The sequence below is a fragment of the Antechinus flavipes genome, chromosome 2, assembly GCF_016432865.1.
Source record: "Antechinus flavipes isolate AdamAnt ecotype Samford, QLD, Australia chromosome 2, AdamAnt_v2, whole genome shotgun sequence".
Lineage (NCBI taxonomy): Eukaryota > Metazoa > Chordata > Mammalia > Dasyuromorphia > Dasyuridae > Antechinus > Antechinus flavipes.
The window spans coordinates 252335938-252564686 of NC_067399.1; the positions used below are offsets into that span (position 1 = coordinate 252335938).

At 41.1% G+C, this 228749-nt stretch overlaps 2 protein-coding genes across 3 annotated transcripts; one reads left to right on the plus strand and one right to left on the minus strand.

Annotated features, from left to right (window-relative positions):
- The first annotated feature begins 15844 nt into the window (after positions 1-15844).
- On the plus strand, positions 15845-23499 carry ADRM1 (ADRM1 26S proteasome ubiquitin receptor). 2 transcript variants are annotated; one of them, XM_051976702.1, is made up of 10 exons: positions 15845-16023; positions 17726-17936; positions 18351-18467; positions 18818-18941; positions 19767-19853; positions 21215-21296; positions 21575-21696; positions 22169-22326; positions 22777-22879; positions 23258-23499. In XM_051976702.1, the coding sequence occupies exons 2-10, from the start codon at positions 17727-17729 to the stop codon at positions 23362-23364; spliced, it is 1110 nt and encodes a 369-aa protein (XP_051832662.1). In that variant the 5' UTR covers positions 15845-16023; position 17726; the 3' UTR covers positions 23365-23499. The 2 variants fall into 2 exon arrangements, with proteins under 2 accessions (XP_051832662.1, XP_051832661.1); XM_051976701.1 differs by having other exon boundaries at positions 15847-16023; positions 21575-21807.
- Positions 23500-24103: 604 nt separating this feature from the next.
- Positions 24104-142966, minus strand: LAMA5 (laminin subunit alpha 5). Its single transcript, XM_051976700.1, has 80 exons — positions 142440-142966; positions 130127-130279; positions 86924-87041; positions 84828-84946; positions 83986-84156; positions 83283-83380; positions 76554-76669; positions 76043-76161; positions 75493-75583; positions 75126-75260; positions 74103-74165; positions 73544-73684; positions 73185-73322; positions 72585-72719; positions 71982-72116; positions 71618-71755; positions 70639-70691; positions 69914-70013; positions 67149-67201; positions 66916-67021; positions 66003-66102; positions 65345-65501; positions 64699-64837; positions 64157-64299; positions 63949-64055; positions 63591-63744; positions 61289-61449; positions 60805-60913; positions 59918-60015; positions 59469-59670; positions 58935-59061; positions 58397-58536; positions 57513-57628; positions 57019-57230; positions 56742-56946; positions 56508-56652; positions 55868-56008; positions 55572-55733; positions 55311-55412; positions 54917-55000; positions 54341-54571; positions 53626-53739; positions 52248-52378; positions 50671-50751; positions 49301-49515; positions 48998-49098; positions 48628-48808; positions 48283-48426; positions 47790-47941; positions 47593-47703; positions 47257-47368; positions 46748-46918; positions 44410-44606; positions 44024-44140; positions 41919-42073; positions 40987-41128; positions 40697-40799; positions 39396-39509; positions 38600-38779; positions 37737-37885; positions 36893-37069; positions 36553-36689; positions 35849-36002; positions 35044-35177; positions 34724-34886; positions 34265-34387; positions 33869-34020; positions 33488-33620; positions 32912-33055; positions 32478-32608; positions 31216-31383; positions 30965-31097; positions 30709-30854; positions 30424-30616; positions 29919-30077; positions 29612-29771; positions 29364-29497; positions 28276-28366; positions 27436-27555; positions 24104-25359 (listed from the first exon to the last, which is right to left on the minus strand). Exons 1-80 carry the CDS (start codon positions 142770-142772, stop codon positions 25211-25213), a joined length of 11121 nt encoding a protein of 3706 aa, XP_051832660.1. The 5' UTR covers positions 142773-142966; the 3' UTR covers positions 24104-25210.
- Positions 142967-228749: the final 85783 nt, after the last annotated feature.

Consider the following 228749-nt stretch of genomic DNA (forward strand, 5'->3'; position numbering starts at 1 on the left):
AAGTATAATATCTGTCTAAGCACATGTGGTCATCAAAATGACTTATTTTTCTTTGTGTAGAAACGTCAAAGCCATATAATGTCAGAGCTATTTGAATTGCAGATCAATTTATTGTATGTGTGTATATATATATATATATATATATATGTATGTATGTATATATGCACACACATATTGTATGTGTATATATATACATATACATATATATGTGTATATATATATATATATATACACACACATATATAATATTATTGAGTTAGGTTATAGTCATACATTTCCGAAGGAAAGGAATTATAGTTTTGTGTTTGGCTTGAATATTATGTTTGCAATTAAAACACTTTTTAAAGCCAAGACTTGTTTTGAAAGCTTTTAATTTGGTAACCATTAGAAAACAGGAAAGCAGCTGTGTTATTGCTAAGTCTATAGTCACTCAAGATGGCTGCTGTTCTCTGTACCCACAACTTTACATATTCTTAAAATGAACTTGAGGGTTGATTTCTAAAAGCATTTGAGGAGTCATGTGCATGATATTTTTCACAAAAGATTTTGAAGTATCTGTCAATGCACAATAAAGTAAAGAAAGCAGGGAGATATTTTGTGTGTGTATGTAAAGCTAGACAATTCAGGTGAGGAAAATTAGGAGTCCTGGTAGAGTCATTGTCTAAGCATGAAGGTAAGTTATAAAAATGAAAGACATAAAGTTATATCCCCGAAGTACATTCACTGTATTTTGGGTATGGTGACCAACATTTTATTTTTCTTGTGGTTTTGAAGGAAGAGGCAGCTTGGCATAGAAAGCAAGCTAGTATCGACACCCCAAAGCCCTGGATCCAAGAGCTGCCACATATTGGCTGTGATTCTGGGCAAGTCACTTAATCTCTCAGTGCTCTAGGCAACTCTAAAGTTATAAGTTAGTGTTTCTTCTTCACCTGGCATTTCCCTGTATCGGTTAAAATCACAAGTCCAGTAGAGTCCTTATCACAGTCCCTATTTAGGTAGTCAACCTCATCAGAAATGATTTGGTATTTGGAGGGCTTAGAGAAGCATAACAAGATAATGTAGCCCTGATAAAATAACTTTTTGTTCTGTACTTTCTAAAAAAATAAAAAGGTTAATAGCAAAGGAAATAATGTTTTAATCAGTTTTAGATTTCATGTTTAATTTTCCTTTTTTCATATCCATGCCTCTAAAACACTTAACATGTGAAAGTAGTGACACCTATCATAACAATATGATAAATCTATCATTCTTGTAAAACATTAGGATAAAGTGAAATGTCTTTTATTAGAATTTTAATGGTAAAGTTTCTTTTAAAATATGATCATGCTTTCTAAAATGACTTTTGGCTGATGCAGAAATTGTATAGTTGTATTTTTAATATTGACCTATGTTTAGTAGACATTAAAAAGATCCCCTAAATTTCATTATTTTGCAAAATAATATTTTCATGATTTAGTCAAAACAACTGCATTAGATAGTTTAAAATATCTTTAGAGTAGAACTACATCCCTTACCTGAGCGTACATCCCCTTAACCATTTGTCCCAACTGAAACTAAATTCAGGCCACATTGTTTTTCTCTAGGCATAATTACTATATGCTTTTGTGTAAAGTGCAAATTAATTTTGTTTAACCATTCAATGTTTTATAGATTTGACAAGAATCTGTCTAATGTCTAGAAAGAGTGGGCAAATTTTTCTTTTGTTTTATTTGACTTTAATATTGTTTACATTATAGTGGCCAATACAGTATTTGTATGGGGTAGCCTGATGGTGCCTTCCTAATTGATAGCTCTCTAAGGAGCTAAAGCCAAGGACACAATTAGGTCCTTAAGAATAAGCAACACTTTAGGAGTACTTGCCTCAGTTCAGGGAGATAAACTAAAGGAGAAATCATGGAAGTTTGCACTCCTATCTCCAGTTTGTCTGGCTGCCACAGAAACCAAAACACCTCCAAAATACTTCATACCTCTATAAAAGGCTTGGAAGTGAAACAATGTGATTTTGGGAAAGAGTGCCAAAATATATTTTGTAGTTCATAAGACTTTAAACATAGACTGATTATAAATCTGTGATAGTTCCCCGACAGAAATAGAAAAAAGCAAACAGGAAATAGATGGCACTAAGGATGCCTTTAGTTGTTTGCACTTGGCAGGAATACTTGAAAGATGAACATCCTCTTTTCCTTGCACATGATTTTCCCTTTGCGTGTTCAATGTCATAATTTTTCCTAAAATATTCCATCTGATGCAGTGAAAATGAATTCCAAATGTCAGGATGATTTTAGTTAAGAATGTAATATAGAAAAGCATTCTGGGAAGCCTCTGGTTCACCATCATGCCCCTTAAAAGCATTCAGCAAATGTCTGATAATATGTGAGAATTGTTGGAATAACCCTTCTGTGACCAACAAGAAGAGCTATTGAGCTATGGTGAAGGGCATGCTTGCTGGGCTAAGTTGCTGTCTTAATGCCTACTAGGTTTAAGTAATAAAATGTGAAACACAATAAAACCAATAGAAAAAAAATGACCTGTTCAAACTATTTTGTCAGATGCTTAAGAGGTGATTGGTATAGTGAAAAGAACTCTAGAATTAAGAATCAGAAGACCCAGGTTTACTTTTCAATAGTATTTTATTTTTCCAAATACATGTAAAGATAAATCTTCAATGTTTTTGTAAGACTTTATGTTCCAGTTTTTCTCTCTTCCTCTCTCACACCTCTCCCTTCCCTAAAACAGCAAGTAATCTAATAAAGGTAAAATATGTGCAATCTTTTTAAACATTTCCATAATTAAGGCCTAGGGTTAAGTCCTGCCCCTGCCACTAATGTGCTTTGTGACCTTGGCCAAATTACTTGTCCTTTCTGGACCTTGTTTCCCCATCCAAAGTCCTTGCCAATTCTAAATTTTATGATCCTATAATTTTGGAGTCTTCTTTGGGAAAGAGCTGGAAATGAAGGGCATGTTTAAGTTAGAAGTTTTAAATTGGTGAAAGCTTTCCAAGGTTAAAAATATCTTTGTTACTTCTAATCTTGGGTGCTAAGTTTTCTATTTTAGGATTTAAAAAGTGGATTGTGAAGCAGTGTGTCAATAGAAAAGGAAAAGTCATCAATGGCAAAATCTTTGGAACAGCCCAATTTTCTTAAGTCTCAACATTTGGGATTTTTTTTTTAATCTTTCAAAGATCGTTTCTATAATCTGAATGGTTACAAAAGACTTTGGATCACCAGCATATAGCTTGCTGGTAGTTAACACATGATAACGTCATTTGTAATTATAGGCACAGCACACTAAGTCTTTTCTGACATTTCCTAACTTTGTTTTTATTTTCTACATACTTACTGTCAATTTTTTCCAAAATGAAAGCACCACTCTTTTTTCATCCCTTGGTATGAAAGGCTAGAGAAAATAATGTAATTTGGTAAATTGTTACTTCTCTTTTGGAAAAAAAAAAAAAGTAAAAGGCAATGTTATACTAGAGCAATACTTAATTCTCTGTAAAGTGAGTGGATAGAACACAGACAAGAGATTTAGGTCTGTTTTTATAGCATGTGGAAAAAATGCTTTTGCTTCTATCCAGAATGCCAGCACACATCCTGAGTTACACTCTTATGGAGCCGCTTTTTTTGCCTTACATAATTGCTGTGCTTGGTTGATTCAAACACTGTGTTCATTTTATCAATGTTGCATGAAAATGTCAGACTATGAAAATGCTTTAGTGAAATGGATTTATTTTTATAATATTTAATAACTGTCAATACCCGTCTATATTAACAAAATCAGTCATACTTTAGCTTTTTTGGAGGAGTATGTACAGGTTTGTGGAGATGAATGTTAAAACCATAGATCTGAATAAAGGTCCTTTTGAAGAAGATGAGTTGTGTTTGACATTTACTTTTTAATCTATTTTTTAAAAAAACATTTCAAGCTAATTTCTCCTTTAGAGAAAGATTTACAGATCTGCTCCAGATAACTTATTTTGCTTACCTATATTTGGATTGTGTTCTTTGGGGACAGTGTAAAGAAAGTAAGAATTGTTTTGTAGCAGAGCTTGAACATGGTTGTAAGCAGATTGGAAAATATTTAATACTTTTTTGTTAAGCAAGCATTACAGATGATAGTGCCTCAGAATTCTTAGGGCAGCATTGATTTATATTGGTAATTCATTCTTTTTCCTGAGGGTCATATCCTCTTGTTGAAAGCAATCAAATACCCTCAAATATTTTATTGATAAAGTTGTGGTTTTAGAATTCTAAAAGTAAGTAGCCTGTTAGAACTCCAAATATATGTTTTTATGTCCTTTCCAAAATTCCATTTCTTTGTGATTTTGAGCTATGCAATGACAACAAAAAGTAGAAAATAGGATTTGATAGTATTATTAGACAGTGTGTGCTTTTAAAAACACCTTTATTTGGGGCTGTGGGAAGAACAAAACCAAATTCTTTTTAATTTTGCCATTTTTAAAGTATAATTCCAGTTAAATTATTTTTAAGATCCATTTTTTAAAATTTGAGTTCTGAATTCTCTCCCTCCCATCCTCTCCTCAACCTTTATATCAAGGCAGGAAATGTGATCAATTATACATATGAAATCATGCAAAACATTTCCATTGTTAGATGTGTTGCAAATAAAGTGGTGAAAAAATATACTTAAATCTGGATTCATTCTTTCTCTGGAGGTGGATAGCATTTTTAATCATAAGTCCTTTAGAATTATCTTGAATCATTGTATTGATCAGAATGGCTAAATCATTCTCAGTTGCTAATTATGCAGTATTGCTTTTACTATGTATAGTGTTCAAGTATTGCTCTCTTCACTTTGTATCAGTGCATATAAATCTCAAAAGTTTTCTAAAAGTACTCTGCTTATCATTTCTTACACCATGGTAATATTTCATCACAATCAAATAACCATTTTCCACTTGATTGATAGGAATGCCTCCAATATCCAGTTCTTTGCCACCACAAAAAAGAACTAGTATAAATATTTTCATACAAGTAATTTTGCTTTTTCTTGCATCTCTTTTGAATATAGACCTTGTATTGGTATTGCTGATCAAAAGGCATGCACAATTTTAGAGCCCTTTTTGGACATAGTTCTAAATTGTTCTCCAGAATGGTTGGATCAGTTCATAAGTTCACTAACAGTGTATTAATATTCCAATTATCCCACATCCCTTCCAACCTGTCATTTTCCTTTTCTGTCATATTAGCCCATCTGATTGGTGTGAGATAACATCTCAGAGCTGATTTACTTTGCATTCTCTAATCAGTAGTGATATAGAACAATTTTGTATGTGGCTGTTGATAATCTTAATTCTTCTTAAAACTGGGAAATTACTTATAGTCCTATCAATTTGACTCAGTTCTTTATATATTTGAGACCTTTGTCAGAGAAACTTGCTTTATTTTTTTCTCCCAGTTTCCTGCTTTCCTTCTAATCTTGGCTACATTGGTTTTGTTTGTGTAAAACATTTTTAATTTAATCAAAATTATTCATTTTATATCATGTGATCCTCTTATTCCCCTATTTGATCATATATTTTCCCCTTATCCATACATCCGACAGGTAAATATGTCAATGCTCTCCGAATTTGCTTGTATTCATTTATGTACCCATTTTAACTTTATTTTTGTCAATGGTATGAGATGTTGAAAAACTAATTTTTTTTAACAACCATTTGATAACACCTTTGGAGTCATATTGGAGGGGATGTGGGAAAACAGGGACACTGATACATTGTTGGTGGAATTGTGAACACATCCAGCCATTGTGGAGAGCAATTTGGAACTATGCTCAATAAGTTATCAAACTGTGCATACCCTTTGATCCAGCAGTGTTTCTACTGGGCTTATTCCCCAAAGAGATACTAAAAAGGGAAAGGGACCTGTATGTGCCAAAATGTTTGTGGCAGCCCTGTTTGTAGTGGCTAGAAGCTGGAAAATGAATGGTTGCCCATCAATTGGAGAATGGTTGAGTAAATTGTGGTATATGAACATTATGGAATATTATTGTTCTGTAAGAAATGACCAGCAGGATGAATACAGAGAGGACTGGCGAGACTTACATGAACTGATGCTAAGTGAAATGAGCAGAACCAGGAGATCAGTATATACCTCAACAATGATACTGTTTATTTTCAGATGAAGAAATTGAAACTATTACCACTCACATGAAAGAGTGTTCCAAATCACTATTGATCAGAGAAATGCAAATTAAGACAACTCTGAGATATCACTACACTCCTGTCAGATTGGCTAAGATGACAGGAAAAAACAATGATGAATGTTGGAGGGGATGCGGGAAAACGGGGACATTGATGCATTGTTGGTGGAGTTGTGAACGAATCCAGCCATTCTGGAGAGCGATCTGGAATTATGCCCAAAAAGTTATCAAATTGTGCATACCTTTGATCCAGCAGTGTTTCTATTGGGCTTATACCCCAAAGAGATACTAAAAAAGGGAAGGGGACCTGTATGTGCCAAAATGTTTGTAGCAGCCCTGTTTGTAGTGGCTAGAAACTGGAAAATGAATGGATGCCCATCAATTGGAGAATGGCTGGGTAAATTGTGGTATATGAATGTTATGGAATATTATTGCTCTGTAAGGAATGACCAGCAGGATGAATACAGAGAGGCTTGGAGAGACCTACATGGACTGATGCTAAGTGAGATGAGCAGAACCAGGAGATCATTATACACTTCGACAACGATATTGTATGAGGATGTATTCTGATGGAAGTGGATTTCTCTGACAAAGAGACTTAACTGAGTTTCATTGGAGAAATGATGGACAGAAACAGCTACACCCAAAGAAAGAACACTGGGAAATGAATGTAAACTATTTGCATTTTTGATTTTCTTCCCGAATTATTTTTACCTTCTGAATCCAATTCTCCCTGTGCAACAAGAGAACTGTTAGGTTCTGCAAATATGTATTGTATCTAGGATATACTGCAACATGTTTAGCATATATAGGACTGCTTGCCATCCTGGGGGGGGGGGAGGAGGGAGGGAGGGGAAAAAAACGAAACATAAGTGATTGCAAGGGATAATGTCGTGTAGAAATTATCCTGGCATGGATTCTGTCAATGCGAAGTTATTATTAAATAAAATAAAATTTATTATAAAAAAAAAAAAAAAACAATGATACTGTTTGAGGATGTTTTCTGATGGAAGTGGACCTCTTCGATAAAGAGAGCTTTAATTGATCAAAGATGGGCAGAAGCAGCTACACCCAAAGAAAGAACACTGGGAAATGAATATAAACTGCTTGCATTTTTGTTTTTCTTCCCAGATTATTTATACCTCCTGAATTCAATTCTCCCTGTGCAACAAGAAAACTGTTTGGTTCTGCACACATATATTGTATTTAGGATATACTGTAATCTATTCAACATGTAAAGGATTGCTTGCCATCTGGGGGAGGGGGTGGAGGGAGGGAGGGGAAAAATCGCAACAGAAGTGAGTACAAGGGATAATGCTGTAAAAAATTACCCTGGCATGGGTTCTGCCAATAAAAAGTTATTTAAAAAATAAAAAAATCACAGGAATGCTAAAAAGCCAAATAAAATAGTTTAGTAACTGTCCAAAAAAACCAAAAACACCTTTGGAGTCAAGAGCTTTATATTTTCTCTTTACCAAGGATATTTCTACCAAACCCTTAAAAGGAAAGAGACAGAATAGAGAGACAATGTATTTAATCTGATGCCATCCCCAAAGACGAGGCTAACCTTTTCTTCCCTGTTTGGTTGTCTAGTAGGATGAGCATAACCCATTTCACCTCTCTGGCCTCAGTTTTCTTGTTTTTAAATGAAGAGGTTGGATTAAGTAGCCTTTTCTGAAGCCTTTACCTCTAAAGTTCAGGGATCCTATAATCTAGTCAATTTTTGTTATTAGGCTTCTAAGTGGTGCAAAACCAAACCATTATCATCTAATATAATACTTGTCTGTAATCTACCCGGCTGCTGAAGACAATTTATAAACACAACTTTTTCACCTTCTTTTAGACGTATATGTAATTTCTTAGGAGATAAAAGTGATTCCTAAGTATACTTAAATTAGTAGGGGAAATCCTGCTACACATAGCAGTGATAGTAGCACAATGAAATAACACTTTAATAACAATGCTGTGTGTGATGATCAACTATGATGGTCTTGATTCTTCTCTGTAATGTAATGGTCTGACACAATTTCAAAAGATTTGTGATGGAAAATGCTATCCATATCTACAAGAACTATGGAGTCTCATTTTACAGCTGAAGAAACTGAGGCAAACAGGGTCAAATGACTTGCCCTGGGTCATATAATGTTGGAGGCAGGATTTAAATTTAAGTCAGGATTTTCTGACTCCAGGCCCTGCACTCAACATATTACCTAGCTCCCCTTTCTTTTGCCTATCAGAATGCCAATAGCATTTATCAGTCTGTCAGTTGTAGAACTAGTATTTGAACTAATCTCTTGAAGAGTGATCTGCTAACATGCTATCTTGCTGGAATTTAAAAAAAATTCTTTCAAAGCTAAGTTTATATGTTATTTCAAAAGAATTGCATATTTAGTTAGTTTTTCTTTCATTTGGCTCCTTCTCTTTGGCTAGAAAGTAATTGTTGCAGTAATACTATACTTTTAAAAGGTTATCAAAAGTTGACATTAACACTTGTGGACTATTTTTCACAAATTATTTTGCTGATTAGGAAAATTCATACTGTATTAATGTGGTTATTTAGAACTTTCAAAGCATTTTTATTTTGATTTACCATTAATTAATGAAAATTAATAGAAAGTAAATGAACAGATGACATTTTGAGAGACTTTGCTTTTCAATAAGATGAATTTCTATCTTTTTATTAAACTTATTATTTCTTAGGGAATTTAAAGATTTGCATGTTGGACAAGAATGAAATCACAACTAAGAAGAGACAGTAATGTTTAAATGTTTTGGCAAGTGAGAGTTACCTCAATATCTAGATGAGAGCTGATAAGGGAGAAAGTTATTTTCTTCTAAGAATAAAATATTTGTACAATAGTTACTTTAACCAGGGTGTCAGCATTTTATAGAGATTACACCATCCTATACAATGAAAATCATTCAGTTAATAAACATTTATTAAATGCCTACTATGTCAGGTACTGTGATAAGGGTAATGTTCTTCTCTAAAATATAATGTTCTCTGGGAGCAGATTTTTTGAAGGGCTTCTGGAGGCAGCCTTAGTTTCAGCTTAAAGTAATAATCACCTCAAATGCAGCCAGGAGTTAAAGTCCAGATCCTTTATTGTCTCTTCCAAAATGTTATGTTCTACTGGGAAATAAATGTGAACTATTTGCATTTTTGATTTTCTTTCCGAGTTATTTTTACCTTCTGAATCCAATTCTCCCTGTGCAACAGGAGAACTGTTCAGTTCTGCAAATATGTATTGTATCTAGGATATACTGCAACATATTTAACATATATAGGACTGCTTGCCATCTTGGGGGGGGGGGTGGAGAGAGGGAGGGGAAAAAAATGAAACATAAGCTAGTGCAAGGGATAATGTTGTAAAAAAATTATCCTGGCATGGATTCTGTCAATACAAAGTTATTATTAAATAAAATAAAATTAAAAAAAAAAGATTTCTTTGGCATCTAAACTCAGTAGAAACACTACTGGGTCAAAAGTTATGCACAGTTTGATAGCCTTTTGGGCATAGTTCCAATTGCTCTCCAGAATGGCTGGATCTGTTCACAATTCCACCAACAATGTATCAGTGTCCCAGTTTTCTCACATCTCCTCCAACATTCATCATTATTTTTTCCAGTTATCTTAGCCAATATGAGAGGTGTGTAGTGGTACCTCAGAGTATATTTCTCTTTCCAATTCCCTAAATTGTCTTGGGCTAGAAAAATATCTTACTCTGACTTTTTGTTAATCTGTTATTTTATTTGTTTATCTATATCTAATGATCTAATATTTATATGTTTATCTATTATTTTAAAGTCATTAAAATCATTAAAGTCATTTAGAGAAGAAAAAAAAAAAGTTATGTTCTTCACTTGGGGCTTGGCTAGTTTTCTGGAGGCCTTCCGGATCTTGGTTTCAGCGTTCTCCACAGGACAGCCTGCCACCTCTTCTCTCTCTCCCTTTGTTCTGCCCGAACTTATGACTTGTAAATCTTCTCGACTGAATCCTGCCTTGTGAATCTCCCAAAATGCATCCTGGTTGAAGCTCCTGGCTTATATATGCTCTCTTAAAGATGTGAATGCTAATAAGTACTAAGTACGTCTAGAGAACTGTTAAGCATCTGGCTAAACAACCATTGTCTCTATCAATTACACTGACTTAGCACCTTATAAGAATTCTAACATGTCCCGCTTTCTTTTGATTTAGAACATAGATGGCCATGACTTCTCTGACTTCTCAAGGAGGTGAGAACCCCCCAAAAGGTGATCACACCTTCCCTGACTGCTCAAAAAAGGAGTAGAAACACCATAAAAAGGAGGTGATCACGCTCTCCCTGATATCTCAGGAGGGGAGATGAAAACACCAAAGGAAATGGGAAATCAAATCAGATTAGCAAGTTTCTGAAGGGGCTCACTTGAAACAGGTATATAAATCTATCAGTTTGGGAGGTATTACACATAATTACATAAATTACATAAGCATATAGCAATATAATACAGGCCAGTAGTGATGTAACAAATAATAGGAATCAACATGCCGAATTATACATGTCCATAAGTCCTAGAAATAGTCCAAAAGGAATCTATTGTCCATTAGTCCATGTGTCAGGAATCCAATTCCTGCAAGCTTTGAAGTCCTACAATAGTCTCATCAACAATTTTTCATCTCAAGCAATCCAATGATTCCTGGTAGTTTTCAAGTCCTACAACAGTCTCATCTTGTGTTAGGGAATCCAGTGATTCCTGTAGATTTTGTTCTTAGGTCTTCTCCTTTGTTTCCAGATTTTTCGCTTTTTCTTTCTCTCTCTCTAATAGACAAGGCAAATATAGCTCATTGGTACCCATCTGATTCCTTCTTCATGTGTAGAAATACAAGCAAACCCTCTTCCCCAAGCAGTTAACCTATCTAGACCCTTCCATTTACCACTTTCTAGATGTCTCCTCATCATCTGGCAATTATATTGGAGTTGTTTGCACTGGACTCTGTCCTGTTGGTTTAAAAAGCCTGTATTCTCCCCAATTGTAAAACCTTTCTGCTATCTGATTGCTTTTTGGCTGACTGATCACATCAGAGTCCTGACCTTCTAAAGATTCTCTGGGTATAAACTCAGCTGCCATCATACCCCACCTGTCTTTTGTATGATATCTTGGAGCTGGGCTCTGCCTCTCATTTCCCTGGATCAATCTACATTCAAAGGCCCAATGGAAGTCCTTGTGGCATTTTGGACATGGGGTTTTAGGTCTTCTCTCAGCCTGTCTTCTCATTCTATCTCCATATCTACCCTGGCCCTCAGATGTCCAACTTTTCCACACTGAAAACATCAATGAGTTTCTCTAGAAGTCCCTTGCAAGAGGGACTCTATCTTCCCATGTTCATCATAGTTTGGGTATAATAAACATTTGTGCCCACTGTAGCACAGCATCTTATGATCTCTTCTAAAGGAGCATCTTTGTGTAGTCCCCATATAATTCTTCTGCAAACCTCATTGGCATTTTCTTTAGCCAGATGTCTGGTCATTATTTCTGTAACTGCATTTTCTCCAATTCTTGTGACAGCTGTTTGCAAACATCCCACAAAATCTGTAAAGGATTCATTGAAACCTTGTTCTATCTTTGTGAAGGCTTCACCTCGATCTTTTTGTCTGGGGAGGGAACCCCAAGCTTTTGTTGCAGCAGTGGCAATCTATTCATAAGCTGTTGTGGTGTAATTAATCTGTGCTGAATTCTCTGCATATTGACCCTCACCCGTTGGTCAAAAGTGATTTGTACATTAACTCCTGTTTGCCAATTGCATCTGGCTTGAATCCTACATAATTCATGACACTCTGAAAGCCACAACATTTGTCCAGGTTCTAAACCTGTCCTTGCTATGGATTTCCAATCACTAGAGGTTAGGATTTCATAAGACAAATTATCTAGTAACATCTTAACATAAGATGATGTAGCTCCATAAAGAGTGCAACCTTTTTTCAAATCCTTATTTTTTTTCCAAATCAAAAGGAGTGTTATCTTCTCCTTCTTTGACCTGAAAGGTCAAGCCCTTCAATCACAGGGTATGCATATTTATTTTTAAATCAGTTATATCCTTTTCTTCATTTTTTGCCTTAACCAATACCTTTTCTAATCTTGTCATAGGCTGCTTCATAGGTGGTGCTGAATATGTTTCTGCCTCTCCCTCTCCTCCTTCTCCCTCCACCCATGAAGGGTTAATTGAGGGAGGGAGGTCAGGGGATAGGAAATGCTCCTGTTGTGAAGAATTGTACTTAACTCCATTCTTATCTGATTCCTTTTCACCTAGTTTAGTTGGCCTCCTCCCCGTCATGCTCTTTCCTCTTTTTCCTTATTCTAACATTTATATAATTTCTTAAAGCCCATTGTATTAAATTGTATGTATTAAGTGTATCTTTGGAAATTGAGTTTGGATTGCAATTGTAGCATTCACCTAATTGCTCTCCTACTAATTTCCACTCATTTGGATCCAATTCTTTTTCCTTAGAGAACCAAGGAGATTGTGTACTGTATAGTTTCTAAAAGTTCAGTGATCTGCTCCCAAATTATAATCAAACCTTGGGTTTTCATAACCCTGACAATGCTCTCTACACATTTTTCTTGACGTGAAACAGAAGGCTGTTTTCTAAACATCTGTCCCATTTTACCTGAAATACTATTTTAGCCCTTTAACAAAGTTTCCTTGTTTATCTTTGTACTCACCCTTCCACTGGAATCAGGGTTGTGTCTGTCCCATGTTCGGGCACCAAAATGTAATGTTCTTCTCTAAAATATAATGTTCTCTGGGAGCAGGTTTTTTGAGGGGCTTCTGGAGGCAGCCTTACTTTCAGCTCAAAGTAAATCACCTCAAATGCAGTCAGGAATTAAAAGTCCAGATCCTTCTCTTCCAAAATGTTATCTCCTTCACTTGGGGCTCGGCTAGCTTTCTGGAGGCCTTCCGGATCTTGGTTTCAGTGTTCTCCACAGGACAGCCTGCCACCTCTTCTCTGTCTCCCTTCAATCTGCCCGAACTTGTGACTTGTGAATCTTCTCAACTGAATCCTGCCTTGTGACTCTCCCAAAGTGCATCCTGGTTTATATATGCTACATGCCTAGCTTATATATGCTCTCTTAAAGGTGTGAACTCTAATAAGTACTAAGTACATCTAGAGAGCTGTTATGCACCCTGCTAAACAACCATTGTCTCTATCAATTCCACTGACTTAGCACCTTGTAAGAATTCTAAAAGATAAGTGTTAGGGCTACAATCTAATAAGGGAGAGAGTATACAAACAAATAGGTACAAACAAGCTTTATAAAGTAAAAATAGAAAATAAGGCATTCAAATTGAGGGGACTGGGAAAGATTTCCTGTTGAGGACAGAATTTTAGGTGGACAGAGAATAAGGTGGGAGAAGATTGAAAAGTAGGGTAGGAGCGGAGCTAACTAAATTATGAACACCCTTTAGTCAAAAAACAAGATTTGGAGGCAATCAGGAGCTTCTAGAAGGCATTGAGTGGGGAGCCTGAGGTGAAAGGATTGGACCTGCACTTTAGAAAATCACTTGAGACTTAAGGCATACAAACTCATTTGTAGGTTATGGCAAAAGTACAAGGATGAGGTGATGAGGGAGCGGACCAAGACTCTGGCAATATAAGAAGAAAAGGGGACTTTTTCTAGAGATGTTACAAAGGTGAAATCAACAGATCTTGGCAACAGAGGATGTAAGGGTATCAAGCCTGAGGGACTGGGAGGTGATATCATTCTCTGTAGTAAAAAGGAAGGGGTCCAGGAGAGTTTGGAGGAAAGATGAGTTCAGTTGTAGATTTATTGAGTTTAAAATGTCTAATGTCAGTTAATATTTAATAAGCATTTATTTTTCACTTGGATGCACTAACTTTTCTGAATTTTCCACATTTTCCTTGCTACATTTCATCCCCGACTGTTGCTTTACAACTTCCTTTTGTGTGTTGTGTTCCTTCATTTGATTGTTAGCTCAAAAATATGAATTGTCTTTTTTTTCACATTTGTATCCGTAGCACTTAATGTAGTGCCTGGCACACAGCCAGTAAGTAAATGTTTATTACTTGATTAGTGAAATAGTATTGAGATTGAGAAAAGAATACAAAGACAACAAACATTACAAACTTTGTTAAGATTGGTTTCTGGCACACACTCAAGCTCTTATCTCTTCTGTGCCCAAGTGACTTTTTGAAGTAATCTCCACTACCTGTAACTTGGACTGAGAACTAGAAAGAACAGAGTCCACCTCTAGAACCCAAGATGTGGAGTGCTAACATTACCTGAAAATTCCAGAATAGATAGCTTGGATTCATTTAGTACTTGTTAAAGGAAACTTAAAAGAATCTGAACTTGGAATGCAAGGGTTTATTATACCGCCTAATTTTTCAGATGTGAAAACTAGGACTGAGTGAGATTGATATGTTTGATTCTGCATTAGAATGGGTGAGTCCACTGGGTAACCTACTATCACGATTCTATGTTTCAGAAGAAACTCTCTCTCTCCCCCTTTCCCTCTCCCTCTCTCTTTCAAGCAAATTTAATTTAATTTGATCAAATCACATTTTAAATTCCCTAGTAGCCCTCTCTCCTTAAATGAAAAGAATAAGTAAAGATGTAAGTTATTAATTTAATCACCTTCCTACTTAAAAGTGATAAGATTCCAAATTATTCCACTTCACTCCTAGGCCTTAGACAAAGAACCAAGTTTGGAAAGACTGAGGAAGCATATATATTATGGAGCTAATTAAAACTACGTTCCTTAGAGAGGCAGAAGTAACATGCCATTCTAACCCTCCTCAGGAACAAAGTAGGACTGAGCTGTGACCAATCTGGAAATAGTGAAGAATCTTCAGGCTCTTATGTCTCCCGTGGCCAAGTGGCTTTTTGAGGTCAGGGCAACTACCTGCAGACTTAGAGAACTAGGGAAAAAATACCTGTAGAACTCAAGATGTGAAATAGTAATATCACTAGGGAATTTATCCTAAGAGGGGGAAGGGTAAGGAGGAAAGGAGAGAATTTGAAAAAAAAAGTTGAAAATATATTAAATTGGGGAAAAAGCACAAATTAAAAAAAATTATCCTACAATCTCAGAGCAGAAAGCATAGGCTGAGAAAAAGTTGGTTTTTTTCTTCAGCTTCCCCTCCTGGGCCTTTCTATTCAAAGCCATAATCATCTGTTGTTTCATTAACCAAACTTTTCCTAAGGATAGACATAAATGTAAAGTTCCAGATTTTCCTAACTGAGTAACAACTCATAACTTTGGTCTATTAAGATACAATTCCCTAAGAACAGGGAACCACCCCGGCCTTGAAAGTTCTTGCTCTCGTTGCTTAAAGCGAGCTAACTGTCATAATGTTACAAATATTACCCTTTTCCTAGTTATCTGCTTTGCAAGGTCACCTATTTGGTCCAGGGTTTTCTTAAACCGAGGTACACGATAGAGAGTTGGGCCTTTCAAGAGGCCTCTGTGTAATTCCAGGCGCCTCCGCCAGGGGCCGCCGCCGCTCCCCTATGACACAGCAACAATAGGGACCGCTCTGCTCCGCCAGACTCTGCGTGGTGATGGGGCTTCCTCTTCGCGCTGTGGGGTCGGCGGAATGAGCCGGCGGTGGGGAGGAGAAAGAGGGGAGAGAGAGGAGAGGGAGGAGGGAGACCGGGAGAAGGGGAAAAATGATGGACGGCTGCTCAAACCAATCGGTCTCACGGAAGCGCCGGTAGAGCGACTGTACAAGCCCAATCAGCACGAAGAACGAAGGGAGGGCGGAGCAATAAGAGATTTCCGGCCGGGCCGGCAGCTGCAGAGGAGGAAGAGCGAGCTGTAGTCACTGCTTCACCCACAGTCCGCACCCCAGGCCCCAGGTAAGGGGAGATGGCTCCTGGAGGCCCGAGGCCCAGCCCGACCGAAATCTAGAGTCGGGATCCGGGACGGTCGAGGAGAGGGGCTGTGGAGGAACGGTTTGGGCGGGCGGGGGCTGGTGACGGCGGCCGGGTGGGGGAGGTGGAGGCGGGGGCTGGGGAGGGTTTCCCCTGGCTGGGGCAGCGGGGAGGGGGGAAGTGAGAGGGGCGCGTGGAAGCCGGGTCGGTCGTAGCTGAGCCCCAGGTGACTACAGGTTGGGAATGGGAGGTCAAGGCCAGATCGTGGGCTGGGGGCACAGAGTGGCTGTGTGGAGGAGGAGGAGCTTTGGGGGTGGGACTGAGGAAGGCTTCCTCACTTTAAAGCCGATCCAGGCAACTTACAATTCACGGACTGACTGACCACCCCTTTACTCAGTATCTTCCAGCCCCCTCCCCCCAAAGCACCTCCTCTTCCACTTTTTTGCTTGTGTTTTCGTCCAGTCATGCAGCATTTATGCTGAGCGCTAGGGAGTCTTTCTTCAAAAATATCTTGTCCTGTTTGTGTTCTGTCAATTACTTCCTAGACTTCTGTGTAGTCTCTAAGCCTTGCTGTGTCAGTCCCGAGGGGAGCAGGGTAGGCTGTGTGCCCTAACCTCCACCGAGTGTAATGAATGGTCCCTTTTGGGAGGAAGAATTGGTGTTTTTGTGTTGTCTTGAATCCCCGTTCTTTCCCAACACTTGATTTATTAAGAACCTTTAAAAGAACAGTTTCAGAAGAAAGTTTATGCATGTGAAACTGTGTCTACTCAGTTTATCTAATTGCAGTAACAAGACGTTCTTTGGTGGGTAACTTTTCTTTAAAGAAAATTAGAGATTGTGAGAAAAAAGTTAGACATTGTTTATTCTGTAAACATTTCTTTTGAGTCTGTATGCCAGACACTACCGAGATGTGGGGAATAGAAAAAATATTTACTTTCCTAAAGGAACTTAACTTTTACAGAAATTCTCAAGGAAACATCAAGATACAAAGTGTTTATTTCCCCCACACACACACACACCTTTTTTTTTTAAAGCATAGAATAACATGGATTGTAGGAAAGAGTTCTGTATTTGAATCAGAGAACCTGAATTTGACTCCTAGCTCCACTTACTTTTCTGTGGCAGTTGGCCTCTGAGCTTTAATTTCTTCATCTGTAAATTGGTGATAGGGGATAAGGGGGAGTAGATTTGATTTCTTTAAGGCCCTTTTTAACTGTGTATGTATGATCATATGACTTTGGGGGGATAAAATTTTTTAATGTGATTTGGGCACATACAAAATTTGCTAGTTGTCTTTGGTAAAATGTTTCCAAATTCCTGATGTTCAAGTCTTTGTCTTGATATTGAAGGTTACTGAAACTTGGGTGTGTTTTTAATAGATTTTTATTGTACTTAGGATTATAATTTCAGTATGTGATTCTTTTATCTTTTTTGGATATGTGAAAGGATGTAGTTGGGATGTAGATTGCTGTTTATTTTCCAACAAAACTGTGTAAGATGAGCTGCTTCATACTCACCTTCACTCTGAGCTGTGATATTACCTAATATTGTTCAAAAGGGCTAATTTTCAGTGCTGGTACTATTAATATTTAATATGTAAAATACATATTGGAGAAGTTTTACAATTAGGACAGTATTGTATAGAAAAAAATATAAGATGTAAGTTTCTGTTTTTCTCCTGTTTCAGAATGACTTCAGGTGCTTTGTTCCCAAGCCTAGTCCCAGGCTCCCGGGGCTCATCCAGCAAATACTTGGTGGAGTTTCGGGCAGGAAAAATGTCATTGAAAGGAACTACAGTTACCCCAGATAAACGGAAAGGGCTTGTATACATTCAGCAAACTGATGATTCCCTCATTCATTTCTGTTGGAAAGATAGAACTTCTGGTAATGTAGAAGATGTGAGTATTCAGTAATTTTTAAGTTAAAGTGAAAAAACTTAAAAACTTTTCTTTAAAAAAAATTTATTGTATCCTTTTAAACATTGAAATGTCTCTTTAAAAAATGGTAGCACTTATTTGTAGTCTGAATTAAGTAACCTTGTCAAATCACTTAAATCTTTTGTTTCTCCATGGGAATTGTATTTCAGAGGTCCTCTGAGGACTCTTCCAACTCTAAGTCTCTGATCTTATGATCTATAATATCTGAAGATAAATTTAGATTTGATTTTAATAGTCAGCAAAATGAATTGCTAATTGCTTTACATTTAGTTTCAAGACTTCTTAAGAGGTGGTTTTCAGCAGCATCCTTTTGAAGTGGGTTCAAGATAGATTTAGTCTAATCTTTCAGTAATCCTTTATCTATGTTTTGTCCAGGACTTAATTATTTTTCCTGATGACTGCGAATTTAAGCGAGTACCTCAGTGCACTACTGGTAGAGTATATGTGTTGAAGTTCAAAGCAGGATCAAAGCGACTCTTCTTTTGGATGCAGGTTAGTGAAATTTTTCACTAACATCCTTTTTATTTGAGTTCTTTTAGCCATGGATTTGGTTGTAACATGGGTTGATCATTACCATCTCTTCCCTTCCTCCACTTCAATAAAATGATACTTATTCTGTAATAGATCTGATATTGTATTAGGTTCTTATCATGAGCATTCTTGGGTACAGGGCACAAATCTGGATGTTGATAGTCAAGATTTTCCTTGTGGAAATAACTTGAAAAGCAGATAAAGCCAAAGAATAAGTATGAGAAAGATGGTAATTAGGCACTGCAGAGATAATTTTGGATCTTACATTTTTTAGAAATATCATGTTAATGACCCCAGTTCTCTTTCTACAGGAGCCCAAGACTGAGAAGGATGAGGAACATTGCAGAAAAGTAAATGAATATTTGAATAACCCACCTATGCCAGGAGCTTTGGGTGCAAGCGGAAGTGGAGGCCATGAACTTTCAGCACTTGGAGGTAGTTACTTCTTTTTCAATTTGATAGTTGAAAACATTTTCAAAATGATCTAACTTCTCAGTGCTATGGGCCAGGGTTTTTGCACTTTTCTTTTTTCTTTTTTTTTTTTTTTGCTGTTGTTAAAACAGTGGGCTGACCACTGTATTTGAAATCAGCAAAGACCTAGGTTTCCTTCCTGTCTCTCACCCTCATTAGTTGTATAATTGAAGGCAAGTCACTTAACATTTTTCATCCTGTTTCCTCACTGGGTTGTTATATGAGCATCAAATGGAAAAAAGTATGTGTGTGGGTGGATGTTTGTAATTAAAGGGTTTTTTACAGATCTTCTGTAAATGTCATCTGTTTATGTCATTGCTAGTACTAAGAGTTTGGATAGATTTATGATTTCCCTTTTTAGTATACTGTTTACATGCCACTAACAAAATACTATTATAGCTAATATTTCTTGTTTAATAGGATTTTAAAATTTTAGGCAGTTGACTGCTGATGTCAAGTCACATTAGATGAATTCCAAATAAGATGTATTAAAATAAGTAGGATTTCAGAGATAATTAACACAAGGTTCTAGATAAGCCATCAGTTATAATGATTCTTGAGCAATTTGTTTACTAGGAAATGTTAAATACATATAAACCCTATACTCATTTAGCTATTGATAGAAATCTTTTGGTGAGAAGATGATATTGTATATTACATATAAGGAGTCTTTGTGTAAGACTTAAAAGATCCTGTACTAAATGACTTTTGAGTTCTTTATCAAGATTGATCTTTGGTTTGGTTTATGAAAGCCCGGGTAGTGTGTCTTAAATTGTTTTTGTTTTTCAGGTGAAGGTGGTTTGCAGAGCCTTCTGGGTAACATGAGTCATAACCAGCTCATGCAACTTATTGGACCAACTGGCTTGGGAGGACTTGGTAAGATTTCAGATTCTTGCTCTAAGAAAGTGGGACTGTTCTTCACTTAGTTGAGCCCTCAGATTATTATCGTTTCTCAGCAATTTGTTTTTTACTGGGAAGTGTTTTTTAAAAAAAAAAAAAACAAAAAAAAAAAACTATGCTCATTTTGCTGTACTGGATGTCTGTCAGTGAAGAGGTGATACGGTTTGGTTAAGAGTGCTCTTTTTGAATTCAGAAAACCGGGGTTTGAATCCTAGATTTGCCACTTCATATTTATGTGATCTCCATCAAGTCACTTCATGTCACTAGGCCTAAAAAAACTAGAGGGTTGGACTAGATGATCTAGCCCCTTTTGGGTGTAAAATGTTGAATGATTTGAAGGTGAGATTGTATTTTCCGTGTAAGCTACCTTGCTTGCTATATAGAATAAAGTAGTTGGGAAGTAGGCCCTTAACAGAGTGCTTTCTAGTGGCCACAAGTGGGGAACCAGTTCTATTTAATAAGAAACAAATCTGAGTCCAACTTGCGAGATGGAGATCTTTATCCTAAATCGCTTTTTCTGTCAAGAAGTTTGGCTTTTTTAAAAGCCAAAGTTTTTTATTTGTTTTATTTACACTCTTAAAATACCAGGAAGCATTTGACCCCACGCTCTGCATCCATTTTGCAATGATAATTGATTCTTATCTTTTCATTAAAGGCAATCCCCTCAAGACCTCAATTAGAAACACTACTCTGATATAGTTTGACTTTCTTTGTATGTACCCAAAGTCCCTTTATGTCTTTAAAAATAGTTCGCAATTTAGATTGATTTTATCCTTAATCATAGGGCTCATAAGATTGAGTTGAAAGGAACCTTAAATGTCATCATCTAGTTTAACCCTTTTATTTAATAGATGAGGAAACTGAGGCCCAGAGATTATTAAAGTGACTTATCCAGGGTCACACAGGTAAGTGAGAGAGCTAGGATTTGAAACCAAGTCTTCTGACTCCCAAAACTCCCACATAAATAAATTGCAGTTGTAAAGATTTCTCATTACAAGAAAACAAGATTGATGGATGATGTGACTCTCATTTCCATTGAGAATTGTGGCCAATTTGGGACAGCACCATCTCTTCACTACTATTCTTGTTTGGAAAGTTCTGTGAAATGACACTAGCTCAGGAGAGGATATTGTATGAACTAGTGGTTATTTCATTTTTCTTTAGTTCAGAAGTCTTTGACATATTTCTTATATTCAAAGATTACATGCTCTTGATCACAAATCTAGTTACTGTTATCTTCCGATTCAGAATTTTTATAGAAACTGTCATTGAATATCAGTATTAAGGGAGAAGCAGCACATGAATTTTTTGATTTAATGCTTGTTTCCTCACTGTAGGTGGGCTTGGTGCACTGACAGGTCCTGGTCTGGCTAGCTTATTAGGGAGTGGAGGGCCTCCAACAAGCAGCTCTTCATCAAGGTGAGACTTTCAGGCAGCCTTTGGTTTTTGGTTTTCTGGATACTTAATTTTTAGAAAATTACTCTTAATGTTTAGTGCCTTAGGCACTTGAAAATCTTGCTTGAAAACAAATCAGGGAGTGAATATTTGTGTTTACTAAAGGTTTCATTGTTACTATAATACATAGGCTTTCCCTTAAAGTACTTAAAATGAGATTGAATTTTCACATTACTCCTCAGTTTTGCTTTAAAGCAAGAAAGATGCATATTACCTATCATTGATGTTATTTATGGTTTCAGCTCCCGGAGCCAGTCAGCTTCTGTAACCCCATCTTCCACCTCTTCTTCCGCTCGTGCTACACCAGCACCCAGTGCTCAAGCAATTGCCTCTGCAACTAGTCCAAGTCCTGCACCGAGTTCAGGTAATGGAACCAGCACAGCAACAAGCCCAACCCAGCCCATTCAACTGAGTGACCTTCAGAACATTTTAGCTACTATGAATGTGCCATCTGGGGCAGGAGGCGGACAGCAAGGTAAACGTTTTTTCGTTGACTGAAAGCTGTTGGGGTGAAGGTGCCTGCTGCTCCCCTGTTCTTTCAAGGGGATTGGGAAGGCATGTCCTTAGTGAAAGTGTTCTCTATGGCACTGTTGGTTTGCAAGTCACCCTGGTAAAGGCTAAATGTTCCTAATAAGAGTTGAGCTTGAGACTTCTTGCCAAACAGAATGAAACCATTGGCCAGAAGCAGGAGTCAGTGAAGAGATTTCTCCCATTGAGCCTCACTGGGTGATTTAGCTGCTTATAGTCTTGATATCCATGAAATGTGACACTCCGTTCCCCATTAAGCAGCAAATAGTAAATTCCAAACAACTTATAGTTTTGTTGTTATATCCTAGTTGACTTGGCCAGTGTACTAACTCCAGAGATCATGGCTCCTATTCTGGCCAATGCTGAAGTCCAAGAGCGGTTGCTGCCTTATCTTCCCTCTGGAGAATCTCTTCCACAGACTGCTGAAGAGATTCAGAACACACTGACCTCTCCTCAGTTTCAGCAGGTAGGAGTATGGCCATCTCCAACGGTCAGATAGCTAAGCTTTACATTGCGTTTCAGATTTCCTAGCTCTCATCCCATATTGATGGTGGAGCTCCCTTTCCTCCCCCTCTTCTTTCTCTTTTGAGTTGCAAGAAATTTTATATGCAGTGCTCATTGGGAGATTTTGTAATCATGTGATTCACTAGCTTAGGCCTGCCCCCTGTGGGTCTTTAGGCATTCTCTCTTGTCTCCTAGGTGACATTACATAAGTGTTCAGAAACGATGGTTCCCTCCACTGTCACAGCTTGGTGCGAGCTGGCGCAGTCTCAGTATCTTGTATATAAGGTTGATATTTGATTAATTTCCTTGGAGAGCTGGGCTTAGGTATATGTTAGGACAAAAACTGAAGTTTAATGGATTTAAAAAAATCAGAAAGTTTTAATCATTTTTCATGAATGCCCTTCATTTACAGGCATTAAGTATGTTCAGTGCTGCCTTAGCCTCAGGACAGCTTGGCCCACTTATGAGTCAGTTTGGTTTACCAACTGAAGCTGTAGATGCAGCAAATAAGGGAGGTAAGTACCTTTTTTTCCCCTTCCCTTAAATGAAATACTTCTTCAAGATTTGAAGAATTCTTACATAACAGTTAAAACTTTACAGCCTAAATTATGTAATGATTTGTTTAAAAACATTTCTCTTGGATAAGAACATTCAGAGAATGCTTCATTTTAGCATGTCTGACAAAATTGATTTGCTTAATGGAGCAAATTGTAATTTCTCTTCAGCCTCATTTGTGTGGGTTTTAAAAATTGTTGTAACCTAAATAGTATTTACAGATTTTTGAGAAATCTGCATTTTCATTTTAATTCCCTTTTGTCAAAGCAACTTGGCTGATTATTAAAGTGTTCTCAGGGGGCAAGAACTGATGATGATATTTTTTAATGATATTTTAGATGTTGAAGCATTTGCCAAAGCCATGCAGAACAATGCCAAGTCAGACCAAAAGGAAGGAGATGCAAAGGACAAGAAAGACGAAGAGGAAGATATGAGTTTAGATTAAATTATTTGCTGTCTTTTAAGATATTGGAAATTCTTAGTAATAATTAAGTGACTTCAGTAGTGTCACTAGTTTATTGCATACACTCATGCCTACATTCAGCCCTACAAAATAAAGGACTTTTCTTTTATCTGCCAACTCTAGTTTTTGTGTGTGCCAGAAATAGGAGGAGTAATTACCAAATGCTTTTTTGCCTAGTCTTCAGATAGAAATTATCTGTGAAGAAATATTTTGTTAGATCATGGAGAGCTAGAGCTGAGTGCCAGGATGTTGGTCATGTACATCCTGGTAGTGTCTGCAGGCAGGGCTGGAACCTTGCTTAACAAATTTTTCCTGGGCAACATCTAGTAAATTACATGTACCATGTGAAAGTTGCAAGGTCAACTTTCTAGAGCAAATAAACTTTTTTTTTCCAGATGTGGCTCCATCACTTTGATTTAAAGCACATCTTCCTAAACATACTTCTTTTTAAAAAAAATCATTTTGAGTGCTTCAGATGCATCTGGAGACACAGCTTGGTTGCTTAAAGAGATTTTTCAAAGTCTTCTAAACAAGAAGCAGACTTTTTAAACTAAAAATACTAAAGGTATGTGCGCAGTGAAATTAAACAAAGATTAGATGCTTGACAAAGCACCTAGCTTAATGTCATGATATCTGATGTTGCCATCAAGCCCTTTCCGATCAAGTAGACAGGATTTTTTTTCCCATTTCATTTCACTAACCAGTATTCAAAATAAGCATATTTCTTTTTTTTCTTTTTTTTATTATTTTTGCTTTCAAAAGGCTGTACCAGTGATTTACAAAGCTTTCATTCTATACTGAAAAAAGGTGGAAAGGGTCATAATTGAAACTCATTGAAAGATAATAAAAGATTAACCCATTTTATAATATTTACCCAATCATATAAAAAACATAATTTATAAATCATTTCCAGACATAAGATTTATCCCCCATCCATCTAGATATATACACACAAATATATATATATATGCATATGTATATTTAAAAAAAACATAAATGTGTAAGTGCACAAAATGAACTAGGTGGACAGAAGAAAAGTTATCATTGGACCTGTACTACAACCACAAAAATCAGTGAATATGACCCTGAAAGGAAAAAGGAGGCAGGAAGCATATACTCGGAATAAATATATGAACTCTTAAGCAATTTATGGGTATCAAATGAGAGATGTTTAACTTGGAGAAGATATAGTGGTGCCAAGGACATGATCACTATCTTCAAGTATCTGAAGAACTGTCGTGTGGAAGGGAAATGATTTTTTTTCCCCCAAGGGAACAAAACTAGGGTCAGTGTCTAAAAGTTGTAGGGAGGGAGATTTATATTTAATAAGAAAAATCTTCCTAAAGAGTAGAGCTATTCAAAAACGGAACAAGAGGTAGTGAGTTCTCCATCCCTAGAATCTTAATCAGAAGCTGGATAGATGGATGGACTCAGGGATGTTGTAGAGGGAGAGAGGGAATGCCTGCTTTGGTGTGGGGTGGACTAGATTCCCTCTGGAGGTTCCTTCCAGCTTTGAGATCCTATGAATGGTGGGCAAACCAGCAGCACAACTGGAGTACCACCTTTTCTTAGCACCATCTCAGGCCCAGAAATGCATAGCCCCACTTTTGAGTTTTCATTTTCAGAAGATGATATTAAATTTATTTTATTGTATATGATGAGTTATAAAGTGTCTAACGCTTAAGTCAATTAATCCGAATTTCCTGACTTTGGGTGAAAAATACTGAAAAGATGACGGAGTGCAGAGTTTGCCAATTCTTACAAACTTGACAGAGGGGCTATATGCAGCAGGGCAGCTTTAAATCTCCTATGTGTCTGGGCCATTTATTTACATGACTGGGCAGCCATTTGCACCCACTGACCCTTGTATGATGCCAGTGCGTGTCAAGTCAACTGGACGACGGTTTGCCACAAGATTCCTTATACAGCCATAGTAACCAGGTAGAGATGATGGTGAAACCGTGCTCTTCGAAGTCTCTGTGGGATGGAGGACGGTGGACATGGAGACAAGGAAACCAACAGTTAAACTTGGAAGTAAATTAAGCAGCACTATCTGTGTGCTACCTACCCTCCCAATTTCACCCAATCCAAGTTCCATTAAGGCAAGGGTTCTTATCCTGGGTTTGGGGCTTTTTATCTGTGATATTTTAGATAACTTTCAATATAATTGCTCTCCTTTGGAATCCTATATAATGCATTTAAAAACATTCTGAGAAGGGATCCACATGTGTCATCAGACTGCTAGTAGGTCTTTCACACTAAGTCTTTCAGCTGCTGATGAAGGTGTGCTTTTCTGCACAATGACTATGATGATAGAAGAGGTATTTTCACTAGGAAAGTGTTCACTTTCTCAATGTAGAAAAGAAATTTAGGAGAACTTTGCTATATACGGTTTTAAAAGATCATTTTACACCCCCTCTTGTCTACATTACTCCACTTGTCAAGCTGACTGGTTCAGAACTGACACTCCAAACACTTCCCTGTATCAAAACTCAGCAGTAACAGAAAACTGAAGAATGATGGCAACCTTGATGGCATCCTTTGTATTCTCATGGCTGACATTTCAAGAGTGCTTTAAGTTAAGCAAAACACAGCCCATGACACCTCTTGATAGAAGTACTGATATCCCCATTTTACATCCAGCTAAGCAAGGCCACGTTTGATCCTTGCCATACTCACGTTTGGTAGTGCTGTTGTTAATCCTGTTTTACCAGTGTGGAAGCTGAGGCTGAGAGATTAAATGACTTGCCCACAGTTTGAACTCAAAGGCGTCTTTCTGACTAATAAGTTCAGGGGTCTCTCTACTATAGTCCACTCAGTCTATGAACAAGATAATCTTGTTCTCCTTTTAGACACTAAGTCCTCTTAGAACAAGGACTGTCTTGTCCATCTTCGTATCCTATTTCTAGGCTCTATAGACAGTAGGTTACTTAATACATATTTATTGCTTCTTCAGACTTCAGAGAGTGACGAGGCTCAAGTAAGAGAATAGAGGGATATGTACACCTTTTTTTTTGGCTGAGGCAATTGGGGTTAAGTGACTTGTCCAGGGTCACACAGCCAGAAAGTTAAGTGTCTGAGATCAAATTTGCACTCAGGTCCTCCTGACTTCAGGGCTGGTGCTCTATCCACCGCACCACATAGCTGCCCCCGATGTGTATACCTTTTAAAAATGGTGTACAGAAATAAGAGCTGATAGGTCTCCTACTGTACTGCTTACATGGAGTAGAGTTGGCTAGCTAGACTTGGATTCAGAAGACCTGGCTTCAGTTCCTGGCTCAAAAATGTGAACAAGTCCTGCTCTCTCTCATCTCTTCCCTTCTCTGCAAAATGGGGATCATTTTGTACGCCTCGTACATAGACTGGTTAGAAGAAAGTGTCCTGCAGACTGTGTGTGTAGATTATCGGGCTCAGTGAATCGTAAGCAGTCTCGGGCAGGGCTTCTAGGCTGGAACAGCTAAGTTGGTAGGGACTTTGCCCCTTACTATGTTAGTCTCAGGTGGTGACTTTTCTTGACTTCAATAACCCGATCCTGGTACTCAGTCACAGAAGTGGCCCAGTCTGCCTAGGTGGAGGGAGGAGCACTTAGCCTATAAATCAGATTTTCACTGCCCTATGGGCTCTTAGGAGTCTGCTGTCCTAGACCTCTTTTGAGCCCTGCTGGGTAGAGCAGCTGGCTAGAGGAGGGTTTTATCACCTCATTCTGAGACCTGGCCTAGTGCCTACCTCATGAGTGCTGTGAGGATCAAATGAGATATGGTATATGAAGTGCTTTCCGAACTTAAAGTGCTATATAAATGCCGGCTATTCTTGTGCTCATCAGACAGGATCAGCATTTTAGGACCGGCTCAGTTTTACATTGAGAGAAAACAGGCTTAGGATGTTGACTCGACTAGTCCAAGGGCACAGGTCTAGAATCCTGATCCTCTGCCCCCCCAGATTTGTGCTCTTGGCATGTATCCCAGAAGAAACACTAGAGTAAACAAAGAAGATGGTCTTCCCTGATCCCCTTCTGGAAGGGGGTTCTCCCAAATAGCTACAAGTGGGACTAACCTGGCAGGCCTCCCAAATAAAGAGGTTCTTTGGTGATAATGGAAGGAACTGAGGCAGGAGCCACTGTGTAATTGCCTTTGGTATCCACATCAAGCCGGAGCATGCTTCTTCCTTTAATCACTGAGAAGAGAGGCCCGTGCTTAGCTCCTACTCAGGGCTTGCCCAGAGAGCTGTTCTTCCTAATGGCCCTACAGCTCCCCTGGGCACAGCCCTGGGAATTGAAAGCAACAGAGAGAAAGGAGATGGTATTTCTGGTCTGGCCTGAGGGGGGAGACAGCCTTGTACTGGAGGGATCCCTAGGAATCCTATCCAAGTGAAAATGGCTTTAACTTTTCCCAATCACAAGGCAACTCATGTTTATAAGTTTAGTTGTTTTTTTGGGTTTTTTTGGGAGGGGGAATGATTATTGGATTTGTTCCTTCCTCTCCATCTGCATCCCCCACTCCCTCCAAATCTAGCAATCTTCTTCGGGATCAGCTCTCTCCCCTAGTCAGAGACCTTTCGTGGCTTTTCCCCCCAAAAGATAAAGCTTCCTACCCTGATATTTCAGGGTCTGCCATGATCTAGTTCTCTATTCCACCCCAGACACTGGTTTGGCTAGACCAATCGCCTCCATTTCTCACTCTGCCTCCCAAGCATGCCAAGCTCATGGCTGTCTCCGAAACATTTCTCAGGACATTCTCCGTCCCGGCCTTCACACGATGCAACGAGGAATGGCACCTGAAGCTACTTTCCCTCAATCACACGTTTGGATTATCTGCAACTGCAATTCTCACTCTGTGCAGACAACCTAAGGAACCCCTGGGCCAGAAAGTGGGGAGCGGAAGGGGAATTACCTACCTGAGATCCGGTGCCACAGTCCGTCACAGAGAGGAGGCCGTGTCACTGACGTGGAGAACTCCCCGGCTCCGCTGTCGGCTCTGACAAGCACCTGAGACGGAACGGATGAGACATTCACCCAGAGTTGTAAAAGGAAGATATCACTGACGATATTTATGCTACCTATGTCATAGAGCTGTTGGGAGGACAAAGTGAGACGATGTAGTGTGAAGGGTGTGTGGGGCAGAGAGAGAGGGATGGATGGGCAGAAGGAGAGAGAAAATGTCTATGGGGGAAAAAGGGCAAAAGAAAAGTGGCTTATAGTTGCTATTTTATATGTTTATTACTACGGAATCCACTCTTCAGAGTACCAAACATCTACCCAATCACTGTTCCTACACTGAATCCCTTACACGCCTGACAGGGACGGTGATCACGCATGGTGATGGTGATGGTGACTTAGGCTTTTAAAAAGGCCATGCTTGCAAAGCAGCTCTAGTAGATTCTACCAACATGGAAATGCTTCAGGCCTAGTTTTCAGGAGAAAGAGAGAATCAGACTGTATTTTCTGTCCAGCTTAGGAAAATTCAGAACCTCATTACCAAGAAGGTGAGATAACCTGGTGATGATTATTTTTGACTCTGGTAATGCACTAGGACCATTAAGGCATGAAGAAGGTTGAAATCTCCCAAAGTACCAAGTACCTTTGGTGCTTCAAGCCAGTCAGGAAATGTTATTTAAGGCTCACTAGTTGCCGGGGCCTGTGACTGCCTCAATCTGGGTATCTTCTACCCGTGTGGAAGCACCTCTTCCTGCCTGCCTTAGATGGTTTCAGGAGTCTGCCGTGACCAGAAACATTTCCTTCGTGATGGCTCACCACCCAGTGATGGCCTCTCCAGGCTGAGCGAGGCTGGTCCTCGTGCGCCAGCTGACAAATAGACTTTCCAGGCCAGTAGGCTGCTGGCACAGCCTTATGCGTGTCACAGAGGGTCACCTCCATGCCAGGCTGTGGCGTCAGAACACGTAATCGGGCTGTCCAGCCTCCTCCCTCAGGGCAGAGAGATGGCTTCCCAGGCCAGGGCTGCCCCAGTTGTTCTGGCCCCACTCACCTTGTCTCCATCCGCTTCAAGTCTGATATAGGGTGGTCCCTGCCTGGACCCTAGGTGAAAGAGAAGTCCCGCTGCTGCCCTCGGACGCACTTCTAACACCAGCTCCAGGTCTGGCCCCCAGGTCGTGGGGTGCTCTGTGGGATATGGAGAGGGCCTAGTCAGGAGGCTCTCCCGATGCTTCCGGTCCCAACCTCTCACCCAGCACTAGCCAGGGTCCAAAGAAAGCCAAAGTGAAAGAGTTCACAGACCTAATATGACACTTCCGCCCTGTGCAGCAAAGAACAGCCCTTTCTCCAGGGTCCCGGTATAGCACGGTACCACTCCATGGAGCTGCGTGGGAGTCTCCAGAGGCTGCCCATTCATCTTCAGGTTCCTCACACAGCCTTTAAAGCCAGTGCCAGCTGCTTCCTGGAGGAAAGCAGTGTGACTTACAGAACCTGAGGGACCGAGGCTCCATCACAAAGTGGGATGGATGGGCAGTGGGAAGGGGGGGGGGGGTGTAACTAGGAAAAGCATCAAGCTGAGATGATGGCATGTGACGGGGCCTTCTCTTACTGGGAGATGAGTCCAGCTGGGGCCAGAGGGGAGGCCGCCCACGTAGACAGGTCCGTGGCCTAGCAGGGCCTTCCTGTGGGCACCAGACCTCTCACTGCTCTGAGCCCGAAGACCATTGATCACCAGCTGAATTCGATTCTGCTCTCGGCTGAAAAAGACCTGAGAAGGAGGGTAGAAAATAACTATCCTCCAATCTTCCTGAGGAAAAGACACATGCAGCGCCCCCACCCCAGGCTGGGCACCTGGTCTGACGTTACATCTGAGATTCTCATGCCATTGGGTGCCAGACTGCAGATGGTACAGAAGAGAAAGAGGGCAGAAAGCAAAGGAAGCTAGGGCAGACAGACTTCTCAAGGAGTTGAGCCAAGAAAGAGGGAGAACACTCATAACTCTGGGCTCCTAGAAGGAACCCAGAAACTTCCCCCACTTCTCAGGTCTGTTTGGACTCCTCTGGGGAGAAGGAGAGTGGTTTCTGGGGAGCACTTTGGCACCGTGTGCACTTTACCGTGTGCCAATCTCCTGGCTTGTACTGCTCGCGGCTGCGGACTCTAAAAGGTTTCCCGTGGCCTCCAGCCTGGAGGATGAAGTGGCCATGACTGAGGAAGAGGGCCAGGAAGGGACTTCCCGACTTGGCGGCGGGCACAGCCAGAAGCAGCCCACGGAGTGAGCGAAGCTGGACGTCCATAGAGAAGTGAGTCCTGGGTGGGAAAAGAGTGTCTTGTTCAAGGACTCGGCTTCCTCCGACACCCCAGCCTCCCACTCCGAACTATCCAGGGGAGAGGGTACTTACCGATCCTGGAAAGAGAATGGGAGGGGAGCAAACTCCAGGCGGCTGGCAGGAGAAGCCCCAAATTGGTAGGCGTGGCTGATGGTTTGGTGATTGGTGGGGAATTGGCAGGCAAAGTCTGGGGGCATCCCCTGGTCATGGAGAGCAGCCTGGGGGACAGAGGATGGGGGCAATGAGAGAGCAGAAAGACAGGAGCCTTCTGTTCTCTTGCTCCCAGCTCTTCTGCCCTCTTGGCTACTCATCAGCAAACAACTCTCACCTTGGGTTTCCTTCGGAACTTCCTTGGGGGGACCCTGAGCTGGAGAGGCTCATCCGGAGGAGTGCAGCCCGTGGTCACATTGATATTCTGGATGTTCTGCTGCAGGTCGACAACATGCTGGGCCTCGGATACCCTGGGGACCCAGAGTGCAACATCACAGAGGGCCACCCCACTCCCCTAGTGGGTCAGCCCCCAGCTCTGGGCTCATGGTGTGGGGGCCCTGGCCCGGCCCTTCTCTCTTTACAACTCACCGCCGGACAAAGACGTTGCTGATACAGCCAGTCAGTTTTTGGAAGGCACCAGACTCAGGCAGCCCCCCCAGGAGGAAGCGAGGAGGGCCCTCGGCTGGGGCCTGATGAGGAGATCGACCCTGTGGAGGCTCTGAGCCTTGGAAGTGGTCATCCACATACAGCCAGACACTGGGAGGAGAAGTCTTTGTGAGGTGGGCAGTTTCTCATAGCCACCCAGTCCTTCCTCCACGATACCATTTCAACCCACAACCTCCATCCACAAGGACTTGGACAAAGGACAGATCCCTCCCCGAAATGTGACACACAAAGTAGACATTTAATTAATAATTAGTGGATGATTCCACCAAATTTGTACATAGGGACATTCTTATTTAAAGATTATTTTCAACCCTTAATTATTTAAATTCTTATTTAAATCTGTTTCACCCAGAATGTAGCAGAGAATGTGGCTCTGCACACAGCAGGTGCTCAATAAATGTGTGTTGAATGAATTAGTAATCAATAGAGTACAGGTAAAGGGGCAAATTTGCTGCAACAGAATGTACACAATATCTACTAAATTCAAAGAGATGTCTGATAGCTCAGAAATAGCATTGTACTTTGAAATAATACGACTTAAAATTAAGAAAATAAACTCTATCTCCCCTCACCCCCTTATTAACTGTGAGACTGTTAAGTAATTAGTCTCTCTCAGTCTCAGTTTCTTCATTTTGTCAAATGAGGATAATAACTCAAACCTCAGAGAGTTTGAGCATCAAAAAGAGAATCTCTGGAAAGGTTTTGCAAATCGTAGAATAATATACAAATATTACCTGTTTATAATAATAATAATTTAAAAATACTTTAGGGCTCCCTGTCCCCATTAGCACAGGTGGTCTCTTTAGACCAAAGCTCTCTCTGTATTAGTAGTGGGTCTGCATGAGCTTCAATGGACAACATTCACTCTGGATTTGAACTCTGGTCTCCCTGACTTCAGTCCTAACACTCTCTCCACTGCATCACCTAGCACAAGAAAATGCTAGATTTCACAGGCTTTTTAGTTTGAAAAGCACTTTCACACAGATGATTCTCACAACCTGTGAGACAGATGAGGCAGGGTTATTATCCCCATTTTGCAGATGAGGAAGAGGCGAGCAGAACAGTCTGGGCCCTTTCTACCACTCCTCATCTCTCCCTCTGAGTTGCTAACCAGAGCTGAGTTTGCCAGGAAGGATGGGAAGTGGGAGAGGGAGGGAGGGGATGGAGTGCTTCAGAAAGCTCACCCTGTGCTGTTACTGTAGACTGCAACATAGTGCGAGACCCCGTCAGCATAAGCATCTTTCGTCATGACCTCCGTCCGAAGAAGATTGAGCGTCACACGACCCTGTCTCAGGAACACCTGGAAAATGCCCTCCTGGTACAAGGGCAGACACCGTAGGATCAGCAAAAGGTCCCCCACGGGGGGAAGGAACAGGGCCAGAAGCACACTGGGGCCCCCTGGCTTTGGGAAAGGGGAAGGAGTTCTCTCCTGTGTCACCAAGCTCACCCCCACCCCTTGAAGGGCTGGCCTGGGAGAGCCTTCTTGCCTCTGCAAGGGAATGGAGAGATGAAGCTGAAAGGGTTCTGCTGAGAGTGGGAAAGGACAGGAGGCAACAGTAGGGGAACCCAAGTGACTTCTGGGTTTGGGCTGGGGACTCTCAAGATGGGGGGCACATACCGGGGAGGCGTAATAGTAGAGAAGACTGCTGTCCTGTATGGAACGGAAGCCAAAGCCCGTGTAGAAGTTTCCAGTAAGAGGGGGCACATCTCTGAGGGCCAAGGTCAGGTACCCATGCCCGTGGAAGGTCATGGACCGTGTAATCTGGAAGGAGAGAAGAGCATCCCCCACCTTCACAGCTACCCGGAGGGTAGAAGTTATGAAGATGGGCCTCACAAAAGCCTGCGGGGCCCTGGAGATGGAAGGGACCTCAGAGATCTCCTAATCCGACCTCTGTATTTCATAGAGGGAGAACTCAGACCCAGGGAGGTTAGCAAGGATTGCAAGTCAGATTGGAATACGGGCCCTTTGAGTGGAGCAAGAACACCTTCCATGGCGTCAACTTCTTCCATCTATTCTCACTACCTTACGAGAAAGGCAGGACAGGAACTATCACTGCTGTTTTTCAGATGAGAAAATTGAGGTCCAGAAGGAAAAAGAAATAGAACTAAAACTCAGGTCCCCCTGAGCCCCAGTCCCAGGCTGTCAAGGAGCTAAATGGAAGACCAGAAGGCTCATCTATAGCAAATCCCTTACCAGGAGGTCAGAAGTGCAGCCTGAGCTGATGCCCGTTGTATTCAGTCTCTTCAGGTCCACATATTTGCCAAGGGCTTTCAGGCCCTTCACACAGCCTCGGATTGACCCCCCAGTAGGGAAGAAGGACCTGAGGCTGAGAAGGGAAGACAGGACTTCAGAGATTTCTGCTCCCTTACATGACTTCCCAACTTTGGGATACTGTCCCATCTTCTCCGTCTCCCCAGAACCTGCCCTTCCTTACAGGTTCAGCTTGTCCTTCTCCTTTCCAAGACCTGACACAATAGTACACCTCCCACCTCTGAATTCCTACAGCTCACAACCTTTGCCTCTCCCACACTGGGCTAGCTGGACTGGGAGCAGGAGGAAGGAGACATAGCACACCTTGGGGGAAGCTGGGCCAGAGGAACTCCTCCCAGGTAATAGGAGTCGGCATTCTCCAGCAAATTATCCTCCTGCAAGCTGAAGACAGATACTCGCTCCACTCGGACCAGAATCCGCTTTCGGCCAGTCACACCCATGATGAAGATCTGGATCTAGGGGAAAGGAGAAGCAGAGACCCTCAGGGCTCTCAGAGTCCCAGAGCTTCATTCCATTTTAAGGTCCTCACGGCCCACTGCCTTACAGAAAACAGGACAGGGTCCAGGAGCCAAGGGCCCCATCTCCTCATGTGGAGAACACCTGGGGGCCCTTCCTGTATCCTCATCCTCATCTCTTAGGAGAGTGAATAGATATATGGCTAGTTTGATGGGAAAAAGTGAGATGAAGGGGCCAAATTACCGCTTTGTTGGACGAGGTAAGGGGTGTCAGCTCCTGTTGCGGGGTGGCAACCTTCAGCCCATGGCTGAAATCATAGTAGAGGATGAGGTGTCCTTCCTGGACAGCCAGACATAGGAACTGGTCCTGAGAGGAAGGGACAAGGTGAGAGGGGGCCCAGAAGAATGGATGCAGAGAAGAGATTACGAGAGAGAGGGAAGAGAAGGGACGGGGCAACAGCAAACAGATGAAGGCACTTGGGTAGAGTGGAAGATGCACCCACTCTGAAGTCAAGCACCTGTGTTCAAATTCCACCTGCAGGGTTTGCAATCTCTATGACCTTGGGGCAATGCACTTAACCACTTTCTGCCTCAGTTTCCTCATATGGAAAATGAAGAGATTGGATGTGATGGGTTCCCAACTGAACAACAGGGTCAATAGACCTGAAAAGCAAGAAAGGGGTGGGGAGAATGGTGACCATACCTGGTACTGAAGGAAGAAAATGATACCATTATAGGAGACCAGTCTCAGCTCCTGCTCAAAGCGCTTGGTGCTGATGAGCTGACTCTCAAAATTGATATGTGCAAAGCCTGTGCCATCCAGGTAGGAGCCATCTGTCAGCCAAGGGTCTCCCGTGGACTTCGATCTAGTCAAGGAGATAAGCTTGAGATCTCCCTTCTCCCTCCAAGCCCAGTGGCTCCCAGCTCTGACTTACAATCTCCAGGGATCAAAGAAGGTGACTGGCGATAAGGGGTGGGAAGGGGGGGTGGGGTGGGGAAGGGGAGGGTGGAGAAGGCATGTACCTGGCACAGGGTTTGTCCACAGCCGTATCCAGATGGAAAGTCTTCTGGAAGTTGTAAAGACTGACAACCTCCTCGTTCAGAGTGTCCATCTCAATGCAGCCCCGGTAACCAGGGTAACGCAAAGGCCTGGGAGGCTGAAGAGACACAAAGCAGAATCAGAGACCACAATACCCTGATTATACTGGAACAGTGGGCAACTGGGCTTCATTCCCAACCTATAGCAGAATGGGGGAAAAGACTGTAGAAGGGTGGGTACGGGTGAGACGCCAAGAGCCTGAAGGATTTCTGCCAGGAGGAGAGGTAATGGAGGGAGCCTCACAACTTTCTTCTCTGAGAATTGTCTGTCAAGAGGCAGTGTGATGAATGAGAGGACCCTCCTTCTCTGCTTCTCAAAATCCTTTTGCTTAAAAGCCCAGCTCAACAGGAAAGCTTTCCTTGATTTCCTCCCCATCTCTACTAATGAAGCTAAAAACATTGTCCCCCTCCTCAAATTCTCTACATCATTTTGTCTGATCTCTCTTGGCTTTCTAACATTCTCTTTTATCTGTAATGTCATATTCTTTCTAGAAGAAGAAAAGCTTGTTAAGGACAGATTGTCAGTATTTAGCTCTGTATTCCCAAGGCTTTACACTTAATAAACAACTGTTGAATTGAATTAACTTTGTTTTTGTTTTTGTTGATTGTTTTGAGTCTAATAGAAGTATCTGTTCATTTGTACATCACCGGTCACAGGATGGGATTTTTGTCTCCCCCCCTCTCCTCTCCCTCTGTCTTCCTGATCCCATGAGGTCCTTTCCCGGCTTACTGTGAAGTTAGAAGGGTAGCCTCCCACATAGAAGACAAAGTCTTGGGTTTTGAAATTGAGTAGACCTTGATCCCCAGGATACACACTATCTCCCTTGGTCTCATGTACCATCTGCTTCTCCATTGTGACAGACATGTGACCATACTGAAGGATCCTAGAGTAGAGGAAAGAAAAAGAGGAGCCCTGAAGATTATTCAGGTCCTGGTATCCCCCGCCATTAGCTCTCCCCCCACCTTTTCTGTCCTATCTTTCCTTCCTATGTCTTTCCCACAGAAGGCTGATTATCTCATTTCACAACTGGAGGCTAAGGGGAGTGAGGTCACATAACACAATTGAGACTGAACTGTAGCAAGAGCTTGTCGTATTAGCCCAAGATGCCTTTTGCTTAACAGTGGAGAGTCAGAGATGACCAAGGGAAACCCCAGAATCATAGTTTTAGAACCAGAAGGGTCTTGAGGCTAACGAAACCCAACCCTTTCATATTCCATGCGAAGAAACTAAGATTCAAGAGCAGGCGTGATTTGTCCAATTAGCACAGCACTTCAGCAGCAAAGCTGGGACTAAGGCTGGCCTCCGGACTTCCAGTCAGGTGTTCTTTTCATAGCCTCACACTGCCTCCCTCTGAGGAGACTTCTCCAGATGAGAGGCCCCTCTCTCTGAAGGCCTGAAGGGCTCGTGTCTGGAAGGCAGGGTGAGGTACAGACCTGTCAATGCTGACAGTAGCAAAGTGCTCTCCGATGTCCTCATCGATGGTCAGGGTCCTGTGGGCTGCCTCCCCGAGCCGGTAAACCCACTGCACCTTATGCTCATGCAGGATCACCCCCATGTAGTCCCCAGAAGCCTGGAGGTCAGATCGGGGAAGGATGTACCACCTGGGGCATGAGCCGCCCCTTTCCCCTCCCACTCTCCCAGCCAAATGGATTGGCGTTCTGGGTCAACATGGGAATAATAAGCTCCAGTGCCCAAGGCCCCAGGGTCCCTTCTTGCAAACACTCAGCCTCTGGGGGATGTGCGGCTGGCTGGCTCTTCCCCCTGCCCAAATACCTCGCGACTGCCCATATAGAGGATAAACTGGCTGTCGCCATTGTGGCCCTGCTGCTGAGGAGGCTCTGAGCTCTGGATGTAGAACTTGAGCGCTGTGTACGCAGCCAGGTCCTGCAGGTCCCGGGGTGGCCGCAGCTGCACTCCCGAGCGGCCGTTGAATTTCATGGGCACTTTCACCTGGTTGGAGGAAGCCTGGTCAGTCGGTGCTAGCCTTTGGGAGGCAGAGGGCATCGTCTTTGGCGGTCTGCCCCGAGGAGCCCGAAGTGGGGCAGGAACACTCCAGCTGAACCCCCTAACCAGAACCTCTCTGAGGACAACAGTGGGCTGGAGATAATAGCCCGGCCCTTTCTACTCTATTACAGACTGGGCCCAGGCCCCAGCCTGCCAGGAGCACAGAAAGAGGACCACTGTACAGACATGGAGGACAGACTCCTCTTCCTAGTAAAGGCCTAGTGGGCAGAGCTTGAGCAGTCACTAACTTCAGCTGGGACCTTATACCCTGGACCCTCTCTCGCCCCCAGGAACCTCTGTTCCTTCAATAAAACAATAGTCATATTTATACACTTTTAAGCCCTTTAAATATATTCTCTGACCCTCACACTAATCTTGTGAGAAAGGTGTTATTATTATACTCATTTAATAAATGAGGAAACTGAGGATGAAAAAAATTAAATTGCTCAGGGCACCCACTAGGAACTAAGACAGGATACACACCCAGCTGTCCCTGATGCTTGGCACCCCCCTTCTGCTCCTTCCCCTGACCCTTCTTCCTTAGCACCATCCCCGGTCCTTCTTTTAGCCAAGCCCCTGCTCCTGTGCCTGCCCCCCACAACTCCATCGCTACCTTGCTCGCAGCACTGCGGGCCTGGGTGATGAGCTCCCGCACCCGCAAGATGCTGTTGGAGAGGGCCAGGCTAGCGTTCTGGCCTCTCTTGTTCTCCAGCTGGCTTAGCTTGGCCAGTAGTTGAGGCAGGGTCTTCTCCAGACTGGACACTGCAGGAGAGATGAGAACCCACAGATGAAACATCCATACTTCAGAGAGCTGTGGTCAGTGGGAACAAAAAGGAGAAGCTGATCCTCACCCACCAGCTCAGAGAATGGGGATCATCAATGGCTTCCCTTTATATAAAGGACAGAATCCTCCTGCCCACAGGAGGATGAACTTACCCACCGTGGAATAAGAAAGAAAAATGATATTATGTCTATTACAATTTTTTTTCTATAACATCTCAAATATAACATGTCCAAAACAGAAATGATTATCTTTCCCCCTAAGCCCACCCTAATTATTGATTTTCCAAACATTACTCAGATTTATCAAGTTCTAGTCAAATTGTCCATGTTGCTATTGCTCACATGCAAAAATAATTCTCCAATCTTATGAGCTGTTACTCATACCAATATATTCCTTCCTTACCTCTACCCATTTAAATTCCCAGTTTTCTTTAAAGTTTAAAGTAAAGTTGTTTTTTACATGAAGCCTTTCCTGATCTCCCCTGCCTCCCAGCTATTAGGGCTTTCCCTCTAAATTAATTTTTATTTATTTTGTATATCTGATTACATTTTAAACATGAGGAAACTGAGGCCTACATTAATGACATGTTCAAAGACATATAATGAGTGAAGAATAGGACCAACATTAAAACGTAGGTCTCCCTGCTCCCAGCCTCTTCCCTGCCCCAGCCCAGCCCAGCCCAGCCTCCTGACCTGATTTCCCAGCATCTTCCATAGCCTGGGCCAGGTCTTGGCTTCTCAGGTCCCCGTACTGTCCCTGCCATTGATGCAGGTTCTTCTGCATGTCCCTCAATGTGGCCCCCACCTGTGTGGCTGTGTCATTGGCTTCCATGGCCACTGCCTTGGCCCGGGCGATTTTCTCACTTGTATCATCTAGGACAGGTAAACATTAGCTCAATATTTCAAGGACCAACTTTTCTCAAACTGCTCTGAAATAGAGTCTTGGATAATGCTAAGGGGTACTTACTGAAGGGATAAGGACCACTTATTTCAAATTGGGGATGAGGTGATTATGATAGCAAGGTAAATACTCCCAAGATAAAGGAGAAAGATATGTAGATCAGAGCTTCAGAGGTCACCAAGCTCTCTAGAGGTGGAACCACAACCTCCTCATTTTACAAATGAAGAAAATAAGGCACAGAGAGACTAAGTGACTTGCCTTACTCATATAATTAGTGTCAGAAGCAGGATTTGAACTCAAGTATTTCTGACTCCAGTGCTCTAGCCATCATGCTACCTTGCTATCTAAGTGATGAGTAGGTGACTTTGCAATGAAACTACTTGAGAATTAGGATTCTGGGGTAATCAGGCAAATAAAGACAAGTTACCTACCAGTCCATTACCAGGTCAGTATAGTAGGAAAACTCCTAAAGGGGAATTATTGGTCACTCGCCTCTAATCCCAACATGTGTGACTGAGTATAGGAACCCCAAAGGTGGGGAAAATGTAGAGTCCTGAGAAATGATGGGGTAGCCTAGGCCAGACACACCTCTGTCCATGGCTAGCATGCTCTGCACACCCTTCAGCTGGGCTACTAGACGATCCTTCTTAGCTTTGGCTTCTTCCAATTGAGTCTGAGAGGCTTGCAAGGTTTCTCTAATGGCTGGAGAGAAAGGCCAAGGAATCATTGTAAGCACAAAGTTTAGTTCAACTGACAGCCACTGCAGGCTGTAGCCTCCTCAAGGAGGTAAAGGAACCAAGACACAATGATAAAGAGGATGCACATGTGTGCTCTTATTCTCCCTTCCTCCTTCTCTCTCTCTCTTTCCCCTCCTTTCCCTTTCTCTCTCTCTCCCCTCCCTCCCTTCTTTTTTCCGTCTCTGTCTCTTCCTCTCTTTCTCCCTCTGCCTCTCTCATTCATACACACACACACACACACACACACACACACACACACACACACCCCACAATTCAATTTCATTCAGAACAAATTTATTGAGAATTGACTATGTGCTGGGTACTGTCCTAGGTGCTGAAGATACAAAGAATTACAGTGCTGTCTCTAAAGAGTTTGCAGTCCACATATAAAGAAACATATAAATATACGCACGGATACAGATGAAGACACACTGATCATAGACATATATATACACACAGCAACATAGAATCCATATATAGGTAAAAACATACACAGAAGAATAAATACATATACAAACATAAGTTTGTTTAAAGCATATATAGTGGGAAGAGTATGGAACTAGAAGTCAGGAGGGAGTTAGGGTCACATTTTATCTCTGATAATTAGTCAGCTTTGTGACTCTGGGCAAAATCATCTGCTCTCTTTCAGCTTCAGTTTCCTCATCTGAAATGGAGATAATATCTGCTCTGTAGGACTTAACTCACGGAAGTATCATGGGGCTCCAACGAGATAAATGACATATAAAATGTCTCGAGAGCTTAAAAGTGCCATGTAATATTAGTTACTATGTTGCCAGTAATTATGATATAGAGACACAGAAAGCAGAGACGTATACTTAACATGATACAGGGATTCCTATGTACACACACAAATTCACTATAAAACACCTCTAAAATCCAACTTCTTTTTTACCTGGGTTTGAATAAATGAATGCAATGCCATCCCAGGAGGCATGTGCCCCCAGTTCTACAGAGAGGATGAAGGCACACAAGGGACCGACAAAGGTGACACGAGCTGCCCCACATCAGCCACCTCCTGACAAAGGCTCCCTTCCCCTGGGCTTGTTCCTCATCACCCAAAGTGGTGACAATCCAGCCGGCCTCTGGCCCATCCAGGTCCCAAGCCAAGCAGCCCTGGCCTGGAGCTCTCACCTCCATTCAATCTCCTCTGTTGGTCACGGACAGCTTCTTCCAGGATGCTGCTGTTCTCCCAGAGTTCCCGGGCGCGGGCACTCAGGCCTTCCTGAACAACCATCTGAGGACAAAGAGGGAAGAAAAGGCAGGTTTGGAGCTTCGGGGATGCGGCTCCCCAAGGACCCGAGAGGAGGCAGGGAACAAAGCCTAACCTCCAAAGACCTCTTCCCTTGTCTCTTGCCAGCCCTTGATGCTGAAGTTGGAAAGAGCGGCCTGAGGCCACCAGAGCCCGTGGGGAAGACACTCACCTCCCAAGTACTGGTTGCATTGTGCAGGGCCTGGCTGGCGGCCTCCTCAGCCTGCCTCACCGCCTGGAGGATGCTGCCATAAGCATTGGAGGCTTCAATTGCTCGCTGAATGAACCGGTCCTGGTTTGTGCTGCGAATGATGCTGCGCAGGGATGCAGAGGGAGCTCAGGCCTCGGGTGGTGAAGGGAGGTCCCCATTCATTGTCCTCTGCTATGATCCTCTAGCCTCCCCAACTACTTCAGCTCAGCGTGATCTGGCCAGCCATCAGGATGCAGGGTCCCCAGGAGGGGTGACTCCAACCCTCATTGCCCCCAAAGCCAAACCCAGTGTCCACTTCCTGCAGAAATTCATTGAGGACCAGTTCCACATCCCTCGCACGGCTTGGTTTTTGCCAAGTTCACATGCACAGTGCTGACAGGCCTTGAAGCCTGTCTAATCCAGGTCCAGGAGAGGAAAGTCACTTGCCACGATGACTATTATTAAGTAGCAGAGCTGAGACGCAAACCCCGGTCTCCCAAGCTCAATTTTGTTTATATCTATTTGTGTCTGCACTGTCTCTCATTATGGAATATAAACTCTATGAGACAAAAACTATTTCATCTTCATCTCTGGGTCTCCAATGACCAGCACAGTGCCCTGGAGAAAGAGCTGATGGGAACTGGTGGCAGGTTAGCTAGGAAGTGTGGACAGGGAAGCATCAAAGGTAATGCCAGGACTTTCATTACTATTTACACCTCCCTTTCTGTGCTTATAACACTGACCTCAATGTATGGCTCTGAAGACCAGATGAGCCGAGATCAGAATGCTGAGGGAGGCCAGGGGTACTTTTGACCACTCTGTCTCATCCCCAAGTCCATCTCCTTTCCCTGGCTGGACACCAGCAGAGGCCGCAGCCCAACAACCTGGCGCTCCTCCCTCAGGGGCTGCCTCACCTGGAGAGGTTATACGCCAGCTGGTCGAGCTCTCGGGCATGCTCCTCGGCCCGCTCCACAAGAGGAATCTTGCTGCTTGCAGGAGAGAACTTCTGCATCTTCTCCATCAGGGGGGTTCGGGCACCATCCAGGTTGGCAGCCAGACGCTCGTACTCCTGGGGAAAGACAAAACCATGTTCAAGGCTTTCCTTTAAAGACATAGCTCAGCCCAACGCCAGTCTCCCAGGCCTCTGCCCTGCCTTCCCAAACCTCTCCCGTTCACTAAGGTGGCTCCTCGAAAGCTGCCTGATTTTTGCAACAAACTCAACATGCAAATGTCTATAAATGCAAAACAGCGCAAAAATTCTCAGAAACAGTTCTATTATGGACCACCAGGAGGCTATCCATTTTCAGGATTATCTGTAATATTTCAGGCAGGGCCTCTATGCTAAGAGGGGAGGGAGCTCTGTATTCCATGAATAGTTCTGAAAGGGGCTGAGAGCTATTTGAGTCTCTGGTCTTCTTCCAAAGTGGAATGGAGATGGAGTGGTAGTGGACATTTTTTAATACTATTTGTGCTAGTACAATACATGTTGGATAAAGTTAGATTCAAGAGTCAAGAATGTCTGGGGTTCAATCTTCACCTGTCACATACACTGGCTGTATGAACCTAGGCAAATGATTTCATTTCATATAGGCAATGTTTTCTAAGAATGTAAGATGTTAAGCAGATGCTGATCAACTTTGATAGGAGTCTCTCATCCTAAGGTCACTAAACCAATAAAATCATAAGTCTATTCTGGACCAAAAAAAAATCCCCCCAAAACAAAACTATGCTAGTCCCTAATCCCACTTGTAATTTATCTACAAAGCACACCATGCAAATCTATTTAAATGAACATATGAAAAAAATACTCTAAATCACTGTTATTTAGAGAAATGCAAATTAAAACAATTTTGAAGTATCACTGCACACTTGTCAGATTGGCTAAGATGACAGGAAAAGAGAATGATAAATGTTGGGGGCATGTGAAAAAACTAGGACACTGATACATTGTTGGTGGAGTTGTGAACAGATCCAACCGCTCTGGAGAGCAATCTAGAACTATACTCAAAGAATTATCAAACTGTGTATACCCTTTGACCCAGCAGTGTTTCTATTGGGCTTATACCCCAAAGAGATCCTAAAGAAGGGAAAGGGACCTGTATATGTATGTTTGTGGCAGCCCTGTTTGTAGTGGCTAGAAGCTGGAAACTGAGTGGATGCCCATCAATTGGAGAATGGCTGAATAAATTGTGGTATATGAATATTATGTAATATTATTGTTCTGTAAGAAATGACCAGCAGGATCATCAGAAAGGCCCAGAGAGACTTACATGAACTGATGCTGAGTGAAATGAGCAGAACCAGGAGATCATTGTACACGGCAACAATAAGATTATATACAATGATCAGTTGTGATGGACACAATGAGATTTTTCAGGCCAGTTCCAATAGACTTGTGATGGAGAGAGCCATCTGCATCCAAAAAGAGGACTATGGGTACTGAATATGGATCACAACATAGTATTTTCACCTTTTTTGTTGTTTGCTTGCTTTTTTTTTCCTTTCTCATTTTTTCCCTTTTTGATCTGATTTTTCTTATGTAGCATGATAAATGTAGAACTATGTTTTAAGAGGAATTGCACATGTTTAACCTATATTGGATTATCTGTCTAGGGAGAGGGTGAAGGGATAACGGGGAGAAAAATTTGGAATACAAGGTTTTGCAAGGGTGAATGTTGAAAACTATCTTTACATGTATTTGGAAATAGACCTATTATCAAAATAAAAAATAAAGTTTAAAAAACGAACATATTTATGCAGAAAAACAATGTGGATGTGATGTAACAGAAAGTGCTTTGACTGAGAGTCAGAAGACTTGGTAAAGTTTTAGTCCTGGATTTGCCACTGATTGGAAGTGTGTTCTTGGCCAAGTCACTTCCCTTCCCTGGCCCTCATTTTTCTCCTCCTTCATCTCCCAGGTCTCATCCAACCCAATTCAATTCAAACTTTTTTTTTTAATCCTAACCAGGAAATGATTCATCATCTGGACCTACCCATCCTCCAGCCCTCCCTCTCTCACCTCTTTGGCCCTGTCCATGGTCTGCAAAAGTTCAGAAATTTGAGCTAAGGCATCCTCAGCCATGCGCAGAGTATCCCTCAGCGTTGCATTCTCTCTTTCCAACTCCTTTTTCTTTTGCTGAAAGCCAGAAGGAATCAATGTCACTGAATTCCTCAAGCGCTCCCAGTCCCTCCCCCTTCGTCTCCTCCTTCCTGAATCCTGTAATTCCTCTGGGAGCACCAAATTGTCAGACTAGCATAAGGGAGAAGGCCAAAAAGAGATGACCCTGCCCATGGACAACAGGAGGTTGAGCTCACGAGTCTCCTGCTCAGGAATCGGGGTGGGGAGAGAGGAGGAGAAAGGGCCAGAGAGAGGCAGACAGGCTTCTGGGCTGTGGGCGCTCTCACCAGCCTCTCTTCCAGGTGTTCTTGGTTACGACTGTTGAGCTCTTCAGTGAGACGAGTCTTATTGACAGCCTCATTCAAGGCATCCCGGAGATCCATGAGCTGTGAACTGTGCTGAGCCAACCGCTCCCGGATACTTGATGCCAATGCCTGACTTTCTTCCCATCGGCTGGTTAGTTGACTTTGCACTCGGTTTAGTACTGACCCGGCACAAAGAAGGTAGTAGAGAAAGAGAGAAAAAATAGTGGTCATTTGCAGCCAAAGGGTCACCACAGGATCACGGGATTTAGCCAGAAAGGTGCTTTAGAGATCATCCAGTCCAGTGAGTGTCCAACTTTTTTGTTTCAGAATCCCTTTATACTCTTAAAAATTATTGAGGATCTCCTCCCAAAGATAGATTACATCTATTAGCATTTACCAAAATAAAACATCAAAAAATTTATTTTGCATGTAACTGGGAAAAATAAAAATATTAAAAAATAAATAAATAAAACATTTTAGAATGGTTTTGCAGTCACAGTCCCTTAGTCTTGCAGACTTCCTAAAAGGGTCTCAGGGACCCCTAGGAGTTTCCTAGACCACACTTGCATATCACTAACCTAGTTCTTCCTTTTATAATTGAGAACACTAAAGCTCAGTGTAGTTGAGTAACTTGACTAAGATCACACAACATAACAAAATAACAAAGTCAGGATTTGAACAAGAACTAGGCTTTTGGCTGGGAACTCCATGCCCAGGGAATGCTTAAGGAAATTATAGTACATAGTTGCAATGAAATATAATGTACTTATAAGGAAAATCTCAGTAGGAGGAATTCAAAGAGACATGGAAAAACTTATGTAGACTGATCTTGAGTAAAGAAAATAGAACTAGAGAAACACCATCTGTTGGAATCCTTACAAACTGTTAAGTCATTAGAGTTGATAAAGACAATAATTATCTAATTTAGCATGGTTCAATATGATTGATCTGATCTTACAAGGAGATGTTATGGGCCAGAAGAAACAAGGTACTAAGTGAAACTGATAGAAACAATGCTTGTGTTCACACCTTTTGAGAGTTCATATAAGCAAGAAGCTCTTAGCGCCAGAGAGCACCCTGGGAGGAAACCCATAATCCCACTCTTGGATCCCACAATCCCACTCTCTCGCAGGAGGAGTTAACCTTTGGGAGATCATATATAGAGAAGCAAGTCAGTTCACTTCAGAACATGCCAGGAGTCAGAAAGGAGCACTCTGGGAGGAAGCCCACAAGCCCTCTCTTGGAGGTGGAGTCAGATTCATTCCAATTTTCACCTTGGTGCTGGCTGGAGGCAGAAGAAAGCAGAGGCAAAGGACAGCTACAAGAGCTTTTGGAACCAAGCAGAAAGATAGGTTTCTAAGAAAAACTAACCGGGCTATGTTGGAAGGAGAAAATAAACGTTTGCATTTTATCAGCTGGCTGCATTTTGAGGTGATTATTACTTTCAACTGACACTAAAGCTGCCTCCAGAAAACCTCCCCAAGAAACCTGTTCCCAGAGAGAACCATTATATTTTAAAGAAGAAAAACACCACAACCATCCACAATAATTATCCTAATGCAAATGAAAAATAATACTCAAAAGCAGCTGAATTCAGTATAATGTAATAAATTATTAACTTCAATAACCAGTCTTGGCCCTAGAAAATGATTGGTGTAATACATTTCTCTCCTCTCCTAGGAGGTCTAGAGGTATGGACGGCTACATTTTTGTTACACATATTACTCAGTTTTGCTCTACTGATTTTCTTTGCTTTGAATGACAGATTAATGGGAGGACAGTACAATGGAAACTACTGCTACTGCTGGGTGGTACAGTGGGTAGTGTTGGACCCTTATTTAATCTTAGACACTTACTAGCCATGTGTCCCTGGGAAATTCATTTAAGCTCTGCCTGTCTCATTTCCTCATCTGTGAAATGGAGGTAATACCAGTGCCTACCTCCCATGGTTGTGAAAATCAAGTGAGAATATTTATAAAGTGCTTTATCACCCTTAAAGTGCGACATAAATTCTAGCTATTATTGTTTTTGTTAAATGAGTGGTATACAAAAGGAAGTATCAATAAAACTTTATGCAAAAAAATCAATTATATTTTAAGAGGTTCTCAGTATCATCCTCTACATTCTTATCCCATCATGAAATTCACATAGCTGAGTTTTATTTTCTCAGGCTATGAAGGGCCTGAGGGATAAGGGATTAAGACCCACCCTTTTCCTGCCTTCCCCAGCACTGAACACAGGTATATTAATGTAGACTTCTTTGCTTCAAGATTTTCTTGTTTATTGACTCTTGAGGACTTGAGTCAGGGCTCCCACTTACATCTCTGTGCTTCTCCCAGCTCCCCTTCAGCCACATTCCGTGGCCCCCCAAAATCCCTGTCTCGCATCTCCTGTAGCATCCGCTCCACTTCGGCCAGTGTCTGAAGGAACTCTTCACCAGAGGCTGTGCTGGTGTTAGATGGGGAGAGTCTATCCATCTGAGATTTCAGCTCTGGGGAAAAAGCAAAGTGGAGGACAAAGGAATGAGTGACCATGATCACTAGCATCCCCATGGGACCTCTGCCCTCTACTCCCTTCACTCACAGAGAATGCTGTCAGGGTTATCTACCAGCCTAGCCCACAGTGAATGTGAATTTTCTCTAGAATGTCTCCAAAAAGGTGGTAATTCAAATAATATCTAACCTTCAGAAAGTGGAGGACCTTTTTCTACCATCATCCCCTCCCCAGGACCTCCCCTCCCTTTTCTCCTGTTAAGCAAGCCCGCCTTCTCCATTACTTGGGTCACTAGGTAGGCCTCGTCAGGGCCGATACCCCTCTTTCCAGACGTACCCCCTAGAGCACGATCCAGGTTCTGGAGGCTCTGGAGCAAGGTCTCTGCCCGCTGCAGGTTGTCCCCAGAGCTCTCCTGTAGCTGACTTGCCTGGGCTCGAACCTCTGACACCTAGAGGGCCAAGACCACAGTCAACCTAGAACTCTAAAGAGCTGAGAAAGGTTGAAGAATCCAAGCTGGAGAAAAGAAGTTCGGGGATAACGACAGGAAAAGACTGCCCCACTTGATCTGGGCTAATCAGAGAACCCCACCAAGGAGCCGCTCAGTGACGGAGGAGGAGGAAGGGGGCAGGGAGAGACCGGGGAGGGAGCTCGGGGGGAAGGTGGGGAGCCTGCCCTGCTGTGAAGCGTGTTGGTCTCTTCCTCCAGAACTCCACTCTGATGCTCCAGCTCGTCTAGCCTCTGTCTCGTTGGCTCCCGAGACCCCTGCAGGCCCCGGAGCTGATTCTGGGAAGGGAAAGGAGATAAGGTTGGAGGCCCTGGGGGCTTTAGGAGAGGGAGTACAGAGGAACGCTTGGCTTGGGAGGACCTACCGCCAGGGCAGCAATGGAGCTGTTGATCTCGTGCAGTCGGGCCCAGGCCACAGAGCTGGCATTGAGGCTGCTAAGCTGCTGGCGGATGGTGGGGAAGAGGGACTCCATCCGCTCCAGGTCATCCAGCAGCAGCACCACACAGCTGTCACACACTTTGGGATGAGGCAAGGACAGAGATCAGTGTGGGGAGCGGGAGCTGGGCTGGCTGGTGTGGGACCCCAATCTCCCTTGTCACAGTCCCCATCGGGAGACATAACGAGGCTACCCAACCCGGGCCTTGCTCATGGCACGCCTGGGACCCAAGTCAGGCCATCTCCAAAGTGGTCTGGGAACAAAGGGGTGATCAGGGGAGGAGACAAGGAGAGGGGAGGAGACAAAGAGAGGGGAGGCGACAGCCAGACGTGGACAGCTGCGGATGAGGAGGGGGCAGTAAGCAAAGAAGGGAAAACGAGGGGGAAGAAGATGAGGAAACAGGCGTCAGGCTGGGACCCACCTTCACAGTGGACGCCCCCAGGGCTGTGGGTCACAGGAACTTGATGCCGGTGGCTGCAGGAGTCGCACTGTTTCCCACTTAGGCCAGGGGGGCAGGTGCACTCGCCCGTGCGGGGATCACAGTGGCCTCCCCGGCACTGGCAGCCTGTGCAGAAGAACCTACTGAGATGCTGACCCTCCAGATCCAGATCACCTCTCAGACAATGTCCTAACCGGATCCTCAGGGTTCACTGCATTGCTCGTTTTGCCTTTCTAGAATGTTGTTGCCCCTCCTCCCAGAACTCTTCCCCTCTTATTCCTTCCCTTATTTGCTCTCCCAGGGACCCCCTATGATTTGGAGACTCACGGGCACAGCCATGCTCATTGAAGCCCCAGTAGCCAGGGGCACACTGCTGGCACTGTGTTCCACTGACTCCTGCCCGGCAATGGCACTGCCCACTCTGGGAGTGGCAGCTGGACCCAACTGCACCCAGACCACAGTTACAGGGCCGGCAACCTCCACAACTGTCAAAGCCATAGTGCCCATCCTGGAGGGAGAGAAAGCCAAAAAGAGAAGGGTGTCAAGTGGGGTAGGGGATGAAGCTCCCCATTTTTGTGAAGGTGAACCCTTTAGAGGCAAGATGGAGAACTTTATAAAGGCAGATGTCCAGGACCCCTTTGCCCAAGAGGCTCCATCCCTCTCCCTCCCAAGTCCTGGGCCAAGCCACAGGGGTTACCTGACAGCGATCACAACGCTGACCAGTCACCCCGGCCTTGCACCGACACTGCCCCGTTCTAGCATCGCACACCTCGGTCCCACAGGGTGAGCAGTCACACTCTGAGAGGGCAAGGACAAGAGAGCAACGGGAATAAGAAGTCTTAGATTTTCACCTTCACTCTGTCCAAACCACCAACTAAGCTGCCCAGCTCATTCCATGCTAGGACCCTGCTTGTTTAGGGAGAAGAACCTAGCTGCTCTGCACAGGGATACTGGTGCCCCTTTACCCTTCCTTCCACACCCGGGGCAGCCCCATCCTTACTTGTACAGTTCTTGGGGAGCAGAGCATTGCCATAGTAACCAGGAGCACAGCTCTCACAGTGGGGGCCAGCTGTGTGGTACATGCAGCCCAAGCACACCCCGGTCAGTGGATCACAGTGACTGAACAGCATGTTAGGGTCACCGTTCCCACTGCAGTCACAAGGCTGGCAGGAACTGCCGATCACCAAGGGGTTGCCATAGTATCCAGGAGCACATCTGAGGAGAGGCAGCATTATCCAGGTGGATCAGCATAGCCTTGGCCAGCAACATGGGCAGTTACCTCGATAGCCAGGCAGCCTGGTCTGGTCCTGCTCGGTCACCACGCGCGAGTCACATTAACTAGCTCTGCTTCCTTCAGTCCACCGCCCACCACGCTCCCCTGTCGGCATCCGTGCCCAGGAGCGGTCAGTCCCAGGACTGTCAGGCTCAGACTGGAGGCTGGCTTAAGCACTGGCCCCAACCGCACAGACTGGCCCTGCCCGCACAGTTCCCATTCCACAGATAACCATGGGACCCGCCAGCACATGGGGAGGGCGAACCAGTGCACGTGTTGCCCGAGGGGGAGGACGGTCATTGAAGACTTTCTGGAGGAAGGGGCATCTGATTTACTTTAATGGGACAGGTCAGGGATTCAGCAGGGAAGGAGAGAGCATTCCAAGAATAAGGAATGGGATGAACAATGCTTGGAGGTGGGAAAGTACAGGAAGTATTTGGGGACAGAAAATGGTCTAACTTGTCTTAAGCATAAAACATATGGAGAAAAATTATATGGGATAAAATTGAAAATAAAAGGAAGAGCTCAGTTGCAGAAGACTGAATGCCAGGTTAAAAAAAAAAAAAAGTCGGACTTTATTTGGTGATAGGGAATCACTGCAGATTTGTGAGCAGGGTAAACTGAGCAGATGTATACATAAAAAAGACTGCTAGCAATACAGATGAACTAAAGGGGGGAAATGAAATGGGAATAGTTTTTAGGAGTTTGTTAGAATAGATTAGACATGTGGCAAGGATGGCTTGTCCTAGAGTACAAGGAATTCATAAAAAAATGGAAGAGGTTACAGAAGGGAATTGATAGTAGTTTGAATATGGCATATGTCTGTGTATATCTGTGCAGACGCCCATATAAGTACGTGTGTGTGTGTGTGTGTGTGTGTGTGTGTGTGTATACACATATAATATGGAGGGAGAAAGAGACAGAAAGAGAGCGAGAGGGCTTCCAAGATAGCACCAGTGTATTTTCCATTACATTTCCCTTTTTCTCTCTTGCCTACAACATTTAATTCAATAGGCTGGTGTGAAGATCAAGGAATACAAAACAAGGAAAGACTTTGCAAACCTTAAAGACTGGTTCCATGTATCATCATTACTTACCGTTCACAAGAAGCTCCAGCGTACCCAGGCTGGCAGAGACACTGAGTAACTCCACCCTTATGGACACATCCAACTGCAAAGCTGAAAGGAAAGAGGAAGATGTAGATGGATCTTCTCAGAACCCATCAGTTAGCAACTGCCAAATGGCCTGAAGCACACAGACTTAAATAGGTAGCGCTGAACCAACTGTCATGGATACTTCCCACCTCTTACCCAGTCTTCTCTACTCCTAGCTAAACAATTCCCAGTTTCTTTAGTTGATGTCTTTGTACCATGGTTCCCAGTCTCCCCTTCACAAAGAATTCACAGACTAATTGGTAGTGACCCACAGAACTAATATTCTTAATTATAAGAGTACAGGGCAGCTAAAGGATAAGTAACACTTGTGATGGATGGGTTTGTCTGTTTTCAGAAGTGATGTGATCTACTTTTGAAGCAATTGGGAAAGCTGCTGTTATACATCATGGTTTTTATTATCTATTCTGCTATAGGTGGAGAAAGAAGAAATCTATGTTATACTTCCTAGAAATCTATGTCATACTTGCTATGAGCAAGTCTGAGATTTCAGAATGGATGAATAAATTAGGTCCAGAATGCCTACATAAACCAGCAACAAATCAAAATAGGGTGAGTTCTCAAACAGAAGATGCAATTCCTTTTTTTGGGAGCTATAAATGTCATAGCATGGCTCTCAAGAAAAACAATTCCAATGGCCAATCCAGATCTATGGGAATTTAGTTAAACATTAGGTCAGGAAACTAAAGTACCATCAAGTTTGGGCCCAAGATAGTTTTTTATATGGCTATTTAGTGATCTTCTCTTATGTAATGTTTCAGAATTTATATATATATATATTTTTTGTTAAATAAACCCTAGGAAAAATATTCTTGTACCCTGAAAATGGCAAGAGGTCACGAATTCCAGAACTGATCATCTATTATGGCAAAAGCAGCAGAGTGAAAAACATAATTAGGGCTCAGATGTTGCCAGTCTCTGAACCCAGATGGCCAAGCAGGCTCATGAGCAGACAGGGTTCTCCTTTGGGGATTCAGACTTAGCAAAAAATGAAACAAAAAAGCTCTGTGACAAAGATCCCCTTAATCTATTCCAAGGAAAGAGCTATTAACTCTGGGAAGATAACTCAGATGATCAAGGGCTAAGGTCCAATAACAGACCCTTTCACCGAAACCAATTAGGGAAGGCATCATTCTTAGAGAAGTGATTATAAGTCGAATAAAAATGAACTTATATCAAACAGAAGAATGAAAATGGCTTAGAAAAGAGCCTGATGGAACTGAGATGTTTAGCTCAAAGTAAAGAAGACTTTGGCAGAGAGAGGGATATATTAATTGTACTTGAGTATCTAGAGAATAGGGATTAATTTGACTGGTCATGCTTGGCTACAGGAAGCAGAGCTAGAAAGAATGGGTAAGGTAGAAATTGCAGAGGCAACTTTTAGCTTAGTAGGCAGATTTTATAACACTAGAGCTGTTGTAAAGGAAAACAGGTTGCCTTCTTCTGGAGGCAATAAATTCCCACTTCAGGAAGAGCATGGGGAACCACTTAGTAGCACTTACTTGTTGGAAGGCACAGAGAGAGGGCAGGGGCAACTGATGCAGAAGGAAGATGATTGATCTTGAGTTGCATTGCTCACAAAGCCATCTTTGCACCGTTCACAGTGGTCACCCTCAGTGTTGTGTTGGCACCCCTGGGAGAGTCAAGTAAACATGTACCATAGCATCTTTTGGGTACTGGAAGGTCAATGAGCCTGGCCCCCATGACAGATGAGCTTTTCCAGTAGTCATCCCTCTCCTGATCACTTCTAAGGAGCTGACTCTCTGTCTCTGGTTGGTCCAGAAGTTTATATTCATGGTGGGAGGCTGTGCAGAATCCCGCCCTTCAGGGTAGATTGGTGCCCACAACTTAGGTTAACTAGATCAAATTCCCAAACATGCATCTTTAACTTCACCCTGAGTTCTGGGAACCACTAGGGAGAATGAGATTTCCCAGGGCACATGGGAATCTGCCCCTAGTTCAAGAACTAAGGGCAGTGATCTGGGTTGGGGACCCTGGAAGACGGTAAACACTATTCGCGGGACTTCAGAGTTGCAAGAGTCCTTGGGGATAATCTAACTTAAGCTGTGCATGAATAAGAATCTTTCATAAGTGATTATCCAGTCTCTGCATAAAGACCTCTGGGGACAGGGAATTCACTACCTCCTGAGACAAGCAACTCATTACCCTTCTTAACAATTCTGGATATATCTTCTCTGCAACTTCTCTACAACCCACTGTTTCCAGTTCTGTTTCCATAGCCAAGGAAGACAGACAGTTCTGATGAACTCCTATTCTTTGAATATAGCAATCCAGGCCATCCCTTTCACTGGCAAAGTCTTCCTGACTCCAAGCGAAATGTGCTCTATTCCTTCAACCTATGTTCGTGTGACATGGTCATCCTTCTCTGGATGTGTTATACCATGTCAGCATCCTGCTTGAAATGAGGTGCTCCATCACTTGATTTAATATATGAGAAATCACAGGCTTTGGGAGATGAGGCTCCTTATCCTTGGTCAGACATGTTTAATCATCAGTGTTTTTTGTATCCCCGGCTTCTAACACAGTGCCTGGCACCTAGTAGATGCTTAATATATACTTATTGCTGAATTGATTAATTATGGCATAACTTGATTTTATTTAAACTTCTTTCTTTTGACTGAGTCTTCTATGGCTATCGAGAGCAATTCCGTATGTTAACCCTTCTTAGTTTTGTAGATAAAGTCAAGTCTCCTTCAACAATCTTGGCAATTTCCATCCCTCTGACCTGGGCTCAAGCCCTCTCCCTCATTCTACCCTTGTAATTTTCTGTCCCCAAAACCCTTTGCCTGGAGTTCAGGGAACGCTCAGGATTACTAAGACCCCACCTCAGCACCCTGCCTGACCAGGGCTGGGACTCACCACACAGATGCCTGAGCCCGGGAGGCATCGGTCTGAGTGCCCGTTGCAGTGACAGGGAATGCATTTGCCCAGGAAGTGGCCCTTGGTGTCTCGGTAATAGCCAGGAGCACATTCCTAGGGGAGATGAGGAAGGGGAAAAAGGCAGATAACAAAATCTGTGAAGATGGTGGGAGGGAACACTCAGGAGATAAAAGCAATGGAAGGTCCCCAATGAAGACCGGGTATCTCAAGATCATGGATGATTCTGATCATCTGGTAGCAACCTGTGTGCAGTCATGTCGTTGAAGCAGAAAATCTTCAAATCAGAAAGGACCTTGGATTTTTTGTATTCTTATCCCCCCACTTTTATAGAAGTGGAAATTAAGGCTCAGAAAGGAGAATTGATTTGTCCAGTCTTGCAGGTCACAAAAGGCAGAATGAAGATTCTGACCCAGGTCCTTCCTCTAGACCATCCCGGGTAGAGAGGCTCCCCCAGAACAAGGTAAATTCTCCCTTGGTGCTTTTCTCTTTGCCCATCCATTAGCTTGTATGTCAGTAGACATGTCATACTGTATGCTCCTTTTTGTCTTAGCTAAATGACGGGGAAGACAAGGTTCTTTCCCACAGACCTGCCCATGGAGTCAGCATTATTTCACTGCCTTCCAGGAACAGGATGCTGCTCTGGCAGTTGTCGGGAAGCCAGATCCAAGAGGCCTGAGGCAGCCCGCTTTCTTACCTGGCAGGAGTCCCCGCGGTAGTTGGCGGGACACATGCAGACCTCCACATTGCTGGCCTGGACTCCCCCAGGGCCGTCCATCACCACCTCCAGCACCACCCTCTGAAGGGAGACGGCCGAGGAGATCTGAGAGAAGAGGGCACGGATCTGCAGCTGCTCCAGGCCAGCCAGCACCATCATGAGCTCCTCCCGGGAGACGGGGTTGTGAGTCTCTGTGTGGCGGAAGTTGCCCTACCGGGGAGGAAAGGGATGCTCAGGGTCACCTAGAAAATGGAAGCTTCACCAAAGTTTGTTTTTCTTGAGTGTCTGCTTCCTAGACGCATTCCTTATTGGCATTTCAGTTCAATAGACAGGTGTGTCCCTTAACTTGTGATAGGATTTTTGGGGAATGCCCTTCTATGTGTGACTCAGTTTTCTGCCCTGTGAAATGGGAAGAAATACTTCTGAGTTCCCCTCCCTAGAAAACTTTGGGCCTGGAAAAAAAGACTGTGGCTGAGAGTGCTGTCAGCTTATGAGAAGGAAGGGGCTACAGGACCCACAGAGAGTCCCTATATGTGCTTCCCTATCCCCACTGACCTCCACCAGATCCACCTTTCCTCGATGAATGTCCCCAGGAGACGGGTAGGAACTCTCTAGGAAAGTGATACTCATCTGGTTTCCCTGTAGAGAACAAAGGTGAAGATGGGTGGCTCCAGTGCCTCCGAAATGCCTGGATTGACCCCTCGCCTTTGGGAGAAGCCATGGTTGTCCAGCGCTATGTTCCCTAACGCTTCACCTAGTACTCGGTCCCCCGTTGTGCCCTATCTGTGTGCTCTTGGGTCTCCCCGCCTCCCACCACAGGTTCTCTATGCGAATGAGCTGAGGTCACCTTTCCCTTCCTGCCCTCCCGTCCCCAGGTTTTATTCCCCTCCAGCTCCCCCAGCTCCGGCCCATCATTCCCTCATTTCCCCATCCCGCCCTCTGTCGTCACCTTCAGGATCACGTCTGGCCGGCTCTCAGTGGGGACAAAGACATCCCCACGCTGGGTCTCCGAATGCAGCTCGTAGCGCAGGCTCCCCCCATAAGAAGACACCTGCAAGACGTGTGATCAGACCTTCCTCTTCTCCCACCAGCTCCTGCCCCAGACCCAGATTCTCTATCACAGCCCCGAAACATTCCAACCCCAAAGGGCTGCCTTAACCCAGAGGCGTTCTGCCCCCGATTCCCTGGGCCAAGCCCCTCCCCCACTCACCCGGTCCCCCAGGTAGGAGGCAGGCGCCTGCCAGTAAAGGTCCTGAAACGCCTCGGGAACATTGCGCAGGTCAGCGTGGACCAGCCCAGCATCCGCGCGAAGCGAAGTTGGCACCTGCTGCCGCTCCCCACTCACCAGCACCCACCCTCGCATGTCTATGTACTGTGGGAGAGCATGCAAACAAAGGGAGCGGGTGAGAGGCCAGGGCTGGGGATGAAGGCAGGCTCGCGCTAGGACCCCAGGCTGCGGGCCCGCGCCCCTCCCCGGCCAGCCTTCCATCTCCTAGGGCTTCTCACCTCCCCACGGACTTGCTGGGAGCTCCGGCACCGGTCAGTGGCCCCAAAGCAAAAACAGCGAGTGCAGCCCTTGGGGTTGGAAGCATCCAGGGAAAAGGTGCCCAGGCGGCACTGGTCACAGCGTCCACCCTCCACGTTGTCCTGCACGCGGACACAGGGCGGGGGGGGGGGGGGTGAGCTTTCTCTCTGAGAGCGGGCTCGGCTCTTCCCAGAGGACAAGTGCCCTTCCTGGGCCAGAGGCCCAGCGCAGAAGTGGGCCGGGAACCAGGAGGCCATCAGGGATTCCCTGGCTCAAGAGGGGGATGTTCCCTCCTGGGATGCCTCTACATCTCACAGCACCAACGTTACAGATGGCACCTGACTTAACTAGTTACTCTGGGAGGTGTGCGACAAGCAGGAAGAGCCCGGCCCCGAAGACGCCAGGCCTGGGGCCAGCTCTCCCCTGCTCTCTCTGTGTGGTTTCTCGGTGCCTCAGCACTCATTCATCTGTAAAATGGGAGCAAGAATCCCCACCCTGACTCCCTGACGGGGCTGTTGTTAGAATTAAGTGAAATAGTATTTATTAAAGTGTTCCATAATGCTTCATGATTCTTCATTTTTATAATAAAGCAAAAGGTCCCATCGCAGGCTCCAGACTCACCTTACAATGGCACTGGCCGGTGACAGGGTCACAGACTCCGGCCACTGTGCCCGCCTCGTGGCACTGGCACCGCCGGCAGCTGGGATAGCCATAGAAGCCAGGGGCGCACGTGTCACAGCGGCGGCCGACGACGTTGGGCTTGCACCTGTGAGGGAGAGCGGCGGCTCGGCCGTCAGGCTGGCGGCTCCCCTGCAGCGGGCGCCCGCTTGCCAGCCCTCCCCCGGCCCCTCCCACCTGCACTGCCCGCTGTCCAGGTCGCAGCCGGGGTCCGAGAAGTCCTTGACGCCGGGGCGCGAGCAGTTGCAGTCCTCACAGCCCACCAGGGGGTGGCAGCCGAACGTCTGGGCCTGGCAGACCACGCAGTCGGGCGGGATGGTGCGGGGCGGGCAGATGCACCGGCCGGAGGCTTCGTCGCAGAGGCGGCTCCCGCAGTCACAGGCTGCGAAGGGAGGACTGGGTCAGGGCTGGCCAGAACGGGGCTTGGGCTGGGGGGAGGGGGAGGAGGACTCACGCCTGCAGTTCGGGAAGCCCCAGTAACCGGTGGCGCAGCGGGAGCAGTCGCGGCCGATGACGTGGGCTCGACAGGGGCACTGGCCCCCGAAGGGCTCGCAGGTGGGGCCGGTGGCTCCCACTTCGTGGCAACGGCAGGGCTGGGCCCCGTTGTTGTAGAAGAGGGACAGGGAGATGGCGGCGTCCCGGCAGAAGGGAGGTGAGCTGGCAGGGCTGGGGGAGTGACAGGCGGCAAGTCAGAATCACTGAACTCTTTAGGCGCTCCCCCTGCTGCCACACACACACTACTCAAACTCCTGCCAATTCCCCTAAACCTTGTCCCAACTTCCCAAGATCTCCTTCCCAGCCCCGAGTCCCCAAACCTCCCTCACGTCCCCAGTCCCAACGTCTAGATCCCCCCATTTCCACCTCCAGGCAATCTAATAGCCACCGTCCTGACCTCCACTCAAGTCCTGGATACCTTCCTCCACCACCGCTGCTCCAGCCCGCTCATACCTGATGTAAAAGCCATTGGCTGCACAAAGACTGATAAAATCATAGGATTTGTCCAGAGGTTCCTCTCGGAGGTAGTTGGAGCTGTAGCCATCCTCAGGGACAACGAGCACATAGTCCTGCGGGGGGAAGCTCTAAAGATCATGTCTGACTCTAGTGAGGGAGCCAAAGATCCAGCTTGTGCCCACCCGCGGGAGGAGGAGGAAGAGGAGGACTGGTCATCCCAGCTCTTATTCCCCTGATAAAAGGGGTCTTGCTTGTGCTTCCAAGGTTAGACAGGTAATAATGCAGAACTCATGGGAGGTCTGGATTGAGAAACTATCCAGTCCAGGAGCATCAAACTCAAAAGTGCCCAAACAGATTAAAACGAAATTGGGAAATGTTTAACAAAGGAAACAAAACACAACACAGACGGTTAATTTGTGGCTTCCTAAATCAATATGCAGCCTGGGGGGGGGGGGGGTGGTTTCTGATCAGTCCCTATATCTGCCAGTCGAGGAGCCTATGCCAGGAGTCAGCCCCACAGCTCTTTTCTCTGTCCTTGCTTCCAATGGGCTCCTCAGGTGAAAGCTGGGAACAGGACTCCTGAGTCCACTAGAGAAAAAAAAGCTCAGGGCTCTTCCCACTGGACCAGAAGCTTTTTTTCTCTTCCTAATTCAGCTGGGCTGAGGCTGACAGAAGGATATATAGGCAGTCCCGGCTTTCACCAGCTGCTGGAACAGAGCCAAGTGCTCGGGTCACAGCAGCCCTTCTCGACTGTTGCCCTAGCTAGGGCAGCCTTGTCACTGGCCGAGCGCCGCGGCTGCACTCTGCAGTCTGAGGTTCTGGAAGTGAAAGGGGAGCCAGAGCAGACCTTCCCTCCCAGAGTCCGAGTCCCGGCCACTCACCAGCCACAGCTGCTGACCCTCAGGCACACGGACCGTCACGGTCAGCTCGTTGTCCGTCACGTCCAGGACGACCTGACCCTCGCACACAACCAGGCTGCGGCAGCCGTAAGCGTGGGGGCAGAAGGTGGCGTTGGCCTGGCCTGGAAAGCCAAGGGGGGGGGGGGGCAAACGCAGCGACAGGCCGGGGATCAGCGCTCGGGGCAGGGGCCCTGCAGCCGAGGCCGAGCCAGCCCCCCAGCTGCGCCCTGCGGCACCCCGAGCTGCGCCTAGCCCACCCTCAGCCTGGCGTTTCCTGGCCGCCTCCCGCCAGGTAACCCAACAAGCACACTGCTTGGCTAGTGTATGAGACACCATTGGCCCTACACTAAGCACATTACTGTGGATCTGTATGAAAAAGGATGGGAGACCCATTCGTGCACACAGCAGCTTCTCAGCAAAGCGACTTCACTCGGCCCATCTCATCCCTTGGGGACTCTGGAGGATCCCTAGCTTCTCTAGAGCTTTCCTTTGTACTCCCCTCCCCCCAACTCCAACTCACCGTGCCAGACCCGGCCTCCATTGATGAGCACTTCCACAGGGAAAGTGGGGAGGTTGGGTTGGTAACTATGGAGCAGGAAGGCGTAACGCCCCAGGGTCGGGATGTGAGTGCTAAACACGACAGTGCTCTGCGGAGAGAACCCCCAGGGAGGGGGCCAATAAGGCCTCTTTCTCCCTCCCCCCTCTCTTCCATCCTTGACTTCCCAAGGGCAGGCCCACGCTCTCTGTCACAGATGGACAAATGAGGCAAAGAGGAAGGGAACTGATCTGATCATGGCCACCAGGTGAGTTGGGAATGAAGCTAGAAGCAAAGTTTAGGTCTCTGAACCAACAAGCTCGAGCTCTTCCTGCCAGAATATCTTCCCTCCCTATTGATTGAAATGTCTCCTGATTTCCCCCTCTAATCCCTAGGCCACCCCCCTAAAACCCATATTTACCTTCCCCAACTCCTCTCATGAGTTTTAAATCAACTTTAAATGAGTGGGAGTCCCTCCCAACCTCCCATCTGCAGTGCGTCAGGCAGCATCACCCTCACCTGCGGAGACTGCAAGAGGGTGGGCTCAATGGTGGGGTCCGCAGCTGTGGGTGGGTGAGGCTGAGGACTCAGCGGGGGTCCGGCAGGAGTGACTGCGTGCATGTGGCTCAAGGGGAAGTCGGGCGGCACGGGCAGGACCTTGCACTCTGTTAATACGATGGGCTGGGACAGCTTCTGGAAGCGCGAAGGGAGGCAGGAACCACTGGAATAAAAAACAAGGGGGTCAGAACGGCCAAGGTAGGACTTCCCACAAGGCTTAGGGCAGTGAGGAAAGGTAGGACTAGCAAAGGCGCTCAGGCCAAACAGGAGCTACAAGGCCTCTTCTCTTCCCCATCCCAGGAGACCAGGCCATGAGGATGGTTTAGGGCCCGGATGCGAAAGGGAAAGTACCACCCCTCAACAGGGCTGAGATCTAGGATTGGAGAAGTCCTTAACTCTGGCCTGAATACCTGCTCAGTCCAAAGGTCCCGTGGCTACTGATGCAGTGAACTTTGGGTTCCACAAACTCTGTGGTGAACTTACTCATGGGGACCAAGTAAATGCGATACTGTGGAAGGAGAGAAAAGAACAATTTAGATCAGTGAACTTGCTGGGAGACGGAGGTAAAGCAGAGAATGTACCCAGGGAAAGCAGATAATAGGATTCATTAGTGTCTGGCTTGCCTACTTTCCTCCCTTATGCTTTTCCAAATTCTACCTTTTCTTCACAGCCCAGTTCAAATCCCCTTATAGGGTCTCATAAGTAAATGTAGGGAATCATGAAATTAATTTATTTCAATTGATTTATTATCAATTTTATTTTCAATAAATGTTTGATTTGTATACCTATTTTATATGCCTATAAACCCTACATTTCTCAGGCAAAAAGGAGTCACAAATGGAAAAAGTTTAAGTAACTCTAACTAGATCACCTTCTCACTGTATAGAAGACAAAGCCTTCCTGATTACACTAGCCTATAGTGACATTTCTCCTTTTGGATTTTGAAAGCACTTACTTTCAAAAAGGAAAAAAAAAAGCAAGCACAATATTACCCATCTGACTCTGCTTATATAATCATTCAATAACTTGTAAATGTTGTCTCTCAAATTATCCTCGCACCCTACAGTATTTTATTATCATCCAAAACTAGGACAGGGCTAGACCCAAGCAAGTGTAGATGCCTTTTTTTTTTTTTTTTGATGAATTAAATTCTCATCTCTCTGTTCATTTGGGGGGATTTGAATTGGAATACCATGTCTGTGTTTTTCACCCACGTCACCGTTTACTGAATGTCTTCCACGTGAGAGGCCCAGTGACTCTCCAGATATCTGGGCAAGTCTTGGCTCAGCATCCTTACCAGTAAGAATTGTGCGTGTTCTGCCGTGAGCCGGATGCTAGCCTCGCCAGTGACTTCAAAAGCCAAGAGGCGATTCTGGGAATCTAAGGCAGTACCTCGGCACAGAAAACTGCAAGAATCAGGTAGAAGCGAGTGAATGGACAGAGAGAGGCTGAAAAATTCATCCTGGTTCTTACTCCTATCCCTAATCCATCCCCATTTCACTATCCCAACCTGGCAAGTTTTCTGAACAAGCCCTGATCTCCATCAGGTCCCCAAGTACCTGAGATGCAAGACAGGGCCCAATTCCCCTGAAGCCTAGACTCCTGCCTTCCAACCTCAGACAAACCAGCCCATCGGCACGTCCACTTACTTACTGTCAGTGAATTTGGAGGAGACTGAGCCCCACAACCGCCCCACTAAAGCCAGTGTCTCATTGCCATCTTCCAGAAAACAGGTTGGCTGCCAGCAAGGGACAGAGCAAGGCAGGACAGGAAACAAATACCTGTACTGGCAGGGGTAGAGGGTGAGCAGTCCTTGTTGGGGGGTCCACTGGGGAGTGTGCACAGCCACGCTCAAACCCTGAAGATCCTTCTCATTGGCGTACTCCACTACAAGGGCATACTGGCCAGGCTGGGGCACGACAATTTGCACTTGGACATCCACCTGGCAGCAGGAAGTAGAGGGAGACATCATGGCATTCCTCTCAACAAATGACAGGGTCTATTCGTGCCCATCCCTTGTAGCCCCCATCTCCCTTTTCTTACAGGCTGCCCCATTCAGGAAACAAAATAATCTTACAAGACCACTATTTGGGAAGTATCCCATGTACAGGTGTCCTTTCATATACTCCCTCATCAAAATGCCATCATCCATCTCTTTCTTTAGAGTATTATCTCCTTCTAATACATCTTTCCTACAATGATACATCCTTACTGTATCTTTCCTATGTATTATTCTCTAATTTTGCATGTGTTGCTTCATTTGATCCTTACAATGATTAGAAAACTTACAGCTGGGATGTCTTGGCCACAACCACTTAGGACAGGATTTGAACCATGGTGGGCTTTACTCCAAGGCCCAATTCTCTATTTACTACATCACCCTGGCTCCCACAGATAACATCTCTTCTACACAGAATTGTGCATATCATGGCTTTCCTTTATAATCTAGATAACAACTCTCATATAATAATAATTTTTTCTAGACTCCAGAACTAGCATATACTTTTCATGAATGGGGATAATTCCTCCTCTGAGGCAGAGATCTCAGCCCCTTTAGGAATTAGTAGATGGTCTTGGAGAGTTGCTGTGACCACAAACATTATCGTTCTGTAGCCAGCTTGGGGATGATGAGTCTCTGGACTGGTCCTCAGAAGACCAGAAAAAGCTACTGCTGGGAGTGTACCTGAAGCCTTTTTAGCTTGAGTTTGTGGATGACAGAGCCTTCAAGGAGCCAAGATCCCCTCGTCACCACAAGTGGCAGCAGGAAAAGTAAGGGAATAGTTAATCTATCTTTTTATGCGACACTTTTCAAGTAGCACAACACCCTGACTGTAGAAGAATCCAAGTGAGAGGCAATACAAAGAGCTTCATTAGAATACATGTATCATGTGGGCAGGGGGAAAAGGTAAGTTGGCAGCAGCATATAGCCAAGCTAGTCTGTAAAGAACATTAACCAGATGGTAGATGAAGAGGGAAAGAGGTGGCTAGTCCTGCCAGCAAGACTGAGAGGCAACAGTGGAGCTGAGTGTACTGCCAAGGCTGATAGCACACTGGGTAGATCTTTTAAAGGCAATGTAGTGAAAACATTGGGCAAGAACTACACAAGATGAGAAGATGGGGATGAGCAGTCTGCTCAAATCCAAGATCTGCTTCCCAACTGTGTGACCACAGAGAAGTCACTTTAATCTCTCTGGGCCCATTTCTTCTGTAAAGTGAGAAAAACCCTTGTACTGCCTACTTCACAGTGCTGTGGTGAGGAAAAGAACTTTTAACATCTTAGTGTGGTGTATGAATATAAGTTAATGCCATTAAAATAACCTACTTATGTAATACTGACTCCTTAGACGACATCCTTCATAGATGATAACCTTGATTTAGAGATCATCATTCTAGGAGAATCAAACCCTGAACTTTGGCAAGTCTCCTATAATGGTATTAGGATGCTTACTCATACAGGAATTTCCCCAGAGCTTCACTTTACACAGGTGCCACACTTTGCATAGTGGCTCTAATATAGACCACAACCTTGTCTAGATCTTCTTTTATAGTAAAAGCATCTGATACGTGGTATAAATGATTTCTTGTTATTGTTGTTCAGTCATTTTCATTCATGTCCAATTCTTGGTGATATCATTTGGGGTTTTCTTGGCAAAATTGCCATTTCTTTCTCTATGTCAATCATAGATAAGGAATTGAGGCAATTGTGCCCAGGGTCACACAGCCAGAAGTGCTAAGTGTCTAAGACCAGATTTGAACTTGGGTCCTCCTGACTTCAGGACTGGTGCTCTATGCACTGCACCTCGCTGCCCCAGAATGCTGACTCTTGGGAAAAGCATGAAAGCACACAGAGTCCATCTTCTTTCTCCTCGTGTCAACTCTAAGCGGCACAAGATGGCACCTCCCAGAGAGAAGGGGTCACTGGCCACAGGAGCAGAAGCGGCTCCCCTCCCTCTTGCCAACAGGATCCAGCGAGATGACAAGGGAGGCCCCAGTCAGGGTGGCCGGTGGAGCCTCCTCTCCCCCCACCCATGGCCTACCCTTCTCATTCTGCCAGGGGGAGGGGAAGGAGAACCAGGCACTCACGTCGTTGCCCCAGCAAGTGGCCAGCAGTGGGTGAGAGGAACTAGGCTGCTCCATCTGGCAGACCTTGGGTAGACTATTGTCCAGACGGCAGACGGCATCGGTCCCTCCAGCAAAGGGGAAGCCGTCTAGTGGGAGATAGGTGTACAGGAGGCAACTGGGGAAAGGAGAAGGAAAGGCACATTGGCAGCCCTCCATGCTTCTTGCCCAGAGAACCCATCCTCTCGTGGCCTCTCCAGCCTGCTGTGGCCTCAAAGACCCCCTCGCCTGCCTGCCTCCCACCCACCGCCTCTTCAGCGCACACTGAGCTGACTCTAAAGCCCTTCTTTAAATGTTAAGCTGAAATAAATCTGGTCCTTACTTGCTCCTGACTTGCTCAGGTTTGGGGCTGTAGGTACAGGCCTCAGTCACCTTCACCTGCAGTATGGGGGCTTCATAGTATGCACTGGGAAGCAAGACCACATAGTCCTGGAGAAGATGCAAAAGCCACCGTGAGAACTGTCATAGGTCGTGCTGGACACATCAGAGGGGTGACTCCTCCCTTTCCCCACCATGGGGAAGGTCCTTACCAGCAGGACACCTTCAGCCTCAATTACCAGGGACCAGATACTGGGGTTCAGGACGAAGGGCTCCCCATAGCTGCTCTGGGGCACAGTAAGAAACACAGGCTCCGTGCTGGGTGCAAATACGACCTGGTGGGTCTGCTCTGTGCCTAGAAGCAACCAGCGAATAGTTAGAGCCTCCAGGTGGTTCTCCCCAATCCTCCATCTCCTAGGATGGCTTCCTGGCTGACTGTTACACACACAGTTTGCAGCACAGTCATGCTGTCTTAGCCAGCCTGTATCCCCTCCCCAGTCTGTTACACTGGCCAGCGAGGGACACTGAGATCCAGGAGGAGAGAGAGCAGAGAGGGACAGAGAAAAAAGTAAAAAAAGGGAAAGAGGAGGGGACAGAGAGGTGAAGGATAAAGCAGACAATCGTTCAGAGAGTTGGGATTAAGCAGTGTGGGGTAATGGAAAGAACGCTGGCCTTGGCGGGCCTCTGGTAGGTCTGTGAATGTCTCTAGATCTCAGTTTCCTCCTCTAAGGTTGTGAGAAACTACTGCACTTACAGTTGCTGCAAGTGTTAAATTTCCCTTCCTCAAGGACTGAAACCTTCCCGTTCACACTTGTGGACCCCCGGTTGACATAGCGGAAGACAAGATGGAATAGGTCAGGCGACGTCACATTGAGTTTCACCACTACTTTGGGCTATGAGGAAAGAAAGAAGCAGGAAGGAATGTGGGAGGTCTCACCTGATCCAGCCACCCCCCAGTCCCCAGACAGCAGAGTGCTGTCATTCCTGACGTTCAAGACCCCCCCATTCATCTCCAATCACTTCCCTGCACAGCTCCCCCCAACTTGCAGCCTGAGTTCCACCCATGCCCATTCACCCAGACACTTAAGCCCCATTCTTTACCTTTAACCAAACTGTTCCCTTCCCTTGGAGCACCGTGCCAAACCATCTCAAGGCCCCACTCATTGCATTTCACCCATGCAGGAAAGCTTTCCACAGCTATTCCAACTCATGACGCCATCTTTCCAAAAGGTTTACTGCCTATTTAGCTCAAACCACACACCTGAGGACATTTTAGGGTCCTCTTTTCCAATGTGGGTCTTGCTTCTCCAAAATGATTAGGGGCTCCTTAAGTATCTCCTCCCCCATCTCCCTCAAAGTCTACAGAGAAGATTTGGAAATGAGGTAAGAGGATGGCCTACTTGAACGGGAGTCATCTGGGCATAGCCCCTCCAGCTAAAATTCTCAAACTCCAAGGGATTGTAGCCAAAACGCACGGGCCGGCCATCAGGTGTGGAGCCCTCCTCCAGCTCAAACCTGATGTGGTGCAGATCTGGGAGGTAATGGTCTCTTGCAGGCCTGGGGAAGACAGGGTACACAAGTTCTGTCTGGTTCCCCTCTCAGACACAAACTGCCCAAACATCTAAGCCATAGCTGCCCGGGAAGGAAAGCCGTGGATTCCCTTTGGGTCACTGAAGTCAGGATTGTTTGGAGCTTATGGTTAATAGTGGGAGAAAATGGTACTTAGACCAAATGGTGACTGAACTTCATTTGCACTTAATACTTTACAGGAATAATGAGAAGAATAATAGCAATGTCACATTTATAGCACTTTAAGGTCTATACAATTTTTTCACACAACCATCCTGGAAGGTAGAATGCAATTATTATTATGCTCATTTACAGATAAAGAAATTGAGGAGGGTCAGGAAGTATAAGAGAACAGACTTACACCTGAGTCCTCTGACCCCTCTATTTCTGATTCAGTAGCCAGAGCTTTCAGGGATGAGAAGAAGGGATGGAAAGTACTTGGCTGCTGCACTGCAGCCTCTACACCCACAGTTTGGCCCTGGCACTCACTCATTGCATGTGGGCCCCTGTGTGTTGGGCCGGCATTGACAGGTCCCCATCCTTGGCTCACAACCCTGGGCCAGGGCTCCCCCAATGTCACACTGACAGGCTGTGGAAAAGGAGGGAAGCACATGAAGATATTCAGATTTTAAAAAGCAGGTGGTGGGACTGTGGGTACTACAAGATGAACAGCCACTCCACTGCCAATTTTATTACTCATTCCATCCCAGTTAGATCAATCTCTTCAGTGATCAGGCACATTCCCACCAGTTTTATTCTTTTCATTCCCTTCTCCTAATATAACCAACTCTTTCTTCTCTGCATCTTCAAATCATATTCAGTCTTCAAGGTCCAGTTAAGTCCTTGTCTTCCTAGTATTCTGGCTCAGGCCAATTTCCAATTGCATTTATGCTTTGAATAAAAGAATTCATCCCTGAATCATGCTCACCCTATATATTCTCTAATTGTGTGTGTGTGAATCTCATTTGTGCATCCAGATTGGGAGTTCCCTAAGGTTGAAGAGTTTCTTTTTCCATCAGCATAGAAGAATAGTCAGTAAATAGTCGTTTCTTGTCTGATGAGGAAGCCCAGTCACATGGCACCATGAAAAGAGCAACGGACCAGGAATCACTGCACTTGGGTTCTGTTTCTGGCTCTGCCACTAATTTGCTGTGTGACCTTGAAGAAGTAATTCCTCCTCTCTGAATATCAGTTTCATCCTCTGCAAAATGAAGTTGGACTAGATAGCCCCTCTATCTGTAATTGATAATTGTAATGGTGCTGTGGGGCAAGGGAACCAACAACATGGCTATTTTGGGCTCTGTGGCATCTATTTGGTCAGTCTGAGAACTCTGACCAGGTCTTTAATCTCCCTGAAGTTTCCTCTCGAAAACCCTAAACCTCAGGTCTCAGGTATACTCACTCTTACAACCGAAGTAGTTTGTTTGGTCCAGTCTGAAGTAGCCGTCCTTGCAGGAGGTACACTTCTGACCACAGACATTGGGTTTGCAGAAGCACTGTCCGTTGCCCTGTGGACAACAGCCCAGAGGGAAAATGAGGCATGAGAACCGCCAGGCAGGGCTGTTCTCTGAAGGATGTCACCTTCCTTTTGACTTTCTGTACAAACCTTCTATGCTTTGGCCCCCAGACACTCACCTGCTGACATTCAGCCACTCCACTGATGGTACCTCGAGGATCACAGCTACAGCCTGTTGGAAGAGGGTTTGCTTGAGGGTAGAGGGAATAAAGCAAGCCACAGCCAGGAGAGGATAGGGCAGAAATGTGGAAGACCCCAACACCGTGCTGGGGAAGCCTGCAGCCCTAATACCGGCTCAGTCGCACTGGTAAAAATGAGATTAGTGGCTGTGAAATATTGGAGGGGAAGAGCAGACAAGATAGCAGAAGATGGAGTCAACCCCAAATCCTCTCAGGTCTTACTTCTGTCCTTAAAATTCTTCCCCAGAAATAAATAAATAAATAAATAGAAATTTAAAAAAAAAAAAAAATTCTTCCCCGGTCTTCTTAAAGAGAAAGGACATTCTTCCTTACTACCAGAGGAGAGGATTGGAAACTGTGCCACATAAGGAGCATTAGAAGGAATTGGAGACATTTAACCTCACGAAAGGAAGACTTACCTGTCTTCAAAGTACTGGAAGTGAGAGGGATGGGTGGGAATGAGCATTTGTTAAACACTTATTAAGTGCCAGGCACCTACTTTGTGCTAAGAACTTTACAAATTTTATCTCATTTAATTCTTACAACAACCATATGAGGTAGGTGCTATAACTATCCCCAAATTACAGCTGAAAAAACTGAGGCAGCCATTGGTGACATGCCAAGGTCACACAGCTAGCTTTTTAGAGGCCAAACTGGACCTCAGGCTTCTCCATACACTGCAGCACTAGCTGCCTCATATCATGTGGAATAGGGGGTCGATTTACTATGTTTCACTCTAGGCTGCAGAAAAAGGACTAGTAGTAAAGGGGGCAGAGGCAAATTTAGGCTCCATACAAACAAAAGGAGCTGTCTCTTAACGATTTCTTCTTTGGGGGACAACTGCTTCTAAGAAAATATAGTTACTGAATTAAGTTGGTTTTAACAGTTTCATTTGCTGGAGAAGAGTCTGTCTTAGGGTTCTAGAAGAACATGACTTAAATCCAACTCAAAAGTCTGAGACAGCAATGTTGATTTGTATATTACAAGCTGCAGAATATGGGAACAAATAGAAAACAGTCTAATTCAATATTGACTAGGAAATATGGACATCAGGACTGTTCTATGATTGTGGGACAAGTACAATTTATCTATTTATAGACAAGATGAAAATAAGGTTATTAAATGAGATCATTCATAGAGAGGACCTAGCTGTTGACTCAAGAAAGGTTAGGAGTGAAAATAGAGAACAAATTTCAAAACTGTTGTAAAGAAAGACAAGTGTGGGTCTCTGTGTGTGTCTCTATCTCTCTCTTCCCATATTCTCCCTCTCCTGTCATTTGTTGCTGGGACAACTGGTTGGTCAATGAGAGACTGGTGTATCATATATGCCATCTGCTGCTGAAAACAGGAAGAGTGGGAAAGAAGATACTCTTTTCTTTGTTATTATTTACTTAGAAAAATAAGGAAGAGAGAGTATGTTCTGTTCTCCATTATAATTTGACATTAAGAAAGTCAAAGAAAACACAGAACATGTTTCTGCACTGCCACCTGTTCCTTCTGGAAGGTAGAAAAGAAAAAAGCAGACATGGGGAGAGCTTTTTTGCCAGTTTCAGAATAAAGATCTCTGTCTTTTCCCCAGTGAGTAAAAGTCTACTGCACTTGAGTGCTCAGCTTGAGGGTAGATATGGATATTATGGTTGCTATTGAGGCGTGAGTCCAGATGAATTGGAGGTTCAGCTTCAAAGTTGAGAATCTAGTGGCTCAACGCCTAGCTGAAACATGATGCCCAATGTTAGTCAGGCATTTCATGGGGCAGGTCAGCTTAACCATAGAAGCATCTGTTCAATACAGAACTTTTAAGATAGTAAGAGGACATCTCCAAGTCCATAGTCCCTTAGTTGTGAGATGCCCTGGCCACTGGTGCAGCCTAAGTTTGTGCCTTAATGCCCTGGGGTTTTAGCTGTGCTCCTATTCTCTCCACAGACACTGTATGCATTGGTGGAAGAGTGTGAATGAGTTTTAGGAAGGGATGTTATGTAATTATTGGGTGCTTGCTTTGAATTTTTAGTAAATGTTTTGGTTAACTCTGAGTGTTAGTGGTTAATTCATTAAGGGGAAATGTACCGGTAGAGGCTCATAAGATACTGTCAGTGGGATTGGTCATTGACCAAGAGTTACTTCCTAGAACTAATGAGTTATAGTAGTAGCTGCATGGTCAGCTCTGAGGAACCATTCAGAGCTGCCCAAGTGGATACAGGTAGAGATTCCAGAGCCAATCCCAGGCCATGGAGAGAAAGAGTCTGGGGAAATAAGTGGGGTCTGTGTCATACCTGGGTTAAATAAAGAAAAACTTCCTAGCAAATAAAGTGATCCAAAAGTGATCTGTAAGTCATTGGAATGTCTAGTGGAAAGGGTACTAGGGAAAACTCCATGGCAGCCTCAGGAATTAGTGAGTTTCCTTTTATTGTAAGTATTCCAAAGGAGAATGGATGACATCAAGGATGGAGGATGGGAATTTTACCAAAGTGAGGGTCAGACTAGACAATTTCTAAGACAGCTTCAACTCTGACACTGATAGCCCCTGAGGGTGCATAATACCAGCAGTTCCTGACCACCAGTCATCACTGTGGTCAATGTGAGGGGAAGGAAAAGAGGTCAGATGCAGAGGGACTGACAGTGAAGGGGGGAAACCCTTTGTGTCTATTCCAGACTCCGGAGCGGATCCCGCTCTCCCTCCCCACCTCCTGGCAGGTACAGTCACTTACTGCTGCAGCCATAGGAGTTAGCTGGGCTCAGATTCCAATAGAGAGGCTTGCACCTGTCACACCTGGGACCCTCCACATGAGCCCGACACTCACAGGAACCCTGTGGTTTTGAAAGAGAAGACAGTAAGAGCACTTGTATGCTTCACTGAAAACCACCAAGCAAAACTATTGCCACTATTTCCTTTCAATTATCCTTATTATTGGGAGTACAGAGACGTGATCCTATTGAGTTTCAATTTAGTTTAAAACTGAATAACCTGATATTTGGACAATATATTTTACCTTTCTAATTATGTTGTGGTAAATTATTCGAGTTTTCATTTCCTAAACCAAAATCAAACAAGGATGGGGAAGGAAAATGGGGTAGGAAGAAGGAAAAACTATTCTGGTATTAACATTTCTCTTTGGAAAATTCATGTGCAGATAATGAATAATACATAGGTCCTAGATGTCACCTTTGAGACATGACTCTTAATTACAGCAATCTCAAAGTCTAATTCAGAATATAAGGGCACCCCAGAGGAGAAAATATTCCTTTTCTCCATGACTAGAACTGGCAAACAGAAGTCCAAGAAAGACTCTGGGCTATGGATACAGAAGAATAGGAGCATAAACAGGCTTTGGAATCAAGGTCTCCCAATCCTCAACCCTGGGCTCTCCTCACCCTGCTCCACTGATATATAAATCCCTATCCTGTATTGAGTTCAGAACACCTGCAAACTTACCTCAGAGGATGAGGAGCTGACTGAGACCTGACCGGCTGGGTCGCAGGAGCCAACTGTTGGAAGAAAAACAAAGGGAGAATGATCTCTGAAGCATAGGTCAGGTGCTAGGATGATTCCTATCTTTGTTCTGGAATCCCAAATGATAACAGAGCCCCATGGTGCAAAATGGGCCATCTAGACCTAAGGAGTCAAACAAATGGCCCTTCCCAAGTGCAACCCAAAATAGATTAAATTGGCAATTGGGAAATATTTTACCAAAAAAAACCAAACATAACAAAACATAAATAACATTAAAATGTAAAACTAAGTCAATATGCAGCCTGTAGGGAAGTGGGGCCTATGGCCCAAATCTAGCTTTGTGGAAGGTTTACCCTTCCAACAAAAATATACATCCTGTTGTCTCATCAAAATGATTGAGGGACTCAGCAAACTGAGCAGAGGCCCTTCTGGTCCGGCCTCCAAAAATGCATGACATCTTATTTATTGGCAGATAGTAAAATCTAAGGGATAGGCCCTGCAGGGCAAGCCTTAGTTTAATTCATTTTGAAAGTAATAAAATGATATTTCTCTTAAAATATCTTTCGAAAATGTAGCCTGCAGGGATCCTTATGAACAGAATAGTGGCTCCTGTTTCCACTTGTGTTTGACATTACTGATCTAGACCTCAGTGTCGTCAGGGACTGGTGGCACATGTGCGTGTACAAACAAGTGTACTTTGCTTTAGCTATCCATTAAACAACCTCAGAGACACACAACCTATGTATAGATAATATGAATATCTTTTTTTTAGGGTTTTGCCAACCCTATGTGCAAGCACACAGACATACACATTTGCAAAACATGTTACATTCCCCAGGTCAAATAAATGATCACACGCACCCACACACATACACAAAGAACAGGACCTCTGCGCTAATTCTGGGCCCCGGGGAGGCTGGGGGCAGAGCCCTCTAAGTTCTGGAGGGAGGGGCAGACCTACCTTCACAGTGGGGGAACCCGTAAGTCCCTGGTACACACGTGTCACAATGCAGACCAGTCACTCGTGGCCGGCAGTTGCACTGCCCAGTCTCAGGCTCACAGGTGATGTGGAGGGACCCAGCTTCAGAGCACTGACAAGCTATGGGACAAGGAAACATGATCAGTCTCCCTCCCTCCGTGCAAGACCCCCATGCACGTTCTGCCAGGATGGTGTGCCTCCGTGTCTACTTATAAAAGTTACCGGGAGACTGGCAGGGGAGGGCAAATGGGAGACGCCCCCATTTTATAGATGAGAGTAAAAGAGATTCTGTTCTCCCTGTAAGGTGGGTGCTGGGGAGGGAAGTCCTTAGAGGAAGATCACTCACCAACACAGTTGGGGAATCCATAATAGCCAGGGGCACATTCCTGGCAAGCAGACCCGGCATAGCCCGGCCGACAGTGACACATTCCAGCCCCGCTGCACAGCTGGTCCAAGGAGCCGCGAGAGTCACAGGAGCAAACTTGGGGGAGAGGACGCCCAGGATCAGACCAAATGAGCTGGTGGGTGACTACCTCTTACTCTAAACCCCTCGGTCTGTCATTCAAGGCCCTTCCTAGTCTGGCCCCCACCATTCTTCCTAATGTCTAGAAGAAACAAGGCTTTGCATCCAGGAAGCAGTTAAACATTCTTGTCCTTTCTTCAGTGTTCCCCTAATACCTGTGTCTTCCTGTGCCTTGGTTTCCTCTTGCTTGAATACCTGCTCCTCTCCCCCACCCCTCCCATAGGCACACTCTACTTCTCCACCACCTGTCCGCGCTTTCAGCCTTCTCCTCGGACTTCCTCCGGCCCCCTCTAATCCCCTTTCTGGACCCTTGCCACTGCTGACCAGACAGCCCCTCTCTTCTCTCAGCACAGGCAGTGCCGTCTCAGCCCCCAGACACTTCCCTGGCTGCCCTCGGGCCTTGCGCCCCCCGGGGGCCCTGCTAACCTCGGCAGTGGGGGTACGAGTGGTAGCCAGCTTGGCAGCGGTCACAGTGCGGCCCATCAAACTCGGGGCGGCAGAAGCACCTCCCAGACTCGTCACAGGCCTCCGGCAGAGTCCCCGCAGGGCTGCAGCCGCACACTGCGGGCACAGGGGACTGCTCACAGCGCTGCCCGAACGGCCTTCGGTCCCCGCGCCCCACACTTCCCCCAGGATTGCCTCCCTCCCAGACTTGGAAAAGGGAATCCTGGGAATGGCTTCCAAGGCCTTTTAAATGTGAAGGGCTGTGTTTGACAGTTATGTCAGTGACTTAGAGGTAGAAACAGAAATGAGTGTGTCTCTGTCCCTCTCAGCTGTAAATCACTGGGAGATATAATGGGAAGAGCTTAGAGCCAGAATCAAGAGCCCTGGGCCAGAGCGCCAGCTTAAGAACTAAGCTTGTGAATTCTGGCAGGCCAGTCACCAATCTGTACCTCCATTTTTAAATCTGTGAAATGGGGGTAGTGATACTCTTACTTCCCGCCTGCCGTCATGCTATGGGTGCTGCGGGCCTGGCTGTGTGAGTGGGCGGCACGTGGACGGGAAGCCCTGGGAGGGGTGACCTACGTTGGCAGAGGGGGTAGCTGAAGTAGCCGGGGGCACAGCGGTCACAGGCGGGGCCTTCGAAGCCAGTACGGCACACACACTGTCCTGTCTCGTTGTCACAGCTGCTGCCAGTCTGGCCAGGCCCAGAGCACTGGCAGGCTGGAGGGGGAGCAGAAAGCTGGGTGAGCAGGGGGACCCTCAGACCCCAGACCCACCCTTGCACAATCCCTGGAAGATGGGGACCCGCGGACCAAGGACTGGAAGACATCAAGACCCCAGGGTCACATTTTCCCTGCCCCAACCCACAGTGGGACCAGAGCCAGAGCTTCCCTTGTCCTCCTGTCCCGAGGGCAAGGTGGGAGCCCGGGCCGGGCACTCACGCAGGCAGCCTGGCCCAAAGAAGCCTGGGGCACACTGTTCGCAGTGCACACCCTGGAAGTTGGGCTTGCACACGCACTGGCCAATGTGCGGGTCTTTGCGGCAGGCGTTTCCCAGGGTCCCGGCGGCACTGCAGTCACAGTCTGGGGGCGGAAGGCAGAGGTGTTTGCACATGGCCTCTCCCATCCTGCCCCTGCCAGTCTTTCGCTCTAACAGCCTCTCTGAGGGGCCTTCCCTGAATAATCCCACACGGACACCACCTGGCATGGGCCCAGAACTTCTCCCACTGCTCTGTCCAGATGCATACAGTTTAGTGGGAGCTGGGAGAACCCAATGGCAGCGGCTTGTGTTTGCCCAACAGATTGGTCAGGTCTGTATCCCTTCAGACTGAGATACTCCACAAGGACCAGGAGCTTCTGTGACAGAAGGGGGAATATGAATTATGGGGGGTATGGCCTTTTCCAGGCCCCACTTCCATTTGTGGGGCTCCTTTCCAGAGGCAGAGGGAATGGAGCCTCCTAAAAGAAAGGGAGGTGGGGATCACAAGTATTAGATACTTACTCACGATCTGCCCAGCTGGAAGCACCTGTTCCCCAGTATCATTGTGGGAGAATGAGGGTACAGCTAAGGGATTCAAGAAAGGAAGAGACATCGTCAAGTCACACAGATGCCCAGCTGTATTTCTGTCTTTCACTTCTGGGATGCTTTTGCGTACCCCTCTCAGCAGCCTGACAGACCCTATCTCAGTCCTTATTCCTCTGGGACCATTCTACTTTCATACCTAGAACTAGCTCATAATCATACATAGGCACTACCTATTTTCCCTCACTTGGGATACAGCCCCAGTTTACTGCTCCCAGAAGTACAACTCATATCTAGCCTCCTCTCCTCAGAAAGCTTTCCTAGATTTATTCCAACTACAACACTAAGCCATTCCCGTGGCCCCACACCCACAAATTCACATTTGAGTCAGCTGCCCTTTGGTGATTTGATTAATAGCTTCATTTGTGATTCCCACTCATATGGCAGTTCTGTTCTCTGGAAGCCTAAGTGACCAAAAGCTAGCTGTAAGGGGGAGGAGAGGAGTGGAAGAGGAACCAAGAAAGCCACTGACATTTCCCATCCAAAATACCTGCAGGAACACAATGTTCCCAATTTACCCCAAAGATTTGGGGATGGGGAGAAGGAACACCACAGACTTGTGCTCTCAGAAAGCCTATCTTGTTTTAGTTTATAAAACCCTGGGACTATAAATAGCCGGAGGATTGGGAAGTAGCTACGTGACCTTAAGTCCCTTCATTTTCCTGGCCCTCATTTTGCTCCTCTATAAAATAAAAAAGCTGAAATAGAGGATAAGAAGACCTTTCCAGCTCTCACATACACCCATTCTAGATGAAACTCCAGATACATACAAGATTATCAATCAAGAGACAAAGACCTGTCCTTTCCACAGAAGTCCCAGAGCACATAAGACAGAACTTGTGATTTACTTCTCTGAGGGAAAGACAGACACACCTACGACTGAAACCCCAGGAACGGGCTTGCCTCCCCCCAACCCCGGCCTCCTCCAGCGCTTGCACTCACGATAGCAGTGGGGAAAGTCTGCGAACCCTTTGGCGCAGGCATCACACCGCTCCCCTGTGTAGTTGGGTTTGCAGTAGCAGCGGCCGGTCAGGTCCTCGCACGTCCCATCAGTGAAGTCTGACTCACAGTTGCAACCTGGAACGGGCACAGGACCGCTGAGAGGCAGCCGGCCTCCCTCCCTCCCGGGCGGCCCTCGCAGCTCTGGGTTTGACCAGGAAAGGAGAGCCTCGGTTCTGCCCCCGTGGGAGGCCGCTCCGGATCTCAGCCTCCTCCTCGGGAGCACGAGGAGAGCGCCGCGCGCTGGCGCCCCAGGACTTCGGAGAACACATGGGGGGAGCCCCTTCCTGCCAGGCCGGTGCCCACTTACGGTAGCAGACGTAGGGAGAATCGATGGGGTGCTCGGGCGACCGATAGTAACCGGGGACGCAGCGCTCACAGTTGATGCCGGTGGTGTGGTGCTAGAGTCAGTGGAAGGGGAGAAGGGGAAGACTGAGAATGCTTTTCCGCACAGATCTTCTGCGGCTGCCAGGCCCCACTTCTGGACAAAACTAGAGGAGGGAAGCCCCCCTTCCAGCACTCAGCCGCGGCTAGCTTATTCTCAGCACGAGGGCAGCCACTTCCCCGCTGGGGATCTAGGGCAGCTATCCGCCGGCCCGGCGTGCAGAGCGACAGAGAGCCTGTTCTTGGCCCCGGAACCCAAATCTTGGTTCTAACCCTGTCAGCTCCACAAGGCGGCTCTGAGAAAAAAGCCTTCAACAACAGCATATGGGCATTCTTTGGGCTAGCTGTGTGACCTTCAGCAGGTCAGTGACCTTCATTAGACCTCAGTTTCCTCATCTGTAAACTGGGAATTGTAAAGGCTGTGTGTTTATAAAGGAGAATTATTGGTTTGGTGAGAGGGCTTTGCATCAGTTTACCTGGCAGTCAATGCAGACACCGCCACCTTCGTAGACGTTGTCCTGGTTCTTGCTAGCTCTGTGCCGATCCACTTCTGGGTCATAGTAGCAGTCATGTGCGTGCCCATGACAGTTACAGGCTGCAGACAGGAAGAAGGACTGCCTTGTGGCCCTGCCCAGCCAGCCAGTCACTTCCCCTCGTGGGCCCCTCTCCGCCTCCTCAGGTCTTCCAGGGCCGCCCCGTTGGGGTGCAGGGTTTGGACGCCTCTGGCCATGACCCGGCTCCAGGTCAGTACAAAGTGGGCCAACAGCCCGCGGGGGGTGGGAGGGGGACAGGGCCCCTGGTTTTGCCGCTAGCCGGCTGTACAACTTTGAACGAAGCCCCTTACTCTGGGCCTCCAGCTGCCGCTCTGGGGGCATGGAAGGGCTATGGCACAGCCCCCGAGGGCCGCACGAGCGCCCCGTTTATAAGTGCCTTGACCGGGGAGGTGCCCAGGTGGCCCCCTGCCGGCAGGGCTGCGAAGACACTCACACTGACACTCGTTCGCGTTGTCCATCGTGGCTGGTTTCCAGGGCAGCTGGTGGAAGCCGGGGCAGCAGCGGTCACAGGCACCCCCGCAGGTGTTGTGCTGACAGGCGCACTGGAGCCTGGAGCAGACAGGACAAGCAAGGGTGAAACGCAGTGGGGGCCGGGGGGGGGGGGGGGGCGCTCAGGGCAAACAGGCCCAGGAAGCGCCAGTGGTTCCTCTTTCCAGGTGCACAAGACTCGGAGCTAGAAACAATGGCCAGGACCGGTGGCTCCCAAAGTTATTGTGTTGATAGCAGAATATTCTTTGCTTTGTGGAGCTGTAGGCATACTGAACACTCAGGCAGGCAACCTTAGTTAGAGTCGGGAGATGACTCCATACACAATAATTAGCAAAGCGCAGTCAAAATTCAGAAGTCACTCATCACTAAGGTAAACAGATGATGGACCCAGGTGGGCCCTTCTCATTCCTTACAAACGGGGCAGGACTAAGCAGATGGCCTCAGTGCAATTGCTGAAAACAGTACCTTCTCATGAGCAACTCCTGAAAAACCCCTCTAACCAGTCATTCCTCTTTTTAAAAAATGGTCAAAGGAAACAAATAGGCCGTTTTGGGAAAAACCAAAATAATCAATAAATAGATGGAAAAACACTCTATAAATAAATAAAATGCTACATGGCCTGGGAGTGGGAAGTGTTTTGGTAGGGGAGGAGGAAGTATCACTAGAAGACATTATATAACTTTTTCTAAATCTGAGGTTAAATGAATCATTCATTAAAAAAAAAAAAAATCCCTACCACCCACACTATAATGAAAGGATTATCTTCTATAAACCTTAAGGGCAAATTAATTGGTTGAGTTATTTTGGAAGAACTGCTTTCAAGTATGTTATAGCAAAAGAGAAATGAACAAGCAGCTGAAAGGTCTGAGTTCAAATCCCAACTGATCCACATCCTAGTGAGGTTGAAGCAAAGTAAGCTCCTTAAACTTTCTAGGTCTCAGTTCCTCACCTGTAAAATAAAAGAGTTGGAATAGATGATCCTTAAGTAGGTGATCTCAGTTTGAATAGTCTATAATAATTTTCTTTCTCTCCTCCTTGATTTAGAGGAAGGAATGATGTCCAATCAGTCAAATGATTATATAGGAATGTAGACAAAGCAACCAAAACTTGGCAATAATACAGAGGTTTCTTGATTGGTTGAGAATGATGTAGGATTGTAAGTCAATGAAAAAAGTTGGCCCAAGGCAACCTGAGTGATAAATCTCTAATGAGAAAGGGAAAAATAGAATCAGCATGAGGTGAATAGGATTTAAAGATGGGAAGGAGGAATCTAAGACATCTTCTAGTCCAACTGCTTCATTTTACTGCAGGAAACTGAGACCCAGAGAAGTGATAACACATAGTAAAGATCATGAAATTCATAAATCTAAAATTCAAAAGGAACTAGCCCCCTCATTTTATAGATAAGAAAACAGAATTCTCAAAAGGGAAAGGGATTTGCCCAGGACCATCCAAGTAGTAAATGGCCTAGAAGGGATTTGAACAGAGATGCTCAGACTCAAATCCAATAATCTGTCCACCACGTCACAATGCTTCTGCATAGGGTAGCCTCATGGGAATTTGACAGTTTGAAGGAATCACTTCAATCATTTATAAGCACAAAGAAGAAGGATGAGGGTACTGTGCTTTCTAGAGCCCCCATGCTGAGGTACCAAAATATACCATCCAGACTAGCTCTCTGGAGGATCTTGGGACCAGCCCAAGTCCTTGGTCTTAGTGGAAGAGTGATGAAGCTGGAGACCCACAAGGATGGTCAAAATTGGAGTCTGTTTATTTCAAGTCCTCTCAGCCCTTAAATACCTTAGTACGATTACATTACTATAGCACACTGAGTATGTGCCAACTATAATACCATTACATTACCACTGCACACTGTGCAAGTAAGCACCCTACTATTGACATGTAAATGCCTCTCTATACTGTAAGTATCCCTGCTTCAAGTAGAACACAGGTGGTCAGATCCCCCCTCCCCCACCCCCTTCTCAGGAAGGGTGAGACATCCCAAGGGGAGATAAGAAATGAACTAGACATTGTCAGCAGGTTCCCTCTGGGCTGAAAGGTCTTATACCTCAACAAAAGTTCCCCCACGGTCTGTGCTTCTCTATAGATGAGGACAGTTCAGAGTCTAAGATGGAATCATAACATCACTGGGTCACAGTCATAGATCTAGGTATGGAAGACAAAGAAACTGGAAACCCTCAGGTCATATAAATTTTTCAAATTATTTGATTCTCTAGACCTCAGTTTTCTTATCTGTAAAATAAGCTGGTTGTATAAGGTGCTTTGGAATGGTCCCTTTCAGTTGTAAATCCTATGACTTCCTCATTTTTACAGACTAGTGAACTGAATTGGATCTTCCTTAGGAATGGAAATTCCTTGGGAAGAGAGAGGAAGAGGAGGGAAAGGAAGATGGGGAGAGGAGGAGAAGAAGATGGTGGTGAGGGAAGGAGGTGTGCTGTTTCTTTCTTGTATATTCTTAGCACATAGCATAGTACCTAGCACACAGTAGGTGCTTTGTAAATATATGTTGATGTAGTTCTAGCGAAGTTATGTGGTAGTGGTACATGGGCATTCTGGAGTGTAAGAATATATTATTCTTAGGGGATCATAGAGAGTCCAAAATCTTTCTAGATAATTTAGGACTGTAAATCAATGGATAAAGTTGGTCCAAGGCAACCTGAAACTAGCCAGTCATTCCTCAATTGAAAAATGATCAAAGGAAATAAATAGTTTTTGGAGGAAGAAATCAAAGCAATCAAGAAATATATTGAAAAAGCACTCTAATCTACTACTAATAAAGGAAATGCAAATTAAAATGCTAAATATGATCTTAGATTGGTAAAATTAAGAAAAAAGGAAAATGACAAATACTGAGATGGTTTGGGGGAAGCAGATATATTAATAAATTATTAGTGAAACTGTAAACTTATCCAGTGCATTCTAGAAAGAAATTTGGAACTACGCTTAAAAAATTATTGAACTATACATACTCTTGATCCAGTGGTACTGCTACTAGATCTACATCTTAAAGACATCAAAGAAGAAAAGGACTCACGTGTACAAAAATATTTCTTAAAGCCTTACTAGAGAGGAGCTCTCAGAACTTCATTCTATTTAAATGTCCCATGATATTTAAAGGGTACTACATTTTGATATACGAGCTCCACTCATGCTCTCCAACAGATCTCTCCCTTCATCTCAGAAGGAAATATTGCCAGGTCCATTCCTTTAACCTGGAGAATCCCCTCTCCAGGGTTTTTCTTTCCCTTCCTCTTTAATTTAAAGACTAGCTTCTTTCTCTCATCCTCTCTGTCACTCTTCCTCAAGCAAGAGAAAATAATGTTGTGCTGGACAAAGGGTAGCTGGCAGCTCTCTGGTGATATAGAAAGAGCATGAGTACATAAATCCAATTGGTTGGACTAGTTAATCTTCAAAATCCCTTCCAATTCTGAAATGTAAACCCCTAACCACTATAGTTATAATTCTCCCCACTCCAATGAATTTGTCTTAATTATTTGTATCATATTCACATCACGAACTACAAAATTGAGGGATCATTTCATGCTGCTTACTCTGGGCAATAATTGTATCAGATGCTAAAATGGCTGATTATACCTGTAGAAAGTGGAGGAGCTAGACTCAGAGAAGATATGGAGCTTAGTGGACCCAGGAAATCTGGCTAAATGGAAAGATTTAGAAGTTAGCCAACTGACTAGGTAGAAATCTTATACATGCACTTCTAATTACTTCATGCTGGCATATTGTTTCTAAACTGATAATTATCTTTTTCCTTGTGAATGACTTGTTCAAAGATGGCAAAGGGGAAAATAAGAGGGTTCTAGAATTGAGCATGATTATGTGGTGGCTATGGCATTATCTAAGAGAAAGTGAAAAGGTAACTAGAGATAGAATGAGAAATCCCAAATTATGGAATCCAAGCATATCCAAGGGTCAAGAAGGTCAAGAGAACTCAAGTATTTTGGGCCAGTGATTAGATGTAGAGAGCCGGAACTCTGGAGAAGTATACTTGAAACAAGGTGTTAACTCAGTGGAATTAATGAGACACAGACACAAACATTTGGACAGCTACATGAGGATGGACAAACACCCACCCATGTATGAGACCCAAGCACCCCTCCACAGGAAAGGAAGATCTGTAGTGTACACAAACCAGATATGCCCTCCTACTGGACCTTCCCCCAGACCATTAGGTTCTCTAGGTCACATATATACTTAGTACTTACTGTGGTGATATAATAGTTCTCTAAGTTCACACATAATCAGTATGCTGTAATGATGTAATTACAATAAGGTATATAAGGGCTGAGAAGGACTGGAAAAGAAACATTCTATCTTTGACCAGCCTTGTGGTGGTTCTCTTGCCTTCATCACTTCTCCATCTAAAGGCCAAGGCCGTCCAAATGACCTCTAAAGAGCTAGTCTGAACATTACAATTAGAGATCAATTGAGATCCAGAAATCTGTAAAGGAGAAAAGCTTTGGGGTCAAGGACTAGGTACCTTGAGAGGCTAGCATCTCCCCAAAAATTGAAATCAGTGAGGCCCAGAGTGAAATCTCTTAGACTCTAGTCATTCAACAAGCATTTATTAAGCACTTGCTGTATGTCAGGCACTGTGCTAAATACTGGAGACACACAAAAAGGTGAAAGCAGACCCTGCCCTCAATGGGCTTGCTTTCTAATGGAAAAGACAACATATAAATAACTAGGTATACACACACATATGTTCTAGAATACATGAAAGGTAATAATCTTGGAGAGAAAAGAACTAATAGTTGGGAAGACTGGAAAAATCATCTTCCTATAGAAAGTAATAGTTAAGTTAAGTTTTGAAGGAAGTCAAGAAAGCTAAGAGGTAGAGACAGAAGGGTACAGAGCATTCTAGGCATAGGGAACAAAGAATACAAAGATACAGAACTTGGAGATGGAAATTTTCTATTTAAGGGTGGCTTGACTATAGCATCTATGAAAGAATTAGTGTAAAAAACTAGAAAGGTAGGAAAGGACCAAGTTGTAAAAAAAAACTTTAAATACACATGCATACAAATGTCACAGGTAAGTAGATCTGCACTAATTCCAAGTCCAACACTCTATCCAGAGCTCTATCTCAATCATCCAGGACCTGATTATCCAGCTTCTCCTGTATCCCTTCCTCCACTCCTCATTTTCCATTTCCTATTGAGAAATATTGACACCAGCTGGAGAAGAGGCAGAAGTAGCTGAATCATATAGGTAGAGTGGTTTGGAGATTATCTGTGGGTACTACTCACTTACCAGAACCACAAACCACCAAGAGTCAGCCGAGAGATAGGGAAAATTCTCCAGCTTTGGATTGGCTCTCTAGGCACCAAGAACCAGCACTGGAAATACTCAAAAGAGACTGGTTTTCCCCTCATGAGGCCACAAGCTCCTGATCTCTGGAGACCCCAAACAGAAGCCAGATACTCATAAGGAATGCCATAGAGAAGAGTCTTATATGGACAGAATGTTATATTAGAATTCTCTTCCAAATTTGAGATTCTTTGATCTTATGAGATTTCTTTGATTGAGAAACCAGGGGACCATTAGAACTCAGGAATTGGCTAGGACAAAGGCAAAGGCAGACAGCGGGACCTGGCTTCCTCCAGGGGAGCTAAGAGAAAGAAACACTCTGGCTTGGACTGGGACTGGAAGCTAAGCAGGACCCAATTGGAAAAACTGGAGCGAGTACCTCCATTCCCACATTCTTAGCCCTGACATCAGTTCCTGATATTAGTAATAAGCTGTTTTCCCACCACCCACCCTTTCCCAAAGCCTTAATTTTGAGAACTGCAGTCCTTCAGTCGATGCCCAGAATAAATCTGTGCCCATGGTAAAGAAGCTCCCCCCGCCACCCCCATGGCTACGGCTGGCACATTCCAGCTGCCGAGATGTCACTGAAAACAGAGGCCGCCTGTGTAGGGGTCTAATTTGCCGGACATGGGCGTGGGTGGGAACTTGTGCAGGCTTCATCTGTCCTGGCTCCAAGCCCCCTCAGACTGGTTTCTGGAAGTTGGTGGTGGGAAGGGGGCCATCTCAGGTTGAAGGAGCACCCTGATCCCACACCTGGTCCTGGCACTGCCTTCCCCCCTTCCCATTTCCATTATTTTTCCAAGCTCATCTCCCTAAATACATAAATAGCTCCAAATCCATGGAAAACAGGCTGATAAGGACAGAACAAGCAGGGTGGGGAGAAAACAGGAAGTAAAAGGGGTGGGAGAAAACAGAGACTGTCCAGCAGTTCAGACCAGCACCGAGGAAATGACTGACCCATCCCTGATGGACACACAGTCAGACACAAACATTTGTACGGCTACATGAGGATGGACAAACACCCGCCCCGGAATGAGACCCAAGCACCCCTCCAGAGGAAGGGAAGATTTGTGGTGTACACAAACCAGATTCGCCCTCCTAGTGGGTCTCCCTCTCCCTTCGATGAGTCAGTCAGGTTGGGCAGACAGAATTGGTCCGTTACACCGATGAGGGGAAATGCGAGGCCGGACGTCTACAATCGCAGGCCAGGAGCCGAGATCTGAATCGAGGCTTTCCCACTCCTGGTTCAGCAATCTTCCCATTGCAAGCACACTGTGTACTGGGAGTGGGGAAAAGAATGAACAGGACCTCCAGGTCTTCTTACCTGTAGGGGTCTGTGGGGTCTTTGGCATCGCAGACGTCCGCGTGACCGTTGCAGACACAACGCCCGCCAATGCTGATGTCCTTGATGCTGTAGTAATACTGCAACAGGGGGACAAATGAGCCTCCCCCTGGTGGCCCTCCCACCCACCCAGAACCTGCCGGCAGAGCATGGCCAAGCTTCCAAAAGGCAACTTTTCAAAATCTGGTGGCACTAGTCTCCTCCCCTGCTCAGACTGGGAATCCCACAAAGGCCAGTCTAAGGGTGTTCTCAAAATGGGGTGCTGACCGGCTGCACTGTCAGAATCAGTCCCAGGCGGGATGGAGGGGACCCTCGCTTAGATACTACTTTCCCCCCGTCCGTGCTATTTGGCTGGTAAAAAACACTCTTCCTTTGATCACAGGCTTCCAAGAGAAGAGGCATCAAATAGAAGGCCTCAAAAACGCCCGAGTGCTACTCAAGCCAGATTAAAATATAATTGGGAAATAGATGACAAATAAAAACATTACAGAGATGATGTTAACTTATGGTTCTCAGAGTCACTATGCAGCAGCAGGGATCCATTTCTATTGGATTCAGCACCGCTGTTCCAGAGTTTCTAGACATGAGACCGCAGCCTGGTTACCAGCATGTGGTCTCCTTGCTTGGGGTACTGCCTGAACATCCTAATTTCCCGGGCACCCCCAGCTATGGGTGAGAGGCTCACCCGGCGAGTGACTGTGGGGTCTCGCAGCGCTTTCCCCATCAGGTGGCCAAGGAGAGTATTGGTGCGTAGAAAACGAAGGCGGATGTTGGTGGCCTTGGTGAAATTCCGAAGGAGTGGGGAGTATGAGAAATTCATGGCCCCCGGCCGCCCATTCACCAGAGACACCACGATCTGAAAGCACAGAAGTCGTAGGAGACTGGGCCCCCAAGCAGAGGTGCTCAGCCAGGCCCATCTACGTCCTGCTCCGCAGCTCCCAACGCTCCTGGGTGGCTACTTCATTCAGGGATACCCCAGAGGCTGGCCAAAGGGAGTCCCAAGGCAGGCGCTCTTTCTTTCAGGAAATGTCCCAAGGATGTATTTCCCACTGACTAGGGAGCTCCCTAAGAGCAGGTGTGGATCTCTCTCAGACTGGAGGTTCCCTCAAATGAAGCATTATGCCTCTTTTCTCTGCCTCTATTACAGAACCATATGCTAGGGTTTAAAAGCGCTCAGGCAGAGAGTCAAACAGAAACAAAAGCACACAGGTTGGGCTTTCGAGAAAGTCTGTGTGTGGGCTCCAAGTGTCTTGACAGAAGACACAGACCGCTATTCCCAGTTCTCAGCAGAGAACTCAAGAGAGCTGGGGACTCATGTAAAGTCTATGAGATGAGTTATTTTCGTAGCTGATTTTCTGAAACCTTTTCCACCACTGACTTAACCCTTTGGCTCCATCACTCTGAGGCCTTCATCCCTCCCTACCTCCCGAGTTCCCACTTCCTGTTTGCCCAATACCTTCCCTTTCCATTAGGACCATTTGAAATATCCCTTTATATTCCCTTTCTTCCCAGCAGCCACAGCCATACCTCTCCATTTTCGAGGGGTACAATGCGAGAGTACTCAGTGGTACAGATGACATCGTCATCCTGAGTGATCCGCTCCAGTGTCCGAAGCCCAAACTTCTCGATGCAGTCCCTCTTGGATGCTGTAGGAGAACAGATATATGAGGCAGGCATGGGTGGGTCAGGGAGAGTTAGGAACCTTCCAAATTTCACCAGAAGGTACAAGAAATTGAGAAAGCAATAAGGCCACAATGAAGAAGTGGAGCCCAATTTGGACTTTCCCAAAGGTAGGCTTTCTCATTTCTTTTCCATCTGAGGTCATTCTCATTTTGTATTCCTTTCTCCACTAGTGACCTTACCTGCCCCTAAGGTACTCAATGAGCATCTCAGTACAGCTAATTCCTAAATCTAAATATGCAACACTAATTTCTTGGGGAATTACCAGTTGGATATCTAGTCAGCATTTCAAAATCAAATTATACAAAGCTGCACCTATCTGCAACTTTAAAGAGATCATCATTATTATTCTATTTTGTTATCGTTCAGTCATGTCTGACTTTATGATCCCATTTATGGTTTTCTTGGCAAAGATTTTGAAGTGGTTTGCCATTTCCTTCTCCAGCTCATTTTACAGATGAGGAAACTGAGGCAAGCAGGATTATGTGACTTGCCCAGGGTCACACAACTAGTGTCTGAAGTCAGATTTGAAGTCAGGTCCTCCTGATTCCAGTCTGACGTTCTATCCACTGTTCTACCTTGTTACCCTATTAAAAGAAACAGATTTTAGAATTATTGAACTCAGAGGTGGGGAGAAGGAGTCAGGAACTGAGGCTGAGGAACTGAGAAATTAAGAGTATTTGAAGGAGAGTCAAATGTTGATGAGGGCAGGAGTGGGCAGAAGAGAAAAATTGTCAAGTGGTAACTTCTCCACAGAGAGCCTTTCTTGTAACTTGAAGTTGATAGTGTTGTCCTTTCTTTAATTCAACCTTATTATTCTTGTCTCTGTATCTTATAAACAGAATAAATCCCTGGAGGGTAGAGACTTCTATTTTTTGCTTTTGTAACATACCCAGTACCTTGGTCATAGTAAGTGCTTACTAAATTTTGATGAATTAAGCTTGTTTCTTGAGATATGTACATGTTATGAGTATGCAGGCATACAGCAATCAGGCTGGAGTGGGAAAGATTCAAGATAAAGATGATACAATCCAGGCCCACCGAGATTTATAGACTAGTAGAAAGATAAAGCAAGTACAGACAAAACTATAACTCAAGGTGTAAGTAATGCTCTCCAGGTTTTTCTTTTAAAATAGAAACACCCCTGAAAGGGAAAAACTAGTTAGTCTTGAATACTTCGGAGGGAGGAAGGTTATTTATATTTTTCTCCCAGACAAAGGGTCTCTAGGGCCTCAAGGTAGGATTGAGGGAATCAAGATAAAGAAGGGAGAGATAAAGTATGGGCCACTAGAGGCAATATTCTCCAAGTTTACAATTGTGCTAGCCATGGGAATAAGTCTTTTTAGAATCACAGAATATCATAGCTTAATGGGACCTGAGAACATATATTAACCAAACTAGACAGAATTTAGAACAAAGAGCTACAAGGGTCCCTAAAATAAGAGATGCCACATATTTAACCAATGTCAAATTGCTTTCTGTCTTAGAGAGAAGGAAAGTAAGGAAGGAATAGAGAAAAATCTGGAACACAAAATCTTACAAAAACAAATGTTGAAAAATATCTTAATATGTATTTGGAAAAATAAGATACTATTGAAGACTCAGAGAAATATTCTAAGGGTGAGAATTGTGGAAGATGCTCCACTATTCCAGGTACCTAAGAAGCAGTCAGTGGGGCCCCTATTCTATAAACACAGTTTTGGCAATTGCAAGAGCCAAAAATACCAAGCAATGTGGGCTGCAGGAGCCGAGATGTATGGCAGCAGTTCTCTGGCATCTCCCATGCCCACTTTGTCACTGGTTTGTTCATGGAGACCCTCACAGGGCAGACAGGGCAAGTTTGCCCTCTAGATCTCCTCTGGACATAGGTCCCACTTCTCCACCATCATCCAGCTCCCTCCTGTGGTAGGAAGGCCAAGGGTCACCACTTAGAGTCTACTCACAGGCAAAGTACTGCCACGGTTGGTAGGTGAGTCCAAAATCTGTGGATCTCTCGAGTACCCAGAGGTCTGGCCGTGGGGAGTTGGCAAACTTGATGAGGACATAGGCCACGTGAAAAAGCTGCAAAAGAAGAACCGTAGGTGAGGGAAACGATAAGGAGAGTGGAGTATTTCCTCAAGTAAGGCTACCTGGACTGATGCCTACCTGGCTTGCACGAGTCCTTCACAAAGCTATGTACATACTAGAAGAGGCTGAAGCAGTAGAAATAAAGACAGATCTGGAGCGAGGAAAACCCAGGTTCAAATTCTGCTTCTGACATTATCTTCTGTGTGACCATGGCTAAATCACTTACCTCTCTGTAAAACGAGGTGGTTCACTAGATGGCTGCTAAGATCTCCTCACATTTTAAACCTATGATCCTCACATTCTAAAGCCATTAACACTCTGGAGGGTCAGTGTCCCTAAAAGACCCTTTAGAGGGTCTTACCATCCTACCTGGGACTATAAGCCAAAGACTTGCTCATGGTATGGTGTGCATCCGCACTTGGCAATCTCTTTTATACTTTGATGGATCTGTAATCTCTTCCATATGAAAACTCCCTTTAACAGATAATGAAAACACACAGAAACAGGAACAGTCTTGACTCTGGCACTTATTTATGGGGTCATCTGGCAAATCAAATTTCTTTCTCAGGGCTTCCATTTCTCCATCTATAAAATGAGGGCTAGAATGGCATTGTCAATCTCAAAATAAAAAGAAGGGTCATTAAGCCATTCCTAAGGACATTTGTAGACCACATAATGACTTAGAAAATCACACATATGTATTATTTCTTTTTTTTTTATTCATACACCAGCACATTAAGATTGGATAGGAATTACAATTTAATTGGGTTCTGGCTGCACTTGGAAGTGCTGTGGCATGCATGTGACACTTCTGTTTGTCACATGGAGATGATCTTCTCATTTTTCCAATAAGATTTTTTCTATGTATAATTTATCTCTTAGCATTAGAAATCAGCTATATCAAGCCAATGATACTCTTTGGCCTGGTTCCCTGGTAAACGACAACTCACACAGGTGAGATTGCTATGGTGGGGGGAAGGGAGGTTGATCTTAATTTGTGACTGCAGTTAGGGCTCAGTCTATAGATTAAAGGAGAGGCTGATTTAGATATATCACCAACAATAAACTTGAAGATCATGAGAAGAAAGAAAAGGATCCCTCAGTAGACCCTGCCTCATCTTAGTCTGAAAACAAGACTGAAAAATGGACTAGATTATTTACACAGAAATTTAGCCATTATCTTTGAAAAACTCAGGCCTTCTATCAGCCAGTATCTTACATGTGCAACGGTGTGGGGGGCCCTGGCTGGAATCCCTTCCCTCTCAAAGCAGTTAGCTTGTTCAGAGGACTTTCCCATTCATCATCATGTCAAAAAGGGCTGGTGTGGGGAAGAGAGATAGAGATGAGGAGAAGAGGTTGGCTTCTTGCCTAGTCAGCATCCCCTTCTCCTTAAAGGACTGGCCATTGGACCAAAAAAAATGACCTCTCACTCCCAAAGGTGGTGGAGGGTCCCAACCCAGGGGGATGGAAATATCTGGACCCCTGCCTCCTTTGTGGGTCAAGGACACAAGGATCGGAGTACTCTCAGGATCTTCCCTTCTCAGCATAAACCTTCTTTGGCCCCAAGATGAAAGTTAGAAGATCAAGTTGTTAAGAGAATGAATTCATCCAGTTCCTGACTCCGCTATGATACTACAATCATTATTCTCCTTCTTCTACCTAAGTAATATTTTTGATAATATTTTTGCCTCAAAGAGAAAGCTGTATTTCTCCAGCCAGGTACTATGAAATTCTGCCCAAAGCTACCAGGATCTATTAGATGAAGTATATCTGATAGAGAGACTGTACTTGAGCATCTAGGTTCATGGATCCCCCACACTTAGGATGAAAAGTTGGATGGGGCAGAGACACAGAACCTGTCCGAGGGGATCTAGCCCTTCTTTAATCCCAATGTCCTCCAGGATAATCCTCTCCAAGGCTGTGTAACATTTTACAAGTGTGGATTTTGGCCCAAGTTGGGTCCATTGACAATCAAGTTATAGATTTAGGGAATCTGAGTAATTCTGCTCTGTCTGCAGCAGGCAATTTTCTCATGCTGAGCCTATCTCTTCCCAGAAAATAGCCCTACAAATAGCCTCCTGGATCTCCATTTTCAGGAAGGCGTCACTGAGGCTGAGGAAGCAAGGAGACTTGGTTTATTTTGTTTTATTCTATGCCCCACCATCCCAGTACACTTATGCTCTTCCCAAACCTATCCCAAGATCCCTCAAAGAGGAAGTCAGTGGTGGTACGAAGGAAAGGACCATGGTGAGGACTTGGATCACATTCTCACTCTGCCAATCAGGATTTGTGTGGTGTGCCTCATTTCTCATCTCTGAGCTAAGGGGTCTGGATGCGATGGCACCTAAGGCATTTCTGGCTTTCAGTGCTCTGCTGTTCTTCTGAAATTCCATTCTGGGATCTGGCCCTCTCTGACTATCTCCCTTCCCCTCTGCTTATTTCTCTCCATGTCATTCTTTTATAATTGGAGAGCTTTCAGAATCTAGAATGATTAGAGCTTTGTGGCCGGAAAGACCTGAGAGGAGAAAAATCAGCTCTGGCAGTAACTGGAAAGACAAGGATGCAAGGTGACATTGCCTCTGGGGTGAAGAAGGCCTGGGGGAGCCCTACTTGGGTCCTTCTCGCCCCCTTGACAGTACAGGCTTTACACACCCTCCCGACAGCTCCTTTCCCTCAGCTCTCTAGAGCTCAGGAGGTGTGGGGAGTGAGGGGGCTCCCCTACATTCTTCCCCTAAGGAAAGCTAAGCAAAGCTACATTCCAGAGAAGGTAAGCTCCCTCTTATCTTCTTCTTGCTGCCCCTTGAGTCAAATTAGGGAGGAACCCAGCTTCTCTGGAGGTTCCCAGCCCCACCTCAACTTCCTTCATTCCAGGAGGGACCTCAGGGCTGGGGTTGCTCAGGGGTGAAATCAGAAGGAGGTCTCTCCTTGGAAAAGCTTGGAACCAAATCCCTGGGTCCTAAATCCCTGGAGCTGCTCTGGTGCTGCCTGTGAATTTTGCGGAGCAGAGTCTGAGGCAGGTCAGCCCTGCCGGGCTCTGAGTGCCCATGCCTCCCACCCATGGGCAGAAGGGCCAGAGCATCCCCTTGACTGGAGCCCAGAGTGGGAAATGACTTCTTTCCTGCATGATGCCCTGTGCAGTAAAATGTGTAGAAAAGGACTTCTTAGTCCTTTCTTCCCTTCCCTACTTCCTCCACAAAAGCCAGTAGCTGGATAGTAGACAGTAATAAACTTCGATTTAGGAAGGGCTGGGTTCAAATTCTGCCTTAGAGGTTTACTATGTGATCCTGGGCAAATCCCTTGGCCTCTCAACCTCCTCATCTGCACGACGCCAGGGTTGGACTCAAGGGTCCCTACAGTCTCTGGTCTAAATCTGTGCCCTGTTCCCTTATTCCAGCCCACAGTGACCTCACTCCTCCTCTGTATACCAGAGCGCCTGGCATGGGGTTGACTTCATATTTGCCAAACTGGCTACATAGCCCTGCCTAACAAAAGTCCTGGGAAGAAGGAAGCAGGATAGAGTCCTTCCCAAGGGGAGCTTCTGTTTCCTGAGTGGGGGGCTGGCCCCCGATCCCTCACTTCTCCTGGAACCTGGGTCACACATGCTTCCCTGGGGAGGGCCGCCTGGCTCTCAGGCTCGGTATGGGACGGCAGCAGCGAGTGGGCACTGCCTCCCAATCCTGAGGCCCTGAGGAAATCAAGACAAGTCTGGCCTTCCAAACCAGGAGACACAGAGACCCCGTAGAATCAGCCTTGGGCTGTTATAGCTCTATTTCCATGCCCCTCCTACCAGGTCCCTTTGTGTCCCACAGGTGTGGGTGCAAATGCACCTGTCATTCTTACCTAGACTCAAGTAAAGACCTATAGGGCAGCCATTAATACAGTAAATTACACATAGTAATGTTTAATGATTGCTTTTTCATTCATTCATTCATGCATGCATTCAAATACATGTCAGTACAAGGAGATTATGGGACTGAGAGCTGGAAAGGACCTTAGAGATCGCCTGATCCAAATCCCTAGTTTTATAGGTGAGGAAATTAAAGGGAAGAGAGATCAAACCCATGTCCTTCCGGCTCAAAATCAACTCCCTCTCCCTCTCTCCCTCAGCCCTCCAGTCTGGCTGCTGCTTTTCTACCTATGCGGCTCCAAGTTAGAGCCTTTGAGCCTCCCATCAGCAGTCCCAGCCATGCTATAAATGTATAGCTCTCTGGAGGAAGGTGTTCTATCCTGGAGAACAGGACTATTGGAGACAGGGGGTGGCGGGAAGAAGAAGAAAGGCTATTCTGGCTCCCCATGCTATTGCTGTGAGAGGGGGATCCACAGTGACCAGAAGATGGACTGGGGAAACAGAGAGGGAGGGCAGGGCAGTCTCCCTGCTCTGGCAAGGGGAGTGTGCCCTCAAAGTGAGGACAGATATGCAATAAAGTGCTCAGACCCACTCAGACAGAATCATCCAGAGGGGATGAGCAGAGGAGTTCTGGAAACCTTACCCAAACAGACAAGCAATAGGGAAAGTCAACGAGCACCGGACTTGGAGTTGGGAGATAAGGGTTCAAAGCCCAGCTCTACCATTCACTCAGTTTCTCTTCTTAGAGGCTGCTGCAGGAATAGACCATTGGGCTTGAAGTTAGGAATCCTGAGTTCAAATCTCAACTCAGGCACCAGCTGTGAGAGCCTAGATAAACCATTTAACCTCTCTTTACCTGAGTTTCCTCAACTGCAAAATGAAAAAACTACCTGGCAGGATTGTTGTGAAGATCAAATAAGATAATATCAGTAAATTAGCACATGCCTGGGAGTCACTACCTTGTAAGTGCTCATTCTCTACAGGGAACCTTTCTGGGTAAGTAGAGAAAAGGATGAAAATGTTTACTCTCATTGCTATCACCATTTCTCAGGAAAGCCCTAGCAACTAAAACCTTCAATCCAAGGCCCTTCAGCAAAAGCCCTTACTCTTCACAACTTCCCTTTGGTTGACACAGAAGCTAGGTTCTCCCCTCCCTGAATGTTCCAAGCACATAGGTTCTACTCTTGACTCTGTCCTTGATTTTTTTTAATTAAATTCTATACTTTTTCCTTCTTTTCATTTTTTGAGACAATCAGGATTAAATGACTAGCCCAAATCACACAGCAAGTAAGTGTCTGAGGCCACATTTGAATGAGGGTCCTCTGGACTTCAGGGCCAATGCCATGTAGTAGCCCAACATTTTTTTTCAAAAGAACGTGTCTTTTTTCCCAAAAAGTTGAGAAAGAAAACAAAAGACTTTATTATAAGCACATATAATAAAGCAAAAACAAACTCTTGTATTTCTATCCTGAATTTGCTGTGAACTTGGATGACTCATATTCATTCCAAAGACCTAGCTTCCTCATCTGTAAAATGCAGGTGACAGAATGGATGGCTATAGGTTGCCATTAAATTTGTCACTGTATTTAGAGCCAGAAGGATTTAGCTTATATTGCAGACCTCACCATTTTACAGAAGGGGAAAGAAGCCCAGAGAGTTGAAATAATTTACCTGTTCAGTATCAAAGAGCTAGTCTAACCAAAGCTCCAAATCAGACACCAATCGGCAGACCTCCACCAAACACTGCCACGGTTCTTCCCAACTTTGCCATTTGTTCATGGTGGCTAACATTGGCTGTCCCCTCATCAGGCCCGCGTGAAAGAGTCAATCCCAAAGGGAGGCTAGTCCCCCTTTCATAAGGCAGTGTGGTCTCAGGTGAAAGCCTGAGAGCCTCAGTGGTTGGCAGACACTATTCTTAGTCACCTCTAGCACTCTAGTTCTAGCCAGCTTCTAACTTCCCTGAGTCTGTCATTGGATTTCCAGTTGTTATAAAGTCTAGTTAAATCATGATTTATAGTCGGAAGGCCTGAATTTGAACCCCTCCTCTATGCCTAGGGAGCTGTATGATCAATGATGAGTCCATCTCCCTCCCTGGGCCTCAGTTTCCCCATCTGTAAAATGAGGGAGTTAGAGTGGGTGATTTCTGAAATTCCCTGGGACATTAATATTTTGTTAATGGTATGAGACCAGCCCTGAGAAGTGCTACCAGACCAGGAGCAGGTACCTTCTCAGAAAAGAAACCAAGCTTCCCCCAAATGACATGGTTTTTCCAACTTCACAGCCTGAAAGGGGCATTCATGGAACACTGATGGGCAAGGGCTCGGTGTCCTCTGGCTCCTAGGCATGGAGGAGGGGGTGGAGTGGGGGATGGCCAGACAGGCTTCCAGGCAGCAGGAGCTTGCAGGGACAAAGTCAGGCAGGGCTAGCTAGGTCTGCGTGCAATGCAGAGCAGCTTTTCCCAATAGGGCCTGGGATGGGGATAGGGGAGGAGAGAAGGAGAAGCTATTCACATGCCAGTCCGATCTGATCTTGTGTTTTTTTCCATTCTCCTTTGGCAGCTCCACCCCAGGCTGGTTCCTTTGGGAGGGAGGGGGGGTTTGCATTCAGGCCCGGTTAGCTGGGGGTCCTAGGGTGAGGCATAGGGGCTGAAAACTCTCCTCAGCCCCTGACCCTGGAAGGTCATTCTGTGGGGAAAGGCCTGGTGCCATCCAAATGCCCATGTTTTCTTACCACTGCATCCAACTTGCAGAACACACACCAAAGACTGGCACAGACAACTCAGCTGAGGGAGGGGAAGCTCCCTGGGGAGGCAGTGGAGATGGGCACTAATGAAACCCTCCTGCTATCTCCCAGGAGACCAGAGAGGGAGTACAAATGGCCATCAGTGTGTGTTTGTGGGGAGCACTGACATCCCTCTCCCACCCCCTCTATCCTCAGTCCTTAGCTCCCTGGGGTGTCAGGAAGATTAGACGGTTTCCAGGTGGGACAACCAGGGCTCAGAACAAATCCCTTCCCAGCCGGGGCTGTGGGAGCCTCCCCCATCCCCACATTGGCTCCATGGCTGTGGCAACACTAGCCACACCCTCTGAAAAGCCCTGGCTTGCCTCTCTAGCTACATATTTCCCAGCTTAGAGCATTTACACAAACACTGACTCGAAGAGATACAGATTAGGCAGGATACCCAGAGAACAGAGTCTCTCCCCCCTCGCCCCTTCAGGAAGCTGGAAAGTCAAGATGAGAAAGAAGGGGTGTCCCTGAGATGGGTTATTCTCCTGTTAATAACATGGACCAAACCACCCAGCTCAGGGGGCTGTCAGGGAACAGCTCTAGAGGAGGACAACTTGAATCCCTGGTGTTAGATGGTCAAAGAGGAGAGAGGTAGGGGAAAGAGGGCATTTTACAATACTTTTAGTTGGGAAATTTGGGGATGCAGTGCAAGAAGAAATAATTGACCTAATGAGACATTTCCCATAGGGATCTTTTCACTAGCTATACATTCAGCCGTGCATTTCCTCCCCCATACAAACATTTAATCTACTACTGTGGCTATACAAGCTACATCCCAAGAGAAAGCCTGTACCATGTTCACCAATGGTACTTTCCCAAGGGCAAAGCTCTTTTGCTTTGGGGACATAGGGGGGTAAGGAGACCAGGTAAACAGGGCATAGGTAGTACCCAGGACATCTCCGGCCCAAACTGTAAACTAAGCAGTCTAGAACTATTGCCTCCACTCACCCCCCCCCCTCTTCCCCCTCAGCCCTGAACTTTTCCCAATGCTGCATACTTATAAAGAGCAGAAGGAAAAAAAGAAAAAAATCAAAACAAAAACCCAGCCCAAGCTATTTTTAAATTATGTCTATTTTTGGGGCCAGTATATTTCCAGGAGGTCTAAGTTCTGGACAGCCAGAGGGGCCTCATCAGTTCAGCTCCTCCCCTTGCCCAATCCCCTGTTTTGCCCCAAACCAGAAGGATGACTGAATATGGGGTGGGGAAAGAGGGTGGATGGTGAGGAACTTCCCCATCTGAAGGGAGAAGCAACATCTTAAAACTCCGGGCAGTTGACTTTGTAGTGCCAGCAGCTGGGGAAAGATGGTTCCTAGCTTAGCTTCAGGCCTGAGGGACAGACAGAGATCAGAATGAGCAAGTATCTAACAAAAGAAGGATTAGTAATGATGAAAAAAGTGGGGATACCCAGGAAAACTTTAGGGAGCTAGGGTTAAGATTAAAATTCTAAGACTTGAGACCATGTCCTTTCTTGATTTCAGCCCACCGAGTGGCTCTTTTCTCACTCAAGGGGCAAAGCTTCTTTTAAGGTTATTCAATGTAATCATAGAATCTTGGAGCTGGAAAGGACTTCACAAGTACTATTCACATATGAACAGAAATTCTCGTCATTCAGCCTTTACTTGAGGACCTTCAGTGCTGGGGAACTCAAAATTTACTGGGGTACCGCGTTCCAATTTGTGTAACTCTAGTTGCTAGGAAGTTTTTAATTTACATTGAGCCAAATCTGACTCTACAAAATCTCTGTCTAGGGTCAATCACAAATTTTTTTGAGTTAAAAGAAAATGCCAGCAGTCAGAAGAGGGGAGATTCAAGCACATGAACCTAAGAAGGAAACAAAGAGGAAAAGGATTCAACTTGGAGGAGGAAGAGGAAGAAAAGGATTCAAGGATTATGTTAGAGGAGTTTATCCTAGTTCAGGTTCAACTCAAAGTCTCCTCAGTTCTCTTCTATCTTAGTAATTCTATGAATCACTCCATCTTTCAATTCTGGGCATTTTCAATGGATCTTTACCTTTCCTGGAATTGTCTTTCCCAATCATCTCCATTTCCTAGCCTCGCTGGCTTCCTTCAAATATCATCTAAAGTCCTGTTGTCTTCAAAAAGAGTTTTTAGGCCCTGTTTAATCTTAGTGCCTTCCCTCTGAGAATATCCCCACTTTATCCTGTACAAATCTTAATTTTAAAATTTTTATTTTCCCCAGTTACATATTAAAAACAACTTTTTTGTTATACATGTACAATCATTTTTTTAAAACATATTTCCTTATGAATCACATTGGGAAAGAAAAATCAGAACAAAAGGGAAAGACCATGAAAGAAAAAAAAAAAAAAAACAAGAAAAAATGGGGGGAAAATGAATATAGCATGTGTTGATTTACATTCAATCTCTACAATTCTCTCTCCGGATGCAGATGACATTTTCTATCCAAAGTTTTATTTGGATTGTCTTGGATCACTGAACCTCTGAGAAGAACCAAGTCTGTCATAGTGGATCATTGCACAATCTTGCTATTGCTGTATACAATGTTTTCCTGGTTCTCCTTGTTTCACTCAGCATCAGATCTTGTAAATCTTTTCTAGCCTTTTCTAAAATCAACTTGTTCATCATTTTTAATAGAACAATAAAATTCCATTATTTTCCTATAACATAATTTATTCAGCCATTTCTCAACTGATAGGCATCTATTCATTTTCCAATTTTTTTTGCCACCACAAAAAGAGTTGCTACAAACATTTTTGCACATGTGGATATAATAGTGTTGCCTTTCACATCAGACTCTGAGCTCCCTGAGAGATCTGCTCTTTGCCTTTCTTTATATCCCCAGTTGCCAGACTGAAATAAGATGAATAAGTAAAATCAGTTTAAGATGTTAATTAAAAAAGGTAAAAGAAGGTGGATGCAGTTTTCCAGGGCATGGTGCTAAGAAAATGCTATAATGGAAAAAAAGGAAGGTTAAGGTCCTCAAAAGCAGTGAGCCACAGGAAAGTACCAGGGCAGCTATTGGAAAGATGGACAGAGAACAAAGCAGCTCACTTTAACAAGGGGGCAGGAAGATTCTCATATCTGTATAAAGTTTGATTTTTATATTTCTGTCCTGACCAAATGTCTGTTACTTTTGCTTAAAAAAATACAAACTGTTCTCCCTTCAAGAAGAAAAAGTAAAGGGGTTCATAAGCTACTCCAGTTCACTTGCCTCAGTCTTTTCTGCTTCTCTATTCATTTTTGGATCCTTGCATCTTGGATCCGGGAAATACTATAATATAAGGACCTGAGGATTTTCATTGGCTATCTCCATTTTCTAAACAGCTCCATGCCTGGTACTCTCTTCTTTCTCAGTCTAGTGATGCAGATCTAGTTTTTTTAATCCAAAGCTTACTGGGATTGTTTAGAATCACTGAACCTCTGCAAAGAGCCAAGTCTGTCACAGTTGATCATCACACAATATTGCCATTGCGGTGTACAACGTTTTCCTGGTTCTCCTGGTTTCACTCAGCATCAGTTCATGTAAATCCAAGCTTTTCTAAAATCTACTTATTTATTATTTTTTATAGAACAATAATATTCTAGCCTTCCTGGCTTCCTGTAAATATCTAATTCTAGAATCTCTCCTTTTCCAAGAAGACTTTCTTAGCCTCCTAAATCTTAGTCCCTTTCCTTTGAGACTATCCCGGATTTATCCTATATAAATCTTATGTGGACATATTTGTAGGCCTTGGATCCTTCTCTCTTCAGGGCCACGTGACACTGAAAATGGACCTTAACTTTTGGCTCTGAGTAATAGAAGGCCAGAGGGGACCCTAGCAGCCCAGCGATTTTGTGGCTCCATTAAGAATTCTGGGATTAGAAAATGGTTAGTGGGCATCTGCTATACTGCTGTTCAGTCCTAATATTCTTTTCCATGGTCAGACCATATAGTATTGTACTCATTGTGAACTGACCACCACATTTTATGTAAAACATTTATGGCAAACTACAGCTTGTGGATCAAAATATGGTTGCCACCTGTTTTTGTATGACTAAAGCTAAGAACATGTTTTTAAAATTTTTAAATAAAGCGGTATTGGTACTTGGTCACCTTGTTCCTAGAGGAAACAATTTTGAACAATAGATAAAAGTTTCTGAGATGCAGATTTAGGCTTTCTGTAAGGAAAAATTTGCTAACAATTATAGTCATTTAAAGGAGAATGACTATCTTGGAATTTGGTAGCTTGTCTCTCACTGAAAGATTTCGAGCAAACCCTACATAATTAAATGTACTGTAGAAGGGATTCTTTTCCAGTAGAGATTGAGCTTTGAGGTCCCTCCCAACTCAAGGTATCATTTAAATACATTTTTAAAAATAAGAAAGTCAACAAATTAAAAAACCTACAATAATCACACACATCAAAAATTAGAGAATAAATAAACTGGAAACCAAAAAAAAACTTATACAAATGATAAAATAGTAGATTTTTCTGAAAAAGAGCAAAAATTATAAACCTTTAGTCACTCTTATTAAAAAGAGAGCAGAAAAATCAAAACCACAAAATAGGAAATGAACAAGGTAAAAATCACAAGACCATCAGAGCCTACTATGCTCATAAAACAAGAACAAAATAAAAGAATTCAAATCTATAAAATGTCCAAATCAACTAGAGATCTTAAATAATTCACTGTCAGAAAAGTAAAAAGAACTAGGAGTAAAGAAACCTCTAAATTGGAGGAGAAAGGAATGAAATCTTGATTCTGGTAGATTCACAGGATAATTCTGTCAAATTAATTTTTTTTCTTAATTCTATCAAATTTTAAAAGAACGATTACAAAAATTATTCTCAAAAACCAAAAAAAGAACAGGCCCTCCCAGAGATTCCTTTTATGAGACAAATCCCATTCCAAATAATGACAAAATGTAAAAAAATCTGGAAAATCAATCAACCAAAGCACACAAATGTCTAATACCTAAAACAGGGAAAGATAAAAGCACAGCAGGAAAACTATAGACCAACATCATGAGTGAATAAAGATCCAAAAACTTTAAGAAAATCTTGTCCAACAGACTGCAGCAACTCATCCAAGTAATCACTCACTATAAGCAAGGTGGTTTTATTATAGCAGGAATGTAAGGAAGTTCAAAATGAGGAAAACAATCAAAGTTATTTATCATATTTAGAATAAAAATATTCACAATCCTACAATTATCTAAATAGATGCAGAAAAAGCCAAGTACAATATTTAGCTATGCTAAAATAACAATAACAAAGCTATGCAGTAGGGATCAAGGGTTCTTTTCTTTTATTAAAAAAAAAAGTAAAAAAGTACATTATATGCAATAGGAATGTATTAAAATCATTCTCAGTATACAGGAGTAAAATGAAGATATGAGAAATTTAAAGTGTTAAGACAGGTAAAGAAGAGATACAAGTATCCCTATTTGTTGATGATATGACAATTCAATTAAAAAATACCAGGGAATAAGCACATATATTAATTGAGACAACCATTAAATAAATAAATCATCAAAAATCAGTAGCATTTCTATATGACAATAAGCATATTTAAGTGGCCATAAGAGAAAGAATTATTTCAAATAATTATAAAATATAAAAATATCTAGGGAATCAATCTATCAAAGCATGCAAAATATGTGTGTAGCTTCAATTACAAAATGTTTCTATAGAAATAAAGAATAACATAGCTGGAAAAATATTTAGTGCTCATGAATAAGCTGTGCTAATGTGATCAAAATGATAATACTACCAAAGTTAATGTGTAGTTTTAAAACTTTATCAATTAAATTATCAAAGGGACTCTTTATAGAACTTGATAAAATAATAACAAAACACGACCTAGAATTTCAAGGTAAATAATGAAGAGTCAGAGACAACAATAGGAATAGTATTTTTAGACCTTACACCTATACTTATAAAATAGCAATCACCAAAGCCATCTCATATTGGCTTAAAAAAATGAGAGTAATAAAGCAATGTAACAAATTTAAAGCAGAAGTAATGGAACTAAGTAATTCAGTGTTCAATAAACAAACAAACAAAAAAAATTATTTGGGGAAAAAAAAAGAAAAAAGAAAAAAATTCTCTGATGAAAACTGCTGGGAAAATTGGAAATTAATCTGGTAGAAATTAAGCTTAGAACAATACCTTATACCATTTTCCACATTAAATTCTAAATGATCTAAAAGATTAATCTAGAAAAAAATAAGAGTATTGTTATTGGAGCTGTGAATCAAAATAACCATTTTTTAAATTAATTTATTTATTTTTTAATAACTTTTTATTGATAGAACTCATGCCAGGGTAATTTTTTACAGCATTATCCCTTGCATTCACTTCTGTTCCGATTTTTCCCCTCCCTTCCTCCACCCCCTCCCCCAGATGGCAAGCAGTCCTTTGCATGTTGAATAGGTTACAGTATATCCTAGATACAATATATGTGTGCGGAACCAAACAGTTTTCTTGTTGCACAGGGAGAATTGAATTCAGAAGGTATAAATAATCCGGGAAGAAAAACAAAAATGCAAGCAGTTTATATTCATTTCCCAGTGTTCTTTCTTTGGGTGTAGCTGCTTCTGCCCATCTTTGATCAGCTGAAACTGAATTAACTCTCTTTATCGAAGAAATCCACTTCCATCAGAATACATCCTCAAACAGTATCGTTGTTGAGATATATAATGATCTCCTGGTTCTGCTCATTTCACTTAGCATCAGTTCATGTAAGTCTCGCCAATCCTCTCTGTAATCATCCTGCTGGTCGTTCCTTACAGAACAATAATATTCCATAACGTTCATATACCACAATTTACTCAATCATTCTCCAATTGATGGGCATCCATTCATTTTCCAGCTTCTAGCCACTACAAACAGGGCTGCCACAAACATTTTGGTACATACAGGTCCCTTTCCCTTCTTTAGTATCTCTTTGGGGTATAAGCCCAGTAGAAACACTGCTGGATCAAAGGGTATGTATAGTTTGATAACTTTTTGAGCATAGTTCCAAATTGCTCTCCAGAATGGCTGGATGTGTTCACAATTCCACCAACAATGTATCAGTGTCCCTATTTTCCCACATCCCCTCCAAAATTCTGCATTATCTTTCCCTGTCATTCTAGCCAATCTGACAGGTGTGTAGTGGTATCTCAGAGTTGTCTTAATTTGCATTTCTCTGATTAATAATGATTTGGAGCATATTTTCATATGTCTATAAATAGTTTCAATTTCTTCGTCTGAGAATTGTCTGTTCATATCCTTTGACCATTTATCAATTGGAGAATGGTTTGATTTCTTATAAATTAGAGTCAATTCTCTATATATTTTGGAAATGAGGCCTTTATCAGAACCTTTGACTGTAAAAATGTTTTCCCAATTGATTGTTTCCCTTCTAATCTTGTCTGCATTTGTTTTGTTTGTACAAAAACTTTTCAATTTGATATAATCAAAATTTTCTATTTTGTGGTCAATAGTGATCTCTAGTTCTTCTTTGGTCATAAATTCCTCCCTCTTCCACAAGTCTAGAAGTAACCTATCCTATGCTCTTCCAATTTATTTATAATCTCATTCTTTATGCCTAGGTCATGAATCCATTTTGACCTTATCTTGGTGTACGATGTTAAGTGTGGGTCAATGCCTAGTTTCTGCCATACTAAGTTCCAATTTTCCCAGCAATTTTTGTCAAATAGTGCATTCTTATCCCAGAAACTGGTGTCTTTGGGTTTGTCAAACACTATTATTAAAGTTATTGGCTGTTTTGTCTTTTGAACCTAACCTATTCCATTGATCAACTAGTCTATTTCTTAGCCAATACCAGATGGTTTTAGTAACTGCTGTTTTATAATATAATTTTAGATCTGGTACAGCTAGACCACCTTTATTTGATTTTTTTTCATTAATTCCCTTGAAATTCTTGACCTTTTGTTTTTCCATATGAATTTTGTTGTTATTTTTTCTAGTTCATCAAAGTAGTTTTTTGGGAGTCTGACTGGTATAGCGCTAAATAAATAGACTAATTTAGGTAGTATTGTCATCTTTCTTATATTTGCTCGCCCAATCCAAGAGCATTTAATATTTTTCCAGTTGGTTAGATCAGACTTAATTTGTGTGGAAAGTGTTTTGTAGTTTTGCTCATAAAGTTTCTGATTTTCCCTTGGCAGATAGTTTCCTAAATATTTTATACAATTAGTAGTTACTTTAAATGGAATTTCTTTTTGTAACTCTAACTGTTGGGTTTTGTTAGTGATATATAAGAATGCTGATGACTTATGTGGGTTTATTTTGTATCCTGCAACTTTGCTGAAGGTGTGGATTGTTTCTAATAACTTTTTAGTAGAGTCTCTGGGGTTCTCTAAGTATACCATCATATCATCAGCAAAGAGTGATAATTTGGTTTCCTCATTGCCTATTCTTATTCCTTTAATCTCTTTCTCAACTCTTATTACCAAAGCTAGCATTTCTAATACAATATTAAATAGTAACAGTGATAGTGGGCAACCTTGTTTCACTCCTGATCTTACTTGGAATGGTTGCAGTTTGTCCCCATTACATATGATGTTTACTATTGGTTTTAAATAGATGCTACTGATTATTTTAAGGAAAAGTCCATTTATTCCTATACTCTCAAGAGTTTTTAATAGGAATGGGATGTTGGATTTTATCAAATGTTTTTTCTGCATCTATTAAGATGATCATATGGTTTTTGTTAATTTGATTATTAATATAGATAACCATTAAATGGGAAATGGCTAACCCAATTATGTTACATAAATATAATGGAATATTAGAGTTCTCAAAGAAATGATGAATGTAATGAATATAGAGAACCATAGAAAGATCTACATGAACTGATGCAGAGTATAATAAACAGGGCCAAGAAAACACTATGAATAATCATAACAAAGTAAACAGCAAAAGTCACCCCCCCCCAAAAAAAATAAATGCCATGTCATAAAGAACAAATATGGATGGAAAGAAGAGGTATGAGAAGACAGTTGTAACCCATTCAATTCCTTTGCAGAGGTGGGAGGTCCATGAGCATTGTACACTGCACATATTTCCTCTTCTTTTTCTTCTTTTCTTGTCTTTTTGAAAAATCCCATTTGTGGGCAGCTAGGTGGTGCAGTGGTTAGAGCACCAGACCTGAAGTCAGGAGGACCTAAGTTTAAATTTGGCCTCAGACACTTAACACTTCTAGCTGTGTGACCCTGGGCAAGTCACTTAACCCCAAATGCCTCAGCAAACAAAAAAAGAAAAGAAAGAAAAAAAATCCCATTTGTTACATGGGATGGATAGGTTTCTAGGAGAGGGAGAGGGTAGGATACTGGGGAAAATTATGGAGATATAAAAACAAGAGACATCAATAAATTTACTTAAAACATAACAAAGATTCTGTGATGCCAAAGTCAAATCCTTAGAGGCAATATAGTTTAGGAGAAAGAACAGTAGATTTGGAGCCTAGGAAATTCAAATTTTATCTCCTACATTTATTAAAGGGTACTGATAGGTGTGCAGAATCGAGAAGACCACAGACACTAGCTACTGACCTTCAGTAAGTCACTTAACCCTGTTTGCCTCTGTTTCCTCATCTGTAAAATGGGCTGGACAAGGAAATGGCAAAACACTCCAATATCTTTACCAAAAAACAACATCCATAACAAAAGGGTTCACGAAGAATTGGACAAAACTGAAATGATTGCACAACAACACATGTTCATGGCATGACAATGGATAAGTCATTTAATCTCACTAAAGTTTTGGGTTTTTCTTCTGTGAAATGGAAAGAAAAATATCTGTAATAATACTTCAAAGGGATTACTTTTAGGATCACAAGAGATGATACACACTTTTCAAATTTTAAGGTACTATATAAATACCAGCTATTATCTCTTATAAATAGAAGCTTTTGAAATATTTGATAAGAGCTGTTCATGTTTCCCTCTAAAAAATGGGGAGCCTTTTCACCCACACTGTATGATCTAGTCAAACTGATCCCTATTCATCACACATAGCACTCTGTCCCCTATTTCTATTCCTTTGCCTTCCCCCTACTTGTAACAAAGACAGCAATAGCAATCATAATAACTTGGATTTCTATAGTACTTTAAGGTTAATGGAGTACTCTGCAAACCTTATTTCAGATTACTCTCACAACTACCTAAAAGGTAGGTAGTCATCCCTTCCATATCAAAACCTTCCCCATTGTGGTTTTGAAATATTATGGGTCAGCCAAAGAAATTAAATAGGAATTTGGGGAATTTTGTGGAAGCCACAGATGATGCATGAAGACCAGCAGACATCATGCAAAGACCAGCAGATGACACAGAGGCTATGACCAAATACTTAAGCCAAATCTTACAAAAAGGTACTGTAAACATCCCATAAAAGAAAAAGAAATGATTCATACTTACTTTGTAGTACAAAGGGAAGGTCAAAAAATTTTATGGAAATTTTCCACATTGTGAGTAGAACTGTGCCCTTAATTCCCACAATGTAGAAGGAATAACTACACTATTATTACTACCATTTTACAGATAAGGAAACTGAAACAGAAGTTAAATGATTTTCTTAGGGTCTTGCAATTGGTGTCTAAGGCTAAATTTTGAACTCAAGCCCTCTTAACTTTAGCACCAGTACCACAGAATGTATTCTCTCCTTACTTCTGCCTCCAAGAAAGTTCTAAAAATGTAAGAATTCTTTCCTTCTTTGTATTTGTATCCCCAGTACCTAGTACATAATGGATGCTTAACCAATGCTTGTTGATAGACTGAATGTCTTACTAATTTCAAGATAAGGAAAGAAAAGAAATGAGAAGGGAAGAGGAGGGGATGGAATAGAGAAAGGGAGAAGGAAGAGGAAAGGGAGAGAGTTGGAGACAGAGAGAGAGAGAAAGAGAGAGAAGGCACCCGTAACTCACATGCAGTACAAACCTCTCCTTTCAAGAAGCTGAAAATTCATTACACTATGACTTGGTAGAGCAAGCAGTGAGATAAGGGTTAGAGAAAACAACTGGAACAAGCAGGGGCATAGGATGAAGATGAGGAGAACAAATTGAAAGTTAGAAATATAGAATCTGCATTAGAAAATAAGGCAACGAATGTGGGGCCAGGTTAGTTAGGAGGACAGTGTTTACAAATCGGACAACAAACAAAAATCCCTGCTAGTCCAGAACCTGCGGTGAAGGAGAAACAGCAGGTCATGCACTTCTTTCTACAAACAGTTCAGAGTCTCTCTTAGGTGGCCTCAGTGGGGCTCTAAGAAGCCTGGGAAGTCAATGGTCACAGGTATAAGGAGACATGGTATCTGTCACCCTGAGAAAGAGCAGTCACAGGAATCACCTGGCCCCACTTTGGGCCATGAACATACACACTCCCGTCTCAGTAAGTCAACAAGACCCAGAATTAACCCAGAGTTGACTTGGCTTCCTTTCTGAAACCTTAAAAGATTATTTTTTCCAGCAGTCTTTCCCAGAGTAGCTGAGGAGCTGAGACCCGCCTCAGACTAACATTCCCTCAACTGTAGTGGACTCTCAGTGCTCAGCTCAAAGCACGGGGTTCACACTGGCCTTCCACATAACAAAGGTCCTCTGTGTGCACACCCGAGGCTTTACTCTTTAGAAAGTTGTTGTTTGTCCTTCCTTCTGGAAGAGGGCCATGACATCAGGGAGGAGATGCCATGACATGCAAGTGAGCTGGGTCTGAGTGAGGGTGAGCCGTGCAAGGCCCCCTGCCTCCCTCCCCTCCATAGCCCTCTGGTTCTGGCGGCCAGATGTACATCAGGACCACTGGAGAGGCCTGAATAACATGGGAGACCTGGACCTTTTTAAGCACAGGTCTTCCACAGGGTCTCAGTCTGACTAAGGCTGTACCCAATCAGTGATTAAGGCTAGGTAGCAATTGTCTTTAGAAAGCAAAGCATGAGATTCCCCTAACAATCCTGTGAGGAACAAGATAAGGATTTTTCTTTCCATTTGATAGATGAGAAAAATTATCAAACATAAGGTGAGTGACAAAACCAGGAGCAGAACTGTGGTTAATTCATTACATTCACATATTTCATCCCCTTCTAGTGATATCCCATGCTCCCCAAATATCTGTCTAGGCATGAGAGTTCAGAGGATCAAGGGCAAAGCCTTTAATTCTCCCTTTCAATGACAAATATTGTTTGATAGCTCGGCTAAGATTGGATCTGGATAAAACAAACCTGGGTCCAATCTGAATCAAATTTACAATTTAGGAAAGAAGGTAAAAGTCACTATGATGTGATTCCTAGGCCCAAAATGTGGTTATAAAGGTCTATGGACCAAACAGGCTCTCCTTCATTTGGATGTGGAAAGGGAAGAAATGATTTGTTTTATTTTTTTACTTAATAGTTTCTCTTAATATATGTAAAAATAGTTTTCAACATTCATTTTGATAAGATATTGAGTTACAAATTTTTTTTTTCTCCTTCCTTTCCTTACCTTACCCTTCAGCAAAACATCAAACAATCTGATAGGTTATATATGTACAATTATTTTAAATATATTTCCATATTAGCCAAGTTATGAAAGAAGAATCAATACAAAAGAAAGAAAAAACAAATAGCAACAAAAAAGGTGAAAATATATGGATCCACATTCAGTCTGAATATGGATAGCATTTTCCATCCCTAATTGACTGGAATTGTCTTGGATCACTTTATTGCTGAGAAGAGCCACGTCCATCAGAATTGATCATCGTATAATCTTCTTGTTGCCATGTACAATAATCTCCTGGTTCTGCTCATTTCACTTAGCATCAGTTCATGTAGGTCTCTCCAGGCCTCTCTGAAATCATCTTCCTGATCATTTCTTTTTATTTTTTTTCATAATTGTAACTTTTTATTGACAGAACCCATGCCAGGTTAATTTTTTACAACATTATCCCTTGCACTCACTTCTGTTCTGACTTTTCTCCCCCCCCCCCCACAGATGGCAAGCAGTGCTATACATATTAAATATGTCACAGTATATCCTAGATACAATATATGTTTGCAGAACCGAACAGTTCTCTTGTTGCGCAGGGAGAATTGGATTCAGAAGGTAAAAATAACCCGGGAAGAAAAACAAAAATGCAAGCAGTTTACACTTCTGATCATTTCTTACATTTCTTACATTTATTCAGCCATTCTCCAATTGATGGGCATTCACTCAGTTTCCAGTTTCTTGCCACTATAAAAAGGGCTGCCACAAACATTCTTGCACATACAGGTCCCTTTCCCTCTTTTAAGATCTCTTTGGGATATAAGCCCAATAGACACTGCTAGATCAGAGTCTGCACAGTTTGACGGCCCTTTGGACACAACGGAGGAAGGGATATGTAACCAGAACATCAGCATAAGCTGATCCATCAGCTCCCTCCTCTCTGGGTGAATCATCATTTTTGATTCAGGTTCTCCTGAGAGCTGACTTCTGTGAGCCTCAAATAGGAAAAAAGGGTGAGGTCCAAGCCAGGTTTCAGGGGCAAGGGAACAGAAACACTTGGGAATCTGAAACAGTCTGAGAGACCTGAGCCAAAAAAGCAGTCTCCACTCTGAAGGCTCTTGTCCAGGAAGGCTGTAGCCGAGTTGGCCAGCTGGGGCAAAAGCCAGCACGAGAGAGGAGACCAAGCAGGAAATGTCTACACACACACACACACTTGCACATATACACACAAATACACGACAGCAGCTTCTCAGGTTCCCTCATCTCCCCTACCTCCAAGGAAAATTCTCTTCTGACTGAATGAAGCTTTTAAAGCACAATCTCTAGATGTTTCCAGACACCTGTGTTGCCGAAATACTCGATAGGCTCTGAGTGGGTTAAGCCAGGAGCCCAGTCATAATCTATAGTCAATCTGAGCTCCCTGGCTCGGGATAAGGTCCTCTATAATCTGTCCTTGGCTGTGTGCCTTAGAAGTTTTTGGACAGAAGCTGGATGATGATGAAACAAGCATGTTTAATATCATTGCTTTCATATCTTCAAACCCTTCAGGAGCTCTTTCTAGAGGTCTGAAAACTTGAACTCTGCTGTAAAGGATGTGGGTAGCTAGGGAAGGGGAAGGCAAATGTGGGGCTTGAGCCATCTAAATCACAACTCTGGAGGAGCTCCAAGTCTGATGTGGTCACCATGTGCAGGCAAAAGCTGGTTGAAGGGACCTTCTGCCTCTGATCCAAGTGAAGTAATTGCTGTGAGTGAGACTTAGTTCCCTGGCTTCCCTGGGACAGGAAATGTTCTCCCCTGATACTGGCTCCCCTTACACTGACCCTGAAGATCAGTCACCTCCTTCCCATTTCAAAGGACAACCAGAGGATGTCTGTGGCTGTGATCATGGAGAGGGTCCCTGGCCAGTCCCAGAGGAGACACTGAGAGGAAGTCAGGATGTGGATGATGAGTTGGAAGTAGGGTCCCTTGGGTTCTTCTAGCTTTCATTCTAGCAGGAAAGGGGAAAACAAAAGCTGAATTCTGCTCTGGGAAAACCCTACAGCCCAGGCAATCTTCTTGGCCTGGAGATTCTGGAGATCCAGTTTATTCAGTTCAATCCAAGGAATATACATTGAGCATATTTCTACCTCAGACAAGGCACTATTCATTCACTAATGACTCAAAGACAGATAAAACAAGCTCTATTCTCAAGTCACTTTCGATCTGATGGAGGTGGAGATGGGGATGAGATGAATACAAAGGAAAATGTTATCAAAACAAAGGGCAGATCCAAAGTCCCTTCCAAAAATCTGAAGGAAAACAATATACAGAATAGTTACAATAACTTAAAAAAAAACAACATTGAAAGGCAACCAAATTCAGATTAACTACAATGACTGATCTTGGTCCCAGAGATTAGAAGATGAAAATCACTTTCCTTCTCTAGGTAGAGCAGGAGACAGTGAAGGCAGTATACCACATACACAGTTAGATGTGGTTGATGCGTCAATTATCATTTTTTTTAAAAAAGTTGCTTTAATTTGTGACAAAGGAGGTTTCAATGGCAAGAAGGGAGACATATCAGGAAATGGCCATTTTTTAAAAAACCATCAAAAATATTTTAAAATAATAATATGAAACCTGTTGTCAGATGTTTGGCACTTCGTGACTCAATTGCTACAAAGGGATATGTAATTTGTGGGCGCTTGTCAGACTCCCCAGAGATCACTTCAATGCTTCTCAACTTTCCCAAAGCCCAAGGAAATTTTGGGTGTACATTTGCACTCTTTCTGTTACTGTTTGCTTGCGTTTTTGTTTTTTCTTCTCAAGTTATTTTTACCTTATTTCTAAATCCGATTTTTCTTGTGAAACAAGATAACTACATAAATATGTATACATATAGTGTATTTAGCATATACTTTAACATATTTAATATGTATGGGACTACTTGCCATCTAGGGGAGGGGATGGAGGGAAGGAGAAGAAAAGTTGAAACAGAAGTTTTTGCAAGGGTCAATGTTGAAAAATTACCAGCAAGTGAGCAAGTGACAACTAGATTTTAATATAATCGATTCCTCTCATTATGGACAAATTCAATCAAGTCCAGATGGTAGACTCACCTTTACATTTCTTAAAGTAACTAATTTATCCCTGAAAACTTTAACAGTCAATGAATTATTCGATAGTAGCCTGAAGAATGGGAAAGCTCTCAGAAAATATTATATAGCTCAGGCCCTACATATTATTTTAAAAGAAGATTTTTTTATTCTTCACAAGAAAGGGGTATTTAAAAGCATTCACAAATAATTCTACAGTCAATTTACAATCTACAATCTCCCTTTTCAGGCTTATTATACATTACCTGTGTAATGTGGGTTGGAATAATAGGTAATGTGCACTTTACCATCCAGACAAAACTGGTCTTTTTACTGCTTCTCACAAACAACATTCCATCTCTCTTTTTGCCTTTACCCTGTCCCTTGACAGGCCGAGAACGCACTGTGATTCCCTTCTCACCTCCAACTCTTAAAAAAACCTTGGTGCCTTCAAAACTTAGTTCCAGTATCTTCTCTTACAGAAATTAGTATGATTAGGTAATCTTAGAACTGTTTGAAAGGCCAGATGTCAGCTGTTTGATATTATTTCCCTCTGGATTTCAAGATTTCCAGAAACTCTTCATTTTATAAGAAATCAATTCTGACACTCACTACTTGTCAACATCCCATATCCCTGGAGGGCCCTTCCTTTCCTCTGATTGGAGAGGATGGACATCGGGGAGCTCACCAGTTCCCACCTCTCAGACCTCCTGGACTTCTTGATCTCCAGAAGCTCAGAATTATGTAAAATGAAATAAACTCTAATTCATACCTCCTCAGATTACTTCCAACCCTAGCTGCAGGACTTTATTACTCCTTTCCTTGATCTCCTCACCCCATTTTCAACTTTTTTTTCTTTTTGCCTCTTCTTCCCCATTAGATTGTGAGCTCCTTGATGCAGGGAGTATATTATGCCTTTCTTTGTATTCCCAGTTTAGCACAGTACCTGGGACATAGCAGGTACTTAATAAATAATTATTGACTCTGCATGAACTTAGAAGATTGCTAGTAGAATGCACTAAGGGAATGTCTTTGGCCCTCTGTTATTTAACTTTTTTTTTAATTAATAATTTGATTGAAGCAATAAACAGCATGCTTATCAAATTTTCAGATAACAAAAAGCTGGGATGACATACACAGTGAGGATCCAAGAAGACCTTGACAGGTTAGAATTGTGAGCTAACTCTAGTAAAATGAAGCTTAAAAGCGACACACTAATGTCCAAAAAGACTTACTTCCTAAGTACAAAATAGTGAAGGCAGGTTAGACGGTGGTTCCTGTGGAAAGGAACTAAGGCATTTAGTTCTGCAAGCTTAATAAGGTCAACCATGCAGCCTGGCAGCAAAAAAACCTCATGTAATCTTAGGCTATATCAATAGAAGTGCCTGAGAAAAAGCATCCCAGGGTTATGGGGTCCTGATGTGCTTTGCCATGGCTTGATTATATCTGAAGAATCATATTCAATTCTAGCAATTGCATTTTAATTTAAAATTAATTTAATTGATATATAAACTACAGAAAGGTCTTGAGATCCTGCTACATGATGAGAGGCTGAAGAAGTTAGAGATGCAGACACAAGATTAGACAGAGTGTGGGGAGGAAGGTGTATGCTAGTTCTGTTCTAGCTTTTGCAGAGCTAGCATGTGAAAGAGGGATCAGACTTATTATAATGAAATATAATTATCTTAAAAAAACAACAAAAAGAAGTTAATGGACCCCAAGTTAAGAATGCCTGATCTCCAGTGACATTTACAAGTGCAGCTGTACTACTCATGTGTTGTGTGACTTTGGACAAGTTTTCTCAATTATCAAACGAGAAAGTTTTTTAACTGGGTGAGTCTGAGCCCCCTAGTCCTTCATTGGCCCTCACATCTCACTGGAAATCTGGTTTCCTTGTTTCCAGATTTCAAGTCTAGATTATGAAATCATGGCTGCCCAACCTTCCTTTGTTCACCTCCAGGGAATTTCTTGTTACAGTAGAATAAAATGGTAATAAAGAAGATCCCATTAAATCCCTGGGAGTTCTCCTGCCTCTCCTACACACACCCCCCTCTTCCCACAGCAGGCATTGTTAGCTCATCTCTGGAGCCAGATAATTCCCGCTCTGTCCCAAGTCACATTCTGACCCAGGCGCCACACCCCAAGCCTGGAACCTCCATCTCTTCCTCCCACTCCCCCACCAGGGGACTGGAAGTCCCCTCCCTCCACCGCAGACTTCCCTGAATGTCTGTCACACTTCACAGTGATATTACCACAGGCCTCACTGCTCCCAGAGTGCAGAATATAGATCAAGGGATGGAAGTTATGGGGAGACAGATTTTGGTTCATTGGAAGGAAAACAACTTCTGAATAATAGACCCGTTAAACTGCCTGCTACTGGATGTGTTCAAGCAAAGGCCAGAGCCTTTTCCTAGCAAGGAAGCTACAGAGGAGAATGCAATATCAACCCAAAGTAAAAATAATGTCCCACATTTCTCTCACGTTTACAAGGTGCTTTTTTCATAATGCCTCCATGAGATGGGTAGCACAAGTATATAATACCCACTTCGTAGAGGTAGCAACTTAGACTCAGTTTCAGAACTGAATTAAAATCCAGTCTCCTGACTCCAAGTCCAGCTGAATCCCATACTTTTTATTCCCTCCCTACTCTCTCTTTTTTTAATTTAAAAAAAATGTTTACTTTTAATACACATTATTTTGTGAATTATGTTGGGAGAGAAAAATGAGAGCAAAAGGAAAAACCATGGGAGAGATTAAAAAAACAAAAAAGACGTGAACATAGCATGTGTTGATTTATATTCAGTCTCCTTAGTTCTTTCTCTGGTTGCAAGTGGCATATTCTGTCCAAAGTCTATTGGGATTGTTTTGGAACATTGAACCACTGAGAAGAACCAAGTCTTTCATAGTTGATCGTTGCACATTCTTGCTGCTATTTCTGCTTATTTCACTCAGCATCAGTTCATGAAAATCTTTCCAGGCCTTACTATAATCAGTTTGTTCATCATTTTTTAAAGAACAATAATATTCCATTATCCTCATGTAACACAACTTGTTCATCCATTTCCCAGTCGATGGGCATTCACTCATTTTCCAATTCTTTGCTACCACAAAAAGAGCTGCTACAAACATTTTTGCACATGTGGGAAAAGGGACCCCCATGTCAAAGGGTATGGACAGTTTGAAAGCCCTTTGGGCAGAGTTCCAGATTGCTCTCCAGAATGGTTGGATCATTCCACAACTCCACCAACAATGTATCAGTGTCCCAGTTTTCTCATATCTCTTTCAACATTTATCATTATCCCTTCCCCTCATTTTAGCCAATCTGAGAGGTGCGGAGTAGTACCTCAGGGTTGTTTTAATTTGCATTTCTCTAATCGATAGTGAATTACAGTACTTTTTTCATATAACTATAAACCCTCCCTACATTCAACTCTCAGATTCTAACTGCCAACTCAGTTCTTGTATAGCTGTGTGATTAGAGGCAAACAGAAAAAGAAAGTCTAGACTTGTTACCTAGAATGCCTCCCAAAGACATCTACTCAAATAACCCTTGCAAATTAAGAAGAACAGTGACTTTTTTTCAGAGTATTCTCCTTCAGGACATGGAATATAACTAAGACTGAGTGACCTAGGGGGATGGAGGGTGAGCAGAGAGGATAACCAACATCTTCTCCATGGTCTGGGCCAGTATTAATCAGGTCCACCCAAAAAAGAACCTTATCTGGTCATCTGGACAAGGAATGGGAAGGGACCTCCAAGATAACATTGTTTCAATAGGTCCCAAGTTTCTATGGAGGTCAGTGGCATGTTTAAGAAGTGCTATGATATTTTCTTTTTCCTTTATATACTTTATAAATAAATAACCTTTTGTGTTTAAATTCAGAATTTTTTTTAATAGCCACTATGCAAAGAAAATCAGTTTGAGACCAAGAGCAAGGCCGTCAGAAATTGCTACGAAAATCTGGGTTAGGCAAGGAAGGTACCCGAGGAAGTTCCTGGATCCCCAGGAATTTTTGAATTTATCTTTGTGAGGTTTTCCATTTCTGGAAGTCCAAACTGTTTAGTCTTGCCCAAGTGGGGTCCACAAGCATTTAGACATCTGAGAAAATATTTTTTTCTCCTGAATTAAACATCAGTCTCCTAAACTCAGCTAAAAACAACAGCAGTGTGAATTTGTTTTCATACATGCTGCGTGTTGTTTTAACTCATAACAGGAAGGGCTTAAGTGGCCTGTGAGGAAAGTCCCCCTCTACTCCAGGGGAAAGCCATGGAAAGAGATCCCCTTCCAACTCTTCCTTTCCCCTTGCAAACAGAAAGGCCAGTTTGCCCAAGAAGCTGCTCTTCTCAGGAATGTTGATGGGAATTAACTGTTATTCTGGGGGACGTGAGATGTGTAATGGCACATGGGTTCATATGGTCCCAAAGGTGAGTGGTGAGGGCCTGGGCAAGAACAGCAAATGTATGTAAAAGTCAATGTGTTGTTCACAGACAAAGAACACAGCTCACTTTCTTCAGAAATGCTCCTTAGGGTGCCTTGGAAGAATAGCTCAGGTTCGAATGAAAAGAGAGCTAGAAGATAACAATCACCTTTCTCCCAATCTCCTTCTGACTTCAGTATTTCTGCTATGGCATCCCCATTCCACAAAGATCCAATATTTATTTACAACCTCAAGGTTATCTTTGACCCGTTTCTTTACATCTCATATCCAATTAACTGCTATATCAGGTTGATTTTACTTCTACAGCTTTTTCCCATCTATTCTCTTTTTTCCTGCCAGCACCCTAGTATAGACCCTCAATACCACCTGTTTGTCTGAACTACTGCAATCACCTTTTAATGGCCTTCAGATCTAAGCTCACCAACATACCTCAAATGAAATCTCCTCTTCTATGGGAAACCATTCCCAATCCTTCTTAATTTGAGTATCTTCCCTATTTTAATTATTTCCTATTTCTCCTGTATTTAGCTTGTTTGTACATATTTGTTTGCTTGTTGTCTGCCTGGGGCTGGGACTGCCTTCTACTTCTTTTTGTATCCCCTGCACTCAGCACAGTGTCTAACACATAGTAGGCCTTTTAATTTATTAAATATGCATTAAGAAAAAAAGAAAAAAGCTTACATGGCACAGCAAGGATCTGGAGAGTATAAAGAAGAGTTATAATACTAGAAGGTATGCTATTTCATGAAGGTTTCCAGTTTATTCGCAATTCAACTTGCTCCCTAGATTTCTCCACCTCCCAATTGTCATTCCAGCTTCCCTTTATATCTTGCCTCCCTCTATTATAATGTAAACTCTTTGATCTATACAGAAAACTTTTTTTTGAATCTCAGTCCAACAACTCCCTAGCTGTAGGATTACAGGAAAAGTCACTTCACTTTCTTGAGTTTTAATTCTCTCATCTGCAAAATGGGACCAATACTTATATTCAGAAGTGTGCTGGAGTCAGCTTGAGCTTTGAGAGCCAATTGCTAAATTTCCAACATGAGCATTTATCCCCTTGGAAACTGTTAAATGCTACAAAACAGGGCTTGATTTATTGTTTTGTTGACTGGACTTAAGAAAGTAATGGAGGAAATGTTAATAATGCCAATTAAAAGTACACCATGTGTACATGACTTTGCTTTTTTTCTAGGAAAGCTGGTTGTTAATTATTTGTGGGCATACTCCTGCTTACATGGCTTCTCTTACAGAGATGTTCCCATGAAAAAAGTTCTTGGAAAATCTGAATGTATTATAGAACAGTAAACGTGTTCTTCCCCAACAGAACTGAGAACCCAGCCTAACACTCCCTCCTGAAGCCTCACATGAACTCTAGGGTAGCTTAAGTTTTCCTTCTTATCCCTACTTTTTGTGAGATTCTTGCAAGGGCCACAGAAAAAGCTGAAATGAGTGTCCATCCCCCACCTCTGGGCACCTGTTGAGTCTTCTCTCTTTCAGTAACCCAACCCTCCCTTAGTCAGCCCCAAATCCCCTAACTTCCTGTCTGTCCCCTCAGATGACCCAGCTCTCAGGAGAGTCAGTCTCATACTCATCAAGTGCCAACACTGGCCCCTCAGGATCTTGGGAGACCCAAAGCTCTCTAAATACAAGGATCAGAAGCCAGAGAACTAGACGGAGCTCACATCCAGATTCTCAGATTCTCCAAAGGAAATAAGCTTGCATTAAAGGGATAAAAAAGCACAGAACCTCCAAGAAGCCTTTCGAGTTAGAAAAGGCCCAAGTCCCTGGACGTTTGGCCAGAGAAGCCAGGCTGCTCAGAGGAGCGGCTAGTGGGTTAAAAAGGGCCTTCCCATTCCTCCCTCCTTCCCTCAGCGGCCTCACAGTGCTGGGCCAGTCATGCTGCACTCATGTTCTAAAGTTGCACCATGTACAGGGGTTATCACCCTAGCTAGATTGGATATTTTCAAGCAAGACCAGAGCTCCTTTGGCCTTCTCTGCAGCCCAGAACAGCTCAACTGAGGGCACCAAGGCCCAGGGCAGGAAAGTGGCAGGTGAGTGAAAACTAGATACAAACCCCGGTCCCCTGATTCTCGGAGCAACGCTCTTTCTACTTTCCAATGTAAGCCACACATCAGCTCTACGCGTCTCTCCATCCCGCTTTTCCCTTCCTCTCTTCCCAAGCTGGCTCCCCAGTTCACGGTCCATTTGGGACAAGAAGACTCCCGTGTGGAAAGTTAGCACCTACATTGCCTTGTCCTATAAGCTAAGGGCTGCATTGAGGAGTACAGGTAAGTGCTGCCAGTGCACTTACAGATAAAGCAGAGAGATGGACGCAAGGCTGGAAGAGCTTTCCGGGGATAGTCAATTTCAGATTTGAAAGGTACTTTAGAGATCATCACCTTCACCACTTTCCTACCTGGGTAGGAATCAACTCAACAATAACTCCAAGTGATCATCGAGCCTGCTTTAAGATCTACAGAAATGGACAGCTCACAGCCCCTGAGGATAGCTCATTCCCCCTTTGGCCATCTTTGATCGCTAGGAAGTTCCTGTGTCAGGAGGAAGAGAGTCAGTGTCTGTCACACTACAACCTACACCTCCTTGATCCCTTCTTGGTACTTCAGGTTACAAGAAAGGCAAGTCTAGTGCTGTTTATATATGCTTTCACATGCTCTCCAATAATGGAGAACAACTTTCACATTTGCATTATATCTTTTCTTTAGGTTAAACATCAATTGCTTTGTCAGATCCTCCTATATAACATGCTTCAATTCACCCATGTTCTTCCATAAGTATGATCATAAGTATGATGTCCAGAATAGAACAAAATATTTCAGATTAGGCTAAAGTACATGCTTCCTTCTGGACAATATTCCTCTCAATTCAGTTTAAAACCAAGATAGTTTTTTGGCTAGGGTCACTTGTTATATGGAGAGACAGAAATGGGGAAGGGTGTTTCAGGTATGAAAAAGCCCTGACAGGAGTGCATAAAGCCTTGGAGAAGAAGGCTCAGGGAAGAGAAGTCTGGATGGTATAGTGGAGCTCAGCCGACTTGGTCAACCAACTTGGTCCCCATCCCATCCCACTTCAACCATCCTCTTTCCACTGAGAAAGAAGAAAAAAGAAAAAAGAAAGGCAGGAGAGTTTTTACTTATTTATTTTTGCGAAGCAATTGGGATTGTGGCTTGCTCCAGGTCACACAGCCAGTATTAAGTTTCTGAATCCAAATTTGAACTCAGATTCTCTTGTTTCAAGGCCAGTGTTCTATCCACTGCACCATCTAGTTGCCTCAAGAGCTTTTATGTAAAAAGCTATTGATAGGGAAGGTAGGAAAGCAAAGATAACAGACATCCATCTCCTTATCAAAGGCCAAATCTGGAGGAATGTGTAAACATCCAAGCTAGGCTAAAAGTGGAAAGGAAATAGACTTTTTCTACTTTAATAGGTAATTTCTTCCCCTCACTAGAAAAATGCTTCATCATGAAGTATGGATGGGTTTCCCAGGAGGGAAGAAAATATTTATTATTATCCCACAGTTAGCTGATCATACCAACTCTCATTTTCCTTTGGGAAATTATCCATTGGGAATAGTGTGTAACACTATTCCCAATCCCCCCTTATACTTCACTTCTCAAAAAACAAACAAAACCAACCACCTATTAAGGAAAAGCTTAATAGACCAAAGAGTACCTTTATTTATATTCAAGAAACTAGAATTTTAATCCTGGTTTAAAATTATAGTTTTACGACCATGATATATATAGTTGGGTTGTACAGTGGATAATACACTGAGTTTGCAGTTTTAAAAAAAACCTTAGGATAATACACTGGGTTCGCAGTTTTAAAAACACCTGAGTTCATATTTTGTCTCAAACATTTTCTCAAATTGAGCAAATTATTTAACTATTTTTAGCTTGTTCTCTCACCTTTAAAATGAGAATCAGAACAGTTTCTGAGATTTCTTCCAGCTTTATGCTCCTATGAAGTCATTTTTTGTTGAAAGGATTCCTTATCTTCCTTAGAGAGACAATGTGAAAGGAAGGCTTAGCAAAGCACTATATAAGTGAGATCTTGTGAACACTGTCACGATAACACGTCAAAGTTTCAAAAATGCCTGTGTTGGCAAATAAAAAACAATAGTTTTTAATCCATAATAATATTTTGTGCCACAAGAAGTAAAGATTCTGCCCCATCCTTCTCTTATTACTTTCTATTTCTCTTTCCCAGAGAGCTCCTCTCTTCTCCCTTCCTGCTTCCCAATCCCTGCAGCCAAGAGGAGTAGTAGGATTACTCCTCCTGAGACCTAGCCTCCATCCCAACTTTGGACAAATCCTGAGTTTCTACGTCCTTCTCTTCTGTCAAATGGAAAGCCTATAATCATGGCCTTAGAACTGGAAATGACCTCAGAGATGCATCTCTTTCAATATATTAACATTTAATGATGTCCAGGGAGACTGTCACAGAAATATTAAGGATCAGGGGCAGGAGAATTTGAATCCAGGTTCGCAGGCTATAGTTTTGGAATTTCTCCACTATTTCCTGGTTCCCCTTCACTCAATGTTGCTTCGCTAAACACACCTTTCTATAAGAGAATATGGTCTTTTAAGATCAGGACTGGCAGATGAACACACAAACTAAAGATAGCACACCAAAGTTTCGAAAGAGCCTTAACAATTATTGACTTCAGCTAGATAAGACCCCTACCAATCACTGAGGTTGCTTTGGATAGTGCCATAAACAACAGAGACAAACACCTGATTTCAGCATCTCCTTGGTGAATGCTTAACTGAACACCACACAGAAGAACTGTGGCATCAGGTCAGATATAAGCCCAGGTGAGGATACAAAAAACAAAAAAGGCCCTTCCAAGTGGGAAGCGAAGGTGTGACGATTTATCATAGGGTCACTGTGAAGAACTAATGAGACTACAGCTAGATACGACCTTTAAAAGAGGAATTTTTTTTGTCTGTTGTTAAATCAAACCTGTTATTTCATCAGTGTCCCAATGCTGCACATTATGATCTATAGTTGATCCACAGATATAGAGATATGTCAGATGAGGGAGTTGGATCCTTTAGGTCACACAATTTCCCCTTTAAAAAGTAAATTGAGGTTGTTACAGGTCACTGACTGTTAGAAGGTAACTTAGCATGGAAAAAGTTGGCCCTCCCAGCAGCACCTCAGTCTCCCAGGAGGCCATTAACACCACTTTCCCTGCAGCGGAAGATCTGAGCTAATCAGAGAGAGGCAGGGCTATTCATCATCCCAGGAAACAAGAGTCACAGCCAGGCCCTTCCGGCCACACCAGAGGTAGGGAAGACAAATGGAAAGGCACTGGCTGCCTGGGATGGCAGAGGAGAAGTGGAAAAGTCAGACTTTACACCCCGGAGCCTTTCCCAGTGGTCCCCTTCTAAGCCTAGGACCACTCCCCAGAAGGAAATCAGTCTCAGACAGCCTTTATTCAAGTCATTGACTGTATCAGTTCCAAGCCCCATGCTTCCTAAATAGACTGACATTTACCTCTAAGGAAACCCTGGGCTAGGAGGGGTAGAGTAGAAGGAAAGGTACCCCCCTCCCAATATATAATTTTCAGCCACATTAACAGAAAAATAGCCATAATGCCACAATGAAAGATGTAAGAGTGCAAATACATTCTGTCCATGTTCGGAGGACATCAGCAGTATATAATGTTCAACTCTAGATACTGCAATTTAATAAGCTGGACAAGCTGGGAGTACATCCAGGAAGAGACCAGGATAAATAAACTGGGAATGATAAAAATCTTATTTATGAGTATTCAAAGTCGTGTTTTTTTTTTTTTTTAATAACTATGTATTTTGAGGAGACATGATGATGGTTTTCAAGTATTTGAAGTACTCTCCTGTGGAAGAATTATTGTATTTATTCTGCTCAAACAACAGAACCAGGCACACCACTTAAAAAGAAGGTGGAGAGGAAGATTTCAACTATAAGGAAGGGAAAATGTTCTCAATTTCTGAAGTATGCACTCTATATGAAGTACTATGTGAGATAATAGAGCTGTCCAAAAGCAGCATGGGCTGAGAATGCAGGAGAAGGTCTTCAAGTGGAAGAGGGATGGAGTTGAGTGTTATAAAGGGAGCTCCTTTGGAGGTATAGTACCTCTTTAATTCTGTGTTCAAAACTTTCAAATCCAATCACAAGAAGTGCTCTTCTACATCTACTATCTTGCAGATCTTCTTTTCCTTCAAACCTCTAAAGAAGGGAAGTTAAAATGAGGTAAAAGTAAGCCTTTTTCCATGGGAAAGAAACTCTAGGATACTGGATGCTGGGACTCAGGAAACACCACCCACTGAATCATCAGCAAAGTCTCCTTCCCCTGTGGTCTGCCTCCCCAACCCAATCAATGTCCCACCAACAGAAAGCCAAAGGAAGCATGAAGTACATATACCTCCCTCCACTTCCAAACTTTGACCATCAATAAGAGGTCCTAAACTTGTCTAAGATTTTGAGAAATACACTTTGTTGCTTTGAGACTCTATTTCCTTATATGCAAAATGGGGCTTTTTTTCCCCTTCCTCACCCTTCTAGAACCATTAAGATGACAGGAAAAAATACTTTCAAACTTTTAAAATGCTACATAGAAGTAATTCTTTATTACAGTTTCCTCTGAAGAGTGACAAAGTAATATAGTACAAAGAACACTGGATTAAGCTGAGCCAAATTCAAATGCTGATTCTGCCTTTTATTACTTTGGGTCAGTCATTTATCTTTCTTATTTGTAAAATAATTAGTTAAACTAGATCAAAGATATCAAACACAGGGCCCACCACACTCCCCAAAATGGGCAAACCAAGAGAAAAACATATTGCAAAGTATCTAAGAAAATACATTTAAAATATAATGAAATAGATAAAACTACATTTTAAAATTGTCATTACATGGTCCATAGTGATCCTTGTGTACATATTAATGGCCTCCATTTCTATTTGAATTTGATATCACAGTTATAGATCATCCCTAAGGACCTTTCTAGTCTTGAATGCTATTAATTTCCATAGCCTAGCAAAGTTTACAGTCCAACAAAGGGAGTTACATGACAAAATGGATAGTGACAGATTTAGAATCAATAAGATCTGAATTTGAATCCTATATCATACACTTTTCCTGTGTGATCATGGGAGCAAATCATTTAACTTCTTTGTGCCTTAGTTTCTTCATCTGTAAACTAAGAGATAACAACAGCATCTATTTCATAAGATTTTTTATGAGGATCAAATGAGATGGAATATGTAAAGTACTTTGCAAAGGCATAAAAGTTAGGTTCTGCCTAGGAGGGAGAGGTGGCTTTGACAATACTGGTCCAGTGTTTGCAGAAGAGGTAATAGGCTCAAGTACACAAACATGCCAGTTACATGAATCAAGACTCAAATTCATGGATCCTGGGAGCTGTTTTTATCTGACGATGAAACCTCCCCAGACATGCTGTCCTAGACTCAGCATATAGCATCAAACGCAGAATTGCTGAGTGAAAGCTAAATTATGTGTATATCCTGGTTCTGAACTCAACCTTCCTGAGCTGCTGAATGGGAAAATACTTCAAAGTGCTGAGTAAAGCTATAAAAATGTGATTTATTCTTATCATCTCCCAGTCTCTGCCTCTCCCAGGAAGCCTAAGCCTTCCATGATAATTAACCCTATTTATTCATATTTCCTTGGCTACAGTTTGTATATTGATTCATCAGGCAGTTTCTTGGCAGGTGTTTCCTTCTGTGCCCATTTTCTAAGGGTATATTCTATCTTACCCTTCCTCTAAGAGTAGGGGGGGCGGGGAGGGGAATCTCTTGAGAGGAGGACTGAACCTGCTGCCTCTATCCACCTCCCTCCTATTCTCTACTAGCCACAGCAGCCTAAGTCCTGCCCCAACCCCCATCAGCTCATTCCTCACATCCACCACTCACTCACTGCAGGAAGTACTCCTGGCTCTCAGTACCCATTTCGTTACAGGTATCCGCTTCTCAGGCTTACAGAACAAAGAGCTTTGGCAGTAAGCCACCTGAGGTGGGCACTCCTTCCCTTCCCCCTCCCCAGCCCGAGAGCTTCAACATCCTGTAGGAATCTCCCATCCCCCATTGCCTCTCCCTCCCTCATACTCCAAGTGAGGAAGGAAGGACAATGAAGGCTGTGCTCAGGAACCATCAGAATGCTAGGAACTCTGCCTCTCTTTTACCCTAAAGAAGGCTCAAGGGCACCACCCAGATATCTAGCTGCCTGCCAGATTGCCTTCTAGGGAAACCAACAAGTTGGTTCAATGGGGATGGGCAAGGTAGGGGGAGAAGGTGGTCTCAGATGAGTCAGGGAGAAAATTCAGTTCCCAAGCTTCTCTAGGAAGTGGGAGGTAGGGGGAGGAAGAAAGGAATAGCCTAGGAGAACAGGCATAATTTATAGCTCGAGATAATGAAAAACTAGAGGTTAGAACCCTCCTCACCCTTGAAAAAGACTGTTCGAAAACCCATTCTATGAAGTCTTTCCTGCTTAGCCCAGCCCACTTAGATTTTTCCCTGTTTCAAATATCCATAACATTACTATTCACTGCCATACAGTTAGCTCTGCCCATGACTCTCTATTAACTATTGTATGTGGGAGCCCCATTTTCCCAACTTGTATTTAAGCTCTCCAAGGACAAGAACAGTGTTTTCTCTTTTGAGGCACCTAGGTGGCACAATGCATAGCGACAGATTTAAAATCAGTAGATCTGAATTTGAAATCTGTCTCAGACATTTTTACCTGTGTGACCCTGGGGGCAAATAATTTAATTTCTTTGTGCCTCAGTTTCTTCATTTGCAAAATAAGAAATAATGATAGCACCTACTTCATAAGATTTTTGTAAGGTCAAAAGAGACAGAATATGTAAAGTACTTTGCAAATCTCAAAGCTCAAATTTTAGCTCTTCTCCCACTTTCCCCAGAACCTAGCCCTAGGTTAGTACAGAAAATACCTGATAAAGACTTAATTGATTTTGAAAGAAAGGGAAAGGGGAAAAGAGTTTTCCTTTCCTAAAAAGAAAGGAGATCAAAGTTAGAATTTCCTCTGGAAATCTCCATCTCAGGAAACCACTTCATCTCCAGGAGTGAAAAATCCTGTGACCCAAGGAGGTAAAAATTAGTTACAACTTGCTTAGCATAGTTTGCCAAACTGGCTTCCAGCTGGCTTTCCAGAACATACTGAGACATTTCCCTTCTAGGAAGGCTCCTGTTTACCTGCTGGTAGCTCCCCCATGCCTCCTTGTCTCCACCCATTCAACTCATGAAAAACTCCAAGTCCTTGGCTTTCTTGACTCCTCTCTATCTAACCACTTTATCCCTTCATTCTAGGCTTTTGTCATGCTCACTTTTCCCCATCCAAATTACCTACCTCCCAGGTCTGCCCTCTTCAAAACCCCTAAAACCAGGTCAGAATTTTCAGAGTCACAAGGCTTGGAATTCAAGACACTAAAATCTTGCTTCAATTTACTTCCTAATGTTCCCCCAATTCTGTTTCCCCCACCGTGGCTATTTATTATTCCTGGCCAATACCAAGCTCATTTCTGTCTTTATCTACCTTTATAACCATAGCCCCCATCCCACCACCACCAGGAACACCTTCTGTATTGAGCTACCCAAACCCTATTCCAGTTTTATCTTTTTAAACCCATCTCAATCTTTAAAGGCCAGGGTTCATTTCCTACACCTCTTCCAAACAGCCTCCCCACTCTCCATCCCAGTTCCCTAGTACTTCTCCCAGCTTCCTGACCACCCACAGCACTAGCTATCCATAACCACTGGCACTGGATTATATCCCATTTTGTATTGTCCCTCTAATTACACAGCTATCTTTTTCTAATTTACCCTGTCCCTGCTTCTCACCCTGGACCAAGGACACAAGAGGCATCAGTTTAGATTTTCTGAACTAAATTCAAGCATCTGAGGCTGCAAGCTCCTCTTGTTTCAAATCAGAAAGCAGGCCTGCTCCATCCATTAACAGAGGTAAAGAGCTTCTCTGAAGGACTCTGGTATAAAATAGCCTTTGAATTCTCAAATCTAACCATGGATTTAATCCAAAAATGGAAGAACTACAAATCACCTTAGAGATCACTTAATCCAAGTTTGTTTGTTTGTTTGTTAACCTGGGGACTTCAAACTTGTTTGTAAATATTTTGATAACCATCTTTCAATATAATTAGCTTCCTTAGTTATCCAATATATTTTGTGCATTTAAAAATATTATTCTGAAAAAAAGATCCATGGGCTTTGCCAGACTGTTAGGGGTCCATGAATTCCTGATCTAATCCAAGCCCTTCTTTTTACTGAATGGGAGATGGAGGCTCAGGGACTTGCCTAATGTCCCATAGTACACTAGATGCTGAGTCAAGGTGAGATCCCTGATCTATTATCACCAGGCCAGAACTCTTTCAAACCCATGAATCTTACTTCTACCACACAAGTCTCTCAAGTAACAGTTCCCAATATCCTGTCAGTCTTTATTGTGGGGGAGAAGAGGGGGAAAATAGAAAGGAAGACTTGCTTGGGGCTACACAGCAAATCAGTAAGGTGGGCTCCGAGAGGAAAGACTGAGACAGGCCTTGTCTGGCTCTACCAGCTTCTCCCTTCTCCCCTCCCCCACTCCAGTGGCTCCATGCCCACCTGCTTTAGCCACCCTGGGATCACCATGGAGACAGGCCATTGTGAAGCATTCAGCCAAGGCTTCCTCCCTCCCTCCTTTTCCCGGCCAACCCGGCCCTGCCGGATTGAGAAGCAATAACCTACCAACTCAGCTAAAGTTCCCTCTGACTGAGCCCAGGACAGAAGCTGTCAAGCCAGGATTTGGAGAAACATCTTCAGCACATCTAAGTCAGTCACCAAGACCCGCTCCTGCTACCCCCAGTGTCTCTCACACTCCCTCCACTTCATTCCTGATTCATGACTACCATCCAAATTCAGCTCCTGCTCATGACCTCTTAGGCCACAGAGCTGGAAAAAATCAGCCTGGGAGCTGGAAAGAAGGCCTTCGGGTCATCTAGCTTAACAGTCACATTTTAAAGATGAGGAAAAATAAGGGCCTAGATTTGAATTCCATCCTTCTAATTCCAAATCTAAGGCTCTTTCCTATAAGACTGATATCCTGACCTTCAGAATATTCCATTCTGAGCTATTCTACAGAATACTGCCTAAATTAATCTAATCACTTTCCAGCCCCAAAATCTCAATTGGTTCGCAAATGCTTATAAAGTCTCTCCTTGGCCTTATCAGTTTGGCATTTAAAGCCCCCTACAACCTAAGCCCAACCTTCTCTTCATACTGTCTCCTTTTTCATATGGCCAACAATCCAGCCAAACCAGCCTCTTCCCTATTTCCCAAAATACAGCATTTATATTTCTACACCTTTGATAAACTGCTCCCCAGTCTGAGAACCTCTCCCTCCTGCACCTAACTGTCTTTTAGCCGAATTTCATCCAAAATTCCTTATTCAGCTAAGTCCCACCTCTTCCAGGAAGCTTTCTCAGCCACTCTGGGCACTGAATAAAATGCCTTGAATTATGTTTAATTCCTTTTAAATGGAGAAACAAGTCTTCCTCAAAAGAATACTGCAAAGCAGGGACTGTGACATAAACTTCTATGTCTTCCAAAGCATCTGACATGGCTTAGGGCCCCACAATAGGTGCTTAACAGTGTCTGAAGCTGGATTTGAACTCTGGTTTTCCTGACTTTAGGCCCAGCGCTCCATCTACTGTGTCACCTACCTGCCCCTATGTCTCCCATACCATAATGCTTCTCCTATTCCTCTAATCCCCTGACTTCCAAAGCCAACAATAAAAAATTCTTCTATAATTTATATTTATGTCTGAGCATTAGAGAAACAAGATCATTAAAAATCTCTGAAACCTAATGATCTATGCTTGATCAAAATAACCTCAGAGGTCATATCATCCAGCCATCTATCCCTCAGTAGGCTAACATCTACTGACTCACAGACAGACAAGAATCTCTCTTTCCGACAACTCTGAGATACCACTACACACCTGTCAGATTGGCTAAGATGACAGGAAAAAATAATGATGAATGTTGGAGGGGATGCGGGAAAATTGGGACACTAATGCATTGTTGGTGGAGTTGTGAACGAATCCAACCATTCTGGAGAGCAATCTGGAATTATGCCCAAAAAATTATCAAATTGTGCATACCTTTTGAACCAGCAGTGTTTCTACTGGGCTTATATCCCAAAGAAATACTAAAGAAGGGAAAGGGACCTGTATGTGCCAAAATGTTTGTAGCAGCCCTGTTTGTAGTGGCTAGAAACTGGAAAATGAATGGATGCCCATCAATTGGAGAATGGCTGGGTAAATTGTGGTATATGAATGTTATGGAATATTATTGTTCTGTAAGAAATGACCAGCAGGATGAATACAGAGAGGACTGGCGAGACTTACATGAACTGATGCTAAGTGAAATGAGCAGAACCAGGAGATCATTATACACTTCAACAACGATATTGTATGAGGACATATTTTGATGGAAGTGGATTTCTTTGACATAGAGACCTGAGTTTTAATTGATAAATGACGGACAAAAGCAGCTACACCCAAAGAAAGAACACTGGGAAATGAATGTGAACTATCTGCATTTTTGTTTTTCTTCCCGGGTTATTTATACCTTCTGAATCCAATTCTCCCTATGCAACAAGAGAACTGTTCGGTTCTGCAAACATATATTGTATCTAGGATATACTGCAACATATCCAACATATAAAGGACTGCTTGCCATCTAGGGGAGGGGGTGGAGGGAGGGAGGGAAAAAAAAAATCGGAACAGAAACTAGTGTCAATATAAAGTAATTATTAAATAAAAATTTTAAAAAAACAAAAAATAAATAAAATATTAAAAAAAAAAAAAGAATCTCTCTTTCCTCTAAGCAATGAAGAATAAAAGATCCATTTGAGGGTCTACTGTGAGTGAGGATGGCAGGGGAAGAATCTGATGACTTTATTAGGACAGAATCTGGCTGTGAAATTCTATACTATACAGAGCCATAAAACTTTCCTAAATGGAGATTTCCACCCTTTCCTCCCTAAAAAGAAAGGCCTATTCTTAAAAAAAAAAAAAAAATTAAAACAGAACACCCCCAAAAGCCAGAAGTTCAACAGAAACTTTTAGCTCAGACAGAAAAATTATATCAGATCTTAAGCAAAATCTGGAGGAAAGTAAGTTGTCGAGCAATGTCAGTATGCAAATCTGGATAAGTACACACAAGGACTCTGGTACTGAGCCTCACCAATTCAACAGCAGATTCTGGCTGTCAAAACCATCAAGGCCAAGCCTTTGCCTAACCCAGCTTGCATACGCAAAACTCACCCTTCTCTGATTTCTTACAGCACCTGCCTTCTACACATTCTATTCTGACCTATATCATTTTTAGCTCCCTGGGTTTTAAACTTGTTTCCCTATTACAGTTCTCTCAGGGAAGAAATCCATGTCTCCTGTATTCCCCAAAGCACAGTCCAACACAAGGATGTCACATTGTAAGAATTTGATAAACATTTTCATTGCCCAATCAATATGTTAATCTTGCAATCAGGATGTTCCCAGGCGCTCAAGGTTCCCTACAGATCCCAGAACTCCCTAGGCAAGGGAGTATGGATGGATGCTACATATTCCAGCAAATAATCCTGTTGAAAGTTGGAGCTCACATAGAAATGCCAAGGAACCACAAGAGATACAAGATCCCTTTATTATTTACTGCCACACTCACACATGGAGTTAAATAAAGAAAAAAGAGGAAAGCATAAATATCTCCCTCAATGCTGATCCTCTCGAGGGCTGGCCCTTATTAAGCAAGCATGTATGGCTAGCATGACCAATCCTTGTTATTTTCTGCCTCTCAATGAAATCTTTCAAGGTGTAAACTACAGATCTGACCTGTGGTCACCCAGAAACTAGATCCCTAGCACATACATGCAGGTATACAAATCACCTCCGGATGCATGCATAGAATTCCTAGTTTCCTTCAAGGCTCAGCTAAGGAGCCATCTCCTCAAGGGAAGTCTTTGCTGATCCCAACTTGGATGTCAGCGTCACTTCCTCCTAAAATGACCTTATATTTATTTTTCTGTTCACAGGTTATATCTCTCTTAAGGGCAATAATTGCTTTTTAAAATTTTTGCCTCCAGAGCCAAGTACAGTGTCTTGAACACAGTTAGGTCCAATAAGTCCTCATTGATTTGATTGGTATTTATATTAGTTGGCATTTATGTACCATTTGTATATGACTTCAAATTTGCAAAGCACTTTCCATAAACATTTGAATCTCACAACAACCTAAGACAACTCTGCTACTTACTGCTTGTGTGACTAACTTAAACACTGTACCTCAGTTTCCACACTGGAAAATGATAATTGAATTAGAAGGTCTCAAAGGGACCTTGACATTTAATCTAACATAGTCCTTTGATTCAAACATCAAGATTACACATCTTTCTCACACTCTTCCACATCAGGGACATACATACATATATACACAATATACAACACACACACACACACACACACACACACACACACACTACACACTACTTGTTACTCAAGTATGTATCTTCTCTTTCCCAAGTTTGCATTCCTCTCCTTTCTTTCCTCAACCCTTTTCTAAACAAAGTAGCTGGAGCTCTCACTCCACCCTCCCTTCCATCCCAATTCTCTTGTCAAGGCTTGAAACTATTTTCTCCCTTTCTTACCAATTTGGGCCAGGAGCAGAATCTAGGGCAGGAGAAGGAAAAAATGAATCATTCAATATGAATGGACACATACCCATGGGTAGAGGGAATAGCTAGTGAAAGGAAACAGACAGGACAGTCCATGGACAGGAAGAAGCGAGGAGACTTGACGAAGGAAGTATATTTCTTTGCTATTGATCAATTCACATCAGGACAAAAAGGAGCCTTATTAAGGTCATCTAATTCAGACTCCTTATTTCACAGAGGAGAAAAGGGAAGCCCCAAAGTACAAACCATGTGTCTTTCTTTCCCCATTATAAAAGAATTTTTAACCAGAGGACATAAAGCCCAAAGAAGGAACAACTTGCTCAAGATTATACAATAAGAAAGGCAAAACCAGGACTAGAACTTTTGTTGTTTTTTGATTCCCAATCCTTCCTGACTCAACTACCTTCAGATGGAATCTTTTAATTCTAACATGCTGTCTCTCAACAGGTTAGTGCCTACTGATCATCTAGCCAGTTTTGTCCTACAGTTAGGGATCTGACAATCTGATAGGAGAAAGGGTAATCATATGTTAATGGTATATAACACAGGGCCAGACTGTGAAGATACTTCAATGTCAAGATGAAGGTCCAGACTTGATCTTGTAAGCAATGGGGAGCCATTCAGAGATTTTTTGAGCAAAGGAAGGACATATTCAGAGGAATACTTTAGGAAGATCAATCAATCAGCCTGTGCAGGAAAAACTGGAGAGAAAACAGTCCTCCCCACACTATCTTAAAGTTAAAAGCAGGATGGGCAATGGCCTCATTGGGGGCCTCCTATCTGGGGCAGCCCTGTTATTTACCAGATGATCCTTCTAAATTTTACCAGAACAACCGCCCAAGGGAGACAGAATCAAGACAATGAAACCCAGACGTATTTGTAGGAAAGAACTTGACTCCCAGAGGCCTTGATAAGTTTGCTGCCTGTGCCCCAGCTACTCAGAATGGGCTCACCTGATTCCCTCACACACAGGTATCTCTGGAATTTCCGCCTCTGTCTTGCCAATTGCCCCAGGCTGACCCCTCTCCCCTTTTCCCCCCTCTTGCATTCCATCTACTTCCCCTGGTCATTTCCCTGGGGTCTCATCCAGTTTCCAGAAAGCCCATGGCCAAGTCTATGCCAGAAGAACCCATGAGAGTCATGATAAGGGAAAGGCCAGTGATCAGATGGAGGTGAAAGGGTGGGCCCTTCTTTGGTGGTGACAGCAGGCTCTGTACCCAGGGCCCTCAGCCAAGTCCTCCGTCCTCATTCAGTGAAGGCCTCTCCCAGTCAGCTGCCCTCCCCTTCACCCACATGGTGGGGGGACGTGCAGCACTGTCCCCAAAGCTCCAGCCAAGCGCTCCCCACTCAGTCCCAACAGCTTCAGGACAGCTGCCTTCGTACCTCAGAGAGGGGAGGAGGGAAGGCTAGCACCTGCCCTGCTGACAGGCTTCCCATGCCAGAGAAGGGATTACTGGGACAGGGCAGCTCTTCACCCCAGCCAACCCAGCTGGCCATGGTTGCTGATCACATCAGTAGGCTGAGCAGGGACTCAAGCCATGCTCAACACAAGGAAATGGGAGCAAGAGGAGAGAGTGCTGCTACAGGAGCAGGAAAAAACAACTCCCAGGCTGCAAAGCCATAATCAAGTGACAAAACCCCACGGAAGCTATGGGAAATTTGGGAGGAGGTTGGGGAAGAAGGTGGCTTTGTGCCAATCAGCCCTGGCCCCAGGGAGAGGAGATGCCCTTAGTCTTACCTGGCCCAGGTCGAGGGTGACATTGACTTCACTATACTCCAAACCCCGGGAGAGTGGAGGGCTCTGCCACCATCGTTCTGTTCCATCCACTGCATTGGAGATGGGGTGAGCCTTGTTGATGTTGGCTGATGTGCAGATATCGCAGTATTGACCCTAGGGATGAGGACAAGGGTCAGTGGGAAACCAGAAAAGGGAATCTGATTCCTGAGCAGCACACAGCTCCCCCCACCATCAAATACCCTTCCTACCCTAAAAGTTCTGAATGGCTCTCCAAGTACCCAAAACAGGTCCCTGTGTCCATTCTAACTTTAGGAACTGACCTTTCCCATAGGAACTCAGTGAAGTAAGCAAGATAGACAATAAAGATAATGACTTGCTCTAAAGCTTACCAAAAAATTGTGTCTTACAATACTCCTTTGAGTTAGTAGAATAAGTATTATGGTTTCCATTTTACAGAAAAGGTAACTGCATTTAAAAACATAATTCTGAAAATAATAGTCTCTTCAACTATAAAATAGGGATAATAACCTCACAGGTCAATTGAGATAACATTCACAGCAAGTTGCAATCTTTTTTTTTTAATTGCTTTTTATTTTTAAAATACATGCAAAGATAGTTTCCAACATTCACCCCCACCAATTTATAATCTTTAAAAGAATGATATAAATACTATTATAATTATCATGGGGTCTATAGGTTTAACCAGGTCTTTAACAACAGCAAAAAAAAGATAAAGAAAATCCTAGTCCTAATTAGAATTTGGGCATATTGAGGGCTGGGATTATGGCATTTTTTCTTAATTTCTAAATAACATAGCTAACCACAAAACCTGGCACGTGGAATTTGGGAATTTAGGACTTGTTGACTGACTGCACATTTGTCACAATGCCAAATAAATTCCCTAGAGTTAATTTTCACTTAATATGTTGATCACAATAGTTTCCCATAAATGTTTTTGGTTCATGGTCCAAGGGACAAAAAGCCCAAAGGCTGCCCACTTTACTGCTGATAAACATCCACCCAGCTGGGAAAAAATACCTTCAGCAGCATAAATACAAGTGTAGAGATAAAGGAGCTCAGGATGGTTTATTTGGAAAGGACACTGAGATCAGAATCTGGACCTCTCAGTTATGTGGTCTCCCTGTGCTACCCCGAGCATATCATTTCCCTTCTCTCTCCCCATCTGTAAAATGAAAGGGTTTGGTGAGATGGTCACTTCTAGCTTTGTTATTCTGTGATTTCTACAAGACCAGAATTCTGGTTCAGTTTCAGATGCACTGGCCAGGTGATACCAAAAGTCAATCATTAATTATTGCCAGAAACAAAAGTGCAGGCACAGTCACTTCATGAAAACTTATCCTTCAAGTGATTGGATTCACTCACCACGCCAGGGACCCTGGGTCAAGAACCCCAAGACTCAAAAGCAGGTTATATGGGACATTCACTGGACGTTCTCCAGTGGTAGTTAATGCTGATGCTCAGGAAATGGGCAAATAATTACCTTCTCAGAGTCTTTATCTCACTTCCTTCAACTCTATGCATGGAAAGCTAAGCCTGAATCCTTACAACCCAAGAATAGTAACTTCTTAAAAGAGAAGAAAATGGTTCTGTGGGGAACTAAGAAGATACTGTTTACTAAGGGGGATAAAACTAGTATTAATATCCATCAAGTTCCTAATCTTCAATCAGCCTTTAAAACTTCCTTGCTGCGGGAGCAATAAAGCTCTCTCCTAAAGCAAAGGGAGTGAGGATTATGGTTTCCAGAGAAACAAGAATTAAGATGTTACAATCTCAAACAAACAAACAAAAAAACCTCTTGGAAGAGGCTAAAGGAAAGTCTTGTTTTCCCTGTACTTTGCCACTGCTGTACTATGATTGTGGTTGATAATCTCCCCCTTATCTGGCAAAAATCTACAATATGTATGGGGCCCAGCAAGGGGAGAACATCAAGCATTCAGAGTCCCATGCTATACCAGTCACTAAGCAGAGGGGTGGGGGACTGGAGAGACCATCAAGTGCCTGGTCTCAGTCTGAGAGGTTAGAGAAAAGCAGCTCTTAGAGGATTTCAGCTATAAGCTAATCAACATACTGGGGTAATACTTACTAAGTACCTACTGTGAGATCAGCCCCAAGAAAAGAAACACAGGAAAAACAAAAGAAAAATAATGAACCTGTCAGAAATGGAATAGTTAGTGCTGGAAAGGATCCCAAAAGTCTAGAAACAACATGATATAATTGTAATGAACAAATTTGAAGAAGACATAAGAAAAATCACCTCAATCTTTTGGTGATGGGGCAGGGATCACGGGGTTCTCGTTACATTTGTGGATTACTTTTACTGAACTTTTTTTTAATCCTTGTTACAAGTGCAGATTTACTGGTAGGGGAACAAGGAGAGGCAGATTTGCCTCTCCTCTCCTTCCCCCAAGAGTCCTTTTGGATCATTTTACAGATGAGGATATGAAGATTCACTGAAGAGATGGCTCTTCCTTCAGGGAGCTCAGAGCTCCTTGAAGGCATAGGGACAGCACTGCAGTCTTTCCATGTATCCTTAGCATTTAGCACAAAGTTTGGCACATAGTAGGCATTTAATAACTGCTGACTGGCTGACAGTCTAGCTCAGAAGTTCTACATCTTTCTTGTATCCTGGACATCTTTGGCATCTGGTGAAGTGTATAGACTTCTCAGAACAGATTTTCTGCCTACATTCATAACTGAAGGAAATGCTATATTTCAGTTAGAAGATGGTGAAAATAAAGATGTAATTTTTTTCCCTATCCAAGCAGATAATAGGTTAAGAATCCCTGATTCTTTATGAAGCTGTGAAAGAACAAAATAGGACAATGTATGATTGGTCTACAACTTAGCCCTCACAGTCTAGAAGCTTAGCTGGCTCTCCAGATATAAAGATTTCCTGCAAAAACATCATCTGTCCTCCACATTTTCAGGGCAACAATCCCAAGTACTCAAGTCTTCCCTGAAAAGGGACAACCATGCAACGATTCTCAGAAGTCCAGGGAGGATAAAGTCTTGGTTTACCAGTTAGGATTCTGAGAGTAAGACCAGGGAATCAGATCACCTCTTGAGCCCAGCTTCTTAAACTGTTGTTTGAAACCCCATTTGGGGTCTTGTAACTCAATGGGAAGGGTGGTGAAATTATGATTTATTATCAGTAAATGTTGAATTTGTATATCTATTATACATACAAACATATACATACCCACACACATACATATATACACACCTGGGGTCATGTAAAAATTTTCAGGCAAAAAGGGGTCTCAAGTGGAAAAAAGTTTAGGAAGCCCTCCCCTAGAAGAACCTAGGCCTGGCCTACTCCCACAAACAGTACAAATAAGATGTTTTGAGAAAGAGAAGTAAAACAAATAACCATAGGTATGCTCCAGATCTGGGGACAGCAGCTTCCTCTGACTCTTGTGTCTATCTCTTGAATTCTTAGGCAATCGGGGCCACAGAGAGGAAAAAAAATATCCAAATTTCTCCCCTTCCCTCTCTGAAGAAACCAGACCCCTGAAAAGGAGAGGCAGATATTCAGAGGGAACCAGAGCCAGAAGGACTGGAAATTCAGATTAAACAAACCCCGTCAATCAAGTACTTAGAAGGCCCAGATCAGGTTGTAAAAATCCTTTCTACCTTCCTTCCCTATCCCACCCCCAACCGTTGCTGCCACACTGTGTTAAAGGTGACTGAAGGAAAATGTTTTCCCCATTGTTCAAAGTATTGCCCATCGACATGTATGTGCCAAAATGTTTGTAGCAGCCCTATTTGTAGTGGCTAGAAACTGGAAAATGAATGGATGCCCATCAATTGGAGAATGGCTGGGTAAACTGTGGTATATGAATGTTATGGAATATTATTGTTCTGTAAGAAATGACCAGCAGGATGAATACAGAGAGGACTGGCGTGACTTACATGAACTGATGCTAAGTGAAATGAGCATTATACACTTCAACAACGATATTGTATGAGGACATATTTTGATGGAAGGGGATTTCTTTGACAAAGAGACCTAACTGAGTTTCAATTGATAAATGACGGACAAAAGCAGCTACACCCAAAGAAAGAACACTGGGAAACGAATGTGAACTATCTGCATTTTTGTTTTTCTTCCCAGGTTATTTATACCTTCTGAATCCAATTCTCCCTATGCAACAAGAGAACTGTTCGGTTCTGCAAACATATATTGTATCTAGGATATACTGCAACATATCAAACATATAAAGGACTGCTTGCCATCTAGGGGAGGGGGTGGAGGGAGGGGAAAAAAAATTGGAACAGAAACGAGTGCAAAGGATAATGTTGTAAAAAAAAAAAAAATTACCCTGGCATGGATTCTGTCAATATAAAGTAATTATTAAATAAAAATTAAAAAAAAAACAAAAACCAAGTATTGCCCATCAATTGTTCAAACTTTACTATGTACAAATGTATCTGGGGCAGTTGAAGGAAATAAAAATCTCCCCTCTCCACCTGGGGAGACAGAATTCATACATGTAAATCAACTGTTTGATATTAACAAGTAATAGATAAGAGAGATCATTGGATACTGAAATAATTAAGCAAGATGGGACTAATTTAAGCTTTGCCTTAAAGGATGGATAAGGTTGAGGAGATTCATGGGCCACCACCAATGTAAAGAGGAGCCAAGAAAAAAACCAAAAGGAATGATAGCCAAAAAATAATGGCTTTCGCCACAAGTGGCCAAAGCAAAAGTCAAGAGTTCAAAATGTCTCATCTGGGATAACAAATGCCTCCGTTTCCAGCTGGAATCTAGAAGAAAGAATACTGGAATGGGGACCAGGAGATTTGGGTTCTAGTTCTTCTGACTGGCTTCATGAGGTCCTTTACCTTTGTATTGGATTTTCCCATGTATAAAATGGGAATAATTCCTATTCTGTCTACCACATAGAGTACTATAAGGATCAAATAAAGAGTGAGGACAAAAGAATTCCCTCCTCCTCTCCTCCAATTAATGGATGTTGAGGAAAATTTGGGGATATATGCATTAAATTCCAATAATGTCAGATAAGTCTGACGTCTTCCGGCTGCACCCCCTTCCCCACCCTCAGACTTCTTCCCACCATTCTCAGCTGCCTCCCTCCTCCCCTTCCAGCCCCTGCACATTCCCCAAGGGCCATTACGCCAGGAACATCTCAGAACTGAAGCCTTGGCTCTGCCAGCAACAGGGCTGCTGCAGTAAGGAAGCAACAGTCACAGATAAGGACTTCCCCTTTGTGATTCATCGTCTTGGTGCAAAAGGATCCCAGAGCTCACTCAGCATCTGACTTCAGCCACTTCTGAAATCTTGACGTTCCTCCCATAACTCTCTGCAGCTAAACCTGCTTCCCATAGGAAACAAGGAAACCTTGCACTCAAAACCTGAGATGCACCCACCAAGTGCCCCTTCTCTGGAATCCTGCCAGGCCATCACCCCCCTCCCTATGCCATATAATTAGGCTCTTTCTTGATTCTAAGTGTTTTCCTCTAAGGGTCCCTCCCTGTTTTTTCCCTCTCTCTATCCTAATCCAATCCATCCTTCAAAGTCCTATCTACTTTGAGAAACCTTTTAACTATTCTAACCCACAATAACATCTTTCTCTGAATTTCTATATCCCTGACTCTCTGTGCCATGAGTTCTTGAGTATCATTAGAACTGGGAAAACATGTCTAATTGTTTCATATAGCCGAATTGTTGCAAACTGCTCTCTGACCCTCACAGCAGATATCACAGAGGAATGAGCTAAGGTGGAATAAGAATGACTAGAAGCTACTTTGCCCTACCTGACAGTAGACAGTGTACTAAACTTGGGATTCAGGAAGATCTGTACTCCTAACACTTACACATTGTATGAAGATGAACAAGTCATTGTTTGACATTTAAATCTTTCATACCCTGGGCATCTTCCTATCTGTCTAACCTCCTACAAGAAGCCTTGTGGTCCTGTTAGCAGTGCTTTCTCCCCATGATCACTTTCAATTTACACTGTCCACATTTTGGAGGCACAGTATTTTACAAAAGAACCATGTTTTTGCCTTTCCCTGAACTCTTGTACTTAGCACAATGCCTGGCATGTGGAAAGCATTTACTATATGATTGTTGACTTACTGCTAACCTCTTTAGGACTTAGTTTTCTCATTTATCATATGAGAAGGTCCCTTCCAGGTCTAAATCTATGATCCTTTGTTCCATTTAACTTAGACTTATGGAAGCTCAAGACGAAGCTCAAAGTGTCACCACTTAGTTATCCACATGTAACTTATCTGTGACATTTGTTTAATCCAAAGCTCGCTTTCCCACAGCAGGATGTCCATCTGGATCACTTCTCTGATATTGGTCAATTTGAACTAACTGTCACAAATACACACAAAAACCATATAAAATTTAAAATCAGCTTCAGCTAGGACTGAACTAGTAAAGTAAAAGGGAGCACAGAATATGTTTTCTTAACGTCAGTGCTCTGGGTTCTCTGGAGCTGAACACAGAAAACCTGGGTTTGAATCTCAGTTAATTGCCTAGGTGACTGAACAAAAAACTTACTTTGCCTACCTGGAATGTTCAGTACAGTATATAATAGGCACTTAATAAATATTTTCTAATAATAATAGAGGTTGGACAGTGGCATCTCAAGACCTTCCATTGTTAAACAAAAATGAGCCTATTTTTCTCTTTACTAGAGAGCAGAGAGAATTTATTCCAGTTTTTAAATGTAATCCACCCAAAATGGATGGTCCACTATCTTCTTTCATTCATAGTAAGGGAGCTAGGCTGAGTAGAGCAGCTTCTGATATAAAGCCAAATGTCCATCTGTCTATTTAGTTACCCTCAAAAGCAAAGAGTCCCATTTGAGCCAGGTACATGAATGACCATCAATCTCTCATCTCAAGGAATTATTGTTTCTTTAACCCTTAAGTTTCCTCCTATTATAGGAAGAGTTCACAATTTTAAAGACTGATTTTTTTCCAGAACCATGATTTGGAGATGAGGAGGTAGAAAAGAACAGGCTAGAGAAACAAAAGAACATAGGAGAAATAATACCAATTGCTTCAACAAACTTTATTTCTGCCATCTGCTACCTTTGTGACTATGGAAAACTGGAATCCCCTCTGGCCTCAGTTTTCTTATGTATAGGAGTAATAAAATAAATGATTATTTGAGTTCCTCCTACATATAAGAGAAATATAACATAAAGTAAATAAATCCTAGGAAACCTAGAGTTTTCAGATGACAAAACAAGAAGAAATGCTCATACTTTTACATCAACTGATTGAATATCACTGATAAAAAAAACCAAAAAACCTCATATCCAGGATATAGAGGAAACTGACATAGAAGACCAAGAGTCATTCCCCAAAAGATAAGGGACAAAGGAGTTGAATATTTTCAAAAGAACTGCAAATTAATACTGACCCAAGATAGAGAAATTCAAATAAAAACAAATAAGGTCTCTCCACACACCAGCAAGGTGGTAAAGATGACAAATGAAATGGTAAATACTGAAGGGGGCTGTTGAAAGACAGGCACATGGGTAAACTATTAGTCGAGCTGCCAATCAGTCCAATCATTCAGAGAAACAATTTGTAATTTTAGTTTTTAAAAAAGTCACTGAATTGTACCTACATTTTAATCCAGAACTCCCCACATTATCCTAAGGAGGGTAATGACAGAAAAATCTAATGGATAACCAAAACATTTACATGGCTCCTTTTTGAGGCAGGAAAGGACTAGATAAAAAGCCTGTAAATTGGGGAATACTTGAACCAACTTCATGTCTTTGCTCACATGGTCTAATATGAATCCTAACTATATTTCAAAGGCTACTTACTGCCTCTAGGAAACCCTTCTTGACTATTCCAAGCTGATCACTAGTTCATAGATTTAAAGCTGGAAAAATGTTTTTCCTGAGCCAATAGCACTTATTTTTTTCCCATTTAATATTATTATTATGTGAAAATGGTATGCTTTGATCTGCATTCAGACTCCATAATTCTTTCTTTGGATGTGAACAGCATTTTCCCTCATGAGTTTTTTTGGAATTGTCTTAGATCATTGTTTTGCTGAGAAGAGGTAAGTCAATCATAGTTGATCATCATACAGCATTGTTGTTAGTATGTACAATGTTCTGAATCTGCTCACTTCACTTAGTATCAGTTCATGTAAATCTTTCCATGTATTTCTTAAATCTTACTGCCAAATTTTTCTCCTTCTCCCTCCTCCACCCCCCTCTCCAAGACATCAAGCATTCTGAAATAGGCTAAACATACTTCCATAGATAGAAGAGATCTTAAGAGGCCATTCAGTTCAATTATCTCATTTTACTTATGAGGAAACAATTCCAGAAAGGTTGAATAGGGTCACACAGGTAAGTAATTGAGACAGGATTTGAACCCATATCCTCTGCCTCCAGGTACAGTATTCTTTCTGGTAGATTATGACACCTCTGCTGTCTCTCTTCTCTGAACCTTTGACATCCCTAAAGGTCTGTATTATACAATATTAGCCATAATCATAACCAAGAAAAAAGTATTTGCAGATTAATTAGTAGAATGTTATTGCTCTGCTCCATGAGCAAAGTAGAATTGCAGTAGTTCAAAAGAAACATGAGACATGCAAATTTAGAAATATTTCAACTCCAAATGTTTGTATGTACTATTTGTACCCAAACTGAGGTAGAGCCTTCTGAGCTCCTATTGGTCTGATAAGCCACAACTGAACACAATGTACCTTGACCCCAATATAGTGATGTCATTTTGGTTCTCTTTGAGAATGAAGAACAACCAAGGAAGAATAAATAAGAAGCATTCAAAGAAACAAGGATTTGTACAAATTAATGCAGAATGAAATAAGTAGAACCAGAATAATATACTCAATGACAATATGAATGAAAAAAATAACTAAACAAACAACCAAAGGAAACCACATTAGAACAGCAATTATAATAATAAATCTTGGTCTGGACAAGAGATAATGAAACCTAGCTTCCTCCTCTAAGAAATTGGGACCTACAGTAGCAGAATGTTGTAGATATTGTCAGATGAGGAGACTAGATGCTATTTTTACTTGTTTCTCTTCAGTACAACTGAGGGATCAGATGTCCAGAAATAACTGTAATATAAAAATAAAAATAAAAATAATTTTTAAAGTAAAAAATAAGAAAAAGTGAAGAAAAAATTTTTACTTTTTCTGACTTCCTCTTTGTTGTTAAAGAAAAGTTCTATATCCAACATATAAAGGACTGCTTGCCATCTAGGGGAGGGGGCGGAGGGAGGGAGGGAGGGAAAAAAAAAATCGGAACAGAAACGAGTGTCAATATAAAGTAATTATTAAATAAAAATTAAATTAAAAAAAAAAAAAGAAAAAAAGAAAAGTTCTGTCCTCACTTATGCTGCCCCTTCCTCCAACAGCCCCAGAATTAATTCCTAGAACAGAGACTGACTAATATATATTGAGAAAAGCCAGGGTTATTGGGGTCAGAGATTCTGGTTTCAATCCCTGTTTTGCCACTTGCTACCTGTGTAATCTCAGACAAAATCACTTTCCCTCTCTGGGCTTTGTTTTCTTATCCAGAAAATGAGACTGAATCAGAGTATCTGTGATATGCCTTGTTCCATGAAACTATATACCCTGACCATCCCAGCCCATGGTGGATTGCTTTCCTCAGAACTCCTAATACTCCCAAGATGTTAAATATCCATATAGTTTCATGAGATTCCTTCTACTATCTCTAAGGACAGGAATACCAGAGTTTGTCCCCAAGAGTAAGAGAAAAGCTAAGGAGATGAAACATTTATGGACCCCTCTTTGTCTCTTCCAGAGTATCTTATCATAGAGTTCATTAGTTTCTCACAGCACGACTGTTAACTGTGTACATGCCATTGAACACAAAATGTAAACTCTCTGAGAACAGTAACTCTCATTTTATTGTTTGGATCCGTAGTGCTCAGCTTAATAAGTACTTAAATGTTTTTGAATGGCTAAATGATCAGTGGCTATTGATTAGTAGCCAATAACCTTAAATTGTAGTATTATTACTTGGGATAATACCATATGGCATATTAAAGAAAAGATAAAGATTTTAAACATCAAATACATTATCCTTAGTCAAGGAAAAGAAAAGTGAAGGAAATGACTGGCTGGTGAAGACAATCTCTATGGGCCTCAATTTTTTCAGTTGGCTTAAAAAATAAAAAGCTTACAGCTCTCTTATGGCTCCAAATCCTGATGATCATACCAAGAACAGAAAGGGGAAAGATGGGAAGGCTCATCTTTTTTTCTTTTTTTTAATAACTTTTTATCGACAGAACCCATACCAGGATAATTTTTTACAGCATTATCCCTTGCACTCACTTCTGTTCTGATTTTTCCCCTCCCTCCCTCCACCCCCTCCCCCAGATGGCAAGCAATCCTTTACGTGTTGAATAGGTTACAGTATATCCTAGATACAATATATGTGTGCAGAACCGAACAGTTTTCTTGTTGCACAGGGAGAATTGGATTCAGAAGGTATAAATAACCCAGGAAGAAAAGCGAAAATGCAAGCAGTTTATATTCATCTCCCAGTGTTCTTTCTTTGGGTGTAGCTGCTTCTGTCCATCCTTGATCAATTGAAACTGAATTAGCTCTCTTTCCCGAAGAGATCCACTTCCATCAGAATACATCCTCAAACAGTATCATTGTTGAGGTATATAATGATCTCCTGGTTCTGCTCATTTCACTTAGCATCAGTTCATGGAAGTCTCGCCAGTCCTCTCTGTATTCATCCTGCTGGTCATTCCTTACAGAACAATAATATTCCATAACATTCATATACCACAATTTACTCAACCATTCTCCAATTAATGGGCATCCTTTCATTTTCCAGCTTCTAGCCACTACAAACAGGGCTGCCACAAACATTTTGGCACATACAGGTCCCTTTTGGGGAGGCTCATCTTTGAGTGACTCAACCCTGCACAGGACAATGGATTCAGGGCTAGAAGAAACCTCAAAGGTCATTTGGTCGAATTCCTTCATTTTAATTCCTTCATGTGTCTTACAGAAGTGAGTAATTTGCCCAAGATATGACAGATAAGTGGCAGAAGTGAATTTGAACTCAGATCCTGAGACTTAAAATCCAGTACATTCTACCACACTGGTGTGCACATTGCAGCAAATTCATGAGACTCTGGGATGTAAAGCTCAAAGTGACCTTAGATGTCATCTAGTCTAAGTTTCTCATTTTACAGATGAAGGAAATTGAGATTCCCCCACACTCCTTCACGACGGGGAAAACCAAAGATTCCAGGCCAGATTCTAGTTCTCTCGGGTTTTGCATGGAACTAGGAAGCTTCAGTCTAATCCCAGAAAACAGCAGCCTCAGACTCTGCCCAGTATCAAAAAAGGGTCCCAAGGCTTCTTGGGTCCCCCGGTCTATGCCCTGCCTTCCACTGAGACCAGAATGATTTTGGAGAGATGAAGAGTTTTTAGTTTGCTGGGAGAAATCGGCCTCCAAAATTTCTCATCCTGAAGTCTTGTAGTGGAAGTTTTTAAAGTTTTAACTTACTCCCTGTGGAAACGTTAGCCCATTTTAACTAGGGAGATAACTGCTCTACTTGCTGCTTCTGAATTTGGAGCACTCTCCAAGATTCCAGCTAGAGGTTGAAAGTCAAGTGGTTTCTGAATTTCCCCTAGGCTCAGCCCCTTTCGACTTAAAAGGATAGCACCACCGGCACCCTCTTTCTAAAGGATCGGCGTCACCCGGTGCAGCAGCCTTTCCCGAAGCCTCAAAGACTTCGGGTGGGTAAATACCAAGTAACTCAGCGGCCTTTTAATCTCTTCCCATGATCAGCCGACCAAGATTCCCTGCAACAGGTTCCTCCACCAAGTCCAGGATTTAACCCTTTCCACCTCCCTTCTTTTCCACTTCTTGGGAAGAAAATGCTAATGAACCCAGAAGCTAGAGAGGACGAAGAACCAAACTAGCTTTTCAACTCCCACTCGGCGCACAGCTCAGGGGGGATCACTTTCCGCTCAAGTGAGCTCAACGTGCCCCAGGGGCTCTGGGAAGTACAAATCTCAGTCCTCTCTCAACCCCCGCCCACTCACCGCCTACACACAATCCACACAACCTCGACCCCGAAGTTGGGGTGAAAGCTCAACACCGGTTAAGAGATCTGGCGCACACCCCCCAACCTCCTCAGACAGAAACAGGTAGCCGCCAATACTTGGACGGCCCCGGGAGTCCCAGTTTTCCCAGTTCCACAAGCCCAAACTGATCAAATTCACCACTATCCTCGTGGCCGGACCTCGCCTTACCTGAATTGTCTGGTTGGGGTCGCCGCCAGCCACTGGCCCCCCTACTAGCTTGCAATAAAGGTCCTCGGTGGGCCTCGGGGGGCCCCGCGTTCCGGCCGGCGCCTCCTCACCGCAAGTCGCAGAAGCTGAGATGCGGGTGCCCTCAGCCAGGTTGAAGTAGGGTGGGTGTAGGCTGAAGCCTCCATTGGCCCCATTACCCCAGCTGCTTCTACTTTCGCCACCGGTCTCGGGCGCCCCAGCCCCACCACGGAGAAACAGCAGCAGAGGCAACAGCAGGGACAGCGCGCAGAGAGACGCGTCCCCTCGGCTGTGCCCAGCTCCCCACCTCGCCATCTTCTCTGGGGAGCGGGCGGCGGGCGCTGGGACGCAAGCTAAAAGGAGAAAGAGGAGGGGGCTCCTGATTCAGAGAGGAACCGCAGCGCACATTGCGAGCATCCAAGAAATAAATGAATAAATACGGTAAATGCGGGAGCCGAACTTTCTCTGGCTACGCTGCGCTCCCTCCCGGCGCCTTTTCCCAAAGCTCTCCAGCCTTAGCCCCGGGCCAAGAGGGCGGGCAGGACCACTTAATCCGGGGAGGAGACTTCAATTTGTCTCCGCCCCCTCCCGCCCCTTTTCTCCTCTCCGTTCCTGGGCCCAGCCCAAGCCGGCCCGGTCGGCTCGACCCGGCTCCGCTCCACTTGGCTTGGCGCCCACAAGCTGCCCAGCCCGGAGAATGGCTGTCCCGGTGGGGAAAGGGAAGGGGAGGGGGCGGGGCTGGACACTGGACGGAGGAGCCTTTAACTCTTCCTGCCCCGAAACGAGTCGGGGCACCTGCTGAGGAGAGGGGGAGGGGAGAAAAAGGGAAAGGGGAAGAGACAGCCATTATTCTTGGGATCGACCCTCTCCTTCCCCCACCTTGCGTGGCGCGGAATTAGGCCGTGGGAAAAAACATAGGCTTTCTATGGAAGAGGAAGATTTCCTCCCCTTCCCTCCTCCCTCACGTGAAATCTCTTTTCAGGTTTCCCCTACTGAGTGGTTGTGGTGCTCACCCTCCTTTCTCCTCTCTTCCCTCCCTCCTTCAGCTCGAATCTCCTGTCCTCTGTAACCACGGGAACTGGCCTCCTAGGAGCGGCGGAAGAGGGACCATGGGCTAGAGGCGGGGTTGGGGTGTGGGAAGGGACACCTCCCGTGTCGGGAGTGAGGTTCCGGCTGTCTGGTATTCAAGTTTGTCAACTCTTCTCATTCGAAAACTTCCTAGGGCCCCGGGCGTTCTCTACCTTCCTCAAGTTACAGGGTTTTCACTCGCCCTTTGTTTCGGCCACTCTGGCCACCTCTAGCCCGGCCAGAGGAGGCGCCGCCCAGCGGCCCCAAGGATGCGTTTGATGCTCCTGACTCGGAGACCCGCAGGCGGACTGGGAAGGAACACGAAGTCTCTAGACTATGCAATGAAGACCCGGGACTCTTAACAATTGTGCCCGCCCCCCTTTCCCCACATTCAAATTATATACGATCAACTCGCCATCCAAAGAGTTAATTACCTCGTGCCTCCTAAGGTTTCCTTTCCCACTCCAAAGTAATATTTCTACAAATAGATGGCTCGACTCAGATTGAACGGCCCGTTTCCCTCTTTCTCATTATTAACTTTCAGAAATAAATGTTTTAGGATCACAGTATTTTCGAGCTGGAGGCGACTTTAGAAGTCTTTTAGTCTATCCCATCTTTTTCCAAGCACCCATTACATGCGCTTGGTATATGTTACGCAGTAACTCTTGAGGTACAACTCTTAAATTACTTCGACTGATTCATGTTTATGAGGAGAGGATATTTCAAAGAAAAATATTCTTGTTTCCAGTCTTGTTCTTCCATCTGTATTAATTTGGTGCCTTTCGAACAAAGACTTATACTTTCTGTTCATCGTCAAACTAAACAGATCCCATTCCCTTTCTCTTTAGATAGATTTAAAGCTCTTATGTCCCTCAGAGACTGTTGTTAAGGTTAATAGGAACTTTAGGAGACTGGGTCTCTATTTTGCACATTTCTTTCTTTTTTTTTTTTCAAAAGTTATTCTTTATTCTCTTGTTCCCCTCCCCCCCGTTACTTTTTTTTTATAATAACTTTTTATTGACAGATATTTTGCACATTTCAATACCTACTTACTTGACTTTTAAAGTCCTTTACAATTTTAAATCCATGATAACGATAATGATATGTTATTTTTAAGAGTAATATTTTAACATATCAAGGGACCAAAGACTAAACTGATAATAGATACTTCCTCCTCCTGCACAAGTGGCAGTCCCTCCATGCCTTTTCAAGATCATAGATATTTTTTTTTTACAGGCAAGAAAATTGAAACTGATTTGTCCAATTCATATAGGTAATGTCAGAGATAGAATATTTCATGAATTGCTGTTGGCCAAAAAAACTTGTGGTGAGCAAATGCTGGTTTATTTCGTTAGGATAGTCCTCAGACAACAGATGTATACAAAGGTCTTTTGTACCTGAAGCTTTTCCAGTATTATGATAGTTATGTGGCTATTTAAAATGACAAGATTAAGAAAGCACTTGCCTTATAACCCTTTTAGGGAAATTATGCAAGTTTTATCATTGACTTTTAAAAAATTATATTATAGGTTTTTATTTACAAGATATATGCATGGGTATTTTTTCAGCATTGACAATTGCAAAACCTTTTGTTCCAACTTTTCTCCTCCATTCCCCCACCCCTTCCCCAAGATGGCAGGTTGACCAATACATGTTAAGTATGTTGAAGTATAAGTTAAATACAATATAAGTATACATGTCCAAACAGTTATTTTGTTGTATAAAAAAAAGTCGGACTTTGAAATAGTGTATAATTAGCTTGTGAAGGAAATAAAAAATGCAGGTGGACAAAAATAGAGGGACAAAAAATATAGTGGTTCATAGTCATCTCCCAGAGTTCTTTCTCTGGGTGTAGCTGGTTCAGTTCATTATTGCTCTGTTGGAACTGATTTGATTCATCTCATTGTTGAAGATGGCCACATCCATCAGAATTGATCATCATATAGTATTGCTGTTGAAGTATATAATGATCTTCTGGTCCTGCTCATTTCACTTAGCATCAGTTCATGTAAGTCTCTCCAGGCCTCTCTGTATTCATCCTGCTGGTCATTTCTTACAGAACAATAATATTCCATAATATTCATATACCACAATTTAACCAACCATTCTCCAATTGATGGGCATCCACTCAGTTTCCAGTTTCTGGCCACTACAAACAGGGCTGCCACAAACATTCTTGCACATACAGATCCCTTTCCCTTCTTTAAGATCTCTTTGGGATATAAGCCCAGTAGAAACACTGCTGGGTCAAAGGGCATGTACAGTTTGATAATTTTTTGAGCATAGTTCCAAATTGCTCTCCAGAATGGCTGCATGTATTCATAATTCCTCAACAATGTATCAGTGTCCCAGTTTTCCCACATCCCCTCCAACGTTTCACATTGTCTTTCCCTGTCATTCTAGCCAATCTGACAGATGTGTAGTGGTATCTCAGAGTTGTCTTAATTTGCATTTCTCTGATTAATAATGACTTGGAGCATCTTTTCATATGGCTAGAAATAGTTTCAATTTCTTCGTCTGAGAATTGTCTGTTCATATCCTTTGACATTTATCAATTGAAGAATGGCTTGATTTCTTATAAATTAGAGTCAATTCTCTATATATTTTTATCATTGACTTTTTATAGGTAAGGAAAGAGAATTCAATATTCAGTCCGCTTTCACAAAGCTAGAAAGTGTTTGAGAGAGTAATACCAATTCAGGTGGCCTGACTCTAAGTGGAATACTATTTTTGCTCCTTGGATGAGGCATCAAAATAAGACTGGAAGGGGGGAATTAATAACAACAGCTATCTACTTATATGCCAAAGATACATGATTTCTTTAGTCATCAATGCCTCTGATAGATCCCAGTCTCTCTGTTTTACTAGAAAGTTTTCTTAAGTAACTATGATCAAGAAAGAGATAAATCAGCTCCTGGTAGCCAAAAATTCTCATGTTAATTTTTTTCTTTTCTTTCTTTCTTTCTTTCTTTTTTTTTTTTTTTAACTTAGGTTGTCTGATTCCCAGTCACTAGGCTGATAGTCAATAAATGGGTCTGTCCTGGAAGTGATTAATATAGTCTTCTAGAACCTGGGGTTACTTCAGGGTCATGATGAGGCATCAGAATAAGATTTATGGAGAAACAAAATTATGTAACAGATACCTGATTTTGGCGCCAAAAACTTAAATAGCTCTTTCCTGGATCGCTTTGCTATTAAAAAAAAAAAAAAAAAAAAAAAAAAGGATATATACATGATGAAACATGTATACCTACCTCCTGACAGAGAGATCATGGATGCATATTAATACATATGTTTTTTGGGATGTGGCCAATGTGGAAATTTGTTTTGTTTGACAATGCTTATTAGCTAAAAGGGTTTGTTTTTTCTTTTCTTTTTTTCTCTAAAATAAAAAAGAGAAAATAAATTTTGGCTAATTGAAAAAATTAAATTAAATTTAAAAAATTTGTTCCTTAAAAAATAATTAAATATGAATCTAGGTCTTCCTAGGACAAGTTCTGTGCTTTCTCATTATAATCCAACTGCCAATGCTTCTATAAACTTCTTCCCATCCTCTAAAGACTGTCTTTAGAGACTATCCAGTGTTCTCTTCCATGAAGTCTGATTCATGAAGAGGTCATCCAGCACCTAACTAGTCCACCAATATATGATCATGGAGAGAAGACAGGGCCAAGTATCTTTCAGAAATCACAATAGGAACCAGAAGGAGGGACACGTTTGTCATTGGGAATCTTACACTTTGGCGTAGTATTGGAGTCCTGTGTATTTATCTTACCCTTACAAAACACCTTCCCAAATCTTCCCTCACCAATCTTTCAGCCACTTTGTTATGGTTTTGAAAAGGCCCCATAAACAAAGCAAGACCTTTACTCTAGTGCTGAGTTTGTGTCCCAGATGTTTTTGCATTTGGGTGGCTCCTGTGATTGGTTTTCCTTTTTCTTTCCCTTCACTTCTGCCAAACATCATCCTTGAGGGAACCCCTTGTCAGAAGCATCTGTTTGGCCAGCTGCTCTTCCTTGGAGTCTACAAGCCAAAACAGAGGCTGGCCTTTTGCAAAATCTTTCTGCTTCTGCTGGGAAAGAGGCAGTATTTTTTGCCTCACATTGCAGTTTACAAGCCTTTTAGATTTACAAAAATTTGATTTTCTTTCTTCTGCCCTTTTGGAGGGACAGGAAGATTATTTGTATAATATTCCAATATGAGATTGATTTCTTCAGAAGTTGCTTGTGTTGACTACTATTATTTAAACCTATTCCCAGAGCTTCAGGCAAGGAAAAGAGCTTCAGCAGAGAAAGTGAATAGTTTGGAAGAGGACAATGTGGTAGAAATCAACCTTAAAGATCAAATAGAAATAGGGCCATCCAAGAAACTGGAAACTGAGTGGAATGAGTTGGGGAATGGCTGAATAAATTATGGTATATGAATGTTATGGAATATTATTGTTCTACACAAGAAATGATCAACAGGATGATTTCAAAGAGGCCTGGAAAGATTTATATGAACTGATGCTAAGTGAAGCAAATGGAATCAAGACAACACTGTATACAGTAACAAGATTACATGATGATCACTTCTGATGGACATGGCTCTTTTCAACAATAAGGTGAGTTAGGCTAGTTCCAATGGCTTTGTGATGGAGAGAGCCATCTACTCCCAGAGAGAAGACTGTGGGGACTGAGTGTGGATCACAGAATAGTACTTTTTTGTTGTTTGTTCACATTTTGTTTTTTTTCTCATTTTTTTTCTTTTTTGCTCTGATTTTTCCTGTGCAGCATAATTGTGGAAGTATGTATAGAAGAACTGCACATGTTTAACATAGATTGGATTACTTGCTGTCTAGGGAAAGGGAGGAAAGAAATTTTGGAATACAAAGTTTTGCAAGGATAAATATTGAAGATTATCTATGCATATGTTTTGAAAATAAAAAGCTTTAATAAAAAAATAAATAGGGCCATTAAACCATGAGGTTACCTATAACTCCCATATTGACCTAGAAAATCAAACATGTTTATAGATTTCTTTTATTATTAATACAGTCACACATTAAAATCAAAAAGGGATGTTGTGGGCCTCATGTAGCATATTTGATGTCTCTAATCTAAATCAAAATTTCATCTTACAGATAAGAAATGTGGGAAATACTGATTAACTGACTACCCAAGGTCACACAAATAGCAAGTGACAAAGTCTGCTAAACTCAGGGCTTCATATTCAAAATCTTGTTATTTCCAGATTAGAACGGGAAAATCTATTGTAATATAGCACTTCATCTCCCAAGCCCCCTCTCATTTCTGCTTTCATTATCTAAATCTCAAAGTTCCAAGATTCAGGAAAGGTATGCATATGAGATAAAGAAAAGGGAGTGAGTGGAAAGAAAGAAAGAGGGGGAGGGGAAAGAAAGAGGGGGAGGAAAGAGAGAGGGAAAGAGAAGGGGGAAGGGAGGAAAGAGAGGGGAGAGAGAGGAAGGAAGAGAGGGAGGGAAGGGGAGAAGGAGAAGGAGAAGGAGAGGAAGAGGAAGAGGGAGGGAGAGAGAGAGAGGAAGAGGGAGAAGGAAATAAAGAGTGAGAGAGACAGAGAAAATCATTAGCTCTGGACTTTGTTTTCTGGTCCCATCCAAGTGAAAAAAGGCACTGAACTCTTTTAGAACAGCAAATTAGAGTTGTGGCTCCCATCTTGGGCTAGAAAGTTGTGTCCTCTCAATAGATTTCCCTTTTCTCCATATGCCTCCTGATAGAGTTGATAATCTAAACTGAATGTATTTATCCTGATAATGGTAATCTGGACTTCCTATCAAATCATTCAATTTTTTCCTAAGACAAACAGAAGATGGTACTGGTGTTTGAAAGTGAGGGGTTAAGGAAAATCTGTAGGAATACCAGTCTGTTTATGAGGAGTTATCATTTTTACTTATAGGTGACATTGACCTTAGAGAGCTCTTCTAATAGGCAAAAGGACTATTAGTTTCCAAATGAAACTTGCCTTATCCTGCCCTCCTCATCTCTCCCATTTCACTGGGGAATGATGGGAAGTAATCCTGAGATTTAGCTTTCTTTCCAAAGTTATTAAAAGGTCTAAATACTAATAAAGAAGCAACTGGTATAGTAAAAAGCGTATTAGATTTAGTCAGAGGATCTGGGTTTGAATTCTCACTCTTCCTTTATTAGTTGGAAACTCATTACTTCTTTTCTTTGTATCCCAGCTGTGCCTCTATAAATGAACAGCTGGTTCTAAAAAATGCAACAGGAGTAGATTATGATAGATCTAGCAAAAGGGGGCCAGTATATATGCCCAGACCATGGGAAATATTCTAGAACCCTCTTTGCTTCAGTTCCCCACTAAGATGGTCTAGACTTTGCCATCACTGTTCCTCTTCAAAACCCTGAACTCTGAAATTTCCCTCTCTGATTACAGACTTCTGTCCTTCTATCTTTCCACTATCTTTTACTCCTTTCTCCCATTGTAAACTGTCATCTAGGACTCTTTATTCTCCTGGCCAACCTGTTTTTGCCTTTCCTTTTGTCTTCGAAGCCTTGTCTTTTTGATCATCCACTTTAATAATTCATCCTTCTGCATTCTGAGACTTCACTTTCCTTTCCCTTTCCACTAGTCCCATCCTGTTAACCTCAAACCTGAATAGCTCCTACCATCTGTTTCCTCTGCCCTTAATCTTAAACTGCTGAGCACTACTGGAAGAAATAAACTGTGAAATCATGTTGACTGGGTCCTCTACAAATTTAAGTTATCCAACTTCAATTTTGACTTCACAGCTACATGGCAATCCTCTTAGTTATCTGACGATGTGGTATAATAGAAAAAAACAATTTCCACTTTGTGTTCAAGATTTTGAGTCAGATTTTGAATCCCAAGGCTTCTAGTTATTACCTATGTGGTCTTGTTAAGTAACTTCCCTTCTATGTCATTTTTCTCATCTGTAAAATGAGCCTTTTTTCTGGATTAGTGATCTCCAAACTTTTTTGATTGTCGTTTCCATCAGAAAAATTTTTTAACATGCACTCTCAATTTGTGTATGTTTACATGGAGTAGTATAGACTTCTGTAGTAATAATCATACATTATAAAATTTATACTCAATTAGACACTTTAAGAGAATAAGAAAAAGATGAAATTTTTTTGTTCCTAGAGTAATTCAGGAAACAAATGGAATTTGTTGAGCAGAGATTGACTATGTGGAGGATGGATTGATGTAGGGAGAGGCAGGAATATCAATAGGAATAAAATTTCAATAATCCAGACCAGCACAAATGAAAGCCTAAATCAGGGTGGTGATCGTGTTAAATTGAAAGAAACAAATGTGAGAGACAAAGAAGTAAAAATGACAAGACCTGACAATTGATTGAGTCATTCATGTAGTAAATGGAAGAAATGGATTTGAACCTAACTTTTATAGCTCTTAATCCAGTCTTTCCATTGCAGCATCATCTCTATTGTCTTTTCTATTTCTGTGTCCATGATCCCATAATCCCATAACTATGACTTTTCCAGAACAGCCGTTTCAAATTCTCTACTTCTCTGAGATCCACAACTCTACTTCCTCTCTCTCAGCAAATGGCTTTACTTTCTACTTTAACAGAGACCATTTTATGTGAACTCCCTCAACCTGTCTCCTTCATTCCAGTATCACAGGATGTGATGACCCTACTCTTTGCCAGAAATAACCAATCCACCTTCAAATCCATTTCTTTCCACCTCCTCTATGTATGACCTTTCCTCATCAAATATCTTTCAATCAAAAAATGAGATTTTCTGACCTTCACCTTTCTACTCTTTCTAGTTAATGTTCTATTGCTCTCCTTCCCTAAGACAAGCGCTTCCCAGGTTCCTCTCTTTAACCACCACCCATTCAATTAGCCCTGATTCTTGGCATGTGGCTTTTGTTCTCACCACTCTCAGACAGCATTCCCTAAGGTCACTAATGACTTCCTTATTATGAAATCTAATGGCCTATTGTCACTCCTCATCTTGCCTGGCCTTTCTGTGGCATTTGACACTGGACCACTCCCTCTTTCTAATTATTCTCTCCTTTCTGAGATTCTGTGACACTGTACTTTCATGCTTCTTTCCCTGTGTTTCTGACTCATTTTCCATTATCTTTACTGGTTCTTCATTTTCTATAACCTTATAAACATTATGGTCCCCCAAGGTTTTTGCCCTTGAAACGCCTTTTTTTTTTTTTTTTTCTCTAAGGGTTGTCCCTTGATGATCTCATCTAATCCCATGGCTTTAATTATCATCTCCATTCTAATGATTCCAAAATTTATTTCTACACTAATCCTTCCCCAGGGTTCTAGTCCTATAATTCAACTATTTGTTGGATATATAACTCCACTTGGATGTGGATAGCTCTAAGTTCAACATATTCAAAACTAAACTCATCATCTTCTTCCCAAAAACCTGCTCTATTCTCTCATTTTCCTATTTCTATTGATGGTACTAATATTTTCCTGCTTACTATATATAAAACATCGGGGGTAATTTTAAAATGTCCTTCTCCCTTTTCCAATTTATCCAGTAAGTTGAAAAGTGCTGAAGATTCTTACTTCCTAGATATTTTTTCCAACCATTCCCTTCTCTTACTTCCCACTTCAACCCCTTTAGCTCAGCCAGTCCTTCACCTCTGCTCATTTAGACTTTTGATCTTTAAAATTTTTAAATTGTTCACACCATTAGTAAATAATTTTTGAGCATACATACATACATACATATAAATAAAGCATTCACAAATAGAATGCATGTATTTATATACTAGTAATTCTACGATGAAATTTATACAAAATCAAAATGAAAAGGGAGTAGAGGTGATATACCTTGAAAATATTTTTTATTAATGGCACAAAAAATCTTGCACTCACTAAAATTATTAATGATATTTTAATGAAAGCAATGTAATTGAAGATACTTAATTTTAAAATAATATTGTCAACATTAATACTCAATCATGCAGCAATCCAAAAGTCTGATTCTAAGTTCTGTTTAGTTTGAAACTTGGTTTGATTAGCTGTCCTTGCTGAAAAGGATACCTCAGAAAGATATGTAGACCTAAACAGAAAACATGCTGATATTAGCTGCATTTAGTGAACCCATCCAACAATCATACAAAGATTTTTTAAATTGAAATTTGGTTAGTAATGTCCATCTTTCCTGACATCAATTAGTGGCTTTTGTAAACTAGTAAGAAAATGTTGCAGATTTGTATTTTTAACAAATGGCTTCAAAGCCACTGAAACACTCATTTCTATACTTTTAAAATAGTGAAAATTTGTTTCCAAATTTTAAAATTAGGATCAATTGGAAGGCATGTGTGTGCCTGCACAACTTCAGTGAAAGTCTAGGTTGCAATTTAGTTGTAATCTTTCTGATTGGTCAATATCAACATACCTACAAATGGCCAGAGGTGCAAGAGTAGGAGAGAATTGAGCTATAATGGATGAAAGAGATAGTAGAGAAAAATCCACACTTGATTATTGTGGGATGGATGAGATTAAACTCTTCCCATTCTCTGAAAAGTTAATCATGCATACCTTGCACTCAATCTGTGTCTCCTACTTGGGAAATTTCTAAGATAATCGTCTTCTAACTAGTCTTCATAGTTCCAAGCAATTCTTGTTGTAACCTATTCTTTGTACCATTGCCCAACAAACTTTCCTAATGTATTTCTTGAATCGAATAGACTTTTCTATTGCAAAACTCTCAATGGTTCCCTAATGCTTACTGAATAAAATATAAATTCATGACTAGCATTCAAGGACTTCCTCAATCTAACTCCAATTTACCTGCAGCGCATTATCTATTCCTTTCCTTTATGTATTTAATCTCCCAGCCAAATTGGACTACTTTGCATCCCTTGTTCTCATCTTTCCCTCCTTAATCTCAGCTAATAGTGCATTTATTAAAATAGCATTTATTATCTGCCAAGCACTCTGATAAGCACTGGGGATACAAAAAAGAGGGAAAAGATAGTCCCTCCCCTCAAGGAGTCTGCAATCTAATGGGAGACAACACGCAAATAACTATGTATGTATAATATATATATATATATATATATGTATGTATAATATGTATATATATATATATATATATATATTATATATATATATGGTAATCTCAGAGGGAACACACCAGGTAGGGAGAGGAAGAAGGAAGTGAAGAGTCCTTATGGGAAGCAGGAGTTCAACTAAGTCTATAAGAAAGTCAAAAGCCAAAAGTGAGGAAAGAGAATTACAGTTGTAGAAGAGATCCAGTGAGAAGACTAGGAGTCAGGAAATTGATCATGCAGCACAAAAGCCAATGTCACTGGATCAAGGAGTATGTGGAGGGGACTAAAGTGTAATAGGACAAGTTGTTGTCCCTCATTTGTAAAGAGAACAAAAATTATTTTGGAGTCAAAGTACAATGTGTCAGACTGGTTAACCAGACCAATATGAGCTCAGAAGGTTCTACTAGAGATTGGACACAAATAGTCCATACGATTCTCTAAATTTGCATATCTCATGTTTCTTTTGAGCTGCTGCAATTCTCCTTCACTCATAGAATACAGCACCTGTGAGATGACTTTAAATGTAGGAAAGGCCCAGTTGTGAGGAGGATAGACTGAAGTGGGGAGGGATTTGAGTCAGGGAAAGCAATCACTAGGCTATTACAATAGTTCATTTGTGAGCCAATGAGGGATGACCATATGGATAGAGAAGAGATATTAAAGAGATGTCTTAATATTTGATATTTTTACTTTCCCCAGTTACATGTAAAACAATTTTTTACATTTGTTTTTAAAACTTTGAATGCCCTCCCTTCCCCTCTACCCCAACCTCATTAAGAAGGCACATGTGAAGTTATGCAAAACATTTGCATAAAGGAGAGAAGGCTTGAAAGTAGAAATGACAAGGCTTGCCCACATATTTGATGTCAGTGAGAGTGAGAGGTTTTCCAGTGAGGAGTCAGAAAGGATACTTAGATTAAGAAACTGGGTGACTAAGAGGAAAGTGATAATAAGGAACAGTAATAAGGAATTGTTATTATTGTTATTTTATTGACTGTAATAGGCAAGTTTAGAAAGAGGGAAAAGTTGGGAGGGGGAGAGATGATTTCTGTTTAGGAATGTTGAGTTTGAAATACAAATGGAACATCCAATTCTAGAATGTCAATTGGCAATTGGTGATAAAAGACTGGAGTAAAGGAGAGAGGTTAGGGATTAGAATTATCTGCCTGAAGATGATGATTAACTTGTCATGACTAATGAGAACATCATTTGGGATAATCTAGAGGAAGAAGAAAAGAGGGCCCTTTGGAGATATGGACATGATCCAGAGAAAGAGCCACCAAAAGTGACTAAGAAGGAGTGGTCAGACAGGTAGAAGGAGAGCCATAAGAAAGCAGTATCATAAAAACCTAGGGAGGAAATTGTATTTGGAAGCGGGAGATCAATAGTATCAGAAATTGCAGAAGAGAGAAGGATGAGGATCAAGAAGAAACCATTAGATTTGGCAAGAAAGAAGTAAAAGAGTTTTAATTGAATGATGAAGTCAGAACCCAGACAACAGAACATTTAGAAGAGAGAAGAAAGGAAGGGAAGCACCAATTGTAGACAGTTTTTTCAAAAAGTTTAGCACTGAAATGAAAGAAAGATATAGAATAATAATGAAAGGGATGTTAATTTCAAGTGAAGACTTTAAAAAAAAAGAATTACAGACATGTTTGTAGGAACAAAGAATGTCAAGTACATAGAGAATGATAATTAACAAAAGTAGAGATGATAGGGGAAGACAATGCTGAAAAGATGTGATGGAATTGGGATCAAGGTATTATGTGGAGGGTTTTACCTTAACAAGAAGAAAAGTCACTTTTTGTGAGAGATGGCTGAACGAGGAAATCAGAGAGGAAATTTTCTGAATAATATGAGACTAGAATGAGAGGACAAAGGGGGAATCTTGGCAGATGGCCTTACTTTTCAATAAATATGAGGTAAGAACCTGAGCTGAAAAAAGAAATTGGGGAGGGAGGGCTAACATAGGAAGGTAGAGATGGATGAAAAGATTTGTAATAGATTTGTTGTGAGTAAAAAAGTGAATTAAGTAGGGAAGTTTTCCCTGATTGCCTTGGTTCAGTGAGAGGCCAGCTAAGATATAACATAAATTTGTACTGAGCCCAGCATAACTTTGTGATTTTCTCTAACTTCATTCAGCAGAATATATATAAGAGCAAGTAGAAGGTCAATGAGGGCTTAATTGAAATCATGTAATATAAATTAAAATGTGATTTTGTTCATGCTCATACCATTCCTTATTCTTGGAACGAAATCCCCATCTCCTACCACCCAATACCAGGCAAGGAGGACTAAATAAGTAAGTATTCAAAGTTCAATTCAATTCTTTCCTATGTAAAGTCTACCACATTCACATACCTATAAAATGATCACCTCCCTCTCCAAATACTTTTTTTTTTCAGATGTTGATGCTCTTTTTGTTTCTTCCAATCTCCATCATCAATTAATTACTAGATATTTCAAACTGAAGGGCTCAACATAGTCAAAGAAAAACATGCTATCTTTCTCCCCAGTTCTAATTGTAGCTTTCTATATTCCTGTCTAGGGCACCACTATCCTAAAACTATCATTCCAGTTTGAGATTGAAATGTTTGTGCTATTCTTGATTCTTCACATTCATCCATTCCACATATCCAGTCATCTTCCATGCCATCATTTCTGTTCTCTTCTTTCCAACATAGCCACCACCTTAGCTCATATCCTTGCCACCTCTGGCCAGGACTATTGAAATAGCCTTCTAATTTATCTCCTTGCTTCTACCCATTCCAACCTATCCTCTCTATAGCTGCCAAGGTAATTTTCCTAAAATGCAGATCTAACTATGTTAATAGCTTTTCAATAAACTCTAATAGTTCCTTATAATATTAAAGATCTAATATAAATGCTTTAGCTTGCCACTTAATACTCTTCACAATTTGCCCCAACCTATCTTTCTACTTGTATTGCATATTACTGTCTTTCACAAAATCTATAATCTAGGCAAATTGGCTTTCTTACTGTTTCTCATACATGACATGACACTCCATTTCTTATTTCTGTTACTTTTCACTATCTTTCCCCTCATGCTTGGGATGCACTTCCCTCTCACCTCAACCTCATTTTCAAGACAGATTAAATACCACCTTCTTCAAGAGGCCTTTCTTGATTTCCCCATTTTTTAGTACTTTCCCTTTTTCATAATTCTGTGTGTACGTGTATGACCTAATCAAACTCTTGATTGTAACAATCAAGTACAATCAAGCAAAATCAATTGTAGTATGTACCAAACTCATATCCAGTTTCATCTGGAAGTCAAGAGACAAGTAATCATTCATGACTGGCTATTGCTTTGAACAGGGTTCTAAAGTTTTTCAGTGGCGTTTTCAAATGCATTATTGAAATCACTGTATAAATTGCTCTTTCCTGGTTTTGTTTATTTTTTATGTATTAGTTTATGCAAATCAGTCCAATTTCTCTGAATTCTTTATATTAGTAATTTCCTAGAGCACAGTCATATTCTATATCATTTATATACCATAATTTATTCAGCGCAAATGATGACCATTCACCTTCCTTCCAGTTTTTTGCTACTACCAGAAGTACTGTTATATACATAGTTACATATGTGGACCTTTCCCCCCCTTTCTTAATATCCTTTGACTATATTCCAATTTGAAACAATGCTGGGAGAAAAGGTATATACAATTTAGTGACACTTTGTAATTCCAAATTGTTTTCCATATCTCAATTCATATCTCTTCTCACAGATCCTCCAATATGTATCGTTTTCATTTTTTGACATTTTTGACATTCTGTTAGATATAAGCTAAGCCATCAGAGATGTTTACATTTGTATTTCTTATTATTAGTGAATCTTTTCCTTAAATGCCTGTAACATTTAGACTAGATCTCCCCTTTACACTTAATTTCAATGGGGCAAATCCCTCTGATTTGCATTTTAAATTTATCACAATTTGACCCTTTAAGTCTACTTTACATCTCACTCCCTTTCATGAACTCTATAATCCAATAAAAATGGATTTCTTCTGTGAAATATCAAAGACAACATTTCATTTCTATATTTTGTGCTTTTGCATAAGGTATCCCAGATACCTGAAATGTTCTCCTGCCTCACTTCTGCCTCTTGTAGTCCTTAATTTCCTTCAAAAGTCAGTTTAAGTGAATACCCCCCAGCTGCTTATACTTTCTCAGCCTCCAAAATTACTTTATGTGTACATACATATGTATTGTGTAATAGTGTGAGACTGTCTTTTGAGAGCCAATCTTTGAAGTATGTGCAAATATTCCTTGCCTGGTTTCAGTCCTTGAAGTATACACAATATTCCTTGCCTGGTTTCGGTCTTTAAAGCATGTGCTGAGATATTCCTCACCTGATTTCAGTCAGTGTGACCATATGAAACATTTAGGAGTAGTTGTTTCTAACCATGTTGACATTAGGATTGTATAAATATAAATTCTTCTTTTTAGGTATAAGACCAGAGGAACTGATGACCAAGGAGATGCTGAACTACAACTAAATGAGACCAGAAAAGGGATGACCTCCCCCTTTCATTCTCTTTCCTCTGCTGTTGTGAACAGACAAGATTATTTGAGCTGCGGGACAGAGGAAAAGGCAGCTGTCTTATATCCTACAAGATTATGGTAGATGTGAGTAATATGACTGCATCTGTCTCTAGTGTTTATTCTTTCTTGATCTCAGGCACATGAAAAGTCCAATGTCCAGCCAGCAATCCTGTAAGTTTGGGAGATGCAGTGGTTCCATTGGTGACCAGATCCAGTAGCAGAGTCCACTAGAGCCAGCAGGAATAGTCACAGGCGTTGGAAGATAATTGAATAACTCTGAGAGGGATGTGTCTAGGAAGTATACTTCTGAGCACAAGGAAGTTGGAAGAGGTTGCAAATTAGAAGCTCAGCTATCTGGCTCATCAGCAGATAGATTTATCTAAGAAATGTCTCACCTTGTGAGTAATCAGCTCAGCAGAGAGATATCCATCCATCCATCCCTCTACCTATCTATCTATGTATCTAACTTCCTATCTCTCTATGTACCCCACTCACAATGAACTTCACGAGAACTTTACAAACAGGAAAAAAAAAAAAAAAAAAAAAAAAAAACAACTTCACGGGCTAGGGAGATACCTCTTTGCCATAAATGTTCTTTACATATATATTTCACTGCTTTAAATTAGTGCACACTTTCCCCATGGACTTTGTACAAAGTATTTGTCACATCTTCAGTATAAGCTAATGAAGTATGGATGTTAATGACTGGTAATTGGAAAATATTGGTAAAGACTTATAAATGAGAGTTTTATGTTGTTTCTCAAGATTATTCCTAGAATTTTGAAGAATTGTCCCAGTTGTCCTCTGGGGCCTAATCTATGAACAAAAGTTATGTGTAGAAAACTTATTCTAGAAAGGCTGCTAAATATATTTGTACATATGTGTATTTAAATGCTATCTTCCTTAATAGAATGTAAACTCCTTGAGGGCAAAAGCTATTTTCCTTGTATCTCCAGTGTCAGATACAGTACCTGATGTATAGTAGGTACTTAAAAAATGTTTATCGATTGATAATTCATGTATCATAATTATTTATGAAAATACTTTTTCCCTTTCAGATTGTAAGCCTATTGAGAGCAAGGTCTAAATCATAAATATCTTAGAATCTCTGGTTCCTTTAAAAAAAACCTTCAGTTGCTCCTTATTTATTTTTCAGATAAAATAGAAACTTCTCACACTGAGTTTAAGATATTCCACACTCTAGTTCCAATCTACCTTTCCAGCTTTATTTCATATTATTACCCTTCAAGTTCTCAGTTTTCTGGCCAAACTATTTCTTTAAATTAATATTCTATCATGTCCTTCTATGTATCTTCACAAGCTATTCTCTAATCTAGAATATACTACCTTTTCCTTATGACTTTCAGATTTCATTTCTTCGTCATTGTGTTACCACCTCTATTAATCCTTCTATGATCTCCCCAACCGGTACTGCTCCCTTCCTACCTCAGACATTCCTTGAGCATTTTATTCTCTTTCTCTTGTACCTTTTGCCCCTATTTGGTATTATACTTGTGTGTGTACTTGTTAGATCCCACCAATAGAATACAAACTCTTAGAGAGCAAGGACAATTTCATTTTGTTTTTGTATCCCAAATCATTAACACAGCATGATATGCACAATAAATGATAAATTAATGTTGAATTGAATTTAATTAAATTGAATAATGTCTGTTCTTTTTAGGTATTAAAATTTGTTGAATACACGAAAGAATGATTGTCCTTGAAAAAGAAGAATTAAGCCTGGTTAGTAGGACACATTGGGGAGTGGTCAAGTTTCTCTTGTTACCTGTAGTTCTGGGCCCTCATGACCCTGAGGTCACGTGAAGTAGATTTGATTTTAGGAGTTCTCTCAAAAGGTTCATGTTCTCTCTTTTGCTTTGTTGTCCTGACCTGAAATTTACTCCAGATAAATTCCCTTATAAACTTGTGTATATTTGTGTATACACAAATGTGGGTGAGAGGGGTACCTATACAAGCACTCAAGGTTAATAAATGTGTATGGGTAGAGAATAACCTTTATTTTATTCTATAGAAAAGAAACTTTGTAGGAATCAAAGTACTCGTAGCAACCTATAAGCAGATAAAGAAGATGGAAAAACATTTAATTACCCTGTAAGTTTCTTTCAGAAAGGAAATGATTCCCTTAGGGTTCCTAATAAGGCAACTCCCACAAAATTTAAGTGAATATCTAATTCTCCCAGTGGGTCCTATACAGTCTCCCTAACTCTAGTTTGGATTCTCTCTGGAGGTTAAAAACATTGTAATGTTTCTAGATAGATAATCTCCTTCTCTTGAGACTTGCATTGTCTTGTATTACCATTTCCCCTCACCCACAGCATTATTGTTCTTTCAACTACAAAGACCTATTGCTTCTTCTTTTTCAAGAATGACATTGCTCAGGATTTTTCTTTCTTCCTAGAAGGCCAGATTGCTGAACTCTTAAATTTGGGGGTAACTTATGAGGCAGCCCCCAAAGTTGACACTAAAGAAATCTCTCTCCTTTAACTTAAAAAGAGATCAAGCTACCTAGGAAATCCCCTTGGTCTAGCTAGAAGGCTATATGCTAGTACTTTCAAATTTGGTGTTACTTATAAAGTACCTTTTCATGCTGACTATTCTCAAATTTTCCTTTCTTCAATTAAAAGTACAGAGTTTAATATTTAACATGTGTTGGTCAACTTGCCATCTGGGGGAGGGAGTAGGGGGAAGGAGGGGAAAAGTTGGAACAAAAGGTTTTGCAAAAGAGGGGAAAAGTTAGAACAAAAGGTTTTGCAATTGTCAATGCTGAAAAATTACCCATGCATATATCTTGTAAATAAAAAGCTATAATAAAAAATAAAAATACAGAGTTTAGAATCATGCTACTTAGAAAATTGAGATCCCCCTCCTCTATATAGGCAGTTGGGTTCAGGAATATTGTCCATGAACCTTTCTTTTGGGCAAGTGGGTAAGGGACAAGTCTGCTTCTGCTATGTGGTCTGTAAGAACACTTATCATTTGCTGCCATCTCTTGGACTGGGAAAGTCCATTATCAGAAATTCTATTCATAGGTCATGTGGGTGAAATATTTTATGAAGTACTTTTTGCTCCCATATATTTCTATCCAAAAGCAAATATTTTCATTGTGTGTGGAGGAAGGAGGATTGCATGTATATATATATATAGGCTTCTATATAGGCTTCTCCTTTCCAGGACACAGGTCTACTCTGCCTAATTCTAACCTATTTTCTAAATGGAGGAAAGATGAAGAAAATGAAAAAAGGGTCATAGGAAAAGAGAGATTAATAGGTCTCCCAGTTCATTTTAAAAGATTGTTGGATGAAGTTAGTTTCTCCAGCAAGAGTTTATTCTTCCCATTGGCCTAGCTAGCCAGCCATCACAGAAGCATCTTGAGTCCCTACAAACCCAATCAGGACCATCCTTTGACTTTTCAACTGTGTCTAATACATATACCTTTACTCTCTGTGAGGACGTGCCCATCAGATATCCCAAAGGTTTTCAATCCTGTAAATTCATTTAGTTAGCTGAGGAACTTATTAAAGTGATCAGGAAATTCCTTGGATTAACCCCTTATGCTCTCATCCTCTAATAGATAAGATAATTCCATTAGTCACAGATCTATCTAGATATGAAATTGGGGAAAAGTGGAAGTGTTCATATTAAAGAAAATGAAAAGGAAAGAGGGATCAATAGACATAATCTTCTCTAATAGCCAGGCTGAAAAAGTCATAGGCAAAAAGTCACTGGCAACCTTAATTATGTCTCTCTTTTCATTCTACCAAGATGCCTAAACTTTCAAGTTCCCTTTCTCCCTCACTATCAGATCTGTAGATCTTGGTCTTGAGATTTGGGTTGACAAGGTTGCTGTAATGCTGAGAGGCAGTTTGTGTCCTAGGGTATGTGTGCTTTGGGGTTGGGAAATAAAGAGAGGAAGAAACAGAAACAGAGAGATAAAGAAAAAGAAACAGGGACAAAAACAGAAACAGACAAAGAGAGACAGAGAGAGAGAGTGAAAGAGTGAAAGAGAGAAAGAGAGAGAGACACACACACAGAGAGAGGAGGGTGAAGAGGGGGAGGGAGAGGGAGAGGGAGAAACAGAAGACAGAAGACAGAAAGGCAGAGAAAGAGGAAACTTGAGGCTTCTAGCTTTTTAAACAGGTTTTTTTTTTAAAGGGCAAGAGACTTAAACTCTACCTGGAAACAACTTCCTTTTCTACCCCTACATAATAGGCTACCTATTGACTCTTTGTAACTAACACTTTCTCATTGGACATAGACTACAAACAATAGCTGGCACTGGCAAAGATTTTCTGCTTTACAAAGCATTTTGTACACTTATCTGTCTACATTCTCAAAATAATCCTAGTGGTAGATAGGACAAATCTTACAAATGAGGAAACTGAGGTGTAGAAAAACAAGTATTAACCTGTTTGTCTTGTTCCGGGGCATAAAACTTAATAAATGTTTGTTTATTGGTTAATAAATGACAAAACAGTGACTAGTAACCAAATCTTCTGCCTCCAGATGATAGAAGAGACTTCAGAGACCATCTAATTTAACCCCTTCAGATGAGAGAACTCAGGCCCACAGAGTTGCCCAGTATTGTACCAGTAACAAGCTAAGGGATATGCATTCAAATACTTGTTCCCTGATGACAAATATCATGCTAATTTTATCACACTAAGTTCCATTGTACTAAACTTCTGGGTTGTATCTAATAACCTTAAACCTGTATACTTTGAGTCCTAAGGGAAAAAGTCCAATATGGAACTTGGTTAGGAAACAGAATTTCCTGAAACTGAAGGAGCCTCTTTCATGAGGAATGGGAAAAAAATAAACTAAGCTGAGTTCACATCTTAGAGCCCCTTGGGGAAAACACTATATTCAGTTTACTTACTCTAAGCCATTAGTTAATTAACAGCTGATGCATAGAACTTTCTGCTTCACCTCCCTTAGGACTCAAAAAAATGAGTCAACATTCAATTAACTCATCTCCCCAGTCAATTCTCAGTGCAAACCTTCTTTCTCAAATGGGGAGGGGAAAAAAGCAAGTTTATGATGACTTTCATGATCAAACTGATGGACAGCACTCAATTTCCTGACATTCATGTTTTTTCTGGGCTTCCCAGATTCTACAGATGTTTATAAAGCCTCTCACACCATGCTAACTTTGTGAGAAAAGTGCCTAATAGAAGCTAAGTTATCATTTAGCAAAGGATGATGTTTGTTCTGCTGGTATAATTCTTTCTTCTCCTTCATCAGATATAGAGATGACTAGGCAACATTGATTCAGTCAGTCAGTCAAGCATTTATAAAGTATCAAGCATCATGCTAGCACTCAGAATGCAAAAAAGTCAACAACACTTTTCCTATCTTCGAGAAGTTCACATTCTAATGAGGGAGAGAAAATTCAAATCACAACATACATATAAAATATACACAATGCAGATAGAAGGTAATCTCTGCCAGAGAATACTGATGTGGGGGATACTGGAGGCTGGAAAGGCTGGGATTTGAGCTGAATCTTGTTGAAAGAAGCAAAGAAATCTAGAAAGAAGATAAAGAGGAAGAATGTTACAGACATTGGGGGAAAAGTCAGTACAAAGAAAGAGACATTTCAGGAAATGGAATGTGTTGCAAATAGAATGCCATGTCTGGAGTCAGTAATACTAATCTTTCTGAGTTCAAATTTGGTCTCAGACACTGGCTGTGTGGCCCTGGGCAAGTCACATAACTTTTTGCCTCAGTTTCCTCATCTGTAAAATGAGCTGGAAAAGGAAATGACAAATCACTTCAGTATCTCTGCCAAGAAAATCCAAATGTGGGTATGTATCCCAAAGAGAGCATAAAAAAAGAAAAAGAACCCACATGTGCAAAAATGTTTGTAGCAGCTCTTTTTGTAGTGGCAAGGAGCTGAAAACTGAATGTATGTCCATCAGTTGGGGAATGGCTGAATAAGTTTTTTTTTCTTTTTCATGTTTTTTTCCTTTGATCTAATTTTTCTTGTGCAGCATGATGCATATGGAAATATGTTTAGAAGAATTTGTACATGTTTAATCTATATAAGAATGCTTGCTGGCTTTGGGAGGGGGGAGGAGGGAAGAAAGGGAGAAAAATTTGGACACAAGGTGTTGCAAAAGTGAAATTTTTGCATGTTTTTAGAAAAATAAAATATGATTAAACAAGCAACAAAAACATTAATATTATAGGAAAGTGTGAAGTTAAACTCAAACTTCCCAGTTTCACCATTATCCTAACCCATGACAGAATCAAATTAAGATACTACACTATCACAACTACAAAGGACCCTTTGGTCCTCACCCTTTCTCTCCCATACCTTATCTCATTTTGCAGATGAGAAAACTGAAGCCTTGACAAATGATTTCTCCCAGAAATTAGATAAAGCCCTCTATGGAAATTGTAAGGGAAAAAATTAAAACTTAAATTGCAATTTCTTTTTCTCCTCCTCCTCCTCCTCCTCTCCTCCTCCTCCTCCTCCTCCTCTTCCTCCTCCTCCTCCTCCTCCTCCTCTTCCTCCTCCTCCTCCTCCTCCTCCTTCATTCTCTTTCTCCTCCTCCTTTTTCTTGATGATCAATTCTGATGGACATGGCTGTCATCAACAATGAGATGATTCAGGCCACTTCCAGTGTTTTTGTAATGAAAAAAGCCATTGGCACCCAGAGAGAGGACTGTGAGGGCTGAGCTACATTTATCATGATTCATCATTATACAATATTGCCGTTACTATGTACAATATTCTCCTAGTTGAGTTCACTTCACCCAGCATCAGTTCATGTAAGTCTTTCCAGACTTTTCTGAAATTTACCTACTTGTCATTTCTTGTAACTCTTGTATTCCATTATATTCATATACCACAATTTGTTTAGTCATTCCCCAATTGAGGAACCTCCCCTCCATTTCCAGTTCTTTGCCCCTGCAAAAAATAACTATTATATTTTTGGACATGTGGGCCCTTTCCCTCTTTTTATGAAGATCTGATTAATTTCTACCTCTTTACCAATCTTAAGGGCCTGGCATTGAAGCCTGGTTCAGAACGATGATAGCTTTGGAGCTAGAGGGGCCAGTCTTACAAGATGATATAAATTGTATAGAGCCACACATATAGTAAGTGGCAGAACTAGGATTATCAGATTGCATCAGAAGCAAGATCTTTTTTGACTCCAAGTGCAGTAATCCATCTACTACATCCCAGACAAAAGGAATTAAAGGAGCTGGCACAGGTGTGGTACTTGATAGGAAGTATTATTAGACTGTGTGGGTTCTAGTTGCAGCCTTGCTGCTAACTAGCTATTAGATAGACTCCAACAAGTCATTTTCCATGGGCAAATCTCAGTTTCCTCACCTGAAAAATGAGAAGGTAGCTTAAAAGATCTCTTCTGGTTCTATAGTTTGCATCCTTTTCCTACCAAAGGCTTTAAGAATAGACTCTGACTCCCTCAGGATAGGAATAGGCTATAGGAAAGAGTTAGTATTTGATGATAATGTTATTGTCCTTGGGAAGAGGAGACTCATGAAATATTCCATTGGTAACTTCATCAGAAAAATAAAAAGCAAAAGGAAGAAATATAAAGTAACATTATCTTTCCTATCTGAAAATCAAGAAGAATGTGTCAAAGTGCATATTTCATTATCTGAAATATGCTGTAGGCAAAAATACTATTTCAAGTGTTTGAAATAAGGGAAAGTAGACTTATATACTCAGAATGCAAACAAACTCAGAAATTCAAAAAATATGCCTTTTGATATTGAAGATTTAATTTCTTGATTTAAAGAAATGTCATAGAAAGGATGCCAAAATCCCATGAGAAACCCAGTTTCCTCCTCTATGAAATAAGAAGGTTGGACTAGAAGACCTTTAAGCTTCCTTTCAACCTTGATATTCTATAAAATGCACTTCACTGACACGCAGTTGACTTCCTGGGGATCCAATTTCTCTCCTTGGTAGAAGGGAATTTGTCTTGATTTCCAAGATAATTCTCCTCTCTCCCTACACTAAACTCAGATCCCTAAATCTCAGCTTGCAGGACTGAGATACACTTTCCAAAACTCCTGGCTCCTAGACAAATTTAACTCTCTTCATTCAATTCTTTGCCATTCCCAAGCCATCATTGCAGGAGTCAAGATCTGTCATAGGTCCCATGCAGTACTATTATTTTTTAAAAATCACTATCTTGGACAAAGACACAGAGAGCATACTTAAATTTGCAGATGGCATAAAACTATGTCACAATAGGCAACAGCATCAACATCTAAAATAATCTCAACAATCTAGAGAAAAAGACAAAACTTAATAAGGTGAACTTAAACATGGATTAAAATCAACTTCACATGTCCAAAATGGAAAAGAACTTAGGATTCTAGGAGATTGTGAGCTCAACAAAGAGGAAATGTGAAGTGGTAGCCAAAACTAATAATGTGATTTCAGACTGCATTTAGAGATATGTGCTGTCCAGGACTAAGGGGGTATTTCACTATATTCTGTCCTGGTCAGATTATATCTGAAATATTATATTCATTTATGACCACCAAATGTTTGGAAGGACCTTGATGGGATAGACTTATTCTGCTCATCAGTGAGCAATGGATGGACATTTCAGAGAGTCAGATATAAACTGATGCAGAATTAAGTGAACAGGAAAAGAAGAACAATTAATACAATGATAACATTGTAGAGAAAAACAATTTTGATTGATTTTAGAATTCTAATCAACAAATGGATAAACCATGAGTCTAAACGAATGACACTCACTTCATTACAGTGAGATAGGTGATAGATTTGAGATGGAGAAAAAGATATTGCTCACTTTCAGACATGGCTATCATGGGAATTCATTTTGCTGAACTTTGCAGTTATATGTTGAGTACATGATCCTTTTTAAATTATTTGCTCAATTGAAAAGGAGTTACAGATGGACAGATTAATAAAAAAAATTGTTAATTGAAAAAAGAAGATATTTTTAAAAAAGCAAATTGAAGCTATTTAAATAAAAACCCTCAATATAAGAGAAAACTTTGTATTAATTATAATCATCCAAAGGAAAATAGCTTACCTTGGATGAATACTGGGTTATTCCCAGGGTTGTGCAGAGCCAGCTCCTATCAGATTTCTGAGAGTCAGTCATTAAATTTTCAGTCTATTTATACCTCAGAAATTAGAAAATGTTGCAAATCACTCTTTCCTTCCTTCCTTTCATTTCTTTCTTTCTTTCTTTCTTTCTTTCTTTCTTTCTTTCTTTCTTTCTTTCTTTCTTTCTTTCTTTCTTTCTTTCTTTCTTTCTTTCCTTCCTTCTGATTCAGGTGTGGTCCCTTTAAGAATTGATTTATTCCTTTCTTTCTGATTCCCAGCCCCTCCTAGTTGATGCATTATCAATCCAGGACCTTTTGATTCACAAATCCTGGTCCCTTTGAATTCCAATAGAAGACCGGGACTGTCCCAGCCTCACCCAATCTGAACCAACTTGGGACTCTACCCACAGGCCCTCCAGCTGAATCTCTCATTATAAAAGAGTTAAGCTGGAATCCTCTTTTTGCAGAGGTTCCAAACATGCCAGCCTTATGCCTGGCATGCCAGGACCTTCTGTCCACTGGAATCCTGTTTCTGGTGCCCTTCTTATCTCTTTATCCTTACCTATTTCTTTAACCTTACTTCCAAACCCCATAATAAACCTCTTTTATCAATCTAGCTTTTCAGGCCTATAAATTCTTTTATAGGGAACTTTTGTGCCACTACTAGACCTCATTTAACTTCATATCCTTGTGCTGAATCCAAAGGGGTTGCAGGGGAGCTCTATTTGACTCCCTGTATCCTGAACCTGCCATTAGGCCTCAATTAAACCCTAATTTCATTTAGGTCCCCCATATCTAGACCTCATCACTTCCTCTCTCCTTCTCTCCCTTCCTTTCTTTCCTTATTGTCCCATTCTTCCAATCTCAGTTTCATTTTCAGTTAATTACATAAGCTTTCTGATGACATGTAGGTTTTGTTTGCCCAGGGACAGCTAACAGGTGAGGGACTGGTCTCATACAGTTTTTCTGGGAATCAGTGACCAGACATATTGATTTTCCCATTTCTCCTAAAGGTTCCTTCTTCCTCTACTAAAGGGCTTTTGAAGAGATTGAGAGGGATTCAATATTACTACCACCATCCCTCCTATATGGGGATTGTAGAGAGAAAAAAGAAAGAGAATTTGAATCTTGTCAGTGAAATTCATGAACAGGGGAGGGAAGATGGTTTATTTGTTTTTCCAGGAGGTTAACTGCCTCTGCAATTAATCTTCCTTGAAGCCAATTAGTGCTGGTTCCTTTTCTCGAATCTCCCACCTTAAGTAACCTTGTAAACTGAAGATGATTTGGATACTAGCATTTCAGTAGTTTTTCAAGGTCATTCTGTTGTGGACTGAGTGCAGAAATTTTCCCCAGATCATGCCACTGACTCAAGGGGTGAAATAAAACTCTTGTTTTCTCCCCACTTTAAGCCAATAGGAAAGTGCCCCGTTGCCCTAGAGAATGAATCAAATTTAGAGATGGGTGAGCTGCTAGAGATCACTTAATCCAATCTCTTTACTTTATGGATGAGGAAACAGGCACAGAGAAGTGACAGGCCCTCTTGCATCACATACCAAGTCACACGTTTGGGATTTGAATCCTTCTTCTAACCCTAAATCCAGAGGTGTTTTTGTTTGTTTGTTTATTTGTTTTTTGTTTTTAATTTTTATTACAAACTATTCCTTTTCAATCCTTGCATCACTAACATGGAGAGAGATCTCATTCTTCTCCCCACATCTTCCCAAGCAGGTCACACTTTGCAAGACAATTTGGAGGAAGGAAGGCCTAGTACTGGGTGCTGGGGAGGACTGAGCCAAGAACAATGGGGCCTCCTCCGTCAGCAGAGATCTAAACAGATCTTTGGCTCACCCAGCTAGCCAAGATCAGTTTGTTTCTCCTTTATTATTATTTTTATTATTTAACAAGATGCCTTTTAAAGATATCTCACTTTAATTTCCCCAATAAATTCTGGCTTCCTGTATGAATAATCTAATAAAAAGCCAAGGGCTGAGTCCTGATATCCTTGATGGCTATGAAATGTCTGGTCATTGTTTTTGCAGAAATTCAAGGGGAAATGCATCTGCTGCTTATCTTTTGTCTTTCTCCATTCATCCAGAGGATGAAGTCTCCCTCTCCCTCCCCACCCAATCCTGAGAGCACAGTATGTGTTACCCAACACCAGGGAATTCAATTAGCTTTAAGGTCAGTCTGTACCTTTCTGTAATCAAATGGCTTTCCAAACTCTCACAAAGCCCCAACAGGTGTTTCATTCATGCTGTCTGTCTACCTGGCAGGAGCCCAACATAGTTCCCTTTGAGGGCCAGCTCCCAGTGAGGCCGCTGCCCCCTGCATAGAAAATGCTGTCTGCCTCCAATACAGAGTCCAGTCCCAGACTCAGACCTGGGGTTTCCTTTTCCAAATCAAAAACAGCCACAGAGTCACAGAATTTTAGAGATAAAAGGATTTTTAAAGAATGAGTTCTATCCCATAATTTTATATCTTGTGTCAATCTAGAAGAGGAAATACATTTTCCAAATTTAAACCACAAAGATAGCCTAGGACCCAGGTCTCTTTAACTCCCAATTCTTTCCATGGTACCATAATGATTCTAGGTTTTTTCTTTCTTTCTGCCAATTATTCTAGGCCAAGGGTAGCAGCTCATCATTCCTACAAGGCACTGAAGGACATTATCACACATCTGTGTGTGGACATGGGTTTGAGAGACAGAGAATTAAAGTTTAAAATCTTCTGCCACATACAATTTATGCAAATTTGGACAACTCAATCTTTCTCCACACCTAAGTTTTCTATATTTAAAATAATGGACTAAATGCCCCCCCAAATTTCCTAAATACCATTAGTTTCTTTCCCCTAGAGAAATAACTAAGTTGGGATGATCAGGGCTTTGCCCCATGTTGCTGAATTTAGAGAGTGCTTATACAACCTTACCCTTCAGCATTTAGAAGCAAATAACACAATTTAATACCCAATTAACAAGAATAAATTGTTAAAATTGAAAACTAACTTATAGTGGATTGGGGTGGATCTTTCCTCTACTCTACCCTGTTTCCTAGTCCTTTACATGGAAGAACCTTCCCAATAGTTAGTTGCCTTGTGCCAGCATCCTGGGGTCATTCCAAAATGAGCCCTAAGTATGTTTGTAAGACTCACTCTAGGAGAAAAAATTACTCAATATAGTTCCTTTGCACTGGAGGCAAGGAATTCTGAAGACTAAATACTTAAAAGGCAGCTTCAGTTTAGGAAAAATGGACCTTTGTAAATTCTAGACTAGGGAGCAACAAGAAAAACAGTTTCTCCTTCCCAACAGAAATACATGGATGCACTTGTTGCCTGTAGACAATATTTTATGACACCGGGTATCAAATAAGACTTAAGTGGTTGTAGCCACAAGCAACTTCTAGCAAGATGAATCAGCCTTGCCCTAAGAAGAAGGAAGACTGCAAATATAACATATCCCTAGGCTTGAAATTCCACCATCAGTGAACCATTTGTAGTAAAAAATTTTAACCTGGGGACTGTAAAACTATTTTGACAACTCCATTTCAATATAATCAGTTTCTTCAGGTCAGTTCCAATGGTCTTGTGATGAAGAGAGACATCTGCACCCAGAGAGGGGGCTGTGGGAACCGAGTGCGGATCACAACATAGTATTTTCACCTTTTTTATTGTTGTTTCCTTGAATTTTGTTTTCTTTCTCATTTTTTTTTCCTTTTTGACCTAATTTTTTTTTTTGCACCATGATAATTGTGGAAATATATATAGAAGAATTACACATGTTTAACATATTGGATTGCTTGCTATCCTATATAACCTGAGGCAAAGGTAAGTGGAAAAATCCAGGAGATCATTGTGCACAACTGGAATCAGAAAGATTGGAGTTCAAATCCAACCTCAGATAAATCCTAGCTAAGTGACCCTGAGTGAGTCCCTTGACTTTTATCTGCCTTAGTTTTCTCAGTTGTACAATGGGAGTAATAAGTACATCCCCTTAGGTTATTATAGGGGAGTGGGGATGAGATATATTTGTGAAGTTCTTGGCACATTGTAGATGCTTTTTCTCTTCCCTTCTCCCTGCCCAAACTACACAGATACTATATTCAAGCCTGGCTTAGAATCCAGGTCTTCAGACTCCGACTTCAGTTTCTCCTACTATATAATGATAGATTTGGACTCAGTAGTCTCTAGGTGCTCTTCTGAATCTGATGTTCTATTACCTCTGGGTCTTACTCTTAGTTCTTAGTCACTGATACCTCAGGATGGATGAAAGAGAGAAGATTCCCCATTGGAAAGAAAGTGAAACTGGGAATTGAATGGGAAGAGAGAAAAGGTCATAGAAGCAGAGACTGGCTAGTAATTCAGGGAGACCTCTTGTCCTTGTTCTTGTTCTCTTCCTCTTCCTCCTCCTCCTTCTCCTCTTCTCCTCCTCCTCCTCCTCTTCTTTTTTCCTCCTCCTTCTTCTCTGCATCCTCCTCTTTTTCCTCCTGCTCCTCCTTTTTTATCTCTCCCCCTTCCCCATTTTCTCTTCATTATTATTATTACTGACAGCAACAACTACAGCAATAATATTCATTATAGCAGCATGAATCACAGTTGTATAGTGCGTCAAGATTTGAAAAGCAGGAAAAGACCTGTGACTAAGAAAACATAGTCATTCTACAAAAATCTCATCACTAAGGTCTATCCCATTCCATTTTTTTCTTCCACAAATACTTCTTATGCTGGGTTATTGAGACTTCTTCCTTCCATAGCTTCCACTATAACTAAGCACTTAGACCAACATACTTTTCTGCAGATCTTACCTGCAGAGTAGTTTGGACTGGACAAGCAAATAGGGTCTATTGTGCTTCCTCTTATTTCTTCCTCTATCCCACTTGGAGCCCCTAATGAGTGGAAGCCAGCTGAAGAACTTAACTAGCACCATGTAATTCAATTTGATTCAACAACTTTTCTGAAGCACTATGTGCAAAGCATTGCTACTTAAATGGAAAAATTATAAAGCATATATAACAGGTGCTGTCTTCAAGGACTTTATAGTACAGGAAAAATATAATAATTATTATTACTTAAATAGGCTTTTATAGTTTAGTAATGTCTCTCCCTTATTCCCATTTGAGTGGAAAATTAATTTTAAAAAAAATCATGTGATTCTCCACAAGAGTCTTTCCCAGGTCAACTCACAGCAGCACCTGTCCCTTCCGTTTCAGATTAGATCTTTTATATCTTGAGATGCCCACAGTTTATCTTCTTCTATGAAGTTTGATCTGGCTTTTCCATATACATCTCAGGTCTTGCCTTCTCTGGACTAACTCCTTCCCTGGCCGCGCCAGCTTCTCACCCACCCCCAAACAATAAGAGCAGTCGCTATGAGAAATGCCAGCTGTTCTGGCACAGATGCAACATTTCAAAAATGTGAACTATGCAGGGCTGGCCTCTCCCTTTCTTTTCCTCTCCTCCTATTAAGAGCAGGTTTACAAAGGGGGAGGAATCTGTCTATCCCTGACAAGCAGGCCTGGCTTAGCAATCCCATGGTCTCTGTAGGAAATTTAAACACTCTAAGATTGTGATTGTTTTAGGGAGAGAGGAAAGGGATTTTAAGATTAAGAAACTAGAGCTAGAAAAGATTTCAGAAGCTATCTGACCCCTCTCCTAAATTTTACAGTTTTGGAAACCAAGACTTAGGGAAGTTAAATGGCATCCAAAGTCAATAGGTCACTAACAATCAGGTAAGTTTTGAATCCAGAGAGAAGAGAGAGATGTTTTCAAATGACCTTACTAGTGACATGAACCCTTCTATACAGATAAGAGTCATATCTTCTGGTGCCAAGGTCAGATTCCAAAACACATTTGCTTGGCACTTCACAGGGCTTAGCCACGGTGCCTGACAAAAAGTAGATGTTTAATGAATGCTTATTCCCTTCCACCATACCTTTATTTATGCTGCATGAGAAGGGGCACACAGTCTGGGTTAGAAAATTTGGTTCTTAGTAACTCAGTGACTTTGAGCAATGTCTTTTGATCTTCCTTTGGGCCTCAGTTATACTATTTGCAAAATGATAGAGTTGTATCCTTCCAGCTCTAAATGCTGTGACACTCTGATCTCTGTTCCTCCCATCATGCATAAGACACAGCTATCCTCTGAAGCTAATCTTTCCACTCTATAGGTTGCACCCAGGAAATGCAACATGGAATGGTAGAGTGATTGAGCAAGGCAAGCCCCTGGATCTATTGAAATTATAGGTAGGCCTTTTTGTAGTAGCAAGGAACTAGAAACTGAGTGGATGCCCATCAGTTGGGGAATGGCTGAATAAGTTATGGTATATTAATGTTATGGAATATTATTGTTCTATAAGAAATGATCAGCAGGATCATTTCAGAAAAGCCTGGAAAGATTTTCATGAACTGATGCTGAGTGAAACGAGCAGAACCAGAAGATCATTGTACACGACAACAAGATTATGTGATGATCAGCTAGGATACACTTGGTTCTTTTCAACAATGATGTGATTAGAGGCAATCACAGTAGACTTGAGATGGAAAGTCCATCCACATTCAGAGAGAGAACTATGAAGACTAGATGTAAATCAAAGCATAGTATTTTGTTGTTACTGTTTGTTTTTTCTTTCTTGTGTTTTTTCCCCTTTGATCTGATTTTTCAGATGATGAATATGGAAATATGTTTAGAATATTACACATGTTTAACCTATATTGGATTGCTTTCTGGTTCAGGGAAGAGGGGAAAAGAGGAAGAAAAATTTGCAACACAAAGTTTTGCAAAGGTGAATGTTGAAAACATCTTTGCATGTATTGGAAAAACAAAATACTATTTTTAAAAAAAGAAAATAGCTAGGAAACTGCAGACCTACAAGCCTAGTATGCCCATGGACACACACCAATTTCACACAGAAATCATGCACACATGTATAAATATGTAAGGCAATGTCCTGTTTTAGGCTTAGATTAGCAGTATCTGCATATGAAGGATTCAGAAACATGCATGAGCTAGTGGCATAGATAACAATCTTTCCCCCCTCCCTTTCCCCTTGACATTGTTTCTCTAATCACTTCTCTTCCTGCTCACTTACTGGGGAGATCAAAAGAACCTTAGTATTTGAAATCTTGGGGAACACTAAAGACCCAGTGCTGTCTGTTAGCTATGGAAGCATATAGAATAATCATCATAAGTTTGAGGAAGGTTTCTGACTGAGGAATCTAAGTTCTGGACTAGGAAAAGGAATCCAAAGAAAAGACAAAGTAAGTTTCAAGCTCTAATTAGCTCTGATGACAATGCACTTTTTCTCCTCTAAGCTAAAAATCTCCCATTAGAAGGCTGAAAGATGCAATAATATCAGATTCTGAAAGAACAACACAGAAGAAGCTTTCTGCTGGCCCTGGGTCAAGGGTTTTCTTGCCTTTCTAAAAAACTAGAAAAAGCTTATCGATTTTAAGCTAAGAATATAATGACAGCATTCATTCTTCCCTGAGGGAGAGCTAGCCAAGTATTTCAGTTGAACCAGAAGCTAAAGGTGGTGGTGGAGATGATCTTGGAATTCTACTTGGAGAAGATAACTAGGGCCATCCAGAAACACAAGGGGATGAGGTGTGCATAGTGGTGGATTGCAGAGAATAGACCCTCTCAGCAAAGAGCATGAGACTGGGAGCCACATAATGACATTAGAAGAAATGACATCATTAGAAGACATTAGAGCCCTGAATCCCTGAAGGCACGGATTGCCTCTTCACATGTGTCTTGCTAATGTGATTCTTTCTCAATGTGTATCCCTTATGTGCATCCACTCTACCCACTGATATTATGTGAATTTATGAAAAAGTGGGCCCATCTGGGGGAGGGGGTGGGGGGAAGAAGGGGAAAAATTGGAACAAGAGGTTTGGAAATTGTCAATGCTGTAAAGTTACCCATACATATAACCTGTAAATAAAAGGCTATTAAAATTAAAAAAAAAAAAAAAAAAAAGGTTGGGCCTGAGGGTAATCAGGGGAATGTTTTGTTGCCTTTTTTTTTTTTTTTTTTTTTTAATTATGTCATTTCCTTAACAGCCTTTGCTTAAAACCAAAAGTGTCTTCTGGCTGATTATCAAATGTAAACATATTGATTAAGGCTTGTAAACTATAGTTTTATGGGATTTATATTCACAGAGTATTTTGAACTAAGGGCAACTAACTGGGTGATTTGTGCATTTTGAAATGCCTCCAGGTTCTATAAATGTTATATTTATCTATTAACATCTATTTTCTTTCTTTCTTTTTTTTTTATTAAAGCTTTTTATTTTTCAAAACATATGTGTGGACAATTCTTCAACATTAGCCTTTGCAAAACCTTGTGTTCCAATTTTCCCTTCCTTCTCCCATGTCCTCCCCTGGATGGCAAGTAGTCCAATATAGGTTAAACATGATAGAAATACATGTTAAATCTAATGTATGCATGCATATTTACACAATTATTGTGCTGCAGAAGAAAAATCAAATCCAACCAGAAAAAAAAAAAAAAAGGGAGAGAGAAGCAAAATAAAATGCAAGCAGCAACAAAAAGAGTGAAAATGCTATGTTGGGAATCACATTCAGTTCCCACAGTCCTTTCTCTGGGTGTAAATGGCTCTCTTCATCGTAACAATTGGAACTAGTTTGAATCATCTCATTACTGAAGAGAGCCATGTTCATCAGAATTGATCATCATATAGTCTTGTTGTTGCTGTGTATAATGATCTCCTAGTTCTGCTCATTTTACTTAGCCTCAGTTCATATAAGTCTCTCCAGGCCTCTCTGAAATCATCTTGCTGGTCATTTCTTACAGAACAATAATATTCCATAACATTCATATGCCATAACTTATTCAGCCATTCTCCAACTCTTGGGCATCCATTCAATTTCCAGTTTCTTGCCACTACAAAGAGGGTTGCCATAAACATTTTTGCACTTGTGTGTCCCTTTCCCTCCTTTAAGACCTCTGGAATATATGCTAACATCTATTTTCTATATCACATAGAAATAGCAACAAAAAATAAATAAAAAATTTAAATTAAAAAAAAGAAATAACTGATATTTGTGTGATCCTCAAAGTTTTAAAAGCACTTTCTGTAGATTTTCATTTGTTCCTTGACACAATCCTGGGATTATTCTTATTTTACAGATAAGAAAGTGAGGCTCAGAAAAGCAAAATGACTTAACTTGTCCAAGGAGATATATATATTTTATAGGATATGTATCCTATAAAATTCAACTGAGATGCCACTTCCTTTATGAAGTCTTCTTTTATCTCAGCAGTGGGTAATAACATTTTTTTCTGAATCTCCAGGTACTTTACATAGACCTCTTGCACCTACTTCAACTTCAAGAAGATTTTATCAATGTGGGCATTGCTTCCACCATTACCCCTCTGAACCTTAATAGAGCTCAAGAACATTGCCCTTTAAATATTAAGGGTTCACTAAGTGAATAGTAATCATTCTCTTTTACAAAGAACTTTAAGGTTTAAAAATTTTTTTTCTACCTCGTGAAGTACATAATACTAATATTATTGTATCTATTTTATAGATGAAAAACCTGAGGAACAAAAAAGTTAAGTTACTTGCCCAGGATTACAGAGCTAGTATAGAACCAGAACTCAAACTCAGATCTTTTGACTTTAATATTATACCTCTTTCCATTGGAACAGGCTATTATACGCATTAAATATACATACCAAATTTTTATTTTGTAAAAAATATATATATATATATTTTTCCATTTTTTCCTTGTTTTCATTTTTCTGGTTATACATGTACATAATTTTTTTAAAAATACACATTTCTTTATGAATCATGTTGGGAGAGAAAAATCAGAACAAAAGGGAAAAACCATGAGAAGGAAAAAAAAAACAAGAAAAAGAAAAAAAAAGTGAACATATGTGTTGATTTATATTTAGTTTCCATAGTTCTCTCTTTAGATGCAGATAGTATTTTTCTACTCAAAGTTTATTGGAATTGCCTTGGATCATTGAATTGCTGAGAAAAATCAAGTCTTTCATGGTTGATCACTGCACATTCTTGCTGTTACTGTGTACAGTGTATTCCTGATTCTACTTGTTTCAGTCAGCATCAGTACCGGTAAATCTTTCCAGACCTTTCTAAAATCAGCTTGTTCATCTTCCCTCTCCTCCCCCCCCTCCCAGGCAATTGGGGTTAAGTGACTTGCCCAAGGTCACACATCCAGGAGGTATTATGTGTCTAAGGCCAAATTTGAATTCCCATCTTCCTGACTTCAGGGCTGGTGCTCTATCCACTGCACCACCTTGCTGCCCCTTGCTCATCATTTTTTACAGAACAATAATATTCCATTACTTTCATTTACCATAACTTATTCAGCTATTCCCTAATTGGTGGGCATCTACTCATTTTCCAATTCTTTGCCATCAACATTGTTTATCCACTCTGTATACAAGGTCTCCCATGTAGAGAATGTTTAATCAATGTCTGTTGACTTAACTTATTATCTACATGGAGAAATTCACACTTTTTTTGTAACCAAAAGGAAAATATTTCTTTTATATGTGACCTAGAAATGAAACAAAACTTCATAACCCAATTCATCCCTACTCCACAACTCCCAGTAGAGTAAAAGATCCATAGGATAAGGACTATTTTTCATTTTATCTTTTGTAATTTCAAGTATAGCACCTTGCATGTAGTAGGAACTTAATAAATGCTTATTGGATGAATAGTCTCGATAAAGCTTGATAAAGCTGTACACCCATGTACAGACTGATCTTTACCAATATGGGACTTTAATTCTGTTCAGCTGAGCAAAGTAAGCTCTTACAATTTACAATGGCTCATGTTTCAGTGCTTATCTAATAATTTCACAGACATCATCATATAAACACATTTGTGTCAAAATAGACACACACTTTTCTTTAAGGACCTATGGGGATTTCAATTAGTAAATGAAAGGCTGTCCTCTTGGGTAGCAACCCAAATGCAGTGTCCTAAAAGCTCTGGATTCTCTGTTTCAAGCCTGGACCAGCTGAAAGTTCAGAGTTGGGAAAGATCCCATGTAGGAGAGACAGCTGCCCCTTCATATGCCATTGAGCCCTGGCTCCTATTCAGAAGAGATACCCACTTCACCCTCCCTTTTCTATCCACAAAATTCAGGGTCCTTTATAGGTGTAAGATAGTTGGGGGCAGGGGATTGCGGATGGGGTATGACAAGCTCTTCAAGAAAAGGGATTGCCATTAGCAAGCTATGCCTAAATTCTCATTGCTTTTTTTTTTTTTTAATAGCTTTTTATTTTTCAAAATATTTGCAAAGATAGTTTTCAACATTTACCTTTGCAAAATCTAGTGTTCCATATTTTTCTCCTCCCTCCCCATGTTCCCCCACCCCCACTCAGCAAATAATCCAATACAGGTTAAACCTGTACAATCTTTCTAAATGTATTTCCACATTTAACATGCTGCACAAGAAAAATCAGATCAAAAAAATGAGAGAAAAAAAACAAGCAAGTAAACAACAACAACAGCAAAGGTGAAAATACTATGTTGTGATCTACAATCCCAATAGTCCTCTCTCTGGATGCACAAAGCTCTCTCCACCACAAATCTATAATTGGCCTGAATCATGCTATCATTGATTTTAACCAGGTTCCTAACAGGGGTGGAATTGGGGAGGCACCTGTTAAAGAAGAGTCAGATCCCAGATGGGGCCTCCCCCTCCAGAAGCCCTCAGAAGGAATAAAAGAGTCTCTGACTACCTACTTGCTCCACTCTTAAGCAGGGGTGCAAAGGCCCCAGACAGACCCAGTTTGTCTCTGCCCTCAGGACATTCTAGACTTGCTGGAACAAGACAGAGGCTCACTGCATAGATAAACTAGTTAAATACTGGGAATACTATATAGGATTGGCTTCTCTGTTATGTAGACTCTTTTTTTTTTTTTTCTTTTCTTCTTTCTTTCTTTCTTTTTTCTTTTTTTTTCTTTTCTTCTTTCTTTCTTTCTTTCTTTCTTTCTTTCTTCCTTCTTTCCTTCCTTCCTTCCTTCCTTCTTTCCTTCCTTCCTTCCTTCTTTCCTTCCTTCCTTCCTTTCTTTCTTTCCCTCTCTCTTTGCCTTGTTCAAACTAGTAAATGATTTCATGAAGTGTGAATATATGGGGAGAGTACAACTTATTATATAATATATAACAAGGATTTAATAGCAATCTAATGAATGTCAGAGTGGTACTTTCCCCCAGCTTCAGCCATCATTAGAATGACTGCCACATGGAATAAAGAATGCCAAGGCTGATAGAAACCTTAGGATACAGAGCATAGGCTATCAAAGTGGAAGGGACCTTAGCATATATAGACAGATGGATAGACATAAATATTATGTATGCACATACACACACACACACACATATATATATACATATATACACACACACACACATATATCTATATAGATAGGTAAAATTTTAGATCTGAAAGGGACTTTGAAAATCAGTTATTCTACACTCTTCACTTTATGGGATAGATGATAAAAATGGGGCCCAGAAGGAGTAAATTTATGAAAATATAATGAATTAATGACAGAAGACAGATCTACACTCACATACACATACACACACATACTATATATGTACTTTTATATTTATTAACTTCTACTGACACAATTATTTAAATATTTTAAATTTACATGAAGGATAACACCATCTATTGATATGTTCTCAATACATTTATATGTGTGTGTGTGTGTGTGTGTGTGTGTATATGTGTGTGTATTTGCTATTTATCCTTTGTTCTCAGAGGACCAATGTCTCAATTCTAACCTAGTACATATATACATACACACATGTTATATATGTTATATGTGTATGTAGAAATAGATAGATCTACTTCTATCTATATCTACACACATTGCTATAAGTTTTGCAATGTGCTTTTACACATATTATCTCGTTTGAACCTCACAACAACTCTAGATGCCAATATATTTAGTTTATAGATAAGGAAACTGAGGCAAATAGAGGATAAGTGATTTTTCTAGTATCACAGTATAGGTAGTAAGTGTCTGAGGTAGGATTTGAACTATTTCTGATTCCAAATCCTACAGCCTATACACTGCTGCCTAGTAGCAGTAGGATAATTAGTAGGTAATCTTTGTGAATCATTAGAAATTTAAAAGTATATATTATCTAGAAGTCAAGTTTCTTCTTATGAGCCTTTCAAAGCTTAGTTGGCTCATCCTAACATTATAGATATGTAATCTATCACTAAGAAGTATGGGCATGCATGCCTATTAGTGCTTTTTTTTAGAGAACAAGGGATTACTCTTGATTGGGTTTCAGAAATTAGTACTGAATCCTAGATGACTGGCTCAGGTATTGGAGAGGATGGATTTTTATTTGGTCTTTAATCAACCTGATGAATATTTATGGCTACTAAATTTTATTATTTCTATTTTATTTATTTATTTATTTTTGTTTTTATTTAATTTATTAAATTTTTATTGTTAACTTTTGCCCACCATTCTAATTTATTAAGATTTTTCTTTTGGATTCTGATTCTAGAAGTCAGTCAATAAATATTTATTAAGCACCTACTAAGTGCCAGGTACTGTGCTAAACTCCCAAGAATACAAAAAGAGACAAAAGGGAAGCCTCTGTCCTCAAGGAGCTCACAATCTATTGGAAAAGACAATAAGTAAACAAATATATATACATAAGCTATGTACTGAATAAATAGGAACTAATTAACAGAGAGAAAACCCTAGAATTAAGAGGGTTTGGGATGTGAAATTGGATTGTTAACCAATATATTTAGTTTTCCCTCCCCACTTCCTGACATATGCAAATTTGATAAACATGTCATTTATGCCTTAATTGGAGTCATTGGGGAAAGTTATTGAACAGAACAGGGCCAAGGAGAGTGTCCTGTGACACTGCTAGATGCTTCCCATCAGCTTGACATAGATCTAAGTCTATTGCCATTCTGTCCCCATCTCTCTATGTTGTGTCTCGTGACAGACTTTCACAGAATCATCGACTTATAGTTAAAAAGACTCTTAGATGCTATCTTGTCAACATGTACCTGAATAGGAATCAACTCTATAACTTTCCTGAAAAGTGATCATTTAACTTTAATTTGAAGGCATCTAGTAAGGGGAAATCTACTCCTTCTCAGAGACAACTAATTCTACTTTTTAGATTGCTGTAATTGCCACAAAGTTCTTCCTTAACAAAGAACTTAAATTTGTCTCCCTATAACTTTTGTCCTTTGGGGTAGAAGCTCTGAGACCTGGTCTCTAGACCCAAATAAATTAAATCTAATCCCTCTTTTATGTTCTATTATATGTGAGAATTTTCATATATTTGAAGGCAGTTATTACCCAGCCTTGCTGAAATTTAGATAGGTCTTGTCTGTAGCATTTTATTTATCCATTAATCTAATAACTGTATCATAAAAGGAAGTAGAGTTAATGTGATATGGCTTATTCTGATTGAATAAATCATTGTTCCAATCAGTTCTGAGTGATCATCTCATCTTCTTTTTAGCTAGATTCTGATTAGTTTCAATAATAAATCTCTTTAGAGTGATTTAATTATTTAAATTTGCACTGCTTATTTCCTTTGGAAAATGTGGGCATACTATATTGAGAGGACAGAGGATTTTTATTCAAATGATTATGTTTTATGTAACTTTAAGCAGTGAACAGTGTGGGTTTAAATGCACGTGATCACTTTCTGGTTTTCATTGTCACACTAATTAGGACCTAGCTGAGCTTACTAGAAATATTTTTACTAAACTACTCTATAATTTGATTAAGAATCAAAATCAATCTCATTAGCTTGTAAACTTGAAGTAGTTATCTTCTTTCCCTTTCTGGAAATGGGATGTTTGTCCATTTCCCATCTGTCCTCTTTCCCCTCTCCTATTCACCATAATCCTTTGAAAAATCCCAGCAAACACTTACAATGATCCAGGGAACTGGGATCAACCTGAATTGCCTGAGCCAAAGACATATCCTACAAATACTCTAGCAGGGAAAAATCATTTGACTTATGTGCAGTTAATAAAGTAAAAAATATTTGAGTAATAAATTTAGAGTGTAGTAAATAGACCAATTCAAGAAAAAATAATATCTTTTCATAAGTGAGCTAAAGAAGCCCAGCAAGAGAATCACTGATGAGACAAATTTAAAGACAAAAGCTTACTGAGAACCTGTTGAAAGATGAAACTGGAGACAAAATTATCTTATGTGTAGAGATAAAAGACTAAGAGGACAGAGATGACTACAATCTGAGGCAAGATCAGTATCAGCACAACTATATTCCATTCCATTCCTTCTGTTATCATTTCCCAATCCATATCAAATGCCAAGTAAGGGCCCCATTCTTTCCTTTGCTCCCTTCCTTTGTCCCACTCCCTGCTAAAGCCCTGTATGTTGTTATTAGCATTTATCACAAACCTCAGATCACTGTGGACTTTAGCTTTCCTGATATCACTCTGATAGGAACACACAACATTTCTGCACTTCACCTCAGTTCCTGCCCTTCACTTCCTTCTCCTACTCACATATATCTCTCCATAGTCCAGTCCAACAGCCTACCAAAGTAATCTTCCTAAAATATCTTATCACGTCACCCCTCTACTAGATAAACAACGATTCCCTATAATTCTTTTGTGGTTGTTTAATTATTTAGTTATCTCCAACTCCTCATGATCCCAAGGACCATAGCATACCAGGCCCTTGTATTGACTGATGTCCCCTGAAGTCTGTCCATGAGCTCTAGGATCAAATATAAAATCCTCTGTTTGTCATTCAAAGCTCTTTATAACCTGACCTTCCCATATTTCTAGTCTTTGTAAATTTACCCATGTCATATTATCCATATAAGCTAGTGAAACTTGCCTCCTTACTGTTCCTCCCACATGACATCTCATCTCCTGATTCTGGGCATTTTTCCTGGTATTGCCCAGTCATGGAATGCCCTTCCTCCTCATCTCCACCTTTTTGCTTCCCTGGGTTATCTCAAGTCCCAGCTCAAATATTACTTCTACAAAGAAGCCTTTCCTGATTTTCTGTAATGCTTGTGCTTTCCCTCTGTTGATTATTTCTAATTTATCTTGTACTTAGCGTGTTTGTATACAATTGTTTGCACGCTGTTCCTTCAATTAGACTGTGAGCTCCTTGGAAGCAGGGACTGATTCACTTGATAGAGAGTTGCTCAAATGAAGACCAATCCAGTAAGAGATGAAATATCAGATTTGAAGGAATGTCTAATAATGTCAGATTTGAAGGAATGTCAATAATAATAATGTCATTTCACTGGAGCCTAGAAAGTGTGAAGGGAAGAGTATGAAATAAGTTATAAAAGGAAGTGTAAGCCAAATTGTGGAGGACCTCAAACTCATGGCTGAGATCTTTGTAATTTATTTTAGAACTAGGAAGCTACTGAAGGTTTTTTATATAATAAGTGACATGGTCAGATACATGCCCTAGGAAGCTTATTTTGGTGTGTATGTGGACAATAAATTGGAATTAATAGAGATTGGAGTCAGAGAACATTTGGGAGGCTATTACAACAATCCAGTCAAGAAATTATAAGTAGTTGACTTAGTTGGTGGCCACATGAGTGGAGAGAAGAGGTTGACTATGACAACAACCAACAACAATCCTAGAGAGAATCCCTGAATAAGAGGAAGTGAAAATTTTCTGATTAAATATGGCTACAAAAAGTCTAATACAATGAAAAGGCAAGTTGAATGAAATGAGAAACAGAAAACTTGTTCATCATAAATATATTGAACAGAACAATTGTAATAAAGAAGGTGACAAACTCAAATAGAAAAGAATTCCTGCAGGACCATATTAACTTAGAAAATCACAAATTAACATTATTTATGTTATAACATATTTTATTTATTTTTAAAAACATTTTCTTATTATATTTTAATCTGTTTCAGGCCTCATTGGAGAGTGTTGACTGTGAGGAGCAAGTAGGCAGTGAACGTTACACTTATGGACGAAACCCTAGCTTCTCTGCAAAATTGAAAAGTATTAGCCTGGGTAAGATCCATGATTATTGGATCAAACAGTACTCAGTGACACATGACTATTACAGCACTCCATCGGTTTCCTCTTAGGTACAAGACTGATCCCATTTTACTTAATAGAAGGTATTACATATCTGCTACCTAAAGATGAGAATACTAGCAGTCAATTACATGTTTATGTATTTTATACAAGAAGTCACAACTCATTATCAAAAAAATGTATAAAAACTAACAAGAAAATAATGTTCTAGATGGGGTATAAAAAGTGTGTGGCAAAAAAACTCAGCTGTAAAGAGTAATTTATTATTGGTAATTATTCAAATAATCAATAGAAAGCATTATAAAAACTTAGGGCTTTTTTGTGGATGCTGACAAAGTCTTTGACTCAGTTCACTCATGATTTATTCCTATATGTAATAGGACCATCCTATGGAACATAAGCTACCTTTCCTATATCTAGAGTACTATTTGTGTGATTCAGCATTTGTGCACATTGAGGATCATGAGCCCCTGCCTGTTTCTGGCCATGTGGTAGCTCTGTACTAAAGGACTTGATACTTTGGTATGATGCAACAAATTCTGGCTAGTTCTTCGTTCTTTTCCCCTGCCACCATGACAAGGGTAGGGGAAGGGATAGACACTTCGTTGTTTGAAAAGAAGAGATGCATATCTATTGTTTCTCTCTTCTTTCATAGTGGTGGTTGTTTTTTCATTGGAATACCTGTGAGAGATGAGGGGAAAGGGCAGCTCACTCTCTTTTTCACCTTGGTCATCATGCAGCCAATAGCAAATAAATCCCAGTCCTTTCAGATGAATTTGATCCTGGGTTTAGACTGTTTTCTTTCTATTCTTTCCTGATCTTGAATGAGCATCATTTCCTAGAATGACATGCTCAGACTTGGAAGTCAACTTGTGATCTGAGAAATTGAGAGATCCTGAATCTTTTGTTTGAAGTTGACTGATGGCAGAGAAGCAGTCCCCAACAGCTAATACAGTGCTTTTTGATGAAGGTGACTACTGGGAAAAGGATGAACCCAATACCTCTTCTGACTTGTCAGAAGATATCTGCTGTAAAAAAAAAAAATGTAGCTCTGAGGTGAAATGTAGTATGCATATTCAGTAGTACCATGAATGATTTCATATTCAAGTATTTATGACTCAGCCCCCCAGTAGATTGTAATGTTACTGATTACTTAAATATGTTAATGGTGCTTATGAGTATTTTCTATTAATCATTTTTTTTGTGTAGAAATTAATACCCATCTCATGCTTGATTCATAATGAATATTCTACTCCCCCCTTTTTGATAAGAACCTGACATGAGCTAAAGCATAAGCCATATGCATTTTGTTTTCACCGGATTGCCAGGGATGGGATTATAACAAGCCAAACAGTACAAGAAAAGGGAGCCTAATCCTTCTAATTAGAGATCAGACTCCCTCAGGACTGAACTCAGTCAGGATTTCATGAATAGACTCTAAGCTGATAGGTCCCTTAGGGGAGAAAGGAGTGGATGCTATGCCACTATGTCTTGTGCCCAGCAATGTAAATATTAGATATGTACCATGAATATATAAAATAGGCCCCATTGATATAAAAATGACATTTTTAATAGATACAGTTTAAGTCCATTATAGTTCTCCTTAGCCTTAAATTCATTAGCATTTTTCCTAAATAGAATTAAGTATGACTTCCAAATTAAAGGGTGAATTGAAACAAGAGCTCTAATTAATCACTTGGTGTACAGTTAACATCAAATAATATGATTCCCTTGAAAAATGCATTAAATAGAATCTTAATCCCATGGATTCTTTTTTCAGTGATAGCAAAATGCCATTTGAACTAAATAAATGCAAAATTCTTAATAGAATAGAAGGAAATACAAGGACTGAGTGCTATGTGTTTGAATCTGGCAATTAACTTGAAACTATAAAGAAGATGATATTTACTAATATATTGATCTCCTTCTGACAAGACACTAAGCATAAAGCTATCAAGAAATCTGTTGCTGATTATGTTAAGAAACTTCCTGAGGCATCCAGAAATCAAAGTTTAATGAAAAACATGTTTAAGGCAGTTAACAGCTATGCAATCCCAATTTTGATGTACATTTGCAGAACCATAAAATTTACCGCAATGGATTTGGGAAGTATCCTAACAAAAGTAACCTACAATATTATCATAAGGCTCATCAGCCTGAAGCAGCTATAGAAAGTTTAAATATTTCATGGTTCAAAAGGAGTAAGGGGATTGATTAAGGTACTACAAATACACAATAAAAGAGGCAAAAAGCAAAAAGAAATACAACTTAACAATTGTAACCAATAGACCTCACTTCAGTTTCAATCCCACCTTCTGTAGGAAGCCTTTTCTTGTCTCCCCAGTTGCTAGTACTTTACCTTCTGAGAGTAAGTCTACTCTGGGCAGTTCTTTTTGTACTTTATTTATACATTGTCTTTACCACTGAAATTTAAAATTTTTGAGGGCAGGGACTCTTTACTCCTTTTCTTTGAATCTCATACATATCACAGTATCTGGAACATCGCAAATGCTTAGTAAATAATTTTTATTGGTTGACTTCACAAAGCATAATAAAGCTTGATGACAAGTATACTCCCATTATATCTATCAAATGTAATTATAAGTGACTTATTTCTGGAGAGCAAAAATGCATTAATGGAATCAAAATCAAAACTCATTCTGTGGATGACATCCAAAGAAGTCAACCAAAAATGTGTTGACCAAGAAATATTAAGCAAATGAATGAGTAATACAGATTTGTTTACAGAAAAGGAGAGGTTTATGATAGTGATTCAGGAACAGGTCATTGTCATCAGAAATTATGGAAAGGTTATCTTCAAGTAGTCTAAATTTAGTGATTAATTAGATTATGTAATGAAGTGGTGGAAACTGTGTAACATATTATATAGTAGGTTGCAAAAATTAAGATAAGACCAAACGGCTAAAATTAAACATCAGAATCCCACTATCTTTTATAAATTAATATGCAGCAAAACTCCCTATTACAAATATAAACTTACAAGTAATTTTGAGAATTCAATTAATAAAGAGTATAAGACCTAGAGCATTGTTATCGATAAATCTGTTGTGTTTGCCACTTTCCAGATTTGACACTCATAAAATTTTAGGAACAATGTTTTTAGAAGGTGATTCCCTGCCAGATATTCATAATCTTTAAATTATATGAATCAAAGGCATCTAGAAATCTACCAAAAGAAATTAAAACCATAATGTTTTAATAATAATATTCCTATCTCCCTGAATGCTTCTGAAGTTGTCCTGAGGATACTTTTAGAGATGCTACACGAGATGGACTAACATTCTAATAATCAGTCATTTTATCTGCCTCTATGATAAGCTGAAGACTACTGTATATAAAAAACTAATAGGAGAGCAATTTGTCTTTAAATTATTTTTTAAAATTTAGACTTTATCAAAAAAGAGAATGAGATAGCAATGACAATGACAATTTACATTTATGGATACTTTAAAATTTATAAAATGAATCTCCTTTGAACATTAATCTCTTAAAGTAGATAATATAGGTATTACTCTAATTTTATAGATTTGGGAATTGAACATCTACTTAACCTATATGATCACAAATCTCATGAGTATCTGAGGCAGAGTTTGAACCCAGGTTTTCTTGACTTCAAGTCAATACTTGTAGATATAAGAGGTGCTGGGAAGGTTAATATTGCTATTTGGTCATTTCAGTTGTGATCCCAATGATAGTGGCAAAGATATTGTAGTGTTTTGCCATTTCCCTCTTCAGCTCATCTTATAGATGAGGAACTAAGGCAAACAGGATTAAATGACTTGTCTAGGGTAATATAGCTAGTAAGTATCTGAGACTGGATTTGATTCAGATGTTCCTACCTCCATGTCTAGAGCTTTGTCCACTGTGTCATCTAGGACTTGACAATTGATTGGACAGGAGGCAGGCAAAATACAAGAAAAAGGGAAGAGTGTAGGATGAATACAAGGTAAGGACCAAGGTGACTGGGTTTTTAAGAGAAATAAGGAAAATTAGAGGAGGATGAGGTTTAGGAAAAAAGATGACTATTTCAAATTTGAAGATGTTGAGTTTGAGGTGTCAGGGGTATGGTCCTTGCTCATAATAATAGCTCTCATTTACATAGTTTTAAGATAGTAAATCTTAGATTTGTAAAGTACTTTACACATATTTCATAAGATCTTCACAATAATTCTTGGATGTAGGTGCTAATATGAGATCATTTTACATATTGGGAAACCGAGGCAGAGAAATGTTATTTGCCTAGGCTCATGTGTCCAAGGGAGGTTTTGAATTTAGAATTCCTGACTTCAAGGCTAAACTCTCTGTCTACTGTCTACATTGCTATTCAAGCAGATAGTTCCTTTATATTATCTTGGCTGGACCAGAGCACTGGGTAGAGAAGAAAGAGAGGTTTGGTAGGAACTACCCCAAATAGTAAAGTAAAGGGACTATTGCAAATTTGTCATATAAATAAAGCAGTTAAATATTCAAGGAATTCAACTTCTTGGGGAATCACATTATAGAAAAGCAGCTAGTTCAGGTTGCATGCTTGACAGAAATTGCATGCAATTAAATGCGAAAATCTACCCTCCCCTGCTCCCTAACTCTCCCACTTTCCCGAACTTCCACAGGTATTTGGTACATTAGAAATGTTGGCAAAGGGAAAGTAGCTATCTGAGTGGGAAACTCCACCGAGAAACAACATCGATCAAGTGCTTGCAGGGCTAGTTTGTGGGTCCTCTTAAACCTTAGGAGTTAAAAATGAAGGTTAGTAAGAAAAAAAATTTCCCCTCCTTATTCCTTGAGACTTTGAACTGAGTGTGGGAAGTTCTGCCCTAATAAAAGCCTTAGCTCTAATCTGATTATTGGTGTTGATTGCTTGGAATCAGATCATGCTGATGAAGTTCCTTTGAAAAACTGATGTTGTGAATTTATTCTTAGGGATTGGGGAGAGAGGTGGTTGGGGAGTGGCTGCTTCTGCTAGGAATAGGGATGACAGATCCTATTATCTGAGTTGCTGGAAGCTTAGTATTATCTTCTAAATTTTAACTTCTTTCAGTAAAGGTATTCTAAACTAAAACATGGATGTGTTATCTCATTGGGATATGCAAAATGGACAAGTAAAGCATAGGTATTAATTGGAAATTTCCCTGATAGGGTAAAAAATTAACAAATCAATTTAAGATAAATGTGTGAAATATTATATATTAATATTATCATTGTATTTTAAAATAGGTTTTATTTATCTTTTGCTTTTGTAATACAGATTTTTCCTGAATTCCCCTCTATCTTCTCTCCCCCATCTTTAAGAAGGCAAGCAATTTGATAAAGGTTATGCATGTACAGTCACGCAAAACATATTTCCATATTAGTCATATTGTGAAAGAAAACACAGATCAAAAAAAGAAAAAAAGAAAAAGAAAGTAAAAAACAGTATGCTTTGATCTGCATTCAAATTCCATCAATTCTTTTTTTAGAGGTTAGTAACATTTTTCATCAGAATTGTCTTAGAGCTTTATATATTGTTGGAAATAACTAAGTCATTCAAAGTTGATCATTGTATAATATTATTACTGTACAACAAATAATTTTTAAAAAAAAGAATAAAAGAAATAATTAGCAAAACCAATGAACACATCACAAAAATCTGTTATTATTTGTGGTATTTCACAAGTGGACCCTGCAAAGGGATGTCTGGAAAATCTCTTGTTATATCTCTTCTTTAAGCTTGTTCTTTAAAATTTCATGACATTCCATTTCAATTGTTTATGGTTATTCTTTCCATTTACATTGTTGTAGTTATTGTATACATTGTTTTTCTGGCTCTCCTTGCTTCACTTTGTATTAATTCCAATCTTTCTATTTTTGCATGTTACTGAACATTTATCATGTTCCTTACTTTTTACAACATAATACTATTCCATAACATTTGTGTACCACAGTTTGTTTAGTCATTCCCAGATTAATGGGCACCTACTTTCTTTCCAGTTCTATGATAATATAATTGCTGTAAACTGCTATAAACAGTTGGAAGTATATTGAGTCTTTTTTTCCATTAGTGACCTCCTTGGGTGTATATGCCTTACAGTGGAATCATTGAGTCAAAGAGCCACTTTGTTTGTATAATTCTAAATTGCTTTCCCAAATGATGTCATATTTAAAACCCTGGGTTAAACTGAGAAGAACCTGAAACAAATGGATAGATGGTTAAAGGTGGGGAAGATGCTTCTATATTGAGGAAAACTTCAACAATCTTCAGCTATAGCATCAGTCCCATGTTATTGAAGGAGAATACCTAATCCATCCTCTCACTCTATATATAGAGTCTGCATATTCCTTTGAGGTATCACTCCTAACTTTACTTACAGTAAGTAGTGAGATATCCAGGAGGACAAGTCCAACAGACATCTGACAATCAGAAACCAGTATTCAAGAAAGACATTAGGGTATCTAAATCTGGGTATCATTCATGTAGGGAAGATAATTAAATTCATGGAAGTGGATGAGAAAGGGTATGGGAAGAGAAAAGAAAGAGGCCCAGGATGTAGTTTCCGGGGACTCTGATGCTTAGGGTGATGAGAAATGGATGAGAATATATAAAAGCTGCTATGAGGAAGGGATCACAGGATGGAAACCAGGAGAATATAAGTGTCGTGGAACCAAATAAAAAGAGAGGATTCATAGGGAGGGAATGATCAGTAGCCTTAAAAGCTATAGAAGATCAAGAAAGAGAAAAGACTTGAGAAAAAGCCATCAGATTTAGCTTTGGTAATTTTTGAGAAAATATTTCAGTAGAACCATGAGGTTAAAGTCAGGTTTGCAAGTATCTGGGAAGGGTGGGGAAGAAGTCACAACAGTGAATATAGATTAACTTTTTCTAGGAATGTGGTAGTTAAAGAACAGAGAGAGAAAAGAACAGACATAGAGATAGAGACAGAGAGTGAGAGGAAGTCAGAAAACAGAAAGGAGACAGACAAAGAGGAGACACAGAAACAGGAGATAGAGACAGATTTTTTACAGAATCAGAGACAGACAGAAAGACAGAAATACTGAGGGATGACAAAGTCAACCAAAGGTTTTTTAGTTTGTTTGGTTTTAGGATGAAGGAGACCTGAGCTTATTGATAGGAAAATGGAAAAGATCTAGTAGATAGGGAAAAATTGAAGATGGGGGTGGAGGGGTGGGGAAGTATGCTTACTGAAAGGGCAAGCTTCCAGAGAAGACAAGGAAATGAGGTATAGCACAAGTGGAAGGGTTAGCCTTGGTAAGAAAGGCCACCTTTTTGTCAGAGACTGGGATAAAGGAGGAAAGGACAGGTGAAAATGTAGCGGGGGAGATGTGGCAGCTCATGACAGATGGTCTCAATTTTCTCTGAAAAATAAGATGTGAGGTCATCTGCTGAGGGGGTGGGGTATCACTGTAGGCTTGAGGAAAGAGGAGCTTTGCAACAGCTGCTATGGAGAGAGTGATAGTAAATCAGGAAAAAGGAAAGGGCCTGCAAAATCTGCTTCTATATATCTTCTCATCTTTTTTTGGCATGTAAAGCTCTTCACAGTCTAACACTAGCCTACCTTTCCAGGTTTCTATTACAGTAATCTCCACTGCAAGCTTTACATCTTGTCAGATTGGTGCTATTTCTGTTCCTCATATGGGACAACTCCATATGGGACAACTACCCCCTTTGGCTTTGTCATAGGCCAGACTCCGTGGCTGGAATATTCACCTTTTTCCCTTTCAACTCTTGGAAACTCATTTGGGCTCAGGTGTCATCTCCCATAATAGACTTCCTGTTTCTCTCAGGTAATGAATGAGATTCTCCCAGTTAGTGCCAATAACTTAATATTCTCTTATTTTCATACAAGTTATATCTCTTCCCTACCTCCAAGTAGAAAGAAATCTTTTTTAAAACTTTTTTTTTTAATTATTTTTATTTTCCCCAGTTACATTTGAAATAAAAAGTTTTTTGGTTATACATGTACATTAATTTTTTACATATTTCCATATGAATCATGCTGGGACATAAAAATCAGAACAAAAGGAAAAACCATGAGAAAAAAAAAAAAACAGAAGAGGAGGAAAAGGTGAAAATAGTATGTTTTGATCTACAAGTTTCCATAGTTTTCTTTGGGTTTTGTTTTGTATTTGTCTTCAAATCTCATTACCAAGATCTTTTCAGTTTTTCTATATTTTGTAAAAATTTGTAGATTGAATTGCCTAATCTCCCAGGTGTAAGGAGTCTGATAGACAGATTTCTGTAGCAACTACAATAGAAAAGCCCTGTTTGAAAATGTCAAATATGCTTATTTTTTCCTATGAATGTTTCTTTTCAGATGAGAAGATAGATCTAGAATTTAAAGGGACTTTAGAGACAGCTGGTAGTACAGTGAGTGAGAGCACTGGATGAGTTGAGAAAGACTTGAGTTCAAATCTCAACCTCAGGGCCTTCCTAGCAGTATGAGACCTCCATCAGCCTCAGTACTCTCATCTGTAAAGTAGGAATATCATCTTCCTCTTCTCTCCCAAGAGTTGTTGTGAGGATAAAGTAAAATAATATTTCAAAGCACTTGAAATATAAGTGCTAATTGTTATTTAATTCAGTCAGATGATGAAGGAAATAGGCATAGAGAAATTAATTGATTACTTAAGGTCATATAGACAGACCTGAGATCTCAACCTCTGATTTATCATCTGGCAATCACATTATTCATACATTACCAAATTTGGTGAATATCATTGAAAGGACAGTCCTCCAGAGAGGACAAGAAAATGATAGCACATAGCACAAGTGGAGGGTTAGCCTTGGTAAGAAAGGCCATCTTTATCTCAGAGACTGGGATAAAGGAGGAAAGAACAGGTGAAAATGTAGAGGGGGAGATGAGGCAGCTCATGGAATATCTACTTTGATTGGTTTGTTTCTGAACTAATCACTCAAGATTTTCTTGTTATAGCATTTTTTTCTTTGAGATTCCTGATTCTCACCACATAGTTTTGCCTGAAGTACTATTTTTGTAGAAGCAGTGTAAGACCTATTATTTAGAATTGTTGTTGTTGTGTGTCCTTTATTCTTGAAGAGGACCAAACATCAAGGAGATGATGCCATGACATACAAATAAATTGGTTTTAAGTGAGGGAGGGCTGGGCAAGATCACTGCCTCACTTTCCCCTCTAGTGCCATCTGGGTCTAGTAGCAAGATATAGATCAAGACAGCTGGAGATGGCCCTGGATGAAATGGCCTTTTTAAGTTAATGTCTTCAATAAGTCTTAGTTTCAATAATGAAGATAAGGCTGGGGCTTCCAAGGCTAGGTGAAACTTCTGGCAGTCCTCCTACCCAGAACCATGTCTCTTTTTATCTTTCCCCACCCCCCATGTAGACAGCTCCTCCCAGCCCTTCCCCCAGTCTCCCTGCTCTGTTTGCCCCCAATGTTACACCATTAACAAAATATTTGCTCTGAAGGAGTATCTTTGAAATATTTTTCCCCCAGGAATGTAAACACGGTAAGATTCCCAAAGGCTGTCTTGGGCCTCTGCAGGGAAGAAAGGAGGGACTCTTTCCTTGGAGGGAAGGGATTTATAGAGAGACCCTAATAAGAGTAGCTGGATGAAGGATGAGGTCACTAAGTAATTAAGGTGATGACCAGAGCTGTCCTCATTCTCTGGCCTTTGGAGTTAAGTAGATGTTAGGAGTTAATCAGAAGAGATAAGGAAGCTTCAGCCCAGAGATTTAGTGACTATGCCAAAATCACATGACTTGTTAATGGCCAAACTAAGCTTAGGAGAAACCCAGTTTCTTATAGATGAATTCACTGGATCATGCTGCTTCAAACGAATACCTGATGTGTTTCGTACTTGCTATATGACATTGGGTATCAATCAATGATCATGCCTTGTGTCACCCCTAAGGAGCAAGGACTCTGCTAGGTACGGAGAGTACCAAGAGATACATAAACCAGTCCCCACTCTCAGAGAAGGGCAAGCAATGTGTATATTAAGAAATATATCCAAAATATGTGCAAACCTAATAAAAAGTATTTGAGGGAATACTCTAGTAACTGAGACATCAGAAAAGGCCTTAATGTCACAGAGGGCATCAAAACTTAAGTCTAAAGGGATGAGATGAGGCCGGAGTGTGATCTAAGCATGGTATTCAATCTGTGCAAAGATGAGTAGATGGTATAAAAAATGTCAGGGTGAGTAATTGCAAAAATGCCAGTTGGATTGCTCCTAAGAACAAGTAAAGAGTATTTAATTGATAAGCCTGGAAAGGGAGGTTACAGCCAAACTGTGTAGGACTTTAAAGGCAAAACACAAGAGTTTGTATTTGTTCCTAAAGGTAATGTTGTTATTGTTCAGTTGTGTTTGATTCCTTGTGACTCTGTGAATCCATGCCATCCATAGGGTTTTCTTGGTAAAGATAGTGGAATAGATTACCATTTCCTTCTCTAGGGATTAAGGCAAATAGAGATTAAATAACTTGTCCAGCAAATGTCTGAGGCTGCATTTGAACTCAGCTCTTTCTGACTCAAGGTCCAGATCTCAGGTCTGTCTATATGACCTTAAGTAATCACTTAATTGCTGAGCTACTTAGCTGTCTCTCCTATTGATGTTGTTGTTGTCTGTTCTTTGTTCTCAAAGAGGACCATGACATCAGGGTGCAGTTTGGACCCAGAGTCAGGAAGAAGATTCCAAGAAGTCACTTGCTAAGTGAGGGATAGCTGTGCAAGGTCACCTGTCTCACTTTCTCCTCCAGAGACATCTCTGATCCATATCTGTCTCTTGTAGAGATAATGGGGAGCCACTGCAGTTTATTGCTTAAGGAAGTGACATAATCAGACATGATCTCTTTTACTTCGTTTCAATTCAGTCCTATAGAGCCTTATTAAGTATGTTACATTGTCAGGATACAAAGACAGATACAAAATAGCTCCTGCCTTTAGGACACTTACCTTCTATCTGATGGATTTGGAATGGACACAATTAAATAGATATAAAAATGCAAATAATATAATTTCAAGAGGAAAGAGCACTGCCAATTGGGGTGGTTGGAAATTGGATCAGAAAAGCTTCTTGTAGAAGATGGCAGCTGAACTAAAAACCTTAAAGAAAGCTGAGCACTCAGAAATGAAAAGAGGATTGCATTCATGCAATGAGGATTCGTTTGTACAGATCTTTAAAGTTGTAAGAGAACTTCAAGGTTTTTTAATCCAACCCCCTCATTTTATAGATAAGGAAACTAAGATCCAGGGAGGTTGTGACTTGCCCAAATTTACAGAGATCATGAATGTTTGGTGTCTGCTTCACCTAGCAGGCTTTTTCAGGCATGCCCCAGCCATGTTTCCTTTTGGTTTCCAATTCTGGAAGCATGATCAAATCAGTTCTGTCATTGTTCTTGGAAGGGAAGTGTGGTTCAGTCTATTTCCATTTGATCTGCCTGACCATCTCATAAACTTTCTGAACCAAAGTATTCTTTCTTGGTCATTTCTTCTCAATGCATTCTTTTTATTAGAATTTAGGGGGGGAAAGAAGGGAATGAACACTTATTAAAATGGCTATTATGTGCTAGGTTGCTGGGTTCTTTACATAGAAAAGCAATATAGTATCTCATTTGATCCTCACAACAATTCTGTAAGAGTGTTATTATTACCACCACCCCCCCCCCATTTTATAGTGAGAAAATAGGATAATAGAGGTTAAATGACTTGATGAGGGTCACAACGCTGGTGTCTGAGGCCAAATTTTAACTTCTCTTCCTGACTTTGGGTCTAAACTCTATCCACTGCACTCTTAGCTCTCTTGGCATAATGCAAACCTCCTTGAAAGCTGGTGCTGCCTTTGCTTTTTTTTTTGTATTTGTACAAAAGTACAGTAGACTGATACACAAATTGTGGTAGTATTGATTTGGTTTTGGTTCCTGAACTGGAAAGAGAAGGAAGGCTTGGCAAGACAGCCAGGTAATTGAAAAGAAGATGGTTAAGGAAGGAAGAATAATGAAATAAGACTGGAGCTGGCCTAGAAATATTAATATAATGTGGACATTCTGGAATTGAGAGAACTAAGTCCTCCAGGATATATTGTCTGGTCTGGGTGAGGAGGTGATTAGTGAAAAAATGAAGGAGAAACACATATAGGGAAGAAAGGGACATGAACAAAGCTCACTAGAGCTTTGTCTAGATACAAGTCTAGATAATTCCAAAACGCTTCTTTAAGAAATAAAGAACAATTTAAATAGTGGGTGGAATCTTAAGTACCCATGGATAGTTCTTGCCAATATAATAAAAATGACAGGACCACTCTAGCGATAGGGGAGCCACCTGTCCCTTCACCCAGACATGGTCCTTAACAGACCACCAAAGTTAACTTAAAGATTTATGGATATACCAATCAAACTACCTAAGACAATTTATAGATTTAAAGATATACTCATCAAATTACAAAGGTGTATTTTACAGAACTAGATAAAATAATGACAAAATTCATTTGTCGGAACTAAAGATCTAGATTATCATGGGAAATAATGAAAATAGATATGAATGACGAAGGAATACTATATCTAGAACTCAAACTAATATATTAGAAAGCATCAAAATCATTTTGTATTGGTTAAAAATTATAAAAGGAACAGATTACATAAAGAACAGAAATAACTGGGTCTGATGAATCAATCTTTAATAAACCCCAAAACATGAATTATTTGAAAAAGAATCTTCTATTTGATATTAAGTCCTGGGGGAAATGGTAAATACTCTGACAAAAGTTAGATTTAGGCTAACATCTTATGCCATTGTTGCTATTCAGTCATGTCCAATTCTTTGTGACCCTATATGAGATTTTCTTGGCAAATATACTAGAGTGGTTTGCCCTTTCCTTCTCCAGTGGATTGGGCAAACAGTGCTTAAGTGACTTACCCAGGATCACACAGCTAGTAGGTGTCTGAAGCCCCAATTTTAACTCTGGTCTTCCTGATTCTAGACCTAGAGTTCTATCCATTGAGCCACCTAACTATGCTATATTCCATAATAAATTCAAATTTGATTATTGTATTGATTGTATGTGCCATCAAAAAATTAGAAATGAAGAGGTATGGGCCATTTGGTTTTTTCATCCTGATATTCTTTGTTCTCCTTTTGCCCCACATTCCACTATTTGTAGGCCTGGAAATATATATGATGTATTGGGATAAAGAATAGTGAACTTAGTGCATTATCTGTATATTTCTAAATGGGAATATTGAAGAAGGCCAGGGTGGTAGAAATCTGATTGCAATGATAAACACTGTATACATATCTACAAGGATGCTTATCCCCTCATCTTTAAAGCAAAGGTCCTTAACCTTTTTTTTTTTTTTCATGGACTCCTTTGACAATCTGATGAAAATTTCTCAGAAGAGGGAATAATATGAATTCTTGTAGAGTCAATAAGATCTTCCAAGGCAATCCCAATAAACTTTGGATAGAAAACGCCAGCTGCATCCGGAAAGAATTATGGAGATTGACTATAAATCAACACATGCTATGTTTACTTTTTTTTTTTTCCTTTCTTGTGGTTTTTCCCTTTTGTTCTGATTTTCTTTCCCAATATGATTCACAAAGAAATGTATTATTTTAAAAAGTTAATATACTAATATAATCAGAAAGAAAACAAAACACTTAATTAAAGAGAGAGAGAGAGAGAGTTAAGAAGACCTGAGTTTACGTCCTGTCTCAGATACATACTATGTGATGATCATGGATAGTTATTTAATTCTCCTTAGCTTTGGCTTCCTTATCTGTAAAATGGGGATAATAATTGTATTTACCTCACAGGATTATTGTAAGGATCAAATAAGGTATTATGTATAAAATACTTTATAAACTATAAAATGAATATGAATGACAGTTATTATTAAGGTTTTCAAATGCATAAAATTAAAATGTAAAGTATTACAAAGGAAACCAATGGTTGGTGAAAACAAAAATGTATTTCTTCTCATCTATGAATCTCTGGTGTTGATGAACCCTAGGGTAAGAATTCTTGCTCTAAAAGGTTCTTAATCTTTAGAGGAGAAATCTTTCTCCTCTCATTACTCTGGCAATCTAGTTGTACCCAAATCTCTAAATCAAAATAGTACTGAAAGAAGAGTCCCAGATCACTTAATGTTTACCTGAGTGTAACCCGGGGCAGGAAGGAAAGAAATGAAAGAGTCTTTAGTCACTCTTCTAGAGTCCTTATGACCCCAAAGGAATGTTCAGAGGGGGTTTCTGGCCAGTGTCTGTCTTCCTCCCCCTCCCCAACACTCACTGCTCATTCTGAGGAGGAGAAATGTAATCAAACTCTGTAGGGAACTCTTGGAGAGAATTTGAGAGAGCTGGGTGAATTGGGGTAGGGGGAGGGGAATAAGTATCTCCTCCAACCTTTTGAAAATTCCCCTGGACCAGCTCTTTCTTTCCTGGAGCCTGGTTGGCTAACTGCTGGGGGGTCCCTCCCATTCTTTGCCTCCTTCCTTGCCCCACAGAGGCCTTAAATTCATTTGGCTTGACCTGGTGTTAATTGATGTCTCCCTCCTTTAAATTCCTGCAGTACTCACAGACTGTACCACACACTTTAGCACTTGATCACTCTCTGTCCTATATGATTCAATATTAGTCCGTGTGTGGGAGGCTTTCCTCTTTAAACAGACTAAGAGAATAGAGCCTGAGTCACAAAATCATAGAACCACAGAGTTGGAAAGAACCTCAGAAGCTACCTCATCCTCTCCACAACTGAAGAATTCACTCTGTAATATATTAGATACTTCATCTAAAGTTTGTGCAAAGACCTCTACTGAAGAGAAATCACTGCCTCCTAAAGCAGCCTACTCTACTTTCAGATAGGCGAGGAGTGCAGTTTTCCTCCAATCCAGTCTAAATCCTTTTGTATCTTCTACTCATTGCTTAAGATTCTACCTTCTGGGGAAAAAATGAAACAAATTTACTTCTTCTCCCATATGTCAGTCCTTCAGATACATGAAAGGCAGCTAGATGGCATAATGGATAGAGCTATGGACCTGGAAGTAAGAAGACTTGAGTTCAAATGTCTCAGATACTTACTGACTGTATGACTGTGGGCAAGTCACTTATAAGACCTATCTGCCTCAGTTTCCTCGAGTATAAAATAGAGATAATAATAGCATCTACCCTCCAGGGTTTGTGCTCAAATTTAATCGGATACTATTTGTACAGTGTTTTACAAATATTAAAGTGTTATATAAATATCAACGATTATTATTATTTGAAAACAGATATCAGGGTATCTCTTTTCTCATGTTTTCAATTAGTTCTCTTAAAATGTGGCACCCAGAACCAAGGACAATCCTCTAGCTTGTATCCAGTACAAAGGCAGCTAAGTGACATAGTGAATAGAACACTAAGTCTGGAAGACATTAGTTTAAATTCAAAATCAAACATTTTCAAAGTACATCATTTTGGACAAGTCACTTAACTGCTGCCTGCCTCAGAGTCCTTTATTATAAAATTGGTTGTTAATGAAGATCAAATGAGACAATATTTGTGAAGGGTTTAGCACAGTGCCAGGCACACAATAGACATTTAATAAATTCGTGTTCCCTTCGTTTTCCTTTCCCTTGACTGTAACTAGCCTCTTTAGACTGCCCTCTCAATGCAACCCCAGCTTGCATTAGCATTTTTGGTTAGCATATCACAGTGATAACTTATAATGTACTTGTTCTCCCAATATCTCTCAACTCTGAACTGTTTATCTGCCTCTTCAATCTTGTTCTTGCAAAGTTGATTTTTTTAAAAAAGTTTTTTATTTAAAGAATATATGTTAAGATAGTTTTTGACATTCATCCTTGCAAAACCTTGTGTTCAATTTTTTTCTCCCTCTCTTCCCTTTCTCCCTTCCCCTGGTTAGCAAGTAATCCAATATATATTAAACATGTGCAATTTTTCTGTACGTATTTCCACAATTATCATGGAAGTTGATATTTTTAACCTGAATAATACTATTAAGTTTTATTTTATTAGGTTTAGCCCATTATTTCATCCTGTTCAGATATTTTTACATCCTCTTGTCCATTGTATTAACTTCTCCTCTTAGCTTTGTGTTATCTGAAATGTACTTTTTCCAGCTCACTGATATTGTTATTGTTATTTTTGTTTTCATTTGTGTCTGTCCTTCAGTGACTTCATTTTGGATTTTCTTGGCAAAGATAATAATTTGCCTTTCCTTCTCTGGCTAATTTTGCAGATGAGGAAACTGAGGTAAACAGGGTTAAGTGATTTGGCCAGGATTACCTAGCTAGTAAGTATCTGAGACCAGCAGAAAACTCAGAAAGAGATGAGTCTTCCTAATATCAGGTCCAGGGGACCTGATTTTTTAAATAAAAAAACTTTTTTACAAAAATCAACTTTGCAAGAACAAGATTGAAGAGGCAGATAAACAGTTCAGAGTTGAGAGATATTGGGAGAACAAGCACATTATAACTGCTAAAAATGTTAAAATAGCACAGGACCATTGGGCATTTTACTAGAGACATAGAAAGAAAATCAGAGAATCTGAATTTGGATAATTCTGACTTCATTACTTGTTATCTGTATGACTTTTAGGCAAGTCATTTAACTTTTCTGAACATGTTTCTTCATGGTTAAACGGTCTCAGAGAGCCATTCTATTTCTGATTCTATAATTCAATGGCCTACCAAGGTGACATCAAACCACTAATACATTTTCTTTGGATGCAGTCATTTTACCAGCTCCAAAAATAGCCTCATCCATGAAAATATCATAGTGACTTTCTCAAAGGCTTTCTTTTTCTTTTGGCCAGACAATCAGCAACAGATCACACCTACTAGGTGTCAAGTATCTGAGATTTGAACTTGGGTCTTCCTGACTCCAGGACTAGTGCTCTGTACCTACCTGTCCCTTATCAAAGGTTTTCCTAAAAAAACAGAGAGGAACTCTGAGTCTCTTCCTTTGCCTCTTTAACCCATAGCTTAGTGGACAACAAGGCCGAACAACAGGATCTGCTTAGGGAAAACTTTAATAAAAACCCCCTGGCTTCAAGTGATGTTCCTATGCTTAATGAAGACAGTATGTTCACCACAAGGAGAAAGAGTTTAGCATGAAGTTTAGCAAAGTACTTATATTTGAAATGTATAGTTTTCCTCTTTGGGTCACTGGGTACTGGGGAGGTGGGAGAGTACAATGGAAAGTGGATGGAACTTGGTCATAAGATTTAAAATTTGAATCCTAGTAGTTTTACTACTTGTGTGACTAAACCTCAGCTTCTTTATCTGTAAAATCAAGGATTTAGCTTTGATGGCCCTTGAGGTAAACCTTTCCAGCTCTAAATTTATGATCCAACTGAGACTGAGAAGCATCACTTTATCATACCACGCTTTGTCATGTAATTTGAAGAGTTATTATTAGGAGACAAGATACTACTTGCTTTCCAGAGCACTACATATGCCCAGGAGGAACAATTCCTCTGTTCCAGCTCAGACAGAAAATGCTTATTACCTCATTCCTGTCTGTGCAGTTAATTTTTGAAACACAAAATCCCCATAAAATATCTGGCTGAGAACATCTTCCCTCAATTTCTGTTTCTACTTACTACCTGGTATATCAAATGGTTCTGGTCTATTCTTATCTCCCTCCCTTAGAATTCCCATTACCCACAGAGAAATCGGGACATAATCTTACATCACACCAGATTCTGTCATGCTCTCTAATATTCCATGGATAAATCTCTCTCTCTCTCTCTCCATTAGAGTAATGAACTCCCAGAACCAATGCCCCAGTAGGATGTAAGTCATATATGTACCTCTATACACGGGCACATAGGAAGCCTCAATGTGTACTTCAACAAACAATTATTAAGCACTTACTAAGTTTAAGGCATTGTTCTAGGAATAGGGAATGAAGATGAAAAGCAGAATTGACCTCAAGGCACTTCCACTCAAGGTAAAAAGTGACTGAGGGAAAGAGGCAAACTAAGTTGGACACAGAAGATTAATCAATTGTTTCCCTGAAATAGTTTAATTTTAAACACTACATTTATTACAATACTAACAATTCAACCAACAATATTTATATTTCTAAGAAAAAAAATTGCTTTAATCAGACTTTCCCAGGAATCTGGACTTGGGTCTTCTTAGTAATTTCCTACAAATTAGGGATGTTCAGGAACACAGGATTTAGGATCTTAAAGCTTAAGGCCTTAGAAATGATTTAGTCAAACCATTTTGTTTTGTAAATGAGTCTCAGACAGATAAATTGACTTGTTCAACGTTATTCAGGTATATATCATCCTTAGTTAACATCTCAAGCCTTGTTGGACAAATTACTATGGAATTTCAGTTCTTCGCCCCCCTCACCCTTCCTGCCCTGCTTCTATAAGCAGGGGCTGGGGGAAGGGGGTGCTTTTCTTTGCTGAGCACCTTCCATTAAGGGAGTTTTAGAGGCCCCATTAAGCTGATGAAAGGAATCCAGTCTGAACAGGTCTCAATGCTGGAGCTTGTCCGCCTCTGAAGATGAAAGGCTGTTTGTGTGCAGACGGGGGAAGGGGGGGCTTAGGGAGTGGCCCCTCCCCATCCTGGGGCATACATAGTCAGGCTCAGACCACCTGCATCTGGGCTCAGGATGGGGTAAAAACAAGTTTGCAGCCCTGGGAGCCCCAGGCCAGGGAAGGTGCTTCTCCTTCCTTCCAAACTTGCTTGGGGTCGGGATCCAATAAAGGAATCTGATTGGCTGTGGCTCCCCAGAAGGAGGGAGGCTAAGAGTGGGAGAGGAAGGACAATAAAGTGCTGAGCAGAGCCTTGCTGAGCCCACGGAGCTGCCACCCATTACTGGCTGGCTGACAGGCCTGGACTTGGCCTAGACCTTCCCTCAGAATAAGAAATCAGATTCTCCCTTTCTCCCGCTTTGCTTTTTTCTTGGAGGAGGTTAGGGGGGAGGGGGCAGTGGAGGGGGCCAACAGCTTGTGAAACAAAGATTTCCTTCTGCTGCTGTTTTTGTGGTCAGCTCGCCTTGCTGATACCTCTCAACCACGCAAAGATAATCCACCCCCTTCCCAAACTCCAGCTCCTGCTGTTCCCTCCCAGGGGAACCGAGCCTGCGAGTAAGCTCCCCCCCCATACTGGTCAGAGCTAGCTTTACCAGGAGAAAGCCATCAAATAGTACGATGCAAAGTGCAAGGGGAAGACTCCCACCAGCTCCCTAAAATTTCACTATTAGAGTTTTATTCCTTTCAGGGAAAGCACCAACTTCTACCGGTATCTCTGTTGAAGTACAAATTCAGCGGGGAGGTCGAATTTCTTTAATTCCCAGAGAATCAGTGTATACTGAACATTTTTTTTTTGAGTCAAGGAGGGACCTTGAGAATTCTCAAGGATCGCTAGAAGCTTTGATATGGCTCAATTAAGGGAAGGGAGAGTTCACAGATGAGTTAAAGGCTAGGGGTCTCTGAAGACAAACTTCCTGGGTTTCCCAGTTATTCCTAGTTTAGTCCCATTCTCCATGTCATCCCTGGACCCACTGTCTGCTTGGCTCTCGATCACAAGCCAAGGGCCAAAGTGAAATGAGAAATGTCCATTTCTAACAACCCCACTTTTTGTAAAGGGTTTAAGTCAAATCTCTTTAAGCAGCTGAGCAAACTTAACAGATGGTGACCCCCTCACACAGTTCCAGGCCTGTCCTTTCCTCTTGTGGAAGTAGTGAAAAGAACAATGGGTGGGAAGCCACTTACTTTCAGGATGATCTTGGGCAAGGAACTCTAAGCCTCAGTTTCCTCATCTGTACAAAAGAAATAATAATACTCACTTTACAGGTTTGATATTCATTTCAAATTATAATGTACATAAATTGCTTTATAATTGTAAAATGTGGTAGCCATTATTATCATTATTTTCATGAACATTATTATTCTGCACATGGTTTCTCTTTATTTAAAAAGAATGGAAACCAGAAGCCAACTAGATCCTCCCTGAGACTGTCTACACAGAGGTCAATAACCAAGGAACAAGGAACCCGGCCAGGAATGTCAGCCTTGCTCACCTTCCAAATAAAATTTCTTTTGGAAAAAAGAGATTCAGGGAAAAGAAGAATTTTCTCTCTGCCAGACCCCCATGTGTTGTTTTCTCTGGGAGCCTGTTGGACTCCCCAGGCATACTATTGTACCCTGAGTGTCTCAGCCCTGTCTGGTGCTTCATATGAACAATTGCTCAAATGGAATACATGCTCTCTCATTCACTCATAGGTTCCAACATTTAAAAACCAAACCAAGAACTACCTCATCCAAGAAATCTTCCTCAACCCCTCCAGATGTTAATGGTCTCTGGCCCTCATGTAGCAAGCACTTTGAACCTCTTGAATTCTCTGATTCCAAATTAGTTAGGATTCTAGTTATTTGTGCATATTCCCTTCTAGACTGTCACCTTCCTGAAGACAAGGCCTGTATCTTGTCTAACTTTGTATCTCTTTGTGACCCAGAAATTTTCTCATAGTATATACTGAAAAAATGTTGTTGAATAAATTGTGTTGAAATGACGTGATTCAGCTAGTTCCAATAGACTTGTGATGGAGACAGCCATCTGCAACCAGAGAGAGGACTACGGGGACTGAATGTAGATCACAACAGAGTATTTTCACCTTTTTTGTTGTTGTTTGCTTGATTTTTTTCCTTTTTGATCTTGTTTTTCTTGTGGATCATGATGATTGTGGAAATATATTTAGAAGAATTGCACATGTTTAACCTATTTTGGATTACTTGCTGTCTAAGGGAGGGAAATAAGGGGAGGAGAAGGAGAAAAATTTGGTTTTGCAAGGGTGGAATGTTGAAAACTATATATGTATTTTGAAAATAAAAAGCTATTATTAAAAATGAATAAATTGTGTTAAATTAAAGCACCCAGCTTCTCCCTCTCCCTCCCCCAACTGTGACCACTCTGACCACACATACAGATACCACAGTGCAGTACAGATCTGCCTCATCCATCATGTTTACTCACCCCACTGAATGAATGGAGACATCTTGCTCTGGAATGCAATAGGCAAAGAAAGTAGCAATAAATCCAGGGCCTCTCCCTTCCCCTTTCAGGCTGGTGTAGGGTTGTATCAGGCATTCTGCCTCTGAATTGAGAAAGATGGAAGGGAAAAGGAAAAATGGTATTGTAGCTTTATTGGGGGAGCAGGGGTAGGGAGGAATGATAAAGCTGACAGAAGAGACATGTGTGGTGTGTGTGTGTGGGTGTGTGTGTGTGTGTGTGTGTGTGTGTGTGTGTGCTGGGGTTCTGTGACTCTCTGACTTGCTGCTACTTTCCCAGTCTCATGGGGCAGTTCACACTGGACAAAGATCAGAAATCAGTCTTTTCTCCTGGTGTTGCTGGAGCCACAGTAACCCAGTAACCATTCAGAAGAAGTAGTCTTGTGTAGCCAAAAGGGCAGTGAGCTGGAAGTCAGCATCTCTAGGGCCTTAGTCCAGGCTCTGCAACTAACCAATAGCACATTCTCTGCCAAGATACTGCCCCTCCCTGAGGCTTACTTTCCTCATTTGTAAAAATGAAAGGTCTTTCTCCAAGATGGACATTTTCTCAGACAAAATGGGGGCTGAAACACATCTAGAACTGGATGCTTCACAAGGGGTTGCTAAAGTCTGTTTTAATCTGCTGTTGCAGGCCAGTTGAGCATTTACATCACAGAGATCAGTAAAAGCTACAATTCTGGGTTTGATTTATTATTTTGTTGATTGTCTAGATTTAAAATGGTAGAGAAAATTTTAATAATACAGATAAAATTTAAAACTGCCATGTGTTTTTTTTTTTCTCCCCAACAAACTGGTTGTTAAATATTTATCAGCACACCACTGCCTGTAGGTATCTCAAACCCAACCTAACTAAAATAGAGTTCGTTGTCTTCCTCTTTGCCTTCCCCCATGCCCTCCCACCATCACTCCTCTTCTGAGCTTTTCTATTTCTGTTTAGAAAATCACCATCCTTCTAGTCACCTAGTTTTGAAGCCTTCACTCACTGCATATCTAATCAGTTCCTAAATCTTGTCTTTTCTAATTCCATATATTTTGCATCTATCTTCTTCTTTACACTCACATAATACCTACCCTAGTTTAAACACACATCTTTTGCCAAGATTATTCCAATAAACTCTTCATTCCTTCCTCCACCTACTTACCAAAGTGATTCCCCCCGCCCTCCCCAGCCAAAACACAGTCTTAAACAAATAACTATTTTCTTTCTCTTCAGTAAACACCCGTGATTCTCTTTTCTCTGTATTCTATATTCTCTATATATCCTCTAGGAACAAATCTAAAATGCTTTTGTTTGGCTCTTAAAGCCTGACCCTTTTCCTACTTTTTCCAGTCTTTCTACATTTGACTCCCCTCTATGCACTCTTCTGGTCAGTTAAACTGTCCTATTGTCTGTTTTTCCCACAAGATTTATATATTTCCCATAATACCACTTTCCCACTGGCTGTCCCCTATTCCCCAATGCTCTTTCTCAAAGACTTCCTTCTAGATTCAGTCAAGCACTGGGGAACTCCCCAGGGCCTTTCCCTCCAAGTTTATACTTTGGATATTGTATGTATGCCCTCATCTTCTTCATTTGAAGATAAGCTTTCTGAAAGCAGGGATTGGCTTTTTTTTTTCCGGGTTTCCTCAGCATTGAATAGGATGCCTGCACATATAATAGTTAATATTTACATAACGTTTTACATATGTTATCTCATTTGATTTGCTCCTCACAATAACTTTGCAATAGAGGTGATAATCTCATTCTCACTTTACAGATAAGGAAACTGAGGCTGAAAGGTGACTGGCCCAATGCTACATAGCTAGTAAGTGTCTGGGGCAGAATTTGAGCTCTGGAACATTTCTTTATTCTTCTTCTTTTCATTCTATAATATCTAGATACCACCATAATTAATATAAACACTTTTTAAAAAGTTTTTGTTAATATTTTTTTACTCTAGTATTCTCCTCCATTTTCCAATGAACCATCTCACACAAATTGTTTAGTTGTTTAGTTATGTCTTTCTCTTCATGATCTCATTTGGGATTTTATTGGCAAAGATACAGGAATGCTTTGCCATTTCCTATTCCACTAGATTAAAGCAAACACAGGTTAAATGACTCCTCCAAGGTTACATATCTAGTGAGTGTGTGAGGCCAGATTTTAGCTCAAGCATTCCTAACTCCATGCACAGAACTTTATCTAGAGTCGCTTAATATCTTTTGAAGACAAAAGAGACAGAAAGAAATAGGGGGGAAAAAGTCTGCATAACTGATCAATATACCAAAAGAAATCTGAAAATATGTACAATATATAATACTTGTGGAACTCCCAATTCTGAAAAGGGATGATATAATTGTTCTCCTCATAATTCTGGGCCATGCCTTTTTTTTTTTTTTTTTTTTTTTTTTTGAATAATTTTTCAATATCCACTTTTAATTTTTTTGGTTGTGTGATCATTATTTCCTTTTCCATTGTTGTCATTGTGTGCTGATTCTATTTACTTCACTTTAGATCAGTTTATGCAGATTTTTCACTATTTCTCTGTATTTATAGCACCATAATATTTCATTATAACAATGTACTAATTTGTTTAGCCATTTCGCAATTGATGAACATCACTTACATGTCATTGCATCACCTACTTGATGTCATTGTCATCTTAAAAAATGGTGGAGAAATAATAACTTTGCTTCTAATTCTTTACTATTATAAAGATTGATGCTAGAAATATTTTGGTGTATATGAGTACTTTCTTCTTATCAATTGCCTCCTTCGGATATAAACCTAATCCTATGGGACTTCTGGATCAAAGGATATGAACATTTTAGTCACTTTATTTGCATCATTTTCCATCATAACTCCATCAACAATGCACTAGTGTACCTGTCATCCCACAGCTCTTCCAATATTGACTTTTCCCATCTTTTGTCATCTTCACCAATTTACAGAGTATGATGTAAAAACCTCAGGATTATTTCAACTTGAATTTTTCTTCTTATTAGTACTTAGAGCATTCTTTCATAGGGTTACTAATAATTTGCAATTCATTTGAGAACTTTCTGTTCATATCTTTGACCATTTATCTATGACTTTTTGCCTTGTACATATCTGTTAATTGTCTGTATATCTTAAATTCCAAATTCTTATCAAAGAAATTTGATACAAAGATTTTTCCCATTCAACCGGTTCACTTCTTATCTTAAGTGCATTCACTTTGTACAGAAACTTTTCAGTTTTGCATAATCAAAGTTATCTATTTTATCTTCTGTGCTTGCCTGTATTCCTTATTTCTTTAAGAATATATCTACTCATAGACATGAGAGAAACATGATCTTTTTCACTTCTAATTTTTAAAAAGCATGGTCTTTAACATTAAGGTGTTAGGCTAAGCTGATTATTCCTGTTTTTTCCACCAACTTTTATCAAATAGGGAGTTATTTCTCAGGTCATTTATGTTTTCTGGTTTATGGGAAATTAGATTATTGAGTTCTCTTGTTTCTTTTCCTTTTCCAATCTGTTCCATTGATCTATCTATTTTTTAACTAGCACCAGATGGTTTTGATAACTGCTGCTTTATAATGTAGGTTGAGGTCTGAAAGTTCCATAGTAGTTCCATACTTGCTTGTAGATTGAGTAAAGTTTGAAGGAAATGAAATTCCAATTCATATTGTGAATTTTAGACATTGTTATATCCTCAGATGTCTTTGAGGTATCACAGAGTAGGGCTTGGAATTACTGTTCCAATGAGGTAAAAGTGGAAATTTTTCTTCTGTTCTCTGAATACTTCAAAGGATTTGCTTCTAGTCTTTGGCTAGTTTTGCTATGCTTCTCCACTCTCCATTCCCTCAGTTCTCCTGCGTGGAATCCCTTTAATAGTATAGAAAGCTTGTTCATTCTATAACCTGGGATCAGGTTTAGTCTACAAATGTGTCTGGGGAAAGAGAGCACAATGATTGATGGTCCTATACATTTGGATGCAAGTACAAGTAAAACACCAATTGTTCTGAAAAAGATCTATGGTTTTCATGACATCCTATGTTCCTGGATGTCTTTTAACCCCAAATCCATCCTGCATCACAATGTTCATTATCTCCTGCTACTTTCTAGTATAAAACTAACACTGAAGCTACGCAAGCTCAAGATGGGTCTGTAGTTAATATGGTAGTGCAAAAGGCGAATGAAGTTGAAGGCGTCATAATCTCCAAGAACTGGCAGGTGATAATCCCCCCATACCATATGCTTATCAAACTCCATCTGAAGCTCTGTGCCCCAATTTAAGGACACTGAAGACTGGAGAGCATCCAGCAAGGCAACCGGAGAAGTGAAGGGTCTTGAGTCTGTTGTAAATTAATTGAAGAAACTGGATGTATTTAGCCAAGAGAAGACTCTGTAAGAATCCTCAAGTATCTGGAGGGTTGTTATGAGGGGGACTTATACTGTTTTAGCTCCAGAGGACTGAACCAGGAATAATGAGAAGTTGCAAAAACAAATTATCTTTGCAGTTAGGTAAAATATCCTAGCAATTAAAACTGCTCCAAAACAGCTTGAATTGTCTCAAGAATGGTTACTCCTCTTTGAGGGCTTTTGGGCAGAGGCTGAATGACCAATTCTCATGTGGTCACCTTCTCTGTGGCTCTTACAGTGGTCTCCTGCTCAGTTCTGGCCAAGGTAAGACCTACACCAGGCAACCGGCTTAACTTGATCAAGAAACCCGGAATTTTATTTCCCTCCAATCTGGCTAGAATGACTTTACTCTTCATTAATGCAAATGCTCAGCATTCTCCCCTGCCCGCCCTCCCCCCCCCCCTTCCCCCTCACCCAACACGCCCTTTATTTTTCCTGATTTCAGCATTTTGGGGCTTGTGAAATATTTATTGTTTTAAATATTAGACAGCCTTTAATGAAGGAAAAGTCTATCAAGCTTAAATTGTGATGGTAATGCCTTAGGGAACGGAAGGTATTTTAGATTTCTTAAATTAACGCATCATTTCACAAAGACTCACATGGAGTGGAAATATGGGATTCATGATTCAGTTAACAGTCATTCATGGGAAACAATTTATAATTATGGGACAAAAGTTATTAAGCTATTAATATCCTTTGACCCAGAGATCTTATTACTGGGCATATGCCTCAAGGAGATTAAAGAAGGAAAGAAATGCTATACATATATTAAGATATTGAAAATAGGATTCTGTGATAACAAAACAAAATAAAATCCTAAATAAACAAGAATCTACATGTCTAGTGGACAAATTGTGATCTATGAAATACAATGGTCCTTTCTGAAGAGTATAAGAGAAATAAAAGAAGATTCATATAAACTCTTGTGAGTGATATCAACAAACCCTCCCCCAAAAGTATATACTATGAGTAAATATAATGCAAATGAAAATGCTAAAAGAAAGTCAATCTTAAATTAACTGAAATGATCAATCTTGACCTGAGAGATTAAATAATAAAATATACTAGTTGGGAGAGAGGTGAAGATTTATGGGGACAGGATATTGAATACACTGTCAGACATGGTCACTACATTATCTAGCCTTTATTTCCTTGGCCTATAGGTCAATTATATATATATATATATAAATTAGCTCATATATGCCTCCTATTTTTTTAGACTTTTGATTTTGGTTTATTGTATCTTGCTGTCTCATGAAGTTGTTGATTTCTTCTTCTAGTTTTCAGGAAGTCCCTTATCACTCTCTTTTCTAAGTTACTTTTCCTTTCTTCAATTCTTTCTTCAAGAGCATTTATTTCATTTTTAAATCTCCCCCTGCATTTCTTCTAAATATTCATGTAGGCCTTACAGAAAATTTATTTCCTCCTTTTTTTATCTGCTCATAGTTGTTACAGTTATTCCCTTCTTCTTTGCAGTGGATTTTAATTTTTTAAAAATAATTTCTTTTGATACTACTCAATATCTTTTTTGCTTTATTAATTTCTCTAGCTTTAGTTCCTGCTTTGGGGTTTTGTTGTACCAGAGCCAGGCTCTACTCCTCCACTATAACTTGGTCACTTTCTTGCATTTTATCTCTTACTGCTGGTTCCCACCCACGTGGTCACTTTCTCGTATTTGACTCTTACTCCTGGTTCCTACCTCCAGAAGAGGACCTTGTATGGTATCTCAGGACAGTGATAAGGACTTTAGATCCCTGAGATGTCCTACACCAATTCATGCTTATACTAGTTGTTGCTGCTCCACAGGACTACTAAAAACTCTACTTCTCTATTATGGGTTCAACCATCCTAGGACTTTCTTTACTCTTTGCCTCTGGACAAAACCCTGTAGACAACACACGTTTGGGTCCTTCTCAGATTGTGTTGAGAGACCACAGTCTCGTTTGTCTACTTCGGAGTTGGCTTTGCCAGCAGCTCTTTCCTATTGCCTGTGGGCTGCTGGCTGACTTTTTGTGAGAGATTCTGAGGAGGAATTTCTCATTAGCTTTCTTGATCATTGTTTATTCTTGTGAGAATTTTAATTTTTTTCTGGTGTAGGTGTGGGGGAGTTGGCCAGCCTGCCTGTGTTCTGGCAACTACCTTAGCTGGAAGTCTCACTTGGCCTTTTTAAACTGTTTTTTTCTTTTCCTTTGTTACAAGGAAAGATTCAATGTAAGGGTGGGGTATGCATGTATGTATATATATAGAAATGACTAATGTGAAAATAAAAAAGCATTAAAGGATATCATTATTATTTTTAAAAGTTGTTCATGGGAAGCAACAGAAGATTCTAAATTCATTTGTCTCTCCAGAGTAAAATAAGCCTCCCCAGAGCTGCCTTAGCTTACAGGAGCTATGGTTATAGGCCTTGGGCCATTGCCCACTTTCAAAGAGCCACCCAGAAAAAATAATACAACACCCCCATTCCCTGAATGCAATCTTTTTATTTAAAAGAAAAAAAAAAACCTTTCATTTTATTATGATCTTAACAATTCTCAACAAACGTTCCAATATACAAATTGCAAATAAGGATATGTAATCATGTTACATTTAATTTGATTTTTTTGAGCATATATTCTATTTAACAAAATTACTCTGTTTATGTCCTTTTCTGGATTTGGTTTTGTTTTCTTTTATTCTTTAATCTTTTTAATAGGAGTCACAAGATTCCACATGCTTGTTCATTCCACAATCCTTGAAAAGGTTCCCAATGCAAATTCTCCTGAGATTCAAAGTAGTGTAACTGCAATTCATTGCATCTTGGAGGAAAAAATACTGAGTTTTGGTCAGAAGGCCTGAATTCAAAGTCCAGTTCTGTTACTTTAGGCAAATTATTTAAAATTTTCTGAATCTCACAATTTTGTCTTCTGTCAAATGGGAATAAGAGTTGGAATTCCTACTTTAAAGGGCTGTAATAAGGGGGCAGCTAGATGGCTCAGTGGATAGAGCACCAGCCCTGAAGTGAGGGGGACCTGAGTTCAAATCTAGTCTCAGACACTTAACGCTTCCTGGCTGTGTGACCCTGGGCAAGTCACTTAATCCCAATTGCCTCAGGGGAAAAAAAAAAAAGGCTGTAATAAGAACCAAATGAGATAATGTAAGTAAAATTCTTTGTAAACCATCAAATGCTAGACAAATGAGCTATTTACTAGTGACTCATTTAGGAATCTGAGAGGCGGTTTTAAGCGGGGTGGGGAGGAAACAGGCAAAGACTAGGTACCTGAAGGGAGGAGGGAGGATGAGTCAGGGGTGAGCAAGGGCTGTGCAAAGGAGAGAATGGGGTTCTGGTCATCATTTTTACCACCAGTGGCTTTCCAAAAGCTGGCACACACAGCGCCTCAAAGCAGATAGTCAGAACCCCCGTTGATAGGGCATTTAAAGATTTACAAGATGTTTTCTTCCTTGCCATCCTGTGAGGTAATGCAAATATCATTAGCCTTGTTTGACAGATAAGGAAACCGAAAGGCAAAGAAGTGGAGCGACTGCTCTCTGCTCACTGGTGAATGCAGCCTGTTTCCAGAGGCTTGGGGGCCCCAACACACAGTAGGGAACAATGTGGTCTCCTTGGCTGACAGATCACGAGGTGCGGGGTGGTGGGGCGGCCAGATTGCCCAGGGAGTGACCCGAAGCTCACCCCATACTCCGTGTCTCCAAGGGAGAGGATTTCCTTGTACCGAACTTGTTCCTTTTCAAAATACAATGGTTTTCCAGGCCTGTGCTGGTTTGCTCTTTGCTCCCTGGCTTTCCCGGGCCCTCACACCGATGACTGTGTTGACCACAGCTGGCCCAGGCCTTGGGTGAGTGAGGGGGGTTGGAGAGAGCCTGCCCACTCTTTCAGGCTGGATGCAGCTGAGTAGCAGCTTCTGTCTGCTCCTCTACCTTCTTGCCAGGGTCAACAAGTTTCCACTCTGAATTCTGAGCCCTGGAATGCAGAAACCAGCCTGGCTGGGAAGGCTCACAAGGGGGTTTGGGATCACTCCAACTGCCAAGGGTTTCGTGTCTTAGGAAGGGGTGTCATACTGGGCCTTTTCCCAAGAGTAGGGCCTGTTAAACCACCCAACATGTAGGGAGTCCACCTAAAGAATTTAGGGGCTACTCAATGTGTAGGATTGTGGAGGATAAAACTAGTTCTAATGGTTGGCAATTATGAAGAAGTGTGTTTTGGCCAGATAGAAGAAATAACATCCTCTAAGGTTTCTAAAAATGGAATGGGGTTGTTTAATCAGGTAGTAAATTTTCCATCATGACAAGTATTCACCATGTTGATTTTTCACCTGCTTCTCCTTTCACCTGCTTCACTTTACTTCATAGTAAATATGTAAGTAATCATATCCCAGTAAGGCTAGGAACATAGTAGGTATTTTATTGCTATTAAGGAGATTTTTATAATAGGAAGAGATCTAGATCTTTGAGTCTAACACATATCTGAATAGGAATCAACTCGGCAAGTGGTTATCTAGCTTCCACTTAGCTGTGTCCAGTGATGAGGCACTCAGTGCCTTATAATGCATATAACCATTTTGAACTATTCTAATTGTTAAGATTTTTGTTGTTGTTGTTAGTTGCCTTTTACTTTTAGACCAAATATGATTCTTTGCAACTTCTATCCATTATTCTTAGGGGACAAGCAGAATAAATCTGATTTTGCTCTTACATTGGACTTAAAAATTAAATTTTCTCTTCTCTATGTATTCCTACTTCTTCAACACAGGCCACTTTCCAGGATCCTCACCACCATTCTACCCATCTCTTGTGGGCACTCTCCAGTGCCTTCTTTCTAAAATATGGCACCTAAAATGGACATAATATTCCAAAAATGGCTACATCGGCACAGAAATGATGGATTCTCTTTGTTTGGAGATATTTAAGTAGAGACTAAGAAACCATTGATCAGGTATGGATCTTTTTCAGGTAGAGAATCACCATACCATCCATGGATTCTATGTGACTATAGAGGAATTGCCACTTCTTTCATCCCATATATTATGCCTCTGTTCATACAGATTATATATTGGGCATTTGGGGCTGCCATGTTACACTACTAAATAAAAGTAAATTTGATGTTCTGTAAACCCTAGCTTCTTAAACTGTGATTCATGAGTCCCCAATATGGGGTCTTGTAACTGGATATGAGGGTCATGAAATTATGATTTGTTGTCTGTAAATGTTTGATTTGTATAGCTAAATACCCGGTATTACGTAAAAATTTCTTGTGTGAAAAGGGGTTCCAAGCAGAAAAACTTTAAGAAGTCCTATTCTTAACTACATCTCACCAACTTTTTTTTAAAAACAAGGTTTATTTAGTTATATATTTTTCATTTCATACTTTGCTGAGGATTTTAAAAACTAAAATGCATTTTTGGAGTTGTCTTTCTTGCTTCTATACCTTCTAGCAGGTCTTCCAAAGACCATGACCTGAAAGAGCTTTAGAATTGGCCTTTGGATCAGCTTGTTTTGATGAATAAGACAGAGCAAAAGAAGGTAGGACTATTAAGTTCTGGAAGGGAGAAAGGTGCATTCAGGTGGCCCCAGACCTGACATTGCTTCCTCTCCTGATTAGTGAATCCCGCAACCAGGTCATCATCTCATGGGGAGTCCAGGTCACCTCCACTTTACTCCCTGACTTTATCCCTTTACTAGCAGATTTTCCTCCATGTGGGTACCCTCTTTTTTTTTTTTTTCAAGCTTCCCTTTATGGGTATTCCCCATTAGAGTATAAGCTTCTTGACTGTTTCTACTTGTATCTTAATCCCAGTGCTAAACAGAGTATCTCCTATATCTGGTACACATAGAGTATCTGGCCCTGGGCAGCTAGGTAGGACAATAGTTAGAATGCCTTATCTGGCAAGAAGGCTTATATTCAAATCAACCGTAGACATTTCCTAGCTATGTGATTCTGGATTAAGTCACTTTGTCCTGTTTGCCTTAATTTCCTCATCTATTAAAAAAATGAGTTGGAGAAGGAAATGGCAAACCACTCCAGTACGTCTGCCAGGAAAATCCCAACTGAACATCTCTTGCATTGGGAACTATAATCAAATCAATACTATCATTGCTTTTAGGAAAGGTTATCAATTGACTACCCTATCAGCCCCACATCTCCTCTCTATCTCCACCTATTAGAATGTAAGCTCTTTTGATTCAGACCAGTTCCAGTGATCTTGTGATGAAGAGAGCCATCTCCACACAGAGGGAGCACTATGGGGACTGAGTGTGGATCACAACATAGCATTCTCACTCTTTTTGATGTTGTTTGCTTACATTTTTTTTCTTCATCTTTTTTTTTTCTGGTTTGACGTGATTTTTCTTGTGCAGCAAGATGACTGTATAAACATGTATGCATATATTGGATTTAATATGTATTCCTACCATGTTTAACATATATTGGACTACTTGCTATCTAGGAGAAGGGGTGGGAGAAAGGGAGGAAAATTGGAACACAAGGTTTTGCAAGGACTAATGTTGCATAATTTTCCATGCATATGTTTTGAAAAATAAAAAGCTTTAATAAAAAAAGAACATAATCTCTTTGAGTCCAAGAAGTCCCCGTCCCCTTCCCCCATCTCTGTGTCTTTCGTCTCTCTTTGTCTCGCCTAATGCACAATAAGCACATACGTTTTCATTTGTTACTTATTTTGTCTTTATCTCTATTAAATTTCATAAAATTAGAGTCAGTCTATTGCTCTGATCATTGAGGATTTTTTAGATCTGATTTGGTCTGGCAACACATTAACTATCCTTTCTAGTCTCATCACTAATGGCAACTCATTTGCTGAGTATTCTATTTTCTTCTTCCCACTTCATGTCTCATTCTTTTCATTTTTCTCTTTCCTTCTCTTTTCTCCCTCTCTCTTCCTCCTATGCCCCTATTCTCCCTGTATTTCTTTCTTTATTTCCCCTTGTTTATGCCTTTGCCCCGTCAGTGATTTTCTGTAAGCTACCATGGGCAAACACAGTTCCGGAGCAGCATAGGGAGATTGAAAAAAAAAAAATCCAAAGCAGTTAGTAGTTCCTGTGTCTCCATATATATACACAACCCAAGGCAGCTCAAAGCAGGAAGCCTACTGTGAAGAGTTTACAAAACTGTGAGGACTACATGCTCTTCCTGAGCCAACCTGGAGAGTAGGCAGTGTCTGCTCCCTTCTGGAGGAGTCTTGAATTGAAGTTAGCTTCCTCAAGTTTTGTAATCCACATTTGAGCCTTTTCCAGATGCTCCTGGATTTCCAAGCCTTAGAGGTAAAACTCTAAGTCCCTAAAAAAGGTAACCATGTCAGCCATGAAATGAAAATTTAATTTAAAAACTCAGTGATTTTCTTGGTGTGGATATTCCCTTAATTGATGTGGATCCTGTCCCCTCTGTGCCTAGTGGATGGATAGTCTTTTAAATTTCACTTAAAAAATCCATGGCCCCGTGGCCAGCCCTCTCAAGTTAAATAGGCCAGTCCTTGAGCTTACACTTGAAACTTTTCCAGGCCTCTAGGTCCTGCCAGAGTTCACTATCCACTGGGATAACCTTTGAGGAGCTGGGGTCACCTTCACAATTAGGCATTGGGAATGGATTTGAGGAGATAATGAAAATCACATTGTTGAAAATCTGGAGCCAGAAATCCCCTAGCTTTTCAGAGAAGGAAAGCTGGAGGTCACATGTGGGAATGATAGGAGAAGGGGAGCACAGAGAAGGGGTACGGATGGTGGGTCCTTGGCCACTGCACGGCAAGAGAGGACTTGTCCACAGAAGAGGTCCGGCTGGCTGACAGATTCTGCCTGAAGCCTGCGGGCTGAACTGCTGCCCCAATGACCTATTCAGCCTGATGCGCTTCCCACTTGAGTAGACATTTTCTGAATGCCACTTTTGGACTAATGGAAGCTGGGGGAATGGGCCAAGAGAGGGTGTCTGGTGCTGCTTCCAGGATGTCCTGCCAAGGAGCTGGCCGGGCAGGAGGCAGCTGGTCCGGCTGCGGAGGGGGAGCGGGCCCTGAGCCAGCAGAGCTAGGAGGACGGTTCTCTGGAACCACACTGCGGCCAGAGAGAAGAATGCACAGAGAAACAAGCCCGACTTCTCACGCCGCTTTACAAGGGCTGCTGGGACGTAGGTGAACAGTTCATTTTGTTGTCTCTCTAAATATGTCGTTTAATATGCTAAACACAGGCTTTGTTCTCCTAACGTACTCTCTTTCACATCATCTTTCTCCCACAAGTTTTTGGGGGTTTGGTTCATATGTAAATGGTTGCTAGTTTTATGTAAATAAAAAGGTGTTCTGGTTTTCTGTCGGTTTGAATATCTGGGGGGAAAGTTTGCAATGCTGGCTCTCGATTTGCACCCTAATTATGTGTCTGAAAAGTTCTTTGTAAATAGAATTGTATGAATATATTCTATTTTAAATAGAACGGGGAGGGGAGGAGAGGAGAGGAGAACTTCTTTAAAGGAAAGTAACTGAATAATCTCTCCTTATCTTGATGTTTTATGTCTTAAAATTTAGGGTAGTCAGGTTTTCTTAAAATTGGTTTATAATGTTCATAGAGGTTTCCCCTTGATATTGCAACCATTGTTACTAGCAGATAGTAGTTCCATTTAGTGGGTGGGCTGTGAGGGGGTACAGTGGAAAGAGCAACAGGCCTAGAGTCAGAAAGACTGGCTGTGTGATTCTGGCTAAGTCATTTAATCCTGTTTATCTCAGTTTCCTCATCTGTAAAATGAGCTGAAGAAGGAAATGACAAATCACTCCATTATATTTGCCAAGAGAGGCCCAAATTCAGTCATGAAGTCGGACATTACTGAAATGATTCAACAATACCAAAATAGAAAAAAAGTGGTTGTAGCCCATGAGTACATGTGGGGGATATTGAGGGTAGAGCAAGTTACCAGGGACAAATCATGTCATTGAGGGAAATGACATTATTGAAAATTCTCCCATTTCACAGATAAAGAAACTAAAACTGAGACAGATGAAATAACTTGCCCAAGGTCATATAGTTAATAAGTATCTGAGGCAAGACTTAAACTCAGATCTTGTCTCAGAGCACCGCCCCCTATATATTATACCACCCAAATACTTCAGGGAAGTATTCAGGGAAGGTCTGTCTGTCCATTTTCTCAAATTTTCACTATATCTTCTCTTTCAACTTTATATATTTTCAAAAATGTAAAAGTTACACAGAATGAAGAAGCACAGAGGGATTGGTAGATTGGCTTGAGGAAGGGACTATCTATGTAGAGGAAATCATAGATCTTTCAAAGCATGAAAATTCAGAAAGCAGAAGGTTCATGGTATCACAGAGCTTACTCCCTAGAATACCGGATCCAGATGTTTCAAAGTGTATATGACCAAACCACATAACATACATTTCTCTCAGCCCCCAAACAAAATGTAGATGTGTTTAAACACAGTGAGTTTGTGTTTATAAACAGAGTGGGACTGTAACTATGACATTCACTCAGTGAACTCACAAAAGGTACTGAGCCATTTTTCTTATTAAACATTCATTTCTGTAATCCTTGTCCTGTATCAAATTTCAGTAAAATCATGGGATTGTAGCTTTTGAACGGAAGGGATCTCCAAGGTATTTCAACCCAACTTTTTCATTTCACACATATGGAAACTGAGACCCAGAGGTTAAATGACTTGTTCAAGCTCATACAGGTAGTTAGTAGCAGAGGTAGGATTCCTTTTGACTACAAATGAATCAGTTTTTCTACAGCACAGCACTGCCTCCTTGAGAACTACTGAAAGTCACAGGCTATATTCTCATTTGAAAATGTTGCTGTTATTTTTTTCATAATGAGAAACTGAGCCACAGAATGAAATTAATATGGATCTAGGGCTTAGTTGATCTCCAATTTGCCAACTTTTGTCAAAATTAGCCAGCTTCTTTGAAAATTGTTGCAAAACAGAAAGATAACAAATATGGGATTCTAATAAGTCAAGGGAAAATAAAATAAAGCAAAAGACTTTTCTTCAGTTCTTGTTTTCAAACAACTGATTTTTCATTTGTACCAAGCATCTACCATGAGTTCAACATTGTACAAAGTACAGCACAAGATTCAGAAGAAATTTAAGATTTGGTCTGCAACCTCAAGGAACATATAATTTAGTAACCAGAGGAAACAAGAGAAAGCAATATGGAACATCATATTGAAGTGCTGCATTATGTAGTACAAGAAGTAAATCATCGAAGAGGAAAGAATTGTCATAGATTGGCGTGGTCTCTGAGACTTGAAGTAGTTCTCTGTGGAGAAGGTAAGATTTTTGTCTGGGCTTGGAAAGAAAGGCAACAGGAATCAAGAGCATATTTAAAGTGGGAAGAAAAAGAATGAGAAAAACTTAATTTTGCTCATGTTGGCAAATCAAAAACCTACAGACCCTCCCAAAAGTTTCCTGGACTAATGAAGTAAAGATTGAGGATTTTTTTTTTTAAAGCTTTTTATTTTCAAAACATATGCATGGATAGTTTTCAACATTAATCCTTCCAAAACCTTATGTTCCGAATTTTTTTCTCCCTTCCTTCCCCCCTCTTCTCTCTTCTCTAGATAGCAAAATCCAATATATGTTAAACGTGTGCAATTCTTCTATACATATTTCAGTGCTGCACAAGAAAAATTAGATCAGAAAGTAAAAAATGAGAAAGAAAATGAAATTCAAGCAAACAACAACAACAAAGTGAGACTGCTATGTAGTGATCTACACTCAGTCCCCACAGACCTTTCTTTGGGTGCAAATGGCTCTCTTCATCACAAGATCATTGGAACTGGCCTGAATCATCTCACTATTGAAAAGAGCCTAGTCCATCACAGTTGATCATCGCACAATCTTGTTTTTGCTGTTTACAACATTCTCCTAGGTCTACTCACTTCACTTAGCATCAGTTCATGTAAGTCTCTCCAGGCCTCTCTGAAATCATCTGCTGGTTGTTTCCAGTTTCTAGTTTCTAGCCACTACAAAGAGGGCCGCCACAAACACTTTTGCACATGTGGGTCCCTTTCTCTCCTTTAAAATCTCTTTGGGATAGAAGACCAGTAGTAACACTGCGGGATCAAAAGGTATACACAGTCTGATAGCTCTTTGGGCATAATTCCACATTGCTCTCCAGAATGGTTGGATCAGTTCACAATTCTACCAACTAAAACTTCACCATGTGAAAGCCTGAATTTGAAAACAAACCTGTGAAATGTTTAGGATGAAAAAGTATGAGATATGGTAACATCTGCAACTTGAGTAGAAGAGGGAAGAGAGAAAGGGGAGCCAACTCCACAGAGACTGTTCAGTGGTATAGAAAGCAACTGGACTTTCCTTTGGGAGGTCAGCATCATCGTCAAGATAAAAATACAGCTAAATAGGAATATAGCAATTGCATTAAAGAAAGGATTTGAAAACGACAGTGGATAAGTAAATTAAATAGAGGGTGAAGGACATTTTTTTCCCTTTCCTTTTCCTTCCTTCATCTGTTTGGTAGGAGCTTAAAAAAACCCCACCTACCTGTGTCCTATTTTCCTATCTACCAGGACAGGATGTGAATAGTGTTTTTGAAGACATTCTCTTTTTAAAATAAATTAGTTTGATTCCATTTCCTGAAGGCATATCATTATGGAAATCAGAGTGGGTATGGGAGCAGGTTGGGGGGAGAGGCTGGTCAATCTCTTCTTTGCATTTTATTTTATTTTTTTGCTGAGGCAATTGGGGTTAAGTGACTTGCCCAGAGTCAAACAGCCAGGAAGTGCTAAGTGTCTTGAGACTAGATTTGAACTCAAATCCTCCTGACTGCAGGGCTGGTGCCCTATTCACTGTGCCCCCTCAAAGCTTCTTTGTATTTTTCTCTGATAGTAGTTCTAGGGTGGGAGATTAAAAGCCCTCCTTGTGGACTACCTACTCACAGTTTAGTTTTCTGCATGATCCTGAAACTCTTCCAAGGCAAAACTCTAAAACTTGAACTCAGGATTCAAGTCAAACCCCATTTTTTCCGAAATGAGTGGATTGGAGGCTTTTAAGATGCAAGTATAGGTCAGGGAGGCTAAATCCTTCTTTTCTTTAAGGGAAGTAGACCTAGGAGGGATTAGAAGAGAAAGTTCATCTTCTGTGCTGGCCAGTAGACTTGATCTGTCAGGACTTTAATGTTTTCCTTTTTTAATTGGGAGAGAAATTAAGAAGAGTATAGCATATCTTCCTCCCCATTCCCCCATTCCCTCCAACTCCAATCCCATCCCATCTTTACAGTGACATCTGATGCTACAGATGCTACAAAGGACTGGAGAGAAGGCAAGGGGACTCAGGAGGAGGAAAGGATTTGGTAGTTGGTGGAAAGGGAGCACATAAAGGAGTTAATTTAGTAGAGTTGATGGGAGTAAGTCCAGGGGTTTTGGGAGGACCACAACCAAAAGTAAAGGGGAAAAAATTGTCTTCTAATCAAAGTCAATATCAGAAGTTTTTTCCTAGGCAAATTCAATTACTGATGAGGATAGTTTCAGACTTTGATTGCCTCTTGGCTCTCCAGGGAATTGGACAAATAGAGTCCTAGCACAGACCTGTTTTATACTTCATTCAGAGCATCATGGAAAACAGAATTGGGGGAGAAAAGATTGTAGCCCTCCCTCCATGTCCCACTCCCTCCCACCCCCCACCTCATCTTGTGGACATGTACATTCATTTTCCATTTGGCTTCTGGCCATGTGACTCCACCCTTCCCTAGGGAATTTTAGCCTTTTTTAAAAGCAGACTTGATGAGAGAATAAAATGACCTGACCTTTCTTCCCCATGCTGTGTTGGGCTTGTGTGGAGCACAAAATAGACCTGTTTACTCCACATATGTATGGAATCCTAGTAAATGAGAAATATTTCCACTAATGTCTTTGGTTTTTCTAAAATGAATAGTAATTTTCTCTCTATTCTATTGTCATTCCACTCATCAATGTCTAATTAATATGGTGTGAGACATCAGAGGCTGAGCAAAGATGGATAGTTTTCTTAGAGATAATTTTTAAGACGTGATCCTGATGAGGACACAGAGAGAACAGGGCATATCTTATGGCTTGATATCTCATAACACCAGCTCCAGAAAACTTTGGTTCAGGGAGGGCACACACTTTGCTAAATGAATGAATATTACTTTCAAGTTACTGATGAGAAATCTTATAAGAGGACCTTGTTAGCAGAAAAAAAGCAAAGAAATTCAACTTTTCTGCATCAGATGTTATTTGAGCTCTGCAATTAAAAAAAATTTTTTTTTGAATACTTTCAGTCCCAATTAGAGACTTGGGCAATTGAAATTTCTGTCGGTACTTGAACAATAGTTTACTTCCTGGCGGAAAGCAAAGACTGATTTGTTTTCCGTTGTTTACTCTTGGCTGATTAGCACTACTTGGAAGCGTCAAAGCATTCTCTAGGACATCTATACCAAATCTTTCCATAGCTGAATGTGCTGGAAAGCAGATTTTAGCAAATAGCTCTAGAGCTGAGGATAACATGATGAAATTCTTTCATTCAACACAGATATATGGAGTGGCGATTGTGACAAAGGTACCATGGTCAGTGCCAAGGGGGATGCAAGTATAGGTAAGAGTCCCTGCCCTCAAGTAGCTGACATATGACCAACAGGGCAGGGAAAACGGATGTAAAGTGCCAGTTCAGGCCTCTAGACTTTGGTTACTAAAATAGCTTTGGATGCATTGCTCCTGGCAAGCTTTCCCCCAGAGACTCTCTCTAGTTGGCTCCCTATAACCATGTAAGGGCAGTGTTATCTTATTTCACCTTAGTTCAGCTCATTCCCTTTCTTGGTTTGAGAAGAGAACTATTCTTGTCCCTGGCAGCTAGGGGGCATTTTGCCTATCATAAGTCCTTGGCAAAACTGTCTTTAAAATACTTCTTTGGAGAAATCTCAGGGAAACTTACTAAGCACTGTTTTTCTTGGGAAAAATTCTGCCCATACTCTGACCTTCTTCTTAGTTTTTTAGGACTCTTAACTTGTTTTTATTTTTTTTTTAAAGGGTTTTTTCTTTTGTCTAAATACCGTTCCAGTTCTCTCTCTTCATCATTCCCTGTTTATTCTTTCCTTTCCTTAACACATGGTCTTGTGGTTTTCAAATAAATTGAATCTGAAAGATGGGACAGCAGCTCTAGAAATTCTGGTTATTTTATGACCTGTGACCCAGTCCCCCCACCTTGTTTCCACCTACCCACCCAAGATTCTGGCCACATACACAGACCAAGTTCAGTTCTGGGATCCAATGCCAATAGTGTCATTTCCTTTTGGTTCATTCTAGTGACTGACCCCCAGAAAGTAATTTTCTCACTTTTTGGCTCATTGTCCCTACCTGGAGTTACTCCAGGAAAAGCCTACAAATATAGCTTATATTTGGCTTATGTCTAGGTTTTCTCAAATGTGGGCATCAGAGTCCTAGTTTTTATGTAGGCACTCAAGGCGGTAATACATGTAAGTAGATCAGCTTTTATTTTACCTCACAGAAAACTTGGAACATTCAAAGGACTTGAAAAGACCCAGAAACAGAGCCAGAAACACATACAGCTCCCAAATAGCTCATCACCTTTCCTGAACTTGAGGTTGCAATTGGGGTGATTTTTTTATTTTCTGGTGAATTTTTCACTTTTCCATAAGGTGAATAAATAAATTGTTAGAAGAAATTAGAAGAACATAAAATTCTGCAGAATCAAAGTATCACTCTGTGTTTTGAATTCTCAGCTATCCTCCTAAAAGACAAGCATATTTTGGGGCTGCTAAAGAAGTACCTTTCTATAGGACCTATACTGTCTGAATAACTCACTGGCTTTTTTACTTAGGAAAGATGCTGCTTAGAAACTATGTCAGCAATCTTCTTTTAAAAAACACTCTACACTGGGAAATTTCTGTCTCTCTCTGATTTGATACCTGAACTTTTGGTTTAGAGATTGCCCATAAGATAATATTAAAGGCTGATATTGCTTAAGAAATTTACCCTTTCTGCTCAAAGGCTAGATATTGGTATCGTACTGGTTAGGGAACTAAAAATCTTCTATTTGTGTTTTTGCAATTCATAAACATTGTCTATGAACTATCCCATCAGACAAAATGGTTATTTAAATGTTACCTCTTCCATGTGCTTCTGCAGGAAATATGTCAGTGCCTTATTTGCTGTTCCCTGGGCTAAGAAAGTCTGCTTTTAGGATATATTCTTGAAAGCACTGGCAATTTTCAGGTACCCTGCCATAAGGCAGCTATTTTCAGTTCTTGGGGGATGGGGTTGGTAGAGACTATTCACAGATACAGGTTTCTTTCCCCCTAAGACCAGCTTACTCTGTAGCATGATGGTAAACAGAGAAAGGTGAACAATAAATAAAAAGGAGAGCTGTTTTCTGAATTTTCTCTGTGGCCATGGTGCCATGAGTTTTGTGATCAATCAGTCAGAAGGTGAAAAGATGAGTTACATCTTTCCCTTTCCCTCCAAAAATATTTAATTATGAGGCTTGTCTCCAACACAACCATACTTGCTTTCATCCATTACACCTTCCATTCCCCTACTCCATTCCTTTCTGCTACTGAATTCCTGTTTTTCCTCTTTTTGTATTGACAATTAGTTGATTGGGAGCAGTTATACTTTAATTGTGACCCAGGGATTCTTCCCCCTCTCCCAGCAGCTCCTGCACAGATACTTTTGTGGAAATCCTTGACGTCCTAAATCCACTTTTTGCCACCAGATCATGGTTTCAGTAGGTATCCCTTGCAGAATGGATTTCAGGGTTAAATAATGAGTAGCCAACAGCAAACAGCAAATTCACCCCCTTTTATTTTGACCAGGATAGAAGGCATTGCATGGAATGAACAGTCATGGTTGTGAATTGTTTTGCAGATCTCATTATACTAGCTCTGTCTAGTCTAAACATCTGTATTTATGTTGAGAGAACCACCAAATTTCTAGTCATCCAAGTTGATATAAGAGTGGGGTTGAAACCACCTCACTACATTTTAAGCTTGATTTCCTAATTCTTCCTAAGGATATCTCAGTCAATCAGTCACTTGTTAGCTCTAAATGAAATGCTAAAACTTCAAACTGGAATGACTAATGTTGCACAATAATTATGTTTGGATGGGCCAAGAAAACTTGATTTTGCTAAAGGAATCATCTATAAATTATCTAGTGAGTTGAAAAGGAATTCATTTCTGAAATTAGAAGAAAATATGGAATTCTAGCTGAACCCACCAGAAAAGAAATCACATTGGAACAGGGTGGGTTGTGGGAGAGGGAGGGATGATGAAGGAAAAGAAATCCCAATTTCAGTCTAGGCTAGCTTTCTTACTCTCCTTTTCCCCATCGTTGGCCAGAGGAGGATTTTTCAAGCTAAATTTTGGACCTCTCATCATTTCTTCTGCCTCTCAATCAATTGATAGCAGTATCTATGTTGTGAGCCAAGCTCGCAGATTTACAATACTTAAGAAAGAATTTTTCAGGTACCTTACAAATAGGAGAAAAGCAACCAGAATCTATAAGTTACATTTTTAGCATTTGTGTTCTTTTAAACTTGAGCCAACTTTCTCTTGGACTTCATATTTGGCACCAATTGTTTTTAATGAACCACTTTAGTAAATATTCCCATTTCTAAAAACTTTTTAAAGATGGCTGACTGAATATATCTTCAATTGATGACTTGGGGATGGGGGAAACAAACTGGTAGGCTTAAGTCAGTGGCATTAGGGAATCATCCCTGTGATGTATGCATATTCTGAGGACCTGATACATGGAAATGGATATGACAATACTCAGAATTTATTCTCAATTCCCCACTCCTATACAATATACCCTCTTACACAATTATAGCAAATGTCAAATCATGTCATTTCCATCTCTCCTATATATCTCTTACATTCGCTCCTTTGCAAAGGGAGAGCCTTTGCAAAAATCACAACCCTATTTAAAACCTTCATCACCTCTCTCTTGGATTTGCTATGGTTTCCTAATTGGTATCCTTGCCTCAAGTCTTTCTCTGCTTCAGTTCACTTTCCCTGAAACTGCTGAAGTGATTTTCCTAAAATGAAGGGGTGATCATATTACCCCTCCTACTCAGTATATCTCACTGGCACTTCAGTTGATTCTAGGATAAAGTATAAATGCCTTTATGTGTCATTTAATATCCTTGCATCCTGCTTCCAGTCTTTCTTTCCAGACTTATTATACATTATTCCCTCTCCTACATTTCATGGTACTGACAAATTGGTCTCTTTTCTATTCCTCATGCTCATACAAAAGCAACAAAAATATTTAAACATGAAAAGGAAATTAAGATTTTATCTTATCCATTCAACAGAACCACATAGAAAAAGAATGGATTTTTACTGAAAATGTTCTGCTTTTTGAAATCAGTGACAATTTACCTTTACTTTCTATTTTCGCAGTATGCATGGTGAGTAGTTTTGTACAGAGAAACATGACTCCTGCTGATAAGCTGGTATATTCACTGGCTATTATGACCCACTATTTGATTTTTGTATTGTGTATCTTTAAATAAAAATGTCTTGAAAAAGAAATTCATCTGGTTGGCTAGTTACATTGATCAAATTAAGTGAATAATTAATGAATAACAAGTAATGGTTATTTAAAAATCTTTTCTATCCCACAGGACATACAAAGGATTTAAAAAAATAATGACGTATATTCAGTCATACATACTATTTCCATTAAAATATTATAGTTAACAATATTTTAGTGAGAATAATGATAAAGAATTAATGATACCATTAATAAGTGAAATAAAAAGCAAATTTTTAAAACAATCTTTATCTTATCCTTTTTAATTTCTATTTTTATGAATGTTTTATAATATACATTAACATCCTTTCTGAACTACCCCTTAAATTTGGCATTTGTATTAGTAGTTTGGGTCCTCAGAGGGCAGTTACTACTCTAATAGATGCTAAGCTAGGTTCCGGTATATAGTTTTAAATTTCTGATCAGTAAGCAGAACAGTAAGATCATTGTGCACAGTAACAGCAATATTGTAATGATGATAACTGTGAAAGACTTGTTACTCTGGTCAATACAATGATCTAAGACAACTCAGAAGAATTCATGATGAAAAATGCCATATACCACTAGAGAGAGAACTGCTGAACTTAGTGCAAATTAAAGAATAATTTTTTCACTTTCTCTTTTTTTCTTGCTTAAAAAAAATAACATGGCTAATATGGAAATATATTTTGCATGATTTCACATGTATAATTGATGTAATGCTTGCCCTCTCAATATGTGGGGGAAGGACTAGAAGAAGGGAAAGAATTTTAAATTCAAAATTAAAAAAAAAAAGTTAAAATAGACATAAATAATGAATTTAAAAAATAAACTCACCACCAGGATGATTCTGATAAACTATCAGCCAGGAAATACAATTAGCTCTTAGAAAAGGCATTTACTAAGTTTAGTGTGGGGAAAAAAATGTAACTGCAAAATATTACCACCATAAAACTGGGGAGTACTCTCCCACCAAAAGACAACATTTGTGGAAAGAGTGGGCATACTGATTTAGAGTGTTCTGGTAGTAAAGTACTCATGTGGGTTACACATGTGGCTAAGGTAACTCACAATTCATAGTTCTTCATAACCTAGAAGGCTTTTTTCCCCTCTTCAAGTCCTCTTTCCATCTCAACTCTTGTTTGCCAGGGCTAACTCTCTTGAGTCCACATGTACATACTTCTTTGCTGCTGGAGAAGGTTCCATTTCTGAAAGTTGTTCCTCGTTCTAATCATTTCTTTTTTGTAGCTATATCTGTTGGAAGGGAGTGTATTACTCAACTCCTACCAGTTGAGTAATTCTACTTCAAAATGACCTAGTCATGGCAAAAAATAAAGGGGAGAAGAGGTATTGGAGGAGCCAAGAAAGAAGGAGAGAGAAGGGGAGAAGAAGGGAAAACTCTTCCCAAGTGTAACTCCTATTCAGGGTCCAGGTTCCTCTGCTATTTCTGATTCCTGGGTTCCATTCACTCACTTGAACTTCCTGAATTTGTCTCGAGTTTAGTTTTTTTAAATGGTATTTATAA

Bases quoted from the DNA above. Each gene is read 5' to 3' on its own strand.
- ADRM1 (XM_051976701.1), top strand. From the start codon at position 17,727: ATGACTTCAGGTGCTTTGTTCCCAAGCCTAGTCCCAGGCTCCCGGGGC. The intron at 22,327-22,776 runs GTAGGAGTATGG...CTTCATTTACAG, and splicing joins CCTCTCCTCAGTTTCAGCAG to GCATTAAGTATGTTCAGTGC. The intron at 22,880-23,257 runs GTAAGTACCTTT...ATGATATTTTAG, and splicing joins AGATGCAGCAAATAAGGGAG to ATGTTGAAGCATTTGCCAAA.
- LAMA5 (XM_051976700.1), bottom strand. From the start codon at position 142,772: ATGGCGAGGTGGGGAGCTGGGCACAGCCGAGGGGACGCGTCTCTCTGC. The intron at 71,756-71,981 runs GTGAGTGATCTT...CTTGTCCCATAG, and splicing joins TGGATTCCCCAACTGTGTTG to CTTGTCAGTGCTCTGAAGCT. The intron at 57,629-58,396 runs GTGAGTGGCCGG...TTCCCCCCGCAG, and splicing joins AGGGTCAGCAGCTGTGGCTG to GACTATGTGCTCGTTGTCCC.